Source organism: Phocoena sinus, chromosome 6 (genome assembly GCF_008692025.1).
Source record: "Phocoena sinus isolate mPhoSin1 chromosome 6, mPhoSin1.pri, whole genome shotgun sequence".
NCBI classification, from domain to species: Eukaryota; Metazoa; Chordata; class Mammalia; order Artiodactyla; family Phocoenidae; genus Phocoena; species Phocoena sinus.
The window spans coordinates 10522733-10773616 of NC_045768.1; the positions used below are offsets into that span (position 1 = coordinate 10522733).

At 41.7% G+C, this 250884-nt stretch overlaps 3 protein-coding genes, 2 long non-coding RNA genes and 1 pseudogene across 7 annotated transcripts; 3 read left to right on the forward strand and 3 right to left on the reverse strand.

Moving 5' to 3' along the window:
- Nucleotides 1-1084: 1084 nt before the first annotated feature.
- On the reverse strand, nt 1085-27607 carry OLFML2A (olfactomedin like 2A). 2 transcript variants are annotated; one of them, XM_032636248.1, is made up of 8 exons: nt 27470-27607; nt 19137-19400; nt 14383-14490; nt 12031-12246; nt 9984-10230; nt 7604-7834; nt 6350-6535; nt 1085-5363 (listed from the first exon to the last, which is right to left on the reverse strand). In XM_032636248.1, exons 1-8 carry the CDS (start codon nt 27590-27592, stop codon nt 4759-4761), a joined length of 1980 nt encoding a protein of 659 aa, XP_032492139.1. In that variant the 5' UTR covers nt 27593-27607; the 3' UTR covers nt 1085-4758. The 2 variants fall into 2 exon arrangements, with proteins under 2 accessions (XP_032492139.1, XP_032492140.1); XM_032636249.1 differs by lacking the exon at nt 7604-7834.
- Nucleotides 27608-33513: 5906 nt separating this feature from the next.
- NR6A1 (nuclear receptor subfamily 6 group A member 1) lies at nt 33514-237935 on the forward strand. 2 transcript variants are annotated; one of them, XM_032635714.1, is made up of 10 exons: nt 33514-33767; nt 62920-62961; nt 201811-202041; nt 211630-211685; nt 220257-220411; nt 221771-221998; nt 223309-223563; nt 230848-230969; nt 235682-235834; nt 237571-237935. In XM_032635714.1, the coding sequence occupies exons 1-10, from the start codon at nt 33668-33670 to the stop codon at nt 237657-237659; spliced, it is 1431 nt and encodes a 476-aa protein (XP_032491605.1). In that variant the 5' UTR covers nt 33514-33667; the 3' UTR covers nt 237660-237935. The 2 variants fall into 2 exon arrangements, with proteins under 2 accessions (XP_032491605.1, XP_032491606.1); XM_032635715.1 differs by having other exon boundaries at nt 221774-221998.
- On the forward strand, nt 51334-52129 carry LOC116755787 (annotated as a pseudogene).
- LOC116755789 lies at nt 82215-121266 on the reverse strand. Its single transcript, XR_004350463.1, has 4 exons — nt 120886-121266; nt 102720-102820; nt 91531-91637; nt 82215-83224 (listed from the first exon to the last, which is right to left on the reverse strand). It is a non-coding gene; the product is annotated as an uncharacterized LOC116755789 (long non-coding RNA).
- On the reverse strand, nt 141152-144428 carry LOC116755788 (60S ribosomal protein L17-like). Its single transcript, XM_032635717.1, has 2 exons — nt 144419-144428; nt 141152-141749 (listed from the first exon to the last, which is right to left on the reverse strand). The coding sequence occupies exon 2, from the start codon at nt 141734-141736 to the stop codon at nt 141182-141184; it is 555 nt and encodes a 184-aa protein (XP_032491608.1). The 5' UTR covers nt 141737-141749; nt 144419-144428; the 3' UTR covers nt 141152-141181.
- Nucleotides 237936-238031: 96 nt separating the features above from the next.
- LOC116755790 lies at nt 238032-242824 on the forward strand. The gene is made up of 2 exons (XR_004350464.1): nt 238032-239724; nt 240018-242824. It is a non-coding gene; the product is annotated as an uncharacterized LOC116755790 (long non-coding RNA).
- The last annotated feature ends 8060 nt before the right edge of the window (nt 242825-250884 follow it).

Consider the following 250884-nt stretch of genomic DNA (forward strand, 5'->3'; position numbering starts at 1 on the left):
GCCATGTTTGGCTTGCTTGGGACTAGGGTCAGCCCTAGTGGAGTCTGAATTGTGAGAGGGACATGTTCCCATCAGCCTCTGCCATGGTAGGTGTGGCATTGTGCTTCTGACCTGTCTGTACTGTGGGGATTGGGACCCTCGTCATTGCCCAGGGCCACAGGGACAGTGCCCAGCTACCAGGCAAGGCAGGGGCTCTGCCGAGGCTGGCCTGTAGCTGGGGGAGGCCGGGGAGGGAAGGCCTGGCTGAATGAGTGAGTGAGTGTGTGTGTGTGTGTGTGTGTGTGTGTGTTTGGGAAGCTAGTCTAAATCCAAGTCACCCATCAGTGGTTTGAGAACTCCTTGGAGGTACCTAAGCCACCACGTGAAGGGCCATTAAGCCACATGGGAGAAGCTATTCCCTTCCAATCCCATCCCTCTGATTACATCAAGGACAATATCCACTTGCTGCTGGTTTGCCCTTTATGTCCCTTGAACATTTGCTAATCTTCCTTTTTACACAAAGCGCTTTGGCCAGCCTCACCGGCACGGTGTCCAGTGGGATGCGACAGTGCTGCTTGTTCTGTGTCGCATCCCGGTCACCTTGTGTTTGTGGTCACTGGCTTTCTTTTTACTATTGTAATATTCCTACTTAAAAAAATCTTTTTAAAGATTTTTTGTTTTCGTTTTTGCTGACAGCTTATAAAGCTTCCCTTTGAAATAAAATTATTTTAGTAAAAAGAATGAAATGATTGAAAAAAGAAATAGTAAACTATACTGAAGATGGTAGAGGGAAATGACAAAGATCACAACGAGGGTCTGTACATGAAGGACTGAAGTTTGAGAACATGGGACTAAGTGATGCTCAAGGCTCCCTCCCTGGGGTTCTCTCTCTGCAGCTGAAGGCGGGGCTGCAAGGTAGTGTCTGCATACCTTTGGGAATGGCTTGCTTCTCCTCTTCACTGGGAGGGGCCTGGTTGTCAGCCTGAGTTGGATTCTTCTGCCCTAGTTCATAATCCAGATCAGTTTCTAGCAACAAGGCTGATTCTCATAACAAAGTATTGTTTTAAAGTTATTAAATGTCTGTGTTATGATAAGGATGCAGACCATAGCATTTAGTCAAGACTTTTAAATCAAGCTTTTGATCACGTATTTATTTAGGTATTTTCCACCTTGTTGCAAAAAAAGGTATTGTGGCAATTTACAAAAATAGATAAAATACAATATAATAAAAATAAAGAGATCAGGGTAAAGGTAAAAGCAGAAAGCCAGAATGAAGCCAGAGTCCAGTAGGAGACCCAGTACAATTGTTAAAAATAATCTCAAATTTGACTTTGAGCTTCCCATTAGCCAAAGCAAGGAAGAAAACCTGACTGGTTACAAAATTCCTAACAACAGTTAGTTTGGGGCTTTGGTGTAAAAACAGACCTGGTTCAACTCTTGACTCTACTACTTGTTAGATTTGTGACCCTGAGCAGGTTGCTTAACGTTTCTGAACTTGAGGTTCACTCCCTGTAATAGGGAAAAGTAATACCAACCTTGGGGTTCCTGGGTGGATTAGTGATAATGTATGTAAAGGTGACTTCTAGCTCTAGGAGGGTACTGCTTGGGCCCTCAGCTGCCCTTTGTCCTCACTAAGCTGCAGGTCTTCAGCCATAAAAGGGAGTTGACATCTGTCCCCTCTGTGCAGCATGTCAGAAGCATAGCTGGATTCTAACCTAGTACTCCCTAACTCCTATCCAGGGCTCCCTGACAACCATCCAGTGCTGTGTCCTCCTGTCACCAGAGTGGTTTCCAGTGCTGTCATGGAGGAAAAGGTGCTTTAGAACATACGGGCTTTCAGTAGCCCTCAAGTCATTCCCAGGAAAAACCCCCAGCCTCACCTTTAGGGCTGCCTCCCAGACAGAGCAAATTAAATATTAAGGTCTAGAAATCTCTTGGGAGGACTCAAAGGTGGCAGCCAAAGCCCCTTCACATAGCATGTTGTTCAGAAACACCAGAGACAACTTCCTTTGCTGTCACAGCTGAGGTCGGTAGGAAAAGCTAGCCCTCTCCTTCTTTGTTTGAAGTACTGTTACCAACTGTAATAAATCCCACAACAAAAACTCTCCCCTGCCTCCTGTCACCAATAGAACAAAATCCAGTTGTCTTGGAATTTTCTTTTCTCTGGTTTGGCATTCAAGGCTCTTTATAAACTGACCCCAACCTCCTTCTTGGGTCTCCTATGTAGATGCAATTCGTGGCTTGGCTACACTGGTTAAATGCAACGACCACCATTTCTGGAGCTGCTGCTAGAGTGACACAGAGTTGGCAAAGAACATGTGCTGACCAGCCCTGAAAACCTGACTGTGCTACAGGCTAAGCTGTTGTGCTTGGGTAAGTCCCTTCACCTCAGTTTCCTCGTCTGTAAAATGGACACACTCAGAGTACATACCTTCCACTGTTGTGAAGATGCAAGAATATGCACATGGCTTGCTTAGCCCACTGTTGATGCTCAGGTTATATTACCGATTTGGAAACCTGGCTTTCCACTTGACCCTGCCTCCACTTAACCTCTCTGGGCTCCAGTTTGACTATCTGTAAAATGAGGAAAATAATTGTACCTACAACATAACCTACATACAAGGGCCTGAAAACAGAAGGGGCTCAGTGAATGTTTAGAGGCTGCAGCCGGCATCCTCTCCCCGAGAAAACCATTTTGCTTGTCCTTTTCCAAAGGACCATTCTAACTTTCCCTTTTCTAAGACTAATGGGGAAAGAGGAGCCTGAACATTTCTCACATGATATCACGAAAGACAGAGTCTTCTAAAACCCACACCCAGGGCCAAGGGAAACGCTGGGACTTGCAGCCCCCTGAAGAGTTTCTAAGTGGAGCCCTCAGAGTTCAGTTGGGCGGGGGAGGCTGGATGTGTCCACCACTATGAGTCAGGCCTTGCTTGGCTGGGCGTCATCATTCCCCTTTACTTCTGGAGTGAGTTACGGCTTAAACAAAACAACATCACCTGACAATGCCTGAAAGAAATGTATCCTGCACAAAATGCATTTCTTTACACTCTTGGGTATGCAGCTGAATTTCCCAACATGGCAGCTGGGTGTTCATATATACAGATACCTGGGAGCTGGCATGGGGACAGAATGAAAGAAGCAGGGTCCGGGGTTGTGTAGAGATCAGCAGTAAACACCCCTCAAAGGTGTTGGGATGACTTAGGTGCTGGGTGGTCTATTGCCTAGCTGCCTCTGAGCGTGGAGAATAAAGGAAAAAGACAAAGCCCTTCTGGAAGGAGATCAGCTGGGTCCTGTTCCCAGTGTGGCCCTGAGCCATTCTCTAAACCTTTCTGGGCCTATTTCTCCTTTGTAGATATAGGGAGTCAGACCGGAGAACTTCTTCCAGGTCTAAAAATACTGTTCAAAGCAGATGTGGGGCAGGCCTGAAGGTCTTGTCCCCGGGGCTGCTGGGTCTGAGGCTCGGGGGAGCCCACCTGTGCACCCTCAGCCCCAAGTCCTGGGCTCGGGGCAGCCCTGGCACCATTATCTCTGAAGCCAGGAAAAGTCTGATCCACAGATCCCTTTCTCCTTCCCTCCCAGCTTTCACCTCTGACTCCTCCCTGCACCCAGAAGGTCCGAAGCCTCCTCTGGACCTGGTTGCCCAGATCTCAGCCTCCCCCGGTCCCCCAGGCCAGCCCACCAAATAACCAGGTTAGGACTGACAAGGAAGAAGAAACCTGTTTCATCCTGGTGCCACCCAGCCTCAGGCCTAGGGTCTTGCTCGTGGCCGACCTGGAGGTATCCCTGAGTGCGTATAGGTTGTGGGTTCAAAGGCCCAGAGAGAAAGGATGAGGTGGACCCCAGGCTCAAAGGCTCTGGGAGGGACTGGGGAGAGGTCCCACAGCCTGGGTATGTGGCCAAAGCCAGCACTTCTGGGTGGAGAGGGAGCCTCGGGGCCTGGCCCAGTTCCCCACCCTGGTAGAGTCACTGCTGGCAGGCAGCTGCCTGCAGCCTTCTCAGCTGCTGCTGCAGAAACAAATGACGGCACTGATGAAGAATAAGAGAAAATAAAAATGAGTACGGGTTGGGGGGGGTCTTGGAACGGGGGCTGGTATTTTTTCTCGGGGTGTGGTTTCTGCTCAGTGGCTGGGTGACTGTGGAGGTTTGGAATGTGGTCAGACAGCGGGTGGGGTGGGGATGGGGGGCTGGCCAAAGGCATGGAACAAGGACATTAGCCCATTAGCCAAAGGGCCCAAAGCCCCAGGGCCACCAATAGCTCCGTCAGAACAGGGGCCTGGGGTGGCACGCAGAGCTGGGCCTCCACCCAACACTAGTGTGTTGGTCCCAAAGTCCTCTGGTTTTGAGTAGCCCCGGGGAAGGGAGATAGACTTGAGAGAACAAGAGAAATGAGGGGAGAGGGGAGAGGGTTGGAGGTAGGGGAGAGGTTAGGGTAGAGCATGGTCAGGTCTCATCTGTAAAATGGGCTTGCCGGATCCAAAGTGAGGCCTCTCAGTCTCCTCACCTGTTAAATGGGCTTAACTGTCTCTACCTCCAAGGGTGTCAGGAGGATTAAGTGGGTTAGTGCACATGAAGCTCTTGGCAGTGTCGTGCAAATGTAAGTGATTATTACTCCACTGAGTGCTGAGGAAGCTTGAGCTGGCTGTGCCCACTGCCTAGCACCTAGCTCCAGGCCTGGGCCCAGTAAATAAATATTTGCTGAGGGAGTCCCTTGCAGGAGTCACTGTGGGGAGCCCCCCATGCCCACGGCCACTCCTCTCCCGTGAGCCCAGGTCTCGCTCAGACCACGAAGTGGAGGGTGTAGGTGAGCTGGTGACCGTTGTCCCAGGCATAGAGCACCCGCTCCTTGGGGTTGTAGTCGATCTGGGTGGTGTAGGCGTGCTCGTTGAGGAAGGGCAGCTGCGGGCGGGCGTCGGTGCCTGTATGCGTGTCGAAGGCATAGGCCACATGGCCCTCCCGCTGGTTGTAGGTGTCCACGGCGTACAGGATGCCGCACACCAGGAAGCAGTTCCCGTAGGAGTTTCGCCGCAGCCACGTCTTCCACGTGGTCTCACGGTGCACTGACAGGTCGCCGGGGTCCAGGCGGCTCAGCACGATCACCTCGGACTGGGCCTCATGGTGGTCATCCGCAGCGGGATAGATGACCCACAGGCCGCTCTCGTCCACGGCGAAGTCAATGTCCGAGTGGCCGCGCCACTTCCAGGGTGTGGTGTCCTCGTACACCGCGTCGGGCAGCAGCGCCCAGGAGGCCACGAAGCGCTGCCGCAGGTCGTACTTGATGATGTTCTTGGTGAAGGCGCGGTTGTAGTAGAAGGAGCCCTGGTACACCACGTGGCCTGTGCCGATCCAGTTGTAGGGCAGCTTGTACATGTTACTCCAGCGGCCTGCGTGCGGAGGGCGGAAGGTCACACCAGAGCTTCCCGAAAAAACCCCAGCCCACCCCAGGGACCAGGGAGGCCAGGGACCAGGGCTCTTGGGTGGCCCAGCAAGGATACTGAGTGAGCTATGGGCCTGGAGCTGGGCCAGTTATCTGATCCCATCAAGACAGTCCCATGAAGGAGGTACTATTATTATCCCATTTGCCGGGGAGAGAACAGGCTCAGAGGGTTCAAGGTCACTGGTTGTGGAACAGCACAGCCAGGATTTAGATACAGGCTGTTACCAGCCCCTGTGCTTTGTTTCAGGGCGTTTGCCCACGCTGTTTCCTCTGCCTAGACTGCCATTTCCCATCCTATCTGCCTGGGGAATGCCTCAGCATCACCTCCTCTGGAAAGTCTTCCCTGATCTCCAGGCTGGGTCCCCATAGCCCCCGAGGCCTCCCTCTAGCACTACACTGAAATTGTTTCTTGAAGCCTTTGCCATGCACATCAGATTGTGCATTTCTGGAGGGCAGCTCATGTCTAAATGACCCTTTCCCCTCATCATGTTCCAGATCTGATAACCAAATTTCTGCCCTTCCCTGCCCAGACCTGAAGGTCCTGTAAGGCCTGGGGCTCTGCTCATCTGTAAAACAGGGTGATAACCCCCACCTCAAAGATATCGTGAGCTGATACACACTGGTGATTAGCACATAATAAGCCCTCAACAAGTGGAAATTCTAAGCATTGTTACCCTTGACAGTAAATTACACTCATGAGGGCAAGACCATGTCCATCTTGTTTGCTGTTGCATTCCAGCTTCTGGCCTGGGGCCAGCACATAGGGGGTGCCCCCAGACTCCTCTTCTTGGGGTGGCTGACCATTCAGAGCTAGGCCAGGCAGGGGAAGTCTGGACCACAGGAAACCACAAGGCAAAGGAGGGCCAAGTCTCCATGGGGGACCCTCCCTAGGCTACCCACACCTGCCCCTTTCCCATCACAGGGGTCCCTGACCTTGCTTGAAGTTTTCCAGGTTGCGGAATTCCACCAGGCTGTTTCCATAGTAGTAGTTGGTGACATAGATCTTGTCATCCCTCGCAGCGGGGTCCTTCATCCAGGCTCCCTCATGGCGCCCATAGCTGTGGTGTCTCACAGGGGGGTCCACGGCCCGGAGGGTGCCCTCGCAGCTCGCCTCTCTGCCTGTGGGGAGCAAGGGGTGCAGCATTTGGTACACAGACCCACAGACGCTAAGCCAGAGCAACAGTCCTGGGAACGTTATCCGGGTCTTACTTAAATCCCTCCTGAGGTTTTGTTTGTAGGATTATGTATTTCTTTTTTCTTTCTTCGTGATCAAAGCAATGTCTGATCATTGTAGAAAACACAGAACATTCAGAAAAGGAGAATGGAGAAAATAAAAATCATTCAAAATTCTATTATTCAAAGAAATTTTTAAACATGTTGTATTTCCTTCCTTTCCTTTTTTTTCTCTGCATGTATAGTCATGCAGACATACTTAAAAAAAAACATGATTCTGAATATACAGTTTTAGGTATCCTGTTTTTTCCTTCCACTGAGCAATCTCTCACATCATTAAATGGCCTTTTAATGATGTGATCTCAAGGTTCCACCAGGCCGCCAGACAGCTGCGCCCTTGAATTTATTTAACCAGTCCCCTCAGTGTTAGGCCTTTAGATTATTTTCAGTTTTCTGACATTAGAAATAGGCTGCAAGGAAACCAGTTAAGCTGCAGCTGTTGTTCACATATCTGATGGATCCTTTAGGAAAGAGATTCCTAGAAGTGGAATGCACGTGGACCAAAGTAGGGAATGGTTTTGTCTTGTTATCACAGGTAGCCAAGATGCCCTCCAGAAGGACGGGCTCGATCGATGACTTAATGAGGAAGATTTCTACCAAAGACACAAGCCAAAACTATAAACATGGAGATAAAAACAGGGCCAAAGACTAGACAGAGGAAATACAGAAGTGAAAATAGTTGCTGGATTTGATGATGGGGTTCTAGGTGACGTTTTAAGAAGAATTTGTTGGAAACACTACCTTGTTTCACTGTTAATGTTGTCAAGCTTTTTCTGTAACGATCAGATAGCAAACATTTTAGACTTTCCAGACCACATACTTCTGTCCCATATTCTTTAACAACCCTTAAAAAATGTAAGAACCACTCTTAGCTCAAGGGCTGTACAAAAACAGGCTATAGGCTGTGTTTGGCCCACGGGCTGTAGTTTGCTGACTCCTGGGAGGCTTACTCACCTTGGCTGGGGACTTCTGGGCGTGAACGTGGCGTGGTGGGCAGGGGACTAGTGATGGGAGTCAGGGTAGGGGTGGGGGTGGGATCCGAGGCAGGGGTGCCAGGGGCCAAGTCCGCTCCCGCAGAGGCCCTGGGCCCAGTCTCATCACGCTCTGCTGAGTTGGGCTCAGGCTGCCTGCCCTCCACCCGGGGTGGCCGCTGCTCCAGCCAGGAAGTGCCCTTGAGGGCGTTATCTGTGGAGAGAAGACCCTGTGCTCACATCCCAGCAGCACTGCCGCTGCCCGGGGTCCAGACCCACCGGGTCCCAGCGCTGGGGCCATGGGGGAGACGTGCGGGTGGCCCCTAAGGAGTGAAAGGCCTTGAGAAGTGGGAGGTGGGGAAAGCTTCACGGTCAGCAGACTGGCTATAGGCCCCTGAGATGAGTGGCCTCGGCCAAGTCCCCTGCCTCAGTGGGCCTTGGCTTCCCCTTCCGTGAAATGAGTCATGAGGTCCACCACGTCAAGCTGTTGTGTTGATTAGAGGAAAATGTGCACAAGACATTTGCACAGATCCTGGCGAATATGAGGTGCCAGATGTGAGACCCCTTTCCCCCCTCAACGTCCCTTTGTACCAATTCTTTCATTTCCTGGATCCAATTCCAGGAGGCAGACACCCTTGCTCCCATTTTACAGACTTTCTCCTAGTCCACTGCCCTGGAAACACCCGCTAGTTTCTCTCACCCAGGATTTGCCACTTCAGGTAGGGAAGGGCAGGTGCAGCCAGCTTCCCGTCACCTCTGGATCCCAGTTCTCTGTCTCTGCCCCCTCGTTCATCTCCTATCTCCCATCTCTCAGCTTTCTTGGCATCCCTCCCCCACTTCTTCCACTCCTGCTGGCACGGGCTTTACTGATAGGACTTTTTCATCTCCGTGGGACTGGTTTGGGGCCATCTCTGCGTCCTCCCTGACCCACGCTTTCCTGGGTTGGAATGGATGGGGTCTGGGTAGGGAAAGACTCAGTGGCACAGCGCAGGGGACAAAAACTCCTCAGCCTCTGGGTTCCAGTCCCACTAACTCGCCGTGAAACCTGGAGGCTGTCACTTCACCTCTCTGAGCTTGTTTCCTCTGCTGGATCAAGTGCAGCAGCATGTGTGAAACGACTCAGCAGGCTGTGACGCCAGAGACAAAGGAATGGCGCTGTTGTTACCGCGATGGTGTGGCCCCCAGAGATGCACTGAGGCCCCTTGACTCCAAGACAATCACCCGACTTCTTCCTTTTCTCTCCCTGCGGGGCTTCCTCTTTGCACGGGGGTTTAGCCAGGCCCTGCTGTGGAGCAGCCCCTAGAGTCTCTCGGGAATGCGGGCACCCCCTCTCGTCAGCAGGCCTCAGTGGGGCCCAGCCTTGGCAGCCTGCCAGGGCAGGGGCTTGTTCCCACGGCCCTCACTGGCAGAGTCAGATGCCTGCAGCTGTTCCTGGGCAGAGCCCTGGCCAGGGGTCAGAGGCTCTGTGCCGTGGCTAGGCTGACCTGGCAGGACTCAGAGCCAGCAGCTGGCACCAGGAGCTGGGAGAAGAGGCCCCTGAGCCCTGAGAGGCCAAGAATTGAGGGGGCTCTTGGGAGACTGGTCCCTCACAGTTCTACCCCTGGCCCCCTTGGGCATGGGCTGGGCAGAGAACCTCACTGGAGGAGGTGGTCAGCAGGACCCTGGAAGGGGGAGCAGGCTTGGGACACCTCTCAGGGACATCAGAGGAGAGCAGGCATCTGGGGAGGGGCTCAGGGGAAGAATCAGGAGCCACACCAGTGGGGATGGCCCAGAAATTTGGGAACTCTTGGAAATTTTGTCTCTTGTTTCTCGGTTCATTATTTTGTTGTCCTTCACGTGATCGGGCAGGGAGCTGTAAGAAAGATACAAGAGTCTGTGGGCTCTTCTTTGGGGGGAAAAGAGTGGGAGGTGCTGGAGAGGCCATCCACTCCAAGGCCAGTCTGGAAATGGGAGGTGCCTCAAAGGCCCCAGGTCACTTCCCAGAACCCTGGTCTGGTCCCTGCGTTTGCCCGCCCACCAGAGGCAGCTGCCTGGTTATGGGTATGCTTTTTCCCACTAGACTGTGAGCTCCGTGTTAGGCAGAAAGTCCGGAAGGTACAGCACGTACATAGTGAACCTTCCGCACATCTTTCAATGAAGAAGGAAAAGGCCAGTGAGGGTGGAGACAGCTATAACTACTGGAGAGGAACTGAGTGGCCCTTTGTGTTGATTTGATCATTTCATCCCCAACAACCCCAGGACGAGCAAAGGGCACCAACAGGTAACCCATGGAGCTGAGATCTGGGGCAGCCTGACTGTAGAGAAGACCCTGGGTCCCTGTAGGGGCCCCCACTCCCCAAGGTTCCAATCTTCCTCTAACTCACCAGCCATGGCCTCGGTCATCTCCTTTCTGCCCGCCTTGTAGTAGGTGATGCCTCGGATCACAGCCTGCTGCTGGGCCAGGGCCCGGGGCTTGGCTGTGGTCTGGGGGAGTCTGCCCTTGCCCTCCTTCTTCAGCTTCTCCACTTTCAGCAGCTTCTCCTTAGGAGGTTTTGGGAGGTCCTTGTCTACAAAGCTCTTCTGCATGCTGCCATATTTGTTGTTGTCTTTGCCTTTCCCTCCAGCTGTGTCCTGGGGGAGAAGGGAAGTCTCAGATTTGGAGGATGGTAGAAGGGATGTTGCGGGGCGTCAGGAGGCTCAGCGTGTGGGGGCTGGTAATGGCCATGTCGCTCCTGGCCCTGCATCCCAGGTGCTCATGCAGTCACAGCTTTCCTCCCATAGTTACATCCATGAGTGGGGTGTGCCTCAGTTTCCCCACTCAGCTCTCTAGCTCCCCTGCAGGCTTGAAGCCCAGCCTGATAGGTTAGATTCCTGTTCTACTTCCCAACTCCTGTACACTCCCCGCTGGGGGTAGACTACAATGGTGTGCTCCCTGGGGAAGGCAGCTTCCCATCCCTGTCCCTCTCACTCATTGATCTTTGTGTGTGGGCAGGGAGAGGTTCTCAGGCCCCAAGGCAGGGTGACCAATTCATCACAGTGTGATGGAACTTTCCCAGTGTTAGCACTGAAAGTCCTGTATCCTGGGAAACCCTTCAGTCCTGGGCAAACTGGGATGGTTGGTCACCGGGGCATTGACCTTAGGGCATGCTGTTTCTAACATGTTGTGAATTTTGTTATTTTTGCTTCCTTTTAAATGCCTCTGATGCTGGCTTGGCACAAGAACCTAGGGCCGGTGACATCACCCATTGTTAGGCAGGGTCTCCAGGAGATACAGTAAGTACAGGATCTAGACCTTCTGTGCCACTGCCCAAACAGGATTCATTCTTACTGTGGAATTGGCACACGAATGAGCAGGAAGCCAGCTCTGGGTCAAGGCACTAGGCTTCCTCCTGCTTTATCAGCATCTAGGTGGTCCCTGCTGCAGACACAAATAGCCCCATTGTCAAAATGTCAGCACGGAGGCTGAGGGGTGGAGAGGAAGAGCGTGGGCTCGGCTGTCAGGCAGGCCCGGGTTCCAACACAGCCACCTTCTCTGAGTGACCCCGCTCCGTGTTTCTTCATCTGCCCACACTGGCGACGAGCATCCTTCCTCGCAGGTGGCTATAAGATTAACTGAGATAATGTCTGCGAAGAAGTCAGCTCCCTTTTTCCTCCACTCACCAAAACACAAGGCCGCTGTGGGAGTGGTGGGCTGTATCCTGCATGTGGAACTGGTCAAAAGGGCACGAATGGGACTGAAGTCTAGTCTGTACTCCATTTGCCAAGCCGCACACCCTGGTACATGTCTGTCACAGGAAGGAGCCTTTGTACAATTTATCCACCCAAAGGGGGCTTCTCCTTTTAATTTATCTGGCCTGTGGGAGAGCCTTTTCTGCAGCATGTCTGCCTACAAGAGGGCCTTTTTCAAATCTGCCCGAAGGTGTGTTGTGTGTCTGGTGGCTCAGCCTGGTGAGGGCCTTTGCTCACTTTGTGCACTGAGTTTGAATATGGAAGGCTGGGTGTTTGCTGCAGGAGTTCTCCACCCCAGGATGGGTTGGATGAAGTGGTATTAGTCGGCTGGGGTCCCCAAGGCATTGTCCATCTACCCATGAGCAGGCCTGACCCAGCCAGGGGCCCAGCCGGAGCAGGGGAGGTTAGAAGTGGTTTTGCCGCAGCCGACCTGGTTCCCCAGGACCAGGCAGGGAGGGTCATCGCTACAACCGTGTCCCTGGGCTGGAGCCCCACGTCTGCCCCCAGTTCACCTGTGTTGATGGCTCACTGAGCAGCAGGCAGCCACTGCCCCCGCCCTGCCACGGAACCCCCGCTGTGCCAGCCCTCGGCCCATCCCGCAGCCCCGAAGCCCCACCCAGCTGGCCCTCAGGGCCAAGGTCCTGGCACACTGTGCTCCCAGCCCACCCACCTTCTGGCCCGTCACAAGAGCCCAGGCCTCACCTGAGCCTTACTGCCAGGCCTGGGGGCTGGGGCAGCGGCGGGCGCCGCGGCCGCGGCCGCGTCCTTCTGCAGCAGCTGGAGGCCCAGGCTGGAGAGCTCCTTCTTGATGCTCATCATGATGGCTGAGTGGTTCTCGTAGCGCCCCAGCTGCTCCCTGAAGTGGCGCATGCTCTCCCTCACCGCCTCGTTCTCCCGGCTCAGGTTGGCCTTGACACTCTGTGGGGGCGGGACCCAAGACCTTTCCAGCCTCTGACTGTCCCCAGCCCCGGGGGACACCCCAGCTTCTGCCATAAGGCTTTGCTGCCCAGTCTCCTGGGCAGGGCCTGGGGGAATGGGCGGGGCGTTCCCTCCCTTCCTCCCTGCCTTCCTTTCCTTTGCACGTTGCTTTCTCACTTGAGCCTATTTTGGGAACTCTTGCATATCTGTATATATAGCACTCCCCATACCTTTTACTCGCCACACAGTTTCCACTGTATGGATGGGCCAAAATGTATTTAGCCAGTCCCTTACGGATCCACCTTTTAAGTTGCTACCAATCTTTTGCTACTTTAAAATTACCTTTTAATTTAGCAAGTAATACATAAATACCTCTTTTTAATAAAATACTCAAACACCGGAACTCTGTAGGGTTTTGCTACGGTCTCTGATCCCTTCCTAGTCTCCAGGCCTCCGACTTCTCTCCTGGGCAGGCTTGGCTCCTCCCACCGCACCAAGCCCCACCTTTACTCTTCCTCTTGTTCTCCTGCCCTGCGTCTTTGTCTCCCTACTGCTGGGGACTCTGCCTGGCTTTAGCAGCCCCTAGCCCCACTCCCACCTGGATCACAGGTTGGACAGAAGGCACACTGTGTAAGGCAGGTTTCTCAACCTCAGCACTACTGACATTTGGGTGCTGTAGGGCTGCCCTGTGCACTGTAGGGTGTTTAGCAGCATCCCTGGCCTCTGCCCGCTAGGACTGATAGCATCCGCCACCCACCTCCCCCAAACTGTGACAACCGGAAATGCCTCCAGATAGTGCCAGCTGTCCCCTGGGGAGCAAAATCACCCCTGGTTGAGGACACTGATGTAAGGGAAGAAAGCAGAAGGAAGCTGGGACCCCAGATTGTCACTGGACCTCCTGCGATGTTTTTCCCTTAGGCAGAGGGAGCCATCTCCTCCTCAGTGAGGCTGTTCTCTCCGCCTCCCCCCAGTGTTAGCAAAACCTTTTTCTTTTTCTTTTTTTTTCATAGCTATCACTTAGTGAACAGAAGCAAAGCACAGATAATGCAAAACAGAAGATAATTTAAAAATCATTTCCTTGTGGCTGCAGAAATCATTTCTGGTTTGTTCCAGGCTCTGCAGACATACCCTCCAGATTGTCTGGCTCACAGTTGCGTGAAGTGAGTTAACATTTCCTAAGATTACCAGAGGAGAGGTCAAAGGAGGCTAACTGTAGAACCAACAACAGGAGAGCCTGGCATGTACTAGATGCACAGGAAATACTGGTGCACAGTAGAAATCCAACGATTGTTACCATTCTGCCATGCTGGCATGGGCCTGGCACATAAGAGATACTCACCAAACACTTTTTGAATAATTGAAGCCACTGTGACCCCAACTTTGGGCTGAGTAAGGGGTTAATCTCCTCTCGTGGGGCACAGGATGCCCAGGTGCCCCCCTCCCTGTGGAAAGGAAGCTGGGAAAGGAAGCCTTCACGCCCCTCCTGGCAGCTGCATATCCCCAGGCTCCCAGCAGCCCAGCAGGGACCGGATGCAGGAAACAGGCGGAGGCCAGGCTGTGCCAGCAGAGATGCAAACCTCAAACCTGCAGCCTGAACCTCCATGCTCACTCAACTCTGTCCCTGTCCTCAGGGGGCAGTATCAGCCACCCGCCCAGCCCTCCAGCACATTTACCCTGACCAGGAGAAGACACTTAGCACCTCTGCCTCTACGGTAGGTGGGTCCTTGAACAGCCATGCCAACTCGAGCCTGGCCCCCGTGAGCTTGGCCGGTCCTGCACAATGCTGGTGTTTCATGCAAATGGTTGCCCCAGACTTGTGCAATATATGGGCCCTGGTCTTGAGGAACTGAGGGCGACTGCAAGTTTCAGCCCCCTCTGCACCTCTTTCATACAACCAGCAGGTGCCTCAGTTTCTCCACCCAGCCTTCCAGCTTCCTACAGGCCCTTGAGGCCCAGTCAGACCTCTTCCTCAAAGGCTGGACCCTGTGGCCTGTATCTCCTTCTCCCAGCTCCCTGCAGGAGTCCAGCTTCTAACAGCCACCAGGGTCCAGACAGAATTGCCTAGGCCCCTTCGGACACTGCCCTTGGCCGCCAGCACTGCACCAGCCTGGCCTCTGTTTCGAGCCCTGCCCTTACCTCTTCCAGCGTGTTCATCTGGGAAGCCACTTTGTGGACGTAGGCGTGCACCTTCATCAGGTCCATGCTGTACAAGGTGCCCTCCAGGAGATCCACCATGGACTGCAGCTGCCCGGGGAAGGGTGAGGGTTAGGGAGAAGGCACAGCACGCAGCCAGGCACAGAGGGTGCAAAAGGAGCCCCACCAGAGCATGAACCCCAGAGCCTCAGAGTGATCTGCTTGACTAGACCCAGCCTGCTCATAAACACAAGAAAAGCTCTTTTGAGCACTTCTATATGGCAGACACTGTATAGGGGCTTGAATGAGCCATTTCACTTAATCCTGAACAACACCACGAGGTGTGTAGTGGACATGGGGGGAGCTCCATCCACATCCCCTGGATCCCTGCTTCTGTTTCTTGTGCCCAGCCTTGGCTTCCATGTGCCTCCTTTTAACAGTCTGCATCTGTGACTCTCTTCAAAGAGCCATCTGCCCACCAAAATGCCTGGGAGTCTATGTCCTCCTGGGGCAGCCTGAAGGCAATGCCTGATTGGTGTGGGCATCTAGTAGCCCAGCATCCTAGCTAGAGTGGCCAAGATGCCAGCGAGAGTGTCAGGGAAACCTTGGTACAAGGAGCCGGTTGGGAGATCAGCTTTCCCTTGCTTCCAGCGGGTGGTTCCTCCAGCCACCCCTGTACGCGCTCTCAGGGCCTGAGCATGCTCCTGTCTGGCCTTGGCCAGCTGTTTCCAACACAGTTTTACTCCCACTCTCCCAGGGGTGTTCAAGCTGTTTTAAGCCAGAGAGTTCTTCTCTGAATAGACTTTGATCTCTAGAACAGAAAAAGGGGGTGGGGGGCTCTGGTGGAAGCAGGGATAGGGCCTCGAGTCTTCTCTGTTCCCCTACAACCTTGTTCAGACTCCGAGGGGTTGCATGGTACCCCAGGGCTCTGTGGAGTTCAGTTTGAGGACCATGCACGGAGACTCTCCTGGGCCTCAGCTTCCTTCTCTGTGAAATGGGCAGCAGGGTTGTGGAGCGGAGCAGTGCCGTCTGGATAGGGCTCAGCTCAGAATGGGCACACAGCAAGGCCTTCATGAATACCAGCAATGATGATTACTATTCCAGGCGGCTAAATGGGACCTCCTAGCTTCACTTCTGCTGCCTTCATGGCCACCAAAACTGGCTTCCCAAAGCACAGCTTTGACCATGGGTCTCTTCCCTGCTAGATTACTTGCTGTGGCTCCCCACTGCCCAAGTGTGACTACTTATCTCCTGACCCTGGCATTCAAGCCCTTCTTGATCTGCCCCTGCCACCTTCTTCGGCCTCAGCAAATGTTCACTCTGGGCCAGGCATTCAGGACAGTGATGACAATACAGACACGAGCCTTCATGGTCCTTTACAGGCTGTCAAGGAGTGCAGAGTAACACAGAGGTGCCTGGATCGGGGAATGCAGGTGGGAACACACACAGGTGCCCAGGTCATTAACGATGGGGCACTGACCTTGTCTGGGAGTGTGTGTGGTTTAGTAAAGTCTGCCAGCAGGAAGTTTTGTTTGAACTGAGCTCTGGAGAAGGAGCACAAATCAGACAACGATGGCCGGAGAAGGACATTCCAGGCAAAGGGAACAGCTCGTGCAAAGAGCTGGAGGTGCGAAGACACATGGTGTGTTTGAGCCGAGCAACTCAAAATGTAGTCTGCGGACCAGCACAAGTCCAAGCTGCTCATTACCAGTCTGTGATAAAATAATTACAAAAAGCAAGCGTAGGCTTTTATAAACTTTAAGAGCCATTTGACAGAGAAATTTTGTATCTGTAGACTCTAATAATACGACACTGGACTTGTATTTTGCGTGTCTGTTTCTATTCCAATTCATTTTCCTAACAATTCATTTTTACAGTATTTTACAAGAGTGTTGGTTCTTGACAGATTTTATTTTTGACCGAGCCACGTGGCTTGCAGGATTTTAGTTCCCTGATCAGGGATCAAACCTGGGCCCCTGGGAATGAGAGCGCCAAGTCCTAACCACTGGATCGCCAAGGAATTCCCAGTTCTTGACAGATTGTTTGAAAAACTGGTCTTTCACCACATATAGTTTGAGAAGTACAGTGTGGAACTGACAGGCGGCTAGTGGGGCTGGGGCAGAGAGAGGGCAGGGAGGCACCCTGGGTCACACCCACTCCACTTACTCTCACCCAGAATGTTCTTATTTCTGCTCTGCTCGAGGGACTCCTACACATCCCTCAAAGCCCAGCTGTAATGTTACCTCCTCCTCTGGGTTCCCACAGTCCCTGGGACGTCCATTGGCCCGGCACTGACCGCACTGCCATTACTGGGGTCAGGAGCTGTGTCCCCATAGGACTGGAATTCCTCAAGGGTGGGGCCATGCCGAATTCAGGTCCAGAAGGAAAGGGAATCTAGAATCCCATTCTTCCTCCTCAGAGCCATGCAACTAAGGCTAAATCACAGCTGCAGTTCTTAGCTTGAGGGGAAGGGTTGAGTTAGAGACAGGGGCAGGTATAGGGTGGGTTGCCCTGTTCCCCTCCACAGTGGCTTCCCCTAACCTCCTCTCCTGGGGGGGCTGCCCACTGAGGGAGGGGGAGCCTAGCCAAATGAGAGGGGCCTCAGCTCTGTCTCCTACTGCCTCTGTCCACTTCTCCTCTTGGGGCTCACTGGGTACCTGTCGGGTACTCACTTATACTCCAACAGTATCAAGGAGGCGGAGTATCTTCTCTGTGTTCCTCCTACGACCCCTCCTGCTGGGTTAATCCCACCACTGCTCCACTCCAGTCCTTTAAGGCTGAATAAAACCCCCCATGGCTGCTGTGCACTGAAGGGACAGCTCCCGGCTGAGAGAACTGCCCAGTGACCTCTCCACTGGGCAAGGGGACACAGCAGAGAATTCCTGGATTCAAATTTCTTGCTGTGTTATGTTAGGCAAGTCACAGTTCCTCTCTGGGCCTCAGATTCCTCCCTCAAGTAAAGCTGGGAACATAAGTTCCCTCTCCAAAGGGCTGTAGGAAGGATTAAATTAGCCAGCATTTAGGAAAAGGTTTTGTCTATCCTCATGTCAAGTATGCTTACAATTCAGTTGTTGAGAAGTGGATTTGAGCAAAAGTTGGTTTTGTCCCTGTAACTGAAGACTGGCCTATGGCTTCAGTGCCTGGAGTCTGCAGGGCCCTACTGGGTTTGGGAGACAGTGTGGTCCAGGAACTGCCAAGTTGTCAGGAGGCCACTTGGCCTAAAATTCAGTCGCCACCCCCAACTTCGAGAGTTTTGGTATCCATCCAGTAGTTACAAAAATAAAACTAAAGTTAAATTTAAAGAAAACATTTTTAGCCAAATGTCGGGAGACAGTTCTTCCCAGGCCTCTTGCTTTTCTGCATGTCTTGCCTGCAGAGGCACTGACTGTCCTTGTTCCAGGCCATCTTGTTGCAGAGTGAACAGCCTTGGAGCATCCAGAGAGTGTTTCCCTCTGGAGCAGGGAAGGTGTGCTTGGTGCTCATTATAAGAGATCTGGATTCTCTAAGTTGGGGCTCCTCTCTTGGAAAACATCCCACTGTGTGTACAGGTGTTATCTGGCCCTCACTGCATCACCCTGTGGGAAGTGAGTGGGAGAACCAGTGCAAGAAAGTGGAGACACTCTGGCGACTGTGAGTGATAAAATCCTTTGTCTCTGGCTCGTGTCTACTGCCAGCGTCCATGAAACTAGCAGGCTAACTTGTTAGCTTGCAAGTAGGGTAACATCTCAGCCAACTTCACAGTTCTTGACACGAAAAGGGCAAAACAGACACATGTTTGGAAGGAATTATAAAAGAAAAGGATCCTCTCAAAAGCCACCAAAGTATCTGGCTATTACAGAAAGGAAGACAGGAGAGCAGGGTGATTTAGAACACATGCTTTGGACACAGCAGGCCGTGAGTTCACATCCCAGCCCCACCAGGCCCTCCAAGCACGGAGTTGCGCATGGTGTGAATGGCACGAAGGTGCCAGGCTGGATGGGGGACTGTGGTCTCCCTGCACATGCCTGTCCAAGCCATGGGTCCTGGTGGTGGGCCCGGCACAGGGCTGTGTCACCTAGAGGTGGCGCCTCTTTCTAATCTTCCTATGGTGGGGTGGGGGGAGGGGACTATAAGCCCAAAATTTACATAAAAATATGGTATAGACTTGCGGCTGCATGTCATTATGTGAGAGCTTGGGCCAGTTACCTAACTTCTCCAAGCCTCAGTTTTCTTGCCTCTAAAATGAGGACAAAGATCCCATACTTCACAAAATGGTTTAAGAATTTAGAGAAATAATGTTAAAAAAAAAAAAAGAAAAGAGCTCAGCACCACCATTGTAAAGCAATTATACCCCAATAAAGATGTTTAAAAAAAAAAAAAAAAAAGAGCTCCGCACAACATCTGGCACGAAGGCGGTACGTGAATATGGGAAACGTTATTACATAAAAAACAATCAAATGCCACAAAATACTACATGGAGGTGCTGACAGATGACCTGGTTGGGTAAAACACAGGACACTGGGATAGATGCTACTAGATGGTAAAGGGCTCTATCCAGGTAAGCTAGCCAAAGGATGCTGCCTCCATCACTGACTGGCCGAATGCTCTTAGGCAGGAATTGGTTTCCTCTCAGGGAGCCACTGTTTCCTCACCTGTGAAATGGGACCCCTGCCTTAGAACGTGTGGCCTTTTCATTGGAGGGACAGCCAGCGCCAGCCTATGCTAGGTATTCACGCAGGAGTGCGGTCCCATCCCGGCCTTTACTCCAGAAAGTCTACCTTGAGGAGCTCGGGTGCCTGTTTCTTGAGTTTCTCCATCTTCCACTCGTTCTCGCAGGGGTTGAGCGAGGAGGGCGGCGCGGTGCAGGAGCAGCGGCAGTCGGTGCCGGAGCTCACAGTCTCCACCGTGTAGAAGTCCTCCACTCGCGCCCGCCCGCTGCGCACCCGGCTGCACGCGTCCTTGCTCAGCGGCCGCATGATGCACTTGCAGCGGCAGTCTGAGCCCTCCGAGGTCATGCGCACCTGGTCCATGTCGCCGAACACCTGCAAGAGGGGCCCCGGTGAGCCGAAGGCCAGCGCTGGAGGGAGGGGGAGAGAAGGAGAGGGAGGGACAGGTAGCAGGATCCGGCCCCCCTGGCCTTTGGGGGCACCATTAGAGTGGGCTGAGAAGGAAACAAATTTCCTTACAAGGAAACAGAAGCCTTATAATAATAACAACAATGAAAAGAGTAATGGCCGCTGTGACAAACAGTTTGGCTGTTTCTCAATAAGCTAAACATGGAATTACCATGTGACCCAATAATTCTACTCCCCTGGGTATATACCTAAAGAATTGAAAACAGGTGCTAAAGCAAGGACTTGTACACGAATGTTCACAGCAGCACCATTCACAATAACCACAAGGTAGAAACAACCCAAATGTCCATCAACTGATCAATGGATAAACAAGGTGTGGTATAGCCCCCACAATGGAATATGATTCAGCCATAGAAAGGAATGAAGTACTGATACATGCTACAACATGGATGAACCTTGAAAAATATTATACTAAATGAAAGAGCCACTTATTTAATATCCAGAATAGGCAAATCCATAGAGAGAAAAAAAGGATTAGTGGTTCCCAGGATGTAGAGAGAGGAGCAAATGGAGAGCGTTTGCTTAGTGGGTACACGGTTTCCTTTTGGAGTGAGTGATGAAAATGTTCTGGATCTAGGTAGTGGTGATGGTTGCACACATTATGAATGTACTACATAAATGCCACTGAGTTGTACACTTTCGAATGGTTAAAGTGGTAAATTTTATGTTATGTGTATTTTGCCACAACAGTAAAAAAAACATGAATGGAGACCTTTTACGGAGCACTTACTACATCCCAGGTTTCAGGTGTGTTACACCCTTTAATAATATCTGTGCATGGCGGGGGGTATTGTTACCTCCAAAGTCCTTAGCCTGGCCTTCAAGACCTATGTGAGCTGACACCCTCCCTCAAGGCCCTCCTTTTGCCACTCTTTCCTTCACTCCACTCCAGCCTCAGGGGCCTTTGCAGATTTGGTACCCTCATCCTGAAACCCCTATCCCTACGATATTCCCTGAGTTCATTCCCTCACATTAACTTACACATTGCCTCCTCTGAGAAGCCTTCCCTGACCACACCCCGCATCTCTCTGTCCCCTCATCTAGTGGCTTTGCTTTTCTTCATTGCACATACTACCATCTGAAATATCTGTGTTTTCTTATTTTTTGTCTCCCCAACTCTACTGAAGGCACCTTTAGAGGCAGGGACTTGTGTCTAGTTCCCTCCTATATCCCCAGAACAGTGCCTGCTTGGCTGATAGTAGGAGCCCTGGAAATATCTGTTGGATCAACAAGCCCGTATTTTACAGACACTCTAGAGCACAGGGCTGAGAGCATGGTGTCTGGAGCCTAGGCCAGTAACTGTGAGATTGTGGGCAACCCAATTTTTCTGTGCCTCTGTTTCCTCATTTGTAAAATGGGCTCCTGCCTCACGGAGTTGTCGTGAGGATTAAAAGAGTTAATATAGGTGAAGAACAGAGCCTAAGCAATAGTGAGTGTGTCTTAAGTGTGAGCCATTATTAATACAGCTAAAGAAACAGAGGCTCAGAGAGAAGTCACAAGTTCACACAGCTTCACCTGGGAACATCCAGCTTTGGATATCTGCCTCCAGATACAAATCACTGGTTTATGCTGCATCTCCTACAAATCTGTTTCCCCATATCCTGTGTGACCTTAAACAGGTTACATAACCTCTCTGAGCCTCATTTCCTCAGTGGTCAAATGGATGACTCTCCATACCCGGCCTCTTCATAGTGAGGCTCAAATGACCTCCATTTAGTGGTTTCCCTTCCCTCCTCCCTTTTCCTTCAATCCCACCCTGGGAGGCCACATACCCAGTGTCTAAGTGTGGTCACTGGTCCCTGGGGCAGCAGGACTTTGTGTCTGCAAGACTCAGCTTGGTGAGATCAGCGGTAGGTGCCAGGCCCAGTCACCGCCTCCAGCCTACCTTGCCCTCACACACCAGCCGGGCTCTCGGAGCCCCAGCCAGCCCATCCTGGGCTTCCAGGCTCTCAGGACACAGCTATTTATGGCTCAGTCAACAAACCAACACCGCAGGCCTCATGGCTACTAAGCTCTCACTGAAGCCAGGTGAGTTCAAGGCTCCCTTGGGCTTTCTGCCAAGCCCAGTCCCCATGAGTGTCCCAGGGCCCTCTGGGGAAGGGCAGCAGGCACTCCATTTCTGCTCTGAGCCCTCAGACACCTGTTTGAACCCCTGGCTTCAGGCAGACTCTGGGTGATAGCTGGAGGTGCAGAAGAAATAGGGGTACATCCTTGACCTTCTCAACCATGAGAGAAGCTGATGTAGTGAGCTCTGAGATCACAGAAAAAGACACCCATGAAGACTGCTCAGAGGAGGGCACCCCAGGGGACATCTCTAAGCACGAGTAGAGCATTCCAGGGAGAGCAAGTCATATATGCAAAGACAAGCAAGGGCCTGGCACTTTGGAGGCTTGGAGGAGGTTGACTCTAGCTGGTGCCTGCAGAGAGTCTGGGTGGCAGGAGCTAAGGCTGGGGGTGGTAGAGCCCGCTCGTGGAGGGCCCTGAAACTTGGCTGAGGATCTGGACTTATTCCTGAAAACACTGGGGATTCATGAAGGGTTTTAAGTAGGAGAGAGCCAGGGTCAGATCTCCATCATGGGACACTCACTCAGGCTGCTTTGTGGACAGACGGTGGGTGGAGGAAGCAAGCCTGGGGTGCACAGCCCGGGGAGGAGACATTTACTGAGAACTCACTGAGTGCTGGGGAAGTGTGGGGCAGTGGTTAGGAACACAGCCATGGGCCACCTACAGCTGTGTGCTCTTGGGTAGATTACTTAACTTCTCTGTGCCTCAGTTTCCTCACCTGTAAAATTAAGGTACTGCTAGTGCGTACCCAGCAAAGGACTGTGTGAGAAATGAGAGACGGAATACCAGGAATATGTTGTAGTTGTTATTATTACCACCAAGAATCCTGACAGGGGCTTGTTTTTCCCTTTGTTTCTCCACATGGGTGCACTGGTAGATATTCTTAGCAGTGTCCTCCAGATGAGGAAATAGCCCTGGAGCCATCAAATGACTTGTTCAAGGGGATCAGAGCCCAGGGTGGGTAGACTTGCTGTCCCCTGGAGGATGAGTGTGGGGAAGGAGGTGGCTACGGGTGGAAGCTTTGTCGCTGGTTGTCTGTGGGCGAAGTGTACCCTGGGCTCTGCTGGGCAATTCTCCCCGCCTGTGAACGCGGACAGCCAGGCTTGGATGCTGTACATTCTTTAGATCGCTGCTACTATGGTAAGCCTGTCTTCTCTTTGAGACTCTGGGCCCCCTTCCCGGCTACGCTGGAACCCCTAGCCACCCCCCACCCACTCCCCCAGGTTGGGGTAAGAGCCCAGTGAGGGGATGTGTGTGTGTTCTGTGTGGCCAGGCCAGAGAGGCCTCTTCCTCAGGACTCACCCATAATCCAACGCCCATCCCCACCAGCAGCGGCCTCCACATCAGACCGCAACATTCCTTCCCTCCTCAGATGAGGTGCTACGTCCTGATGGGGGCGGCCAAGGCCCTGACACAGGCCAGGAGTCAGGAATGGAGTCAGAAGAGGGCCTCTGCTCCAGCCCCGGCTGCCAGGAGCCCAGGCAGGCCCCTACCTCCTGTGGTTACTATGTCCTGTGCTGCTTGACTGGAGGCGGCAGAGCACCATGGAAAGGAGCCCGGCCTGGGCTCAAATCCCAGCTCCCACGTGTCCTCCCCCCATGACCTTGACCCCTCTGAGCCTCAGCTTCCTCCTCTGTAAAATGGGGAGGATAACACTCCTTTCCTCATAAGCTTGTCCTGAGGCTAAAATGAGTCAATGCATGCAGAGTGCCTGGCATAGAACAACTGTTGTCTACTTGCTACTGCAGTTGCTCCCAATAAATCTCCCTCACGTTTGTACATCATTTTCTACCTCTTTGCTCTCACCACAGACCCATCTTGGAGAGGAGAAATCTGAGCAGCAGAGAAGATGAGGGGCTTGCCCAGAGTCACACAGCACAGGCTGGCTCCAAAATTTAGTTCACATGCTCTTCCTCCTATGACCACCAGTAATCACCAGGCAAGGGCTTCTCCACCAGCAACTGAGCTGGGATAGAGATGTTGGCCCTGGATCAGGCCTTGGTGGGGCAGGGGAAATGGGGCTCCCACTGAGCCTGACCCACCTTGCCCTTGGCCTGAGGGCTGGAGTTGCTGCCTCAGCCCCCCATGCCTCCCTGCAGGCTTGCTGAGCACACACTGCTGCCAAAGCCCCCAGAAGTGTGGGTGGCTTGTGCTTAAAAAGCTCCCTAGCAATTGGCAAGGAAATCCCACAATAAGATGGCGAGAAGGTGTACTTGGTATTTCTGAAGGGAGATGGATAAATCTGGCCAGAATGGGGAAGAGGGGGTTCAACCGATGAAATGTTCTAAAAACAGAACAGTTTCAAACTGTGTCACCTTGAGGTTGAATCGTCCCTATTCTCTCATGGCCAGCCCAGATTCACTGAGAGACAGTTTCCATGTCCTCCTGCAGGGAAAGACCTCCCCTAGAGCCCATGGTCAGCTGGACACCTCCCTCTGGATACACCCCAAAGGTACCCCAAACTTAATCCATCCAAAACTGGGCCCAGCATCTTCTCCCAAACTCATGTCTACCTACCTTCCTGCCCAACCCAGGTCTCTGAGCCTCCTTCCTACTCTGGAACCCATCAGTCATGTTCTTCCGATGGATGCTTCATTCTAAATATCACCTATCTCAATCTCTTGGTCTCTACTCCCCGGCCGCAGCCCAAGCTCAGGTTGCATCAGCTGCTACCTGGGCAATACAGGAGCCTCCTCTCTGCTGGATTAACCTTCCAAAAGCTCCTTTTTGTTGATCTGTTATTCTCTTGCTCCACAAACCTCCATGAGTTCTCAACTAGAGATGTGCCTCAGAATTACCTGGGGTGGAATGACTTGGAAAATGCAGACGCCCTGTCCTTACTCCACATCCCTTCACTCAGACTCTCTCAGGCTCCCCAGGTATTTGGATGCCCACTAAAGGCTGAGAATCCTAGAGTCCCAGGAATCTCCAAACTCCCCAAGTTCCCTATCTTGGATTTTTCAGCAGCCCCAACCTGACTCTTTTGAGCTTCAGTGTTCAAGTCTGTCGAACGGGGAGGGAGCACTGAAGTCTTAGAGTGTTGTGTGAGATCCTGAATGTAAATCCCGGGCAGGGGCTTGGCGCCCAGGATGCTCTTCCTTTGCCCCAGCCAATAGGAGAGATGGAGCAAGACCTTCCCTGCAGAGAGAGCCCGAGGGGCCTCACTGGGTCCCACACTCTTTGTGTGCAGAAGCAGGACTCCATCACTGTGCAGCCCTTGCCTGCTCTGGAGCCTGTTTCCGATTACACCCACAGGCAGCAACTCCCCGAGTGGAGGGGCAGCAACACCTAAGCCTCCAGGACCGGCCTTGCCGGGAACATGTGATCCAGCCTGGGACACCACCGCCTGCCTGTGCTAGCCCTCCTGCTGCCCTGGCCCAGCTGCCACAGGCCTTGGCCTCCCCACTGTCTTCGGGCCTCTGATAAGCAGCAGGGCTGACCAAAGACCCCCTTCCCACCCCAGGATGCATGGGGAACATGAGGTGCCAGCAGCCCTTTCACAGATGGGGAAACTGAGGTAGAGATGGGGAATTCTTAGCCACATTCCTAGGACACGCAGCAAAAAGCAGGTTCCCAGAGGTCTCTGGTGCTGTGCCTGGGTTTCATGTGGTTACCTGTCTGTCCATCCTAACCTTCACACGGGGCAGCCCCTCAGATATGCCAGGGAAGCTGTGAACTCCTTCTCCCACTCCCAAGATGGGCAAAGCACTTCCTTAGATGGAAACCCTAAGTCCTGCTTAGGAGAGACCTTGTTATAAACACAAAATTAAAACACGCTGAGTGAGGACCTGGCCAAGACCACAGAGTTCCTTGATGAGTACTGGGGTTGAGCTGCCCCTGTACCCCTGAAAGTACTGGGCAGAAGGTGAGGCTGGACCGCCCAGGAGCAGGAAGTCTGAGGAGGGGCCAACTTAACCCTTTAGGGCCCTAGATAGATTTCAAGTCCCAGACTGGCCTTCCAAAGGGCTCTCCCCTCACCCTCAGAAGATAGGACAGGCTTGAAGAGGAAGGAGGATTGTTGGGGGAGGGAGGGTGATAATGAAAACAGCTCTCTCTACAGAGCCAGCAGGAGTCCGACTGTGCTGAGGAATGCAGAGTAAATTCACCCATCACTTGATTTTTATTTTTCCCAGCTGGCTGAGTGGTGTGGGGTGGGAGGTGTCTGGGGGAGGGCTGTGCTGAGTCCCCCAGCTGCTTCATCCTCCAAACTCTAGGATGTGCCTCCCCACCCCACCAGCCCCAGCTTGCCCTGGGACAAATAAACACACACACACACCCGCAACCTAGCAAGTGTTTGGCTGACTCACTACATAAACAGGGTGTTGGGTTTTCTTTGTCTTTGCTTTGCTTTGAATGCGAGCCCTCCCCCACAAGCTCTACAGCCCTCTGCATGGCTCAGAGGATGCCCAAGACCAAATATTCCTCCCAGCCAGAGAGATGAGAGGTGGCAGAGTGCTGACCAGGTTAGCTGGGGTTTTTTGCTCGCTTGTTCCCCTACCTGAGCCAGGTCAGGGAATCCTAGAAGACCCTATACGGAAGGGAAGTTGGGGAGACAATGTTTTTCAGATGGGGGGACGGAGGTCCAGAAACAGTCAGTGACCTGCCCAAGGTCACACAGACAAAAAACAACAAAGGGCCAGAACCTAGGTTTTTTGATCCACAAGCTAGCTGTCTTTCTATACATCCTAATTTCCCTATCTGTAAAATGGGAATGATACTCATTCCCTCCTTGTCTTTGGAGCACGTGGTTAGGGCTGCAGCTCACTTGTTTGCATACCCTGAGCTGAATCTTCAGGCTGAAGGTCTGCCAGTGCCCACTGCTTATATACTTACCATGTGGCTAGTGACCTCTGCCCTTTACCTGCCTGTGGACAGGGCAGCCTCACCTCCTACCCAGGAAAGAGGCTGGAGAGACATCAAGAGAAGTCACTCTTACTCTCATGCTCTGCAGTACCCCCCTCCTGCCTCTCACTTGCCCCCAGTCCCAACCGAGTCCTCACCGGGTCATTTCTACAACATGCTCAAGAGGTCCCTGCTCTGACTGACTCTAAGTGCTTCTCCTCTCTACATTCTGGATCACACTCCCTTTTGGGGTCTCTGTGGTAAGATTTCAAAATCACAGTATCATTTATTGGACACCCACTAGGTGCCAGAGTGATGCTAAGCATTATCCAGGCCTGATCTCACTAATCTAGAGATCATAAAGGCCCAAGGTCACCTAGCTGGGAGACGGAGGCGGAATTTGAACCCAGGTCTGCCTGACACCAGAGCAGATCCTTTCAGCCATAACTGAGAACAGCTCAGCCACTTCTGGAGACACCGTGTCTTCTGGAGGGTGCATCAGATCTCTGGCAGGAACACCCAGAGGTCAGGAGAGTGGCCAGCCCAGCTGGGTTCATTGGGTCCCACGTATGGCCTGAAAGCCTTGGCCCAGGGCCTGCTGCAAACCTAGGAGTCGCTAGGTAGCAGTTACCCAGGGGTCTGTCTCCACGTGGGTCAGCCTCCCATGGAAACTTTGAGCCAGATCTCCAGGCTGCCCCTGCCCAGCGCTCCCGGGAATCCCCTCCCTAGGCTGGGGACTGCATCTCCCTGTCTGGGTTGCCTTTAAGCTCCCAGTACCCCTTCTCCCTGGCCCGGGGTTTCAGTACTGACCTCCTCCCTGCACTGGACTGTGTCCAGCTCCCCTTCCAGAGGCTCGGGGTCCCAAGCACCCTTGCCATCTATCTCCAGCCCTTCTTCCCCCACGCACTCCTCTCCCAGGGTCCCTGCCCCTGCGGCCTCCCTGTTAAGTCTCCCCTCTGGGTCCTCTGTTCCTGGCCCAGACACCATGCTTAGCCGGCACCCCCAGCCACAGCGCCCCCTCGCGCCAGGCTACACGCCGAGCTGCGCCCTAGTCGGAGGGCCGCACGTACCTTACTGTCAGCGCGCACCGGGCTGGCACGCAGCAGCAGCAGCAGCAGAGGCAGCAGGAGCAGAGGCAGCGGCCGGGGCCCAGGCCCGGGCCGAGGCCGGGGCGGGAGGGCGGCTGCGGCCATGGCGGGACGGGCAAGGCGGGCACGGACAGTGGGCGCGAAGGCCGGGAAGCGCGGGCAGCACTGCTAGCCGGGCGCCGCCGCCAGCTCTACCAGTCCCGCGCGCCCCGCGTCTGCCCGCTGCTCCCCGCCCCGCGCCGCTGGGGGCGGAGCTAGGATGAAGGGGGAGCACCCCACCCCGCGGGACCGCTCTCAGCCGGGCCTCTTTGCCTTTGGGCGGCTCTCCAAAGGGCATCCCTGCAAGGACACAAAAAAGGGTCTTGTTCGGAGCCCGCAGGAGCAGCGGGGGCAGCGAGAGGAGCGCGGGCTCCCTACACCGAGTGAGGTCCTGTTCTTCGAGATGTGGGACCTTGGACGTGTCTCTTCACCTCTTTGAGCTTCAGTTTCCTCGTCTGTTAAACGGGGAAAATAGTGCTTTCCTTTTGGAGTTGGTTGTAAATTTCAGATGAGTGATGTTTCCAGGGCAGGCGAACCTTTTGAGTTCTCTGAACACTCAGACCCTGCCAGCTCTACCCTTCTCAAGGCTCAGACCCCTCTCTCCTGCATGTTCCATTTCTTCCTCCCTCCGAGATCCCTCCCATCAACCCCCAACTAAACTCCACCACTCCAACCTTTTAAACACCCTCCCCATCCGCCTGAGGGAGCGCCTCATTTCTCCGCTTCCTGAGCAACAAAACTTTCCCGAGGAACCATCTGCGGTCGCCAATCCTCAAATTCCCTGCTCATCCCCGCGCTCCAGGGGTCTTCAGTCTCACTATGGAAATGCCTTGTTGGGGTCTCTGGGCCCTCCTGCAACCCAACCCAAAGCGGCACCTCTCTACCCTCTCAGAATCCACAGCTCTTGATCACGCCCCTTTCTCCAACTCTCCTCTCTCGGATTTGCCCTCGGATCTCAACGCGGACGACTCTGCCTCTGTGCACGCCGTGTGGGTGGGGGTGGGGGTGAGGGGGAGTGGACCCCCTTTTCTAACCTCCCCTATGTCTGTAGATTACCACTCCCCTGAGCCCAAGAAGCCTCCTCTTGTGTGTGCTTGCCTGGCTTTGTAAACTTCAACTGCTCAAAAAGGAACACTGATTTGTGCCCTCAAGTGTTGCTACCTTCCACGCCTACCCTATCCTTACTTTCCAGCACTTCCCCTTCCTGCACTCCTCCACCCTCTTCATTTTCCTCATGGAATCTATCACTTTATGAACTATATTGTTGGTATGTGTTTCTTTGTGTCTGTTCATGCCTTCTCTTGTGGGAGAGGTATAAGGCCTTCCTGTCCACATACTTTGTCCACAAGCAGCTAGCTCAGTGGTTCTCAAAGTGTGGTCCCTGGACCAGCAGCCTCAGCATCACCTGGGAACTTGTTAGACATGCAAATATAAGGCCTCAACCCAGACCTAAGAAGCTCCTCCAGAGGTGGGGCCCAACCATCTGTGTGTTTCTTTTTTTTTTTTTTGGTCCCACCGTATGGCTTTTGGGATCTTATTTCCTTCTCCAGGGATCGAACCCGTGCCCCTTGCAGCGGAAGCGTGGATTCTTAACCACAGGATCGCCAGGGAAGTCCCAACAATCTGTTTGTTTTAAAGAAGGTTTTTTTAAATCAGGGCTGTGAAATGATCCAATTTGCTTTTTTTTTTGGCTGCATTAGGTCTTCGTTGCTGCGCGTGAGCTCTCTCTAGTTGAGGCAAGCAGGGGCTACTCTTCATTGCGGTACATGGGCTTCTCATTGCGGTGGCTTCTCTTGTTGCGGAGCACAGGCTCTAGGCATGCAGGCTTCAGCAGTTGTGCCTCCCAGGCTTAGTTGCTCCGCGGCATGTGGGATGTTCCCAAACCAGGGCTCGAACCCGTGACCCCTGCATTTGCAGGCGGATTCGTAACCACTGCGCCACCAGGGAAGTCCCCAATCTGTGGTTTTTAACCAGCCCTCCAGGGGATTTAAAATTTGAGAACCACTGGCTCAGCACAAGGTCAGGTGGTCCATAACTCTCAGTTGAATTAAAGAATCATGTGCAGTAGGTGTTCAGTACAAATTAGCTTCTTTCATAACTAGAGATCCCCTGGGGAGGGCTAGATTAGTGTACAAGCAAATATGGTGTGTGTTCTTATGTGCACAATCTGGGAATGGACACAATTAATGGATAAGGAGGAGAGCCAGCTGCTGGGAATCCAGTAAGGAGAATGGCTTACTTTTCACTGAATACTTTTTTGCAACCTGGGAATTTTGCAGTGTGTTTCCTATCTATTCAGATAATAGACAAAATGTACTTAAAACAAACAGAACCTGGTGGGGGTTTCCTTTCCCAGCCCTTTCTCCCCATGCAGCCTGGCTGGGACTCTCTGGCTAGGTCTTGGAAGAGCAAGGCTGCTGTCATCAGAGAATTCTGCCCCCCCTGCTGGCTGTTCTCCCAAATGGCCCCATGGTTTCCTCAGGCTTCCTCCTTTTCACCCTTGTCTCCTGCACTCTGTCCCTGGGTAGGCTCCAGCCACAATGAATTTTCTGTTTCAACATGACCTCGGGACCTTTGCACAGCCTGTTCCTTCCCCCTGAAGCTCTCTCTCTCCACCCACTGTGACTCATTCCTACTCATCCTTCCATCTTCAATGCTCATTATCCCCCCGTCACCGCCCCTGACCAAATTGAGCCCTGTCACACACTCCCATAGCACCAGGAACTTCTAAGCATGTTCTCAGTCGTAGCACTTATGTGTAATTGTGGGTATGTGATTATTTTGTTTGATTACTGTCTCTCCCACCACAGGACAAGGCCCTCATGATGGAGCCCTTACCTGCCTTGTTCTTAGCTGCAGCTCTGACTGGTTGTTTGTCTACCTCTGACCTCAGCACTCCCCCCACCCCCAGATCCTTCATTCTTCTTAGATATTTTCCTTCCTAGCTCTTTTGTCATTTGTCCTGCTGGTGGGGGGAGTTTTCTTCACCTGTCCTTCTGAGCCTGTTTTCTCATTTGTAATCTGGGGAGAAAAGTATTGACCTCTCAGGATTGTTGGGGGGACAATGTAAGGGAAAGGGTCCACAGTAAGTGCCTACCTCACAGGACCCTCTCTGCTTAGAACAGTCAGTGGCTGCGGTCTCAGGACACAGTCATTTCCCTCACCTTTCTCAGTTTTGTGGTAGTTGACTCTTCCCAAGAAGCATTTTCAGAAGAGAAGTAACTGGGAATTAGGACCACTCTTTAAATAACATTAGTTAACAGGTCCCACTTATTATGCCAGACCTTATATTAATTGCTTTGCATGCATCATCTTATTTGATTCTCATAACAATCCTGTGAGGTAGTAACTATCACTATTATCCCTCCCCCTTTAGAAACCAGGACTTTGAGGCTTGGAGGTAACCAAAGTTGCACTTATTAAGTAGAAAAATCAGATATGTTTTACTTGTTTTTTCACCCACTCAGCAATTATTTATTGAGTGTCTACTGTGTTCAGGTTCTGTGCTCAGCAGTTGGGGTTATAATGATGAGAGTGAGAAAAAAGGGAGATCTAGAAAGGCTTTTGGGGGCTTCCCGAGTGGCGCAACGTTTAGGAATCCGCCTGCCAATGCAGGGGACCCGGGTTCGAGCCCTGGTCTGGGAGGATCCCACATGCCACAGAGCAACTAAGCCCGTGCGCCACAACTACTGAGCCCGCGTGCTGCAACTACCAAGGCCTGCACGCCTAGAGCCTGTGCTCTGCAACGAGAGAAGCCACCGCAATGAGAAACCTGTGCACCACAATGAAGAGTAGCCCCCGCTCGCCGCAACTAGAGAGAGCCCGTGCGCAGCAACGAAGACCCAACTCAGGCAAAAATAAATACATAAAATAAATGAGTTTATAGAAAGGCTTTTGGGAGGAAGTGACAACAGAGCTGGAGTCTGAAGGATGAGGAGGAGCTACTTCCAAGGGCTGAGCATTTGGCTGAACTTTTCTGTCCATCTTTGAGAGTCGATTTAGAATTTCATCCACCACTGAAACCCCAGTCCTTCCGGAGGTTTCTGCAATGCCACTTAGGCCCTGATTGGATCTCCAGGGAAGGGGAACTCACTGCCTCCAGAGGTCTATGACAAAAGCAAGTTTTGGCTCTAGGAAGGCCACCTGGTCCTAACTCATTTTAGAACCCAGAACTGGGGGAATGGCCCAGAAGACCCATCTCCTCTGTCTCCCTCCCCCCCCGACCCCCAACTCTAAGGGCTCCCCTCCCCCTCTGGGGCTGGGGAACGGTAGTGGGGAAGCAATCACAGAGAGATCATTTCTCACAGTCCACAGAGAGTTCAGAGAGCTCAACAGAGCAGTAAGGGAACACAGAGGGGAACTAGATGTTCCCTGGTGGGAGATATTAATATCCGTGAGGGGCTATTTGAACAGGATCTTGAAAGATGAATAGGAGTTTGGGATTGTGTTGGGTGAAGCCAGTAGTGTGAAGGAGCCAAGCGCTCAGGTTCAGGTGTCTGACCGACTGGCTTTGGAATCCCCATTACTGATGGGTGATTTCATCAGTGTGTAATAGCGGCAATGTTGGAGCTACCTCATAGAGCAGATATGAGGTTCAGAGCATAGCGTTAATGTAAATCTCTCAGAACAGCAGCCCGAGCAGATTAAGGATGCAGTACAGGTTAACCGGTGTCGGTAAGGAACAGCCAACCAACCCATAAATGCAGGGAAGCATTGCAAAACATCCTACCTAGCAGGTGAGGGAAGGGGTGTAATGGGAAATGTGGCAGGGGTCAGACCAGGCAGGGGTGCGAATGCCAGGATGAGGACTTGAAAATTAAGCAAGCAATGACATAGAGGAGCCAACTGATTGGTGGGGCGGGGTAGGGGTCAGGGTGGGGAATGAGCAGCCAGTGAGGAAGCTGCAGCATAAACCAGCAGAGTAGAGGTGGGCAAGGAACCAGTGTTCTTGTTCTTTGTTTTCGAACAGGCCAGGTAGACCTTAGTTAGACCTTGGGAGGCAGCCGCGATGAGCCCTTTCCTGAGAGGGTCGCTGAAGGCGTACGCCCCCGGCAGGCCCAGAGGCTGGAGGCCGCGCGCCACCTGGTGGCCGCAGGAGGTGGGCTCAGCAGCGGAAATTGCAAAATCCGGGATTTTGCTCTGGGAAACTGAGGCAAGGAGCGGGTGTGGAGGAGATTGGGATCTTCCAATTGGACCCCGTCCCTATTCCAACCCCATTTTACAGATAGGAAAGCTGAGGAGAAGGGAAGGCGAACAAAACCGGGTAAGGACCCTCTCAAACGGAGGGCTTCAAGACCTCAGGAGTCAAGAGTCTGAGTTTCTTTATCGGCATCAATGGCCTGAAGCTTAGTTTGCCATTCTGTTCTTTGGGCAGGGGGAGAATGAAAGAGGAGGAAGAGAAACTTAAACCTTTCCCGCCCACCCGGAGGTAAAAGGCTTTAAAGAGTACTCCGGAAAGCGGAGTTTTATAGATTCCATTTGCATACGAACGCAGTCACCTCGAGTTAAACTCCGGCCCTTTAATCTCGGGTCCAATTTGTCCCGAAGCCGCGGAGGAAGGCCCTCGTGAATACCCAAGCTCCGCCCCCTATAAGCCCCGCCCACAGGGCTGGGCTTCATTGCACGTGCTCACCCGGCTCCTTCGCGATCCGCCTTCTAGGAAAAACTCATTCTCGGGGCGGGGGGATACGAGGCGTCGTAGGGGATGTTGAACATGGATAAATCACAATAAGGAGAAGGTCCTGAAGCAATCTTTATTCAATTTTTACCAGAAGTTTTCATCAGGGTTCATGATATTGAAAGGCCTTGGCCTTCCCTTCTCAAGGCCGCTTTTCCTTCCTCCCACCCCTTCAGTTGGTGGGGTCCCGCGTGGCCGGCCTCGCTCGGCGGACTCCAATTCCCAGCGTGCCCCGTAGGGCAGTGCGTGGCAGCGGCGCGTGACGTCGGGGGTGGGAGCTGGCCAGTGCTGAGGGGGCGCGGCGCGGAGGGGCGCGGAGCCCGGCGGCTCGGGGCCCAGAGAGCGCCGCGGCCGGCAGCCCGCCGGCCCCTGACAGCCCCCTCCCCCCCGGCGGACGACGACGACGACGAGGGCGCCGGTCATGGCGGAGCAGCGAACCGAGCGCGGGCCCTGAGCACCACCGCATGGAGCGGGACGAACGGCCGCCTAGCGGAGGGGGAGGCGGCGGGGGCTCGGCGGGGTTCCTGGAGCCGCCCGCCGCGCTCCCTCCGCCGCCGCGCAACGGTGGGTGAGGGGCGTGCAGAGTCTCGCCGGGCGAGAACCAGTCCCCTACCCCGGGGATTCCCCTCCTCTCAGCCGACTCTCACTCTGGGAAGCCGCGGCGGCCCGGGATCCCCTCAGCGCGGACCTTCACCCCGGTCCCCGTCGGCGCGGACCCTCCCTCTCCTCCCCCTTCTTCCCGGTTCCCCTCCGCGCGGATCCTCCCCCTGCCTGGTTCCCTCCACCCCGACCTTCGTTTTCCCCTCCCCTCTGTCCCCTCAGCACAGGCCTCCCCTCCCCCCGTCCCTCTGCGCGAATTCTCCCCCCTCCCCCAGGTCCCCTCTGCGCCGGCCCCTCTCGCTCTCCCCCGGTCCCCTCACCTCGAGTCCCGTCAGTGGGGAAGCCCCCTCCCCCTCGGGTTCCCTCCGCTCCCAGCCTCCGCTTCCCCCCCCGGGGGACTCCTCTGTGGGGGTCTCTTCCCCAAAGGGTCCCTTCGGCGACGAGCCCCTTCCCCTCCCCCCCACAACTCTCCCCCACGCGGGTCCCTCCTCCCTCCGTGGACTCTTCCTCTGCGCCCTGCCGTCGCCACACCCTCGACCCCTTGGTTTTCTCTGCCCCTCACCTTTATGGAGCCTCTTTCCCTCTCTTCTGCGGTGCCGCGCTTCCGTTGCTGCCCCAGCCTCCACCTCGGTGCCGTCCCCCAGTTCCGTAGCTGCCGGCTCAGCGGTTCTCTTCTCTTTCGCACCCCGCACCCCGCCTTTCTGCGCTCCTTCCCCGCGCTCTCCTGCCCGCCTGCTCCCCCGCCCTGCTCAGCCCCTTCTGCCCGCTGGCTCAGAGCTCCGGCCCGACCGGGTGCCCGGGACACCTGCCTCTTCCCTTCTTAAACCCGTCTGTCCTGGCTCGCGCCTGCCCAACCTCAGTTCTCCTCTTCCTTTCGCGATCCTGGAGCCCAGGGCCGGAGGATTCCTCACCTGGCCCGGCCCTTCCCACCGCTCTCTCCCTGCCCCCACGTCCGGGCCAAGTCCTCAGGTTCCTCGGGGCTGTGGCTGGGCCCGACTCACCCTCCTCCCCCCGGCTCTCTGCTACCCCCGCAGGGTGTTTTATTTGTATCTGTTTGATATTTTCCCCCTCAGTGTTTGCCGCGGAATGTTTTTATTGGTAACGTGTAAGGAGCTTTTGTGAGGTCGTAAAAGGTGAACTTTTGAACTTGGAAAGCTCCCTGGAGCAATTAGCGCAGGCGTTAGCCCCGGGAGGCCTGCATTACAAAGGGTGCTCGTACCGGCCCGCAAATGCTTCGGCGGCAAACCCGATTTATTTATTTATTTGCCCTGCCTTCCACCTTTCAAATCTCCTCATTTCCGAATAAAGGGCAGGCTCTCGGAGATCCGTGTCTCCTCCCCTCTCTGCGCCATAAACGCGCAATTCTCTGAAAGATCTAGGACCGAAGAGTGTCTAACAAGTAACAGATTTTAAATTGAATGCGAACACCCGGGACAGTTAGGAGGCACTAAAAATTAATTGCTTTAGCAAGAAGTTTCTCAATCAGGACAGTGACCTGGCAGGTGTGAAGAAAGTAACCTGAAAATAGGTCACTTGGGTGCTCAGTTGTTGAATGAATGAGGAGCTACACAAGGGGAGAAATCTTGGGGTGGATCTGCGCCTTTATAAATTTATTAACTCATCAAACATTTATTGCCAGTTTGAGTAGATCTGGTATTTTTTTTTTTTTTTTTTACCAGTTAAGGGAAAAGTCTGTTTCCAAGAGAGCCTGGTTAACTTCACTAAATGTTGCTGACCAAATAGTGATATGTTTTCAAAGCTCTTGTCCTTTTCTGAGATGTCTGTGATGTGCGGTATCTAGGTGGCTGGCAGTCCCTTGGGATGTCTTTGGAGACTAATTTCTGAATGTGAACATGTTTGAGATCAATAAAATCCCGTGTCACAAAGGAGGAGGCTGGAATCCAGTTAGGGTAGAAGGAGACAGTATCATAGGAACAAAGGATTTCTTTAGTGCTTTTGACTTGTGAGCTTTTTAAGAGGTGATTTGGTTTGGTGTTAATGTGTTAAAGTTGTAAATCGTGATGTAAAATTTATCATGCTGATTTTTTACCCAAGTCCCAGATCTATGTTATGGCCCATATTAGTGTGTGTATTTTCATAATGCCTTTCTGTGTGTCTGTACTTCCTGTATCCACCTGTGCGACACGTAGCTGATGGATTGTACTACAGACAGTACTTTCAGTTCTACTTGAGAATATTGTTGCAAGGGAAGCCTAGGAACTGCATTTGCTATTAATTATTCATTAGTACATTTTAAAGAACTCAGTGGTAATTTTAACTCTTAATCAAATTTCCCTTTCACAGCCTCATTTCCTCAGTCGTCTGGACCATTTAAAAGAATGTTATCAAGCAATACATTTAGGCTAAGGTGGCATCAGTCCAGTTTAGTGCTACAAATATTTCCTTTTTGTTGAAAACAGAATGGGATTTTGGCAGTTTGATGGGCTTTACAGAAAATATGTGAAACATTAGACTGTTGTGGGAAATTTTATTTTCTAGTGTAAAAATGAGCATTGTCTACTGTTTTACAATTTATGTTCATTATCTTTTATAACTTAACATGCTCACAGAAGAATTACCAAAAAAGAAAAAAAAAGTTTGGAATGGTGGGACCTTTTTTTTTTTCTCGTTCACTTACTAATTAATATTTTTCTCCAAAAGTAAATGAAACTGCTTAGGTTCCAAGCAGAGAAAATGAATTCTCCTGGCTTTTTATCCTAGCAACTGATTTCTATTTTATATGAACTATTTGCAGTAGATAGCTATCTAGATAGGAGGTCTTTTGGTTTGTGTCATGAAGAAATAAACTGGAGGTAGAATTTTAGAAATGTTTTCCTGCCAGAAATGCCACTGATGCTGAATTTACAGTCCTTTAAATGGTTTTAATGGTTTTTATTATTCTATTGCAGTAGAGTTGCTAGCCTTTTGATGCACCATCACACTTCCAGGAATTCCCTGTGCTGACTGCGCTAGATATTTTCAGTTGTTGCTTTTAGGTTTTGATGACAAACATGAACTCAGTCATAATTTTAAAGGAAGATGAATAATTTGAGGAAGTATATGCTGAATATTGCACTTGTTCATTTTATTTTCAGAGAATAAGGGAGTAGACTTAAATATTTCAAGCAAAGGAAGATAATAAGCCACTCTAAGTAATTAAAGGCATGTTTTATATAATTACACTTTCGAGGAATTGGAGAGTTCACTAAATAACATCATGCCCTTTTTTTGCTAAGACCATAGCATCCGAATGTTTATCCCTGAAAATACATTAGCAGTTGTTTTCCATGACAGTCTAACTTTTCAGTTCTGTGACTTTAAAGATGAAGTTAGTTCTGAGTCACCTCAGAATTTTCTACTTCCATTAAAAAAAAAAACATACTATAGTACAGTTGTTCTTTAGTATAACAGCAGACAGGTGTTTTTTTAGTAGGTTCTGTGACCTCCAAAGAACAGTGAAAGGCAACAATGAACAGATTCATTGGTGATTTTGAGCAGCTGAGGTGTGAGATGACATTTCCAATCTCATATTTACCATCCACTATCTTCTTTTTGAGCATTTCTGTTTCATGTAATCAGAATATGAACATGACATGTTCTTAATCCATAAATCATTCTGAATTCTATAGCAAAAGTGTGTGTGTGTGTGTGTGTGTGTATATACTGCATGAATTAGCATGTGAAAGGGAGTTAGCGAGGGGGAGGAGGGAGATGAGCTAATGAAAAAACTGCTGGTAAATTTCCTAAAATATGCCCAAATCATGTATTCTGTATTCATAACTTCTTGGTTTCTCAGATTTTTCTACTTTTTCCTGGGGTTGTGGAGCAAAGGTTTAAATATCTAGGTTTAGGTTAGTGGAGATTGGAGGGTAGAAATGCCAACTGCAAGTATGATATTGGTAAAGGAAGTTTCCATACTACTTCTAGTGCTTGTTGTGCAAGATGGCTTTAAATTGCTAATGATGCTTGCGTGTTCTGGGGCCTGGGGCTGTATTTGTTTCATCCTGTATTAAGACACCATCACTTTGTTTTATAACTAGGTGGGTATTTATTGGTTTGTGTTGAATAAATTGGCCCATTAATCAATTGTATTCAGATGGTAGCTTTTGGCTTCAGAATTTCAAAAGCCGGGATAGCTCCTTCCACATTAGGAGACTATTTTCAGTGAGCTCATGTAGGACTTCGGGGCCTTGTCATAATTTTTGGTTCTTGTATACTTTTGTGTTGTAGCCAAGTTAAATGACATTTTCCATTTAAGTATTTTTTCCATTTATATAATTAGGTTGAAAGTTAAATTTGGGAAGATGCCACTTACGAGTAAATTTTACGTTGTTGGTCAAATCTACTCTATTAAAGTAGGACAATAAAAACGCCTTATTTTGTGTGAACCAGTCGTCTTATATGTGAAAAAGGTTCACAGTCAGAAAAATCAGCAGTTATGAATCAACAGATAAATCTTGCATTTCAGCAAAGAATAAGAGAGTCTTTGAAACAATTTTAAATAGAAGGTAGCTATTGAATATGTCCACACAGGTAGTGATCTAATATACCCAACTCTTTGTAATACTTCGAAAGTATTTCTGAGACCAACAAGTTGTGAAAGAAAATGTTTTCTTTCAAACTTTTGTATTCTTAAGGTCAACTTTTTCCTGGTTCAGGTAATTTCTTAAGGGCTTACGGATGCCTTTGATCGATAACTAGGGTTCAGAAATACCAGCATTATTTAAAGTCCGCAAGAAGTACTGAGCAGGTAATTCTTTTTCGGTTATTGCGTCCCTGTTAGAGCCGAAGATTCAGATTCGTCTGAACTTAATCTTAAAAAACAAACAAACAAACAAAAAAACAAACTCTGGATTAACTTTGATATACAGTATTCCAAGAATCAGGCCCAGTCTTTATTTATTGCTTGTTTTCCACCATGGCTTGTCTTTATGAAAAAGATAAGACTGTTAGACATTAGATAATGGAAAATTAGAAGAAAACCATTGTGAGGTGGCTAACCTGCCTTTTCAGTGTGGTTTAGAAATAACTATAAATAGAAAACTTTACTTGAAAGATTAAAACATTTCCTACTGTATTTCATTCTTCCCTTACTACCTGCTGTTAAACAGTAGCCTGCAGAGAACAGCTTTTCAAGAAACAGATTTTTTTTTTTGTTTACGATTATTTAAATTAAAGACTTTACTATGTAACCTGGTAATTCTAATTAACAGTGATTTAATTGGGGAGCGAAGCAGGATTTCCTCATCTGGCTGCCGGGGACCTGAATTGCTTTTTTCCCCACCCCCAGCAGCACCAAATCTTTTGATCCCTAAGCTACAGTGGTTGTCATTTGAGAAAGCAAACTGAGAGAAAATAAGTTGCGAAAATAGTCTACTTTGAGGCTTCATTTGCATCTTGGAAGTTGTTCTTAGAAAAAAAATTATAGGGATAATTGAATCTTTAAAATTTATTTTGAAGGGTGCAAACTCTCATGTCTAAATAGAAAATTCCTGAATTTCCTTAAAAATACATTTTTTGCTTTAAAAATTTGGGGGATGTTTTAGTATTGACAATCACTATTTCAAAAGAGAAATTATCCTTATTATAAGTCCACAGGAGGCACTTAAGTGTTTTGAATTTCTTTAGGAATGTGTGTTTGGGGAAAACAAAAGTTAGCCTTTATGCAGTGGAAAAATTTTCATTCAAAGTAGTTGTGGTTTCTCCATCAGCATTATATTAAAAAGTTCAAATAGAGAATCACAGATTCTTATGTCATATACTTAATAAACTGTATAGTTTGTTATATTAAGAGTTAATTTTAAAAAGTATCTTTAAATGATGAAGTCTTTGGATCTTAATTGCGAACCTTACACCTTTCAGTTTGTTTACATGGAAGAAGCTATTCAAGCATAAACCACAGATGGCGGTAGCAGCATATTTTTCTATTTTCTGGACAGACTCTGGCCATTAGGTTGGTGTCAATTCTATGGGCACTGTTGATACGTCAGCTGCCAAGTATAATGTTTCCTAAACCAATTCCCTAGGCAGCAACATGTAATGTATTCTGGAAACAAATCTGGGCAATTGATTTGAAGATACACTCTGTGGGTGGTTTGAACCAGAGTAATGATTTTGCTCTCATCTCAGAGTGAGAAATCATAAAGAGAAATTGGTAATAATGATGGAATTGTTTGAGTAATAAGCTGTAGCACATTGGAATGGCAGTGGTGATATTAGCAAAGGATATATCAAACGTAGATACTTGCTTGAACAACTGTTTGCATTGGAAACAATTTGTAGTTTTTTAGAAAATATACTCAAGAATTATAATTTTGAGAGAGAGAAATGCACAACTAAATTCTTCATGTGGAAGAGGTAGATAGCCCTCTCAACTCTTTATTTCCAACTCTTTATATTTCATAGTATCAGGGAATTTTGTATCTGTCTATAAAAGCATTTCAGAGGTCTGTGAATGCTTGCTCTTCCATCCCATCATTGTAGTGTCAAAATTTCTGTGTTCTTAATTTTTCCCTTTAAAACCATTGTTTGAAAAAGGACATAATTAATTAAACAGATTTTTTTTTTTTTTGCGGTACACGGGCCTCTCAACGTTGTGGCCTCTCCCGTTGCGGAGCACAGGCTCCGGACGCGCAGGCTCAGCGGCCATGGCTCACGGGCCCAGCTGCTCCGTGGCATGTGGGATCTTCCCGGACCAGGGCACGAACCTGTGTCCCCTGCATCGGCAGGTGGACTCTCAACCACTGCGCCACCAGGGAAGACCCTTTCTTTCTTTTTAAAAACTCTGTAAAGGGGCTATGGAGGAAAAAAAATGAAAATGAGTTCATATTAAGTTTTCTTTACTTGAGACTAAATGAAGTTCACGTCACTGAGTTCTCTGATAAGGCTTTTGTTACCTGCTACATGAAACCTGTTGCTTAACTGTTAATTATTTGTGTTAGAAATTTTCCAGTAGAACCTGTTTCCTCACCAAGGGTGGATTTATAATTGTGGAAATAAATCTGACAACACAGAAATACTTTATTACTTGATAAGAATCATTGCTATAAAAATTAAATACTTACGAGATAAAAATCCTATCTTGCTTTTTAAAACTTCCATCAAGAATAGTTGTGATAAAAAAAAAATAGTTGTGATAAACCATAATGGAAGAGAATATTAAAAAAAAGAATGTGTATATGGATGTATAACTGAATCACTTAGCTGTACCACAGAAATTAACACAACATTGCAAATCAACTATACTTCAATTAAAAAAATAAGTAAAAGAAAAGAACCCAAAATTATGAACATAAAAGAATAGTTTGCTTGTTTGCATTCAGTAGACATGTTTGGCTTTCACAGAGACTTCTAAAGTTGTGATTTTGGCAAAGTCAATTTGTAGATTGGTTTTCCTTTAACCTGGTTTGCACTGAGAGAGGTGGTAATAAAATCTGTATAGGAGAAGTATCTCCTCTTCTGGTGTTAAGAATACCCTTTCCTAGTGTGAGTAACATTTTAGTGTAAGTCAATTACTGTGTTGTTAAAGGGTTAGGGATTTTCTCCTTAGGGTAGTTGCTAGGTAGTGAGCTTGCTGGCAGAAGAAATGTCACAGAACAATGTGAGTAACAGTAAGGAGTAACTGGATCAGAATTTAAGATGAAGATTGGTGGATGATGAACGATCAGTGTGATATTTGGGCTACCTTCCTGAGAGCTCTCTAGTTATCTTGATGTTCTTGGAGTTTCACGTAATGTACCTTTCAAAGCATTTTTGTGTTCTCCAGGCAGGGTGGGGGGGCAGCTTAGTAATGAGAAGATACATGCCTTTCCTTTTTCATTTTAATGCTTGGATATTATTTCAAGTTTCAGATGAGTTAAATCGTGCTAATTACTAAGCTTAATAACTGAGGCAGATTTGTTTTTTTTCTTCCATATTTTTGCTGTGCTCTCGAAATCTAACCTGCTAGGAGGCTTCTCTCTAGCCTTACAGTCCTTCCTCCAAAATGCCTTTTTAGCAGGATAATAAACCACCTGGGGGAAATCCCCCACTGATATCTATTCAGAGGGCTTTGTTTTTTTGGAAGTTGCAGTAGTAGTCTCAGCAAAGGAGGAAGGATTTTGGTTAGATAGTGTGAGAGGGAAAGAGCAGGGACTCTGGAGTGTGGCAGAACAAAGATCACAACTGTGTGACTTTGTTTCTTGACTTCTCTGAACTTTAGTGTTCTCATTGAATAATAATAGCTAACATTTATATAGTTGTTATTATATAATATTCTTAGCACCTTACATATATCAACTCACTTTATTCTCATAACCCTATGAGGTAGGTGTTCTATTATCATCTCCATTTTACAGATGTGAAAACTGAAGCCCACAGAGGTTAAGCCCTAGATTTTACAGTTAGTAACACCGTTAATCATTTGTTTCCTAGGTTTAATCTCTCCTTCCACTCCTTCTCCCCACATATGATAATGTTTCTGAAATTGAGGGTAGGGTTATTAGGACTCGTGACAGTCTGTAGAGTGCCAAGCATAGTGTCTGCCTCAAAGCAGACACTTGTGAATCCAGGCCATTTATAGTTGTTGAGGAGGCCCAGAACTCAACTCCCGATAGATTAGAGAGTCACAGAGATCCACCCTTAGAGTTGCAAGTGATTTTTTTTTCTTTCTCTCATGTTAGCTTTAATAAGCCAACCAGAAAACAACTGAGCAGAAAATAATTTTGCAGAATCAGAGATAATCCTTGAGTGCTAAGGAAAGAAGGGGTTTTGAGCCATTCAAGGCAGGGATATCATATCTTGTATCTGTAGCGTCAGATAAAACACAAGAAAAACACAAGAAATTGGTGTTTCATGAATGTTGAATGAATGGACGAATGAAAGCGGTCAGGTCAGGAATCTTGAGTCTTTTGCTTTAATCAGAGCCCTTTGAGTCTGAGTTCTTTGCTGGTAGTCAGAGAAAGTCTGCAAAATATAAGGGAAGGGAATGTGCTTTTCAGTCACTTCAGAAAATTGGGGCAAGTATGTAAGTCAAGCCATGTGTTGAAGCTAAATCCAAGGTTTGACAGGCCCTCCTGGAACCAGAATATAGCTACATTTCTGTTTGGAAATGTAGCTCTCATTATACCTAAAGTGACCAGATACACCAGATTAGGATGCGATGGCCAGTAAACCCCTGGCTGTTTGCTTGACTATGTTGGGGAATGTGGTTTAGGAAAAAGATGAGCTTTGTCCCCTATACCTTTTTTATTTCTGCCACACAAAAGCTGGCTATATGAAAAAGAGGAGGACAAATCTAAGGTTGATGTGACCCTTTGAAAATGGAGATATAAGAACCAGTTGTCTAAAGCTTGTAAAATATAGATAGTGATTTCCTAGCAAGGAGATGGTGAGACTGATGTGGCAGTGGGGGTTAATAGATTGTGGTAGCAATGTAGTTTGAGCAGGAAAGGACTTGTGAGAGGAGGCCAACTACATTATTTGAGGAGGTATGAGGTTCAGGAAATAGTTGATGCGCCTAGGTTTTGCCTGGGTTCTCATTCTAGCTCTCTTATAAAGGCATGTCTCCATGGGTCCACGTATAAAATGAAGGAGCTAAATTAGATAATCCCTGAAGGAATTTTCCAGCTTTGTGATGAAATGAATTGGGTAAAACAGGAAGTTGCAATTTAGGAAAGCCCTGCCTAAAGCAAATAACTATGGTGGTACTCACAGCCCAAATTCATTGGGATGATTTTGATTACAGATACTGTTCAATAATCCCTCAAACAATATTTACATTCCTTAATGCTTACCATACCTTGTTTCCCTGTTTAAATTTTAGAATACCTGGCTGCTGTAAAGTCTGTAGGATTACATAATTTACATGTAAATTCTGTTCTCTGGGTCTACCGCATAGAAATGTTTGCAGTTAAAGTTATGACATTATGACAATTTGTAATGTAAACTTGAAATTCAATGTAGAGTTTTCATTTGTGTTTTTTTCTTTTTAACACGATCACTTTTCTTCTCATTTATAACCCCACCCCCTCAATGTCACACTTTTCTTTTGTAAGTACATTTTCATTCATTGAGTTAAACCCACAGTTCATTTCAGAGTTTTCTCTTATTCCTTGTAAAGGAATTTTTATCTGCAAAACTCATTCAGCATTGAGAAGAGTCCTATCCTCTTAAGATCAAATGCTCTGAGTTTGAGAACTTGGATTCATTAAGGAAAATTGCAAAACCTTCTTAAATGCTGTTGGTCTGGAAAAAGGGAACCCAGCAGGAAAGGGGCGGCAATGTATGGGGGAGGGGTGGAGGGGGGTTAGCAAGGGAGCTGCAGTTGAAATATTCATCAATCATTTTACTGGCACCAGGAAACTAATCAGCCTTTTAGGGGAGAGAACTTAATCAATCACCTAATGTGGGAAATTACAATTGCTTTCCCACAAAAAAATATTCCCTTACTTGCTGACAGATTAAATCTGAAAGATAGTTGGGCTGGCTGGAATTCAGAGCTAACTGCTGGTGAGCAGTTACTGAAAGTACTACTGTGATGAAAAAATGCATTTAACATTTGAAGATAAAATGCACTATCTGCCGTGAGCCTTTTAAAAATATTTTAAAGTAAGTTTGCTTTTCATATAGTGTGCCCATTAATAGAAGAACAATTACCGAGCATCTATGGGTAGTATGAAGTGTGTCAAGTACTGTAAATTTATTCTCCAAAGCTAGTTTCAGGAGCATAGATAGGGCTCCTGGCCGAAGGATACCCAGTGTTTCCAATGCTGTGTTTGGAAAGCAAGTTTAGAGCGTTGTTTAAGGGACGCTTCCTGGGCAACACAGTTGGAAGTGCTTGCATACAAGCAGGAGGGATTTAGCTCTATCTTGTATTTAGATTTTAAATGGTGTGATCTCTGAGTTCTGTGCTTGAATTGCCTGTGGCCCTTAGGTTCCTTAGGTGTGAGCTGTTTAGTGATTTTAAAATTAGAAATGTGTAATCACTGTAGAAAATATGGAAACTGAAGGGAAAATTACGTATAATCTTGTCTCCAAGCAACTTTTATTAGCATTTTCTTATGTTTTCTTCTAGACTCTTCAAATCCTAGTTTTTTTGCCTATTGTTCTGATCATACAGTATATATATACCGTTATGTTTTATGCTTTTTGTTTAATTTTAAGCCTTTTTCTCATGTTATAAACTTTACTGATTCAACATTAGCTTATTTAAAACTTTTAATAGCTATATGACAGCCCATTGTTTTTCAGTGTTGGACATTAAGATAGTTTTTAGTTTCTCACTGGTATAACACTACTGCTCAGACTATCTTGTGCTTTCTTTTATTTTGGCTTATTTTTGGGGGGATAAATTTTTAGAAGTATGTATCTACCTCGGTGTACCATCGCCAACAACCAGTTTAATTTACACTAAGATATCTTGTATACTAACGTCTAGGACTTATTACTATATTTTTAATAAATGCCTCATGCTTGAGATAGAATTGAGACACTGGTAGGCTATTTCCTCTGTTCTTATGTTATGGAGGGATATGTGAAGTCGTTCCCAATGCCTTTTGTACTCTGAATCTTTTAGATTTCTGGCACCAGGCCCCCCATGCACATTGTCTTCTACCCCCCACCCCAGTATCTCCAGCCTGGTCAGAGCAGTGCTTAAGGACCCTTCTGAGGCTGCCTTCTTTTTCTTATAGATCATGGGTGAATGGGTCACAAAGACACTCTGGAGCCTTCTCTGGTTGCCTCTGAAAATTTCAGGAGGATGGATTGGGGTGGGGGGGTGTCTCTCTGTCTTCAAATACAACTATATCAACTTCCTCAAAGTCTTGAATGTGTCCTGAAACTTAAAACTGAATTTGATTGGAAATTAAGTACATGGAGAGAGAAGTTAAACTTACATTCCTTTAGATATCTGCATAATCTGCATGGCTTCCTCAGTGGCTGAAACACTGACCCTGCACAGGGTTTGATAGTGAAAAACCTAAATAAATTTTATGCTAATTTGAAGGGCATTCATAATTTTTAACAGGGCTGGTTTCAGAATGGAAACAGATATTTTCAGAGTCTGGCTGTCTACAAATTTTGAATTAAATCATAAATCATACTTGCTGAAATTAAGATTTAAGAGTCTTTTAGTAATTTTAAAAGTTGAGGTTGATTGAGAGTAAACACAAATGTTTGAAGATCATTTGCTCTGCTTCTTTGTGTTCACCACTGGTGGTAAGAGAGTTTGCAATTTGCCAAGACACAGTTTTTATAAGGCTCTTTAATAAGAAAGTGAATAAGCCAGCTGCTCTTTCCCTCGACTATACCAATTGCAGACCCTCTCAAATCCTGGTTAGTAATTAAAAGCCTTGAGATGACCTTGAATCTAACTGAAGGACAAAAGTTGTCTTGAGTTAAATTTATAGTCCTTGTTGTTTTCACAAGAGGTTAGGAAGAATCATATTCTATTTGCTAAAACATTAAGGGTAGCCTTAGGTGTACGTTGAAAATCAGAAATAATAAGAGGCACTTTTAAAGTGCAGAAGAGAAGCCTGGAATGGACAAAAAAAAATTAGCTTTGTCATTTCTTCGTTGAGCATTTGAAATATGTATTTGAAGAGGTTTAAGGTAGGGTGATGTTTTTCAAAGTGTCAGTTTGCTTAAAAGATCTTTCTTTTCCCCATCTTAACATAAAGAGATTTTTGAACCCAGTGTTCAAAATCAGAATAAATGTTTAATGCCTTTTAAAAGTAACAGTTTAATTCATTCTTAAAATATTTTACAGGAGTGGGAACTTTGTTAGTAAAAGTTCCTGATTATGCTGAGGCAAAAATGCTTTATATTTGGGCTGTATCATAAGATCTATGAGTAGAGGATTTTTCTGCTTACCAAAAAGAGCAAAATATATTTTCAGTTGTTTAGAGAGCCTTGAACTACTATCTTATTGATAGGAGGAAAGTTGAACATGTTGCTACAAGAAAAGTCAAGTTTTATGTGTCAGTAGGTGAGATAAGACATTTCTCTTAGCATCATAAATGTGATAAATCCCTGAAGACCGCAGTAGTAAGGCAAACAGTTTGAGCAAGCACTAATGTCTTATATAGATTGTGTAGACTTAAGGATTATTTTAGTTTTTACATTTACTTAATGAGGCTAGCCTACACTTTGACCAAAATAATTGATCATAAAACTATATACCTGTGTGTGTGTGTGTTTGTGTGTGTGTGTGTGTGTGTGTGTGTGTGTGTATGTGTGTATATGTACCCACACATCAGGGATTGTCAGTGTGGGATCCCTAAAGATGGTAGTATGGGTTCTCAAGCAATTTCAGTTGTGCAAAATTTGATCTAAAATCATGAGTAATAAGGTTGTCCAGCCTAAATAAAGTAATAATGTCTCTACAATCTTGACTTTTGCCTTGAAAGTATTCTAGTTTAGTCTGGCAGCAGCAGTGCCACTCAGCCTCTGAACAGCAGATACTAATTTTTGCAGAAGAGGGTAGAATAAATAGTTATTGTAGTATGGTAGACAAACTGCATTGGTATGGGTGACAATTTAAAATTATTTCAGAGAACTATTATTATGATGTAGTGATTAACTAGGTGTGTTAAGGCATGAGCTTTAGTTGGACCTGGGTTTAAAGCCTGTCTCTCCTACTTTTTTGATTTTTTTGGAGGGTAGTGGTGCTGAAAGGATGTAGAATCACCACACAAGTTACTGGAGAATGAATTGATGTAGTGTGTGAAGAACCTGGAGTGCAGCTGTGTTACTGTACGAAGGTTATTTAACATTTTTCAATTTCCTTATCTGTAAGTAACGTTAATATACCTACTTCTTGGGTAAGCAAGCCAGTTCACCGAAATCCAAGTCATTGAAACTGGCTTGCCAAATATCCACTTTACCCAGTATTCAGTTCAACAAAAATCAATTTGCTGAATCTAATTTGTAGAACTTACAGAATTTGTTGTCAGTTTCCTTCTTCTAAATTGCTACCCTGTCATTTTTTGCCCTTTTCTTCTCTCCCTTTTCCTGTACCCCATCTTTTCCCCCATTACCTGCAGCCCAGAGCAGACTGTATCTTTCTACCAGCAGAGGTCCCCTCTCTGCCCTGGCTCTTTCCAGCTGCAGGAGCAGCAGAGAGCTGGGATAGAGACAAATTGAACATTCTTGAAAATGCTGCTGTGCTAACTATCGATCTTAATTTGGCAGAAATCTTTTTTAAAACATAAATTTATTTATTTAATTTATTTTTGGCTGCACTGGGTCTTCGTTGCTGCGCGTGGGCTTTCTCTAGTTGTGGTGAGTGGGGGCTACTCTTCCTTGTGGTTCACGTGCTTCTCATTGCGGTGGCTTCTCCTGTTGCAGAGCACGGGCTCTAGGCACGCAGGCCTCAGTAGTCGTGACATGAGGGCTCAGTAGTTGTGGCCTGCGGGCTCTGGAGTGCAGGCTCAGTAGTTGTGGTGCATGGGCTTAGCTGCTACGCGGCACGTGGGATCTTCCCGGACCAGGGCTTGAACCCGTGTCCCCTGCATTGGCAGGCAGATTCTTAACCACTGCGCTACCAGGGAAGTCCCCATGAATTGATTTTCCTGTCTACTATGTTGTACTTTGTCTGTGCTAGGTTATATCTTTGAACATTTACTGTGGATTCTTGATAAATCATCTTGTGAAACCTATTCCTAATAGATTTCTAATCCCAGAGGCCAGACTGGTGTAGTGTATGGCAGGTCAAACTTGGTATAATTGATACGTTGATAAAATTTTTCTAGTACTTGGCATAAGCTAAAATATATGATTCACTGTTCTTTGACACTTTGAACCCAGGGTTTCAACCCAGAGCTTATCCCAGGGTAAGATTTGTCAGCATGCCCTGGTATGAAGTAATGGAGACTTTAGAACAAGGGTTTGAAATTTTATTATCTAGCTCATATGCTCTATCTAGAATTTTACCACTTTAAGTTCTAAATCATAAAAACTTAATGTCTCTCTTGATTAGAACATGAAGTATTTGTGTTCTTCCTGTTGAAAGGAAAAAATTTTGTCCCAAACCAATTTCTTAGCTGAATTGTGATTTAGCAACTCTATTCATGTGCAAAATTAGTATCATTAGTACTTAGTTTGTGATCATTATCTTTTTCTGAAAATCTTGTAGTTAAGCGTTTGTCTTTTTTCTTAAATTGAAATTTATTGTGTGCTTACCGTGTACTAATTATGTGCAGCAGTCTTATAAGGAGAGTTACATTATTACTGTCATTTTGCAGATGAGAAAACTGGGAGCAGTTATGTGACTTGGCCTGGTAAATGGGAGAGATGGGATTCATATATAGGCTGTTTGACTCTAGGCCTCACACTCTTGGAATCTCAGCACCATATTCTGATAGAGGAGATCCTAAGGGCCATTTGTACCTTAAGGAGTCTAGTATTTAGAAGACATTGCTTTAACGGCAGATGCAAAAATTAAAACCAAACTTCAGAGTTAATGCCACCTCCATTTTTAGTCATGGGGACAGTTGTGCCCCTTGAAAATTGCTTGTTTAAATTCTTAACTTTTTTTTTAAACTGGCCATTTAAAAATTTATTTTATTCTATTTTATTTTTATTTACTTATTTATTTTTGGTTGCATTGGGTCTTCATTGCTGCATGTGGACTTTCTCTAGTTGCATCGAGCAGGGTCTACTCTTTGTTGCGATGCACGTGCTTCTCATTGCGGTGGCTTCTCTTGTTGCGGAGCGCGGTCTCTAGGCGCGCGGACTCAGTAGTTGTAGCTCACGGGCGCTAGAGCGCAGGCTCGGCTCAGTAGTTGTGGCGCAGGGGCTTAGTTGCTTCACGGCATGTGGGATCTTCCTGGACCAGGGCTCGAACCCGTGTCCCCTGCATTGGCAGGTGGATTCTTAACCCCTGCGCCACCAGGGAAGTCCCTGACCATTTTTTTTTTTAAAGATACCTTTTTGTGTTTCCAAGGAAAAGAATGAAGTCCAAAACCAATTAGTGGTGTTGGAGAAGGATGCTGTTGTGGGATTTAGGACATGTCCTTGCAAACAGGGAGGCAGTGCTGGCCCTGGGCATGTGACACAGAAGTAGATCTCTGTGTGGAATGGGAAGGAATTGTAATACTTAATGGCTTTTAGGAAATAAAGCAAAATAACATTAGGCTACTTAATACTATGTGGAACAAGTTAAAAAATGAATATCGTGGGCTTCCCTGGTGGCGCAGTGATTGAGAGTCCGCCTGACGATGCAGGGGACATGGGTTCGTGCCTCAGTCCGGGAAGATCCCACATGCCGCAGAGCGGCTGGGCACGTGAGCCATGGCCGCTGAGCCTGTGCGTCCGGAGCCTGTGCTCCGCAGTGGGAGGGGCCGCAGCCGTGAGAGGCCCGCGTACAGCAAAAAAAAAAAAAAAATATCATGAACTGAAAACACGAAGACTGTAACATGGTAGTGACTGTAAGCAACCAGTATGTCTACACAACTTCAGTTTCCAGGTCAGCTTGTATTTCAGTCTGCCTTGTTGACCTTATGAGTACACTCTTCTCATCTTGACATCATTAGCTAATATTCTAAAAATATGGTCACTTTGACTTATTCAGGAATGTGAAGCACATGCAGAAACTGGATTGCTAAAGTCAGATCAGAAGTGCTGTATACCAAGTAATGGTTCCCCACTCTGGAAGAGTGACATTTTTGGTATTTCACTTAGTTTTGAGATACATGTTCGGAAGTAAGAATGCTACATTATGTTTGTGCTAATGCTAATGCATGATACTGTTAGAAGATGAACTTTACCCCTAAGCTGACAGACCTTATAACAGGTATCAAAAATTAAAAGGATGCATGTATTATACAAGTAGAGTATGATTTTAGTTGGGCATGGTAGACTAGTATCTGTAGCTCTCAAACATGCCCCAGTCATTTATTTCATTGGTCTGGTGATCTGAGATCTGAATGGTTGACCCAGAGGTCAGTTTTCACATGAATGCTGTAGCTTCATCAAGAAGCCAACATCTCAATAATAGCACTGAGTGATGACTTAATAAAAGGTCCTATTCTCTATGTGTGCACAGAGTGGAACAGTTTCCCTAGAGCTGCTGCAAAGTGGTTTATATTTTTTAATCAAGAAGTCTATTTCACAAGTATACTTATATTTGTGGCTTGGAGGGTGAAGATCAGAATGACTTTCCCAACTATGATAATAATGGCTAACTCTATTTTCCCATCTTACAAGATGGCAGTGAAAAAGCTGAGAAGCCAGATACTAAAGAGAAAAAATGTGAAGCCAAGAAGGCTGATGTGTAGAGAACAAATGTATGGATACCAAGGGGGAAAGGGGTGGGGTGAGAGGAACTGGGAGACTGGGATTGACACGTATACATTATTGATACTATGTATAAATTAGACAACTGATGGGAACATACTGTATAGGTCAGGGAACTCTACCTAATGTACTGTGGTAACCTAAATGGGAGGGAAGTCCAAAAGGGAGGGTATATCTGTGTGTATATGGCTGTTTCATTTTGTTGTGCAGTGGAGGCTAACACAACATTGTAAAGCAACCATACTCCGATAAAAATTAAAAGAAAAAAAAAAAGGCTGATGCTGGTGACAGGGTTAAAAAGGTTAAGAAGGGGAAGCCCCACTGCAGCTGAAACCCTGTCTTGGTCAGAGGAATTGGCCAGTATTCCTGATTGGTTATGTATTCCAGAAAGGCCTTGTACAAGATGAAGTATTCAGCAGCTAAATCCAAGGTTGAAAAGAAAAAGGTGATGGTCCTTGCTACTGTCACAAAACCAGTTGGTGGTGACAAGAATGGTGGTACCCGAGTGGTTAACTTTGCAAAACGCCTAGGTATTATCCTACTGAAAATGTGCCTGGAAAGCTGTTAAGTCATGGCAAAAAACCCTTCAGTAAACGTGAGAAAACTGCATGCTGGCATCACTCCTGGGACCATTCTGATCTGCCTCACTGGGCGCCACGGAGGCAAGAGGGTCATCTTTCTGAAGCATCTGAGCAGTGGCTTGCTACTTGTGACTGGGCCTCTGTCCCTCAATCGAGTTCTCTGCAGAACACACCAGAAATTTGTCATTGCCACCTCTATCAAAATTGATATCAGTGGTGTGAAAAATCCTAGAACATCTCACTGATGCTTACTTCAAGAAGAAGAAGCTGTGTAAGCCCAAGCACCCAGAAGGTGAGATCTTCGACCCACAGAGAGAGAAATATGAGATTACAGAGCAGCGCAAGGTTGATCAGAAAGCTGTGGACTCACAAATTCTATGAAGAATCAAAGCTGCTCCTCAGCTCCAGGGCTACCTCCACTCTGTGTTTGCCCTTACAAATGGAATTTATCCTCACAAAATAGTGTTCTAAACTTCTTACAAAGAACCTAATTGAATAACTGGTCCATCTAAAAAAAAAAAAAAAATGGCTAACTTTTACTAAACATGTACTATGCACCAGGTGCTCTCTTGAGTGCTTTAAATTTTCTTTCATTTCATTTAATCCTCTCCGGAGCCCTGTGACATGTACATACTATTACTGTTGCCATTTTTAGATTGGGAAAATGCCAAAGCCTTTAGGAAAATGCCAAAGCCAAATTGTTTAAATCAGAGAGATATTACAGATATTACTCCCTTTACACAGCTTCTCCCTTCTGTAAAATGGGGGCTAGAGTGGGATGGAAGAGATTAGGGATGGTTTATAAGGTTTCTTCTAGTTAAAAAAAAAAAATCTAAGAATCTTGGCAACCTCTTAAGGGTTCCTCAAGTGTTAACGTTATATCCTCTGTATCCCCTAGTATACACAACTGCCAACTTTTGAAAAATTCATAGACTTTAGAGCTGAAAAAATACTAAGAAAATTGGCCAGACTTTCTCCTTTTACTGAAGAGAAAATGGAGCACAGAGGGAGTAGATCCCTTAGCATCTCACACAAATGGCTTATTAGTACCAGAGTAAGGCTAGTGTTCAGGTGTCTTGCCTCCCTAGTGTATCACTTTATTGATGTCTCAACGTTAGGAAATTGCTTTAACATCAGAGTTGGTATAGACGTTTTTATCTCTGTATAAAGAGTTAAGAGTTTGGAAATAGGAATTGATGTTTTACCCTTTCCAAACTTCATGATGAGTCAAGGAAAAGAAGGTTCTAAAAAGTAGCTTTTCAAATGTTGGACTTGCTTATTTCTATGATTTTTTTTTTTTTTTTTTTGGCAGTGCCACGTGGCCCGTGGGATCTCAGTTCCCCGACCAGGGATCAGACCTGGGCCCTCGGCAGTGAAAGCTTGGAGTCTTAACCACTGGACTGCCAGGGAGTTCCCTATTTCTGTGATTTAAGGCCTTCCATTCCTTGCTAAACATGCTGAAAATTGGGAGCCAGCCAACAGGCACATGAGAAGATGCTCAGCGTCGCTAATCATCAGGGAAATGCAAGTCAAAACTACAATGAAGCATCATCTCACACTTGTCAGGATGGCTGTCATCAAAAAGAACACAAATAACAAATGTTGGTGAGGATGTGGAGAAAAGGGTACCCTTGTACACTATTGGTGGGAGTGTAAACTGGTGTAGCCACTATGGAAAACAGTATGGAGGTTTCTCAAAAAAACTAAAAACAGAACTACCATATGACCCAGCAGTTCGACTCCTGGCTATATATCCAAAAAAAAACCAGAAACACTAATTCGAAAATATGCATACACCCCAATGTTCATGGCAGCATTATTTACAATTGCCAAGATATGGAAGCTACCTAAGTGTCTGTCAGCAGATGAATGGATAAAGATGATGTGGTAATATACATACAATGGAATACTACTCAACCATTAGAAAGAATGAAATTTTGCTGTTTGCAGCAACATGGATGGGCTTGGAGGTTATTATGCTAATTGAAATAAGTCAGACAGAGGAAGACAAATACAAAGTGTTGTATGATATCACTTATATGTGGAATCTAAAAAAAATAGAACAAACTAGTGAATATAACAAAGAAGCAGACTCACAGATATAGAGAACAAACTAGTGGTTACCAGTGGGGAGAGGGATTGTAAGCATCTAGGGGTAGCCAGCTTTATTCATCTTTGTATCCCTTTTAACTTAGCATAGTGCCCTATATTGAAAATGCTAGGTAAATATTTATTGAGTTTAATTTTAGAACGTAGGAAAGTGTAGCATATAAGAAGCAGAAGGGGCTTCCCTGGTGGCGCAGTGGTTGAGAGTCTGCCTGCCGATGTAGGGGACGCGGGTTCGTGCCCCGGTCCGGGAGGATCCCACATGCCGGCCGCTGAGCGGCTGGGCCCGTGAGCCGTGGCCGCTGAGCGTGCGCGTCCAGAGCCTGTGCTCCGCAACGGGAGAGGCCACAGCAGTGAGAGGCCCGCGTACCGCAAAAAAAAAAAAATAAAATAATAAGCAGCAGGAGTTTTTCACCCTTAATCCTGTTTGTGGAGTGTCTTTTGCATTTATGTGGTGCTCTAAACATATGTTGGTTTTTGCTCTTCTATCTTGACTCCAGTTCGAATAGTTAAAAAAAATTTCTTTTGGGGTTATTTCATAGATTGATAAACTAGCAACTAGCTTTGCTTCATATTTGAAAGATTCTGGGGTGGAAGTTTAAAGATGTTGTATCTTTTTGTTGCCACACAATGGATTTCTGAAGCTGAGACATGAGAGATGGTACTGAGCTTTAGCATTAATGGTTAACTAGTGTGTCAGAAAGATTAGTGCCCAGAATTATGTTTCTAATAAGAAGTACTTTAAAAGTCACTTAGAGAATGTCTGGGAGGTTTTTTTTTTTTTTCCTTCAGTTGAACTGGTCAATTTTAGAGAGTTAAGGTGAATCATTTTGTTCTTAGGCTTTTTCTTTTTTATTGAAGTAAAGTTTATTTACAATGTTGTGTTAATTACTGCTGTACAGCAAGTGATTCAGTTATACATATAGATATATACATACATTCTTTTTTAAAATATTTTTCATTGCTCTTAGGATTTTTAAAATGTGCATGTTTCTGTTTATAAAAACAATATATTTTCAATCAGAAAAGTTGAATGGAGAAAAAAAAAATCATCCTCAACAGATGGTTCTGAAATGACCTCGAAAGCTCTGTGACCACGGTCAAACAAACTCCTTTGTCTGTAGGACTCTTCTTCAGTTAGTCTTTGAAATGACAATGAGCAAAAAAAAAATCTCCTTCACTCTCCCTACTCCTGCTGGGAGTAACATATATTTTTCCAAAACAACCTAGTTCTTGTTTAATTACAATATTGCATTCATTCATTGATGTAAAGTTTTATACTTCGGTTTGATCTGGTTAGTGAAGTTACTCTAGCTGCTTCTGATTATCTTGGATTATTCAAGAAGAGGTTTATAATGGACTCATCTAAGGTGTGGTGTTTTTTTCTTGGACTCTGAAGCCCTGCTTTTGTGGGAATGTCAGGGTTTGTTTTTTGAAATAACGTCAAGTTCCCATCTAGCTGTTGAAAAGCATGTACCTTGCAAAGGTGGGGTTTTATTAGCCCAACTGTTCTGAATAGAAGTTCTCTTGTTTTTACTTTTGTGGCTCTTTCCATGTAACAGAATACAATAATCTGTTTAAACCTATAAGATGGAGAAAGGAAGAATTCGTGTAAAGCATCACGCCAATGCTAGGCCTATAGTAAAGATTCAATAAATGGCAGCTGAGAGATTATTTTATACATTTTATTGTATGTGTGCATTTTGAAATTTCTTTAACCTCCAAGCTGAATGGAGAATTATCAACAATCTCTTTTGTTACTACAGAGATCCAGGAATTGTAAATGAAAAATGTCAGAGGCTCATCAGTATATGCAGTTTTCTGAGAAATGCCTGTACTATATTTCCATAGAAACACTAATGACCTCTGACTCATCAAACCGAATTGCCTTCCTAAACTGTTTTCACCTTCTGATTCTCTAGCCACAGCCTTGAAGGTTTGTACTGCTTTTATTTTTTAAAATATCTTAAAATTGAAATGTCATAATCTTGAGCTGGCTTTTCTGCCTTCAGTATGGTTTCAAGGCTGCCATTACAAAGCTAGAAGGCTGAAAAACTGTATGAAAGGTGATGTAAGTTGATCAGATGGAACTTATTAATGTTTCCATAGAAATGTAGACACTTCTTGTAAGCAGCATTTAAGCTGAGCAAATATGTGGGCACAATAGGTTATATAATTGAGAATCCTTGGCTTCTCCTCCCCCCACCCTTTTTTTCTGCCCCTAGGACTTCATGTTAAAAAAATGACATTAGGGAAAGGGCTTTGTTTTTGTTGCAGTTTTTTTTTTTTTTTTGTGGTACGCGGGCCTCTCACTGTTGTGACCTCTCCCGTTGCGGAGCACAGGCTCCGGACACGCAGGCTCAGCGGCCATGGCTCACGGGCCCAGCCGCTCTGCGGCATGTGGGATCTTCCCGGACCGGGGCACGAACCTGCGTCCCCTGCATCGGCAGGCGGACCCTCAACCACTGCGCCACCAGGGAAGCCCCTTGTTGCAGTTTTTAAAATGTGACCTTGACATTTGTAGGTGGAGAAAGGGAAATATGACTTGTTCTGCCAGCCAGCTTTTGCTGTGCGGACTTGTGGTGCTGTCTCTGTATTCAAAAGCATTTTCTGTTATTCCTGAAATATAGTTTATCAGGTTGCCTGTGAGAAACAAATGCTAATGGCGCAAGTGGCATCCCACTCACTGGATAGAAAGGAAAGAGACAGATGTGAATTTAATGCTCAGCCAATCTAAAGAAAAGTGTTTCTGTATTTGCTTGGGTCTGGGGCTAAATTGTAGGCTGCAGACTGGTCTGTAAGGCAGGCCATGGTTTAGCTAGCTAATGTTTGTTACCAAAAAAAAAAAAAAGCTACATTCCTTTTCAGCCGCTACCTAAGCCATTCTTTGTACCAAAAGCAGTATAGGAGATGGAGTTGGGAGGGGCCCTGAAAAATGGGAAGAGTTCCTAGAATTTCAGGAGCTGTGAATGGTTTGCCATGTGTATCTTGTCTACCCTCTCAGAGCGCTTTCCTCCCATCCCTTTAACCCTTATGCTTATAGTTACCTGGTTGAAATTTTAGAACCACTGTATTGAAGTTAGTCAGAGTTGGGCTGGTATTGACACACTTCCTAGGTGTATCCATGTATTTCCTTTCCTCAGTGACTGTTGCCTATAGAATAAAAGCCAAAAACTCCCCGTGTATGGCAGTTAAAACCCTTTATGATATGGCCCTGGCTGGGGCTCCAGTCAAATCACATTACCAGGTAACACTGTTCACTTTCTCTGTTCATGCCTTTTACATGTGGTTTCCTCTGCATATGTTTCTCAAATAGCCCTGTTTGTCTGGTGAATGCTTATCCCTTGCACATGCCCCTGGCCCCATGGTTGCTGCTGTGTTCTCACTAATATTGATAGCGGCTCTTAAGCGCTTTCCACTGCCCTAAGTGTATCATTTCATTGAATCCTCACAACAGTCTACAGATGAGGAAATTGGCTCAGATAGGTGAAGTCACTTCCTAAGTTAACACAGTAGTAAGTGATGGTGCCAGGACTCAAACCTGTTCTGATAGCAAAATATATGCTCTTACTACTCTGCAGTGCTTCCCAGTTTCACCTTGTCTATCTGTCCCAATCTGTCCATCATTCACTCCCTACCATTAATTTTTTTAATGTTATTATCTATTTTACTATCTTTTTTTTTTGGGGGCCGCACCACACGGCATGTGGGATCTTAGTTCCCTAACCAGGTATTGAACCTGTGCCCCCTGCAGTGGAAGTGTGGAGTCCTAACCACTGGACCACCAGGGAAGTTCCTTCGCTGTCTTTATTTCATTTGGCTTTAATCTTTTCTTATTGTAGTAAAATATAACATAAAATTTACCATTTTAACCATTTTAAGTGTACAGTTCAGTGGCATTAAGTACATTCATATTGTTGTACTCTGTAGTTAATTTTTATTCTGTACCCCTCTGGACTATTCATTCTCTGACAGTAGGGTCATTCTCACTGATACCTGTATCTTCCAGGCCTAGGAGCTGCTACAGTGTGGGCAGGTACTTAATAACGTTAATTTGAGAAAGTAAGTGACTATATTTACTAGGCTGATGGAATTACTTTCTGATAACAACTGATAAACTTATGAATTGGTTAGTAAATAACACTAGCGTAAGCATTTCCATATTTCATTTACTTTAAAGCTGCAACAGAGTCTAAAAGTTGGCATAATACATTTAGAAGAGGGAGGACTTTTTTTCTAGTCTTATGTTTTCCATTATAATAGCCACTGGCCTTATGTGGCTACTTTAATTAATCAAAATTAAATTAAGTTAAAAATTCAGTTGCTCAGTCACACTAGTCACATTCTAAGTGCTTAATAGCCACATGTGGCTAGTGGCTACCATTGTGGATAATGAAGAGAGAGAACATTTCCATCATTGTAGGAATTTCAATTGGACATTGTTGGTCTAGACTTCGAAGGCAGAGAATACTGAAACTGTTATTTTCTCTTAGAACTTGATATTTTGGCAAGAACTTCATTGTGGTATCATGTGGTTTAGTACCATTGCTTTTTGGAGAAAGAAGTAGTTCCTCAACATTTACTGAGCATCCTTTCCTGGGATCCTGGGATATGCCTCAGCCTTGAGGCTGGAGATAGTTAGGGCTGAGACCAGATCTGACTGAAAGAAGGACACAGAGTTTCATTGGGAACCTAATCATGATCAGGGGCACAAAGTAGATGGGAAACTGACACAGATGACCAGAGCTGTTGGTCCAGAAAGTACCAGTGAATGACTCTTGTGTATCAGTACAAATCCTGGGTAAAGATTTTTAGCTTTTTTCTTAGGGAGTATGGAAAACAAAATTCTCTAAAACCTGAATTCACGGTCAGTAGCCCTGATGGTGATTTGGTGTGGGAAGCAGAGGGAATTGGGATCACAGAGTAGGGAACCTAATAAGGCAGAATAGTTTCAAAATCCTTCTAGATCCCTGACTTTCTTCTGGAAGCTCTGCTTCACTTCATATCTCACATTTTAAAGTACATGAAACTTGAATTGCAGTTGACTAGGTAAAATAATGTTATATATCATATTTAATTAAAACATTTAAACTAATGTTAATATGTGATTTCTGTTTTGGGGAAAGATGATATGTTTGATTAAAATTATAGAATTTTGCCTTTTAAGGGCCTCACCTTAATTTTGCCTTGTGGGCTTCAAAGTAGATTGGCAGAATCCTGACCAGGATCCAAGTCTCTATTGCACCATGCTGCCTTCCTACAGTCAAATTGAATGAAATTAAAACATTCCTAGAGTAACATTTAACTTGCTTTTGTAAAAAACACATTATAGATTACAATTAGCTAGTGTTTTAGACTTGAATTTGTTAAGTGGCATTACCCATAAGCTTTTATTTGTTCACATTTGGGAAAAAAATGGATACTCAAAGTTTATTTAAGATCCTGTTGTGGTAAATGTATAACTTTATAGCCAAAAATAGTAAATAAAGAAAAAAATCAATATTTTCAAAATCTATTACTGTAGCCAATCACAGATTAAGGAGTCACTGATCTTTTTGTTTTTGCCAAATTCTTTCCTATTGGAGAAAAGCTTGTCAACTGGATCTTCCTTTGTATTAAAGAAAATTCCTAGACTGAGAGCCATTTATTGATCTCTTGCCATAAAGTAGATTATTTATATATATTCACCAAATCTCACAACAGTTGAACAAGATGGTTATTTTTATCCCCATTTCAGGAAGTAGCTATAGGGTAGTTAATTAAACAAAAATAGTGGCAGATACGGGATTTGAATCCAACTCTAACTCAGACCCATGTCCTTTTCACTATGCATCTGCCTTTTAAGTTAAACCGTGGTAACAGAATATATATAAGCTTTGCACTAAATTTCAAATTGCTTATGAGCATGCTGATTTAGTGGTATATCAATCATTTTAGGAACCAATCTGTGTTTCTTGTCTCTCCCTTTTTAAAGCAATTTAAGTCACCAGCCAAAGACTCTGGATTTCTCAGAACATTTCCTAATCTGTTTAATGTGTTGTATTTTGTGAGGCAGAAGGTTTTGGAGTTATATTTGTGTATTTATGTGCCTTAGGAGTCTGCTTTTTACTGAACAATTCTGATATCCTTTGCCTCTGTGTTGAATTGAATTGAACACACATTGGGGTTACTTCTAGCAGTGGTTTGGATTCTTCTAGCTAGGAATCATTTTGCTAGCTGGATCTGGTTGCTGAGAATCTGGGTGAGACTGTTTGAGAACGGTAGCCAGATCTAGCCATTCCATTGACTTGTCAGGAGGTAGGATTAACATTGTTCTCCATATCTCCTCAAGCCTCCTGCATTAGTGATGAGCTGTAAAGCCAGAGACAACATTATTAGCCAGTGGTATCAGGACTGGATGGAGGGACTGTAGACATAGTTACTGAATTCCATAATCAGGGATCTTTGTGACCACTAGAGGAATTCGTTTTTTTTGTTGTTGTTGTTTTTTAGGAATTCGTTTTAAGGCAAATATACAGAGTTCTTCTTTTCTCGGGGGGTAGCGTACTACATCTGGAATTATTGCATCAAGCAATTTATAGGCTCAAAATATTAAAAAAAGTTCAAGAATCACAGCAAGTAATTAAACTACATTGGTGATGTTAGGGGGCTCCATTCCAGGTCTTTGAGGATGGTGTCATGAATGAGTCAATAGTTAACCCTCCTATAATCTCCTCTTTGGTACCACAGATACAGCACTAGATTGGATGGACCCTTGGAGTTAGTTAGTAGTAGCTCACATATGTTGAGCTTTGACTTTGTCAAGTACTGTGTAAAGTCTTTACATGCGCTATCTCATTTAATCCTTTTAACAGACCTATAAGGTAAGTGCTGTTGTTAATCCCAGTTTATAGTAGGGTTAGGGTCAATCCTACTTGGGTCATATCAACTGAAAGTGTAAAAGGGATAAGTCTCCAAAGTAAAATCAGAATGCCATTAACCAGAAGGGGGGAGTGGATGCTAGGCAGATAAAAGCAATAGATGTCCACTTTAACTATTTTTCATAGTATTTCTTTTTTTTTAGTCACCCTGTCTTTGTGTTTGATCTAGTTACTTTGAGTTCCAAATGTTGTTTTCAGAAAACGTGTTAGGCTTTGTCTTTTCTTGAGACTTCTGGTACAGCTTTTTCATTTTATGTCCAGAATCTGAGGTCCAGAATAGGGAGTGACTTGCCTAAAGTCATATGACTAAACTAAAAGTGGCTTGAACTATAACTTGCCCATTATACTATTCTGCCTTCCCATGTTTTTTGCCCTATTTTTGAGTCAATTTATGTTAAGTGAGTGTTTATTCTCAGTTTCATTTCTGGAAGGATGTTCAGTATTGGACCCATGTGTAATGAGTGATTTCCTCATTGCCTGGCATCTCTCCACAGCTTTTTTGATCCCCATGTGTTTAGGTAGAGACGGTTTAAAGTTGCTCTGAGGTGAGCCTTTTTAGGCATCTCATCCACTTTAGCAGCTTCCAAACTCTGGTTTTCCAGATCAGATTTCCTCATTCAGACATTCCACACACTTTTCAGGCTAGACTTAGATTTTCTGATCCTAGACTTAGATTTTCCTTCCCCTAGACTGTGATCTAGAGGCAGGGTTGTGTTTTCTGTTTAGTTCATCATGCATTTGAGCACCATGCTTAACGTATCGGCAACTGTTTCGGGCATAGAAGCAGCTCTGCAGATGGATATGGCACTGTCCCTGCCCTTGAAGAGCTCACTGTCTAGTGGAGGAGGCAGTTATTTAAGTTGTGAATGCAGGAGAGGCCTCTTCTGTTTTCCACGTTTCATAGTTGTCATATTTGAGCTGAGTCTTGAAGGATGATGAATAGTTCTTTACCAAGAAGGACTGTGGCTTGTTTGGTGAATGCCCAGGATTGCAAGGACTTTAAAAGTGGTGTTTAAACAGTCTACTTGCTGTTTGAATCCTTCTCCCCATGACGCTCAGTTGCTCTTTTGGCTTCTGATTGCCTGGCTCTGATGACAGAAAATGTTCTTATATTCCTCTAGTCCTAGTTTTGCTCCATTGTTTTTGAATTTACCATTGAGATACTACAGTTGATATTTATTGAACATCTGCTTTGTACTAGGCTTGTGAGACATAATGGGGTTACAGCTGTGAACAAGACAGGCCAGGTCCCTTCCCCTGGGGTGCTGGAACACTGTTAGTGGAACAGTCTAATAGTGGCATGAGACATTGAGCCAATAATTCCTTGCTGATGAGTGCACAAAACATTATAGATAATTATAACGGGGCTTTGACCTTGTGTATGAGACAAGGATAAGGGAGGCAAGAAAAAGCTTTTCTGAGAATGAGTAGAAGGCAAACTGGAGAGAGTAAGCAGTCATTCCAGGAAAATAGAACTTTCATCACCTGTGTATATAGAACACCTACTGGGTGTTTGCCACTCACTGTGCTTGATTTTTCTCTTCAGTGTGATAGTTACACACCAATCAGAAAGATGTAGCTCAGATTTTTTGGGCCTGAAATGTGCTTTGAGAGGTATTTATTCCAACTTGAATAGCATATTTATTAATGGAAGAATTGCTCCCATTTGTGTGTATAGGTAAAATTCTTAAGCAACTGTGAAAATTTTAAGTAAAATTATCCTGTTGGATATTTTATAAGTTCATATTTTGTATATTTTGCTTTCTTTTGGAAAAGAATTCATTGATAACATAGTAGAACATGACGAGTATTAAGTACACTGTAATTTTTTTTTTTTTTTTTTTTTTTTTTAAGTACACTTTAATTTTATTATGAACTTTTTATAGCTAACTTTGGCATGCTTACTCATAATTACTTGTGCTGTTGTTTATTGAGCTCCTCTGTGCCAGGGACTGTGCTAAATAAGCATTTTATATCAGTGTCTCACTTAATCCTCATTACTATCCATGATAAGTGCTGTTACTATCTCCATTTTTTTATATAAAGATGATGAAATGGAGGCTCAAAGAAGGATGTAGAGTAGCTAAATGTTATAGAGCTAGGATTCAAATCCAGATTTGACATCTGAGTCTGGATTTTTTTTCCCCGCTATATGATACTTGATTTTTCATATTTGGAGGCACCTTGGAGTAATTCATGAATTGTAATCTTTTTTTCCTGTTGTTTTCTCTTTAGGTTTTTGTCAGGACGAACTGGCAGAGCTTGACCCAAGCACTAGTAAGTTCTGAATGTTCCCCAGTGTTCATGTGTAAGAAAAGTGTATGTGTGTGTACTTTGAAATGTATAACTTAAGATGACATTTATAAACCTATTGACAGATTTTTTTTTTTTTTTTTTTTTTTTTGCGGTACGCGGGCTTCTCACTGTTGTGGCCTCTCCCGTTGCGGAGCACAGGCTCCGGACGCGCAGGCCCAGCGGCTATGGCTCACGGGCGCAGCCGCTCCGCGGCACGTGGGATCCTCCCAGACCGGGGCACGAACCCGTGTCCCCCGCATCGGCAGGCTGACTCTCAACCACTGCACCACCAGGGAAGCCCTATTTACAGATTTTATTTCACTTTAATTTATGATTATGGGGAGGGCATTCTCTCTTTTCTAGTTATGTTTTCTTCTTCTTCTCCTCATGTTATTTGGTGGCCAGAGTCTAGCCATTTAATAGAAAATTCTTTGCTGAAAATTTCTGTTTAATACTAGTTTCTTGTTCTCCATCGTCCATGAAACCACCACCAACAAAAATTGTGCTTTCATTTATGCACACATACAACCATATACCCACAACCACTTTTTAAAATGTTGACATAATTTTGATATAATTTATTTCAAAGAAGGATTATGTAAAGGTTTAGATATTTATGGTTGATAACCTTCATACCACAGTTTAATTTCTAAAGCATCTTCAACTATATTCTTAAGTTTAAGTTATGAGAATGACCATTTCAAAGTCTAATTAAATGATGCTTTTCAGGACTATATAAGTCTTGATCATAGATAATCATATGTGTTTATAGTGCTCTCATAATGTAGCATACACCATTCCAGGATATGGAGAATATTCAGTGTATACATACCTTATTTTGCTATAATACCAAAAGGTCGAATGATACTTTAGATTGAGACTCCATGAGATGATTTAGAGTTATTTTTTCTAGTTCTTGTACTTGTTAGGGTCATGGGGCTGGTTATTGGTCACCATTCTGCTGTTGAGGTAAGCGATAAAGTTCACCTTCTCACCATCCTGACTAATATCAGCTGTGGACATTCTCATATTATCCTCACACACCTTAATAGTATAAACATTCATGTTTGTTCAACTAACTTATTAATTACAAGATAAAATAAGTCTCATAATGCTTATCAAACACCAGGGAAATAGATTTGTCTTTCTACAAGTCATAAAGTTCAGAATCCGCTTTGTAGGTAATATAGGCTCAGTTTACCCCACCTTCCTACCTAACATCCCATTACCTGTGAGTGAACACACTATTTTCACTGTCTTTCTCTTAATGAATAGCCGTCATTTAGGAGGAAAAGGTAAATTCTCGAGTCATGGTCTTCTCATAGAAGCATTTTTGAACACTAGGAAGGATATTGACATGCCCTGTGATCTTTCAGATAGAACTACACATAAAACAAGCCAGATAATTGAGAACTCAGTTTAACATTGAATGTTCTCTGCAACAGGCCCAGTTCTAGGCTCCAGGGATACACAAATAAATAAATCTATGTCCTGCCCTAATTTATTAATAGTCTATTGGAAAATATTTCCTTGTCTGGAATTATTTCAAAATACACTTTTTTAAACCTCTAATTTAGCACATAGTATCCAAATTTATTCTTTTTTTCTGCATTTAGTAGCAATTGAAAATACTCATGCCCATCTTCTAGGAAAGGCACTTGATATTCTTATGAAGATTATTTTTGGATTATTGTTCTTTCTGGGCCAAGTAATTCTAACTCATTTAACATTTCTGCATAGACTCTCTAGCTAGATATTGTGCTTTATATACCTCTCCATTCCATGAGAATGAACAGATACTGAATGATAATTTTATATATCAGTATAGAATGGGAATTACCTAAAAAAATCATTTTTCTTTTAAAAGTCCTACTTAGCTTATGTGGCCAATATTTTCAATAGTCCCCATGTTATTTTTGTGAAGTTAGTATTTTTGGTCTTTCTCTTTGAAGAAATACATAAAGATCTGACATTATAATAATGAATGGGAAGAAACAAAAGTTTATCATCTGTGCTGAGTCAATCTTGGGGTTCAATTGAGCATGCTCAGTCCTACCAAGTCATAGCACACCTCAAGATTGAAATGGGCTGTACACATGTGTTGTGTTAAGTTGGTTATGGTTGTTGATACTACAAATTCCATGGCTTCTGATTGGGAAGGAATAACATCTATGTTAATATTTCACAACTTCTGCACATTAGATGGAGAATAATAGGGTTTTCTTTGTGATGCATCTTTGGAACTTAGAGGCTCCAATGTCTCCCTTACCCCCCAAATTCCTGATAAGGAAGGCCTACTCATACTTGCTTATTTTGGACCAGGAAATACCATTGTTGCTGATTTCCAATTTTGCTTGGCAGTGGTTGTAGACACCAAATTTGGGGCAACATGTTGGAACTGGATGAGGAAAGACTGACTTTGTAAAATTTGTATAGCCTTTTTTTTTCCCCTACATTTTTTGTGATAGACCATATGGGTAGCATGCTCTGGCTGCCTTCCTATGATTCCTGGGCTTCCTGGAGTCCAATGTTACAGCACAGGTTCAGGCTAAGTTCATTTCTACAAGAAGCATCTCTGTACCCTGCCTATTAACATAAGGGAAGGGCAGTCAGAGGTCAAGAGAAGTTCAAAACAGCATAACCTTTCTGTGCTTCTGTTTCCAAATAACCCCAGTCTGCCCTGCTCCCCAAGTTTTTTCCTCAGCCATCGTGCTTACCGTGTAGTTGTAAAACTCAAGAGAACAAGGACTGACTTGATGTAAGGGAAGTTAGAGAATAGAAGTCATTGTTTCTTAAAACAGGAGAAATAATTGATTTATGTTTGGGGACCAATTAGGCTATAAAACAAGAACAGTAAAGGGACCTATGACTTCAGGACAGTTACTTGCTCTGATTTCTGTCCCACAGACAAGGGGCTCCCCAATAAAGGCTGTCGGCTATCTAGGCTAAATTATTAATTCCTTTCATGCCTCTCAGGGCTTGTAAACAGCACATAATACAGGAAAACAATTGATACTGTTCAGTTATTGGCCAGATAGAGGGTCAAAGGGTAAATAGTTGGATTAGCAACAGCTGTTCTTCCTCCCTAGTCAGACTTTTGTCCCTTACTCTATTTCAGCAAAACCATTCCTGGGTTCTTGCCTCTAAATAGTTTAATCCATTTCTCTTCTTGTAAAATAATCCTACAAATAATTAGAGAATAAACACTGACCGAAATTGAAAATACTCATATTTTAATTCAGTTTCCAAATTTGAAGATGAGCATTCTTTTTGGTATGTACTGACTATGTTGTTTCGTGTTTAAAGGGTATTATGCCAAGGAAAGTAACTACTTGAAGTTTAGACAGATTAGAAGCTTTTTAGCTGTTTATACCAACTGCTTGAGGATTTTCGTGCAGCTTGATTAAAAGAAAAAAATTGCCTTTGTTTAAACTGATGGTAGGATAATGCGTGTTCATTGTGGAAAACACTAAAAGAAAACTATAAACACCCCTAACCCCACCACCTGGAAATAACCATTGTTTCTTATTTGAGAGTATGTCCTTCCAGTTTGTGTCTGAGCTTATTTTTTACGTGGTTAGAAATCATATATACAATTTGTATGCTGTTTATTGCTCCCCCACTCAACATTACATTGGGAACACTGTCCCAAGTCATGAAACAGTTTTCATAAATATTTTTAATGGCAAGATAATATTTCATTGTAAGTGAATATGTTTACCATGGTTTATTTAACCATTTACCTATTGTTGGGCATTTAGGTTGTTTGCAGTTTTTGCTACATTATAAATAGTGCCACAGTGAACATAGTTTTTTTTTTTTTTTTTTTGCGATACGCGGGCCTCTGACTGCTGTGGCCTCTCCCGTTGCAGAGCACAGGCTCCGGACGTGCAGACTCAGCGGCCATGGCTCACGGGCCCAGCCGCTCCGCGGCATGTGGGATCTTCCCGGATCGGGGCACGAACCCGTGTCCCCTGCATCAACAGGCGGACCCTCAACCCTGCGCCAACCAGGGAAGCCCGTGAACATAGTTTTATATAAATTTTTTGTCTGCATTTCAAGTGAGCCCTTTAGCTTCTTATATAAGCCAAAACTCTTCTGAATTAAGAGCATGGACTCTGGCTCAAGATTGCTTGAGTTCAACTTGGCTTCAGTATTTACTAGCTCTGTAATCTTGGCTAAGTTATTTAACCTCTCTGTGCCTTAGTATTCTCATCTGTTAAATGGGGACAATAAAAAAGTACTTCTACTTCACAAGGCTATTGTGGAGATTAAAGGAAGTAATATATGCATTTGGAATAATGCTTGGCAAATGGTAAACAGTATTAAGTGTATGCTATTCTAGCCTATGTAGCATAATGTTGAAATTCTCAGTCTTTCTGTACCTAACGACTGTTGTAACCACTTTATTCAATTAAACTATCCTCTGTTGCCTAATGATACAAAGATAAATCATTCCAGATGTTAGCAGGTGTAAGTTACTGCTTCAAGTAAATAGTTCCCTCAAAGGAGTGGAGCTCACGTACTGCTGGCCAAGACTGTTCTTACCATCTGGTTGACTGTTAGGGTGTTTTGGGCCCCTTCGCCCAACCAGCAGCAGGTAACCAAAACGACCATCTGCCAACCCATTTATTTAACCTCTTAGGAAACTAAAGGAGTTAACCCTCTGCTTATTTAAAATAAATACTCAGATTATGCACTTTCTCTTTGGTCAGTAGCAAGGTCTTAGAGAGAGCATGCTGAGGAAGAAATTTGTGTGATTAAAGATGTGCCATTACCATTTAATTTAATTTATTTATAAATCCTATGGTACTTTTTTAAAATTAATTATTTTTTTTGGCTGCATTGGGTCTTTGTTGCTGCGTGTGGGCTTTCTCTAGCTGCAGCGGGTAGGGGCTACTCTTCGTTGCAGTGCACGGGCTTCTCATTGCAGTGGCTTCTCTTGTTGCAGAGCATGGGCTCTAGCTGCACGGGCTTCAGTAGTTATGGCTCACGGGCTTCAGTAGTTGTGGCTCACAGGCTCTAGAGTGCAGACTCGGTAGTTGTGGCACACAGGCTTAGTTGCTTTTCGGCATGTGGGATCTTCCTGGACCAGGGCTTGAACCCATTTCCCCGGAATTGGCAGGCGGATTCTCAACTACTGTGCCACCAGGGAAGTCCCTACCATTTTTAAAAGACTGCATACTTGGGATTCTTGCTGACTCAGACTTTTATATATATATATATATATATATATATATATATATATATATATATATACACATATGTATATATTTTCCCCTACTGAGCAAAGAGCTGGATAAATGAGCATTTTAGAAGACTTGAAAGTTAAATTAATCTTTGCCCTCTGTTGCCATACTGATAGATGCCCACCAGGCAGAGATCCATGAGTGATGTGGGATGAACAGGCAATTTAAAAAACAGCTTCAGAATAAGACAGCCTAACATCACTAGTTTGCTCTGGCTTTGCATTCATCTGTCAAGTGTTTTAGGATCCCAAGGAGACTTTTTGTGGATCCTTCAAGCTATAAAAGAGAAATGTACATCTCAGCTAGAGTTACCCATAGGTTCATTCCAAAATTCCAACATTCTGTACCATGTCATATGGGTCTATTCCTAGTTGTCAAACTATATGTCACAATTTTTTTTTTTTTTTTTGGTACGTGGGCCTCTCACTGTTGTGGCCTCTCCCATTGCGGAGCACAGGCTCCGGATGCGCAGGCTCAGCGGCCGTGGCTCACGGGCCCAGCCGCTCCGCAGCATGTAGGATCTTCCCGGACCGGGGCACGAACCCACGTCCCCTGCATTGGCAGGTGGACTCTCAACCACTGCGCCACCAGGGAAGCCCTATATGTCACAATTTTTAATCTCAGAAAACAGTTTATATAAACCCAAGTGTGGTCTGCAGATAATGAACTTAAGGTTGAGTGTTAGAGATCAAAGAAAATTAACATTTATTGAGTATTCCTTATGTGCTAGGTACTTTGAACATATTCAGTGGGAGTGAGAAGGGTTGGTTATAGCGTATAAAATATCTAAATTTAAGTTTGACTTTGCAATACCTAGTCCGCTGTTTCCTTCCCTCCCCATTTCTCTTTTTCCCTTTGATGTGTGTGCCAAGCCTAAGACTCAGTTCCTGCCCTCAAGGGACTCTGGTTTAGTCAGGAACGACAGACACAAAATTTGATGATATGTGGCTTTTACTACATAATAGTAGTTAGTAATAATAATAATGGCTAATATTTATTACACATTAAATGCTTCATGTGCATTTTTCATTAAGCACTCATAAAGCCTGTTTGAAAAGATACTGTTCCTATCCTAACAGATGAGACTGCTAAGGCCTGGAGAGGTTAAATGACTCACCCCAGAGTACACAGTGGAGAAACATCTGGGACTTCAGAGCTGCTGTTTTAATGAATCTTCTATCCTGTTTCTAGCTCTCTTGACTGTGGCAAGTCTCAGATGCTAATGGAAGAGTTTAAGGCAGTATAAGGATTTATAACATACATAATGGGGCCTTTTATGTACAGAAGGAAGACTATTTTCTAAGTGTCATTTGGGCTCTTTTGCATATATTAGAGTTATTTTGGATGTAAAGTAGAGTAATTCACTGTGGAATAGGTTCCCAAAGAGATTTCTTCTGAGGTTCAGGATTATTCCACTATGTATTATCAAACAGGTTCTTTCCTGAAACAAATGAAGATAAGATAAGTTCCCTTGGTTTTCCCCTTTATGTCACCTTTCCTTCACAACATTCTGTTTGTGATATTGGTATTTCACATTCATAACAGTTCCAAGAGCCTTGCTTCCAAAGCTTCAGCTGAATCTGCTAGACCACTGCAAGATCACATCGCCTGAATGTGGCCTTTTGCTGGGGAGTCCCTTTCTGATAAGAATTCTTTTGAACAGGGTGGGGGTGGGATGAGATCCAGAGTTTAGGCTGAGCTTCATCCCCTTGACCTTTGCCCCTATTTCAGAGTTTATACTGACTTGATAGAGACTCCCTATGGAGCCAAGAGTTTAGGACTTGTTTACAATTGATGAAAAGATAGTTGCATTCAAAGGCTCTTGTTGGATCCTTGGATAGTCATGGATCTCTGCCATTATCTATGGTGGGTTCAGGGAATGCTTGAACATCTGGGTCTGGAGATATGTAATGGATGACTAAGAAGGAATGAGAAGAAACTCTGAAATTAGATAGGTTGCTGAAATTATTTCTGTGGGAGCAGTATTGCAGTAATATTTTGAGAGCAGAGAAGGATTCCTATAAACTTGTGCTTTATTTCATTTTTTTAAAAAAGCTGAAAGTGGTTGTTTAAATTCAGCATATGATAACAAAGGGAGATGTGTGGGAATTCTGTTCCTTTTCTGATGTCTCACCAAGAAGAAAATTTGCTGTGTTAGGCAAATGTATTAGGTAGTGGAGGGAAACCCTGGATTATTAAAGCCACCCTCTTCAGAGTTATACATAGTTTTACAAATTGGTGTTTTCTCTCAAAATCTTGGGGTTCTTTAAGTATGTTGAGGAGAGTATAGTAATTCAGTCCCAAGTGAGTCTTCATAAGCCTTTTCTGGGCATACAGGTCAGTTAAGACTCTTAGCTTCTGTATCTGAAGTTACATATCTTTTTTTTGTTGGTCCAGTATTTGTTGTTGTAGATTTGAATCTGAAAGAAAAGATAAGCATCTTTCTTTGAAGGGTGCTGACAGTATGAACCAAAATTGAATAGATATATCCTCTGTTGGTAAGCATAGGAAAAGATAAACTGCATGAATAATAAGATTCACAGTGAAAATAGTGTTGTATCATTTTCACCGTAGCACAGAATTCCATGTGCTAAATGTAGTCTGGCTTATAGATGTGTTTTGTTTGACTAACTGGATGTTTAAATAAAAGCATGTTAGTTGTCAACATTTAAAACCTGCAAGAGTTTCATAAAATTTTCCATTTCTGGCCTTCTTGATAAATTGGGTGGTCCAGCACTGGGCCTGGATTTCTGTTGATACATGGCATCTGTTGGCTGGAACAGAGTAGTGGCTGCCCTCTTTATTTTTATTTTTTTAAACATCTTTATTGGGGTATAATTGCTTTACAATGGTGTTAGTTTCTGCTTTATAACAAAGTGAATCAGTTCTACATATACATATGTTCCCATATCTCTTCCCTCTTGTGTCTCCCTCCCTCCCACCCTTCCCAGCGGTCACAAAGCACTGAATCGTTATCCCTGTGCCATGCGGCTGCTTCCCACTAGCCGTCTACCTTACGTTTGTTAGTGTATATATGTCCATGCCTCTCTCTCGCCCTGTCACAGCTCACCCTTCCCCCTCCCCGTATCCTCAAGTCCGTTCTCCAGTAGGTCTGTGTCTTTATTCCTGTCTTACCCCTAGGTTCTTCATGACATTTTTTTCTTAAATTCCATATATATGTGTTAGCATACGGTATTTGTCTTTCTCTTTCTGACTTACTTCACTCTGTATGACAGACTCTAGGTCTGTCCACCTCCTTACAAATAGCTCAATTTCGTTTCTTTTTATGGCTGAGTAATATTCCATTGTATATATGTGTGGCTGCCCTCTTTAAATGAGCATGCACACTCAGGTTTGTCACAAACCCACATGGCCTCCTTCATCCATTTATGTTTCCTTCCAGTCTTCTCTAGGCATTTGAGTTTGCAGATCCTACATTAAAAAATGATAATTAACAGTGCAGATGAAGGTGTGGGAAAATGGGAAGTCTGTGAGTATAAGCTAACAATATCTGTCAACACTAAGAATGTTCAGGTTTATTCTTGCAGATTTAGCAGTTTAAAATTAAAATTTTTTAAATTTAAATTTGCAGATTTAGCAGTTAGTACATCTGGGTATTTATCCTATAAGAAATGAAAGGTGTGCAAAATGTATATTCTCAGATACTCTTTTCAGCATTTATAATAGCAAAAAAGGAACAGCTCAAAAGTTTAATAGGGGACTAAAATGGTTTGTAGTTATCCATGTAATGGAATACTATAGAATCATTTAGGAGAAGGTAAATTTTAGTCTGGAAGAAGATACACTGAACAGTTAACAGTGATATCTTTGGGCAGGTGGTATCACAGAGTAACTCACTATTTCTGTTTTAATTTTTATAAATTAATTTATTGGCCACACTGCAGCTTGTGGGATCTTAGTTCCCTGACCACGGACTGAACCTGGGCCCCCGGCAGTGGAGGTGCAGTGTCCTAACTACTGGACCACCAGGTTTTACCCCTTAATTTTTTTTTAACAAGGCTCTTGTATTAAGAAATGAGATATATATTTTTTTTAAAATCTGTGGCTCTCATTTCAGCTGCCAAGCTTCCAAGCTATTCTGTCAGATCGAGTCACCCAGGCTACAGCTTCCCATTTAGATGATAGATTTTACATTCACAATTCTCTTACCTTGAAATTGCTCTAAGGAATAGGAACCTGTATCCTCAAGTATCAGGAACCATCTTGAAGCCAAAAAAGAGGATAAAAGCTTAGAGCAGCATTTTCAGGCTTCTGCTTGCAGCCCTGCCTCCATTCACTAATCAAGCTATCAGAATTGGCCTCCTTTTTACCCTGCCATCAAGAATGTAGGGAGCCTTAAGTAAGCTTCTCGTATGAATTGTGCCGTCCTGGCAGTTGCAGGTCATGTTGCCGAAAGTGACCCTAATGGACACGGTGTGGTGCAGTAGAAAGAACATGAGAGTTTGCATCTTGGCTTTTGCCAGTCCTTGCTAAGTGACCATAGGCAACCTGTGAAGGTCAGTTTCTTCATCCATAAAACAGCAATAATCTCTATTAGGGGTTGTTTTTAAAAATAAGTTAGATAGTATATGTGAATTGCCAAGTATTTAGCTGCTCTGTTACTGCATGTTTCTTCGTTGCTGAAATATATGATGAAGGGTTTCTAACTTTTTGGGCTAATATTTAATGAGCATTTACTGTATGCTAATGGTTTTAAAACATTGTCTCCTTTATTCTTTCAACTCTGTGAAGTTGTTCTCAACTCTTGCTCTCCCCATTTTACAGATAAGGAAACTGACAGTTTAACACTTGGCTAAGGTCGCAGAGCTGTTAAGTGGCAGAGCTGAAGCCTGTGTGATTCCAAAGCCAGTGTACTTTTTATCTTTTTAAAATAGTGGTATCGGGCTTCCCTGGTGGCGCAGTGGTTGAGAGTCCGCCTGCCGATGCAGGGGACACAGGTTCATGCCCCGGTCCTGGAAGATCCAACATGCCGCCGAGCGGCTGGACCCGTGAGCCATGGCCACTGAGCCTGCGCGTCCGGAGCCTGTGCTCTGCAGCGAGAGAGGCCGCGACAGTGAGAGGCCCGCGTACTGCAAAAAAAAAAAAAAAAAAAAAAGTGGTATGATTTATGTACAGTGAAACACATAGATATTAAGTGTAACGTTCAAGCAGTTTTCACAAATGCATGTACCCTTGTAATTCATGTTTCATCAAGATACAGAACACTGCCATCCCTTCAGAAAATTTCCTTATGCTTTTTCTCAGTTGATCCCACTATTCTGCCCCAAGAAGCAATAACTTCGGATTTCTGTCATGATAGATTAGTTTGTTCTGACATGTCTTATAGATGGAATCATACAACAGGTGCTTTATTGTGTCTAGTGTTTTTCAGCATAATGTTTGAGACTCATCCATGTTGTTGCAGGTGTTAGTAATTCATTTCTTTTAATATGAGTAGTATTCAATTGACTGTATCATAGTTGATCTATTCATCTGTTGATACCCGGGCTATTTCTAGTTTTGTACTATTATGATAAAGCAGCTATGAAAATTCTTGTACAAGGTTTTTGTGGATATATTTTAATTTCTCTAAACGTATCTAGGAATTGTTGGGTCAGATGGTAGATGTATGTTAAACTTTTTATGAAATTGCCAGTTTTCCAAATGGTACATTTTACAATTCCAGTACTATGATTTTTAATAGTTCGACATCCTTGTAAGCGTTTGGTGTTGTCAACTTTTAAATTTTAGTTATTCTAGTGAGCAGGTAATGGGACCGATGTGGTTTTAATTTGCATTTCCCTGATGACTATTTATATTGATTATCTTTTCATACCCTTATTGGCCATTCATATTTTGTCTTTTAGAAGTGTCTATTCAGTCTTTTGATAATTAAAAAAAATTGTGTTCTTTGTCCTATTATTGAGTTGTGGGTATTTTTTATTATGATACAAGTCCTTCATCATATATGTATGTTGTGAGTATTTTCTCCCAATCTGTGCTTTCTCTTCTACTTTATTGACATGATTTTTGATTAACAGAAGTTTTACATTTTTATGAGGTTCTATTTATTAATTTTTTCTTTTATGATTAATTCTTTCTGTATCCTCCCTAAGAAATCTTGGCCTAACCTGAGGTCGCAAAGGTATTATTTTATGTTTTCTACTAGAAACTTTATGGTTTAGCTTTATTCAAGTTAATTTTTTTTGTATGGTGTAAGATAGGAATCAGAGTCTTTTTATATGAATATTTATTTGTTTCAGCACTATTTGTTGACAAGACTTTCCTCATTAAATTTTTGATGCACTTGCTGAAAAATAATTTGATCTTTATATGTATGATCTACTTGTAGACTCTGTTTTCTTCCATTAACCTACTTATGTGTTCACTAATACCACAATGTTTTGAATACTATAGTTGTATAGTAAATCTTGAAATCGGATGGTGTTAGTTCTCCAACTCCATTCTTCCTTTTCAAAGTTGTTTGAGCTGTTTTGGCTATTCTAGGGTTTTGTTTGGTTTTGTTTTAATTTCGTTTTACATTTTAGAATCAGCTCATCCAAAAAATTTTTTTTAAGTGAAAGCCTGCTGGGATTTGATTGGATTTCATTGATTTTATCAATTTGGGTAGAGTTGTCATTTTAGAATTGAGTCTTCTAATCTATGAATGCAGTATATTTTCCCACTTATTTAGAACTTTATTTTTTCTCAGTGATGTTTTTGAAAGATTAGTGTTGAGATCTTGTGCAGCTTTCTTTAAATTTATCCTTAAGTAGTATGTTTTTTTAATGCTGTAGTAAATGGTATTATTTTAAAATTTTATTTTCCAATTGTTTGTTGCTAGTATATAGAAATGCTGTTGATTTTTGTATATTGTGATTGTATTATACGACATTGTTACATTTGTTTACTAGTTCTAGTAACTTTTAAAAATAAATTCTTTGGGACTTTTTATGTGTACCGCTATGAATAAAGACAATTTCACTTCTTCCTTTTTAATGTTTATGACTTTTAGTTTTCTTACCTTATGGCATTGGCTAAGATTTGCAGTCCAACAGTAGATAAAAATGTTAAGGATGACATTCTTTTTATTTTTAATTTTTAAAATTTATTATTTATAAGTTTTTAAAAATTTATTTAATTTTGGCTGTGTTGGGTCTTTGTTGCTGTGCGCGGTCTTTCTCTAGTTGTGGCGAGCAGGGGCTACTCTTTGTTGCGGTGTGCAGGCTTCTCATTGCGGTGTCTTCTCTTGTTGTGGAGCACGGGCTCTAGGCACGCGGGCCTCAGTAGTTGTGGCATGTGGGCTCAGTAGTTGTGGCTCACGGGCTCTAGAGTGCAGGCTCAGTAGTTGCGGTGCACGGGCTTAGTTGCTCTGCAGCATGTGGGATCTTCCCGGACCAGGGCTCAAACCCATGTCCCCTGCATTGGCAGGCGGATTCTTAGCCACTGCGCCCAGGGAAGCCCGAGGATGACATTCTTGTTTTTGATCTTAGAGGGAAAGAGTTCAGTATTTCACTATCAAGTGTATGATGTTAGCTATAGTTTTTTTCTTATTATTTATTTTAAAAAATTGTGGTGAAATATATAGACCAAAACATTTATTATCTTAACCATTTTTTAAGTGTACGGTTTAGTGCCGTTAAGTACCACACTAGTATTGTTATGAAACCATCACCACCATCCATCCATAGAACTCTTCCTATCTTGCAAAAATGAACCTGTAACCATTAACAGTATTTCCCCATTCTCCAGACTCCGGCATCCACCATTCTACTTTCTGTCTCTATGAATGTGGCTAATCTAGGTATCTCATGTAAGTGGAGTCATGCTGTATTTGTCCCTTTGTGGCTGACTTCTTTCACTTAGCATACTGTTTTCAAGGTTGATCCATGTTGTAGCGTGTCAGAATTTCCTTCCTTTTTGAGACAGACTAATATTCCATTGTTTGTTATATACCACATTTTGTCTATCCATACATCTGTTGATGGATACTTGGGTTGCTTATAGCTTTTAGCTATTGTGAACGTTGTGAATAATGCTGCTATGAATATTGAGTGTACAAATAGTTTTTCAAGTCCCTATTTTCAGTTCTTTTGGGTATATAGCCAGAACTGGAATTGCTGGATCATATGGTAATTCTATTTTTAATTTTTTGAGGAACCACCATACTGTTTTCCACAGCGGCTGTATCATTTTACAGTCCCATGCAGCAGTGTACAGGGGTTCTGATTTTTCTGCGTCCTCCTGTTTTCTGTGTTTTTGATAGTATCACACACACCCAATAGTATCTCATTGTGGTTTTGATTTGTATTTTCCTAATGATTAATGCTGTTGAACATATTTTCATGTACTTATTGGCCATTTGTATATCATCTTTGGAGAAGTACCTATTTAAGTCTTTTGTCCATCTTTTAATCAGGTTTTTTTTTGTTGTTATTTTGTTTTTTTAGTTCTAAGATTTCTTTATATATTATGGATATTACCCCTTATCAGATATATGATTTGCAAATATTTTCTCCCAATTTATGATTGCCTTTTCACTGTTGTGTCCTTTCATATACAGATGTTTTAAATTTTGATGTAGTACAGTTTACTTATTTTTTCTTTTGTTGTCTGTGCCTTTGGTGTCATAGCCAAGAAATCATTGTCAAATCCAATGCCAGGAAGCTTTTCCCCCTTTGTTTTCCTCTAAAAGTTTTATGTCTTATATTTAGGTCTTTGATCTATTTTGAGTTATTTTTTGTATAGTATGGTATAAGATGACATTCACATGCATCCTTTTGCATGTGGATATTCACTTTTGCCATCACTTTTTGTTGAAAATATGGTCCTTTCCTCATTGAATAGTCTGGGCAACCTTGTTGACAGTCATTGACCATATAGGTGAGGGCTTATTTCAGGGCTTGCTGTTCTGTTTCTTTTGTCTATATGTCTGTCTTTATGCCACATTGTTGTTTTTGTTTTGTTTTAAGTTATGTATGTTTCAAAAACTGTAGATTTTTAAAAATATTTATTTATTTATTTATTTGGTTGCACTGGGTCTTAGGTGTGGCAGGTGGGCTCCTTAGTTGCGGCATGTGAACTCTTAGTTGCAGCATGCATGTGGGATTTAGTTCCCTGCCCAGGGATCGAAACTGGGCCCTCTGCATTGGGAACGTGGAGTCTTGGTAATTCAACTTGGTAATATTTATTGTAGAATTTTGTGATTTTGTTCAAAAGAGTCAAAGCCTATATCCTTAACCTCAGTGTCACACGTTCGCTTTTATTTGTGTGAGTTTTTATTAGTTTTTTGTGTAGTCTTATACCAACTATCTGGTTTTCTAGATAGGTTTAGGCACTCTCCTTCTGCTTCAAATTTGAAGTCTCCATCTAGTGGTCTCTTCTGAGAGCACAGTGGTGAGAAGCTGTGATGATGTATTGGCATTCATTCCCACTTAGTCCACTAGGTGGCAACAGGCCCTAACTGAAGAGCCAAGAGCAAGGAATCAGACCGAAAAACCGAAAACAATGCTTGTAAAACTCATAATTAAACGCAACAGAAAACCAAGATTTTCTGAAAAGTAATACTGCTAGCCCTCAAGATATGAGAGATGGAGTGAGCCTTTAGCTCATTCTAAGAGCATGTTTGGAAACTCTAATTAATATTATGTGGGAATCCATTCTGCTGCCTTCCTTCCATTGCCTCTCAAACTTCAAAATCTTGGCTTATTCAGTGGCTATCCAGTTGCTTTTTTTTTTTTTTTTTTTTTTTTTTTGAATATTGGGGAATGGAGGGGAAAGATGATAGAGCTGACCGTTAATGCAAAGAGATCTGATTTTGGGGAGTCGGGGCAAGAAGGATGTGCTTTTATATCCAAGAGCTGACAATCTACTTCCAGGGAGACTGCAAGAAGAGGCATTAATAGCTCCCTGTTGTTCCTTGGGTCTGAGACTTCTTTCCTTGGGCGTGAAGAAGAGTTTTTATGAATGTTATAGTCGAAGGTGTGGGTTTCCCTTATAAAAATGGAAATTGAGAGAACAGAAATTTTCCTGAATGAGGATTTGTTTAAGGTAGTAGTGAAGGAAGAAGGTCGTTTAAGGGGATGTAAGATTCCAAGAAGCCATGAGTAGAATTCTCAGGCTGTGAAAATTAAAAGATGATGGGTGGGGTGAGTTTCTAATGCTCCCTGAAGTAGTTAAGAAGAGAAAAGATTTGGGAGGACAACTAGGCTGGAAGCAGAGTGACCTGGCAGCCTGTTGCAGCTTGCTTGATTATGGCAATGGATGCCAACTTTTTTGACCTCAATGACTTACGTAGGTTAGAAACACAGCTCACTTAGGCAGGACCCCATTATCTACTTAACCTTCCTTTTCCTGCTTTCCAGTTGAAAATTCATTGACAATGGTCTATGACGTGCAAATAAATTTGGAGGGAGGATGATAAATGTGCATTAGCAATTGAGGTATGGTTCATATTTGAAACATGGCATATACATGTCAAAGTCTAATTACAGTACTAGAAAATTTTAAAATAAGGATACTGTTGGTGTACTGTCATACACAGCATGTATCAAACTAATTTGAAAATGATGCTGAATGAGCCATAATGAAGATTAAAAAGCAAGAATAACAGTAATTGAAAACTACCACTAATTCCCTCAACAATGATAATGGAGTTCAGAGAACTGCAAGATTTCCAGTTGATTTTCTGTGTGTGTTTGCAGTAGGATCTTTGCACCATTGCCATCCATTTTGTGGCAGCCAGGCTTATTAGTAGAATGCTAAAGAGTCTCTTGTTACTTTTAGTTTATAAACACCAAATTTTATTGACAGTCCATTAACAAGTTACTTATAGCCTTTATTCATAAGTAGAAATGAACTGAACATCAGGCACTCATAAGATGGATGAAAGTTGGATTAATATACCATGAGGATCCTTTAAATTCATACCTTGAGAATCATGGGGCTAAAAGGTTGGGAAGGAGGAGGAGAAGGTAGAAAACAGCCACAGGCTAGCTAGAAGAAGGCTCAGTGCAATGGGCCTTTGGAGCTAGGTGTGAAATAGAAAAAATATATGTCTTCTGTGACTTAAAGCAAAATCTCACCATTGTGTGTGAATGTGTGTCTTCACTATGTATGCGCAGATGTTTATGATAATGGCTCCAATACTGTTGATAGAATTACTACTCATGTGATCAGTCTTATTGACAGAATTATTTGTTACGTGAGTCTAACAACAAATGATTCTTCTAGGAATTGTTTTTCCTTATGTTGAAGGGTAATGAAGAAGAAAGTAAAATCCTTTAATGATTTTGTGCTGGGATTTTTGTTGACGTTTTTTGGTGTGTGCATTATTTAGCATCTCAGCTGTCCAGGAATTTTTCAACATAACTAAGATGCAATAAAAGCCAGGCCCTAAACATCATTTTCATCTATTTATTTATTTATTTATTTATTTATTTATTTATTTATTTATTTATTTATTTATTTATTTTTTGCGGTATGCGGGCCTCTCACTGTTGTGGCCTCTCCCGTTGCGGAGCACAGGCTCCGGACGCGCAGGCCCAGCAGCCATGGCCCACGGGCCCAGCCGCTCCGCGGCATGCGGGATCCTCCCGGACCGGGGCACGAACCCGCGTCCCCTGCATCGGCAGGCGGACTCCCAACCACCGCGCCACCAGGGAAGCCCCTAAACATCATTTTCATCAAGATAATCTTAATTGTGAAATCTAGTCTCTGTCCCTTTGTTTCTCTCTGTCTCTCTTTCTCTTTGTGAGAGGTTTTGTTAGACAAAAACTTAAAATTAAAATACCTTAGGCACCCTTTCCTAATAGTCATGATAATTTTGATCCTTAATTATCTTTTACCAAAAATATATTCTCTTAAGTTTTATAAGTTAAGTCTGACCAGTTAGTCTCAACCTCTGACCTTTGTTTTCTCTTTTGAAATACCTTGGATAAAAATATCACCGAGCAAACAACCCTCAAAAGCAACATTGGTAAATTAGTGGAAATGATCCTACAAATGCAGATGAAAGATAACAGGGTAATTTGAAAAGCTTCAAAAGTACAGTGGGGCTAGAAACAAGTTTGGAAGAAATAGATGTTGATTGGGAGTTGATACGGCTGCTCACATGTTAGTGGTGTAGTGCTGTCATGTAAAAAGATTGCTGCCCGGCAGGAATTACTCTTGATTAGTTTTCTTGATATACTTGGTGCCATTTAGATCCTAAATATTAGTGATATGATTTTTACCTATTGTTTAGTATGTACAAATTTAATCAAGCTATTATAGAAAAGAGCTACCTTTAGTGGGGCTTGCCATATGTCAGATGCCGTGCTAAGCACTTTATTCTCACCTTATATGATCCCCATCACAACTCTATGTAGTAGGTGGTAGTTCCCAGATGAGAAGCTAAGGCTAAAAGGTTAAGACCACACTGCCTTTCATTCCCCTATTCATCATAGCCAAAGAAAACTTTAGAGCTTTGAGAATATGATCTAGTCTTAGAGGTTTGTAAAGAAACTTGGCATAGTCAGAAAAACATGAGTTGAACACAGGGAGCTGTATTATGGCGAAGTAACACACGAAAGTGTGTGAACAGTGCTGGTGCCTGGGAAATATAGACTGGTAGCAAGGGAGGAAAACCAGAGGTGTTGACTTAAGTAGTTAAATTGTAAGAAAGACACTCTCCTTAAACTAGTTTAAAATGGAGACATTGGTGGAAAATACAGGGTTTCTCTTGGGGCCCAAGGAGGGAGCATTCAGTTGGATTTCATGAAGGAGCAAGACCAGGATTTCTTTCCCATCTCTCTGTGGAGGCTTATCTCTGCTTCTCTGGTGCTTCTGTTTCATATTTCTCTTCTTGTTCAGACTGATACTCTTTGCTTCTGTGTCCATGATGGAAGATGGCTGCCCCTGATTTGCCCTGCCTTGTCATGTCTTTCCAGCAGCCATGCTCAATCAACACAGACTAACTGAAGCATTTGTGTTCAAATCTTAAATACTCAGGAAAGAGGATAAACCCAGCTTGGTGTCCAGATATCCATTTACCTGGGGCTATGGCCACTGACTATTCAGTAGAAGCTGCAGGTGCATTCTAAGGAGAATATTAATAGAGCAGACAAATTTTCTGGTATGATAGTTTCAGTCAGGAAACAGGTAGCATGGAGATTGTAGAAACTCCCCATTAAGTCCGGTATTTGAGGGATAGTGCAAAGGTAGGGCAAATTCAGGGGCATGATTGATTAGGAATTATTTGCTAGCCCTGTGGTGGGAAAGGATGGGGATCTGGCAACTGCAGTGAAAATCCAGGCATTAGGTAATGCTTGAAGTTTGGCAAGTAGAAAAGATACTTTCAAACCACTCAGTTATTGCCTGGGAGTTATAAGCGAGCTGATGGCTTAATTGAAGTGGCCAGGGCCGCTTGTAGCCCTCAGTATACTTCACTGCATAACACCTATTTGAGTACCTACCTGGTGACAAGATCTGAGGCTGTCCAGGTACTCTCGCCCTAGCCATGATTGGCTCTGGGGCTGGTTCAGATTGTATACACACATAGAAGGTACTAGTGACTCCAACAGTTAGGGCTTTTGGTAGTGGAAACTGAAGATAAATCTTTGATATTCAAGTTTTTGTATTGTTGCCTTTGGGATTTGAAAATCATTCCAGTATTCCAGAGTGAATTTATTCCTCTGCCTTCCTCAGGAAGTTTTTCCTCCTAAGTGTATTTTGGGATTGAGTTGTATTTGAGCAGTTTGTTATGGTACTTGGGTCTAATTTCAGGAAAATAGACTGGAATTCAGACTAGCTGTTTGGTTTCACCAAGATTAGGATTTTATCACTTATGAGGTTTGTAAAAACATACCTGAGGAGGAGATTCATTTCTGGCATGAGTGAGTGAGAAGGTCAACACAGCCTGTCCCCAAAAAGCAACTGTAAAGCTGAATAAAACTATCAACAACAACCATAGGCTTATAACAAATTGAGAAGTAATCAACCAACTTACCATAGCTCATGTTTATTGAATACTCCATGCAGAATATACATCCGTTTCAAGTACACATAGGACAGTCTCTAAGAGTATTCTGGGCCATAAAATAAGTCTAATAAAATAAAGGTTAAAAAGCCCCACATGATCATCTGAGGAGACACAGGAAAAACATTTGACAAAATTCAATACCCATTCATGATCAAAATCTCCCAACAAACTAGGAATAGAAGGCAACTTCCGCAATTTGACCAAGGAACATCCATGAAGAGCCTAAAGCTAACATAACACTTAATTGGGTAAATATAAGTACCTTTCCCCTAAGATTGGGAATAAGGTAGGTAAGAATGTGCTCTTATTGCTTCTTTTCAACATTCACTGGAGGTTCTAGCTAGTACAGTAATGTGAGGGTTAGTGGGGAAGGCATCTAAATTGGATGTCTTAAAACTGTTTTTATTCATAGGTGACATAATCCTATAATCCTAAATAATTCACAAAAAACCCACAAAACAAGTAGAACTAATTGAGTTTAGCAAGGTCACAGGATACCAGATCAATATACAAAAATCAGCTGTATTTTTATAGCTAGCAATGGTCCAAAAATGAAAGTGAGAAAACAATTCCATTCACGATTGCATCAAAATAATAAAATACTTAGGAATAAATTTAACAAAAGAAGTGTAAGATTTGTACACTAAAAACTAAAATATTTCTGAGAGAAGTTTACAAAGACCTAAATAAATAGATTGTGGCTCTGATGGACTGTCTATTCTGGTGACACGTATACACAGAAAAATGCCTGCATTCAGCCCTAGGTTATAGATTAATAACCTCAGCTAGACATCTTGCAAATACGTGCTTCTGGTTGACAAGTAGGTGAGAGTTTGGGGAGGGAATCTTATCTACTAAAAGTGAGGATAAGCCATGGAGTAGTACCGTCAAAGGCCAGGATGCATTAGGCTGTACTGCTGTGTGCTGTTTGCGGCACATTTTTTCACTGTGCTCTCTCTGAGGCCTCACAACAATCCTGTGAAGACAGGAGAGGTATACTTAGTCTCTCTTTCATGGAGAATTAAGGCTTAAGAGGTGACTCACTTGTCCAAGAACACAAAACCATGGCAAAAATTGGAATTAAATTCAGGTTTTCTAACTCCATACTATCCCAAACCATTTATTTCTTTTTTACTCTACTGTTTTGCCTCAGCTATTTACAGTCGTCCCTTGGTATCCACAGGAATTGATTCCAGGATCCTCCTTGGACACCAGAATCCGAGGATGCTCAAGTCCCTTATATAAAATGGTGCAGTATCTTTGGTCCTCCACATCTTGGATACGGAGGACCCACTGTACTGGGAAGAGAAGAGAAAGGGGCATGTGATTTTGATGGATTGTGCATGTAGTTTTCAGTAGATTTAGTTAGTCCGAAGAGTAGGAGGGGAAGTTGGGCTACAATGTAAATTCAGGGGTTCTATAGCAAGTATAATCAAGATAGCTTTGTCCTGATATCTGGTAGATATTAAAATTATACCTGCATTGGAACTGTACTTCATGGCACAGATGGTTTGAAGGTATCCTATGCTTACTTCAAGGAGTTTCATAAGTTATAAACATAATTGTGTCATAAAACATAAGGGAATTCATTTGGCAACCATTTATGGAATGTCTATTCTATGGCAGGCCCCTTGCAAGATTTGGGATTACCCAGTTGGATCCTATTGAGATATAGCCTGAGAGGAGAACAGAAGTAGGCTGGAATTTGCTTTGTAATTTTCATTCTCTGAGGCCGATGTGTCTGCCCTCCAAAGTGACCACTTCAACCATGGACCTGGAGCCCTTTACTTTCCACTGTCCCTGCAGCTGTGCTTTCTGCAGGTACCCTTTCTTAATAAAAATAGTCCGTCATTTCTTCCTTTCCCTCTGTGGATTCTTCCATATGATTTTCAGTCAAACATAGGTATATCTTGCATCTAAAAGAAATCTTTGCTTTTTAAGAAGAGGCATTTAAATAATTTTTCTTAATTGTTGAAATAGTTCATATTTATTGCCAAACGCTTCTAAGACATAGATGAGTTGTAAATGATAAACTTAAAAATCACCTTTAGTCCTACAACTTGGAGATTGCAACTGTTAACATTTTTGCTTCCAGTCTGTTTGAACTTGGTCAGTATCTTTTCTGTTTGAGCCAGTTACAAGATGGCTCTAATCCTTTGACCTGGAAAGATGGCCACAATGTTTTAAGTGAAAAAAGCGTTACGGAAAATTATGTGTAATTTGTGATGTTTTCTCTAAATATAAATACATATATTAATATTTTAAATATCTCTGAAATATCTGGAAGAATAATACACTGAAGAGAATGATGCGAGCGGCAGGGGCAACTGGTGGACTTTAGTTTTCTCTTTTGTATGAATTTTTCAGTAACTACGTAGTACCCGCCCCCCCCGCAAAATCTATTTGAAAAACAAAAAGCAACCAAAACCAAAAGCTAAAATGCCTTTTTGAGATATCCTTTTCATTCTGTCTATTCCTGCTGCCTCCCTTTTAGCTTAGCTCTTTTGTGCAACAGATTTCTATTTCTTTTTGTCTCAGATCTCTCCTCCCTTCCTCCTACTTCATCTGCATGGTGAATCTTCCCAAAGTCTTGCTTTCGTTATCTCCTTGCAGAGCTAACCACTTAAAGTGGCTTCCTGTTGCACTAATTCTAAACTTTTCTGCCTGGCTCACAAGACCGTCCGTCATTTACTTTTTCAGTGCGCCCAAACATAATCTCTGAACTATTCTGCTCTTGTCCACTATACATGCCACATACTTTCTCTGTTGCAGGTATTTATTTACAAGTCCCATCTGCAGGAAACACCCTCAAACTCACATAAGTTCTCCCTTCCTGTAGCACTTAGTTTTATCCAATAGAAACTATAGAGGATTTTGGTGGCTAAAATATGTAATTTTTTCATTGGCATATATAGAGACTGCTGATTGTCTGGGTAAATAAATGGCATGCTTGTTTAGTTGTACATTTTTCAAAGAACATGTCAGACATTCTTTCTCTTTATTTTTTTGGCTGCGTTGGGCCTTTGTTGCTGCGCGCAGGCTTTCTCCAGTTGTGGTGAGTGGGGGACACTCCTCGTTGCGGTGCGTGGGCTTCTCACTGCGGTGTCCTCTCTTGTTGCAGAGCATGGGCTCTAGGCGCACGGGCTTCAGCAGTTGTGGCTCACCGGCTCCAGAGCGCAGGCTCAGTAGTTGTGGTGCACGGGCTTAGTTGCTCCGCGGCATGTGGGATCTTCCCGGACCAGGGCTCGAACCCATGTCCCCTGCATCGACAGGCAGATTCTTAACCACTGCGCCACCAGGGAAGCCCTGTCAGACATTCTTTTCTAATGTTTTCAGAAATTTGGAAATAATTGGTGGTTGAAAGTAAATACCTATAGGATGCATGACATCCTGACAAACAGCAATATGTGAATTACCTCCTATGTGTCCACCAGTATGAAAGAAAGAAAAGTTTTTGATTTCTATAAAGACTTCTTGGGTGGGACAGTCATCTGAATTTAACCTTGTTCATTCATTAGGTTCTTTATTTTTAAAGAAACTCTAATGGCTGCTTTCTTTCTTTTTTTAAAAATTTATTTTATTTACTTTGGCTGTGTCAGGTCTTAGTTGCAGCATGTGGGATCCTCGTTGCGGCATGTGGAATCTTTTGTTGTGGCGCGCGGGCTCCAGAGCATGGGCTCAGTAGTTGCGGCACGTGGGCTGTCTAGTTGTGGCATGCGGGCTCAGTAGTTGCACCATACAGGCTTTCTAGTCGTGGCATGCAGGCTCAGTAGTTGTGGCGCGTGGGATTAGTTGCCCTGCAGCATGTGGGATCTTAGTTCCCTGAGATCCACAGGGGTCGAAGCTGTGTCCCCTGTGTTGGAAGTCAGATTCTTAACCATTGGACCACCAGGGAAGGTCCCATTCATTAGGTTCTTTAGGTAGGTTTTAGTTTTTGAGAGAACATAAACTCAAGTGCATCTGTTTCTATAAAACATCAGACACAATTTGATTTGTTTGGCTGCCACAACATGGTGCAAAGTTTTATTCACTCTGAAGAGAGTTACTCAATAGCAACATAAGTATGGCTATATTTTTCTGTACTCAGAAGACTAGTGGCAGTATCAGATGGTGGCACAGAAGAAGTTTGGGCAATAGTTGCGAAGTGGACGACATGAAGTGTGGTGGTCAGAATCCAGTGTTAAGTTGGTGGGCTTGGCTTTGCTTCAAACCAGCCTTCGGTGGCTCTAAATACCTGGTGAACTTGTTATAATAAAATACGGATTGTAGGGCCTTACTTGTGATCTGGGGTAGAACTCAGGAACCTGCATTTTTAAAAGCAACTCTAGATGATTCTGATGTACAACCAGGTTTGGGAAACACTGGCCTGAACCCCATATTTTCCCTGAATTCTCATCATTTTTTTAAATAAATAAATTTATGCATGCATGCCAGCGTTGGGTCTTTGTTGCTGTGCACGGGCTTTCTGTAGTTGCAGAGAGTGGGGGCTACTCTTTGTTGCGGTGTGCGGGCTTCTCATTGTGGTGGCTTCTCTTGTTGCGGAGCACGGGCTCCACGCATGCGGGATTCAGTAGTTCTGGCACGCGGGCTCAGTAGTTGTGGCGCATGGGCTTAGTTGCTCTGTGGCATGTGGGATCTTCCTGGACCAGGGCTTGAACCTGTGTCCCCTGCGTTGTCAGGTGGATTCTTAACCACTGCGTCACCAGGGAAGTCCCAATTCTCATCATTTTTTGCATTTTTCTTTTGGCTTTGATTTGTCTTTTCAGTTCTTGTCTCACTTCACCTGCACTTCACCTTCCTTCCTACCTCTGAGAAAAAAATTTTCAGAAGGCTAAGTTGACAAGCCTCTTCTCCTGCTGCCTTATTTAATTTGACTTTTGCTATGAGAATCTGTTTCTATCTCAGACTTATGTGTATGATAAATTATTCATGACCAACGCATTTGTTTTCCTGTCATTATCATGAAAGATTTAGTGGCTTATCTTATTTTAAAGGATTCAGAGAGTTGATACTACATTTTAATTTTTGCTACGAGAAATGAAGTGAATCTCACTTGTTTTTTTCTCTTAATTGAGGGATGGGAGTTGCAAAGGTCAGAATGAATGGACCTTATAGTTTTGGTCAAAAGAGAATATTTAAATATATTTGAACAATAATAACCAGGGTGTTCATACTAAGGCATATAACTGTATAGTTAATATAACTATAATAAGATAGTTGTGGAAGGCTATCTGTAATGTATATCTGAGTGAAAAAGAAGATTGTGTGGGAGTAAGTATAAAATGAGGTAGTTTTGGGGAGTTCCCTGCTGGCCTAGTGGTTAGGATTCTGGGCTTTCACTACCGTGGCCTGGGTTCAACCCCTGGTCCGGGAACTGAGAATTATGCAAGGCATGCGGTGCAGCCAAAAAAATAAAAAATAAAATAAAATGAGGTAGTTTTTGTTTTAAGCCACCTTCCAAAAAACCACGAAGTTGTGGTATGTATCTGTTTATATGTTCATGGATAAAGGTCTTCAAGGAAATAAAATAAATATTTTGTTTACTTATGATATTTATCCTTTTAATGATAGATAATACAATAAATAGTTTGTTATAATTATATTTATTATTTTAAACAAGTTATTAAACTGATTTATTATAGTTATAGGTGATTTCCATTGAGGAAATGATTGCAGATGATGAGGAAAGGGATTTTCAGTTTTTATTTATTTCTTATTTGAATTTTAAATAATGAGCATGTGATTCTTTTAAATTTAAAAATTATGAAAACATTGTTTTTTAAAATATGGTATGATGTTTATTCTTTCTATAAAATATTCCCTTAATTCTAAAACATTGTTTTTTTAAAAAAATAAAGGCGGGGGGGCAAAGAAAAGTATTAGGAATTTAGAGGGCTTACTCTGTATTAGAACCAAAGCCTTTAGCCAGTACATTGGAGACAGCAGCAGCTCCCACCCAGCACAGTAGCTGATACACTTGGGTGATTCTCTACACACGATTTTGCTTCCCTTGGGTTGTTTGGTCCGCAGTTTGCATTCATTGATCAGTGAGTTGACTCAGACTCAAACCCACCGACAGCAATGAATGTTGAGTGCAGCCATCAGTGTTTCAAGTTGGTGGAGTTGCCCTGGCCTGTCCCAACTCCTGGCTCTTCTTTTCCACGCTGGATTTTTGAGGTCTGGTTCAGGCATCTCTCTTAGTAACCAGCTGTTGAGGATCCACATAATTATAGATAACATTGACAGTAGAGCTGGGAGATTCTTTTTTTTTTTTTTTTTGAGATTCTTAAAGATGGAGAAACTATGGTTCAGGGAAGGGAAGGAGCTCTTGGAAAAGCTAACGGGTAGCTCTGCGACTACACAGGCAGTGCTTGCATACTGGTAGGTATAAACAAGAGCCGAGGACCCTATTTCTTTCTCTCTGTTTTGAACTGAGAATTACGAGTGTCTTTCAAAGTAAATTAGCACAGATTATGCTTTGGGTTAAATAATAATAGCTTACATTTATTGAGCATTTTTGTGTGCTAGGAATGGTACAAAGCACTTTATATATTATCTTATTGAATCTCAAAACTCTATGAGGTAGGGATACTTATTATCCCCCATTTTATACATGAGAAAGCTGAGACTCGGACACTTGCCCAGGGTCACACAGCTAGTTAGGGAGTTCTGAGCCAAGATTCATCCCAGATCCTTCTGACTCCAGACGTGACTTTTTACTTGAATTTAACGAACATGGAAATCAGCTTATGTGTGGATGGAAATGGTGAGGCAGTTGCTGTTTTCAAACAGCTCGTATTCTAATGGGGCTGTCAGAACTTAACTACATTAACTGTAATTGGAGGTAGAATGTGTTAAGAACTGTGCAGACATTGGACAGTTCTGTGCTATTTTTGCTTATTAAATCCTCCCCTTGTCCCTAATTAAAGGTTTTGAAGGGACATGGGAGAAATGGCTATAAAATACTTAACTGGATTTTACTCCAAAATTAAATACATGTTTTTAATAATTCTCTTCTTGCTACATCCAATTTCTCTCCAGAATGGCCTATTTCTAGGAGACATTTAAAAACGTTAGGTATTATCATGGAGCTTTCCTTATCTTGTTGAAATGAAACACTTTTTTGTCGAAAACACAACAAAAAGCAAGGAACAATGGGCAAGAGAAATAGAGGGGAGCTTTTAAAAAATTAACTGGACCACCTCTGGGGGATGGGGAGCAGGACTGGTTTTGGTGATCTAATGTGATATGTGAAGGCACAGCATGCTCCTTTGCTTCAGGAAATATAGTGTTGTCTATAAGGACCCCAAGGTACAGTCAACGGTCGGTGGTTTTTTCAAATCCCAAACTCACCGACAGCGTTGAATGTTCCTTGGAGTCCTCTGAAGACTGGGTCCTGGCCCTGGCAGCCCTTCTTCAGCCTGCACCCATGTTTCAGGAGCCAGTGAGCCTGAGAGACCACTGCTGATGGAGCCTCTCACATTCTTTTCCGGGTTTGAAGTTGTGAGTATTTAAGAAATCACTTTGTGTACAGCGCAGAGCTAACAAACTTCAGGATTGTGAGGCTGCAGTTATTTATATGTAAGCAGACTCAAATGGATATCTGAGAAAAGAGCTTTGAATAGTATAATTTTGTAATTCTGAACATATCAGATATCCCATTTTATAGTAGTACTTTAATTATTAAAGGGCAAGAATAAGAAAGAAATTAACATATATTGAGGACTTACTGTATACTGGGATTTATATATTTTTATCTCCTTAAATTCTCAACGTACTTTGACCTCATGAGAAAACTGAGTCTTAAGTGATTTGCCCAAAGTTACATAGCCAGGAGCCAAGGTTGCAAGCTAGACCTTGAATACTGGACTTTATGATAGCAAAAACTCACTGATCGTACTGCCTCCTCCACTGACCACCACAAAACTTACTGTTGTATATCTGGGGGCAGGACCTTCAGTGAGATCTTAGTCAAACAAGTAAACATCCTCTTCTTGTTTGCCTGTAATAATAGTAGGTGAAATGTTTCATAGAAGAAGATAAAAAAAAATTGACCTTTATAATTGGTGATCTCTCTAGCTGAGATCCTGGATCACCAAGTTACCACAGAGGTTCAGGGGTAGTCTATTTTCCATATCGAAAAAGCAAAAAATAAGAACTCTACCACCTAATAGAAAGCCTGCATTTCTCCTTAGTAAGGTCACAGAGAGTAACTAAAATGTCAGGTGTCTTAGCTTTTGGCAGAAATGGTATCAGTGCATTGTAGACATACTGGTTATTTTTTATTGCCTGTTGAATGTCCTTGATGAAAAATCGGGAAAATGAATTAATTACATGGAATTTTTCAGAATATAGGGTTTATAATGGGAGGGATCCAGGCATGCTCCGTAGAAAAAGTGCTTATAGAACTGCTGGCTGAATTGAGGTTAATCTTTAATCCGGGATAGTTATTACCATTTGCTTTAAGTTTAAATATTAAAAGTTGACTGTTCTCAAATTCATTTTTAAACAGCCAAATGGTACACATTAAAAAAAAAATAAGCCACTGAGAATTTGGTTTGGATATAAACTGTTTACGTTCTACATCAGTTTAATTATCTCACCCTCTGTCAAAACACTTCAGTTAGCCAGCTTTGTTGAGTCCTCAGTATTATGACAGTAAATTATATACAATCGACAACAAAACATCAAGCAACTGTTACTGTGTGGTATTTTAAAAGCTCTTTAATGGGTTTATTTTAAACGGTCTTCTCCTTGGCCTGATAATATGAAGAGAAGTCAATGTCTTATTCCATTTTGATAATAGTCAGGCTTTAAAAAAATACTGACCTCTGCTCCCCCAAACCATTAGATGTTTACAAAATACGATTTCTTAAATTCATGGCATTCTAAAAAGAATGCTTTTCGTAGACTTGAAAAACTAGAGAAGAGTGAAAGGTTTCTAAAGTGACGTAGGGGTGTTTCCCATTGTGTTTGAGACAGTTAATTTTCAGGGCAATAAAGGCCTTTGTTATCTTCATTCCTTCAATTTGCTTTAAATCCTTAAGTTTAGTTTTTATCATCAAGCAAATTTAAGGCACGCATTGGATCTTTTCAGTGAGTTTGGCCAAGAGATGTATGTACTCAGTGCAGAAGTCTAGGGGTTAAAAAAGTTGAGGGTTAAATTAGCCAGATTATAGAAGCTACTACACATTTAATAAATTGGTCCAAATTAATAAATTCATTTAGACTGGTTTTGAGTTTGTCAAAACTCACCATGCCATCCTTTATTGTTTCACTTACCTCCTTTCTTTCCTTTTCCAGAGGTACTACGAAATGTTGTGAAACCCACATTGCTCTGAGTTGGAGATGTAAATGTTTTCATAGTCCTCTTGAGGCCTCTTGATATACTTGAAAGAAACAAGAAGCATAAATTTAATAAAACAATAGGTATTTGAGAGATTAGTAGCATAGAAGGGGAGTCACCGTCTCAGGTGGCTGTCTGCCCATAACTTCCCAAACACTATGCAGGGAACATCTTTAGAAGTGTTTGAGGTAATGTTGCTATTCTTGAGGACAAAGTCTTAAGTTATAAAGATGACAACAAAATGTCAGCATGAATCCATGTTTCTCTTAGCCAGACTGCCAGTGTTCTGCTTCATCCTTCTACTAACTCAACAGCAGAATCTTTTCTAGGAACCCTTTCTCCTACATACAGCCCTTGCCATCACTGAGCCCAGTGTCTACGCAGAGAACTAGACATAGACACAGCTGATGACAAAGAGGATGATTGCTGTGCTGACGAAATGGTATGAACTATGTTAAGGGAGAATAGAGAAAAGAAGGGTTAATTCTGCCTAGGAGTGAGTGCCAGGAAAGGCATATCTTTTAAATGGTCACATCTGATCTGGACCTTGAAGGTTTAGTTGAATTTTTACTAGACTAAGAAGGAAAGATATTCAAAACTCTGTACAGGAAATCCTAGAGGCAGGGAAGTTCAGATAATGGTGAATAGTATTGAGAGTAACCCCTCAGAGCCTCAGTTAACTCATCTTTAAGATGCTGGACAAATAGCACTCGCTCTTCCTGTGCACACAGCTGTGAAAATCACAGGAGGTTATGTATGTGAAAGTAGCATGCAAGTGTAATTGGTAGGTCTCTTCTCATTGCTCTTGGTTCAAATGTGCTAAATAGAATAAATGAAGTACCTTATCATGATAGACTTCTCCAATTTGCTTTTTATTTGGCTTTTTCCCCCCTTTGAAGTGACTGTAGTTTACATTTTTCGTATATTAATTGTTTAGGGAAGCAATATTAAAAGAGCACAGACTTCAGAGCCAGAATCTTGACTTTGCAACTTAATAGCTATGTGACCTTATTTAACCTCTTTGTTTCTCTTGTTTCCTTATCTATAAAATGGAGATAATGATAGTATCTACCTCATAGGACTGTTCTGAGGACTAAATGAGGTGATACATGTCAGGTTTGTGTTTTTATATAAGTTATTTCAAAATGATTTAAATTGTTAAAATCATTTACAACTATTATTTATGTTACTAAATAAAATTGCATGTTTTGCCCAGAATTTGGTTTCCAGTGCATGTACACTAATGTAAAAACCTTCTTTTATAATTAAAACAATGTCTGACTAGCCAATACATAATATACATATGTATATGTGTGTTTTAAAGACATTTTTGAAATTAATGCTCTACCACTTTCTTTGTGACCTTATGTAAAGTTTTTATCTCCTATAAGCTTCAATTTCTTCAATGTGTAAAAATGAGAATAATGTTAGTACCTATCTCATATTGATTGTGAGGATTAAGTTAGGTATATAATTTAAAACTCTGTGGAAAGCTATGTATTCTCTCCCTAAATACATGCACGTAAACACAAAAATTTGAAAGGAGTTTCATTTATGGAATCTAAGAACCCATCCATAGCCTCCCTACGAACTTCAGGATCAGAAATTCTGACCAGAGCTTTAGACCAAGATTTTGCAATCTGTTGTCACTGGTGTAATATTGCTAGTTTTGGAAATCTCAATCTCCATCTTATTAGGAGTGGCTGCTTGCCAGCAGTAGTGCAGACTCACCATCATCTAGTCACACCTTTCCCTATAGCATAACCTGTGCAGTATAACCTAGGACAATGATAACTATAAAGATGTAATATAATGATGGTCTCTGGAAGAGTGGATATTTAGACTTCATCAAGTTTTGTACGAATTGCAGGTACCAATCATTAATTAGTAACTCTGTGCTTGTACAGTTAGCAACTTTCTAAAATAAGTTGCAGGAAGAGAAGTTAACACAAATATTTGAATGAATTTATCTTATTTCGCAGCAGTTCCCTATCTCCTGCCTCCCTGCAACAACTTCCCCAGCAACCATTTGGTTTGGATCTGATTCCAGCACTTTGACTACTAATTCTGGCTTTAAGTTAGGCTGAAAAATTGTGTTGTTTCAAGGCAAAGCTTACAAAGGAGGCTGCTAAATTCAGAGTATTTACTTGAATATTAGGAAGCGGGGAAAAAAGAGTCTGCCAAAGATTGCAGTTGTATATGGAATTATTGGTCTTTATTATATTTAGCCTGCTTGAGGTTTTTACCAAGGAGTTGAGAGGTAGGAATAGAAGCTTAAACTTAATAGCTTGGAACATTTTACTATTTGACATGGCAACTTTATATCAGGTTTCTTCAGCTATTTCAGATGAGTCTAGAAGACAGGAGGTGGGAGGCCAACTCAGTGAGATAGCAAATTGGTCAAGTGCCAAAGGCATTATGGGATGTACACTTCAAAGCCTATCAAAATATTCTAGAGGCCACCTGAATTCTCCATCCCTTAATTACAGTGACTTCATGTGTTTTGGGGTATTACTATTTTAGATTATTTTGCAAACCCACCGGAAGCAGGACTCTGTTTTTCCATGGTAAATTAATTCACAGGATATCTGTTATCAGTGAACTCTTCTAAGTAACTCTGTACCAAGGATTGTTGTCTAGCTGAGATAAATGAGTACATAAATGAGTTAGGCATTGAAAGTTGTAAAAGAAATAGGAGCCCAAATCATGCAGTAGCTAATATTCATGGGAATTAAGGAATGAGCTGGAAAGAATATTGGGTTTTATTACAGTGTGTGAAAAGTGTTGGAGGAGATTTTTGAGAGTCCTTTAGAGCAACAGGCATGTGTTTGCAACAACCAGTTAATGAAATAAACAACAGCGATCAGAGGACTCAATCTTTCCTTTTTTATAATGAAACCCTGTTGATGTATCAGTAACGTAGGATTTTGATTTCTCCTCTGGCCCATTTTAGTTTATTGGGTTAAAAATTTAATCATATGGTACTTTATTGATGCTTTAAAAACTTGACCTCTGTTGTTATAAAGTTTTTTTTGCCTCAGGTAGATTATAGCTTTGTGTTAAGGCATCATGAGTCACAAGTACTAATTAAGTATATTCATGCCATAACTTTTTAGTTATTCATAACATTTAGGTAAAATGCTTTTTAAATGTTGTTTTTCTTGACTGTTTCCAGCAAATAGTTGAATCTTTGCAAAATATGTCTTAAAAGTTTTATTTTTCTATGTATATTGTGTAGAAAAGCGATGCTTAGATCTACTTTCATAAATGAAATAGCAGTGTACTTGGTTGGGTAAGCTATTAATACTTGACATACTGCCCTTAGACTTATGTCTCCATTGCTAACCTGAAATCAGACAATCCTGATGTTTGAGTGGGAATGCTAATAGTGGATAGGGGAAAAGATTCTGGGATGAAAGAATAGAAAATAAGTTCCAGTCTATAGTTTTATAACTTTGAAAGCTATCAAGAGTCTTAGAGGTCATTTAGTCTAATGATTTCCAAACCTGACTTTGCATCAGAATTAAAAGTGGTGGTGGTGGGGAATATAGGTTGCTAAGAATGCAGATTCCTAGGTATCACCCTAGACTTAGTAAATCAGATCCTTTAGGAATAGGTTCTGTAGTTTTCACAAGCCCTCGGAGGGTTCTGATGTAGCCATTCCACAGACATTTGGGAATCTCTGATTTAGGCTAAGATCTTTCTTTAATTGATAAGGAAACAGATGTTGAAGGGAAATGAAGTCACACAGCAAATCAAAATTGAAATCCTTGACTCTGTGTGTGTGCTTGCATTTTTTGTGTGTTCACGTATACCACACTACCTCTCCACCATGAAAAAGCCAGTTTTTTGTGGATGTTTCCTAATGTCCTCTTGGGCATCTGCAGAGCACGTCTGGTCATCTGCCTGGCAAGTCAAACATCTTAGCCTTAGGGAGGCACTCAGAACTAGTACAAACGGACCATTGACTTGAGTTTGGTATGCTGACCTGAAGCATTTGACTAAGTAAGCAATGCTGAGTGGTGTTGGCTTAGAAACTGTTCATGGTATGAAATGAGAAATAGCCGTAAGTGATCAAAACTCTGAAGGCCCTCCAGGCTCTGACATTTATCAGTTGCTGCTACACTTTAACACTTTTCTCTAATCAAAGGTGACTACCACTGGATGGAAGAGGCTTGCCCAACCTCTGGCTGTTCTCTGGGGAGGATTTTATTTTAATTGCCAGTGAGAAGTTAGGAATGGTTTCAGAAAAGATCAAGAATCTCCAAATCCACTTCAGCTTGGGCTCCTAGCCAAGTGTCCATCCTCAGGAGGGAGTTGGTGTCAGCTGCTGCCTTGTGACTTGAAGTATTTTTTAAAAACCCAAAGCCATTACAGAAGTCTTTCTGGAGTTGGCAGGCAGGAGTAGCACCAGGAATCAAGGTCTGACACATGTCATCAGCCTGGAAAAACTGGAGTTTGGACACTAATGATGGTTCTTGTCGAGCCTCAGTGTGATAAAGCCAGGAGGACTCAGCTTGGGGGTTAGTTTGCATAGGAGAGGAGTTATACCTTAGAGAACACCTGCCAGGAGTTTTCACTGCCCCAGCTGTGTGTCAGTAACAAATCCTTCACCCTTGACTCCTGTCACTTCTTTTTAATGGGTGATGGTAGAGTCGCTAGATGGGTGAGGAAGAGAGGCACTTGGTTATATATCTAGCACATCTCCCTATTTGCTTGTTTTCTTGCCATTTAGTGTAGAACTAAATTTGTGTGGCCATACTCCAGGCTAGTGTTTTGTTCTGTCTACATCTGAAGGTGTACTGGGCCAGAGTCACAGGTCCTGTATTTCCCTAAATGCCCCTGCTGGTGACCACACAAATGTTTTGATTGAGAGTTACGAGAAAGCTTTTTTGCTGATATATCTCTGTGTTAGAAGTGTTATTTTCACATCCCATCTCTGCCATTAAGTAGCTCTCTGACTTCTGGTTTAACTCCTGCTTCTCATCTAGAGGTTAGTAATTAATTGTACTTATATAACAGGCTTGTGAGAATTAAGTGAAAGCAGCAGTATAAAAATACCTAGGACATAACATGCAAATTTCAGTTACTGTTACTATTGTAATTAATTATTTGGTCAAACTTCCTGCTTACTGGGAAGAATGGAATGAGGGGCTTCTAAATTATTGTCTTAGTGAATTCAGGAATCGTGGTCCAGAATGAATGTAAAATTGAAATCAGGAGACCCAGTCTTGACTATGCTGTATGTTACTTCAGTTTTCATAGTTTTCCATTAAGAAAAATTATATCAACCAAACCCAAGGTCAGATCTCTAAGATCTCTTGTCATACAAAAACTCTTTACATTTGTAAAAATTATTGAGGTTTCCAGGAGCTTTTGTTTATTTGGATTATAGCTATCACTTTACTGTATTAGAAATTAAAACGGAGAAATTAAAATATTTATTAATTCATTTGAAATAAAAACAAACCCATTACATACCAACATAAATAACATTTTAAAATAAAAGTAAGTATAGGGCTTCCCTGGAGGCACAGTGGTTGGGGGTCCGCCTGCCGATGCAGGGGACACGGGTTCGTGCCCCGGTCTGGGAAGATCCCGCATGCCGCAGAGCGGCTGGGCCCTTGAGCCATGGCGGCTGAGCCTGCGCGTCCGGAGCCTGTGCTCCGCAACGGGAGAGGCCACAACAGCGAGAGGCCCGCGTACCGCAAAAAAAAAAAAAAAAAAAAAGTATAAAAGTAGTTATTTTTTTCTCCAAAAAGCTTAGTGAGAACTGTGGGATTATTTTATATTTTTGCAGCTCTCTTTAATGTCTGGCTTTATAAAAGTCAACTGAATTCTCATATCTGCATGTATCTGCATCTGCTTTCTATCTGTTTCAATATGTTATTTTGGCTGAGGTATACAAAGAAAATCTGGCCTCTATCCATACATATATATGGAAAAGGGAGGAGAATTTTAATAGTTTCTTCAGATAATTGTATATATTATTATTTTTATTTTTTTAAGATTTATTTATTTTTTTTGATGTGGACCATTTTTAAAGTCTGTATTGAATTTGTTATAATATTGCTTCTGTTTTATGTTTTGGTGTTTTGGCCGTGAGGCATGTGGAATCTTAGCTCCCTGACCAGGGATCAAACCCACACCCCCCTGAATTGGAAGGCGAAGTCTTAACCACTGGATAGCCAGGGAAGTCCCTGGAAACACTTTTAAATATTGGGAAGCTGTGTGAAGCACACAGTGGCAGATATAAATTTTCCAAAATTCTAATTTTTGTTTAAAGCCTTGAATTTTATCATTGGCAACAAAGACTGTCAGTTATTCTCCTTGAAATGACATGCTCACTTTGTTCATTTTCAAGAAAATCTGTCAGCCATCCAAGTCTGAATTACCATAATTTTGTTAGTTGTTCTTTCAAGTAGATTGGTGATCCATGAAAAAATTGGCTAGTTGAGTATACAACTCAAACAGTAGCTCAAAGTGCATTTCCTTTGGGACAGCCAGTGTACAGTAGAATTGCTTTATGTGTACTTTCCATTTTTTTCACAAAATATAAAAAAATTATGTACTCAAGCATCAAGATTTAATAAAACCGATAAATCTTACTGCTTCATCAAAGACATTCTTCAGTTAAAATGTCTGGGTTCCCCCCTCCCCTGCCGCACCTGTACCCCCCAGTGTGTGGCAGTGATGAATACAATGACTATCAGTATATTTTGGTGCCACTGCTTTAATTAGTGCTAAGGCCAGCGATTTAACTTAACACTGTCTTTGCCCCGTCAGTGCAAATGTCAATTGAAAAAGGCAAAATAATGTCTTATAATTAGTACAGAAATAGCTTTGATCTTGCAGACTCTATGAAAAGGGTCTTGGGGACATCTATGAACCACACTTTGAGAACCACTACTGTGGAGTTCCAAATGTTAGGAAACTCTAGGCAAGTGGTAGAAACTTCCTTAATCCCATCAGACTCAGAGGGCTGCTGTAGGCTGCTGGAGAGAAGACAACCTGTTCTGGGATCCCCAAAGGGCTTAGTTTGCATGTAGTGGAGCTCAGTATAGGTTGATCAATCAATATAAATTACCTAAATAATATATCTAACAATTTCTTTTTTGTGCTATACTTAAAAAGTCAGTTTTTTTATGTTCTCATGGTAAACACCGTGTATTTTCTGAGTCTTGCTGATCCTTCTGTTTGTTCAGTTACCTTTATATAACGAAGTTAATTCAATTTACTTAACAGATGGCAGTTGGACATGTGTTACTATGTGTGTTTTATCTCTTTGTGGGTAGATAAGAAGTAAATCACATGGGATTTGCTCTTTTATGATCTTGGGGAAAATAAGCAGTTAAACAACATATCAAGGGCTGTCCAGATGCAGAGGTGAATAGTACCTGGCATAGGGTTCAGTGTTTAGTAGGTATTTATAATAAATACTTCCTTTTCTTGAGCATCCTTTCAGTGTCAGGCATTGTGAATTTTTCCAGCTTTATTGAGAAATAATTGACATATATCACTGTGTAAGTTTAAGGTGTACAGCATGATGGTTTGATTACATATATTGTGAAATGATTACCACATTAGGCTTAGTTAACATTCACCATCCATTGTGATTTTATGTACATATACATATATGCACACACACATAAATATACTGTATTCAACATGTCACATATATGTAAGTATATATTTACAATCAAGTTTGTATAAATAGATAAAGTATATAGGTATGTATTATATATGTATATGTAGTATATAAAAATCTATATAAATATGTTAATCATTCACATTTAATCTTCACGACAGTTCTGCCAGGTATTTGGTATTACACTTACTTTATACATGAGACTCTAATAGGGGGTGTGATTTGCTCAATGTCACAGAACCTTGGTCTGTCTGCTGCCAAACTTTCCAGTATATGCCTAATTGCTCAGAGGGGTGAAAGCAATATGGGCTGGACTGGGTAGAATTAATTATTTTCCCAATGCCAGATTTTTCCTAAAGCTTTCGTAGACATCTTCCTGGTATCTTGTCTTTCCTCCTTGATTCTATAACATTTCTCATGGTGTACCTTGTATTACAGTTGTGTAAACTCAGTGAAAACAAGCATTTTGTTCAGATATGTATCAGGCACTTGATAAATATTTATATAAACATTTTATTAACAGTGAATTAAATTTAATTCATTGTTTAAATAGTATATAAATGAAATCATTTAAATATATATTAAGTTAGTTTTTAAAATATGCTTAATATTTCCTTTTGAGATGTGACTAATAACCCTATAATCTGTCTACTCTAAAAGTTGCAGTATGCATCTGTTTTGGTGGAGCGGAGTGGGTTCACATGTTTTATTTGCAACTCCTAGGTTTGAAAAGCAATGAAAATATGAAGATTTTTGTTCATATTGCTAGTGTTGATTAAGTAGTACCCTTTTTGGCTCCTGAGAGATGGTTCTATGATAAGATAATTGGGGAGGGGTTGCTGATTTGAGTTGATACTACTATCTTATACTTTTTGGATGAAGGCAGATGGAAGAAAGTTGTAGAAGTTCAGCTTGCTAGTCTTTTTAACATAAGAGATAGTCAGTTTGCAGCTTAATAAATCAATTTAGAGATCAAAGCACCCTCCATAAGGTGTCAGTCACAATAAAGCCAGTAACTGGCAGGGGGTTATTTATGTCTCCAAAATAAACAGTAATCAGAAGCAGCCAGTATGATAATTGTTCTATTTTTGTATACTCTCTATAAAAAGATTATTTAAAGAGTAACATCTGTATAAGGGGCTAACCATAAATGCTTAGCTAGCATTGTGAGTGGAAACTTGAGGTCTGGGTAGAGAAAGGAGACTAGTTGTCAGTTCTTTGTAAGCCACATGCCAATTGGGTGTCTTTGCTTCCTAATAAACCCTCAGCTTATCTTTTTGTTTCTAGGAAGTACTTAGGGCTGGAGTTCTTCCCTTTGGGGCTTTCTTAATACCATCTCAAATTTTTATTTCCAGTGGAGTCTTAACTAAGTTATATGAAAGCAAACCAACTAAATGAATTTATCCCTAAGTTCAATTCTTAAGTGTTTCAGAGATACTTGGTTACACAAATGAATTCATGAAAATTATGGCTTTTAGAAGTAGAATATTTGTGTTGCTCTAGGATGTAGAGGTGAGGAGAGGGCATTTCTGGCAAATCACAGCTTAGTCCATGTAAATCGAAGGGAGTGAGGAGTGCTGAGGAGGTGAGAGAAGTAACACCCTTTCTTTGTGTTATCTTAGTTAATTCTTCCAACAACACTTCTGATAAGGTAGTGGTTATTGCATTTGTCACTGCACTGAGATATGCTGTCCCACTCCACTGTTTTCCCTAGAAATTGACCCTAGAATTGCTTGGTTTGCATATACCAAAGTAATTTAGTATATATGTTGTCCAGTCACATGACTATTTTAATTTAACAGTGGTGCATATTGCTAAATATATCCAACTAGGTTGTGTCATTTGATTGAAATACTAAATTATGCAGTAACTGACAGGTGGTTAGATGTACATACCAAACGTAGGACTTTACTCCATGAAAAAGCTGTTGATTAGCTTTAAATTTGTATGTGTACTAGGTCTAATATTGTGTAGGGATCTGGCTCATTTAGGAAGAATGTCAGCTTTTAGGCATGAGAGCATGGCCTTAAAATGGTTGTGAACTTTAAAGAAAATGTAATTGGGGTGGGATTTATTCAGACATTGACAGGCAATAAAAATCAACATATGAAGGGTTTAAATTTTCAGTTGAATGTTCTTTTAAAAATGGCTTAGAGGGGCTTCCCTGGTGGCATGGTGGTTGGGAGTCCGCCTGCCGATGCAGGGGACGCGGGTTCATGCCCCGGTCTGGGAGGATCCCACATGCTGCGGAGCGGCTGGGTCCGTAAGCTGTGGCCGCGGGGCCTGCGCGTCCAGAGCCTGTGCTCCGCGGTGGGAGAGGCCACAGCGGTGAGAGGTCCGCGTGCCGCAAAAAAAAAACAAAAACAAACAAAAAAAAAACTTAGAAATGTACAGACCTTCTTATTTAAAAAACTGTCTAGTGTATTTTCTTTAGGATTTATTTAAATCAAAATGAATTCCACTTTTCCTTTTGGTCACTTTTATGCTAGCATTCTTAGTCTTCTGCCCCCTTTAAAATGTTGGGGGGCTACGGGCATTCTAAATATGTAGACTTTTTTTTTAAACTACACTTTTTAGGTCTTTTGCCTGTTTCTACTATTACTACTTTGAGTCTTGCATATATTTCTTATGTTTAATGGGATCATTATGGCCAAAAAATGTACGATCGAAATAGACATTGGCAAACTATTTAAGAAAACAGAAAAGTAAAGCCTAGATCTGAATATTAATGGTGAAAGGAAAACCTAACAAGTGAAGAATAATGCTATCTGAGTTCAGAGTATTAGATACATTGGGAGGAAAAGGTTACAAGGGAATCTGTGGGCTGCTATAAATGTTCCATAATTTTGTTCTGGGTGGTAGTTACATGTATGTATACATATGTAAATATTAATCAGACTTATTTAAGGTTTGTTCACCTTACTGTATGTAAATTATACCTCAAAAAGTAAAATAGTAATAATCTTTTCTGAAGCAGATGTGGCAAAATCTTGATCATTGTTGAATAGGAGTTGATAGTTCATTTTACTATTATCACTGTTTTTATGAAAATTTAAAATGTTTCATGATAAAAATGAAATGAAAAATCCTGTCACTCTAAACAAGTCAAATTACATCTACTTTATGAGAGCTACAAGTGGTTTTTTATTCTCTCTTTTCTTTAACCTGTCATTTTTCATATTTGGAATTTTGTGTTTTATTGGATATTACTGGAGAGGAGAATGAAATCTTGTTTTTGTAATATCACTTGTTGAAAGAGGACAAATCCGGTCTTGATCTTAAAACCAGCTTATGTGTAAATTCTTTCCATTCTTGAATCTGAGTGGAGAAAAGTTGGACCACTTAGCTCTATTAAGTTCTAATTTAGCATCAGTTTTAAAGGGTCTTTCATAAGTCTATCTAATACTTATTGAGGATTTGCCATATATTTGGTATTGTGAGGAGTATCTTGTGGGGTGATGTTACTGTTTCACTTACCATTTGAGGACACTGAGGATCTGATGTCAAATAAGTTGTCCAAGTTCTCATGGCTGAAGTAGGGAGGGCTCCCCATTCTTGGCCTCCAAAGGATTCCTAAGCTGCCAATGTCAGAGTATAAATATGAAAAAAAATTAGCATTCTTTGTAATTGACTCTTTATTACCACAAAAGGATAATCACTAGTTTAAGAGACATTCATGTACTGTTTTAGATGTCTTTTTAGAGCTTGTATTGAGTGGCCTTTAAAATCTCAGAATCATTTCTAACACTTTCTTAATACCTTGGCAACATGGCTTTGTCCTTTAAAACAAAATCTGGGGTAAAGGGAAATACTTATTTCCCTGTTGTATGAAAAAGACTATTTGTAGGTCATCTTTTTTAAAAAAGGCAAGAACTTCTCTCTCTAAACCACATTAGAACCCACGCCAACTTGGTACAGGGCCCTTACCAGAGTAATGATGTCAGAATTTGAAAGAGTACATAGTGCAGCTGCCAGAGCTCACACTGTTTAATTTCAACACCATCTGTCTGCCAGAGTCCACAGCTTGATATTTTTTTCTGTATGTACCAAATTATAATCAGATATATTTATCTCATTGGGGGAGGGGAAATAAAGAATTATTGTTAGATAAACTTAACTGCTTTCTGAGGTAATGGTGCTGTTTTGCCTTTCACATACTTCTGAGCATCCCCCCCCCCCCGCCCCACCCAACTCCCAAGTATTTATTATCCTGCGTGAATTTTTCCAAAATGTGACACTGAGGGGCAATTCACACCTCGCCTAGTTTATGTTTTGTGAGGAATCCCTTCCCTTTGCATGGTTCTCTATTCAGAAAGTTCCACGTGCTACATTCCATCCATTTGCCAAGTCTTGGACTCTTATCCAAAGTACAGTATTTGAGTATGCAATTACACATTACACATACTGGCAACAGCATACTTTCTCCCGGCCTCTCTTAGAGAAAGCTCAAAGCCAGAGGAGCAAATCCAGATGGTCTTGAGTCTGGCATCCTCAATTCAGAATTCTAGATGGCAAGACTTCATTTGGAAGCGTACCAGGCTTACTCAGCACCTGTTCTTGCTAACATCACATTTTTATGACCAGAGATTCTGGAGTTTTCCTCCTTTGCTGAGCAGAAAGAACACCACACCAGAGCTGCATGGGAAGAGGCTCTCCATCATTTGAGGGAAGTATTTAATTTGCTTCCACAGGCATGCAGAGGAGGATAGCCTTGCTGTTCGGAGTTAAGTCTGGGATGAGAGCGGGTGCTACTGCAGCTGCAGCTCCTTAACCAAATCTGGCCTTGTTTAATTTTTAAATAGTCTAAAATGTTTTGGCATCAACATAAGTGAACCATTACAGGCTCTCTGGCACCTAACATAGTACCTTTTACAAGGGGGAGGTGCTCAATGACTAAATTCAGTCACCATTTATTGAACTCTCTGTGTGTACTGGGCAATGTACTAGATGCTAGCGATGAATAAGATCTTTTTTCAAGAAGCCCACAGTCTGGTAGAAGGCATAAACTCTTGAACAGATAAGCTACAATTCATTGATTTTATTTGTTGTCGATGCAGTTCAGTATTTTGTTTCTTTTGTGAGTCCGCTACAAGAACCAGTCCACAGGATTGACATCGTGACCTAAGAACAAGCATGGGATTTCCTTTTAATTCTAAAATATGCTACTCGCTGGCATTTTTGCCTCTTTAGATACCTCTTCTGACTTGCCCAGGAATGAAGATTTGTGGAGTGTGGAAAGATGTCAGAATAATGCAGAAAGACCTTTCTAAGAAAGCTTCCAGAATTGATTATTCTGTTCTAAGCAGTCTTTATCTAAAAAAGGTAGGAGGATGTACCAGTCTCTCTAGATAGCTCTGTTGGTTATCAGGCTCTTGTAAGGTAAAAGTAGGAAAAATTATTTCCTTCTCTCTGTGCAACGTAGGCTTCCTTCATCTGAATTGTTGCACAGTTAGGGCAGAGCCAGAAAGCACATTTTTTTCCCCCTAACTATTTCTGGACAGGTGAGGTCATATTTCCTTAGTAGTGATAACAGTTCTTGTGTATAACTTGTTATTCTTTCAGGCTTTTTCCCTCCATTTTTGAGGATGAGTATGTGAATATTTTCATTGGGCTTCTCTTATCCATAAGAAGAATGTTAAATTGTTTATGTCCAAACTTATTTCCCCATTTCTTTTTTTTTTTTGACCGTGCTGCGCAGCTTGTGGGATCCTAGTTCCCCGACCAGGGACTGAATCCAGGCCCTCAGCAGTGAAGGCATGGAGTTGGACCGCCAGGGAATTCCCTCCCCATTTCTTTGATGCAGAAGTCTCAGACAAAACATGTATACTGCTGGTATTAAAATAATAACAGCTTATACTTATATAGTACTTATGTTCCAGGTTTTGTTTTTAGAGCTTTACAAATAAAGCAATTATAAAGAAGGTTGTTTCATCCTCACAACAGTCCAGTGAGATAGATGGTTATTATTTTTTCCATTTTACAGATTAAAAACAGGAAGGCAAAGTAAGGTAAATAACTTGCCCAAGATCACATAGCTAAGTGGCAGAGCCAGGATTTAAATTCAGGAGTTTCAGACCCATTGTGTTCTTAATCAGTGCACTATACCATTTCATATGCAGTTTGACATTGAATGATACAGAGTTCCCTAAAAGTAGGGGATAATAATAATATCTACCATTTGTGTGCCTCCTATAGCTAGGCATTATACATGTCACTTTACTTCTTTTCAATCTTAATGGGTATGTGAATTGGTCCCATTTTGCAGATGATAATATCAACATTTATGGAGAACCTAACTATGGGTCAGGCATTGTATTTAAGTGCTTTACTTCGTATTATCTCATTTAATGTTCACAGTAGTTCTGTGGATCATTACTATTCTCATTCTGGATATGAGAAAACTGAAGCTAGAGGTGGTCACTTTCCTGGAGTAAAATAGCTAAGGAGGTCTCTTGCCTATTTTTGCTGTATACCTGAAACTAACACCAATATTGTTAATCAACTATACTCCAATATAAAATAAAAAATTAAAAAAAAAATAGCTAAGGAGAGATAGAAAGTTAAGATTTAAATACAGGTTTGCCTGTCTCCAGACCCCAAGCTCTTGATACCACATAATACTTAAAGAGAAGCAATAATTAGCTATAGATATTCCAATGGTAAGGCGAATCTCAGAAGACTGAGCCTAGCTCCAAATCTGTTTCTCGTCTTTAATCCTCACATAGTTTGTTGATTAATTGTGAGCCTTTCTTTTCTTCTTCATGTTCTCATAATAGAGAAACTTGAGATGTCACAGATAGTCTTCTTGTCTGAACAAGAAGACTTGTCTATCTGATTGTCTATCTGATTTAGTGAACTTGTCCTTTATTAAGGCTTTGAATTTTTCTTTAATTCCATTTGCTGGACTCATCACTCTTTATAGATTTGTTTCTGTTATCTTCACAGGAATTTCTAGAAGTTATAGTGGGGAAAATCATAAGCATCTATGAGGTTCTGTTTTTGAAATACTGCACTTTAGTGTATCTTTATCTTGCTTCCCTTGGATTGTAAGTTTATTTTCTTTACCACCTAAGATGTGGTGTTGGAGATTTTTGTTTGTTTTAAATTAATTTTTAATGTGAGAACCTTTATGTGTCTGTCCCGTTGAGTCTCTGTAGTTGCATTCAAGTCTTGAATCTCATGTATCACCCATTTCCATTGGCAGAGTCAAATCTAATAATTTCAGAAATGAGTATGTTTTCTGTCCCTTCTTCCTGTTCTAAATATATTTCCCTTTTCTATCATTCTAGATTTTCTCTTCTTTCTCTTCAATCGGTTGGTCACTTAGATTTATTAAATCTACCTCCCAAATACCTATCAAACTCTGGCCCAAAGTAATCAACATCACTAGATATCAGAATAATGAAAAAAATTAAAATAATATACTACCACATGGCCACCAGAATGGCTAAAATTAAAATAACAAACAAAAAAACTGACCATTTAAAGCATTGCAGAGAACAAGTGTAACACTCAACTTCTGCCAGCAGAAGTAGAGTGTAAGTTGGTACAAACATTTGAAAACTCTTCAGGAGTACCTTTGCAAGTTGAACATAAGCAATTCCATGTCTAGGCATATACCCAACAAAAATGGATAAAGTGTATGCTGAAAGAACATTTATGAGAATGTTCATAACAGCATTATTTGTAATAGTCCCAAACTGGAAACAACTAAATATCTATCAACAATAGAATGGGTAAATGAATTGTGGTATAATCTGTAAAGTGGAATACTGTACAGACAAACTGTCACAGTATGCAGCAGCATGGATGAATGTCCTATACAAAATGTTGAGCAAAAGGAGCCAGACACAAAAGATTATATAATATGTGATTACCTTTATGTAAAGTTCAAAAATAGGCTAAACTAATCTGTGGTGATAGAAGTCAGAATAGTGGTTACGTTTACTGAGAGGATATAATGACTGTGAGGGGGTACAAAGGAGGTTTCTGAGGTATTAGTAATACTCTGTATCTTGATTTGGGTGTTGGTTCCACAAGTGTGTTCACTTTGTAAAAATTCATTGAACTGTACATTTGAGATGAGTGTGCTTTACTTTTTACACTGGAACAAACACAAATTTTAAAAAGCTAGGCGGAAGCTTGGTTAAAAGTTTGAGGGGAAGCATAGGGCTCAAGGACTTGTGTTAAGAGACCATTTCTAGTTAATGACTTGGAGTTAGTCACTTAAGAGAGGCCTTAAATTATAACTTTTTAAAATTTACAGTAAAGGGCTGGAAGGAATCACACCAAACCAATAATACTTTGGGTCAAGAGTAGGGTTGTGAGAGAATTGGTGGGGTTTTACCTTTTATTCTGTTTAGTACTTCTCACATTTTGAGTTATTTTTCAATAATATTTTAAGCATGCTTTTTTAAAAAGCAATTTTAATGAAGGAAACGTTAAGTAAGTAGCATGACAAGTAATAGCGAAAGATACTTGAGGTCAAGTGGAACTTTGGTGCCCTGCAAATCAGATCTCATTTAGCCATAGTTATTTTACAGTTCAGTAAAACAGCAAGAGAATTGCTCAGAGGTTGAATAGAGCAAAATGTCAAAATAAAACAAAACAAGCCCTGGCCTCCCGTTTGCATCTTAAAAAAAAAAAAACTGTGGTAAAAAACACATAACGTAAAATTTATCATCTTAACTTTTTAAAAATACATAGTTCAGGGCTTCCCTGGTGGCGCAGTGGTTGAGAGTCCGCCTGCCGATGCAGGGGACACTGGTTCGTGCCCCTGTCCGGGAAGATCCCACATGCTGCGGAGCGGCTGGGCCCGTGAGCCATGGCTGCTGAGCCTGTGCGTCCGGAGCCTGTGCTCCACAACGGGAGAGGCCACAACAGTGAGAGGCCCGCATACAGCCAAAAAAAAAAAAAATACATAGTTCATAAGTGTTAAGTATGTTCATATTGTTGATCAACAGATCTCTAGAACTTTTTCATCTTGAAAATTTGAAACCCTGTATCCATTAAACAACTCCCCATTTTCCCTTCTTCCAACCCCTGGTAACCACCATTCTACTTGTTTCTATGAATTTGACTACTTTAGATAGCCCATATAAGTGGCAGCATACAATACTTGTCTTTTTTTGACGGGCTTCTTATTTCACTTAGCATAATGCCCTCAAGGTTCATCTGTGTTGGAGCATGTGACAGCCTTTGCGTCTTTACTGCCACTGTTGTGGTCAAAACCATCATTTCTTTCATCTGAATGATTGCAGTAGCCTCAGTATTCTCCTTGCCTCCAATCTCGCCCACCTCTAATTTACCTTCTACCCAGTGGCTAAATGCAAATTTGACTTGAAAACTTGATGCCCTGACTGCCGTTAAATAAAATCTAAATGCTTTCAGCTGACAAAGGCTTTCACTATGGGGCCCTAATACACTAGTTCCTAAATCACATCCGTTTCCTTATTGCTCCCAAACTAGGTACACCGTTTGCTCCCAAGCTAGATACACATCTTAATTTTTTTCTTGATCATACTGTTTCATGTTCCCAATCTGTATTTGTTGACAGTGAATCATGACTTTTAGTGAGGCACTTTGTCATTTATGACTCTCATTCAGCTGTATGAGGAACTTAGTATTTTCCCATTTTACAGCTGAGGCAACTGAGGCTCAGAGAATTTTAGTTAGAAATTCTTTGATTAAACCCATGTTTTCATACTGTCTCTGCTTTTTTCTCTACATTTTACTGCCTGCCCAAAATTAAGGATCTTTTCTGGTGAATTCTAGTTACCTGTTATCAAAAGGTAACCATGAATTTCTAGGAACTATTAAAGCAGAACAAGTGCCTTAAAATAATGTTAATGATAATTTTGCTTTACTATTTACAACAGGCTTTCACATTCACATATAATAATCCAGAGATGCCGTTCTTTTAAGATATTATATATCCTTTTAAATAACATTACAATATAAGCATAGAACAATGGTGCAATGGACACTAGTCTATTTTAGCAAACACTGAATGTATTTCTCCAAATTAGACTATATTGTTTATACTTAAATAAATTTTTAAGAGAGATTATATAGTTCTTTCTACTTTTTCTGGAGACTTGAAACCTAATAAATAAATGATATCTAGCTATTTTTAAAAGTTCCATGCATAGTTTAGACTGCATACTTGCTGACATTCAGAAATCTATTTTCATCATATGTAAAATTACATCGTACTGTCCCATATTCTTGTGATCCTGGAAACTAGTTCTTTTCAAAGTTAGAAGCAGAAAAAATTTATCTAGTCTTTGAAAGGAAAAATTTTAAAGAAGGAAAAAGTCCCACCAAACCATAGAAAAATCAAACTGCTATAGTGAACTGAGGAGTCCCCCTAGGAACCAGTCATCTGGACTGTGCTGTTTCTTAGCAGTTTTGACAGTGGACAAGCTTTCCAAGCTTCAATATCTTCATCAGTAAAATAGGTGCTAATAACAGTACTGGATTCTGTAGATGGTTGTGATTATTAAATGACATGTTTAGAAAAACATTGCACAGGTTCTGACATGTAGTAGACCCTTGGTAAATGTTATTTGCTATTATTTGGGGAGGGTGTATTTTTGAAACATATTAGGTATATATAAGTATCAAAGTCTTAGCAGATGGGAAGCTTTACCAGAAATCTGACCTTTCACACCGAGCTGATCAGCTTTCATTTTTGGACCATGCCGTTACTGTGACAATTTCTCTTCTGTGTGATATACATATTCTCAAATATCTGCAGGAAACCTGGGACGTCATTTTCTCTTAAGGAGAAATCCGTCTTGTCAGACTGAAATTAAGCAGGATTTACAGGGAAAATTACAAAGAAATGAAAACTGATAGTAATTTTATTAGCTATTCTGTGGGAAGTAAAAGTTTTTTTTCTTCCTGTCAGTGTTTGAATTCCTCTTGACTGTAGGTACTTGGGTAAACATTACTTTGTGCTGGTATGAGGCCATGTAAGTGGAATCTATTCAATTGGATTTTACTGACATTGGGCTTTTTTTTTTCTTTCTTAAGAAATTTTGATTTTTACGTTGATTATTCAGTACAGTGTGTGTCCTCAAAGGTTTTCCTTTTTCTAGTTAAGGCCTGAAATATTTAATGTTTCAGCAATTAGGCAGGGCAAATGTTACATGATGTAAGAGGGCCAGATTGGGAAGCATACTAAAGGCAAGCTTTTTGAGGAAAGAACTCTTTTTAATGACTTTGGATCTCTTCTTATACATAAAAGTACCTGAAACAAAGTTGTCATTAAGTAAAGCTTTGTTGAGTAAGTGATATTATTGGTTATTTTCTTGTCTTGGTAAGAATTTATAGGACTTCCCTGGTGGCGCAGTGGTTAAGAATCTGCCTGCCATTGAAGGGGACACGGGTTCAATTTGTGGTCTGGAAAGATCCCACATGCCGCCGAGCAACTAAGCCGGCGTGCCACAACTACTGAAGCCCACACACTCTGGGGCCCATGTGCCGCAGCTACTGAAGCCTAGAGCCCGTGCTCCGCAACAAGAAAAGCCACCGCAATGAGAAGCCTGTGCACCGCAAGGAAGAGTAGCCCATGCTCACCACAACTAGAGAAAGCCCGTGCGCAGCAACAAAGACCCAACGCAGCCAAAAAAAGAAAAAACAAAAGAATTTATAGTAATTTCTATTATAAATTTGGGAAACCAAAAATTTATATCCATAGTTAATACTCTTTGCTCACTCCTAAAATTTGAAAATAATTCAGATGTGAAAATACTGATTTTGTGCATTTTAATTTATCACCACAGTTTTCCATGTTGTTTTTCTCACAAAGGGATTAATTCTTGATTCATGTCATTGTTTCCAAGTAATGAACACATCTACAAGATAGAGTGATTTGATTTGATTTGTTTTTACTTCTGAGATTTGGGGAGCCTAATGTTCAGCTTCCCTGTATCCTGTTGGAAGGTTTTCAAGATTTCTGTCCACTGCCTATCATTTTCAAGGGTGTATAATTTATCTTACTAGGGAGTTTCTTCTATTTTCTTGTCCTTATTTCACTTTGAGTTTTCCTTTAGAACTCTTCTTTTTTCATTATTGAAGAAATGGAAACCTTATTATATTTGGGTACCAGCTAATTATGTATAGCACGTTCTCAGTGTTATGAGCTTAGGGTGAGACAGGTGCTATCAGTTCCTGTTAGTAGGAGTGTAAATTGGTCAAACTAAAAAAATTATCAGAAATGTAGTTAGTGATTTCTGTATAAATATGTTCACTAAAGTATTACTTATAATAGAAAATAACTAGAAACCACCTGGATATCTAAAAAAAATGTCATTTTTACAGACTTTAAAAAATGCTTTTAAGGGAACAAATTAGAATATAAAATTGTATATAAAGAATTGATTCCATTGTATATGAACTACACCAAGATATTAGTAAGAATTTTCTCTGTAAGTGGGGTTATAGGTGACAGATTTTCTTTACATTTTTTTTATTATCCAAATTTCTATATAGATCAGGTGTTACGAATATAATGACAAAAACTCCTGGTATTTTAAAAATCACTGATAACTACAAAACAAGACTAGAGGGAAATTTATTGACAGTGGTTATCTTTAGATAGTGGGATGATGAATAACTTTTTTTAAGATTATGAATAACATTTTGTCTTCATATTTTTTGTGCTTCTCAGTCTATCTTCAGTAAGCATACTATTTTTATAAGATGAAAAAATAAGTTATTTTATAAAGTATATCACTATAGTCAACCAGGAATTTTCTTTCAGAGACATTTCTTTCTCTGTGAGACTTCCATAATGATCTTTAGGGGAAAGGCATACTTTCTTTGCCCTGCTTGATGGCTTTGGTAGACTTGAGAATACAAATCTTTTTTTTTTTTTTCCTCTAGTTGTGGCGAGTGGGGGCTACTCTTCCTTGCGGTGTGCGGGCTTCTCATTGGGGTGGCTCCTCATTTTGTGGAGCAGGGGCTCTAGGGCAGGCGCGGGCTTCAGTAGTTGAAGCACACAGGCTCAGTAGTTGTGGCTCACGGGCTTAGTTGCTCCGTGGCATGTGGGATCTTCCCAGACCAGAGATCAAACCCATGTCCCCTGCATTGGCAGGCGGATTCTTAACTACTACGCCACCAGGGAAGTCCCTCCAAATTTTAGTTATGTTTCTTCTATACAATTTCTGATTAAATTAACTGAAATAGTAATACTGCTGGAGATAAAGTGCTCTACCTTTTGAAATCTGTGTGAGTGTAGTGATGCATTTCACCATTAACATCCCAACTTCAAAGTATTTTTCTCACAGTATTCTTGCTATCTTGTGTTTAGCATATACCACCAGAAACTTTTCAGTAATCAGAAGTAGCAGTTGATCCATTAATGGATCTTGCTCTGCTTAGCTCTCAACATCTGAAATAAATATTTTAGATATACATAAGCCTTTAAAACCTGTTATTTTTTTAAAAAAACTAGAGTGATTCTCATATACATGGATATAAAAGCAGAATGGATAATAGTAATATCCACTATTTGTAAAACTTTAGCTATGTTTGTCAAACATTTGTGGTATTCCAGGCACTATGCTAGACACCGACAAACATATTTTTCACAGCAGTTCTTTGAAGTAGTATTATTTTCCCTTTTTTCTCCTAGAGGAGGTATCTAAGGTTCAGAAAGGCAGATTTGTCTTGGGTCACGCAGTCAGTGAGTGCTTAAGCTGAGACTGGATTCCAGTCTTTGTGACTATGATGCTGAAGGACAGGACCTTTGTCTGGTTTGCCATTGTATATTCAGTGCCTACAACAACGCTTGGCATATACTAAGCATTCAACAGATAGCCTTTGAAAGAATGAACTATATACCTAGAAGCTTTTAGGTGGCCAAGCAGAAGAGATTGTCTGTTCTAGTAATATAGGATATACATAGAAGTGAGCCTGATAAAATGTAATACTATTAGAAAGCCAAATGGAGATACTTCTAACAAAATCTAGGTCATAGTAACAGATGACCAGATTGGGAGTCTCTTTTTTTTTTTTTTTTTTTTTTGCGGTACGTGGGCCTCTCACTGTTGTGGCCTCTCCCGTTGCGGAGCACAGGCTCAGCGGCCACAGCTCACGGGCCCAGGTGCTCCGCGGCATGTGGGATCTTCCGAGACCGGGGTGCGAACCTGTGTCCCCTGCATCGGTAGGCGGACTCTCAACCACTGCGCCACCAGGGAAGCCCGGGAGCCTCCTTTTTGATTTAACTGTATAATTTGTTCTGAGTACATTTGCCAGCTCTCTTTTCCAGTTGACCTTGCTATTCAGTGAACAAAGGAAAAGCAAAATACACATGATATTGGGTGCTTGCCGGTGGGGAAAAAAAAATCTGTGTGGAAACCCAAGTTCTGTAAGTGTCAAGGAACAAGAATGGGAATTTCTTGATTGGGATTTGGGTACTGGGAACCTCAGATTCTGTGGAAATAACATTGTGCCATTGTGGTATATGGAGATACTTTATTGTTAACAGCAACTTCTTTATATAGTCCTATGACAACAAAGACTAAATTCCAATTGGAAGAGAGGTTAATATTTAGATACCTCATAGACATGGTACTAGTTTGTACGATAAATTGTTACAGAAGCCCGGTTTTGACTCTAGCCCTAGCCCTGCCTTCTTTTCATGTTTATCATCCATGTCTGAAATATTCTTGGTTGCTAAGAGCTAGCTGAGTCATGGGTTGAGTACTAGCTAGCTGTGTGGTCATGATGTCATAGCATGCGCCATTAAAGGAAATGGTAAGTGCTAGGAATTTAGTCTTAAGGAAGGGGGTGAAGGGAAATATGTATCACACCTAATGCTTCAGTGTATCACGGTCTGCTCCTGGATTGTTTTTCTACGTTCAGACACCCTTTACTCTTTCCCCTCCAGAAATTTTCTTGTTTTTAATCATCACCTGTCAAAAGGAGACTGAATTTTTGTATGAGATAGTGGTTTGCCACAGATCTGAGTAATGGTCACTGTGAAACCACCCTATGTTTGTTTGAAGGTGTTGGGTTGGCCAAAATTTTCGTTCGGTTTTTCTGTAAGATGGTTCTAGTAGCGCTTAGTTGTCTTTAACCTCTTTCGAAACGATTTTGTTAGCTTATAGTGTGACAGCTGTCGTATCAGTGTGCATTTAAAAAAACAGCTTATCAAAATTGGTGAATTTTTATGTAGATATTTTAATATTAAAGATGGAAGAAAAAAGCAACATTTTCAGCATATTATGCTTTATTATTGCAAGAAAGGTAAAAATGCAGCTGAAACGCAAAAAAAGATTTGTGCAGTGTGTGGAGAAGGTGCTGTGACTGATCAAACGTGCTAGAAGTGGTTTGCGCAGTTTTATGCTGGAGATTTCTCTCTGGACGATGCTCCACAGTCGGATAGACCAATTGAAGTTGATAGCGATCAAATTGAGACATTAATTGAGAACAATCATCGTTATACCACGCGGGAGATAGCCAACATACTGAAAATATCCAAATCGAACGTTGAAAATCATTTGCACCAGCTTGGTTATGTCAGTCGCTTTGATGTTTGGGTTCCACATAAGTTAAGCAAAAAAACCCTTTTTGACCATATTTCCACATGCAATTCTCTACTTAAACATAAGAAAAACATTCCGTTTTTAAAACCAGTTGTGACGGGTGATGAAAAGCGGATAGTGTACAATAATGTGGAACAGAAGAGATTGTGGGGCAAGCGAAATGAACCACCACCAACCACACCAAAGGCTGGTCTTCATCCAAAGAAGGTGATGTTGTGTATATGGTGAGATTGGAAGGGAGTCCTCTATTATGAGCTCCTTCTGGAAAACCAAACGATGAATTCCAACAAGTACTGCTCCCAATGAGACCAACTGAAAGCAGCACCCGACGAAGAGCATCTGGAATTAGTCAACAGAAAACACATAATCTTCCATCAGGATAACGCAAGACCGCATGTTTCTTTGATGACCAGGCAAAAACTGTTACAGCTGGCTGGGAAGTTCTGATTCATCCGCCATATTCACCAGACGTTGCACCTTCGGATTTCCATTTATTTTGGTCTTTACAAAATTCTCTCTCTCTCTTTTTTTAATTTTTAAATTTGTTGTTTTTAAAAATATTTATTTATTTGGTTGCGCCGGGTCTTAGTTGCGGCAGGCAGGCTCATTAGTTGAGGCGTGTGAGCTCTTCGTTGTGGCATGCATGTGGGATCTAGTTCCCCGACCAGGGATTGAACTCGGGCCCCTGCATTGGGAGTGCGGAGACTTAACCACTGCACCACCAGGGAAATACCACAAAATTCTCTTAATGGAAAAAGTTTCAATTCCGTGGAAGACTGTAAAAGGCACCTGGAACAGTTCTTTGCTCAAAAAGATTAAAAAGTTTTGGGAAGATGGAATTACAAAGTTGCCTCAAAAATGGCAGAAGGTAGTGGAACAAAACGGTGAATACGTTGTTCAATAAAGTTCTTGGTGAAAATGAAAAATGTGTCTTTTATTTTTATTTAAAAACCGAAGGAACTTTTTGGCCAACCCAGTATTTTGTTTCCATAATGGCTTGAAATCCATTAAGGTCTTGTAGTTTACTATCTCTCTTTGCTTGAATCAAACGGAGCTGAGGGTGTACCTTCTTTCATATTCTTATGAACTATGTTAGTTCAGCTTCGAAGGATGGCATGGCAGTTTCTCCAAATCATTGGGTCCATTCTCTGAGTTTCTGAGTTCTCTGAGTTTCTGAACTCAGATCCCTACCATTTTTTAAATGAGATGGCCTCTAGCCATGGTTATCTCAGTTAATAGCTTATCAGCTCCAAGAGGGCAGCTTCTGTATCTATTTTGTTCATCATTCAACCTGGGTCTAGCACTGGGCTTGATAAATATTTGAATACCCTCTTGCAAATCAAAATTGCTGTCTGTCATTTAGCCTCCAGTCTAGATATGTTTTTTGGATCACTACTGGTAACAAAGACTTGGAAGTGACTTTGTTAAAAATCGCCTAGCTAGATAGTGGCAGAGCTAAAATTTCATGTCATATCTAATCCAGCCAGTTTCCGGGATTATGAACCTACCTTTTCAGATTTTACACTGTACCACATTATCTCCCCTATAATGTTGTTCTGCTGTTTGCTTTGGAAAATCTCTTGCCTTTCGTACTCTGAAAAGATTTTGTGGCACGTTCAACATTTTTCAGTTATTTGGCATCATCATTAAGAAACACCTACTTTTTCTAGTTTCTGCTAGATTACTTTCAACTTTAAAATGAGTCTACAGATGTAGTATAGATCTTGCCTCGGAATTCCTTCTATGGCTTTGGTTTTATTTTATTTAAAAATTTTTTTATTGGAGTATAGTTGATTTACAATGTTGTGTTAGTTTCAAGTGTATGGCTTTGATTTTAAAAGACATGAATTTTCTTTCCCATACCTGCAGGAGGCTATTTTAATTTCTTAGTCATAGGCGATATTAGAATTTTCATGTTTCTGTTTTAATCACCAAGAAGAATTAGTAGAAAGCTTATTCCAAAAAAGTCTCCAGGAAATACTATTTCTTAATTTAAGAAAAGGATTCTTATATATGTAATAGCATTAAATTAGTATCAGTATTAAATACACCTCATGATATTAAAATCTGATGTTCCACCTCACTTTTCAAATGATAATTTTCCTATATTCATTCAGTCAGTTCATCTAATATTTCTAAGACTTTGTGAGATTCTTTGTGCAGTGTTGACAGCTTTCATCTTCATATGGCCTGTACTATAAAGCAGCCTGGAACCCTTCTATTTCCATTCTCTGTGTTTGGGAAGAGTGTCAGACAATGAATTGAACCTCAAGCCCTTACTGTGTTTTTACAGAATCGACATTTCCAGGGTGTTTTCCAATGTGCCAGGAGCAGTTCAAGATCTTTTATATATATGATCCTTGAACCTTAAAACGACTGTCAGGAAGGCATTAATATTCGTGGTTTATACACGAGAAGTCTGAGACAAAGAGAGGAAGTGACTTATTCAGGATCACGTAGTAAATAAGTGGCAGAGCCAGGATTCCAACCCATGTGCACTTGACCCTAAGACCCAGTTTCTTGCATCTAGCAGGCATAGGATGGGTTGAGAATGCATCCAAATTGAAGGACCTCATATTCATGTTTATCATGTCTGATTATTTGATGGTAGATTTGGAGGTTAAGACATGTAGTCATAACACTAAATGCCATTCTGGAACATTTTAATTACTCTGGCCACTGCTACCTGTCTGCTGCTACCGTCTTAATATTCTTCATAACCTTTATTACAGACCAAGGAAAAAAATGAAACCTTTGTTTTCAAAATGCTTTTTTAGACATCTCTCAAGTATCATAGTGCTAGCTACCTTGTCTTGTCCTTGTATTTTTTGCTTAGAGATCACTTTCTTTCATGTCTAGTTGGATGTGCAGTTGAAAACAGGTGTTCTGGATATAAATATGCTCTAGATCAATACTGTCCAATAGAACTTCCTGCAGTTGGAAATGTCCAGTTTCTGCATTGTCTAGTATAATAACCACTAGTTACGTGGGGCTGTTTAGTGCTTGAAATGTAGCTAGTGCAACTGTGGAACCGAATTTTAAATTTTATTTAATTTTGACTAAATTCAAATAAAAATAGCCACATGTGATTATAGCACAGTTTGAGGTAGTAATTGATTCTTGTGTTTGATAAGTAATGATAGAATTTGAGGAAACCCAATAATTAATAGTTTAAAAGTTGCTGATTGGTTTTCCAGCAACATAAACTTTGGCATGTGTTTATCCTAAAGCCATAGGACCAAATAGAATAGAACAGTTCATATTTCTAAAGCACTTTTTGATTATTCATGATCTCATTTGATGAGTATTTCAGGATATCATTTGGGACTTGTGTTTGCTAATGGATCACAGAAGAACAAAACCATTTACAACTTTCTTGTGCAGGGGCTACTCCTGTTGAAATGGACACCATTCTGGCCCCTTGATGCTCAGGTTGAGGATTGAGGGCCTGGACAGGAACCCATGAACTGTTTTCCACTGCTCATTGAGATTGGAGAATTATCCCTCTCCCCTCACCTAGAATGTCCATTAATTTCATTTTTTATATCTAAAGAGAAGGAAGTAGAGACAGTTTCTAAATTTAGCCAGGGAGCTATAATAATTTGATAACCAACAAAAGAAAATATAGTTTTCCTTTCTAATATTTCAAAATAAATCCTCAGGGCTTTGATTTTAGTTCTTTGTTTTGGAAAATACAACCCAGAACTCAGAAATGTTCTGTGTAAGATGAGTTTTTAAATTGATATATGTCTTCTGAAGAAACTTTTGATGGAATTAAATAGTAGATTTCATATGATATTTTGAAGAAAAATTCATTTCCCTGGAGTCTTGATAGATTTGGTTTCATTTTGATTGTCTGGCCTTATGAAATAATTTGTAAAATATATTAATTTTATTATGTGTTACTAAGTAGCATATTTTTCTCTGTCATTTTAGTTGTAAAATGCTCCTCTCCTTTCTATCAGAGCTCACAACTAATCGACTCTGGGTGCTTTTGATTTTTCTGACTATGCCAAGGCATTGAATGAAGTTCGCTGTAGTGAGAAAAGAGAGCACATGGAACTCGTGACTTTATGTACTCCAACAATAGAGCTTTTATGACATTGGAGGTGGTTAAAAGCGCTAGAGGTAGCTCTTAAACATGGCATCAATGTGTTGCCTTTTTTTTTTTTTGTATTCTTAGAGCTGCCAGGAGTGAGTGCATCGGGCCTGTAATTTCCTGTTCTCTGAATCCCCCATCTTTTTGCAGCTCCAAGCTTTGTGTCCCACAGCCTGTGACTCTGTGCTAACAAATCGCTATTGTCCAGTGGGGCGAATGGTGGCTGGAACTAAAGAATTGCTGTCTGGTTTCTATTCAAATCCAGGTAGTGAGATATATGAATGGACTTTTTGAATCGTCATGTGAATAACGTCTGCTCGGCATGAAGGCTCAGAGCCACACTAGGAAAGATTAACTCCTGGGCTGACCACTAACATCTTTTGTAGTAGGAGGTAGAAACATTCCCAAGTATCATTTTATTCACACTTAATTTTCCATTTCATCTTCCAAAAGTAGAGTTAGCCGTTGAACTATTTGGCTACTTTTCTCTTTAGTGTTTCTGTTGATAATATGGAAGTTTGGGAAAATGCTAAGTTGTTTTTCTCTTAGAACACTATTTTTTTCTGTCAAAAGTTTTCTACCTTACATTTATAATGGCATAAAGTTATCTTTATAGCATACCTGCAAAACTGAGAGAGAGGGAGCTGCTTTTTCCAAGAAACCAACCCTTTAAAATACTTTCCAACCATTGAAGGGAAAAATCTCCTTTTTTTCAGAGCATTCTACTTATTTGCATTTTTTCCTCCCAAAGCACAAATTTATAAAGAGAAAATAGAAACAACTTCAAATGCGATGTATTAACCAAACAAACAAGCCTCCTTCAAATTAGGAACCAACTTAAGCATTTGTAAGTAGAGCAGAATCAGGATTTTAAAAATTAGATTTGGAAGCTTGACTATAATTCATAATTTCATTATCCTTGGGAAATTGTTATATTATCTCTCTCCTGTTGCCTGAAAAAATGTCCACAGGCTTAAAAAGGGCCATGCTTTTTACATTCCTTCCATATTGCAGGTACTGTGCCACGGGAGAGCCTTTTATGTTTCTTTTTGTCTTAAACTCAGACAGCTTTGTAAGCAGTAGTGTGTAGATTACAAGAGTTAGACAAAAGCAGGCGACTGAGAAGAGTTGGGGGGGGGAGAGCTTGGGGCACTTCCTGTCACTCAACACACATTCCAGATCACTAAAAAATTTCCACACCCTCTGCATTCCCTCTTGCCCACCCCAGATCCCAGTATTTTCTGATTACATATGTTGTGGTATTTATCACACTCCTCGCTATCACTGGGCTCTGGCAAGACTGCTTCAGAGGAGATGCATTCCTTTAGATTGCACAAAGCATAGCTGGGAAAATGGCTGGCAGTTTCAGAATCTAGTCACGATCGCACGCATGAGCACCTCACACATCCATGCCCCTTTCCCCCCTCTCCCGCCCCTGCAGCTGGCTGACCTGTCTCACCCACTGCTGGCCTATCGAACGGCCAGGACTGTCTGGTTTTGGCTCATGCCTTTGTCCATGTCTGGCTTAGTTCCTCTCTGTCTACGCTTGCTTCTACCCCCACCGCCCCAGGCAGCACAAGTGTTTGGCTACACAAAACTACAGATAGAAAAAAGGTGGTAAAAACTTCAAACTTTGCTAGATTCTCCCAACAGTTTATTCTTTTGTTTATTCACTTTCTCTCTTCTTTAATACTTCGTTTTAAGAAAACAAATACAAAATTAATTATCTAAAGGCAAAGAATGCAAAGCAACCTTTGTGTTCCTTATAATAACTGACTTCATAACTCTCTCCAGCTGCGTTATGGGGTGTGTATAAAAAGCTTCTGTTCTGAGAACAAAGGAGCACGTGCAGAAATGAGACTAAAAAAATCCACTGACAGTATTTCACCACACAAATTACTTAAAAGATTTTAGTCAAGCCTCTCAACAGATTCAATGTTAAAATGGTTTTTAGTTAAAAAAAAAAAAAAAAATTGAAAGTGCTTACCCAGTAAAAGAACCGAAGTAGTCCTGAACTGTTACGTAAGACTTTTTACAGTTGGATCTTTGTCAAAAGGGGGTGGGGGTGATGGGAGAAAGCAGCAACAACAATCAAAAAAGTTCGAGCTGCTGTGGCTTAGAGGACAACTTCTCTGTTTCCAGATAGGATTCTTGCTGTAGAAATGGAACTCCCAGCCAGCACAGCATCCTGTCCCGGTAGAGAAATGAGTTTGTCAGTAAAAAAAAAATTAGATACTGGAACCCAGACTAGATGAGGTACTGAACCGCGCCAGATTTCCTTGCAGCCCTGTCTGCTCAGCTCGCATTGAACTATATATGACCCAGATGATGGACAGAAGCACATTCAGTCATGTGCACACTGGAAGAAAGCGGATTTGCTGGTCCCTGGCAGTGCAGGGGTTTGTCTTCTGATTGGGCTGTGCCCTGATCAGTGAAATGTGAAGCCCTCACCATTCAGAGGCCGTAATTCAGGACTGGCAGTTTGAGTGTCTGGCTGCCTCTAGTCACTGGGAGAGACTTTGAAGGTGTTGCTTTTGTTTGGTGGCATTACCCACTCAGAGGTTACTTACACCTATGTACTAGTATTAGGAACAATGCTAGCCTTCCTGAAATGCAAGAAGGAAGCCGACTTTTCCTGAATTCTGTCATCTTATTGTTGATGAACTTTGCTCTAACTTAACCCATTTATTTGATTTGAGAATTTTTGTGACCTTAACCAAGGCCCATGTCCAGACCACACCCTGGCCGTGATTTTATGGGTTTGATAAGGTAAAAATAAAGGTAACATTTGACATTGAAGCTTCCTAGATGATTCAGATTGCTCTTAATGAAAATTGGATGGATGGACAGCAGAGAAGTTAAGTTTTGGATTTTTGAGTCTTTGAATGTGCTAGGAAGAAACTTTATCTCTTATCGCCTTTGTGAAGCCGTCACTCTTATCCTAGTCCTTAGTCACATAGGGGACTGCTGGGGGGAAGCTACCAAAGTATAGGATCCCACTGAACTGTGACATAGCCTTTATGCAAGATAGGCACAGTCTACTCTCTCTAGTCTGTCTGAACTAGGGTCCTTGGGATTATTTCCTGTCTTTCTGAGCCACTAGGAAATGAGGCCATTATTTGGACTGTCGGTTGTGACATTTTTGTTTAGTATATGAAAGTTGCTTTGTTTAATGCAAATTAACACTATTTTTTAAAAATTTGAAGCAATAAAGGAATTAGCTTATATAATCCTAAACTGGTGTTTAGACATATAAATACTGTTTTATTTTCTGCCTCTCTTACACTTGTGGAAATAAATCCATGGTCAGTGTATAGCGTCTGTCTGTTTTGCTGTAAATTCTGGGTTGGATGTTTAAGTATTTGTAATTTCTTAGATGTTACACAGCATCCTATATATGGGGACTGCCCAGGAATTTTTCTCTTGTCTTAACCTGGAGAAGCTGGGTTCATATGCTATGGGATATAACAATGATCAAAGTCAGAAAAGAAGGGGTGCACACCCTCTCTTTCTGTAAACTACAGAACAATCTTTCCTTTTTTTCTTTAAGTTGTGGTAAAATACACGTAAAGTAAAATTTACCATTTTAAGGTCTGTAGTCTGTAGCGTTAGGTACATTCACATTGTTGTATAATCATCCCCACCACCTATCTCCAGAATATTTTTATTTCCCCAAACTGAAACTCTGTACCTAACATTAACTTCTTATTCCTTCCTCCCCCAGCCCCTGGCAACCACCATTCTTTCTGTCTCTATGAATTTGACTATTCAAGATACCTCATAAAAGTAGAATCATACAGTACTTGTCTTTTTGTGACTGGGTTACTTCACTTAGCTTAATGTCCTCTAGGGTCATTCATGTTGTAGCATGTGTCAAAATTTCCTTCCTTTTTAGGTTGAATAATATTCCGTTCCGTTGTACGTATAGACCGCATTTTGTTTATCCTTTCATCTGTCGATAGACACTTAGTTGCTCCCACCTTTTGGCTATTAAGACAATTATTCTTGACCATTCTTCTTGTAATCTTGTGAGGGCTTCTTTACAGAGCTGTCTGACCCATCTTAAAAGCTATTCCATTTTATCACTTGGAAGGGTTTTGGTATGCCTTTTTACTTTAGAGATTAACTAGGCCCTAATATCAGATTTGCTAGAGAAGGGCAGATTCTTTTCAGCCTTCTTGGATGAGACTTAAAACATAATTCTCTCTATTTATTTTTTATGGGTTTATCTTTTCCTATTACACTGTGAGCTCTTCCTGGTCAGGGACTGTAGTAAATTCCTTTTGAATTGTGCCTGTGCCTCTTGTTTAGGAAGTAGACATCAATAAAAATTATTTGGAAAAAAATGTGAATTAATGAATAATAATAGAATAATAGCTAATTTTATTGGATTTTTATTATAGGCAAGACACTGTGACAGATGTTTTATTTACATTATTTAACTTTCAAAACAGCTGAGATAAGTATTGTTATCTTCATTTAATAGATAACTTGTTCAGGACCTCATAGCATGTAAAAGATAAAACTGAGATTTGAACCCTTGTCTTTTGGCTCCAGAGCCATTATGCAAACTCCATAGTGAGGTGATGATCAGTGGGTTTGGAAGCAGGAGATTAAGGCTAAGCGTTGATTCCAAATCAGATATTCTTTCATTAGGCATCAGGAGCTAGAGCCCTGTGATAGAGATGGTTCATGAGTGGATACTCAGAGGAAAGCTTTGCACATTATAGATCTTTAGCTGAACAACCCCTTGTTGAACTCAGTTCACAGATATTCCTGTGTATGTAAATTCTCTTTCTTAGGTTATTTAAGTGAATGCACTAGAACAAATGAATCAATGTTCCTCATACATATACGAATGATACTGTTCTAGGTGCTAGGGTGAGTCAAGAATAAACCAGAACAGATTCTTATGGATCTTGCATGCTAGTGAGGAGACAGAAAAATAAGTTTACAAAGTAATATAAAGTAAAACAGGAAACCATGCTGTGAGGAAAATAAAATAGGGTAATGTGATGACGGACAATGCCTTGGGGGTAGATTTGGATGAGGGACTCCTTAAATGAGGAAATACCCAGGAAGGCTTCTCTGAGGAAGTAAAATATACAAGCTGAGAGCCAAACGATGACAAGAAGAATCCTAGAGGATAAAGAGCTAAAAGAAGTGTGATCTGAGCGATGAGAACGAGATATAAGAGCTCTAAGATAGGATTGAGTTTGGTGTGTTTGAGGAGCAGAAAGAGTAGCATGGCTAAAGTGGAGTGAATGCAGGTAAGAGATAATGTTGGAGAGGTAGGATGGGATCCTATCATGTAGGGCCTTGTGAGCTGTGATAAGAAATTTAGATTTTTCCCCAAAGGTAGGAGATTGGAAGGTTTTAAGCATAAGAGTCCTCCTGACACTACCTTTTTTTTTTTTTAATTAAATTAAATTAATTTATTTTGGGCTGCTCTGGGAGGCATGCGGGATCTTAGTTCCCGTGCCCCCTGCAGTGGAAGCACAGAGTCCTAACCACTGGACTGCTAGTGAATTCCCCTGACACTACCTTTAACTGGAGTCCTTCCCAAGCTGGAGACTTTGCCAAGGCGTTCGCTTGTTAGTGGCCAGCTCTAGGTGTCCTAGCAGAATGATACTTCTTTTACAAGAATGCTGGGGCAACCATTGGTTTCATTGCTCTTTCCACATCAAAGAGGGCTCGTTCAACAGGAGTCTTGTTGTTTTCACAACATCACTGTTGTGTGGATAGGGTTTTGTATGCTGGTTTTCTGTATTAATTTAGGCTAAAATTCAGTTCTTAATTAGACCTGATCTTTCTGTGTCAGTAACTTTGAAGGACGTGTTCTTGGCAGTTGATGATGGCTGTTTCATTTATATGATATACTTAAGGGCATACTGATGGGAATCTGAAATTGACAAGTAAAGAGGAACTTTCCCAGTATTCTTTTTATTTTTTGGCCATGTCGGGTCTTAGTTGCAGCATGCACAATATTTGTTGAGGTGCGTGGGCTCTTCACTGTGGCATGTGGGCTTCCTTCTATTTTCTCTCTCTAGTTGAGGCCTGCTGGCTCAGTAGATGTGGCACACGGGCTTAGCTACCCTGTGGCATGTGGGATCTTAGTTCCCCAACCAGGGATTGAACCCGCCTCCCCTGTGTTGGAAGGTGGATTCATTACCACTGGACCACCAGGGAAGTCCGTTTGCCAGTATTCTTTTTTTTTTTAAAGATTATTTATGTATGTATGTATGTATGGCTGCGTCAGGTCTTAGTTGTGGCATGCGGGATCTTCGTTGAGGCATGCGAGATCTTCCATTGGCAGTGTGCAGGCTCTTCTTTGTGGTGCACGGGTTTCTCTCTAGTTGTGGTATGCAGGTTTTCTCTTCTCTAGTTGTGGTGCGCAGGCTCCAGGGTGTGTGGACTCTGTAGTTTGCGGCATTCAGGCTCTCTAGTTGAGGCGCACGAGCTCAGTAGTTGTGGCCTGCAGGCTTAGTTGCCCTGCGGCATGTGGGATCTTAGTTCCCTGACCAGGGATCGAACCCACGCCCCCTGCATTGTAAGGTGGGTTCTTTACCACTGGACCACCAGGGAAGTCCCCCCTTCCCAGTATTCTTAAGTAAGGTTGTATTCAGGTATTCTGACTCTAGTAGGGTTAATTGCTAACATTTATCCCATATTATTTGATTTTTTCAAATACTGTGAAAAATACCGAACATAACATTACACACCTGATAGTTTCATTTTATTTTATTTTATTATTATTATTTTTTTTGCGGTACGTGGGCCTCTCACTGTTGTGGCCTCTCCCGTTGCGGAGCACAGGCTCCGGACGCACAGGCTCAGCGGCCATGGCTCACGGGCCCAGCCGCTCCGCGGCATGTGGGATCTTCCCAGACTGGGGCACGAACCCGTGTCCCCAGCATCGGCAGGCGGACTCTCAACCACTGCGCCACCAGGGAAGCCCCGATAGTTTCATTTTATAGGTCAGTTGTGTTCAAATGGTTTTGACCGTTATCCTCTGTAAGAAAGATATTTTATATTGTAATCCATTATACACGTACTTGTATATATATCTATGTATCAATATCTATATCTGAAACCATACTTTCATGGTATAGTACTTGTCCTTATTACATGTAGTCATCTACTTTTTTTTTTTTTTTTACTTAAAAAATATTATTTACAAGCCACTAAATTGATTTTAAAACCCACTGAAGGGACAATCTGAACTTTGAAAAAACATTATAGGGGAGAAATCTGAGGCTCGGAGAGGTTATGACTTGTCATTTGTCACATAGCAAGGAAGTAGCAGAGCTGGGACTTAAACCATTGCTAATGATTCGAAAGCCCTTCCTTGTTACCACATTGTATAGCTTTTCTAGTGATTATAACCTTCAGTGAAACTGAACAAAAATGAAAACACCAAAACTGACCTTTAATAATGATTATATAAAATGTAAATTTTCAAAGCAGAGGCTGTAGGATGAGACAGAAATATTCTTCCCCTGATTATGTGCTCTGCCTTTTTCAAAGAGCTGTTGGCCACTTGGCATTGTCTTCCATATCTTGGACAGCATGCAGTTGATATTACTCATTAGTTGTACTGCAAACCAGCAGTTTCCCAAAGCACTTGTATCTCGTTACTCAGCCTACCCCTGAGCTAATCTTGGCTTCTTAAAATAATAGCAGTGTGATACCTAGCTTATGAGAGTGAGAATGTGGCCTCTCAAAAGCGAGCTGTTGCAGTGTAACTTGGAGTCAGTGCTCAGATACAAGACAGGAAATATATCTAGCATCTGAGTCCAGCCCTGCTGTTTTCTGACCTGGTTATGGTACTGGTTGAGTTAATTTTGCTGAAAGGAGAAATCATGTCCTCTCCTGCTGGAGGATAAGGCTGTATCAAAGGGAAAGAGTAGGGAATTAATGCCTGTTGTTTACTATGAGCTAGCCATGCACTGTACTCTAGGCCAGGGGTCCCTAAGCCTCGGTCCACGGCCTCTTAGGAACCAGGCCGCACAGCAGGAGGTGAGTGGCGGGCAAGCAAGCAAAGCTTCATCTGCCGCTGCCCATCACTCCCCATTGGTCGCATTACCGCCTGAACCATTTCCGCACCCACACCCCCACCCCGGTCCGTGGAAAAATTGTCTTCCAGGAAACTGGTCCCTGGTGCCAAAAAGGTTGGGGACTGCTGCTCTACCCCCCCCCCCCCCCGCCTTTTAATCTAATTTAATTTAATTTATTTTTTGGCTGTGTTGAGTCTTTGTTGCTGCATGCAGGCTTTTCTTCAGTTACAGCAGCAGGGGCCACTGTTGTTGCAGTGCGCGGGCCTCTTATTGTGGTGGCTTCTCTTGTTGCAGAGCATGGGCTCTAGGCATGTGGGCTTCAGTAGTTGTGGCACATGGGCTTCAGTAGTTGTGGTGCTCGGGCTCTAGCGCACAGGCTCAGTAGTTGTGGCACATGGGCTTCAGTAGTTGTGGTGCTCGGGCTCTAGAGCACAGGCTCAGTAGTTGTGGTGCATGGGCTTAGTTGCTCCGTGACGTGGGATCTTCCTGGATCAGGGCTCGAACCCCTGTACCCTGCATTGGCAGGCAGACTCTTAACTACTGTGCCACCAGGGAAGCCCTCTAGGCCCTTTTGACATAGGTTTTAGTTTAATTCTCATGACCGTTCTGTGAGGGGAAAGTTATTATCCCTATTGTTTTCATTTATTATTTTTATTTCTTGAAATTAGGATACAGAACAATCAGGACACAGAACAGTTACAGTGCCCCAAGAAACTATTTTGTGTATTATCCTTATTTTACAGAAAAGAAACATTGAGGCTCAGAGAAAAGAAATGATTCTTAAACAATCACAAAGTCAGGTAGTGGCTGAGGTTGGGATAGAATCTACACTACACCTACCTTTAAAAATTGTACCTTCACCTCAGAGCCGAATTGGAGCTCTAAGTTAATGAGACTGTGTAGAAGGGGACATTCCTAGGCTTTAAGAATAAAGGGTTATGTCATAGGATGGAAGCCTTTGAAAACCCAACACTGTGGAAATAGAGCTGCTTTCTTATTCCTGTGTAGTGTGGGGTTTGTCTAGGATACCTCCGACACTTTTTTTTTGTTTTTGTTTTGGCTGCGTTGGGTCTTCGTTGCTGTTCGTGGGCTTTCTCTAGTTGCGGTGAGTGGGGGCTCCTCTTTGTGGCAGTGCACAGGCTTCTCGTTGCAGTGGCTTCTCTTGTTGCAGAGCACGGGCTCTAGGTGTGCGGGCTTCAGTAATTGCAGCACTCGGGCTAGTTGCAGCACGTGGGGTCAGTAGTTGTGGCTCAAGGGCTCTGGAGCGCAGGCTTAGTAGCAGTGGCACACGGGCTTAGTTGCTCCGTGGCATGTGGGATCCTGCCGGCGCAGGGATCAAACCCATGTCTCCTGCATTGGCAGGTAGATTCTCAGCCACTGCACCACAGGGGAAGTCCCACCTCCAACACTTTTTTAATCAGTACAGATTTATGTTTTTAGTCTTTATGCAGTTGCTTTTCAGTGAAAAACAGGAGTTTAATCTTCTGCTAGCTTCCTTTATTAACCTGCTGGGTTTTGTTTTTGTTTTTCCTTTTTTTCTTCTGCCATGACTTGGACATAGGTTTTTTTCTCTTTTGAGCTTGAACTGGGTTGGCTCTCCAAAGCTTCTGGACCTCCTTGTTTCTTGGGTAGGCAAAACTAGTCAGGTGCCCCAGTGTCTGCTAGGGAAAAGGGTTAAATCACGTGGGTAGGATTGGGTCGATGGCATGGGTCATAAAACATTACTCCTGTGGCTGCCAAGAAAATGCTCATTTTTTTGTGAAGAGACTGGTCCAATGTTAGTCATTTGATTATATAATTAAAGCAGGGATTTTGGATAATTTCTTTAGATATATGATAAGGCCTACTTTTTCTCCCCCATTTTGTCTTCTCATGGATCACATCAAGGGTAAAGATGGGACTTTGCAAAACTGTTATGCAGAACTGTTACTCTGAATTCTTAATAACATCCTTACTAAGTTGGCATTGCCATTTCCTCCTTTATACAAATGAGGAAAACTGAGGTACAGAGAGGTTAAGTACTAGCTTCTTCAAGATTCCTAAGACAGAGCCAGTAATCTAACTCAGGTTTTTTGTGGGGTTTTGTTTTGTTTTGTTTTTGGTGTGTATGGATTTTGTTTTTGTTTTGGTGTGGCTCCAAAGCTGTCTCTTTGTATTACCTATTTGCTGTCTTCACTAACGCACTTCCAGTGCCTCTCAAGGGCATTGCCAGTGTTCAGAGAATGGTGGTGGTGTTTTTACCCCTTTTTTCCATTTAAAGTATCAAATCATTCTTGAGCATTTTAACTTTAAAAAGAAATTCAGTTCAGAGTTGTGTTATGGTGACTTCAACATCATTTAAAAATTCAGGGCATCAAAATCTTCAGGAGCTGATTGTAACATTGAGGGACTTAGGGCTGTTGAGATTTGGAATATCCACTGATCCAGAGCCACATGGTTACTGGGCAGAAGGTGATAGGGCAAAAAGGTACTTGGCTATGGGCTGAGCCCACATGGGGTCAGACTGTATCACAGGAAGAAGCCAGAGCTGAATTCCAGGTCACAGAGGGCTGAACCTAGGCAGGTACCAGCACTCCCGAGGGATATGGTTCAGATGCAGGCCATTGGTGGCCAGTGTTTTGGCCTGACTTACCGTTTGTAATTACTACTAGGCCTCTCCAAGCAGGTTTATTAACCTTTATTATTATTTTTAAATAGTTATTTATTTATTTGGCTGCGCTGGGTCTTAGTTGTGGCACGTGGGATCTAGTTCCCTGACCAGGGATTGAACCCAGGCCCCCTGCATTGGGAACGCAGTCTTAGCCACTGGACCACCAGGGGAGTCCCTATTAACCTTTTAAATATATGGAGAGGCCATGTTCAGGAGATACCTGCTACTGAAATTACACACTTTCTAGAAGTTTACATGGTCACCATTCCCATTAGAGTCATAAGTGCCCACTGACAAAACATGGCAGGGATTAATTCACTTAAGCAGTTTTAAGGGAGCCTTTTTTAACTTCAAAAATTGTGAATATATGGTTTTGTTCTTTGTAAAAATTGTACCGCCGTTTTTTCTCCAGGCTTCTAAAGGCAATAGCTATTAATACTTGAAAACTTAGAAAATTAGTATTTTTTCTTTCATATGTATTTTATTTAACTAATAAACTTTATTTTTGGAGCAGCTTTAGGTTCACCCCCAAATTGAGTGGAAACTACAGAGAGTTCCAATATACTCCCTGTTCCCAACGTGCATGACCCCCGACCAACTATCAACATCCAGTACCAGAGTGATGCATTTGTTACAGTTGGTAAACCTACACTGACACATCATTGTCACCCAAAATCCAGTTTCTATTTTATTTATTTATAAAATGACCATTGTTGGTTTCAGCCACTGCTCTTTTAAAAAATATATTTATTTATTTATTCATGCATGCATGCATACATTCGTGAATGTATGTAGCACCGGGGGGTCTTTGTTGCGGCACGCAGGATCTCTGTTGCAGCGCACAGGATCTCCGTTGCAGCCTTCAGACTCTTGGTTGCGGCATGTGGTCTTCTTAGTTGTAGCATGTGGACTCTTAGTTGCGGCATGCATGTGGGATCTAGTTCCCCGACCAGGGATCTAACCCAGGCCCTCTGCATTGGGAGTGTGGGGTCTTACCCACTGGACCACCAGGGAAGTCCTCATAGTTTAGATTTCTCTCTTGGTATTGTACGTTCTGTGGATTTTGACAAATAGATAATGATGTGTATTACCATTGCAGTATGTTACAGAATAGTTTCACTGCCCTAAAAATTCTCTGTGCTCTGCCTATTCATCCCTCTCTCCCTCCTTCCTAACTACTGGCAACTACTAATCTTTTTGCTGTCTCCATAGTTTTGCCTTTTCCAGATGTTATACAGTTGGAATCATATAGTATGTGGCCTTTTTAGATTGGCTTCTTTCACTTAGTAATATGCATTTAAGTTTCCTCCATGTCTTTTCATAGCTTGATAGCTCATTTCTTTTTAGCACTGAATAACAATTCCTTTGTCTGGATGTACCACAGTTTATCCACTCACCTACCAAAGGGCATCTTAGCCACTTCCAAGTTTTGGCAGTTATGAGCTGCTATATATAAACATCTGTATGTAAGTTTTTGTGTGGACATAAGTTTTCAGTTCATTTGGGTAAATACCAAGGGTGGTTACTGGATCATATGGTATGAGTATGTTTAGTTTGTATGCAACTGCCAAACTGTCTTCCAAGGCAGCATTTCTACCAGCAAGGAATGAGAATTCCGGTTGCTCTACATCATCCTCCCCAGCATATGATATTCTCTCTCTCTCTCTCTCTCTCATTTTTTGGTGTGGGAGTCATTCTAACAGGTGTGTAGCGATATCTTGTCATATTAACTTGCACTGCCCTAATGACAGATGATGTTGAACATCTTATGCTTGCTTGCCATCTCTGTATCTTCTTTGGTGAGGTGTCTAGTAAGGTTTCTCACCTATTTTTTAATTTGGTTGTTCATTTTCTTATTGTTGAGGGTTTTTTCTTATTGTGGAGTTTTAAGAGTTTCTTTTATACTTTTGGATAGCAGTGCTTTATCAGATGTGTCTTTTTTTTTTTTTTTTTTTTGCGGTACGTGGGCCTCTCACTGTTGTGGCCTCTCCTGTTGTGGAGCACAGGCTCCAGACGCACAGGCTCAGCGGCCATGGCTCATGGGCCCAGCCGCTCCGCGGCATGTGGGATCTTCCCACACCGGGGCACGAACCCGTGTCCCCTCAACCACTGCGCCACCAGGGAAGCCCTCAGATGTGTCTTTTACCAGTATTTTCTCGTAGTCTGGTCATCTCATTCTAATGACATTGTCTTTAGCAGACCAGAAATTTTTCATTTTAATGAAGTCTAGCTTATAATTATTTCTTTCATGGGTCATGCTTTTGGTGTTGTACCCAACAATTCATTGCCATGCACAAGGTCATCTAGGTTTTCTCCTGTGTTATCTTCTAGGAGTCTCATAGTTTTGTGTTTTTCGTTTAGGCCTGTGATCCATTTTGAGTTAATTTTTGTTAAGGGTGTAAGGTCTGTGTGTAGATTGATTTTTTTTTTTTAATATGTAGATATCCAGTTGTTCCAGCACCATTTCTTGAAGGCTAACTTTGCTACATTTTATTGCCTTTACTCCTTTGTCAAAGATCATTTGGTTGTGTTTATGTGGGTCCGTTTCTAGGCTCTCTGTTCTGTTCCATTAATCTATTTGTTTTTTCCCCAATACCACACTGTCTTGATTACTGTGACTTCATAATAATTCTTGAAGTCAGATAGTGTCAGTTCTTCAGCTTTGTTCTTCTATTTCAATATTGTATTGGCCATTCTGGGTCTTTTGCCTCTGCATATAAACTTTAGAATCAGTTTGTTGATATCTACAAAATAAGTTGCTGGGATTTTGATTGAGATTGCATTGCATCTGTAAATCAAGGTGGGAGGAACTGGTATCTGGTGATACTGACTCTTCCTATCTATGAATATGTAATATCTCTCTAGTACTTTTTTGACATTTTTTTCATCAGGATTTTGTAGTTTTCCTCATATAGATCTTGTACATATTTTGTTAGTTTTATACCTAAGTGTTTCATTTTGGGAGGGTTGTGCTATTGTAAATGGTAATGTATTTTTAATTTCAAATTCCATTTGTTCATTACTGGTATATAGGAAAGTGACGGACTTTTGTTTATTAACCTTGGATCCTGAAACCTTATTATCACTGCTTATTAGTTCCAGGAGTTTTTTGTTGATTCTTTAGGATTTTCTACATAGACGATCTTGTCATCTGTGAACAAAGACAGTTTTATTTCTTCCTTCCTAATCTGTATACCTTTTATTTCCTTTTTGCTGTCTTATCACAATAGCTGGGACTTCCAGTGTGATGTTGAAAAGCAGTAGTGAGAGGGGCATCCTTGCATTGTTCCTGATCTTAGCAGGAAAGCTTTGAGTTTCTTATCATTAAGTTTGGTGTTAGCTGTAGGTTTTTTGCAGATGTTCTTTATCACATTAAGGAAGTTCCCTCTATTCCTAGTTTCCTGAGAGTTTTTATTGGGAATGGGTGTTGGATTTTGTCAAATGCTTTTTTCTGCATCTATTGATATGATCAAGTGTTTTTTTTCTTTAGCATGTTGATTCGATGGATTATATTAATAATTTTCAAATGACAAACCAGCCTTGCATACCTGGAATAAACCCCATTTGGTTATGATGTATATTTCTGTTTACATTGTTGGATTCCATTTGCTAGTATTTTGTTGAGGATTTTTAAATCCGTATTAATGAGAGAAATTGGTTTGTAATTTTCTTACAAGGTCTTGGAATGCTGGCCTCACATAATAAGTTAAGAAATATCCCTTCTGCTTCTGTATTCTGGAAGAGATTATAGAAAATTGGTATAATTTTGTAGAATTCACCAGTGAACCCATCTGGGCCTGGTCCTTTCTGTTTGGGAAGATAATTAATTATTGATTTAATTTAATAATAAGCCTATTTAGATGATTTCTTCTTGTGTGAGTTTTGGGAGATTATGTCTTTCTGGGAATTGGTCCATTTCATCTAGGTTATCAAATTTGCGGGCATAAAGTTGTTCATAGTATTTCTTTATTCTAATGTCTGTGTGATCTGTACTGATGTCACCTCTTTCATTTCTGATTTTGGTAATTTGTGTCTTCTCCCTTGTTTTCTTAGCCTGGCTAGAGGCTTATTGATTTTATTTATCTTTTCAAAGAACCAGCTTTTGGTTTTGTTGATTTTCTCTATTGATTTCTTATTTCCGATTTCATTGGTTTTTTTTTTTTTCTCTAGTTCTTATTATTTCTTTTCTTCTGCTCGCTTTGGGTTTAATTTGCTCTTCATATTCTAGTTTCCTAAGGTGGAAGCTTAGAGTATTGATTTTAGATCTTTTCTAATATTCAATTTTCAACTCTAATATTGAGTTTAAATTCAACTCTAAAACATTCAGTGCTATTAATTTTTCTTTAAGCACTTTTATTGATGCATCCTACAAATTTTGATAAGTTGTATTTCATTTGATAAGTTGTATTTTCATTTTTAAAATATTTCAAAATATTTAAAAAATTTCTCTTCAGATTTCTTCTTTGACCCATGTGTTTAGAATTGTATTGTTTAATCTCCAAATATTTTAAGTAATTTTCCAGCTATCTTGCTTTTATTGATTTCTAGTTTAATTCCATTGTGATCTGAGAGCAGACATTCACTGTATGATTTGTGTTCTTTTAAGTTTGTTAAGGTGTGTTTTATGATCCAGAATGTGGTCTGTCTTGGTGGACGTTCCACATGAGCTTGAGAAGAATGTGTAATATTGCTGTTGTTGGATAAAGTAGTCTGTAAATATCAATTATATTCAGTTGATTTGTAGTTCAGTTTAGTTCAGCTGTGTTCTTACTGATTTTATGGCTGTTGGATCTGTCCATTTCTGATAGATGGGTGTTAAAGTGTCCAACTATAATAATAGATTCAAATCTATTTTTTTTGCAGTTCTATCAATATCAGTTTTTACCTCATATTTTTTCATAAGCTAAAAAATTAGTGTTTACTATATTATTATGATGATTTAAATTATACATACACATACTTTTGATATATGTCACAATAAAAATTGGACACACAGACATAAATAAATATTTAAAAATGAAACAGTATGAATAAGTATTCAACCACATTTTGGGTCAAAGAATTGTAAATTTAAATAATGAGTTTACCTCATATTTTGATGCTGTGTTGTTAGGTGCATACACATTAAGGGTTGTTATGTCATCTTTGGAGTACTGATGCCTTTATCATTATGTAATGCCCTTTGTTATCCCTGATAACTTACCTCACTCTGAAATTTGCTTTGTCTGAAATTAATATACCCATTCTTAGTTTTTTTTTTAGCCTGTTAACTTGTTTTTAAAGTTTTTAAATTTTATTGTGGAAATATCCAAATATATGCAGATGTAAAGAGAATGGTATAAAGAGCCCCAATGTACTCATCAGTCAGTTCCAAAAATTATAACTTTTTTGAAGTATTTAAAAAACTTTTCCGCAAATATTATTACAAAAATTTCAAACACCAGAGAAGTTAAAGACTGTAGAGTGAATACTCATATGCCCACCTCCTATATTCTCCCATTGTTTCACTCTGCTTTAATCCATATCTATGCATCCATCTGTCCCTCTACCCATCTGTCAATTCATTTACTTTTTAAAAAATATAGGTTACATACAATATTATGTTAGTTTCAGGTGTTCTGCATAATGATTTGACATTTGTATGCATTGTGAAATGATTCTCATGGTAAGTCTAGTAACCATCTCTTCCTGTACAACTTTCAATATTATTGACCGTACTCCTTAATGTATATATTACAACCCCATGACTTATATTATGTAACTGGAGGTTTGTACCTCTGAATCCCCTTCACCAATATCATCCACTCCACCACCCCCCTCTTTTGGCAACCACCTATTTGTTCTTTGTGTCTGTGAGTCTGTTTCATTTTGTTTTGTTTTTTAGATTCCAAATGTGAGATTGTGCAGTATTTGTCTCTGTCTGACTTATTTTACTTAGTATAATATCCTTTAGATTCATCCATGTTGTCACAAATGGCAGGATTTCATTTTTTTAGTGCCCAAATAATATTTCATTTTATATACATAACCACATCTTTTTACCCACTTGTCTATTGATGGACACTTAAGTTGCTTCCGTATCTTCCTATTGTAAATAATGCTGCAATGAAGATTGTTATGTATGTCTGTATATTCAAATTAGTGTTTCTGTTTTCTTTGGGTAAATACCCAGAAGTGAAATTGTTGGATCTTATGGCAGTTCTATTTTTAACTTTTTGAGGAACTTCTATACTGTTTTCTATAGTGGCTGCACCAGTTTACAGTCCCACCAACAGTGCACAAGATTTACCTTTTCTCCACATCTTCACCAAGACTTTACTTATTGTCTTTTTGACTAAAAGTAAAAGGGTGGAGAAAGATATATCATGGTAACACCAATCAAAAGAAAGCAGGGCAGGGGTGTCCTGTGCAGGTCCTGCACATCAAACATCAAAACACTTGTTTTTTGATGACACACCTGCTTTCTTGATTGATGTTACCATGATATATCTTTCTCCATTCCTTTACTTTTAATCTATATGTGTGTTTCCAATAGACAACATGTAGTTGGGTCTTGTTTTTGGATCCACTCTGACAATCTCTGTCTTTCAATTAGTGTATTTAAGATGTTTAAGGTGATAATTGATATAGTTGGATTAATATCTACCATATTTGTTAGTATTTTCTATTTATTGCCCTTGTTATTTGTCCTTAATTTTGTCTTCCACATTTTTTTCTGCCTCTTGCCGTTTTAAGTGAGCATTTTATATGATTCTGTTTTCTTTCTTTTCTGAGTATGTCAATTGTACTTCTTTTTTAACTTTTTTTTAGTGGTGCCCTAGAGTTTGCAATATACGTTTACAACTAATCTAAGTCAGCTTTCAAATAACACTATACTATTTCACAAGTAGTATGCATACCTTATAATAACAAAATATTCCTAATTCCTACCTCCCATCCCTTATATCATGTTGTCATTCATTTCACTTACATGTAAGTATATACAGTAGAATACATGCTATTACTATTTTTTTTTGTGGTACGCGGGCTTCTCACTGTTGTGGCCTCTCCCATTGCGGAGCACAGGCTCTGGATGTGCAGGCTCAGCGGCCATGGCTCACGGGCCTAGCTGCTCCGCGGCATGTGGGATCTTCCCGGACCGGGAAATGAACCTGTGTCCCCTGCATTGGCAGGTGGACTCTCAACCACTGCGCCACCAGGGAAGCCCGCTATTATTATTTTAAACTGTTACTTGTTAGAACTAAGAATAAGAAAAATAAGTTTTAATTTTACCTTTACTTATTCTCCAGTGCTCTTCCTTCTTATTATGTAGATCTGAGTTTCTGACTTTATTAACATTTTCCTTCCCTCTGAAGAACTACTTTAACATTTCTTGCTAGGCAGGTGTACTGGCAATGAATTCTCTCCAATTTTGTTTGTCTGAGAAATTCTTTATTTCTCTTTCACTTTTGAAGGATAATTTCACAGGATACAGAATTCTAGGTTGGTGGGTTTATTTCTCTCATCACCCTAAACATTTTACTCTATTCCCTTCTTGCTTGCATCATTTTGAGGTTAACTTGGATGTAATTATTACCTTTGCTCCTCTATAGGTAGGATGTTTTTTCCCTCCTGCTTCTTTCAAAATTTTTTTCTTTTAAGTTATGTCACCCTTTTTAATTTTTATATTTTATTTTATTTTATTTTGGCTGCTCTGGGTCTGAGTTGCGGCATGTGGGATCTTCACTATGGCATGCGGGCTCTTAGTTGCAGCATGTGGACTTCTTAGTTGCGACATGCGGACTCCTAGTTGTGGCATGTGGACTCCTAGTTGCAGTATGCGAACTCTTAGTTGCAGCATGTATGCAGGATCTAGTTCCCTGGCCAGGGATCGAACCCGGGCTCCCTGGAGTCTTACCCACTGGACCACCAGGTAAGTCCAAGATTTGATTTTTTTCTTTTAACCTTTGATTTTCTGAAGTTTGAATATGATGTCTAGGTGTAGTGGGGTTTTTTGGGCATTGATCTTGCTTGGTGTTCTCTGAGCTTCTTGGATCTGTAGTTTGGTATCCGACATTAATTTGGGGGAAATTCTCAGTCATTATTACTTCAAATATTGCTCTGTTTCTTTCTTTTCCTTCTAGTATTCCCATTACACATACGTAACACCTTTTGTTGTCCCACAGTCCTTGGAGATTCTGTTCTTTTGTTTGTTTCAGTCTTTTTTCTCTTTGCTTTTCAGTTTTGGGAGTTTCTACTGTCATATCTTCAAGGTCAGAGATCTTTCTTTAGCCACACCCAGTCTACTATTGAGCCTATCAAAGCCTTCTTCATTTCTATTACAGTATTTTTTATTTTCTAGCATTTTATTTTGATTCTTTCTTAGAATTTCCACCTCCCTGCTTAAATTATCCATCTGTCTTTCATGTTGTCTGTTTTCCATTAAAACCTTTAGCGTATTAATCATATTCTTTAAAGTTCCTGGTCTGATAATTCCAACATTTCTGCAGTGTCTGACTCTGATTTCTGATGCTTGTTTTGCCTTTCAGTATGCCTTGTGGGGTTTTTTTGTTGAAAATTGAATGTGGTGTACTAGGTAAAAGGAACTGCTATAAACAGGCCTTTAGTAATGTAGTGGTAACATGTGGTGAAGGGGAAGCATTCTGTAGTCCTTTGATTTGGTCTCAGTGTTTTGGTGAGCCAGTGCTGCAGAACAGCGAACTTTACTAGTGCTTCTCAGGGTTCTTTTCCCCCTTAGGTGGGACAGGATGGCTGGGTGGGCTGGAGTTGGGTTGTTCCCTTTTCTTCATGTGGGATGTTAGAGGAAGCTAGAGTTGGGTATTTCCTGTCTCCTAGGTTGGTTAGACTCTGATAAAACTCCAGCAAGTTAGGCTCTAATAAAATAATTTTTTCCTGAATGCAGGCCTTGTTAAGAACAGAATGCTCTGGTATATTTCAGGGGTCTTTTTCCCCTCTCTCTTCTGGAAGCAAGAAGGAATTTTTCTCTGATACTCACTGTGAGGTCCTGGTAGAGGTTTTGGAGGTAAAACTCACAAAAGTGTGGAGCCCTCCTGTGACTGGGTCCCTCTGGAGTTTTTTGGTTTTGGCCGTGCCATGCAGCATGCGGAACTTCCCCAACCAGGGATTGAACCCGTGCCCCCTGCATTGGAAGCATGGAGTCTTAACCACTGGACCACCAGGGAAGTCCTCCCTCTGGAGTTTTAACTCTCAGAGTTATCCACACTTAGCTTCCAACAATTCATCAACTACAGCTTAGGTGTTCTTACTCTGGCACTGGTTCCTGTGGAATTTTCTGCTCAAGAGTTTCAGCTTTAGTAGGTTGTGATTCTCTGTTAACTGTCTCTCCAATTTTGGGGACAGTGTTTTGCCATCTGACCTCACTTCTCTGCCACATCTATGAAGAGTTGTTGATTTTCCAATTTGTTCAGCTTTTTCTTGTTGTTAGGACAGAGTGGCAACTTCTAAGCTCCATACATGGCCAGACTGGAAACTGGAAGTGGTATTGATTTTTTAAAGAATTTGAGATAGGGATGTCATTTCTTCCTACTTTTAACCTTATCCAAAAATTGTCATTTAGTTTAGAGAGCTTCCTGACGATGCATTTACTCACTTTCTACACCCCTCTTTGTAAATTTGGCACATATAAATTTACCCCATGACAAAAATGGGAGTCTTTATCCAGCTGCAATGAGAAAGCTCACCATTTGGATTTCTGCATTTTTTTTTTTTTTTTTTTTTTGCGGCACGCGGGCCTCTCACTGCTGTGGCCTCTCCCGTTGCGGAGCACAGTCTCCGGATGCGCAGGCTCAGAGGCCATGGCTCACGGGCCCAGCCGCTCCGCGGCACATGGGATCCTCCCAGACGAGCACGAACCTGTGTCCCCTGCATTGGCAGGCGGACTCCCAACCACTGCGCCACCAGGGAAGCCCGATTTCTGCATTTTTTGATTGGAAAATTTTATTTTCTTCATGACAATCCCAGGAGCTCAGAGCTTGCTTTCTCAGACCTTGTCTCTGGCCCTTAGCATAAGTCCTCTCTCTGACATCTGCTCCTGCACATCTACAAGGATCACGTTTTCTGAATCCAAAATCAGAACAACAGATCTCACATGAAATTTTTTTTCCCCTTTTAAATAGACTATTTTTTAGAAAGGTTTTAAGTTCACAGCAATATTGAGCAGAAAGTACAGAGTTTCCATATACCCACTTCCAAACATATTGTACAATCTCCTCCCATCAACATCCCATACCAGAATGGTACATTTGTTATAATCAGTGAACCTACATTGATATTGTACAATATTATCACCCAAAATTCATAGTTTACATTAGGGTTCACTCTTCATATTTTATACTTTATGGATTTCGACAAATGTGTCATGATATCACATGGGCTTTTTATATGGAGATTTAGTTTGAATTCCTGAATATTGGAATTTATAGAACATTGGTTCATGGAGACCACAGAACATAATAATCTTGGAAAAATCAAAGTACGGTCACTGTATGTAGATGTGTCAGATCAGTTTCAGTGCTTTTCTGCTTTGACTAGTGCTTGAAAGGGCCTTGGAATAGACTACGTAGCAGGTGACAAGCAGGGATACAGACTTGTTTGCTCAGGTGGCTTGGCAAAGGCTGCAAGAGTTGCCATGGGGGTCTGCTGGGGACCGGGAGGTTATAGAGCCAGATAGATCTGACTTTTCCGAAAGGTATCAAACTACTGGAATTTGAACATGCATAGGTTTGGATTCAACTTTTTTTCTTTCACCAATATCTCTAAAATAAATGGCACATACTAGAAGCTCTGAAGTTGGTTTAATCTTCGGAAGATCAGTACATAACCAGTTTTTCAGTTTTCTGGTGAAAGGATGGAACACTAACAAAGTCTGTCACTTTGTACAAATTTGTAGTGTTTTTTTAAATGTCTTATTTGCTTTATATATTTTTTCTGATTATATTTCCTTCTGAAAATAGAATACCTTTTTTTCTGATTTTAATGACAATACATATTCATTGTCAAACATGTCTTTTAAGTTTATTTCTCCTGAGAGCTCTACAGTTAAGGCTTGTGACTAGTACTCACTTTGGAACTATAACTGAAAACATTAAAAGCTCAGGAAACATAAAGAGTGATTTTTATATTTGATTCATAGACCTACACTGACCCTTCTCCCTAGCTAAAGACCAGAATTCTTAATCCTTTCAAATATCTTTATTTGCATGTCTCTCGGTCCCTTAAGCCTTCACACTCTCCTTTCTTCCTTATTTGTTTTGGTTGGATGAATCACACAGAGTTAAAGCTGTGGTAACCTCCTGTACCTTCTTCTTTCATGATCTCCATATCCAGTCAGCCAGGCAATTCATCTTATCTGTCTTTGTTTTACTTTTACATTTCTGTTTTCATCACTGAGTAACCACCTTCCCCTCCCTTCATTCCCTGCAACTTTTTAAAGCTTGTATTTATTGATACTTTATATGCCAGAAATTATGCCAGGTAGTTATCAACCGGAGTTTATTTGGCCATGTCGAGCGCTTTTTTTTTTTTTAACTTTTATTTGCATTTATTTTTTGTAGCATTTATTCCCGGGCCATAAGTTTTTGTTTCTTCAATTTCTTCTGGGATATCTTTTTCTTCTGGGCAACCTCCTCTTCTGGTTTAGGAACAATCTGTTCTTTTTCAGTAAGGATCATCTCAATGTGGCACGGAGAGCTCATGTATGGGTTGATCCGACCATGAGCTCTGTAAGTCCTGTGCCGCATCTTGGGGGCTTTGTTCACCTGGATATGCTCAATGACCAGAGAATCTACATCTAAGCCCTTAAGTTCAGCATTACTCTCTGCATTTTTGAGCATGTGCAGTAAAAATTCAGCACTCTTTTTGGGCCACCGACCCTGCATCCAGCCCCACTGTTTGGCCTGGGCACACCTACCAACTCCACCACTGTAACGACGGAATGGCACACACTGCTTCTTTAAAGTGACATCCTTCAGATACTTGGTGGCTTTTCGGATATGCATACCCTTAATGGCCTGGGCTGTTTCACGAGTGTTCTTAAAGTGAACGCGAAGATTTGAACCTCTCGACTTGCATGATTTTGTGGCATTTTCTGGGTCAAGTGAATAGTGAACCATTTTTAGAGGTCACCTCAGGCCACTAACCGGAAAAGGAAGATCGAGCACTTTTGGTTGTCACAACCTGGGGACCAGGGTGGGTGGGGAGGGGACGGGTAGGTAAAGACCAAGGATGCTGCTAAATATCCTATTAATGCACAGGGATAGCTCCTCCATAAAAAAAGAATTATTTGGCCCAAAATGTCAATAATGTAGAAGTTGAGAAACCTGAATCACATTAATTGTTTCATAGCTTACTTAGTCCTCACAACAACTCTTTACATGGGTTTTATTATCCCTACTTTATAGATGATGAAACTGAGGCTCACAAGGTTTAAGTTAACTTAATCAGCATCACATAGCTAGTAAGTAATGGAGCCAAGTTCAAACTTAGGTCTGACTCAGTCTGAGCTTACAGTGGTCATGATACATAGCCTGCTCATAACTCAGACCCTTAGCTTTTACCTGGTCTACTATAATGGGCTCCTTCCTGATCTTCTTGCCTCTTGTCTCTCCGTTTAAGTCTGTCTTAAACATGGCTTAAGTCTCTAATTATACTCCCTCTCTGCTCACAATCTTCCAATGCATTTGGAATGTAGTTTTGGTTCCCCAGTCCAGCATTTAAGGCCAAAGCTGCTGCAGTCAGTCCCTGAAGTACCTTTCCAACTAATTTTCCATAACTCTCTTCTTTTCAAAGACATCTTTTCTAAGACATGCTTTATTTTCTTATTTTTGCTTCTTTATATATTTCCCAATATTCTATAACATATATACTGCTGTTTTAATTTAAATTTTTTTTTTTTTGGCGGTACGCGGGCCTCTCACTGTTGTGGCCTCTCCTGTTGCAGAGCACAGGCTCTGGATGCACAGGCTCAGCGGCCATGGCTCACGGGCCCAGCTGCTCTGCGGCATGTGGGACCTTCCTGGACTGGGACACGAACCCATGTCCCCTGCATTGGCAGGCGGACTCTCAACTACTGCGCCACCAGGGAAGCCCTAAAAGATTGTTTTTAATGGCAGAAAAGAATATCCAGCCTGTCTTATGATTTAGGGATTACAAAATAAAATGATTGTATTTTTATTGTAAAGCCCCCAGACTTTGTAATCCTTTGTTCATGCTGTGCCCTTTGGACTCCCATACAACTCATTATCAGCTATTCAAATTCTTTTTGGCCATCAGGGCCCAACCTGAACACTACTGCCTGCCACTGGTCCAAAGAGCAAAGAGGTTAAGAGCATGTGCTTTTTACACACTGACAGGGCTAAGTTTGAGATCTGTTTTTTTCTGCTAACTAGCTGTGAGACCTTGAGCAAGTAACCCAACATCATTAAATCTGTTGCCTCGTCTGTAAAATTGGGATGGTGTCTAGCTCACAGAGGGTTTTTGGAATTAAGTAAGAGCTCACATGTGAAGTGCTTAGCCCAGGCCTGGCACAATATGAGTGCTCAATGAGTTCATTAATAGACCCCATTATTTGTTACCATATTATTTCTCCACTTCTTTAATTCATGCCTCTGCATCTCTAATAGTATGAGCTGTAGAGTCAAAATTCATGCATTTCAATCGTGGTATCACCACTTGCTAGTTGTGTAAACTTAATCAAATTACCTAGCCATCATGTGCTTTAGTTTCCATATCTATGCATATAATAGCATGTGCTCCATAGGGCTTATTTCAGGATTAAATGAGATAATATAGGTAAAGCACCTAGACTAGATCTGGCCCATGCTAAGTGCTCAATTATGTTAGCTATTATTACCACTCTTCTCGCACTTACTAATTCTACTACTCCTTACCTATATTCCACTCATTGTATACTTGTAGCGCACTTATCTGAGGGTTAGCCCCTTGAAGACAAGGATTATAAAAAATAGTCATCACTGTGCCCTGAGCAGAGTTTTGAGCTTAGTTATAATGACAGTTATTTTTTACTGATACTTAATTAAGGACTTTCATAGACATCACCCTATTTGAGCCTCACAAAAATCATATGAAGTAGGCAGACAGAATGCTAGCTAAGTATGTATGTAAGTGTGTGTAGGAAAGGTAGGTTTGGGTGCCTACCATGCTCTAGGCTTTGAGTCCTTCCTTCTTCACCTTATTTATACTATTTAGCTTTCATAGCTATCCTGAAAGGTAGTGTTTATTACTACATTTTTAATATAAGGAACTTGAGGCTCAGAAAGGTTAAATAACATAATCAAAATTCAACCAACTAATGCGCTTCAGAGCCTAGACATGTTTCAAGAAAGTCGTGTGTCCTCACTGTTGAATTTTCACGGCCAGGTGTCAGATTTGGTGGTATCTAAGCCACAGTCTCATTCTGTTCCTATTTCTGCTTTGGGGAACCTGGCTACCTTGTCTTCTGAAATAGCTGTTGATGTAAAATACTGCAGTAATGTCAGGAGAGAGAAAACCTTCAGACAAGGACCATTAGAAAAATTGATCTTAGATTTCTTAGTATTCCTGTGTTTTAGAGACTGCTAAGAATGAGTAGATGAACCTACGTGGTCTGATGCCAGTGATTTCAAGGGTTCCTTGAACTTTTTTTTTTTTTTTTTTTTTTTTTTGCGGTACGCGGGCCTCTCACCGTTGTGGCCTCTCCTGTTGCGGAGCACAGGCTCCGGACGCGCAGGCCCAGCGGCCATGGCTCACAGGCCCAGCTGCTCCGCGGCATATGGGATCCTCCTGGACTGGGGCACGAACCCATGTCCCCTGCATCAGCAGGCGGACTCCCAACCACTGTGCCACCAGGGAAGCCCCCTTGAACATTTTTATACCACCAGTTTGCTGTAGGCCCAAGTGAGAGCATTCTGAAACTTACATTATAACATACATAGTATGTTGGAAAGAGCCCTAGATTGTTTGGAATCAGAAGTCTAGGAGTTCCTATACCAGGAATCCTTTTTTGGGAGATTTTGTGTAGTCTTTGAAGTCAAACAGACCTGATTTGGGTTACGTGACCTCTCTTGAGTCCTTTTGCTTGTGTGTACAATGAGGCGTTTTGAACATCAAATGCACTAAAGTATGTAAAACACCTTGCCTTTTTCATAGCAGGTATTTAACAAAATAAATAAACTGTAATAATATTAAATGTATGTTTAATATATGTTTAAATGTATGTTATTCCCACCACCTAAACAGAAGTCCAACTGTTTAGCCTAGTATATAAGACCTTTCTAAATGTGGCTTTCCTCAATGTCCCTGAGTCTCTTTTCCTGCCACTCACTGTCATGTGTCTTAAACCCACGCTACACAAAAGTATTCATATTTTCAAAATAACCTCTGCTTTTATGCTGCCATGTCGTTGTACTTGCTGTTGCTTTTGCCTAGAATGCACTTGCCACTTCCTCCTCCTTCTCTGCATGTTGGTAGTCTACTCCTTCAAAATTGAGCTCTAATGCCACTTCTGACTGTGAAGTTTCCATCGGATCTATCCCCACTCCACATAGATTTATCACTCCTGCCTGTGAGTTCCCACTTAGCACCTTGTTTGTGCTTTTCTTGGGCACTGTAGATAATTTCCTGGTCTTTCTCCCCCACACTTTCTAGAGGACGGTGACCCTGTCTTAGTGTCTCTCTAGAATCTGGGGCAGCAGAGTGCATTACTATATCTCACGTGGGGCTTCCCTTTCAGTTTGAATTCTAGATGTGGAAAATGTGATGGCAGATCTGTTTGTTTTAAACCTCTATGAGATATAGGCAGTCCACATGGAGGTTAATCTCATTGCTTAGATTCGGACATCACCATGTGTGCAGTTTCTTTAATCCTCCTCTAGCTATCAAAATGGATTTAGCAGTTGACATCCTCTTTTTTCTGTCTGGGGCAAATGGAGCTTTGTAGAATTTAGCCTGGAGGAGCAATGACCTTGCCTCCCCAGTTCAGAATGATTCTAGGGTGTAGAACTGGATGTCATTGAGGACCTAGCATGGCTACAGTATAGCCAGTGACAGAGTACCAGGGCCCTTGCTTACATTTATTCAGGAGACCGGGAATAATATTCAGCCTCTGATTTAATTTTCTGTGACACATTGAGTCTATGTTTTAGCCTACGAACACTACAGCTGTGTCCTAATTCTCTTCACCCCCTCTCCCTTTCCTAACTTGTGATCTTCATATCACTACCTTTTAAGGCATTTCTGTTCTTGGCTGATAGTCTTGCATTGGAAGTCACCACAGAACAGTGGAAAAGATAGCTCTGAATCATCCATGTAAACAAGCAAAAATCACCACTGCAAAGGAGCTGAGAGCAGTGGCATGTGTTGGGATCAGTGGTAGGTGATGTATTCCTGGGACTCACTTATTGGGGTCTCTCTACGAAGTGGGACAAAGGTCTCAATTAACAGAACAAAGCTGTATAGTTTGTGTAATGATCTAGTGGTCACTGAAGGGCAGTAATCACAGTAATAATAATTACCATTTTCTGAGGGCATACTGAGTATCTAGCCCAATGCTAGGTATTAGAGGCACAGAAATAGGTTGGATAAGGTCCCTATTCTGGAGGAGTTTGCAGTTTAGTAAGGGAGACAGATTCATAAAACTGGTTGTCACATTGCAGTAAAATCAGCTTAGTAGTGCCGACAACTACAGGGTGCTAAGAGCACTGAGGAGAGACATATGTCTGAGACTTTGGGAGCAGAAAAGGCTAGACCATTTTTTATAAAGAAATCATGTGTTTTTTTCTGTGGATAGTTTGCTTTCTGCCCACTCTCCTTGTATTCCATTGCTTGAATGTTATTCCACTTCTCCTAGGCCAAGTTTGGTCCTGTAATTGTTACCCATACTTTCTGTACTTACGACAGTTATTACACTTATCACAATTATAATTAAATATTTCTTTATATAACTGCTTAATGTTTGTCCCTTCTACTAGTCTGTAAGGGCAGTGACCATGCCAGTCTTGTTTGCTCTGATCCCCATCACGAGGATTGTAAGCACCCAATAAACATTTGTTGAATGAATGATTGAATCCTCATGAACTCCTCGAGTCCTTGGATTGTCTCAACAATATATAGTGTGTCTGAGGTTTAGGAAGAAATAAGCCTATAATCTTGTAGAAGCATGTCATATCAGATTTAGTTTCTTCATGGTGACATTGTTAGGTAGTAGCCAAACCTCTGTCCTTTACAACAGCAGTCCCCAGCCTTTTTGGCACAAGGGACTGGTTTTGTGGAAGACAGTTTTTCCACAGACCTGGGGGGGTGGGGGTTGGGGGAGGTGGGGATGGGGATGGTTCAGGCGGCGATGCGAGCGATGGGCAGCCGCAGATGAAGCTTCGCTTGCTCGCCGCCGCTCACCTCCTGCTGTGCGGCCCGTTTCCTAACATGCTGCAGGCCTGTAGCAGTCCTTGGCGGCCCGGGGGTTGGGGACCCTTGCTTTACAAGGAAATCCTTTAGGTTCTGAGCTACAGTGCAGAGTAGACACCTCTGACACTAGGTCTTCTTTCTCTTGCATTTTCTGCTCTTGGTTTTTGAATAATGATATCACTATTCCCTGAAAAACACAAAAAACAAAAACAAGAAATGAGTGCTATAAATGGCTGACATAGTATTTTTTTTTAACATCTTTATTGGAGTATAATTGCTTTATAGTGGTGTGTTAATTTCTGCTGTATTATAACAAACTGAATCAGCTATACATATACATATATCCCCATACCTCCTCCCTCTTGCATGTCCCTCCCACCCTCCCTGTCCCACTCCTCTAGGTGGTCACAAAGCTGACATAGTATTTTTTTTTTTTGCGGTACGTGGGCCTCTTACCACTGTGGCCTCTCCCGTTGCGGAGCACAGGCTCCGGACATGCAGGCCCAGCGGCCATGGCTCACGGGCCCAGCCGCTCTGTGGCATGTGGGATCCTCCTGGACCGGGGCACAAACCCATGTCCCCTGCATCAGCAGGCGGACTCTCAACCACTGCGCCACCAGGGAAGCCCTCTGACATAGTATTTTGATCCTCAGTATCTCACCTAAAAGCTCCTCTCTCAAACTCAATACGCAATTATTTTTCTTTGAAACTGCCAACTTTTAAAGGCATTGGTGTAAGGTAAGTTATTCTCCAGGTATAGCCAGAACGTATTAAGTGTACCAGATGTGAGGCTGAACCTTTTTATAGTCTTTCCATTTGACTGTTGAGGGTCAGGGTTTGAAATTGACCTGGGTACGATCTGTGACTGCCTTGAGAAGCTGGTGAGACTCTTGACAGGAATGAGTATCTAGCTCACATTCTGTCCCTAGCACCTAGAAAAGTGTCAGTTGTATAATAGTAGGATGAATGTATTTGTGGACTACATAGTACACAGGCTGTATGTATTTCCTTGACGTGTGCCCACTTTTTTCAGTTAGATAGCACTTTTCTTTCTTCTCACCAGGACACTTCCCACCCTTACCCACAATAATTGTCCCTATGCTTCTTTCTTTCTTTCTTCTTTAAATATTTATTTATTTACTTATTTAATACTTAGCTAGCTAGCTAGCTGCTCCAGGTCTTGGTTGCGGCACGCAGGATCTAGTTCCCTGACCAGGGATTGAACGCAGGCCCCCTGCATTGGGAGTGCGGAGTTTTAACCACTAGGGAAGTCCTGGCCCTATGCTTCTTTAACAGTCAGCAGAAAAGATATTGAAATTTCTTCTGTTCACCTTTTTAGGGTTGCTGAGCTCTTGGACTGAAGCACCTTAACACAGGTTAGCTCCAAAAGGGTATTTGTTTTATCTTCTGTTCATCCTGTCTGGAAATTTTGAGGCTCAGAAAATCCCTAGAGCATCATAGCTGAAAGATAACCTTGCACAGACGTTCCCACAACTTTCTCATTAAGCAGATGAGAAAACTGAGGCCCACAAAGGGCTTACTGTACCTAAGGCTATCCAGCAAGTTAACCCAGTCCCAATCATTGCATTTTTTTTTTTTTAAGGTTAAATAACTCTGGCAGGAAGCGTTCACAAAAAAGCAAAAGTTTTTTTAAATGAGCTTGTGTTGAGGCAGTAATTCCAGATCATGACACTTCTGTTATAAGCCTGTTATGAGCAGCACTTTGCAAATTTGGAGAGATTTCACAAAAGGCCTCATAAACCTTCAGAATTCCAAACCTTTGTCCTAGTCCAAAAAGAAAGTAGTAGCTGCTAGAATTGAATAGATTTCAATTTTTCATCCTTATGGGAGCAAATGCCAGAAGAGTTGCAGTGATTTTTGGGGAGAGATTCTTGGCCCCATTTTCCCTACAACGTATGCATCTGACAGCTGGCCTATCATCCTATTTTTAGACATAATCTGTGGGATTACACAGTGGTTTCTTTTCTTTCAAAGCTCTGCTGCAGAAATGCAAGCTGTGTAGAAAATGGTTTTGCTTTGTAGCAATTTGGAGACTATTTAGTACACACTATATTTAAATTTTTGAATTTAATCAACTAATGTAGACCACTTTATCCAAATATTTCATCTTAAATTCCACTTCCAGTTACAACTGTATTCTAACAAATTCGGGGGAAATAAATGCTGAAATGCTAGAAATACTAGAAGTGAAAATAAGTTTTTACTTTATGTCATACCACTAATCTTCATTTCCCTTTCTCTGGGTCATAGGAGGAACAATAGACATATTCATTATAGGGTTTTAAAAATAATTTATAACAGCATTCATTAAGCACCTATTGGCATTCATTGAACACCATCTGTATCCCAGGAGCTGAGCTTGCCTGATATAGTAGTTCATTTATTTTATATGTTACAAAAACCATTAAAGGTTAAGGGATGGTGTCCCTGTTTTGTACGAGAAAGCTGTGAGACTCCAAGCAATTGAGTAACTTGTCAAAAGTATGAAATAGTAGAGCAAGAATTGGAACCCAGATCTGTCTGATCTCAGAATCCGTGTGCTTTCCCCTTTAGTGTGCAGCCTGTACTAGTTTTAAGAAGAAGCTGATTGGTAGAACTGGAATGGCTAAGTTCTGAAAGGTATAATAATTCAGAATATAATTGGGGATTTTATGTAGGTATTTGTACCTAAAATAGACTAAAAAACCATAAAATAGAATTCACATATAGCTATGTGTTTATAAATATTCATTTTGATTTAGAACTATTATTTTGCAGGTTATGTCACTTTTGATTACACGAATGAAAAAATTTAGAAAACGTGGCATACTACTTTAGCATCTCAAATGTTCATCTGGAAAAGGTTCTTGCTTTTAGCTCACAAAATGTTTACAATTTCACAAATGATTAACGAGATCAAGTTGCCCAAAATTTTGGAGGAAAAAAAAATCAGTATCATTGGAGGTTAATCTTACCTGTGCCAATGACTACATTATCTAGAAAAACCACGCTAAATGGTTTAGAACTTGGCTGGCATGACTTTGTTGTTCTTTAGGTTGGAATGTCTAAGACACTACAACTGCAGTAGTGTTTATCTGACATTGTCCTTAGAAGCAAGACACCTCAAGAAAGTGAGAGGCCTAATAAAACAGGACCTTGATAACTTTGGGAAATTGACTTGAGAAAGGAAAAAACACTCAAAACTTAGAGTCAGATCCTAGCTCTGACCACTTAAGCATTTCACTACCATTCTGAGCCTCAATTTCTTCACTGATAAAATGGGGTAATGATACCTTCTTACAGAGTTATTCTGAAGTCATGGTTATAAGTGGATTTTTTTTACAATCAGGATGAAGGAGTATGTTTTGAAACTATTGGAGTTGCAAACAACATTTTATCAGTGATGTAATTCCAACAGTAATTATGTTTAAATAAGCTGCTGTCACACTTTGTTGCAGGAAAATATCTTCTCATGCAGTTGGTCTACTTGGCCTATTTTAATGTAGTTGAAATGAACCTTGTTTGGCTTAATAGCAAACAATTCTTGTTTCATTGCTTATCATTCTGCCGGTTCCTATCCTTGGTTGGCAGGCTGTGTACAACAATACAAAATGTGAAATTAGTTTTCCCTGCTAAGTGTGTGCATTTGGGGCAGAAAGAATGTGAATTAAGGATGGATCCTGGAAGGCCATCTGAGATGTGAAAAGGGAAGCGCTGCAGGAGACAGACCTCTTTGGCTTGGCTTTGGCTTGACTTATCACTTGGACCTGAGGCCCTCAGCACAAAGAGGATGTGCTGGCTTGTTAAGATTAACAACAAAGACCAAACAGATTCCCCCCACCTCACAAACCATCTTTCCCCCATCTACGTTTACAGTTCATTGGGACCACTGCATTTTCTATTGCTTTCTTTAAAAAAATAAAAACCAAAACCCTCACTCTTGTTTGCCAAGACATTGCTCTTTACATCCAATCTTTTGCTATAATGATAGTGCTCACATTGACATTGCTGAAAACCCCTCAGCCTGTAGATTTCCAAAGCCTGCTTTACCCAGTGCTTCTTATTTTCTACCTTTTGTGCTTTTTTTGCCATCCCACATCTAGGAATGAGTGGAGGAAGGGAAACAGGTCTGTCATAGTTCATCACCCCTACTTTTTTTTCTTTTTTTAATGTGTAAGGGTAGAGACTATTCAGTATGTCTTTCCTACAGTCTGAGATGGGTCGATGGAGTCATTCTGATCCCAACTTTACCACATTCTAGTTGTGTTGGACCTATGCCAAAATTGTCTCATCTTTCAGAGCTCAGTTTGTCATTTGCGGAAATGGGGAACATTGTCTTTGTACTACAGGTATTAAGGTTGAATAAAACAATATATGTGAAACACCCAGTACAGTGCTTACTTAACACATGAGAAGGGTTTAATAAATGTTTTTTTTTTTTTTTAATTTTATTTATTTATGGCTGTGTTGGGTCTTCGTTTCTGTGCGAGGGCTTTCTCTAGTTGTGGCAAGTGTGGGCCACTCTTCATCACAGTGCACGGGCCTCTCACTATCGCGGCCTCTCTTGTTGCGGAGCACAGGCTCCAGATGTGCAGGCTCAGTAATTGTGGCTCACGGGCCTAGTTGCTCTGTGGCATGTGGGATCTTCCCAGACCAGGGCTCGAACCCGTGTCCCCTGCATTGGTAGGCAGATTCTCAACCACTGCGCCACCAGGGAAGCCCATAAATGTTGTATTCTTTTCTTCCAAAAGTATTTTCTAAATAGAACAACATTGATTCTTGCACTTATCTAACAAACATATATTAATCACTGTGTTAATCACTCTTATAAGGATAGCATCTCAATCCTTTGTCTTTAAGCTCCATTTTATTATTGAGGAAAAAAAGCGTTTTAAGTTCCAGGCAGCTGGCTTAAAAGTGACTTTTGGAACATATGTAATTTATAAATCAGGATCTGTCATCCTGAAGCAAAAAGAGCTCTGGAGATAAACCTCTGGATTTATTGTATCCATGATGTTTCTGTCCCTTATTATTAGAGCATAGGATGGTCCTTGTGAATCCTAAACAAAACTAAGTCCTAGATATATTAGTCAGGATTCTCCAGAGAAACAGAGCCAGTATGGGGTATGTGTGTGTGTTTGTATGTATATGTAGATAGATAACTAAAGATTTATTGTAGGGAATTTGGCTCACATAATTACGGAAGCTTACAAGTCCAGAATCTGCAGGGTGGGCCAGCAGGTTGGAGACCCAGGAAAGTCAGCGCTGCAGTTCCAGTCTGAAGGCTGACAGGCTAGAGACCCAGGAGAGCTGATGTTCCAGTTCAAGTCCAAAGGCAGTCTCCTGGAGATTTATATCTTGCTCAGGGGAGGGCCAGTCTTTTTGTTCTCTTCAGGCCTTCAATAATGTGGATGAGGCCCAAGCACATTATTGAGGGCAATCTGCTGTATTCAGAGTCCACCAATTTAAATGTTAATTTCATTCAAAAACACCTTCATGGAAATACCCAGAGTAATATTTGACCAAGTGTTTGATGGCGCAGGCAGGTTGACATGTAAAACTAACCATCACACTAAGTTTAATGAAAAACACAAGACTTAGAGATTCTTATCAATATTGGTCATTGCTTTTGTGTCTCTTAATAATAATACAACTGCAGCCCTTTCCAGAGTATTTTCACATGCATTATCTCAGTTGACCTTCATAGAAGCTCTTGTTAGGTTATCAGATATAACTCCACTTGTCTGAATAGAGCACTAAGACTGAGACAGATTATCAGACTTGCCCAAGGTCTCACAGCTAGTGAGTGGCAGAGCTACAATTTGTCCAGGTACTTCAAACCTGGACATTTTCCTCTTGGCCATTCTCTCTGTGCTAGCTGGGAAATTCTGGAAATGGTTTTGAGAATCTGGTGGCTTTTCTTCTTGGAACTATCATACTCCTCCTTGGAACCATTTTGTGATAAAAAGTTAACAAAATATATACTGGTGGAACCTAAAGATCTTTTCAAATGATTCTAATGATGCCCTAAGGCAGAAAGGAAGAAAGAAAGAGGGAGGGAGGACGTTGGCAGCAGAAAGAATAATGTCAAAAAGTAATTAGAGCAGGACAAATGGATTGTGCTGCCATGTTCAAGACTGTTATTTCTGTAGGCAGTGAGGAGGAAGGGCACTAATGCAATGTGACGGATTTGGAGCAAAACCCCGGGCACTGCACAAACTGCAGGGACTCAACCAATAGCAAGGCTCAAATCACAAGGTTTGACTGAACAACATTTGATATCTCAAAGAGTTGTTTCATGTTGTTTGAAGAAACTATTGTGTCAGGGGATCTACTTTCTTGATTTTAGTGCTTTTGGGAAACAACCTCATGTTCTTATGTAGGTAGTTGGTGTGTCCTAGGATAACCCATCCCAGCATTTTGTCCCTACACATCTCCAGGCTGGGCCGGGACATGATGCCAACAGGGATTTTGAAGAGAAGATCCCTAATATGAAATGAATTGGGGTATTACCTGTTTGGAGAGAGAATGAGATAAAAAAGGAGTCTTATCAATATGCAACTTGGTATTAGAAAATCAACCTAGAAAAAGGCAGAAGGTAATACTCTCATCTGTCTGAGGACAGATTTGCTAGCCTAGATAACCTGTATCCATGATCCCACTGCTGCCACCATGTACGAGGAAACTGCCACAACCCTCAAGAAAGATAGAACTTCCATATTTCCCTGGAAGGAAATCTTCACAAGTAGTTCAGCTCTCTCCCCTGTAAGTAACCATACCCTTGAGGTCTTTTACTAATTGCTGCCACTGCTATGGCAGGGTAGTTAAGAGCTTGTGCCTTTAGTACTCAGACATTCCTGGGTTCGTATTTTAGCTTTGCTCTTTATGAGCTGTTTGACCTTGGGCAATTTACCTAACCTAAGACTCAGTGTTTTTATTTCTAAAATTAGGATAATAAGCGTATTTCCAGACTTCTTATGAGATTTTGATAAGATGATACACATAAAACATGTAGCACTGGTGCCAGGCAGAAAGTCAGGACCCAGTAAGGGTAGAAGAAAAATATGGAGTGGGAGGGTATGTGTGTGGGGCCAGGGAGCTTAAGTTGTCTACCAAACAGGCCTCAGTGGGGGGCTAGACATCTTCAGATCTCTGGTTTAAGCAGAGATAAATGGTTTGTCCCTCAAGACCCCATAGTATAGCTGAGGTAGGGCTAAAAAAATTAAAGTAGGGTTTCTTTACTTAGTACTCAGGCAGTAGGAAGGGGAAATTAAGACAGAGTGTTATGATTCTAAAAAATTGGACTCACAAGGTATAGATTATTGCTCTTGGTCATGTGAAGGGACTCACCTTTCATTCGTTCCTCTTGGCTTGCCTGAGCTGCCATCCATCTCTCAGCCCCATCCCTGTTCCCATCCCCACTCTGAAATCCTCTAACAACTCAGAACTGACCAACCAAAGATAGTCTTAATACCCTGCCATTGTATACTTGCTTTCTTCAGTTCACTTCATTTTGACAATTCTTTTTCTTGTCATGCCACCATCTCTGCAGAGGGCTGACTGCTAAGAGGGGCAAAGAAAATCCTGCCACAACCTATAGAGACAGACCTTTTATATGGCAGACTGCAACAGGAAGTGTATTTCTGGACCCTTAGAAGTACTCTCTGCCTGGTGTTGGGCTCATAGCCCCCTTGTTAAGATTCTACAGTTATATCACAGTGAATCTTCTGAGGTACTACCCCCAACAACCGTGGATTTATGAACTATTTTCTAAGGTCTGTTTGTCTATGCATAAAATCATGTAAAAATTGAGCCCGCTTGTACATTGTGCCTTGCTTGTTCTGGATCTATGTCTCTATGAGAAGGCCTCAGGAGCCAGAGTTGAGCTCAGGATTTTTTGTCAGGTTTTCTAGTGCTTTTCTTGGTCTGCCCAGAATTCCAAAACCCTGTTTGTTTGTGGCTTGTGGCTTTTTCCCTGATAGTCTTTACCTTCTGTTAGGTGCCCAAATCCTAAAGAATATAATGTCAGGTGTAAAGACAAAAGTAAATCCCAAATATATTATAATGGTCCAGGATTTATAACTTGCTGATATTATATCTTTGCTAGTTTACCAGTTATCTCTAGGCATTTCTTTTCAGAGACCGTGATTAGGTAAAATAATCTCAGTTGTCAAGGTTTAGTGCAAGGTGTTTTAGTTAACAGTTCAAGGAGTCTTGATCTTTTTAGCTGTGATCAACAGAAAATGCTAAGAAACCTTGACATTTTGCCTGCCCGCGCTTATTTTTCCAATGGGAGTGAGCAATATCAACCACATTATCAACCCTATTTAGTGTGACAGACACAGGATTTTTCACACAGAACCAATTCTTTCCTACTAGGTAGTTCTCTGCACCTAGTCAGTAAGAGAAAGCTGTGGGGAAATTATTGGTCGATCGTACTAGGTTTTCATTGTTTTTGTTTTCTTAGTTCCTTGCCTGATGCTGGGAAAGCCTGTGGTGACTGCAGATGCAGGTGGCCTTTTATACTTTTTAGCAAAATGGTTGCCAAAAAGTAACCATCTGGCAAAAAAAAAAAAAGAAAGAATCTTCCATATGGCTTATGGTTTGAATTTTGTCTCTTGTCATTTCTCTCCAGTTTTTCTATACAAAACAAAATGCAGGATACATTTAGAATAATGTTCAAATAAAGCCTTTTAAAATTTATAATTATTTTTCATAGATGTTAGAATCATATATTGAATCTCAATTGTGTGCTGAGCATTTTACGAGCTACTGAAAAGGAAATATCTTGTTGCTTCTGGGAATTGGTCTGTAATGATCTCACTTTTAGCGGAGTGTATAAGGGGGAAGAAAAGCATCTTTTACATAAAATTTCTTAAATGCACACTTATTCAAAAAGTTTAAAAAAGTTTTAAAGCCTCTGTCCTTCAGTATTCATCTAAAGTGTGATCACTGTTTGGTGACTATCCCTGGATCTTGCAGGCTTGGCACATTTCTGCTGCCACTTGTATTGAGTTAGTTATGTTTAGGAGCTGGGCTCCAGTTGCTTTACGTGCTGCAGTGGCTATGGGCTAGTTCTGTTAACTTCTCTGAACATTATTTTCCTTTTCTCTTCGAAGGGCATGATCCTTACTCTGCCTCACATGATTCTTATGAGGGTCAAATAGGATAATGCATGTGAAAGTCCTTTTCCAAGGGGCAAAGCATTATATGAGCATAGAATAATGCATGGTTTTCAAGGAAATCTTTTTCCAACTTTTTTTTTGTTTCAACAGCTTCATTGAGGCATATTTTACTCTGTGCAATTTAGTGATATCTAGTAAATTTACCCAAGTTGTGTAACCATTACCATAAATCAGTTTTAGAACATTTTCGTCATCCCCGTAAGATCCCTTGTGTCCCTTAACTGTTAGTCCTATTCCCAACTCCTGATCCAGGCAATCCCTAATCTATCTGTCTCTATAGATTTGCCCTTTCTGGACATTTTATCTAAATGGAATCATACAATATGTGTTCTCTGTGTCTTGTTTCTTTCACCTAGCATGACGGTTTGGAGGTTTGTTCATGTCATAGTATATATGAGTAGTTCTGTTTCTGAATAGCATTCCATTATATGGATATACCATACATTTTGTTTAGTCATTTTTGTATAGTTGTTTTGTTTAGTCCACCAGTTGATGGACATTTAGGGTTATTTCCAATTTTTTATTATTATGAATAATGCTGCTGTGAACATTCACATACAAGTCTTTGTGTGGACATGTTTTCATTTCTCTTGAGTATAAAGATGTATCTTTTAATTATTAAAGTAATACATGCTTGTTCTGAAAAATTCTTTATATATGGAAGTATGAAACTTGGTAAATGAGTCATCTCCCTAATTACACTTTCCAGGGGTGGCGATGGTAATAATAATAATAATCATCTTCTTAGTGTTTTGAGCATTTACTGTATGCCAGGCATTGTTGCCTTACATATTCAATTCAATTCAGTTATTTCGTATAGCATATATATGAAGTAATCCTTTTAAGTTGATACTATTTTCCCTTATTTTATGGATGAGAACACTGAAGTTGAAGGACTAAATGTAAAATTGCTTTTCTAGTAAGTGGAAGAGCCAGAATTTGAACTTGGGCATTCTGGTGTATGTTCTTTCAGACTTTCCAAAATATGCAGTTTTTTAAAAACAAAAATTATATACTTATTTTATTCTGTAGCTTGTTTTATTTCACTTAATTTGTCTTACAGATTATTCCATGGTAGGATTTATAGATCTATATCATTATTTTTATGGTTTCATGAATACATATGCCAGGATTTTTAAAAAAATATTTATTTTTTTAGGTTCTACCAGGTCTTAGTTGCACAGGCAGGCACCTTAGTTGTGGCTCACCAGCTCCTTAGTTGTGGCATGTGAACTCTTAGTTGCAGCATGCACGTGGGATCTAGTTCCCTGACCAGGGATCAAACCTGGGCCCTCTTCATTGGGAGTGCAGAGTCTTATCCACTGCGCCACCAGGGAAGCGCCAGAATTTGTTTAATTCGTCTTTTATTAGTAGACATTTGGTTGCTGTTTTTTTTCCTTCTCTATTATGAATAGGGCTGCAGCAAATATCTTTGTATAATACTTTGCTTACTTGTGTTACTTTTTTGGCCTTAAGTCCTAGAAGTGAAATTTCCAAGTGAAAGTGGAAATTTTGGTGCTGTTAAATACCACCCCCCCCATAGAAGGTGGTAAATAACCCCCTCCAATTCCCTCACCCTTGTAATCAGCATATGAGAGCCTGTTTTTCCAGCCTCATCAATGTTGTATTATTATCTCTGTAATGTGGTTATATGTTATCAATCATATAAACATTCTAGAGAGAAGTTAACATATCAGTGAAGGGCAGTGGTGAATAGTAGTTTAAGTAGTTTCCAGCCTTTTGATAGGTAAGGATTTGGCATTTATCTAGGCTCTCAAGAGCTGCAATATTGGAGTAGCCCAAACTGTAATTCAGATTAATTTAGGTTGACTTACTTGGTTGATGATTTAAAATGAACACTAAGACATTTCAGCCACAGCCATTTCCATTTTCTTAGACCTGTTCTCTAACTGCTCTGGCCTGCTGGTTACCTTTCACCTCATTGCTGCCTACACTATCCTTGTCTTGCCCCCCAACTCACTTTATTTTTTTTTAACATCTTTATTGGAGTATAATTGCTTTACAATGGTGTGTTAGTTTCTGCTTTATAACAAAGTGAATCAGCTATACATATACATATATCCCCATCTCTTCCCTCTTGCATCTCCCTCCCTCCCACCCTCCCTATCCCACCACTCTAGGTGGTCACAAAGCACCGAGCTGATCTCCCTGTGTGCATAGGCTGCTTCCCACTAGCTATCGGTTTTACATTTGGTAGTGTATATATGTCCATGTCACTCTCTCACTTTGTCCCAGCTTACCTTTTCCCCTTCCCGTGTCCTCAAGTCTATCCTCTAGTAGGTCTGCATCTTTACCCCCAACTCACTTTAAAGTGAAGCCAAGAAGAAGGGAGATGAGAACTTGGACATCTGGGATAGATACGTGTGCTTACCATTTCCATTCTTTCCTTCAATGGAAACTGCCAGAGTGAGGCCAGCAGCCTAATGCTATCCTTTTGTAGTCTCTCCAGAGGTAAGGCTCTAGTCATTTCTGTTGCTGGCAGAATCCAAGTTGGCATGGTCTCTGTGGCCAGTATATAGCGCTGTATATACCTGTTTAGGGGGAGGTAGCTTTTCCATCCTGGTTCCAGTAAAGGAATCAAGGACACAAGAGTGTTGGATGTTGCTAGTTGTGGATGATCCCCAGTTGTCTTGCGGGAGCCAGAGCTTACCACATCTCTCAGATATTGGGAACCCTGGTTAGAATTTTCCTGTAGATTTTGCCTTTGTCTTCTGACTATCCCTTTCCTCTCCATTCTCCATGCCTGGTGTCTTCATCCCTAGGCCCTGTTAGTCTGGGGGATGCTGCCCTCTGCTGGTGGACTGTAGGATACCCACAGCAGTTTAGATGGATCTCATCACTAGAGGAACTGACAAGGCTATATAGAGCCGGAGTCATGAAGCTCTCTAGTCTCCAGTTTCATGAAATGGTCCTAAGACTTTCTGCTGTGAGAATAATTCATCAATCACTAGAATAGTACAGAGACTTTCACTGTAATATCTATTGTGGCAAAAGAAAACCTAGGTGTCCAGCACTCGGGATTGTACTTACAGGAGCTAAAATTGGCTGTGTAAAGACAACATAGAAGAATGAAAATATTTATCACAAAACAAAAAAAGCAAGCAGAATATAGCAATTGCAGCCATGGGAAATATTATATTTCTTATGTAGGATAATGGCTAATTTGGAATCCTCAAGACTAGTTGTCAAATCTAGGATGGTCTCCTTTGATATGTCATTAATACTGTTAGTAAAACAGTATGCCCAGTGTTTCTTTAGTATTGCTGTATATCTGTATTTTCTCCTGAAACAAATACTTGACATTTGAGTGGCCTGCTACAAACATTTCTATGATGCCTGGTCCTCCCTCAGACCTGATTTCCTAGGACAATAAAGTGGTGCCTTAGGTAGCAACTGACTAAAAAAGGTACCCCAGTTGTGACAGGAACTTCCTAGGCAGGCTTTTCACCTGTAGTCTCTTTTATAATATAGGAGGCCACATAGAGTGTAGACATTACTTTGTATGATTTGATGAGAGACTGACTTGCCTCCTTGGTATAGGTCTCTACCTCAAATGATGCCCAGTAGGATGGTGACAACCTACAGGTTATGATGTTTCTGAGATTTTCTTTTTGTAAAGAACCATAAGGAGGGAAAGGAGCCTTTTGACAAACCACAACTTCTGTTTTCTAAAACTAAGCACCCCATTACATAACATTTAGATGAGAATAAAAAGTATTGACTCATATATCTTGATCCTTTTCATTTAACAAGTAAATTGCTCAGTTTTCAACAGCAGGACTAGAATGAGGCAAACGAGATACCTATAGTACAAAATTTAAGACAACATTCACTCTCAGGGTCGTGCAAGTTCAGGATCAGCCCTGTTTCTCAAGCAATCCCTGTCAGGCCCTTTGCTCCACTCTGAGGAAGACATCATTCCTGATGTGATAGGATAGATTGTTTATTATCCTTTCTCAGTCTAAGCCTGGACTAGAGCCTACGGCCCCTGGGCTCTGGAAGCAGCTGTCTGGTTGAGCAGGTTTTGATCAACCACTTGATTTTTGGCTGTGGGTTTAGCACAGGGAGAGTAGCCCACTAATGACAGCCTGACTAAAATCCAGAATGAGTCTTGCAAAATGACCGAGTAAGGTCTAAAAAGTCTGGTTTCTTATCTCCTTAATCATTTCCCCATTTCTTGGCTTTTCCTATATTGATGAATATTTGAGTTTCTTCCAGCTTTTAAAAATCGTAGCATATTCCAGTGATCATCCTTATATGTATATCTTTGTAAACCATAAGTATTTCCGTAAGATAGAGGTGTAAAAGAGGGATCTTTGGGTCAAAAAGTGTGCACAATTTAAATGTTGATACTATAAGCTGTATTTAAGCTGTGTATCAACTATCAACATTGTATAAGCATACTCATTTTCTCAAGCCTTTTCCAGCACTGAAATATTCTCAGCATTTTAAATATTTTGCCAATTTGATGGATAAAATCCTTATTTGTCAGATTTCTTTTATGTTTATAAATAGTGTGTGTGTGTGTGTGTGTGTATGTTTGGGTGTCTTTGCCTTTCAGAAGTTAGACATTTATGTAAACGCAAATACAATCGTCTTTTCCTTAATGATGTCTGGGTTTTATGTTATGTAGACTTTCCCTCCCCGCAATAGTAAAGAAATACATTATTCTCATTTTTTATTCTAATGATTTTCCAGTTCATTTTTTGTGTATGTGATTAGTTCTTTTATAGCTCATGAAATTCCTGTTTCATGAGCTGTCAACACATTTTACTGCCAAAGGAAAAATAATGAATTTTTAATTCAGAAAGATAATAAAAATGAAATCAATATGCCCTTTTGGTAATGATTACTTTGGGATTATAGACTTGGGGCCAGGGTGCTGTTCTCTTCTCCCTTCTGCTCCAATTATATTTGTCCTTTTCTTAACTATTTTTTTTTAAGTACATATTATTTTTACTAAAAATAATAACTGTTTGACACTTCTGTTTATAAAATGTTTCCACACACGTTCTAATTGGTTCCTCAGAACACTTTTCAGTTAGGACACTTTTCAGTTAGGACAGGTATAATTATCCCCATTTTATGGGTGAAGAAATTAAGATTATATAAGTAATAAGTGATGGAGATTTTTCTGGCTCCAATTATTCTAGCTATGGCTCTTTTTAGTTATCCAAATTCCAAGAACATTTGACTGTTAACGTATAATCATTCTTCTGTTGTTCATCTCTTTAAAAAAGATTTGTGGCTCAGCATCTGCGTGCAAACTTTTGCATCCTCCTGAAATAAACAAAAACAATATGCCTCACAAATGTTCCTTAGGTGCTTTGTGGGAGGACAGAGAGAGTTGGAAGGTTGGGATAACTAGAAGTTAATGAAATAGTGCTTTCATGCAGTTGGAATAAATACTGTGTTGCGGCTTGCCTGATAACCTTTTACAGTTTCCAGTGTCAGGCCTTTGTAGAATTCTCCATATATACATTGAGAATTTTAAAGGAGCTGGGTGAGTCTTTAATAGACCAGGATTTCACCTCCAGTTCTGTACCTGGCTCCCATTCCAGAACCCCAACTATATGCCTGTCACCAACTGCCTCTCTGAGGTCTATCATGCATTTTCCTTTTGCTGAGTGTTTTCTTTCTTTATTTTTTTTTTTAAGATTTTTTATTTTGATGTGGGCCATTTTTTAAAAAGTCTTTATTGATTTGTTACAATATTGCTTCTGTTTTTTGTTTTGAATTTTTGGCTGGGAGGCATGTGGGATCTTAACTCCCTGATCAAGGATCAAACCTGTACCCCCTGCATTGGAAGGCGAAGTCTTAACCACTGGACCGCCAGGGAAGTCCCTGAGTGTTGATTTTCATACCACTGTGACTCTTATAGTGAAGTACTTACTGTAAAAAGTACCCTACCCATTTTCTTTTTGTTTAATTTCTCATTTTAGTAGGTCATTAAAATAATGGCACTGCAGTGTCTTAGCCTGGAAAGTTATCAAATTCGTTTTACACTGCATTTATCTGAGAATTCTCAATGTTATATGATAAAGGATCTAAATTTCCCAACTTTGTAATAACTTGATCTGAACAGAGATGTTCAATGGAATTCACGTATCTTATTTGTGTGAAAGGTGAACTTCACCAAGACTGAGAAAACACCATTAAAAGGGCAATATCAGACTTCAAATTAATAATTATTTCATTAGTACCAAAAGGTCAAGTAAGATTGTACAGGGTTGTTTTCCAGGAATATGCTCAAAAGGATTGCTTTAATGCATTTGGGTGTCTCTTGCAAAGAAGACATGGTGAATGGGAAGGTTGGCTTTGGGCAGAGTTGTAGAGGCTTGAAAAATATCCAAGAAGAAAAGGAGAATTTCATTGTGATGACCAGTTCATTTAAGAGGGATTATGATATTGTTATCTTTACAGTCATTTTTGTGCTAATTTGCAAAGGGGAATTCTGCTTATAGTGGTGGATTTTGTCCAAGTCAAGATGAGCCTGAGGCATAGTTTTAGGATCTGCTCTCTCCAGCTGTTGGATTTATCTCTTTGGCTCCTCTTCTTTTTTTTATTTTTAATTAATTAATTAATTTTTGGCTGCATTGGGTCTTCGTTGCTGTGCGCGGGCTTTCTCTAGTTGTGGCTTGCAGGGGCTACTCTTCCTTGCGGTGCGCAGGCTTCTCATGGTGGTGGCTTCTCTTGTTGCGGAGCATGGGCTCTAGGCATGTGGACTTCAATAGTTGTGGCACACGGGCTCAGTATTTGTGGCTTGTGGGCTCTAGAGCACAGGCTCAGTAGTTGTGGCTCATGGGCTTAGTTGCTCCGTGGCACATGGGATCTTCCCGGACCAGGGCTTGAACCCGTGTCCCCTGCATTGGCAGGCGGATTCTTAACCATTGCGCCACCAGTTAAGCCCTGGCTCCTCTTGACTTTATAATCCCTATCTCATCCCACAAACCAACCATCACAACCTGTCTTAGATTCTATCCTGTATGAATTGAATACGGCAATAGGTAACTTGAGAAAACAATCAGTGCTTTTAGGGGAATACCTGAAGGCCAGTTGTCAGGGATATATGAATACTAATCAGGATTTCAGGAAATATATTCTCTAATCTTGACCATTTTTCACTCTGGCTGGTGAGAACGAGAGCTATTCCTGGCTCTTGTGAGCCCTGAAAATAATTTCCTCTATTCCTTTTGGGTGGTTCTTTCCCTAGCCTTGGGTAGTTTCCTCATACGTGTACAGTCATCCATCCTCAGCTGAAGACTCAGGAGAACCCTTTGCACATCTCAGTCATGCTCCCTCCATGTGGCGCTATCTTTTCCAGCCCTCTGCCCTGTTAATTCCAGCCACACTAGCCTCCTGGACTCCCAACTCCAAATCCTCAGCTCGAGAAGACTTGTTCGGCTCTCCCTGTGCTCCCTCCTGGAAACTCTTTGGGCAGTTAGGTGGGATATTCATAGGGCTTTCCTTGTTTCCAGGAATCACTGTCCTTTGCTGCCTAAAATCAATACATGAAAATCATTATTTTATATACTTTGTCCAGTTCCAGTCTTCTCTAGTCAGGAGGCCAAATCTGGTTGCCATTACTCCATCTTGGCCAGAGGCAAGATCCATTTGCAACTTTTATGTACTTTTAAATGTACTTAAGTTTTCATAAAAGGGATCAAACCAATCTCTTTTCATTCACAGCATATTATGGACTTCTTTACATGCCAATACATAAAAAATTTACCTCATTTTTATAATAGTTACATATATCTTATAGCTTTATTAGATTGCAAAATTTGTTTTGTTATTTATTTAGCTATTATATTACAGTACTACAGTGAATACTTTCTCATTCCTGCACAAGTATATCTGTAGGATACTTTTCTAGAAGTGGAATTACTAGGTTAAAAAATGATATGTGCATTTTAAAGGATAGGCTTGGTTTTGATACATAATGCCGAAAGTGATCTCTCAAAATGTTGTACCAACTTATATAATGAGTGTGTGATTGAAGATGCTAAAAAAAAAAATCACCTAAACTACTTCTTTGCATTAACACTGATAGGATACATGGAGGAGCTCGCTTTCTCTATAGGACAAGAGTTATCATTGGAATTGGGTAATTTCTAAGGATGTGATTTCGTGGCAGGCAAATTTTTTTTTTTTTTTTTTTTTTTTTTTTGCGGTACGCGGGCCTCTCACTGTTGTGGCCTCTCCCGTTGCGGAGCACAGGCTCCAGATGCGCAAGCTCAGCAGCCATGGCTCACGGGCCCAGCCGCTCCACGGCATGTGGGATCTTCCCACACCGGGGCGCGAACCCTCATCCCCTGCATCGGCAGGCGGACTCTCAACCACTGCGCCACCAGGGAAGCCCCGTAAATTCTTACATTGATGTGAAATTTGAAACTGATCCATCTGCTAACCCAGTTAAGGTAACTCAGAAGAGAGGAGTTTACTAATGCGTAGTGCTCATATATGACTGCCTCTACCCACAGCCCTGATACTATTCCCTTTGGCTGGAGTGCCATTTAAGTCCTGCAGAGATGCTAGTGTTTTGATCCAAGCAGCATTACCAAGAGAAGATGCTTGGCAAATTTGGCAAATCCCAGGAAAGCATTTCTTGGAAGTCTTTGGTGTCTCTTCAGGCATAGGAGTGGTTCTTTCTCTGATTTCTGTACTGGTTTGTCCTCATACAGCTGAGTCCAGGGTGAGGTCATTGGAGGCTCTGCATAATTCACTACTTTTGCTCCAAATGAAGGTTGACTCCTTGGAATCTGGATGGACTCTGAGAGGGGGGCAGGAGAAAGAAGTGATTCAGTTCACCAAATGGAAATTCTTCCTTTTTTACCTAACATCTGGTTTTAATTCTTTGTTTAGCTTTATTTGGAAATCTTATCAAAAAGCAAAAGTCTCTGTGATTAGCTGAACAATACAGCTGCACAACTCAGCTATCACTCTCTCCAGGAAGCCCTTCTAGACTTTCAGTTCAGTTCATCAAATAATCAAATATATACTAAGCACCAAGAACACAGTGATAAGCTGCTTCCACCGCAGCTAAAACAAGCACATTTCTTCTGAGCACACCTTATATTTTGCCCCCCCTTCTAAGACATATATATCATTCTTTCCCACTGGCTTGAGTTCCTCAAGGACAGAATCTTCACTCATTTCTCTCAATGCAGTCACCTCTAGCTTGGCTTAGAACAGGAATTGCTCAGTGTTGAACTGCTCAGAATGCTTAATTCTTTGTCTCTAATTCTGGACTAAAGAAGGGAGAATGGTCTTTTTAAAAAATCACTTTATTGAGATATGATTGACATACAAAAAAACTGTACCTATTTAATGTATAAAACTTGATGAGTTTAGAGACAAGTATATACCTGTAAAACCATCTAATTTCAGGCTGCCTCTTATTTTAGTTAGCTGTTTCTTTAGAATTATGGATTCATCAAACATGAATCAAGTACAGTGGGCCTTCTATATTTGCAGATTCCACATCTGTGGATTCAACCAATCATGGATCCAAAAATTTTTTAAATTCCAGAAAGTTCCAAAAAACAAAACTTGAATTTGCTGTATACCAGGAACTATTTACATAGCACTTACATTGTATTTTGTATTATAAGTAATCTAGAGATGATTTGAAGTATACAAGAGGATGTGCATAGGTTATATGCAAATACTGTGCCATTTTATGTGAGGGACTTGAGCATCTGTGGATTTTGGTATCCATGGAGGTCCTGGAACCAATCCCCTGTCGATACCTAGGGACTACTGTACCCATTTTGTGCTAGGTTTTGTGGTAGGTGCCAGGAATACAAAGATGAATCACATCACGTCCCTATTCTTGGAATACTCACAGACCCCTGGGCAGGCAGGCATCCAATGGGATGGAACTGTAGAAATTCATAGGATTGGAACCCTTAGGGCAGGTAAGAATTGGAGATTTCTTGGAAGATATAATGTCTGAGTTAGCTGAGAATTAAGTAATTCATGGAAACTAGCCAGGCAGAAGGAACAGTACATGCAAAGGCACATTTGGGAAACTGTAAATAGCACGGTTTGTTGACAGCACTGGGAATATGAGAAGGGAAAATGGAGAGGTTGACAAGAGGCTTGATCAGGAAGGCTCTTGTAAGCTTGGGAGGGTGCTTTATTCTGAAAGAATTGACAAATTTTAAATGGGAGTATATGGTTTTATTTGAGTTTTAGAAAGCAGCCAGAGTGGAGAATGGATTTGGGAGGGGGGAAGGTAGAAAGGTGGAAAAAAATAGGAGCTAACAAGAGAGACCTATAAGGAGGCTCTTGAAATAAGCCAGATGAGAGATAATGGTGGCCAAGAGTAGGATAGTGGAGATGAAAATAAATGTATGGGTTCAGGAAGATCTGTTTGTTTTGCTTTATTAGATTTTATGCGTACATAGAAATACGTAAAGTGGTACAATGAACCCACGTACACAGCCTCAACAATAATCATCATCCAGTGACTAATCCTATCCCACCCATATCTTTACCTCCCCCACCCCCCCCATGTTATTTGAAGCAAATCTCAGGTATCATTTCATCCATAAATATTCCAGTATGTATCTCTAGAAGATTTTTTTTTTTTAATCTATAGATTTCTCCTCCATCTCTTTTTCCCTCTCATTTAAGAGATTGGGTGATTTGTCTTGTTGAATTTACCACAGCCCAGATTTTGCCAATTACATTCTTCTGATGTAGATGAATGTGTTTTTCTGAACTCTTTAATTTTAGTATTTGGATCTGGAGGCATGATCACCTTCAGATTCAACTTTCTGGGCAAGAATTCTTCATGGGGATGTTGAATTCTTCCATCAGAAAATATATATACTATCTTGTTTTCTCTTTTTGTTATGTTAGTAGCTGTTGATCATCAGTATCTAGGAGCCATTATAGTAACATTCTAATTCCAGTATTTCTTGTTCACTCATTGGCTGGAATGTTTCTATAAAGAGAAAATTTTCCACTGCTGTTGATTACCCTGTTCTGTATTTCATTTAGAAAAGGCAGGGTAAATACTTGATTCTTTCCCTTTTTAGTATTTAATAATTTCCAATATGCTGTGTTAGTTCCCTAGCATCCTTCAATGGTGACAGATTTTTTAGAGTCATTATTAACTCATGGATTTAAACATTTGTGTTTCAGTTAATTGTAATTATTTTTTAAAAGGATATTCTAATTGTCTCATCTATGTTTAGAGAGTGGCTGATTCAGCAGCTTTTGAGGAGATAGGAAAGATAGGAATGATGATAGGTTTTGAATTTAGGTGGGTTAAAGGGGAGAAAGGAGTTAAGGAGAGTCCCAGGTTTTTGGCTTGGGTGGTTGAGGCTGTTCACTGAAACAGCTGAGAAAGAGGAGCAGGTTTTAAAGCGTGGACATGTCTGGACATGTCTGAGGTGCTTATGATAGATGCATCTTTGTGGAGATGTCCAGGAGGCAGTTGGATATCAAGATGTGAAGCTCAGGGGAGCAATCCATGACTCCAGGACCTAGGATAGGGCTCAGTTGCTATGTGTAGTTCACTCATATGATTATGTATGTTATATCTTGTTTGATAAAAATCAGTCCCTTTGCCAGCTGAAGCCAGGCTGTACCCCAAAGTAAGATTATTAAGCCACTATTGCTTTCTCTTTTCTTTGTGCTTATCGTCAGAGAGTCAGGTTCAATCTCTAGTAGAGTAGGAAGGACAGAATTGGTTGTAGGTAGGTTTGCCACTAGGCTGGTTTACAACCGGTCCTGTTGGTTTTCCGATTTATTACACCCAGTCCCTCAGTTAGAGGAGAGCTCTGTGTATGGGTAGGATTTACTGTAGTTGGAATTGAGGCTGGGTGAACTGGTTTTGGCTTTGCAGGAATGGCTTAGGGCAATCTTTTTGTGAGTATTTGTATTCCTAAAGGATTTTCTTTCCCTCCCCCATGATCCTGCTCTCTGAAGCAACTCCTTTCCTTTCTTCCTCTAGTCAACAAATATTCATTTAGCACATGCTTTGTGTCAGGCACTGGGGATACAATGGTGAACAAGAATAGGGGGCACAGTCCCTGCCTTCATATAGCTTGGAGTCTAGTGGCAGATATATGTATATATTATATATGTTAATCAGAAGATCATCAGCAATGTATGATTCCATACTAATACAGGAACTCAGTAAATAGGACATATTGGTCAGAAATCTTTTATTACCAGTGCTGGGTCTTCATTATTGGAAGATTCAGTGTCAGGTAGGTTTACAAATGAGAAAAAAAAAAAATATATATATATATATAACAAAGGGCCTGACACATAGTGACTCTGAAATGGAGTTTGTCTAGGGGAAAAAAAACCTCCTCTGAAGTAAGATGAAAGAGTTAGAAAACGTGAAAATGAGAGTAGACTATGAATGCACCATTAAGTTTATTATTTATTATTATTTTTAATATATTTATTTATTTATTTATTTTGGGCTGCATTGGGTCTTCATTGCTGCACGCAGGCTTTCTCTAGTTGCAGCGAGCGGGGGCTACTCTTTGTTGTGGTGCGTGGGCTTCTCATTGCGGTGGCTTCTCTGTTGTGGAGAATTGGCTCCAGGCGCGGGGCTTCAGTAGTTGTGGCACATGGGCTCAGTAGTTGTGGCTCACAGGCTCTAGAGTGCAGTTGTAGCGCACGGGCTTAATTGCTCTGCGGCATGTGGGATCTTCCTGGACCAGGGCTCAAACTATTGTCCCCTGCATTGGCAGGCGGATTCTTAACCACTGTGTCACCAGGGAAGTCCCACCATTAAGTTTAATTTAAAAAAAAATGCATACCACCCACTCACCTACACAACACATATACCAAAAGCCTTCTAATTGCTTTAGCATATTATGAATGCCTGCTCTGTGATATATGCTAAACCCAAGGCTGTGCTCTGAAATTACCAAAGCTTGACTTTTTGGGGTTATATTCAGACTAATAAGGAAGGCAGAACTGTAAAATAAAAACAGTAGGTGGCTTGTGTTATCATGATGTATTTTAGGGATCCAGGCAGCATGGAAGAAGGGTGTGGTTTGACTCTGTCTGATGCCTGGGAGGATGGAGTCTTAGAATACCTCACAGTGGAGGTGATATTTAAATTGAGTCCAGAAAGATGAGTAAGTGCTAGTGGAAGCTATAAGGAAGTAGTGGGAAGAGTTATTCCAGGTAGATGTTATAGCTTAGCATATTTGCACTACAGGTGAGTCAGTATGGCAGGAGTGATGGGTATTTATAGGGAATAGTGATAAATGAAGCTGGAGAGATCAGCAGGGGCTGGATTGTAAAGGGGATTGGGATTGTGGACCTTTATACTATAGGTGCCTGAGAGCCATTGACTAGACACACAGATCATGCCACAGTTATTGGGAGTTTTTATCTTGTACACCTTTGTCCAGAGTCCTCAGTTATACAACAGTGAGTTACTTGTAGGCAGAAACCTCTTCCTGTGTCATCTTTTTTTCCCCTCTCAGTCAGGCAAATAGATGGGTAGACAAATGAAACAACAGTGAGAAGTCAGGGCCTAGGCCAGAGTCTATCCAGAAACTACTGAGTTTCAAGTGGTTTTCCTTTTTAGGGGCACCAAAGGAGGAAGGCTCTCTGTCCATTTGCCCTGCCCCCAAGTCTTCCTTTTTACTGCGGTGATCTTTTTTACTTCATTTGCACATGTTGCTTAACAGCACTTTGAGCTGTTGATATATTCAGAGCTGCAATATTTTATTTTCATTCATCTCTGGACTTAATTGTGAAGAAGATAGACAGGTAAGGGTGCCATATGGGATGAATAAGTCCCAACTCGTTCAGACTTCTCAGGAGACAGAATAGTTGGCTGTGTTTGTACATTGTATGTCTGTTTCTTTTCTTTTTCTCTTCATTCAAAAGGGGCTGATTTATTCATACTATAATCCGATACTTTAAAAATCCACGTACAAGATCTTGACTGGAGAATTATGGAGATGTTTTAAAGGAGGGTTCACTCTTTCCAGGTCTTAAATACTCTACTCATATTTAAATTTACTTGATTGTCTCAAAAATGTCTTTTTACAGTTGATTTGTTCAAATCACAGTCCAAGCAAGGTACATACTTTGCATCTGCTTGTTATATGTAAGGCTATTCTTTTTTTTTTTTTAATTTATTTATTATTTATTTTTGGCTGCGTCGGGTCTTAGTTGCGGTGCACGAGCTCTTCGTTGCAGCGCACGGGCTTCTCTCTAGTTGTGGCATACAGGCTCCAGGGCGTATGGGCTCTGTAGTTGTGGCGCGTGGGGTCCAGAGTGCGTGGGCTCTGTAGTTGGCTGCACATGGGCTCTCTAGTTGAGGCGCACGAGCTCAGTAGTTGTGGCGTGCGGGCTTAGTTGCCCTGTGGCATGTGGGATCTTAGTTCCCTGATCAAACCAGCGTCCCCTGTGTTGTAAGGTAGATTCTTTACCACTGGACCACCAGGGAAGTCCCTATAAGGGTATTCTTAAATCACACCCTGGAGTCTTTTTTTCCATTGCCAATCATGTTACTCTTCTGCATACAGGTTTAATTCCTGACTTTATATCATAGGCATTAAAAAGTCTTTTGTGATCCTTATTCCTTCACGTCCTGAAATACCTTTCCTACCTGTTTACATGTTGAACACCAAGGTTCAGCTCCCTTTCTATGGCATGCCACTCCAATCTAATGAATTTTCCTTCATCTGTTTCCTTAACTCATAACATCATGTTGTCATTTATCTGTTTAGTTGTTTGCAGTACAAGTGGGTTAATGTGGAGTGGGGGGAAATGAGGCTGGAGAGAGGTCAGCAGATGGTGAGCACCTCTAAGGTGAGGATCACATAATATTCATTTCTGTCACTTCAGTCAGTATAGTGCCTAGCTCATAGGAGACACTCAGTGAATGTTTGTAGAATTGGATGAAAAACCCTAGTTTCTAAAATATTTTTGGTTTGTAGCTCTGAGTTATTTTTTGTTTGTTTTTTCCTGAACTATGGACTGCCCTTTCCAACTCCAGAAACAGATGGCAAAACTGGAAATCATATCTAAGTATGTTCTTTGTTGCTCCTGTTCTTTTTCTGAACTCAGGAGCTTTGCTTGTTAGTCCCAGGTAATGTGGACTTCATTTGATTGTGTTTCATTATTCCTGTTTAGTTGAATTAAACTCCTGTCCTTGCCATAAGGAATGTATGCATCAAGGATCTGACAGATGAGAACAAGAGACCTTGGGCTTTTGGGTTTTGTGGTTTGCAAGGTTTAAAAAGGAATTTTAAATATTTTCCGCATAATTCTGTTTTTCTGAAATGGATAGATTTTCTAACTATTCCCCCTCCAATCAGTGGTCACATGGCTTTCACTTTGCATCAGACTATCATTGAAACTTCTTAAAGGCAAATAAGGCTGAAATGATTCCAGTGATTGTGTAGCCACTAGAATCGCTATCATTTGTTTTACTTTGAAGGACTAAGCATAATACATCTTGATTACCCCCTTCAGCTTCAGAATCTGCAGTCTTCTTTGAAAGTTGCCATTTGAATAAACAAACACGGAAATGATGTTGAATAGTAATATCTAAAAAGAGGCTTTGTTGTTTCCTGTCCAAGATTTGTGGCATAATGGAGGAGATGAGGGACTAGGATATTTGGATTTCTTCTCTCAGTTGGTCTGATGACTCTTGCTTTTTCCTTTCTTTGGGCCTCAGTTTCCCCATCTTTAAAATGAAAGTGGAACCAGTTTCTTGCAAGGTTAATAACTAAGGTTCTGCCATTCATAATTTGGACTCAACTTTTGAATTCTATTAGATATTCAGTATGCAAATGTCACAGGTGTTGGTTGGATGTAGAAGTTTGTTCATCTACTTTTTTCTACATTACAAAACTAGTATTAGCAAGTAGAAAATGTTGCTTTCTTATCTTCTTTTCTTCCCTTCCCACTCATAAATTCCATGAATCCTTTTAATCTTTTTAAATGATTTTTCTTCTCTGCCGTTGTTTTTAACAATCTTATTGGGAGCCCTGTTTAGATTTAGAGTTTGTCTTTTGCATTCACATGGTCACTGAGGTGCATGTTCATGTGCTCTGCCCCTTCCTCCTAGTAGAACCTATAAAGGGCTCTCAAAAAACTGTGGGACTTTGGATACTGAAGAAATATGACTCTATATCCAAAGACAAAGACTTACCTGTCTTAAACTATGTTAAAGATTTGTTCTCAGGCTTATGGGTACATCAAGGATTATTACTAAGACCCACCCTTTAAAATCAAGAGTGCTGCCTCAGTCTTGATACTTGGACCTTGACCAATAGCTCCCCATTTTATATTTTCCTCCAAAGGTTGGTACAGTAAAGCAAAGAGGCTTACTATACTTTATTAATCTCTTGTCTGGGTGGGAATAGGATGGGAACACTTGTTGATGTGTTTGTGTTGGAGTAGGTGTGTGATGCCAGTGGCAGAAAATTTACTTTTAGGCAGACAAATTATAGCCTTTTCTCCTCCTGGAAATCATTGGTCACTTTCCCTTTAGGCCATACTTTGTAAGATGACCTTAATGCTCTCTCTTTTGGTTGGGAAAGCCCTCTAGTAACAGTGGTAGCAATATTTGCCATTCAGTTATATGGCTGCCAGTGACAGATTCCATTCCCACTCCTTTTTTATGGACTACTGCTGTAAGATGTGCCTGACCTTTAAATTATTCCCAAGGCTAGCCTAGAGATTAAAGGAGATTTCATAGGATGAAACACTTTGCACAGTTAAAAAACACTTATCCCTGGCAGTTGGTCTCTCTTTGGATCATCTCACCTTCTCAGTGGAACTTGCCCTGATATTGTGTTCTGATATCTGAATGGAGAGCTGAATGCTTGACATCATGTGTCATTAGCATATGGCTCAGATTTGCCAGCCTCTGCAGCTCTGTGGCGGTGTTTGAACATACTCACACACCCAGGGTGACATGCACTGGTATGGTTCACAAATCAAGGAGGCATGGCATAATGATTGCTTAAGATCTTAGGAGTTTTAAAGGAATGAAGCAAGAAGCTTACTTTAAAGATTTAAGCTCTTGGCTGGGGGCGGGGGATGAAAATTCTAACCTTTGCTTTCCAAAAGAATATTGCAGACCTAGTTCCCTTTCTCCACATTATTTCAAACTAGTGTGTATAACCACAGCATGAAAATTAAGGGCCAGATTTAAAGTGAACACTGCAAATAACTCAGCTTCACATTTTAATCTTCTCAGAAGAATTTGCCTTGTCATTGTTTATTATAATGACAAAAAGCAGGGGATCCCACTCCTACCCCACCAACACATGCATAACACAGAGTCTTTGTTTTTTCTTTTCCTTGTGCCAAAGGTTTTAACTGTAAACTTTCTAATCCAGATTATAAAAGAATATAATATAAAATTGCTCTTGAAAGAAAGGAGAGAAAAAAATCCTACATACTAGAACTCTTTTAAATTAAATGAAAACCAGGTCCTTCTAAAATGCTGCCTTTTAAGTTTAGGATCTCAGCTTTAAAAAAAGACCGGAGGAGTATTTCCTATTAAATGTTCCCATAACAGTTTTCAGAGAGTCATGGTAGGCAGTATTGTTAACCAAAGAAAATAAGTGTCATGGTAGGCAGTATTGTTAACTAAAGAAAATAAGTCTATCAGTTCCACTTAGATAACCTTTGGAAATAAACGAACTCCATACACGTTGTGACCTTAGCGCCTGAACTTTCTAATCACGTGACTGGCTTGTAAACTGACCTGTGAGGATGACTGTTGTAGTACAGGCTAAGAGAGAGAAATTGGCCAAGTGTCGGAAGGGTGATCATCAAGCTGGACTTGTCTTGTAATCTCTGTTTCTTCATGGCTGCAATAGAACTTCTCAACAGACTCCGAGAAGCATGAAATGGAGACATGGGAAGGTAAGGGAGCAGACTGTGTCAGTCTGGGCTCAAATCTAAGGTTTAGAAATTTCCTTTGAAGGTTTAGAGCAGATAGTAGCCTTGAGGGAAGAGGGAGGCAGTCCAATCCTTTTTTTGTGTCTTGGCGGAATTCAGCCAACAAGTTTTCATGTAAATAGCAACTAGCTATAAATGTTTTGAAATAGAGAAAAGCAAGGGAGAACTGTAGTAAATTGGTTATTGTGGTTGATGTTTTTAAGAGAATGAGCAGAAAAAAAGGAAAGAAAAAATGGATTGAAATTTTATAGTGACTTGAAAAAAAATCTTAAACTTCATTTTACATCACAGTCCTTAGGTAAAGTTTACAGTTTAAAAAATTATTCCGTTTACTTCTTGACAGATTTTGTTTATATTTTAAATTCCCTAATCCAGTTCACCATCTGCCAAAGCCTTATTTAGTACTGTTAATTATAGATAGTATTGGGGTCATGAGCCCTTTGATAAGGCATCCTCATTCCCTTTGGGGGAACTTAGATACTTTATGGTTTTGGGTATAAGACTAAGCCATTGCTAATTTCTTTTTAAGTGGATTGTTTTTAAAATGGGTAAATATTCTCTCTCTCTTTAATTTAATAGCAAGTAGTTAGTGTTGAATTTGTATACTTGTAATAAGCTCTTGTGTGAGAAACCCCAGTGCCCCACAACTTTATTATTTGGACCTCAAAAGACAGGCAGCTAAAGAAACAGCTACAAAATGAATCTTAGTGTTTAAGATTTGTTGTATTTGTTTGCTATGTTTATAAAGTATAGAGTCTAAGAGTTTGCCAAAAGTTTGGTTTCTCATAGGCACTGCTCAGTTATAGCCAGAAGAGTTTCAGATTCTTTGAGGCAGTTGGTATATTTCTAGGAATGGCATTAATCTATGAAATGCTTTCTTAGGAAAGCTTCCCAGCCCCTTGCAGCATGCCTAACATCTGCCATAGGCAGCTTTGCAGTTTAATTCTAACTCTGAGGATGCGCAAGCTAGGGAAATGGGACCCTCTCTCACAGCAACATTCTTCTTTATAGTAATACTCCCTTATATGTTCTTCCCCAGCACTTTGTATGCCAGAATTACCTCATTGGTTTTTATTATAAATTGGTGGAAACTACAAAGTTTATAGAAATTATCAATTACATGCACAACCTGGTATTTTTTATCTTGAACAACTTTCTCCCAATAGGCACAGAAATTCTTTGTTAAACTAATCTGCTTATACTAGCTTTTCCAGAAGGGAGTAGTTTAAGAACTAAGATTTGCTCTGGATCCATTGGAATAGTTTAGGGGTAAGCAGAGATACCAGAGCAATAGTTAGATGAGTTTGGAGGGGATAGCTCTGGAGGATTTGGACTTTTTTCAACTAGTTTGAATCTGTTAGTGATATGTAGTCCACCAGTTTTTTTTTGTTTTTTTTTTTTAGCATCTTTATTGGAGTATAAATGCTTTACAATGGTATTACACCAGTTCTGAAAGAGAAAAAATGTTTGAACAGGAAGTTCTCCCTTAGTTCTTAATTAAATATTGAAACTTCAATTTTTCTTAGCTGTTCAATGGCAGAAAATAACTTATGGTACTAAAATGAGAACTTTTATAATACAAAGAAGTGAATTTTAAAAATTTCACCTGAATCATCCATACAAAATTCTAATAAGGCAAAATGAATTATCCCAGCTGAAGGAGGTCTTTGGAAGCTTAAAAAGCAAAATCGAACTGCTTACAAAAGAGATCAGTGAAAATGCTACTGTAAAAAAGCGTTGCCTGGTTTTAGATATTGGGCCCTTGTCCATTTAAATTAACCTTTGTCACAGCTGGGCATACAAATGTTTTGTTTTAGTTCACAGAGGGTTAACTCTATTCAAGCTTTCACTGTGGCAGGCCTGATCTGTGGAGTCTTACAATCTGGTCTTTCAGCCCTGCCAGTCGCTAGGCAGGAAGTCTTATTTCTTAAGCTATCTTTCAGAATGGGGGGTTGGGATTTGGAGAAAGGTGGGGGAAGGGCCTTGGAGCATCTGTAAGGATCAATAACAGAGAGCAAGCCGCAGAGAGGCCATTGTGCACACTTCAAGATAGATGTAGCCCTTTTGCACGGCCCCTGCCTGGCAAGACAGACACCTAAAACCAAAACAATGCCACTGAATGAATTCCGTGTGAAAATAAGATTGCTGTTTAAAAGAGAAAAAATACTTGAGTGCCCTTTTAATGTTGGGAATATTCTCATTCCTCAACTTGCTGGGATCAGGCAACCCCCACTAGAAATAACTCCAAATTGATTTTTAAACGCCTTTTGTCCTCATGCTAATACTGTATTGAATTGGAGAGGGTGATCATTTTGGTCTTAGTCACGTGCATCAAAGCTTTGAGTAGTCTTTTTTTTTCTTTTTCTTTACTTTTTTCTTCTCTTCCTTCTTTTTTTTCTTTTTTACTCTAACGTTTGTTTTACTCTATTGGTATTGGAGGCATTATTAAAGGAATAAAAAAACAAAATTTGGTTAGGATTTGAGTAACACGTGTGAAATCCCTCTCCCAACAGCTGGTATTGGTTCTTGAAACTTCAGCTGAGCTAAACAGATGCTCTTAGTGTTATTTTGAGATCGTTTAAACCAGATTTGTAGCCAAGAAATCTACAAAAATTATAGGTCTTATTTTAAAATGCACTGAAGTTGTGATATGCCACACCCTAATGCATATTACATGGGTGTTAAACAGAAATACCTGAGCTTGGGAAAGTGAACAAATTCTGCCAATGAAGTTATGATTTTAAAAGCTACCAAGTTTGTTCTTCTTTTACTCCAGCCCAGATTTTCATTTTTTGAATTCCCCTTTTCCAGGCCCAACTGTAACATTCCTATTTTACTGTATCCTTTTTCAGAGGACCAAGGCAGTAATTCAGTAGGTGTTTTTATGATGCAGATTCTTTGTGGCAATTGGAAAGAGTAATGGAGTCTTTGCTGCTTCTTTTCTGCTAAACCTCCAAAGTATTGGTGACAACTGGTGGTAATAGCTGTGGAAAATGGAATCATAAACAACTTCTTCCAGTTTAAAAATCTTCCAGTTTAAAAATCTTCCAGGAATAAATGCATAAGCTAACTGGAGGTCTATAATGAAACTTGCAAATATACAAATGGAATAAGTGGGGAAAAAGACCTATATCTGAAATGAGCCCCAAGTTTAATTTATTTTGTGCTTCTTGAGTTGAGACCTGACACAGTCTCCTGGACAGTTTTGAGGCTTGAAGAGAATACATCGACACTTCACAAGATCATCTGGATATTTTTAACACATCTCTAACCTATACACCTTTTCTGTATATATGATTTATATGTATAAAATGAAATGATGTATAAAAAGAAATTTAATCATCACAAACCTCCTTGATAGCATTGTTTTTGCCTTTCTGATGCATTATAATTCTTCATTACAGAAGGGATCAATTCTTTTAATGGATATTTTCCAGAGAGACAAATATTACTAGCAAAACTTGGAAGTTCAGTTATCATTTGCATTGTATTAAAATGGGGTATGAAACCTACCATGACCCTTTGAACAATGTGGTCTTTAATGTGCTTTAGGGGGAGGGCCTAGTGAAGGAAAAGCCATAAAAGTCTTCAGGGTTCAAGATGAGGTTGGGATTTTAGGCCATTGCTTTTGTCATTTTCACACACAAACATCACTGCAATCATGTTTGATTTAGCATCCTTAATACAATGAGGTGGGAGAACAAAAGGATATCAGAGGCACAAGTATGGAAGCCAAACATTCTCCCTTCCCCCCAGATTTTTTCAGATCATTTTTTTCTTGCTGTGTCCCTGCTACTGAGTTTTTTAAAAGCCAAGAAAATTAGTCCATTTGTTAAGAATTTTCTTTTTGCATGCCTCAGTGGTTTGCTTGGGCATTTGAAAAACAAGCTGTTTCTCAAATATTTTTTTGTCACATAAAGACGTCATGTCTCAAAGACTTGGTTAAAAACACCATAATTAAGAAAAATGTACCCACTCATATTTCAAGGTTGAGGGTTTTGGGGGGTGGTCCCAATGCACAGCTGTTTTACATATTTTGAAAAGCCTGATAGATGTAAAGGTCATTGCTAACTCTAACAGGGTCTTGATGCTCACACTGTGATCCAAGAACCTTGCATTAATTAGGATGAGAAGCATGGAAGGTCAGGAGTCAACTGACTGTGGGCCTTGGTGGATTGTCGTTGGGGCCAATCAGAATTCATGTAGGATTTTTAGCCGTTGAAACCAAACAATAACAAAAACAAAAACGAAAGAACAAAAAACCTGCTGTTGCTTCCATGGCCTCTGAGCAGATCCTTTGGCCTGTATGGTAAGGACTTGTCCTGTGCTGCCCAGATGGCTCATAAAAACTTGACTGCATCCATTGCTTTTCTACAGAACCTCGGCAGCCTGCTCTGTCACTTGGCCAAGTCACTTGACCTCTATGAGCCTCAGTTTCCTCATATGTACAACAGGGGATGATAATACCAATCTCCACAGGATTGTTATAGGAATTGAATAAGAGAACCTCTGTCTCAGTGCCCAACACATGCTTAACATGCTTTGACATTGAAATAAGTTTCAAATAGTAGCAAATTTAAGGAGATTAGGAAGGAGAAGATTCTTGGGTGAGGCTGTGGCTGGTGCTGTTTATATTCCAAGTAGAAAAGTCCCCAGGGAACGCCTCCATTCAGTGGGGAACAATCAGGGAAGGGCCCTTTGGAAATTGGAAAATGCTGTACGACCAGTGAGATGAGCTGCCGAGCCTTCTCCTACATCCAGTTGCTGTGCTAATATCCTATTCCTGGGCTAATGAAAATAATTAGTAATGAGTGGGTCCCTGCAAAATTTGTAGCTTTTTCCCCGAGAGTCTTTTTTACAGTTGTTTTGATGGGAAGGAAAAGGAGAAGGGATGGCCTCTAAGTGAGCACACAGATTAAGTCATTAGAAAAGGAAGGATAGTCACGTTAGTCTTATAACGTGAAAGAAGAAGATATTCTTTCATGCGTTTTGGGAGATAAATAGATGCCAAGATAATTACCGAGGCCATGCTTAGTAGCCCCTTCTCAGAAGCCTTACCGTGAGGTAGTAAAGTTGGGAATATTATTAGCACACTAATCATTGCCCTGCTTAACTTTGGTGTCTTCAGTCTCTCCGCCTTCTGGTTGAGAGGCTATATCAGTGGTTCATTTTCTTATCTCTGTATTTAAAATCATAATTTATGTAGCCAACATTCATTGAGCCCTGGGAACACAGGTGAATCAGACATAATTCCTGAACCCGAACTGCGGCTCCTCCTTTTTAGCTACAAAGAGGGAAAAATAATTTTAATGTTGCTTAACAGATATTAACTTTATCATTTAGAGTTTTAAAATTTTTATTTCTATTTATTTACTTAATTTTTTTTGGCCATGCCACGTGGCATGTTGAATCTTAGTTCCCCGACCAGGGATTGAAGTCTCACCCCCTGCAGTGGAAGCATGGAGTGTTAACCACTGGACCACCAGGGAAGTTCCTCATTTAGAGTTTTTGATAAAGAAGATGCACAATGGAATACTACTCAGCCATAGAAAAGAATGAAATTTTACCATATGCAGCAACATGGATGGACTTGGAGGGCATTATGCCACGTGAAATAAGTCAGACAAAGAGAAATACTGTATGATATCACTTATGTGGAATCTAAAAAATAAACTAGTGAATATAAGAAGCAGACTCACAGATACAGAGAACAAATTAGTGGTTACCAGTGGTGGGGGGAAAGGGGGAAGGACACAATAGTGATGGGGAGCGGGAGATATAAACTGCTGGGTATAAGATAGGCTCAAGGATGTACTGTACAACATGGGGAACATAGCCAATATTTTGTAATAACTAAATGGAAAGCAACCTTTAAAATAATATAAAAAGTTTAAAATTTAAGGAAAAAAACCCCCAGTATTTGAGGGCAGTTGCTGGGAGAGGAAGAAGAACATTTAGCTTCCAAAGCATTATTCAGAACTGGCATTAGGATTTTGTTTGCACTTTGGGCCTTATATTTCTTTCATTTTTTTGACTACATTTGTTAGACATTTCTTGAAATGTTTTTGCTCTTACAAGTGTATGGTTGCAAAGTAGAATATTCAAATACTTTTCTATTTTTCTTAATATAGTAAAATTAGAGTCCTGGAATGCATTTGGCAAAAGTGTGGAGAGACTCTAAATCTCATGTCTGTTTCTGTGTTAGCATCCTATTCACTGTCAGCAAAACAATTTCCTTCCAAGAGGTTTTAGCATATGTGCCCTCAGTGTGATGACTGTAGCAACCCAGCTTTGCTTTTCAAAGGAGCTGATAAGTTATGGATAACTTACTAAATGCCAGGTATATTTAATTAAAGTTTATTAACTAACTTCTCTACAGCAAATGCATGTTTTGGACCTTTAAAAAAAAAGAAAGAAGAAAATACCATCCCAGTGGCCATTTAATCCCAAAACACATGCACTTGAGTCTGTGGAAGTAAGGGATGTGTAAATGAAAGTCTTGGCACCCAGTAGGTGCTGGTCGTGAAGTCTTGGCCATTGTTACTATTACAATAATATGTATACATGCACATACTGATATGCATTTGTAGTTTTTTTAAGTTTGCCATGAGATAGTTGTTAATTGCCACTGACAAAAAAATCTACTACCCTCACGTCTTTTATTGACTGGGGGCAGGATAAGGGTGAGGTGATGATGTGCCACAACTAGTTTCTCTCCCTGTCGTTGGGTATAGTCCATACCATTGTTTTAACCATATTGTGTATTTAAATGGTACTTTAAGAAACTGGCCATCACATTGTTTTGTTAGGATTCTAGGTTCCTTTTGAATATGTAGAAATGAATTCTCCCTCAGAACCTCTGCTCTCATCCTCACATACTTTTTTTTAAAATAAATTTATTTATTTATTTGCAGCTGCGTTGGGTCTAAGTTGCCGTGCGTGGGCTTTCTCTAGTTGCGGTGAGTGGGGTCTACTCTTCATGGCAGTGCGCAGGCTTCTCGTTGTCGTGGCTTCTCTTGTTGCGGAGCACGGGCTCTAGGCGCGCAGGCTTCAGTATTTGTGGCACTTGGGCTCCATAGTTGTGGCTCGGTGGGCTCTAGAGTGCAGCGTAGTTGTGGCATTTGGGCTCAGTAGTTGTGGTGCACGGGTTTAGCTGCTCCGTGGCATGTGGGATCTTCCCGGACCAGGGCTCGAACCCGTGTCTCCTGCATTGGCAGGCGGATTCTTAACCACTGCGCCACCAGGGAAGCCCCTCACATACTTTTTTGAGTTTTGTACACTAAAACACTTGCCATGAGGTTACCAATCTGTTACTAGAGAAAAACTACCCACCATAGAATATGCTTTAGTATGGAAAGTTGTTATATGTCATATGCTGAAAAATATTTGAACCAACCATTAGTCTTAACCAAAGGAAGAGAATGATGAACGTTTAGGGAGTCTTGGGGAGTGGTGGGGAAGGAGTACTAGTTTTGTGAAAGTATTGATCCAGGGCCTCCAGGAAGCAGAACCCTGTGGTTCTGATGGCTACATTAGTAAAATAATGTGAGGGTAATTGTGAAAGATTTTGTAATATGCATAATTGTGCATAATTTAAGTTTCATAATTTGTGGTCTTAATTATGAGTGCAGAGAGACTCCAGCACTTATTCTGAACATTGTTTTACATATGAAAGTAGTTACAAAAGCACTTTTTGGCATATAGACTGTGAATCTCCAATAATGCAACATGTCTGTGTTCTGGCTCTTTATACTAAATCTGGTCAGAATTCTGGAGAAAGTGGCCTTTTGGTATGGCAACTATGTTTTCTATCCTTCTAGAACATATGGTTTTACTTGAAGCATGCTAATTTATCTCTCTTTCACCAGGGTTTTAGAACTGGGCAGAGACCTAGGTAGCAGAGTACTGAGCTTTGAGCTTTGGCATAAGGTTTCTGGGATGCCTTATCAGTTTCTCATCTAGAGTTCTTATAAACTGTGCACTTTGATTTGCAAGTAGAGAAGCTACACTATTCATTCATTCAACTGACGTTCACAAGAGGTTGCCCTATGCTTAGTACTGAGCTGTATATTAGGGATACAGAAAAAATAAGATACTCTCCCTGCTCCATGGAGCTTACAGTCTAGCAGAAGGAGATAGATAAGTGCAACAAGGTGTTTGAGGCACAATAATAGTAGTCTTGGAAGGTACAAAGGTTGTACACAGGTAAGAGTGCTCTTTTCTGTTCTCTTTCTTCAACCAAGAAGGCATCATGACAGGTTGGTCAATGTTTGTCAGGCTGTTAAACTGAGGAAAGGGTCTTCCAGGCAGAAGGAGCAGCATGAGCAAAGGCATAACAATATAAAACAACCTGACAGAGTACAGGGTGAGCTGTAAGGCCCACATAAGACAGAAAGATTGGTTGGTTCTAGATGCAGGGGAAACCCCAGAGAGAGCCTTGGTCTGAGAATGTATACCCCTACCCCTGTTGAGCAGAAGAGCACCCTCCTCACATTCCTTTCAGTACTCCTCTTGCAAATATGTTGAAGAGATGAATGTACTTTGCTAGAAAAGGGCACAGGTCCGCCCCAGAGCTGGAGGACTGGACATTACTGCTTCTGGGACTTAGGGAGAGCATGCTATAGCCTTGCTTAACTTTGTTACAAATTGCCAGGTACTGCAGAGGGAGAGGCCTTGGTGAAATGGTTCTAATAAGTTATACTGTTTGTGCCCTGGGGGAATGTTGCAAACAGAAATGGGGCCTCTTGTATTTTTTTAGTTAATAGAGAAAGTCTTTTTTTTTTTAATTGTTCGTTTTTACTTTTGGCTGTGTTGGGTCGTTGTTTCGGTGTGCGGGCTTCTCATTGCAGTGACTTCTCTTGTTGCAGAGCATGTGGGCTCTAGGCGCACGGGCTCAGTAGTTGTGGCGCACGAGCTTAGTTGCTCCACGGCATGTGGGATCTTCCCGGACCAGGGATCGAACCCGTGTCCCAATCCACATTGGCAGGTGGATTCTTAACCACTGTGCCACCAGGGAAGTCTGAGAAAGTCTTTTTTTTATTAATTTAATTTTTATTTTATGTTGGAGTATAGTTGATTTACAATGTTACATTAGTTTCAAGTGTACAGCAAAGTGATTCAATTATACATATACATATATCCGTTCTTTTTCAGATTCTTTTCCCATGTAGGTTATTACAGAATGTTGGGTAGAATTCCCTGTGGTATATGAGAGTCTTAATAATATCTTACCCAGACTATTTCACGAGTTTAGACCAAAAATTTCTTGTGGTTTTCTAGGGCAAGTTGTGTATGTTTTTACTGAGATAATCATTGTATTTTTATTTAATCTTGGTGAAATAGTTGATGACCTGGTGATCAAAGCATTAAAATGTAGTAGTATTAGATGCTTTCTAAAAAAATTAACATACAGTAAAATTGAGGGGTTTTGAAAGGGGTGCATAGTTCTATGAATATGGGTTTGTGTAACCACCCTACAATAAAGATACAAAGCAGATTCATTACCTGCTCCCCCCACCAAAAAAACCTCCTTCAATCCCTTACCTTAATCCTGACCCCCTAGCAATCACTGTTTTCTGTTACTATAATTTTATCTTCTGGACGATGTTCTATGAATGGAATCATACAGTATGTAACCTTTTGAAACTGGCTTCTTTCACTCAGTATAATGCCTTTGAGATTCATCCAAATTGTTGTATGTATCAATAGTTCATTCTTTTTTTATTGGTGAGTAGTATTCCATTGTATGTTTGTTGGTTCATTGACGTCTTGAAGGACGTGTGGGTTATTTCTAGTTTGCAGTGATTATGAATAGAACTGCTATAAACATTTCATATACAAGTTTGTGTGTGAACCAAAGTATTTATTTTCTATGGTAAATAACTAGGAGTAGACTTGATGGGTCATATGGTAAGGATATGTTTAACTTTATGAGAACCTGCCAAACTGCTTTCCATAGTGCTTTCATCATTTTACATTCTCAGTTGCAGTGTATGAGAATTCTAACTGCTCTAGGTCTTCACCATCACTTGGTATTGTTGTTTTTAAATTTTAGCCATTCTATGGATAAAGAAGATGTGATATACATATACAATGGAATACTACTGAGCCATAAAAAGAGATGAAATCTTTGGACTTCCCTGGTGGTCCAGTGGTTAAGACTTCGCCTTCCAATGTGGGCAGTGTGGGTTCAATCCCTGGTGGGGGAGCTAGGATCCCACATGCCTAGGGCCAAGAGAACCAAAACATAGAACAGAAGCAATATTGTAACAAATTCAATAAAGACTTTAAAAATGGTCCAGATCAAAAAAAAAGAGAGAGAGATGAAGTCTTGCCATTTGTAACTATGGATGAAGCTTGAGGGTATTTTGCTAAGTGAGCTAAGTCAGATGGAGGAAGACAAATGCCATATTTTTTTCACTCATATGTGGAATATAAAAAGCAAACAACAACAACAAAAATAAATGAACAAACCAAACAAAAACAAGCATGTAGATACAGAGAACAGAGTAGTGGTTACCGGAGGAGGAGGCAGTTGATAGGGGAGGGTGAAATGGGTAATGGGGATCAACTGTATTGTGACAGATGGAAACTAAATTTTTGATGGTGAGCACACTGTAGGGTTGACAGAAGTAAAAATATAATGTTGCACACATGAAACTTAAATAATGTTATAAACCAATATTACCTTAATAAAAAATAAATTTAAAAAATAATGAACCAAATAGCAAATCTGTTTATAAAAAAGTATTATGTGATCAGAATCTTCTAAAAAATTAGTTCACATGTAATTTTATTTATTAGTTAAGGACTTATATTTGTATAAACATATCTACTGTGGGAATACATAGAAGCAGAGTGGTGGAAAGAATTGAAAACAAAAATTTTTTTTAGCCATTCTAATATGTAGTGATACCTCATTGTGGTATCTCATTTCTCTAACAGCTAATGATGTTGACCATCTTTTCATGTTTATTTGCAGCCACATATCCTCTTTGGTGAAATGTCCAGGTCTTTCCATTTTTAAATTGTGGTATTTGGTTTTTCATTATTGAATTTTGACAGTTCTTTATATATTCTGGATATGGATTCCTTTTTGGATGAGTTTTCTTTACAGAAATTGAATGACTGAAGATGGAAAGGGTGTAGTGTGTACTTATTAAAGCGGCTTGCTTATATTTCCAGATTATTCTTAAATCATAGTTTACACCTCATGCTTTTACAACTCTCAGACTTTTTCTTTAAGAGCCAACCTGTGCTTTATGACCCAGGGGTTTTTCTCACAGTTCTACAGTGGGTTTTCTCACAATTCTACATTCTAAATTCTCACAGTTTAGAAATGTTAAACAATTGAATTGATGTACTGTGATTTCCCCGTCTGAAATCCTCTCCCTAGATAGAGATTTCTCTTTTGAAAATGAGAAAGGATTATTTCCAGTGAGTGGAGGAAGGGTAGAATTCGATGAGGTCAGAGAATTAGGCCAGAACCTGATCATATAGGACTATATATAGGCCATGGATTTTACTTCATGTGCAAGAGGAAGTATTTACAGCCTAATGAGGAGAATTTTTAAAGACCCACCCCACCCCGGCCCGCCCACTACATTATAGAATGGATTGGAAAATGGATTGTAGGGAGCCAAGGAGAAGTAGGGAAACCATTATTAGAATGAATGGTCATCCAAGTGAGAGATGATGGTAGTTTAAGAAAGGGCCGGGGGACTTCCCTGGTGGCATAGTGGTTAAGAATCCGCCTGCCGGTGCAAGGGACACGGGTTCGATCCCTGGTCCAGGAAGATCCCACGTGCCGTGGAGCAACTAAGCCCATGCGCCACAACTACTGAAGCCTGTGCGCCTAGAGCCCACAAGCCACAACTGCTCAGCCCGTGCACCACAATTACTGAAGCCCACTCACCTAGAGCCCGTGCTCTGCAGCAAGAGAAGCCACCACAGTGAGAAGCCCACACACCGCAACGAAGAGTAGCCCCCACTCACCGCAACTAGAGAAAGCCCGTGTGCAGCAATGAAGACCCAACGCAGCCAAAAAGAAATAAATTTTTTAAAAAAGAGAGAGGAGAGGGCTTCTCTGGTGGCGCAGTGGTTGGGAGTCCGCCTGCCAATGCAGGGGACACGGGTTCGTGCCCCGGTCCGGGAAGATCCCATATGCCGCGGAGCGGCTGGGCCCGTGAGCCATGGCTGCTGAGCCTGCGCGTCCGGAGCCTGTACTCTGCAACGGGAGAGGCCCGCGTACCGCAAAAAAAAAAAAAAGAGGGAGAGAGACTGAGAAAGTAGGAAAGCCAGGAGAGAGGTATTCTAGAAGCCAAGGGAGGACAATGTTTCAAAAAGGAAAGAATTGAGATGCTTGTCCAGTTTCTTTCATTCATCAAGCAAACATTCTTGAGTACTTTTCACTTTATAAGACTCCATGGATAGGCCCAGCAGTGATCAGGACAGATAAAGTAGTCCACTCTATCTCTAAATATATTGGGTTGGCCAAAACGTTCGTTCGGGTTTTTTGTAGGGTGTTACGGAAAAACCCGAACATTTTGGCCAACCCAATATATAGAGAGTCTACATATATATTTTAAGGATTTCAGTGTGAAGCTATATAGGGATTTTGAGGGCCCATCTATATTCGGTTACGATATTTAAATTTCAGAAAGTTGCCTTGAACACTTTAACACTCATGATTCCATAGTATTCCCAATTTCTGTTACTAGAATAGAAGGTTTGGTATGCAAATTCATGTGATCCAGAATAACAATATTATTATAGATACATAGGTCATTTAAAGGCTAAATGAAATGCAGAGGCAGCTGTAGTGTAGAGGTTACTTACACAAACATGTGCAAGTTACTTTAATTCTCTGGACCTCAGTTTCTCCATCTATAACGTGAGGATGAGGAACTAGTTTATTTCTAAAGCCTCTTCTGGCTCTGAAATTTAATGACTCCATAGTCCAGGACCAACTAATCAGAGAAGTCACAAATAACTGAGATAATGCAACAAACACATCAACTTTCAATGTCTGTAATATCCTTTTCAATGACTCCTTCAGTAGCCAGATCACCCTCTAATTGAGTGTCTGATGGTGGAAGCACAGGATTTTGACAGTTGAAAGCTACACTAATGAAAGTCCCTGGGAGTGCCTTTGGAATAAACCCAAAGATAATTTTATATATATACATACTTTCCTAAAGGAGATTTTGATGACTCTGGTTTAATGGCTTGGTATGATTGTACTGTGTATATTTTCACTTTCACAAATCTTTTACGTATTTTAATCTCTTCAGTCTCACAACAGTCCTGAAAGATGAATATCTTTGGCTTTATAGACGAAGAAACTGAAGCTTAGAGAGATTGTCACACAGCTAAAATAGTGATTAACAGGGATGCACAGCTGGAGTTGCTTTTGACTTTAGAATAACAATAAAAATAAATAAACAAAAAAAAACTTCAAGGGCAGTTTGCTGCAAAAGCTTAATAAGTAAATTTTTAGTTCTCTAACCTAAGCAGCGATCTCCAAAACCAAAAGTAAATGTAGAGGGGAGCAATCAGGCACTGAGGAAAGCCATATAAGCGCAACTATAGGTGTTTTTCTGCACCTGACTGGCACGCAAACCCAGTAGGCCCAGGCATGAGTTAGAAGCTCACTCTGGTCAGTTACCACCTTTCTTCACAGGTATCCTGAATTTTAGAATATATGGGGCACTTTCTCATACATTCCTGTTTAGTCCTCATAGGAACGTTTCAGGGGGAATCACTGTGCTCATTTTACTGATGGGTATCCTGAGACAAAATGGTGATGATATAATAATAGTAATAATAATATCGCACATTTATTGAGCTTTTATTGTGTGCCAGGAACTTAATGTACATTAAGTTTGTTCTAAGCACTAAGTATGTTACATGTATGAACTCAGTCCTCACAGCAACTTTGTGATGTAAGTAGTATTATTACCTTCATTTTACAAATGAGGGAACTGAGGCCATACATTTACTAAATGTAAAAGCTGAGATTTGAATCCAGACAGAGATTTGACTTCATAGCTCATTCTCTTAATCACTATACTTCTAATCATTTCACAAGTCATCATTTCAAGTCATTATGCTGTGGACCTTAAACTTATACAGTACTATATGTCAATTATGCCTCAATAAAATTGGGAAAAGTTATAAATATAACTTGAATACATTTTGATATTAAAAAATCACTATTTACTGTATTTTTTTTTTCTTTTTTTCTTTTTTTTGCGGTACACGGGCCTCTCACTGTTGTGGCCTCTCCCGTTGCGGAGCATAGGCTCCGGACGCACAGGCTCAGCGGCCATGGCTCACGGGCCCAGCCGCTCCGCGGCATGTGGGTTCCTCCCGGACCGGGGCACGAACCCCTGTCCCCTGCATCGGCAGGCGGACTCTCAACCACTGCACCACCAGGGAAGCCCCAACTGTATTACTTTTTGATAGATCACAGCCTGAGATCACAAGCCTAGCTTAACCCTCACCAATTTTGTATAAAAGCTGGAAGTACGGATGTGGAATGTGGGTTGTAGGCTTCTATTGAACACCCAAACCTAGGAGGGAAAGCTCATATCATCTTAATAGGCAGGAACATCAGGGTGACTCAGACAAGGCAATAAACAGTCTTTTATTTGGCACCAAGTTCCAGTTTACAGGATGTGAATGAGGCAGCTTAGCAGCAAAACATGAAAAAAAGACTGAGAGATTTGAGTTACCATATACTCAGGACTGATTAATAATATTAATCCATTATCTTTTATGCAGTCATATATATAGTATTATACTGTCACAGATACATTACAGACACCCTAAAGATGATAAATCCAATTTGCATTCATTAAAAACATAGTATACAGGTCCAGTGGTTAGGACTCTGCACTCTCACTGCCGAGGGCCTGGGTTCAATCCCTGGTTGGGGAACTAAGATCCCATAAGCTGCGCGGCGCAGCCAAAAAATATATACATATAAAAGGGACTAGGGGAAATACACCCCCTCTGTTACGTACTCATCAATCCACACTAGATTGTGAGTATCATATTTTCATAAGATCCTTACAAGCAGGAACATGTCCAGAGGAGAAGGCAGATAGATGATCAGTGTGATAAGAGGACTAGAAATCATATACTGTGTAAGTCAGTTTTGGGGACTAGGGATATTAAACTCCGAAGGCTAAAAACTCTTGGTGGAAATAAGGAGGGAGCAGGCTGGTTCAGGTTGGGCAGTGTCCACAGATTGAATTAAGATCAGTATGGGTTTTTTTCTTTTTTTGTTTGTACCACATGGCTTGTGGGATCTTAGTTCCCTGACCAGGGATTGAATCCAGGCCCCTTCAGTGAAAGTGCCAAATCCTAACCTCTAGACTGCCAGGGAATTCTCAAGATTGGTATGTTTTTACTACAGGGAGCCATGTTTAAGCTTCAGGAGCCATAGTAACTACTCTCAGCCCTTATGAATCCATGTGGTATAGCACGTCTGGTTCACTTCATCCCCAGCCCTCATCACCACCACTATCACACAGATGAGCAGCTTCTGCTTTTCTAGAACAAGGCCATCTTACTGGTCACGTTCATAGTTCCAGAGGCACAGAGAAGTCCTCAAATATTTATTTAGTGAATAAATGTCAAGAGATGATTTGAAGTAAGAATTATTAAATAGTGAATCAACGTCTACTTAATACTTCCAAATTCAGAAATACTTGTTTAGAGGCATAATGCGGGGATCCAAGCTATCTATTAATGAAATATATGTTTACTTTTTTTTTCAGAGAAGACTCCTCAGAATCAACCAACTCTTTTTTTCCCTAAATGAACAAGGAATCCTTAAAAGTTCCCATTAACAATCCAAATAGGAGAAACCACAAATCTGCAAGTTTTTTTCTCCAACTGGAAAACCTAAATTTGCATGAATATGAAAACTGTTTTCATTGCAAATTGAAACTTGATTCCTAGTTCAAAGATTCCTACGTATAAGAGACTGGAAGGAACTAGGGACTTTGGTCTGAAACTTTATGTTCTTACCCCCACCTGTTGAGTGATGGGATAATATTTTCCCTGAATTCATTTCCTGTGGCATTCAGTTAATTGTAATTTGTGAACCATTTCATCTGTGTTTCCAGGCCTAAGCAGTTAATGGTGGTAACATTGTCTTTTTCCCATCTTTCATTCAGTGACATATAGGGATAATTTCCAAACATTCAGTTAATACCAGTCTTGTAAATTGCTCACTTGCTTTCATTCAACTGTTGTCATTTTTTAGAAATGTCCTCTGTGGAACTCCATGTGCGGCCTCTGGAAATGGATTTTTATAGTGTTAAGTGTAGAGGAGGAAGAATATATTAGTAGAGGAGAAATCCTATGATTTTTACTTATTTCTGTTTGAATTCTATATTCACAAATGAAATTTTGAGGGTACCTGTTCCCAATTTCATTTCTGCTACACCGCCTGATGCCTTCATTTCAGATAGTGGCAACCTATAAAACCGAGTGCAGTCAGTACTTAGACTATGCAACTGATCAGTGAGTTAGAACCAGCAATCCAGTTGAAACAGATCCCCTTTGTTTTTGATACGCTTTAGCCAGCCAAGTTCCAGATTGCCTGAGCTGTCAGCATAATTTTGGTCTAGTGAGCAGCTGTACTCTCCATTTCTTAAATCTGGCCTTTATCACAGTCTGAAAAGCAGGTTTTGATAAAAATCAGTTTCCAAATGTAATTTGCGTAACCTGAGCCCTTGGAATGGGTAAAATGCTCTTTGTGGGGTTGGGGAGGTATTTTTGTAACAGCAGTGCTGAGTGGAGGTATGACAGTAAGACACATTTCGACAACAGGTTTTGGTCTGCATTTAACCAAGTTAAAGTAGAACTGGTTGCTAATATGAAGGTACTTAGTGCTCACTCACAGCATGGTAAGAATACATCTAGTTACACAGATTTTGTTGTGACTCCAGTTGTTTCTTTGGTTAAAAAAAAAAAAGAAAGGCAGCAGCAGCACTGAGGCTCAATTTTGATACATACCATCCTTCTCTTCCGGTACCCCACCCCCATAGGAGGTAGTTTGTATAATGGGAAGTCTGTCTTTGGAAAAGTAGTAAGGTTGAGGTTCAGATCCATCACTGACTAGCTGTGTGACCTTGGGTAAATCGCTTTCCTTTTCTGACACTAGGCACGTATCTTTATCTTTTTCTTAATAAAAATAAAATACATAAGAAAAATTTTAAGGTTTAATTTTTTTACATTTCATTGCTTTTTATTTTGAAAGTATGTCTGGATTACAGTTCTTAATCCTCTTAAAAGGCTTTATTCTTATGTTTATCTTCTTTAAATGCATATGAATTTCTCCTGGTTAAAAAATAAACATTTGCTTAAATCTGTTGCTTCTTCCTGCAAAATGTTTCTCTATAGAGCACTCTTGGAGTGATAATAAAATACTAATTTTATATCTTTACCACTCACCTGTTTTTAACTGAATCTGATTTTTGTTCTAACCAGTTCACTGAAACTTCTCATCAGTGATCTTTGAGCCTTTTCTTATTCCTCACACTTTTTGACCTGTGTTGTGTTTGACAGTGCTCTTCTTCTTTGTGAAACCCTTTTTGTCCCTTATCTTTCTCACAATCATGGGTTTATATTCTACCTGTTTCTTCTTTGATCATGTCATCTCACTTTCTTTCCCTAACTTCTTACCTTTCCCTCTCTGTGTCTCCATTTTACCTTCCGGCTGCTTCTCCGCACATCCCCTTCCTCCTTGGAGTTCTAACCTGTTGCCATAGCTTCAACCCTCCCTTGGGTTGATGACTCCCAAATCCTTCATTCTAGCCTGAACGATTGTCCTCTAAGTAACTGCCTTTGGAAGACTTCTGTTTGACTTGCCCATCATCCTCTGTTAAACTAAAGCCATTGATTTTTGTCCCTCACTTAGCTTTTGCTTTACTCTTTTCTATTAGTGATATCACATTTCTCACAGCCACCTTGGTTTAGAACCTCGAGTTCATTTTTTAAACACTTTCCTATCCCGTCCTCCCCTCACCCCCCTCTGGAATCTAGTCGGTCAACAAGCCGTCTCTAGGGCTCCTGTGCTTTCTTTTCACTTCCATTCAGCCATTCCTTTGTTATCATTCCTGTTACCTAGATGCCCATGCCATCCATCTTGTGGCAACCTGCACATCATTGTGAGGTTAATATTCCTAAAAATACTGCTTTGATCCAGACATACCTCTATTTTAAAATCTCAGTAGCCTTTTATCAGTAGGATAAAATCAATTGCACTCTGTTCCAAACTAGCTTTCTGGACTTATCTCTGACCATTCCTCTCTACTTAACTATAATATCCTATGCAGTTCCTTCAAACACACCTTACGTTTGTGTTCTTTCATTTTAGTATTGATGATGTCCTTTTCCTTTCCTGAAGTGCCCTGCTATCTTTTGTTTTCAACCTTTTTATTGTGAAATATAACACTTAGAGAAAAGTAAATAAAACACAAATTTACAGCCTAATGAATTAATATAAAACAGGCACCACTCAAATCAAGAAATAGAACCTTGACAGGATCCAAAAGCTTCTCTCCACCCCAGCACTCTCTTCACTCTGTGTCTCTTTCCCCTCTATTGCTTGTTTGTTATTGTTGTTGCTGTTGTTGTTTTAACTTACTTAATACAAATGGAATCCTACAGTATGCATTCTTTTTTTCCTGGTTTCTTTTACCCAACACTGTTTGTATGCGTCATCTATGCTGTTGCAGTAGTTCAAATATCTTTACTGCTGTAAAGTATTATATTGTACGAATTACACTGTTTATCTACAGTAAGTTGATGAATGTATGGTAATTTTTAATTTGGGACTTTTATAAAGCATGTTGCTGTGAACATCTTTGAACTTGTCTTCTAATACACATGTGCATGTATTTCTGTTGGGTATGTACCTGGGATGGGTCATAAGATAAGGTGTATCTTCAACTCTAATAATGACACACTTCTATAGTAGTTGTACCAGTAAAACACTTCTACCAATGGTATGTGAAAGTTAGTTTTTCCAAATTGCCACCATAGCTTGAAGTCATTTTTAATTTTTAGCCATTCTAATGGATGTGTAATAGTGTATCACTATGGTTTTAATTTGTATGTCTTAATTTGCATGTCTTTGATTACTGATAGGTTTGAACATCTTTTCATAAGTTTATTGATTATATGGATAGCCTCCTTTGTGAAATGCCTGTTCAGGTCTCTTGCCCAGTTTTCTACTGGGTTGCTTTTTTCTTATTGATGTAAAAGAATTTTACATGTGCTGGATGTGAGCACTCTAGGTTGTGTGTATTGCTTATATCTTCTTTCACACTGTGGCTTGCCTTATCACTCTCTTGAAGTTCTTCATTTTAATGAAGTCCAATTTTATTAATGTTTTCCTTTATGTTCGTGCTTTTTATGGCCTGTTTCAGAAATCTCTTCCTATCCCAAAATCATGAAGATATTCTTCTTTATTATCTTCTGAGTGGTATATTATTTTGCTTTTTTTTTTTTTTTTGGCAGTACACGGGCCTCTCACTGCTGTGGCCTCTCCCGTTGCAGAGCGTAGGCTCTGAACGCGCAGGCTCAGCGGCCATGGCTCACGGGCCCAGCCGCTCCGCGGCATGTGGGATCTTCCCGGACCGGGGCACGAACCCACGTCCCCTGCATCAGCAGGCGGACTCACAACCACTGCGCCACCAGGGAAGCCCTTATTTTGCTTTTGATACTTGGGTCTGCTATCTACTTGGAATTAAACATTTTGCATGGGGTGAGGTAGGATCAAGTTTCTATTTTTTTTCCATATTAGGTATCTGATTGTCCCAACATTGTTCATGGAAAAGAATTGTATTTTCCTCACTGCTCTGCAGTGCCACTCATATCATAAATTAAATATCCATATATGTATGATGATGTTGTAGGATTCTCCATTCAGTTCCTTTGGTCTGTTTGTCTACCTGTGAGCTAGTAAAAGATATCTTAATTACTATAGCTGTAAAATGAATATTGATATGTGGTAGATAAAGTCATCTTATTTTTTCTTAAGTATTTGTGCTATTTTTGTTCTTTTGCATTTACATATACATTTAGAATTAGCTTGTCAGGTATAGACACACACACACACAGAACTGGGATTTTGAATGGAATTTTACTGACTCTGTAGATCTTTACAATAATAACTCTTCCAATCTATGATCATAACATACCTGTCCATTTACTGAAATCTTCTTCAATTTATCTTAGAAATATTTCACATTAAATAAGTATATTAAAATTTTTACATAGAGATCTTATATGTCTTTATTAGATTGCAACCTAGGTATTTTATATGTTTAGTATGTTTAGGTATGTTACCTAGTTAGGTATGTTTATATGCTATTGTAAATGGCATCTTTTGAAATTTCATTTCTGTTTGTGGCTGGGATAGAAATATAGTTCGTTTTTGTATTTTTTTTTAAATTTTACTGTGCTTGCTAGAACCTCCAGTACAATGTTGAATGAAGGTATTGATAATGGGCCATCCTTGTCTTCCAATCTCAAAAGAAAAGGTTTTTTAAAGCATTTCACCATTAAGTATGATATTTGGTACAGGTTTGTTTAGATAGTCTTTATTATATTAAGCAAGTTTATTTTCTATTCCTAATTTGCCAAGAGTTCAATAATAATAATTTGATTTCTATCAAAGCCTTTTCTTTTTTTTAATTAAAGCACTATTTATTGCTTTTAAGATGGATTGTTTTTAAACAAAATACTTTCCAGAATGTTCCATAAGTTGCAATTTTTTATCAGGTTCTGATATTACAGGAAATGTATCTTTAATAACAGTAGCGCAACTGACATTTACTGTATTTACTGTATATTAGGAATTGTATTAAGCAGTATAGTGTAGTATGAAAGGTCTCAGATCCTGGTTCAAGATTGTCTGCTTAGAATCCTGGCTCTGCTACCCACTAGATAGCTAGGTCCTGTTGAGGACCTGGGGCATATTTTTTATCCTATGTGTGCCTCAGTCTTTTACATCTACAAAATGGGGATAATAGAGTTGTGAGGAATGAGCGAATTATTATATGTGACACATATAGAACAGAACTTGTTACATAATAAGCACCAGGTACATGATGGCTGTTGTCATTACCTATAATCGTTTATTCCCTAGCAACTGCATGAGGTGAGTACTATTGTTATCTCTATTTTACAGTTGATAATGAGACTTAAGAGAACTGAGTTGTGTGTCCACAGTTAACAAAGCTAGGATGTGGCAGAGCTGGAATTCATACCCAGTGTGTCTTAACCACAAAATCAGTGTATTTTAAACTTTTTACAATTTGATCCATAGTACATTGTGATCCACTGCACACATGTACACACAGACATAAAATGCACACACTTTAATTGAAAGGAAGGTTTCACAATATTTACCCTTACTACATGTGATGCACTTTGATATTTTCTTTCATTTTTTCTAAAAATGCTAGTCGTGATGCTATGGGTTATGACATAATTTCGAAAACACTGCACTAAGCCATAGTATTTATTCATTTATTCATTCATTCATTCATTCAACAAGATGAGCTTCTTCTATGTAGCAGTCATGGTACCAGATGTTACTGTTAATGGTTTTCTTTTTTCTTTTAATATATTTATTTATTTATTTTTGGCTGAGTTGGGTCTTTTTTGCTGTACGCAGGCTTTCTCTACTTGCAGCTACCGGGGGCTACTGTTGGTTGCGGTGCGCAGGCTTCTCATTGCAGTGGCTTCTCTTGTTGCAGAGCACGAGCTCTAGGTGTGCGGGCTTCAGTAGTTGTGGCTCGCAGCCTCTAGAGTGCAGGCTCAGTAGTTGTGGCGCACGGGCTTAGTTGCTCTGCGGCATGTGGGATCTTCCTGGACTAGGGCTCAAACCTGTGTCCCCTGCATTGGCAGGTGGATTCTTAAGCACTGCGCCACCAGGGAAGCCCACTGTTAATGTTTTTGATTGAGACTTACTACTACAGTATAATCTTGGTTAGGTGTAACTAAGGGGTCCTGCCACTTTTATAAAACAAGAACCTTAGTATTGTAAAATTCTGGTCAGATTGATGACCAGATAGATTCATTTATAAATATCCTTGTATTCATTTACTTTTTGTTCTTGCTAAATGATGTAGAAACAGGAACATCGATTTGTGTGAGCGGGCACGTGTCATTGGTACCCTGAAGAGATGTTGCTAGGGCTCTTACCTGGTTCAGATTGTTATTAATCTTCTAAGCCAACCATATCAGCTGCTTATTCATCATTTTCATTATTTCCTTTGAACTTGATGTTTCTGCCTCTGAAGATTAATCTGTGTTCATAGTGACCCTAACTGAGCTCTGTATTAGCCCTTCTCTCTCTACACAAGTGTGTTAATGTGTGAAGAAATGAAAATTATATGATAGTTCCTGTTACCTGCCTTAGAATCATTTCTGATTAAAAATAAATTCTTAAGATTGTTTCTAAGTTTTGAAAGACTGTAGCAAAGACAAGCATGTTACCTTCCTTTCTAACAATGCCCATGTGTGGTTACATTTATTTCTCATGAGTAACCAGCAAGCATCCTTGAGAACATCTTGCAGGAAAAAAATTCTGGGCAAATTATGACTTTTACATATAGAGGGGTAGGACATAACTTGATGTTGTATCTGTGGATATTTCTGGGTAACTCATCTTGAGTTAGTCTTGCTGAAGCTTAGTAAACTATATTGGCTATTCTAGAAATGAATGAGATTGTTTTGAGGAAAACCCAAGTTAGAGGTTTCTAGCGCCAAAATTGAGACATTACTTTATATGCCAGTTGTTTCTTCTGCTTATACCCTCCTCTCCTTTCACTTGTCTAACTGATAGGCATACTTCAGAACTCGCCTCCTCTAGGAAATCTGTTATTACCTTACCCTGCCACCAGACTGACTGAATACTCCTCCTTTGTGCTAGTGGAATTTTTCAAGTTTTTTTAAGTTAGGAAAAAAAAAAAGACAGTCAACAATATTGTCTAGTACTTTAGAGTTCATAAAGCTGTCTCATTCTAATACAGACCATGAGGAAGCTAGAGCTCCATGTCATTTATAGGTAATCTGTTAACTCATTGATTCTCACAACAGTTCCTTGAAGAAGGTAGTATGACCCACATTTTATAGACTAGGAACTGAGGTACCTCTGGAGAGGTTAAGAAGCTTTCCAAAGTCACACAGGAAGTAAGTCATAGAGCCTAGATTTGAACGCAAGGATTCTGACTTTAGAGACCAAGTTCTTAATCTCTATGTTCTACTGCCTCTGCTCAGAAGATTTTGTAGAGCTGACAGTTGTCTCTTTCCTTTCCATCATTGAGTTGAGACTTACCTTGCCATGGGGCCCGAGTTCAACTCTACCTCCCCACCCAAGCCTCTTCCCTTGACTGCCAGGCAAATCTGTTTACCTAATGCCAGTCTTCCCAATTAAAGTTTAAAGTTCTTAAAAACTGTCTTAGTGTTCACCCTCCTCTCTTCTCTTACTCATGGGGAGGAGAGCAAAAGAGGAAGATTCCAATAGTTTTTACTTTAATGTTTGATTTTTTTTCCCTTCATTCATCAATTTTCAGAATACTGAATTGGTGTCCTAGAAACCTCCAGTGGTAACTAATGAAGTTTTTCTTTTTAATATTATTATGAACTCATTGATTTTTATATCTGAAGTGTTTTAATCCATTGCCATCATTCTTTTTGATGCATAATCTGCTCCATTTAAGGGAGGCTTTTATGTTGCTCCCTGTATCCTTTTGACATAACCCCATTATTAGTCTTGGGTAGTACAAGACTCATCTTGTATACATTCTGCCTCAAACCTGAAATCAACCATTTCTCTTAGGAGTCCTGGCTCCTGTTCATAGGAAATGGTATTTTTAGAGTACACTGTCTGAGCCCTTCTACCTTCTAGTATTCCTGATCAAGACAAACATTGAACTTCTCTGATAAATTAGTAAGTCTTCTCTCCTACTATTTTTTAACCCATTGCTATTTTTGTAGATAGCAAGCTGCCTTGTTCAGAGTTTTAAATACCTATCATTTTTCAAACCCTCAGATTTTCATCAACAACTGTGTCTGTTATCTTACTGAGCATTAAAGTTACTAAGAGCCATAGTTTCTACTTTGTTTTTGTTGCTATTGTTTCTGTTGGTGGTGTTGTTTTATATATATTTTTTAAATTCAATTATGGTTGATTTACAATATTAGTTTCAAGTGTACAACATAGTGATTCAATATTTTTGTAGATTATACTCCATTTAAAATTATAAAATATTGGCTATGTTCCCATAGTCTCTACTTTGAAGCGCTTATTTGCCTGATTTTTTTTTCCCCGTTATATTTTCAGGTAGACTAACAGATTAAGAACATTGAATAGATTAAGAGTGCCATATGGTTATGAACATCTCCTTTGTGTTGTTAGGCTCACTAGTAAAAGAATACTGTAGATGTAATGAATCTGAAATTTCAGATTTCATGTGAGGAACATAACATGATATGCTTATGTAAAAGATAGACAAATTTCAGTGAGGCGTATAACATGATATCCTTATGTATAAGATAGAGAAATGTCTGGCCTAATTAACAGACAAAACTAGTTGAACAGCTGTTTCCAGCTGGTTAATTTGGTTAAGTCAGATTGAGAAGGGGCTCCAACAGCTTGCCTGAGGCCACATTTCTGTTGAATATTGTTTTAAGGTTGGAAATGAAAATGATCTAATATTGACCATACAATATTAGAGAAAAGGAGGAGTGAGAAATAACTAATATACTGGATGGCAGGACCAGATCCCCAAAGAGTTCCATAGACCAGAATGACACATAGAATTTCTTATATAAAGATAAATTTGATCAAAGACGAGTGTAAAGTCCTACCATTGGGTTTAGAAATCCTACACTTCCCAAGAATGGAATAAGAAAGACATGCGTTAATGTTAATATGTGATAAATACTTCAGGATTTAGATGTCTGTGAACCAGATGTGAATTAAATGTAGGGGGGGATTGGAAATTCATCAGTCTCAAAATCAGAAAGTCTTGAATTCTAATTTCAGTTCCACTCCTGATTATATAACCAATTAAATTTCCTTACCTCTTTAAGCTTCATTTTTTTCCCATTATAAAATGTGTAGCATTTTTATAGCATAGCATTGATAATTATAAAATACTATGTATATACTGGTGTTGACAGCTGCAGATACATAAACAAAACTAATTGAGTCTTAAATTGAGAAAATCAAACCATTTAGTTCTGGATACTTTGTTTAACAAGAAATTTTGATACTATATGATTAAGAATAAGAAATAGGAGAAGAAAAATTAGGAACCCCACTTATCTTTAAATCTCTGAATGGTTGGTATATGAACTAGGCTAGGTTATACATTTATTTTTTGCCCGTGAGCACATAACTCAGGGCAATGAGGAAAGCTTCAGGTTAATAGACTTTGGCTCAGTGTAAAGAAAAGCTTTTGAACCATTAAAACTATCTAAAACGGAATGAATGGAATGAAGTACCTTACTGAGTCACTGGATATGTGCAAGTAGAGTTCCAACCCCTTGTCTTAGAATATCGTAGAGGGAGTTCATTTCATGCCTCAAATAAAGGTCTGTTGGAGCCAATTTCTAAGGCCCTTACTTAACTCTTAAGATTCTTGATTCTGTAATATGGGGATAAAGATACCTCTCACAGTCATTGAGATGAATAAATAAGACAGTAAAAACCTCTTGAACACTGCATGGTACACGCTTGGTACTCACCGAATTTTCTTTGCCGTATCTATAAGATAAAAATAATCCATGCCCTGGTCTTGGTACAAGTGAGATAATGAATGTAAACATACTTTAAATACCCTTCAAGTCCTTTATAAGAATCAGAGGTGCAGAAATCTCTATCTGACATCTGGACAAGCACCATTTGGGACAGTTTGCTTCTTTCTGTTTGTTCATTTACAAAGGGAGACCTTGGCTTTTTTTAAGCTGTGTGTGTGTTTGTGTGTTTCCCAAGGGAAGGGCCTGACTTACCTGCGTAGAACGGATAGATTCGCCTTGCCGTGGCCACAGAGTATGTTGGTTAGGTACATAGACTTTGGGGGTTCCAGCCCTAGTTCCCTTTCTTACTAGATGGGTGACTGTTGAAGAGTGATACTACCTCATGAGCTTCATGAGTTTCCTCAGCTGTAAAATAAGGGTACCTCAGTTAGGTTTGTTGTGATGATTCAGCACGATAACACGTGTTAGGTGCTTGGCACAGATCAGAATCTTTGCAGGAGGTTTCTTTTTTCCTTTTTTTTTTTTTTTTTTTTTTTTTTTTTTTTTTTTTATGCGTTACGCGGGCCTCTCACTGTTGTGGCCTCTCCCGTTGCGGAGGACAGGCCCCGGACGCGCAGGCTCAGCGGCCATGGCTCACGGGCCCAGCCGCTCCGCGGCATGTGGGATCCTCCCAGACCGGGGCACGAACCCGTGTCCCCTGCATCGGCAGGCGGACTCTCAACCACTGCGCCACCAGGGAAGCCCTCCTTTTTGTTTTTTTAATTGAGGTATATAGTTGATTTACAGTGTTCAGGTGTACAGCAGAGTGATTTGGTTATATACATATTTAGATTCTTTTCCATTATAGGTTATTACAAGACAATGAATATAGTTCTCTGTGCTACACAGTAGGTCCTTGTTATCTATTTTATATATAGTAGCATGTATTTGTTAATCCCAGATTCCCAGTTTATCCCTCCCTCCTCCCTTTCCCCTTTGGTAACCAGAAGTTTGTTTTCTAAGTAATATAATATGGTATTTGTCTTTCTCTGCTGGAGGTTTCTTGGACCCGCTACCAAGGTCTGACATAGTTCACCAAGGCACTTTTTTTGGTCATATGCCTGTTCCTTGGCAGTTGCTTGGTCCAAAGTGGAATTTGCTTGGTCCAAAGAGGAAGTGAAGAGCTATATTCCAGCCTGAATTTCTGCTTTGACTAATTTGTTTGTTGCTAGACAGTGAGTTCCTTGACTATGGGGATTATGATGATTTATTTCTGAATACCCAATACCTAGTACAGCGCCTGGACACAGAGTAGATGTTCTGCTGGAATGTAAGCTTCACCAGGGTCTTTTATTCATTGCTGTATCCATGCCTTACAACAGTGCCTAGAAGAGAATAGTTGCTCAGTATATATCTATTGGATGCATGGATGGCTTAGCTGGGCCTGGAAGCTTCTTCGCTTGTTAATAATTATAACTGTCATTTATTGGGTATATACCATATGCTGGGCACTTACATACATGGTAAGTAATCCTTACCACCTTCCTACAGGGTAGAAGTGATGGGCTGTTGCTAAAGAAGGTAAGGGAGAAGGAGGAGTCAAAGATACCTTCCAGGTTTCTGACTTGGTTACTGGTCCAAGTGATGATGAAACTCAGAGGAAGGAATGTGAGTTCTTTTTTTAGTTAGGCTATGTTTGTGGTATCTACAGGTAGATGCAGGAGTCTGTTCCTACAACAAGGGCTTTAAAGATGCCACCTCTTTGCCAGTTAGCCTGGAGAGAGTAATGTTCTGGGTCTATCCAGGGTTGCTAATTTTAGATCTGCAGGCTTAAAGCCATTATTTCCACTGTGTTCTAACTTGCATATGTTCAATTTCTGTTCCAGATGATCGGGCTGAACAACGAACCTGTCTCATTTGTGGGGACCGCGCCACAGGCTTGCACTATGGAATCATCTCCTGTGAGGGGTGCAAAGGGTTTTTCAAGCGGAGCATTTGCAACAAGCGGGTATATCGGTGCAGTCGTGACAAGAACTGTGTCATGTCTCGGAAGCAGAGGAACAGGTGCCAGTACTGCCGCCTGCTCAAATGCCTCCAGATGGGGATGAACCGGAAGGGTGAGTGGTGCTTGTGGCTCTGCTACCCACACTTCACCCATCACTTTATCTTTAGCGTCAGCCATTAAGCCTTGGAGTTATTCATTTCCCAAGCCTGCACTTGTACTGTGTACTCATAACCCAAAAATGAATCTGCCTACAGGGATCTCCCAGATTAGGTAGGAGAAAAGACTGGTGAGATGTTAAGGATCCTGTGAGAATGAATGCACAGGGTCCATGTGACAAGACCCCAATTAACAATCAGGTACTAAGTAGTATTAATATACTCCACTAGTTCTTTTTTCAGGGCATGATGAAAGGAAGCAGGAATTTTATATGAAATGGCAGGAAGGCAGTAGGTCCCCTGAATGTGTTATCATTTTGTTTGGTATAAGCATGGCATACTCAGGTTGGGCATACCCAGAAATCTGCATCCAGGTTGGTGAAGAATTTGGGATTTATTGGGAAGTTTTCCAAGAGCCATTAGCCTAAGATGACATGAATAAACCAATATTCTAAGGGGGTTAATCCAGAGGGCAGCTTTGAAGAATGGATTGGGGTGGGGGAAGCAGAAAAAACACTTAGAAAGTATTTAGAAGAGTGCACAAGAAAGGTATGAAGGATCTGAAGGAGAGGAGGAGGGGAAAGTAATGGCACAGATGGGGAGATGTGGGAGAAGCTCACCTGATAGGAGTTGGTGACATACTGACTATTGGGCAGTACCAGAGGTTGAAGCTGATAATTCGAATTAAAGTAAATTAATTGGGGCTTCCCTGGTGGCACAGTGGTTGAGAGTCCGCCTGCCGATGCAGGGGACACGGGTTCGTGCCCCGGTCTGAGAAGATCCCACATGCCGTGGAGCGGCTGGGCCCGTGAGCCATGGCCACTGAGCCTGCGAGTCCAAAGCCTGTGCTCCGCAACGGGAGAGGCCACAACAGTGAGAGGCCCGTGTACCGCAAAAAAAAAAAAAAAAAAGTAAATTAATTAATAAAAGAATGGGGCAAAATGTTGACCTTGGTAGGTGCTGAATTTGAAGTACCTGAGAAGGACACACACATAGATGTCCACTAAGGAAGTCGGATTGGAACTGAGCTGAAAAGTCCTGCTTACAAGTAGAAGTTTGTGGAGCTATTGGCATAGAGGTGGTAAAGTTTTGTTAGTGGGTAGAAATCACCCAAAGAGGGAACTTGGATACAGAAGAGAAAGAGGGCCAATGTCAGAACTTTAGGAGTATTCTCATGGAGGGTGGAGAGCCTTGCAGTGTAGTTCAGTAAAAGAATAGAGGTTCAGGAGGGGAGAGGTTGGTGACAGACTAGCTCTGTGACCTTGGGCAGTTTGCTTTATGTCTCTGATGCTAAATCTTACCTTTAAAATGGTATGATAATACTTAACTTTCAGAGCTCAGTAGAGGATTAAATATGACTATGTATATAAAATACCCAGCGAGGTATTAAGAGCTTATAGTAGTAGTATGGGGTGGGGATTAGTCAGATTTAATGAATTGTTCAAATTGGTTTTGTAGCAGACACTAAAGACTGGTTTTTTTAATTGTGTATGGGATAATAAGATTTTTTTGAAAACTTGCCTATTATGAAGAGAGGTAAGAGAGATATAGAAGGGCATTTAGGTAAATATAGGTCATTTATAATTTACTTACAATACTAATATTTACTGAGCATTGTGTGTACCAAAAAGTCTTGTATACTTTCTATGCATTATCTCATTAAATACACACAACAACCCTATGTTAACTATTACCCTCAGTTAACAGAGGCAGCTTAGGGAGGTAAAATGACTTACAAGTAGTTGGATTAGTGGTTGTTGTATTGACAGTTAATAATTTTTAAAATGTAATTTGTTATTAATCAAGCAAAACTTGTACCTAACCACATGGACAACAGTGTTACTGCTTCACATGTCTACTGTATGGGATAACTAGTTGCGTGTTGGAATGTGCTATATTTACCAAATGATAAAAACATTTCATAGGGCATTTAAACTGTAACCAACTTTGTCCCCTATGTTTCTAACCTCATTTGTCCAGAATTTACTGTACCTCAAGCATGCCTTGCACTGTCCTGCCTGTGCTAGTTTCCTTCTGCTACCTAGAAATCCTCTCCCTTCCCCACTATCAGTTTACTCCTGCAGAAATCCTTACAAGCCACCAAGTAATGTATTGAAGAGAGAGTCTGGTCATCTGACTTGGTTTTGGTCTACAGTTTTCTCATCTTCCTTTGTTGCCTTCACTGAGAGTATTTTTTTTTTTTTTTTTTTTTAATTTACGAGTGGCCTCTCCCGTTATGGAGCACAGGCTCTGGACACACAGGCTCAGCGGCCATGGCTCACGGGCCTAGCCACTCTGCAGCATGTGGGATCTTCCCGGACCGGGGCACGAACCTGTGTCCCCTGCATCGACAGGCGGACTCTCAACCACTGCACCACCAGGGAAGCCCGAGAGTATTTTATCAAAGCGTATTTATGAGTTGCTTTCTTGACTACTCTCTCTGATGAATCGTCCTGCTTATTCATTCAAGAGTGTGAGATTCTGAGGCTTTCAGCCAAACTTGCCTCTTCCAGGGAGGAAGAAGCTTACCCAACATAACCCCTCTAACCATAGCCAGGAGAAGATGACACATGAGGTGTGAGGGATGTAGAGCTGCCTTCCTAGGCCCGTTTGCATGCAGAGCAGACAGGCTCAGTTGCATGGTGAAGGCTGCGTCTCAGAGAGAAACCCTGCCACCTCCTGGTTGGTGCTGAGAAAGCAGAATTAAAATTGCAGTTGCCGCTGGAGTATTTTTGGGGTGATGGAACTATGATGTTTGACACATAATTTTATGCATCTGTCAAAAGCTATAGAACTGAGCACCACAAAAGAAGTGAATTTCACTGTATATAAATTTTTTTTAAGCAACCAGTATGGTGGGCGGGGGTGGAGAGAGACTGTAGCATTTAGCAAACGAGTCTAATATTACAAATAAATCACATAGCCACACTGAAGGGAACGAGGAAGAAAGGAGCTGGCCTTGGAAAATAGTGTTTTGACTGTATACTGTTAAAACTGAAGACAAAAAGAACTGTATACAAACAAAGCACTCTGGTTTATAAATTTGATTCTCTCAAGGTTATGGTTTAGGAATTCTTTTACTACTTTGTATACTAGGGTTGAACAAATAAGGAAATAAACTGTTGATAATGAGAGTTGGGTTTCTCACATCAGGGAAAGAAGTTATAAATCAGGAAAGGGGAAGGCTAGAATGACACCTCTGGTACTAGATTGGAGTCAGAGGTTATTGTAATATGGAGTCATGTTTAGATAGATTAAAAAAATATAGATGTGTGTGTAGATACATGAGTTGGTATACATACATATATTTCGTAGCTCAGCCATTGAGAAGGGCTAGAAGCAATGACACCCCCAATAGTAACGAGCACCTAGCGTCCATATCTTGGTTTCTAAATATCAATAAAAGGAATCAGAAGTCCTTGGAGAACTGGTTAATTTTAGGGCTGAGGCAGGGAATACTATAAGATGAGTCTGGAGCATCTTGTGGTGCCGGAAAGTTAGAAGGTGCTATATATATATATATATATATATATATATATATATATATTAGTTTATAACCCAAAGAATTAAATATCCATGAGTTCATACTGATAAAATGAACTGAATAAATAGAGGAATGATGATTCTTCCTTACAGAGGAATTCTAGTAAGTGTTGAAAAAATGAGGGAAATAGAAAATCACCATTAGAACACCATAGTAGTTGCTATAGGCAAGATCCACTGATGGATGCTAAAATAAGAGAGCATGGGTTTGAACAGAAACAGAATATTTAGAATAGTCTCAGAATATTTAGTAATTACAAAGAGAAAAATAGTACATTTCAGTAGAGAATTCTGACAGATATCACTTTAGCCAAAGGATCAAGAGAACATCAGTGTGTTTACATTGACATCATGTACCCCCTGATATGATCACTAAGAAGGGCACACATATACATATGCACATATACACACACAGGGATGGATAGATTTATCCCCAGTCTCATCATGAGAAAACATACAAGCCCAAATTGAGCAATATTCTTCAAAATAACTGGCATTCTACAAAATACTCTCCATAAGTGCCAAGGTCACAAAAGATAAGGAAAGACTAAGCAACTGTCACAGATTGGAGGAGACTATGGAAACATAACTGCTACATGCATTGTGAGATCCTGGATTGGATTCTGGAACAGAAAAGGGACATTAATAGAACTGGGAAAATCTGAATAAAGTCTTTGGTGAATAGTGTTCTACCAAAGTTAATTTTCTAGTTTTGATGAATGATCTATGGCTATGTAAGCTTAGTTAACAGAAGGGGAAGCTGGGTGTAGAGTATACGGGAATTCTCTGTACTGTTTTTGCAATTGTTCTATAAATCTAAACTTAACCTCAAAATTTTAAAAATTAACTGTTAAAAAATACAGCTGTCATGTGTGAGCCTACACTCAGCCTATGCCCCCCCCATCTCTGGACATAGATATCTTTTCAGACCTTGAACTTGGCTGGTAAGGAAATTAATTAGCAAAGCAATGAGGGAGATTTAAATAAGTATGGTGAGTAGAGGCTGGGCCCTTTCTGTCCATCCCCACTACTACACCAATACCCCCGAAACACATCCTCCTCACACATCTTGCAGTCTTTAGGTAAAGGCGGGCTCCTCAGAATGATTCTCAAGACCTCTGGCATCCCTTCCCTCTCCCTCTGCTGCTCTTCCCACATAATCCAGTTCTCCAAGAACTCGGGGATATTTCATGTTTTGGGGGCTTTGCACATTTGGTTTCATCTTCCTGGAATGTTCTACCCCTCTTCTTCACCTGACTATATATACTTTTCATTCTAGACTCAGCTTTTATTTGTAACATCCTCTAAGATGCCTTCTCTGACACCACCCTCCACCATATAACCCTTTTGTGCTTCCATCGCCCTTTTTTGCTCTCTGCATAACGCTGATCACCTTGTACTCTTTGTCTGTGTACTTGTCTGTTTCCCCCACTGCCCCCATTATTAGACAGTGATCCTCTCATGGGCCATGACCAAGTCCTACTTTTCTCGTGTCCCAATTAGTGTAGGATGCTTCCTGGTTTGATGAATTGACTGTGATGGTGGCGGGGGCAGGGTAGGAAATGGGATGGGAGAAATATTGTTAAAATCATCAGAGGCAAGAGGAAGCTACACTGAGCCACATGGGGAATTCATATCAGTTAAGTAATTATGCGAAAATACTTAAAATTCCCATAACTTTGTTGTCTCATAACTTGCTGGATAACTAGTTCAAAAGTGAAAAGGTTAAGGAAAGCTTGGAGGAGGTTGCTGTTTGCAGAACGACATTGTTGAGACAGTGATCCTGTGGCATTGCCGTATCACTTTACCAGGATAAAAATGGAGCACCGAGAAATCTCAAGAAGAGATAATATTTGAGCAGAATCTTGAAGGAATAGAAGTTCAAGCTCCTTACAAACTTAGAGCTTTGTAAAAATGGCTCCCGCTTCTGTCCCTCTCTCTTCTTCCATGTGTGTGTTCTTAACTATTTGGGAGTAAGTTACAGATTTCATTCCCCTTTCCTTCTAAAATAACCACAGCACTATTATCAAAATCAGGAAATTTAACATGACATAATACTATTAATTAATTGCAGACCGTATTTAGATTTCACTTGTTATCCCAATGTCCTTTGTAGCAATTTCTATTTTCTAATCTAGGAGCCAATCCAAAATCACACATTATATTTAGTTCTTAGGTCTTTTTAATGTCCTTTTATCTGAAGTAGTTCCTCATTCTTTTTTTGTCTTTAATAACATTGTCAATTTTTAAGAAAACAAATCATTTATTTTGTAGACCGTCCCTCAATTTGGGTTTGTCACTTTCCTCACAACTAGGTTGCGGTTGTGCAGTTTTGGCAAGAATGCCACAAAAGCAATGTTGTGTCCTTTTAGTGCATCCTATCTAGAGCACATGGTGTAAGTTTGTCCCATTATTGGTCATTTTAAGTTGAGCCACTTAGTTAAGGTGGTGTCACTTGGGTAACGTGGTGGTGTTAGATTTTTCCACTGTGAAGTTTCTTTCTCAATAGAGGCAGCAACGCGTGCAGAGGCAAAACTGTGTTGTAAAACAGCATGGCATGTTCAAGAACTAACAAATAGTTCTCTGTAGGTACAGTGTAACATTTTTGGCTAAAGATGAGGATGGAGAGTCCCATAAGAACCAGATCACAGAGGATCTTGAATGCCAAGCTAGGGAGCTTGTATTTAATTAGCCCATAGACCACAGGGAAGCACCAGTGGATTTTGAACAGTGCTTTGATGTAGTTAGCTTTGTGTCTTTCTACCTTTCTGGTTTCTGGGTTTGGTTGGCTACCCAGGCCTAAGCAAGTGAGGAATAGTAGGTACATGAGTTCTAGAGCAGAAAAAGTATTTGTGCTTCTTCTGAGTAGATAGAAGAACCATAGCTGGTGCCATTCTCTTAGGCTTAGATGAGAGGTGCAACAGAACTGTTGCTGTGATCCTATACCCAGAAGCCCTTTGTTCTGTTGTTTTATTTTAATAACTTCACTACCAGAAGACTCTCAGCCCTGCTGAAAAACTTGCTCTTAGCTCAGAGTAGCATCAAGGAACAAGCACAACTTTAGAATCAGAAAACCTAAATTGAAATCCCAGCTCTGTCAGTTCTTTGCTGAATAACCTTGAGCAAGTCACTTTTCCTCTTTGAGCTTTCGTTTCCTCGTGTCTAATCTGCATAGGATAATAATAATGTATATACTTTTTAAGGTTGTTGTGAGGATCAAATGCAATCTCATGTATCTGAATATAAGTTTTAAAATATGATCCAGGTTCTTAACAGAGGCACTGTGACATGTGGTATTGCTGCCCACACTTCAGGCAGTATCATGCCGTCTTAACAGATGTTACCATCTCTGATTAAACCAGTTGTTTATGTTCTTCTTTAAATTATATTTTTGAAAAAATCAAAGTTAATTTTCAAATGGAATTTTTATCACTTCAGTGAATGACAAATCAGTATTTTTAATGCACATTAGGATAAATGTATAATTAAGAGTTTAAGCACCACCTAAAATTAGTTTCTCCAATGGGATGCACACACACTTAAGGAAATTGTAGTGGTGGAAAGAAGGTTGGTCTTAATCTGATAGTCTGGTTCTGTTATTTAGTTTCTATCACCCTAAGCAAAATACTTCATTTTTCTGAGCATTAGAGTCATCTGTTCAGTGGGAGTGATAATACTAATACTTTCCTCATGGGTTAATTTTACCGATGATACTATCTAACACGTATAGGAGTTTCTTACTCCAGGTGGGGTTGAGGGACAGCACGAGTTTTTAAATATCAGAAGGTGAAATTGGCAAGATGTAAATCTTTAAGATTTGTGGCCCTTTAAACAAAAAGGAAAGCAAGTTGAGTTCCTTCCTCACCTCCAAGACACTGAGAGTGGAGTATCAAGTGAGAAATATTCAGTGTTCTATCTGCCAGTGACAGATCTTTGTTCTGTACCTGTGAGCTGAAGCAAAGACGTGTGAGATATCAGTATTGGAAATATGAGTATCTGAAGACTGTCATTGACCCTGGATCAGCAGAGGAGGAATTTTAAGGATGTTTAGAACTTGAAATAAGGTTGAAAGAGAGCTTCTAGACAACAACCAGCGTGCATCTAGATAATATATATCTAGCTGTCTATGTTTCTTGACCCAAATTCACAGCAGCCTTGTAAAGCAGGCTGTTACCTCCTACTTCATATGCCAGGCCCTATGCTTGGTGCTTTAGCTAAATTATATATTATCCTCACAATACCCCATAAGACAGGTTCCAATAGCCCTCTTTATTCTTAAGTAAACTGAAGTTCAGAGAGATGAAAAAAACTTGTCCGTAATTACACAGACCTGGCAGAAACTGGATTTAGACTCAAGCTTGTATAATTCTGAGTGTGTGATCTTCTAAGACTAAGAATAATGGCTGCTTTAAGGAAAATGAACTTACTGTCAGCCTTTCAGTTGCCACAGGTAACTGTTAGAGCCCTTAGCTTTTTTTTTTTTTTTTTTTTTTTGCAGTACACGGGCCTCTCACTGCTGTGGCCTCTCCCGCTGCGGAGCACAGGCTCAGCGGCCATGGCTCACGGGCCCAGCCGCTCCGCAGCATGTGGGATCCTCCCAGACCGGGGCACGAACCCATGTCCCCTGCATCGGCAGGCGGACTCTCAACCACTGCGCCACCAGGGAAGCCCGAGCCCTTAGCTTTTGAGGCAACCAGCCCTGCCCTAACGACTTTACAGATTGTGCATGTTAATTTTTTTTGGAGCCAGGTGTATTATAGCAAAGCTTGCTCTCACATGATGCCATTACTTCTCTGTTAATATTACCCTCTCCAAGCCACCTTCCACAGTTGCCATCACAAAGATTTTTCAAATATGCCAACATGACCACATCCTCCCCTGCATTCCATCTTATCCTCAGGCTCCTCTGCTAAAGTCCATACTCTTAGCCTGGCATCCAAGGCTCTCTATGATCTGGCCCCAGTTGGCCTCTTCAGCCTTATCTCTTGCTACTCCTCTCTCCCTCTCTCCCTCTCTCCCTCTCTCCCTCTCTCCCTCTCTCCCTCTCTCCCTCTCTCTCCCTCTCTCTCCTTCTCTCTCCCTCTCTCTCCCTCTCTCTCCCTCTCTCTCCCTCTCTCTCTCACACACACACACACACACACACACACACACACACACACACACACGCTTACTTTCAACTTGAAGCTTTTCTGTATGCTGCCCACTCAACCTGGAGCACCCTTTTCCTGCCTGCATAAATCATATTTATCCTTTAAGACTCGGTTCAGAAGTTATATTTTCCAGAAAGCTTTGCCAGACACCAGAACCCTTCTGTAATTGCAAATCAGGGGTTCCTTGTCTGTGCCCCCGTATTAAGTACTCTGTAAACAATGATGGTAATAGTGTTAGTAGTTGTTATTCTTAATGAGGCTGGTACTATTTAAAGTCTGCTTTTTATAGTTAGGAAATGCTAAATAGCTTCTTTTTGTTGAATTACATGAGTGGGAAATCAACTGCAAGGGAACTCTACTGACTGCCTTTGTAGAAAAGAGCCAATGAGGTCAAAATTCTGAGTAATTAAAAAACAAAAAACCTGTTTTCCTCATCCTGCAAATTAGTCTCAAACCTAAACTAGAAATAAAAAATATTTTATTTAAAAATGGGAGTATTCTTTTTATCTCCCCCCCTGCCCCCTTGAATTTATCAAGGCCTTCAAATGCATTATCTTGGTGGGTTATTTGTAACTGTAGGACTATTAATAAGGCTGTCATCTTTGTTGAGCATATTGAATGTATACAGTGTGTGTAGTGTGTATCCAGTGCTTTGGGGGCCCCAAAGTATCTGCTGCTTATGAGCTAACCTGGAATGATGGAAAGAATATGTGCTTTGGGTCCAGAAAGATCGGTGTTTTAATCTTAGCTTCACCAATTACTACTTTATGCTTTTGGCCAAATAAGTTCTCTTTTTGTGCCTAGACTTCTGTGGGCATGCTTCTTACTGTCTTAACTTATGTTTCCTTCCAGCAATCAGAGAAGATGGCATGCCTGGAGGCCGGAATAAGAGCATTGGGCCAGTCCAGGTGAGTTCTAGGTCTTACTCTTTGTGATCTACCCCGAAAGCTCAGGCCTCCAGTTGCTCCTGTAGCTGCTCACCTTGATCCTCTTATCTGCTGCTAGGGGGAGCCATCTTTACTTTCATTCCTGTGAAACTGCTTTTAGAGCCTGGATATGAAAGTGCTTTGAAAATCTTAAATATATAAGATAATGGTTAAAGCTCCACTTGTGATGCCTCAACTCTTCCTAAGGATTTTTATAGAAGATGAATCCAATTCTGGTTCTAAAGCATCCAGAGGATTTTTTTTTTTTTTTTTTGGCCACGCCACGCGGCTTATGGGATCTTAGTTCCTTGACCGGGAGTTGAACCCAGGCCCTCCGCAGTGAGAGTGTGGAATGCTAACCACTGGACCACCAGGGAATTTCCCAGAGGACTTTTTATGTCAGTCACTTAAGGTTGTAGTTACTTAGTCTGGCAGAAATCAGCAAGACTACTTTGCTGTTCAGTGTCACTAAAGATATTTCAGGGCTTCCCTGGTGGCGCAGTGGTTGGGAGTCTGCCTGCCGATGCAGGGGACGCGGGTTCGTGCCCCGGTCTGGGAAGATCCCACGTGCCGCGGAGCGGCTGGGCCCGTGAGCCATGGCCGCTGAGCCTGCGCGTCCGGAGCCTGTGCTCCGCAGTGGGAGAGGCCACAGCAGTGAGAGGCCCGCGTACTGCAAAAAAAAAAAAAAAAAAAAAAGATATTTCAGCAGAAAGTTCATTGATTGCCTGTTTGTAAAGTAGGGAAGGTAATACCCATTCAGTTCCACAAACATTTACTCAGTATTACTTACTCTGTACCAGGCCCCCTGTACTGTAAATTCAGTGTAGTTGGAAAGACAGATATGTAAACGGACATCATAATACAGTGGGTGATAACAGAGGTTGCCCAGGGAGTACAGAAAGAAGGGGCTTCTTTTCTGTTTGGACCAGAGCCATGGTTGAGGACTGAAGACACTCAGGAAAGGCTTCCTGGAGAAGATAAAGTTTGAACTGAGTCTTCAAGGAAAAGGAAGAATTAGCTATGTTGAGAAGGGGTGGAAACCCAAACATCTTTTATTCCTGCTAGACAGAATAGACTGTAAAAGGAATCTTCAAGGGATGGCAAGGAGTTCATTCACTCAGGCTAGAGCACTGGGCACATGTTGTGAAGTGGCAGGAGATAAGGCAGATTCCTTGAGTTTGGAATCAGTTCTCTAAAAAGTGGCCTTCAACTAACTTTGATTATAGCTCCTTTAGTAAAGCCTTTGCGGGGCCAGCCTGCATCGCTTGTTCTTACTTGGCCAGCAGAAGAACTTCATCATGATAGAGAATTGGATCTGCTTACGACCCATGAAGTGAATCCTTCAGTACCCTAGTGGGCAGGGACCATGATTCAAGAATTATGGGGGTAGGCCAAGAGGCAACTACTAAAAGGTTTTAAGTAGAAAGAGGGATATGGTCAAATTTGCATTTTGGAAAGATCGTTCTAGCCATGTAAATTGTTTATGAGGAGCTGGGTAAGGGTCAGTGAAACTGGTAGCAGAGAAAAAGCAGTTAAAAGGGTTTTACAGAAGTCCAGGCGAGAGATATAGACAGTGTGGTTTTGAAGTTGGACAGTGGTAGTGCAGATTGAGGAGAGGGAATAGATTCAAGAAATGTTTAATAGGTAAAATTGATAGGATTTATCCAATTGAATATGAGGGAGTGAGAGAAAGACAGGAATTCAGAGTTGGCTTGAGACATACGCTGATGATGTATGGGAGGGTTTTCTGTCACATGAGCTTGGTACACGTATGCACTCAGGTGTGGGGTGTGTGCTGCATTCATTCTCTTTTTTAAATCAAACATTTTTATTCATTTATTCAAGTCATATGTGTCTCTTGCAAATTAATTTATTTCGGTCTCCATTCATAGCTGCTCTTTTTTGTGTGGTAAAAAACATGTAACAGGAAATACACCTCCTTAACAAATTGTTAAGTATACAGTACAGTAGTGTCAACTATACGCACATTCCGTACAGCAGATCTCTAGAACTTCTTAATCTTACCACTGAAACTTTATACCTATTGAACAGCAACTCCTCATTTCGTCCTCCCCCCAGTTCCTGGCAACCACCATTCTACTTTCTGCTTCTAAGAGTTTGACAACTTTTGATACCTCATATAAGTGGAATCATGCAGGACTTGTCCGTCTGTGACTACCTTATTTTGCTTAGCATAATGTCCTCAAGGTTCATCCATGTTGCAGCATATGACAGGATTCCTTCTTTTTTAAGGCTAATATTCCACTGTATGTATATAGCACGTTTTTTGTTTGTTTTTGCTTTGTGTTTTTTGTTTTTAATTTTTATTGGAGTATAGTTGACTTTATGATGTTGTGTTAGTTTCTGCTATGCAGCAAAGTGAATCAGTTATACATATACATATATCCACTCTTTTTTAGATTCTTTCCCCATATAGGTCATTACAGAGTATTGAGTAGAGTTCCCAGTGCTGTAGAGTAGGTCCTTTTTAGTTATCTGTTTTATATATAGTAGTGTCTATATCTCAATCCTAATCTCCCAATTTATCCCCCCCATTCCCCCCAGTAACCATAAGTTTGTTTTCTACATCTGTGACTTTATTTCTGTTTTGTAAATACGTTCATTTGTACCATTTTTTAAGATTCTGCATATAAGTGATACCATATGATATTTTATTTGTCTTACTTCACTCAGTATGACAATCTCTAGGTCCGTCCATGTTGCTGCAAATGGCTTTATTTCATTCCTTTTTTATGGCTGAGTAATATTCCATGAGTAGTATGTACCACACCTTCTTTGTCCATTCCTGTGTGGATGGACATTTAGGTTGCTTCCATTTCCTGGCTTTTGTAAATAGAATATAGCACATTTTGTTTATCTATTCATCCATTGATGGACATTTTAGGTTGTTTCTACCTCTTGGCTAAAGTGAACATGGCCTTGGCTGCTGGGAACATGAGAGTGCAGGTATCTCTTCAAGATCCTGATTTCAACTCTTTTGGATAAATACCGAGTGGGATTACTGTGTCATATGATAATTCTGTTTTTAAGTTTTTGAGAAACCTCCATACTGTTTTCCATAGTCGCCACAACATTTTATTTATATATTCTCACCCAAGTGTGCAGGGTTCCAGTTTTCCCCATCCTCTCCAGCACTTCTTATTTTCTGGAGCTTTTTGTTTGTTTGTCTGCTTGCTTGCTTGCTTCTTTGCTTGCTTGTTTGATACTGGCTATCCTAATAGGCATGAGGTGATTTCTCATTATGGCTTTGATTTCCATTTCCCTGATGATTAGTGATGTTGAGCACCTTATCATATGCCTGTTGGGTATTTGTATGTCTTCTTTGGAGAAATGTCTATTCAAGTATTTGCTACTTTAAAAAAATTTTTATTTATTTATTTTTGGCTGTGTTGGGTTTTCGTTGCTGCACGTGGGCTTTCTCTAGTTGCGGTAAGTGGGGCCTACTCTTTGTTGTGGTGCGCAGGCTCCTCATTGAGGTGGCTTCTCTTGTAGCAGAGCACGGGTTCTAGGCGGGCGGACTTCAGTAGTTGTGGCACGTGGGCTCAGTAGTTGTGGCTCACAGACTCTAGAGTGCAGTCTCAGTAGTTGTGGCACATGGGCTTAGTTGCTCTGCGGCATGTGGGATCTTCCTGGACCAGGGCTCGAACTTGTATCCCCTGCATTGGCAGGCAGATTCTTAACCACTGTGTCACCAGGGAAGTCCCTAGTATTTGCTTTTTTTAATCAGGCTGATTAATTAGTTAATTGGCTGTTGAGTTGTAGGAATTCCTTATATATTTTGAATATTAACCCTTTATCAGATACATAGTTTGCAAAAATTTTCTGGAAGTCTCCTGTTCGCTTTGTCGATTGTTTCCTTTGCTTTGCAGAAGTCTTTTAGTTTGATGTAATCCTATATTTCTATTTTTGCTTTGATGTCATATTCAAGAAGTCATTGACAAATTAGGGGTATGGGATTAACAGATACAAACTACTATATATAAAATAGATAAGCAACAGGATAATACTGTATAGCACAGGGAATTATACCCATTATCTTGTAATAACCTGTAATGGAATAGAATCTGTAAAAATACTGAATCACTATGCTATACACCTGAAACTAACACAATATTGTAACTCAACTATGCTCCAATTAAAAAAAGAAAAATTATTGCCAAGGCCAATGTCAAGAAGTTTTTTCTCTGTGTTTTCTTTTAGGAGTTGTACTGTTTTGGGTCTTATGTTTAAGTCTTTAATCCACTGAGTTGCTTTTTGCATATGGCATAAGGTAAAACTCTAATTTTATTCTTTTGCATATGGATATCCGATTTTCCCAACACCACTTGTTTTTTTTTGTTTTTTTCTGCCGTACACGGGCCTCTCACTGTTGTGGCCTCTCCCATTGTGGAGCACAGGCTCCGGACGTGCAGGCTCAGAGGCCATGGCTTACGGGCCCAGCCGCTCCGCGGCATGTGGAATCTTCCCGGACCGGGGCACAAACCCGTGTCCCCTGCATCGGCAGGCATACTCTCAACCACTGCGCCACCAGGGAAACCCCCAACACCACTTGTTGAAGATACTCTCCTTTTCCCATTGTGTAGTCTTGGCATCTTTGTCAAAGATCTTTTGACCATAAGTCTGGGTTTATTTGGGGGCTCTGTATGTCTGTCCTGTGCCAGTACGTTACTGTTTTGATTACTTTAGCTTTGTAATATGTTTTGAAATCAGGAAGTGCAAGGTCTCTAGTTTTGTTGTTCTTTCTCAGGATTGTTTTGGCTATTTGGGGTTCTTTGTGGTTTCATATGAATTTTAGGATTGTTTTTTTCAGCAAAAAAATGCCATTGGAATTTTGATAGGGATTACATTGAATCTGTAGAACACTTTGGATAGTATGGACTTTTTAACAATATTAAGTCTTTTAATCTATGAACACAGGATGTCTTTCCATTTATTTATGTCTTTAATTTCTTTCAGCAGTGTACAAGCCTTTCACCTCCTTAGTTTTTTCCTAAGTATTTTATTCTTTTTTTTTTTTCGTGGTACGCGGACCTCTCACTGCTGTGGCCTCTCCCGTTGCGGAGCACAGGCTCCAGACGCACAGGCTCAGCGGCCATGGCTCACGGGCCTAGCCGCTCCGCAGCATGTGGGATCTTCCCGGACCGGGGCACGAACCCATGTCCCCTGCATCAGCAGGCGGACCCTCAACCACTGCGCCACCAGGGAAGCCCCTATTTTATTCTTTTTGATACTATTGTAAATGAGATTGTTTTCTTAATTTTCTCTTCAGATAATTCATTATTAGTATATAAAAATGCAACTGATTTTCTATGTTGACTTTGTATCCTGCAGCTTTGCTGAATTCTTATATTAGTTCTAATAGTTTTTTGGTGACATCTTTAAGTTATCTACATATAAGATCATATGTCTTCTGTGAACAGAGATAGTTTTATTTCTTTTTGATTTAGATGCCTTTTGTTTCTTTTTCTTGCCTATTGCTCTGGTGAGGACTTCTAGTGCTATCTTGAATAGATGTGGTAAGAGTGGGCATCCTTGTCTTGATCCTGATCTTAGAGGAAAAGCTTTCCGTTTTTCACCACTGAGTATGATGTTAGCTATGGGCTTTTCATATATGGCCTTATTTGTATTTATTCTTTTTATACTTAGATACAATAGAAAGTTTATCCATTGGGGAGAATTCTTAAGCATTTCTTCAATGAAAAACCTTCCTCACTATTACCTAATGTTTTTTGAGTACCCTCTGTGGCTCTCTCACCATGCCAAGGGATCCTCAGTCATTTACATCTCCAGACTCTATGTTCTCTCCAGAATTGAGGAGGCTGATGCTCAGAAAAACCTATTTCATCTGTCATTGCTTTTGGGTTGTTGATACTGGGCAAAAAATTTTCCTTTTAGTCTTTTACTGTTTCTAGGTGGTGTGTTAGGAAGAGAGAGCTGTTATCTCCAAGTTCTTAACCGTGTTTAATTAAAAATAAGAAGTGGGCTTCCCTGGTGGCACAGTGGTTGAGAGTTTGCCTGCTAATGCAGAGGACGCGGGTTCGAGCCCTGGTCGGGAGGATCCCACATGCCGCAGAGCGACTAGGCCCATGAGCCACAACTGCTGAGCCTGCACGTCTGGAGCCTGTGCTCCGCAACAAGAGAGGCTGCGATAGTGAGAGGCCTGCGCACCGCGATGAAGAGTGGTCCCCACTTGCCACAACTAGAGAAAGCCCTCGCACATAAATGAAGACCCAACACAGCAAAAATAAATAAATAAACTCCTACCCCAACATCTTTAAAAAAAAAAAGAAGTGATAGAATTTCCATTTATTGAGCACCTATTGTGCACCTTCACTTAATAACTTTATCTTAGATTAACCTCCCAAGTCTGTCTGACTCAAACCTGTATGCTTCTTTGCTCCAGCACCCAGAGAGGGAATCATGAGCTATGAGGGAAGTGGTATTATCTCCATTTTACCAATGAGGGAGCTAAGGCTCAGAGAACTTGAGTGACTTGCCCAACAGTAAGTACCCAGCTAGGAAATGACAGATGAGATTTACACCCAGATTCAAGCACTCCCAACAAGTTCCATCCCCTGTTCAATGCCTTAATGATTGCTTAGTGTCCCATGAGACCCTCAGGGAGAGACAAGTACAGTCCAACTTTGACTTCCAGCTGGAATAAGCTTGATTTTACCATAACTGGCCCTTTTTACCAAGCTCAAGTACTTCCATGACCTCGATGTTCTGGTTTTGCTCTCACCACCGTCACTGAGGCTGCACATTCGGGGCCTCAGTAGATGGCTTGTAATTTGATGGCACCACTTGTCTTCTTGTGTCTTATAAAATGTAAACAATGATTTCAGTGTTCTTAGGACCTCTAAGAGAAAAGATTTGGGTTTTTTTGCTACATGTGACTGAATAAAAAAAGACAAACCCTCTAATTCAATATGCAACCCAAACTATTTAAAACCAATCACTCAACTTGAACACCAGTTAAACATTTCTCGTTTTCCCTCAAAGTCCTCTGTGTTGGCTAACTTCCAGTTCTAAATGCCTATTTATATCTATGATTGGAGCAGCTCAAGTTTCCCTCACAGGCAAAGAAGTATGTAGGTTTGTGTCAGACAGACTTGGGAGAAAATGTCCTCCCAGGCTTTCCATAGGAACAAGAAACAAAAATTCATCTGGCTCTTTTTCCTCAGCACTCACTCTCATTCTGTGTGCTGACTTTAGCCAGCTTGGCCTCAACTCTGGATTAAACACTTTAGAGAAGAAGTGTGTGTCCACTCCCTATATGGCATAGTAGCTAGAGCATTGGACTGAATACTTGGCTACTTTGGCCTCTTCCTCAAACTCCTGCTCAGACATGGGCAAGTCAATTTGCTTGTCTGAGCTACAGTTTCTTCTTTTTTCAGTAGGCTTAGAAATGTCTTTCTTTTTTTTTTTTTTTTTTTTTTTTGCGGTACGCGGGCCTCTCACTGCTGTGGCCTCTCCCATCGCGGAGCACAGGCTCCGGACGCGCAGGCCCAGCGGCCATGGCTCACGGGCCCAGCCGCTCCGCGGCATGTGGGATCCTCCGGGACCGGGGCACGAACCCACGTCCCCTGCATCGGCAGGCGGACGCTCAACCACTGCGCCACCAGGGAAGCCCTAGAAATGTCTTTCTTACTAAGAAATCTCATGCAAAGGTATATAGTCAGTACTTAGTAAGTGGACATTTATTCATTTATCCAACATGCATTTATTTGAGTACTGCTTTTTTCTAGATCCTGTCATAGCCTAAGGTCTTACAGAGGATATTTTTATGATACATTACCATAGGTGCTATAAAAATAACAATAATAATCAGGATATCATTGTCAGCCTTCCATAATAGTTGTTATGTGCTAGGCCCTTTTCTAAACATGTGATAATATATTAATTTAATCCTCAAAACAGTCCTATGTGATAGATATACTATTATTCTCTCCACTCTACAGGTGAAGGAACTTAGGTTTAAATAGTTGTATGACTTGCCCAAGATTGTACAACTAGAAAGTGGCAGAACCTGGATTAGAACAAAGGTGATTTGAGTGTAAAATTCAAACTCTTAACCGTTATGGTATTCTGCCTCTCTCAGAATACACAGAATTATGAGTGGATAGAAGAAGGACCTAAAATTCTGTCTGCACTTAGTAATAGAAGGATTCAAAAAGAAGGTGACATTTGAATTGGGTCTTAAATGGCAAGTAGGAGTTTGTTATTGAAGAGTGGTGTTTCAGCAGCAGGAAAGAATAGACTAAGGACAAAGAGGAGTGTTGAGGAACCTAGAGGCTTTGTGGCTGGGAGGAGGGTAAATGGACAAAAGGAATGCCATGGTGAGCCATAGTGCTGGCAGGCAGGCAACCAAGCTGTCCTAAGATTAGTGAGAGAGAGACCTGGAGTATGTGGGTGGAGGGGAGGGAATTTGGCTTTCTCTCTAGAGTTCTAAGAAGCCCCATGACGTTTAAATAAGTTCTCAGTCCTAAAGAAGGAACACCCAGTCTAACATATATCAATTCCTTGTCAAAGATATCGGAGGAAGAGATCGAAAGGATTATGTCTGGGCAGGAATTTGAGGAAGAGGCCACTCACTGGAGCAACCATGGTGACAGCGACCACAGTTCCCCTGGGAACAGGGCTTCAGAGAGCAACCAGCCCTCACCAGGCTCCACACTGTCCTCCAGGTGAGCTTCAGGGCAAACCCAGCATCATCTAGGGATCACCCAAAAAATGGACCCACAAGCAGCCTCTGAGCTGGGCTGGGTATTCCTGCCAGTCCGTCTCAGCCATTGTACTCTTGCTTCCTCAGTCTTTTGGGGTTGGGGTGACGATGATGCAAAGCAGCATTTTACAGCCCATTTTTTAGCAAAAGACCTTGAAAATGTCAGCAGTCTCTTCCGCAGATTGATAAAGTGCTATAGCCACTATCCGTGCCCATACATTCTTCACCTAACAGAATAACATTTTAATTGTAGCTCTTTTCTCTCACTTACTTTATCATTTAAAAAAAAACCACATTGACAATATCGAATTAAGTTATCATTTCTCTGCCTCAGCAAGAGTGAAGATTTTCACATTATAAATTTTAGGAAACAGTGAAAACTTTTCAAGTTAGTCAGATTTGCTGGTGTCATGAAATACCAGTTTGAAGACTCTTGGTTCTAGAATGATATCTTAAGTTAGTTGTTAGGTGTAAAATACAGCCATCAGCTACCAAGGAAGATTTTCTTTCTCCAGAAATCTTTATTTTAGGACAGGGGTTGAGAAACATTTTTTATAAAGGCCAGATAGTAAATATTTTAGGGTTTGCAATCCACACAGTCTAGGTCTCAACTACTCAGTTCTGCCATTGTAGTGTGGAAGCAGCCAGAGACAATATGTAAATGAATGAGTGTGGCTGTGTTCTAATAAAACTTCATTTACCAAAACAGGCCATGGACCATAGTTTGCCAGCCCCTGTTACAGGAGGGGTCATCTAGGTAAAACTAGTTGACTGTTAGATTTCTCCAAGAAAGGTGGGGAAGATAAGAATATTCCTTTCTCTTGATATTTCATTGTAACTTTCATTCATTCGTTTGTTCCTTAGTTTGTTCCTTCCTTTGAATGTTTAGGGAGTTGTTGCCACATGCCAGGTTCTTTGCTAGGTGCTGGATTTGTTTTGTGGCCTGGCAAGGCACTTAGCCTGTTTCTGACTTAGTTGTCCTAGCAGTATAAAATACAAACACTCACCTTTGTCATCATAGTCTATGAATATTCTGTGAAACTCTCCAAATGTGGCACCTGTACAGAGAGGCCATTTAACCAGTGTTTTTCAGTACAGCTCTGCCAAGTTCTGGGTGTCCAGAGGTGAGCCACACATATGCACATTTGCACAGAGACCCCATCTAGTAGGGAAGACATGCATGTAACCATTGATTATGTCCTTAGCTTAATGAAGACAGAGTGCATGGCCAGAGAACACCTGAGCCACCTCCTAGCTCACTTCCTTTGAGTAGGCAGTAGACCTGCAATGTTTCTGCTTGACATGAGACTTTTCTCTCCAGTAGGTCTGTGGAACTAAATGGATTCATGGCATTCAGGGATCAATACATGGGGATGTCTGTGCCTCCACACTATCAATATATACCGCACCTTTTTAGCTATTCTGCCCACTCTCCACTTCTGCCCCCACAAGCTCGCAGCCTGGATCCCCAGTCATATAGTCTGATTCATCAGCTGGTGTCAGCCGAGGACCTGGAGCCATTGGGCACGCCCATGTTGATTGAAGATGGGTGAGTGAGCCTTGGTCTATTTAGCCCTGTAGCTTCAAAGTGGTCCCTACCCCACACCCATCTTCATCCCTGGCTGCTGTACCTCAGGCTTTGGAATGAGTTGGGGGATAATAAGCAATGACTCGAGCATCAGAGGACAAATCTTTGCTTATCGTTGAAGTTAGTGGTCCCTCATTTTTCTCTTGAGCACCTTTTCTCATAGAGTGGGGGCTATTTATCAATCCCTATGGAGTTGGGATTAAAGGACTTTTGTTTCTAGTTGGGCCGAGGTATGCCAGTCTCTGGAATGGGTCTGAGTGCTTCTGTGCCAGAGATGAGCTGTAATTCTGGGAATAATCATACATTAAGTTTAGTCTTCTTAACAGGGCACTCAAGGCACTAACTGGTTGTGACCTGTCTGTATCTGTAGTCAACATACTCATCAGTAGCCTAGGGCCGTGTGCTCTGTGTGCAGGCCTGAGTGGGTAGAAGGAATACTCTTTCAATCCTGTCAGCTCTGCCTGAGTAGATAATAATTCAGCCCACCCATTGCTGTACTCATTATTCATTTAGCCTGGAGCATAGGCTGTTTGAGTGTTATTAAGCTTAGACTGCCCCCTCTGCTCCAAAAGGTATCCTGAGATTTCTTAAGCTAGTTTCCAATTTCAGAAGAGGAAATTCAGATGTCTGCCACAAGAAGGCCACCACCAAAACCTTTATAAATCTGATGTGGGGGTGTGGGGAAGAGTCATGACAGGGACCTTGAGAGAAAGAAAACTGGGACCCTATTCCCTCCAGCCCAGAGATGAGAAATGCCCTGCTCCTTCCATCCCGCAGTAGCTTACTTTCCTGAACTCGCACCACCAGGGGGTGCAATGAGAGCAAGAAAAGCTTCTGAACCTGTTCTCTTCTCTTTCAGCCACCTCGCCCCAAGGCTCATTTTTGTGCCAATCCCCGTATTGAGTAGGCACCAGATTCACCCTAATGGAGCTCTCATTTCCAAAACTGGTGCAAAAGTGACAGAATTTTCTTCTAACACATGGAGCATTAAAAGTCATACTCCCTGATAATTGCACAAATTTCTAAGCCTCCTTTCCCCTTTGCAACCTTTTCTTCTCAAATCTGCTCCTCCAGCCCTGAGCTTACTGCTGGCCCCAGTCCTGTCCCTTTATCATTAAACTGAATTGAATGGAGCTGGAGATGCTTGGTCAAGGGCAAGGAGCCCACTGCCAGAGACCCTTTGTGCCCTTAGGAGTACTCTCTCCCTTTGCCCCCATCCTCACCATTCTGGCCACTAGAAGTAAATTTCTCCTGTTCCTACCCACCCCCAGATATGCTGTGACTCAAGCAGAGCTATTTGCCCTGCTTTGCCGCCTGGCTGACGAGCTGCTTTTTAGGCAGATTGCCTGGATCAAGAAACTGCCTTTCTTCTGCGAGCTCTCAATCAAGGATTACACGTGCCTCCTGAGCTCTACGTGGCAGGAATTAATCCTGCTGTCCTCCCTCACTGTTTACAGCAAGCAGATCTTCGGGGAGCTGGCTGATGTCACCGCCAAGTACTCACCCTCTGATGAAGAACTACATAGGTGAGAGCTGCTGGCTGGGGAGAAAGTCTCAGGCAACCAAACCATTGTCATCTCTGCAAGGCAGGGCTGCCTGACACTCCAGAGGATGGGCATTAAAGCCACACGTGGCTGGACTTGAATCTTCACTCTGCTGCTGACTAGCTTTGTAACTTTGGTCAAGTCTCTGATCCTCAGGTTCTGAATTTATAAAGTGGGGTAATGACAGTATCTCCCCAGCAAGGTAGTTATGAGGAATAAAATGATAATGTGCAGCAAGCTTAGCAAGTGCTAAGCTGTTATTTTGGTCACATCTAGATTACTGAGATAAGATAATGTATCTGGAAAGAACATTTCCTACAAGGCGAGGGGCTCTGAGCTGTAGTTTACAATCCAAGAAAAAGACTCAGGAGTTATTGTGGTACCTACTGTGTGCCAAGCACTGGGCTTAGTATTTTACATTATTATCTTTCTTTGTCACAGTCTCCAGCACTGTAGGTGTTGTTATGCCCATTTTATAGATGAGAAAACTGAAGTTCAGAGGGGCCTACCCTTGAGGGTTTTGGATTTGAACCCAGAGCCTGGATTTGAACCTATGCCTGCCCAACTGAAAGTCTAGGCTCTTTCACTGTATCTCAGATGCAGTGAGATAGGAGAATGGGACTGAAATACTAAACTCTCCTCCTCGATGTTTTCTGGCATAAAGTTTCATCGCAGCCAGCTAGGATCCTTCTAACCTCCCTGCCTAGAGCAGGTCTTTTCCTCACTCACTTTGGAGACCTGGAGCATATGGTAATACCCCAAAATCAGGAAAAATGATCTCTTTATACAATTTTTCTGACTTACTGATTTATCCATGTGAAACATAAAGTTTAAATCGCATTTAAAAGTCCTTTCAATAGTTCACCTTTATTAGTTTAAAATAATGGAAGTCATGGGATTCCAGAGCACCAAGAGAGAGGGAAGAAAAGGTTCCTCCATCGAAGAAAGCTGGAGATGGTAGAGTACCAGCCCCCAAACTTCTCTACACAGGACTGAGGTGCATCTCCCTCTGCCACTTAATCACCATGGCGTAAAGATAAGTTGAGACTTAGGCTGGGAGCGAAGCTCTAACACCTTCAAGGGCCCTTTGCACAGCTGAGGGAGGGAGGAGTCTGGATACTTTCTCCCTCTGGTTTTCTAATATTTCCTTATTAATGATGCTTACAGGCTTGATGGTAATCTATAGATGACAGAGTTTTTAACCCAGATGACATTTTGTCCTTAAACAGAGCTATCTGATTTTGCAGATAACCTAACCCCTTGTCTTGAGCCTCTAATTCATTGTTTCCATCAAATTCCTGTCTCCTGCTCTGTATCTCTGGGCTGACTGAGTGTTTGGATAGCAGTCAGCCTGCTCTAATATTGTCAGGGTTTGCAGCAGTGAGCCCGGCCTCCCTATTTGCCTGGAATCCACCAGTGCAGCCTGAGGCTGCCTACAAAGTCAGCCTGTGGGCTCCCCTCTCTATAGAATGGTGAGTTTCCCCATGCCCTCTGCAGGTGGGCAAGGATCACTGGCCATGCAGGGTTCTCCGTGGCTTTAAGCTTCATGAAAGACACCCCATCCCACTGTTTCCAATCCCTTGAGCCCCGAGAGCAAGGCAGGGACCAGTAGCAGCTGAACTAGTGAGGGAAGTTTTATTTTCTAGGAAGGGTCCTTACCAAGGAGAACCTAGAGTTGCACTATCAAGTATAGTAGCTGCTAGCCTCAGGTGGCTCTTTAAGTTACTTAAAATGAAAAATTCAGTTCCTCGTTTACAGTAGCCACATTTCAAGTGCTCAGGAGCCACATGTGGCTAGTGGCTACTGTATTGGACAGTTGCAGATGTATATATATTTCCATCGTCACAGAAAGTTGTATTGAACAGTGCTAACTCTGGAACACATGTTGCAGCTGAGCTTGCAAGTGGGTTCTGAGGATAAGAAGTAGATTCGTTGTTAGGACTCTCACTCCACTGTGGAATCCTTCAATGGAAAAATACAAGTTAAACTTCAACATGTTAGTTGAACATGCCCATTTATTGAGCACCTGTTATGTGTGCCTGGAGGAGGGGTGTTGGGATAACAGATAATACAGACATGGTTTCTGAGATGAGAGCCCGTATTCTTGGTTTAGGGGATTGGCGGGGGCAAATAGAAGCAGATAGAATCTACAGTTCAGGGTGATATTAGTGGAGATTGAGGGGCATATGAGGGACTGTGAAAGCATAGACTAAGGAGTGAGTACCTCTACTTGCATAATCAGGGAATGGTTGCCAAAGAGGAAAAGACATTTGAGCTGCATCTTGGAAGTGGCATTTTTCTAGGTAGATATAGAGAATAAGAGGCAGGCAGGGAATAACACAAAGTCCTAGAAGTTAGAGATTCTGGGTGGTTGGTTTGTGCAGATAACAAAAAGCAATCCTGTGGATTAGGGTATAGAGAGGATATATCTGAGAGGCAGAGAAATAAGGGGAGAAATGACAGGAGAGAAAGGTACAGGAAAGACGAGTCATGAAGGTGCTCAAATGCTAATCAAAAAAACTCGGATTTTATTGTGTGAATAGTATTAAGTCATGGGACATTTTTAAGTAGAGCAATTACATGTCAAGTTGCATTTTGGAAAGATCCCTGTGGCTATAAAGTTCAGGATGGATTGCATAGACAAGGCTAGAAGACAGTGGCTGTGTAGGAAGCTGTTCCATAGCCCAGGTAAAAATATACAAGTCCTGGACAAGGCAGCAGTGACGATGGGAATAGAGAGGGCAGCACACAGTTAAGAGATGACAAGGAGGTAAAGTCAGTGGGACCTCAGTGAGTGGAAAAGTTGGGGATACTGCCAGGCAGGTGGACACCAATTCTCTTAGCGAAGATAATGGAGCCTGGGAAGAACAGGTTGAGAGATGAGCCGCTCTGAGTTTGACTTGGGGTCTGTTGAGTCTGAGATGCATGTGGAACTGCCCAGGAGGCCAGAGGAAATGGAAGTACGAGAACCTTTGGAATCAGGTTCATCACTGTAAGGCAGTCTCCAGACTGTGGAGAGCATGGAGTCTGTAATTGGCCACAGCTCTTCCCTACCTTGCCTACTCTGGCATTCTTCCCACTCCCACAAAATGCCTTTACTTTTTCACAACTGTTGAGTGCAAGCGAGTTCCTGCTGTCATGAAAGACTTTTCCCAGATGATACATGACCACCTCCTTTTCTCTTCTCAAATATTGAATCAAATTTATGGTGCCCATTTTCCTTAATCAGGCTGTTATCAGACAGTGAGCCGGGTGAATTTGATTTAAAGCAGATTGTAGCACCAGCCAGTGACTGCTCCTGGCCCTAATCAAGACTCCTTCACTCTTAGGAGAAGATGCCTTGCACTAGATGGGCTTTAATGGACACTTCTATCTCGTGAACACTAGCTCCATTTCTGCCAGATCTCTGGAAAGTTGCCTCACAGCTTCCCTGCTAAGACCCTAGCTGTAAGGTTCAGGAAACACAGTCTTTTCTTTTTGCTGTGATAACACGAGTGATGCTGCTGCTGCTGTTAATAATGATAGTAGCTAACAATTATAGACTGTTTATTGTGCCAAATTCCATCTTAAGTGCTTTGCAAACATTTGTTTAGTCCTCACCACTTCCCTAAGAGACTGTACTAATATTAACCCTGTTCCACACATGAGGAAGGAGCATGAGGTTCAGAGAGGTGAAAACTCAAGGCTCTAAAGCTAAAAGAGATGGAGTTGAGATTATCATCTAGATCTGTTGTGCTCTAAAGCCCAGATTCTTTACCATTACTAAATTTTTCAGCCTTCTCAAAAGTTTGACTTTCTGGAATGTGTCCTGGAGCTGCAGTCTTACTTTTCACCTTGGAGTCTATATGTGGGTGCTAAGATGGCAGTTCCTCTAAGGATGTGGCTGATGACTGCTTCTGGGAGTAGGTGCATTTAGATGAGTGAAAAAGAGACAACTGGGCCTTTCAGCCCCCTTAATGGGACATAACTTACACAGTGTCAGCTTCAATTGCTGACTGAATGGTCCAGTGGTTTGGGGGATCCTGGCAGGAATGTTTTCCTTGTCCTAACATGCTTGTGTAATGGTAACCTAGAAGAAGAATGGGTGTGTTTGTCCAACTTTCAGGCTTTGAATGTTGATAATTTGTAGACAGGGAATACAGGGGCGTTAGAACTGTGGAGTGGGCAGATGTGGAGGAGGCACGGCTGCAGGAGAAAGCAGGCCCATGGAACAGAGAACAATTTGTTTATCAAGGGGCGGGATGCGGGGTGTGGAGGAAATCTTTGCAGTCAGGCTGTGGAGATTGAGTGGGGGCTGCTGGGCTGGCTGCCAGGGGTCCATGCTGGTTGCCTATCCTAGGAAGCTTGGGAAAGAGGGTATGTGCTCTCCCCAAGAGAGAGGGCAGATCTGGGTCATATACTCAGGCCAGGCATGTGGGAGTTCCTTTGTGTCCCTCAGGTCAAGACTCAACTGGGAATAGGTTTAGCATTGCTGTCTAGGGGTCTGGCTGGTAGCCACACACCTGCAGGTTCTGCAGAGCCAGAGTGAGCGCTTGCGGCAAGAGGTTACTGATGAGGGGAGAGAGTGTTATCTTTACCTGCTATACTGCTCGGCCACCAGACAGATGCTGACACTGCTGCATCCTCCTTTTTTAAGCCCTACCCCATCCCATCTCTTCCCCACCCTTCCAAACAGATACTGATGGGCATTTTTAGTAAAGACCTTTTCCCTCGCAAGAACAGAAGTAGCTGACAAAGTACTGTGATGAGGAGTGATCTTCACTCACAGGCATACTGCTTTCTGCAGGTCTCAGCATCATGGAGGCAGCGGAGGGGCAGTTCTGTGCACTGCAGCGAGTCCGACACTCACTCTGGGTTGGGCCCTGAGCTGAGTTGCTCTGGGAACACAGACCTCCTGAGGTATCCCCTGTGGTAGCATGTGGTAGCCTTTCCCAGTTGCCAGTTAAGAACAAGACAGTCAGGGAATGGACCGTGTAGTGCTGAGAAAGCAACAGACTTGGAATGAGAAAACTTGGGTTTAAACCTTGTCCCCACCACCACTAATTTGTTTTATTCACTTAAAACTTTGGAGAAGGCATCTCTTCTGCTTCCTCTTCCCTAACATGAAGGTGATATTACTTTTCTCACAGATTATCAGGAGGGTAAAATGTAAGAATACAATAAGGGCACAGTAAATAACCTCTCTGAGCCTTTGTTTCCACAAGTGTACAAAGAGGATTATAGTATCCTTTTTTGTGGATTTATTGGAAGTATCCAATGAAATGATGTACGTAAAATATTTAACAAAGGGCCTGGCAAGTAGCAAACACTCAACAAATGGTAGAATAATAGGTATGGTTATTATAGTGGTTATTAAATGTAAATGTGTCTATCAGCCAATCTGAGAACGTATTAATAAAGTTGTAAAAGCCATTGGGCCAGGAGCAGAGAGAAACATGGTAGTTCAAACTAGCAAACTGGGACCCAGAGGGTCAGGGCTCCGGATTGCAAGTAGCTGCTGCTGTGGCTCCCCCTGGTGCTTGAGAAGTACAGGTGCCTCTGGCCCCAACAGGAGCCAGGCTTTCCCCAAGGGAAGAGAAAATGTCCTGCCTGGCCAGGAAGCCAAGCCCTTGCGAAGCCTTCACAGTCAACACAGAAAGCAATAGGACCCAGAGAGCAGTAGTACATTCCCAGGAGTTCTGGACCCTACCCAGATAGGGGCTTCTTGCCTAGCATGGGGCTGTAGTACCCTGATCTGAACAAGTCACCAGGAAGCAACTCTGAGGCTAAGCATCTCTCTGTGACTCAGCTGCATCAGAGGCCTGTCTGGAACACCTAGAAGAGTGGATGCTGGGCCTGACCCCAGCTTTTATAAACTATTTCCCCACTAAGCCTTTGCCTCCTTGGTTTGGGAGTATCTCCATTTCTGGTATAAGATATTACCCACTATGACGCAGAGTATTAGTCCCCCAGCCTAGGGCTCCTTTGCCTAAAACTTGGTGTTTCCCCAAGGAATTAACTCCTAATCCAAAGAAAGCAGCATGGGGGCTTCCCTGGTGGCACACAGTGGTTAAGAATCCACCTGCCAGTGCAGGGGACATGGGTTCGAGCCCTGGTCTGGGAAGATCCCACATGCCGCTGAGCAACTAAGCCCACGTACCACAACTACTGGGCCTGCGCTCTAGAGCCCGTGAGCCACAACTACTGAGCCCGTGTGCCACAACTACTGAAGACCGCGCTCCTAGAGCCTGAGCTCTGCAACAAGAGAAGCCACCGCAACGAGAAGCCTGTGCACTGCAACTAGAGAAAGCCCGCGTGCAGCAACGAAGACCCAATGCAGCCAAAAATAAATAAAATTAAAATTTAAAAAAAAAAAACACTCCTGAAAGAAAAAACATTAAAAAAAAAAAAACCAGCATGGTCAGCATTGAGTCTTCTCTGCTAATGGATGCTACCTCAGATATTGAGAAAATCAAGGCCTTAGGGAGTTAGCCCAGGTTCAAAGTTCTAGCTCTGCTACTAACCAGCTGTGTGCTTGTGGACCAGTCCCTTCTATTCTTTGAACTTCAGTTTCTCATCTGTACAATGGTGATTATAATCTCACCTAGCACGTAGGGCTGAGAAAACTAAATGAGATAATGCACATAAAGTGCCCAGCACAGAAACTGGCATGACATGGAGGCTCAATTTATGTTTCCCTCCCTCCCTCTCTAGCTGAAGTCAAGGGATACCAGTAAAAATGTTCACTGTACATAACCTCAGCCATGCTGGAAACAGTGAACTCAAATACAATCAGCAGCTTTTTCTTCATTGTGGCAGTAGCTCACATAGAGTCACCATGGTAGCTGCCATTGTTACTACAGGCTGCATCGCAACAACAGCAGTATCTTAACGATGTCATACTTCTCTACATTTACATCCCAAACCCCCGTGACCCTTGTTACCCCAAGCAGGCAAGCATTATTTTACAGAGGAGGTCCTCAAAGCTTAGAGAGGTCAGAGGACTTTCCCAAGGTCTCATAGCTTGTATGTGATGGAGCTGGATTTGAACTTAGATTTGATTGACCCCAACTGACCTGGGGAAGAGCAGCTCGTATGAGCTGCCTTGGCCTCTAGACAAACCATGGATTCACCTGTCTTTCACAAATGTGTCTGGATTCCATTTCCCCCAAGCTCAACCTCTTTCCTATCTTAGCTGCCTTAAGGAGCTGTAGGTGGCTTCTGTCTCCCTTCCATTATCTCCACTGGTAACAGAGCCCATTATTAACACCGGTGTCTGTTCCCCAGATTTAGTGATGAAGGAATGGAGGTGATTGAGCGGCTCATCTACCTGTATCACAAGTTCCATCAGCTAAAAGTGAGCAATGAGGAGTATGCTTGCATGAAAGCAATTAACTTCCTAAATCAAGGTGAGTAACTGGGGGTGGGAAGAAAAGACTTTTTTTTTTGTCAGTGAATATTTGCCCTTTTGCCTTCATGTTTCACCCCTACCCCCTTTACCCTCAGGACTGTCACACAATCTGTCACACCATGTGGGTACCGATCTTGGAAGTCCTGTGCTGCCCTCATCATCATTCTGCCCCACTATAGCACAGAGCATGGTTTGGATTTTTTTCTTCAAACCTAAATGCCACAGCCTCTATAACTCATAGAGGAAGGAAGAGGATTTGCTTTGTTTAGTCAGTTTTAATGCATTTAAACACAGACATCAAGGACAGTACATGCGTCATTTAAAATATGCACCAAGTTTACCAGTGACTGAAGAAGAGCAGAGTGACTGATGAAACTGCTAGAGATAAGGGATCTGTGACAGGCTGACGGGCCCCTTCAGGGCAGAGCGGGGGTGCACAAAACTCACACACCCATATCAAGCATGGCTTTAATTTGAAGAGTGGTGGGTGTGATTTACATGGAGTATTACCTGCAGAGCGGCGCTTGGTAGCTGCTGGTAAGCAGAGTATGCAAGGAGAATTTGTGTTCCCTTTCTTCCAGAGTAGCATATGAGTACTCTACTCTCAGAGTGGGGCTGGGCTGTTTTGCGGCCTACGACATTGAAAATGCTGTGTTCCTGTATTCAGTTTCCTAGTCCAGAGACTCTTGATCCCCTCCTCTTTGCCTACTCCTCCCTCAATACTGACCTCTTCCTCTTGCTTCTGCACCTTTCATGCATTTATCTGGTGTTCTGTGTGCCTCCCTTGGGCCAGGCCCTGTGTTGAGCATTAAAGACATTGAAATAAATTAGATCCCAGGTTTCTGGCCTCAAGAAGTATACATTCTGATGGCACTTGTTACATTGCTTGAGCCTCAAATGGGGGGGGAGATCAGTAACAACTACTTGGAGGACCAGAAATCTGAGATCTGGGCCTCAAAGGCTGGGTAAGATTTATGTATAGAATATTTATATTCTATATATGAAAAAGGGGGATTGTGTGTGTTTATATGTATATGAACACACTATATAATATTTATATACATATATGAGAATGAGAGAGACGTCTGCAGGCGTACCTTGGAGATATTGCAGGTTTGGTTCCAGACCAGCACAATAAAGTGAATATTGCAATAGAGTGAGTCACATGAATTTTTTGGTTTCCCAGTGCCTGTGAAAGTTATGTTTATACTATACTGTGATCTGTTAGGCGTGCAGTAGCATTATGTCTTAAAAAAGAGTACAGGGGACTTCCCTGGTGGCGCAGTGGTTAAGAATCCGCCTGCCAATGCAACAGGAGACATGGGTTCGAGCCTTGGTCCGGGAAGATCCCACATGCCACGGAGCAACTAGGCCCGTGTGCCACAACTACTGAGCCTGCGCTCTAGAGCCTGCGAGCCACAACTACTGAGCCCACGTGCTGCAACTACTGAAGCCCGTGTGCTTAGAGCCTGTGCTCCGCAACAAGAGAAGCCACCGCAATGAGAAGCCCACACACTGCAACCAGGAGTAGTCCCCACTCACCACAACTAGAGAAAGCCCGCACACAGCAACGAAGACCCAACGCAGCCAAAAAGTTAATAAATTAATAAATAAATAAATTTATTTTAAAAAAAAGAGTACATACCTCAAAAAAAATATTGCTATAAAATGCTAACCATCATTGAGCCTTCAGCGAGTTGTAATCTTTTTGCTGGTGGAGGGTCTTGCCTCAGTGTTGTTTTTTTTTTGTTTGTTTTAATTTATTTTTTAAATTTATTTTTGGCTGCATTGGGTCTTCGTTGTTGCATGTGGGCTTTCTTAGTTGCGGCGAGCGGGGGCTATTCTTCGTTGAGGTGCGCAAGTTTCTCATTGCGGTGGCTTCTCTTGTTGCGGAGCACGGGCTCTAGGCACTTGGGCTTCAGTAGTTGTGGCACGCAGGCTCAGTAGTTGCGGCTTGCAGGCTCTAGAGCACAGGCTCAGTAGTTGTGGCGCACGGGCTCAGTTGCTCTGCCGCTTGTGGGATCCTCCCAGACCAGGGCTCGAACCCGTGTCCCCTGCATTGGCAGGTGGATTCTCAACCACTGCGCCACCAGGGAAGCCCTTGCCTCAATGTTGATGCTGCTGACTGATCAGGGTGGTGCTTGCTGAAGGTTGGGGTAGCTGTGGCAATTTCTTAAAATAAGACCACAGTGACATTTGCCACATCAATTGACTTTTTCTTTGATGAACAAACTTTCTGTAGCGTGCAATGCTGTTTGAACATTTTACCCACAGTAGAACTCCTTCCAAATTTAGAGTCAATTCTCTCAAACCCTGCTGCTGCTTTATCAACTAAGTTTATGTAATACTCTAAATCCTTTGTTGTTATTTCAGCGGTCTTCACACAGCTTCTTCAGCAGGAGTAGATTCCATCTCAAGGGACCACTTTCTTTGCTCATCCATAAGAAGCAACTCCTCATCTGCTAAAGTTTTATCATGAGATTGCATCAATTCAGTCACATTTTCAGACTTCACTTCTCATTCTGTCTAGTTCTCTTGTTTCCACCACATCTGCAGTACTTCCTCCACTGAAGTCTTGAACCCCTCAAAGTCATCCATGAGGGTTGGAATCACCTTCTTCCAAAATCCTGTTAATGTTGATATTTTGACCTCTTCCAGTGAATCATGAATGGCATCTAGAATGGTGAATCCTTTCCAGAAGGTTTTCAGTTTACTTTGCCCAGATCCTTCAGAGGAGTCACTATCTATGGGCAGCTATAGCCTTAGGAAATGTATTTCTTAAATAGAAAGACTTGAATGTTGAAATTACTCCTTGATCCATGGGCTGCAGAATGGATGTTGTGTTAGCAGGCATGAAGACAAAATTAATTTCATTGTACATCTCCATCAGAGCTCTTGGGTGACCAGGTGCTTTGTCAGTGAGCAGTAATATTTTGAAAGGAATCTTCTTTTCTGAGCAGTAGGTCTGCACAGTGGGCTTGAAATATTTAGTAAACTGGGTTGTGAACAGAAGTGCTGTCATCCAGGCTTTGTTGTTCCATTTATAGAACACAAGCAGAGTAGATTTAGCGTAATTCTTAAGGACCCTAGGATTTTCGGAGCAGTAAATGAGCATTGGCTTCAATTTAAAGTCATCAGCTGCATTAGCCCCTAACAAGAGAGTCAGCCTGTCCTTTGAATCTTTGAAGCCAGACATTGACTTCTCTCGAGCTATGAAAAGTCCTAGACAGTGTCTTCTTCCAATATAGGGCTGTTTCGTCTGCATTGAAAATATGTTGTTTAGTGTAGCCATCTTCTTTAATTATCTTAACTAGATCTCTAGATAACTTGCTGCAGCTTCTGTATTAGCACTGCTGCTTTACCTCACACTTTAATGGAGATAGCAGCTTTCCTTAAATCTCGTGAAACAACCTCTGCTAGCTTCAGACTTTTCTTCTGCAGCTTCCTCACCTCTCTCAGCCTTTATAGAATTGAAGAGAGTTAGGACCTTGCTCTGGATTAGGCTTCGGTTTAAGGGAATGTTGTGGCTGGTTTGATCTATACAGACCACTCAAACTTTCTCCATATCGGCAATAAGGCTGTTTTGCTTTCTTATCATTTGTGTGTTCACTAGAGTAGTGCTCTTAGTTTCCTTCAAGAACTTTTCCTTTGCATTCGCAACTTTGCTAACTCACAAGAGACCTAGCTTTCAGCCTGTCTCGGCTTTTGACATTCCTTCTTCACTGAGCTTAATTATTTCTAGCTTTTGATTTAAAGTGAGAGATATGTGACTTTTCCTTTCACTTCAACACTTACATGCGATTGTACGATTATTAATTGGCCTAATTACAATATTGTTGTGTTTCAGGGAATAGGGAGGCCCGATGAGAGGGAGAGAGACAGTGGAACAGCCAGTTAACGGAATAGTCAGAATGCACAACATTTATCAATTAAGTTTACCGTCTCATACGGGCGCGGTTTGTGGCACCCCAAAACAATTAAAATAGTAACATCAAAGATCACTGATCATAGATCCTCATAACAAATCTAATAATAATGAAAATGCTTGAAATATTGCAAGAATTACCAAAATGTGACAAAGAGACACGAAATGAGCAAATGCCATTGGAAAAAATGACACTGATAGACTTGCTTGGTGCAGAGTTGCCAGACACCTTCAATTTGTAAAAAATGCAATATCTGTGAAGTGCAATAAAGCAAAGCACAATAAAACAAGATATACACAGAAAAAAAAAACTGGAGTGACCCAGTAGAATACCAGTGGCCCAGGTAGAATAGTATGAGTAGAAGCACATAGGATACCATGTGTAATTGTATGTAGAAACGTGAAGATTTCTGAATGGTTCCAGCAAAGAGCAAATTTAAAGATACTGTGAAGGATAAATTGGGAAAGGTAGATTATTCAGTTAGTTGTTCAACATCCACTGGTGCCCATGTGTGCCAAGCCCTGTGCTGGGAGCTGGGTACAGAGTTGAGAAAGATAAGCCTAGCTCTCAGGGGGCTCAGTCTAGTGATTGTCCTTGATAATTTTTTCCTTTATCTTATTTCTCTTCCCTGACCCAGAGCTTTTGTTCCTCCCTGTCAGAAACAGAGAAGATCCCCTGTTGAGACAATGTTTAATAACTTTTCATTGAAAGATACACATATTCAAGGAGCCAGTGTTTCTTCCACATTATAAAGCCCCTCCCATTTCCTGTGGTTTTTTCACAGATATCAGGGGTCTGACCAGTGCCTCGCAGCTGGAACAATTGAACAAACGATATTGGTACATTTGCCAGGATTTCACTGAATATAAATATACACATCAGCCGAACCGTTTTCCTGACCTCATGATGTGCTTACCTGAGATTCGCTATATTGCAGGTAACATTCTGGGTCCTGGGCTTCCAACCCTTCCTTGCTTTTCTTAACTTGTGAAGGGAATGAGGAAAGCAATGTTTTCAGGATGCTGATGCCAGGCCTATCACCAGCTCAATAAAAGAGGTACTACCCCTGCCCTCAGAAAAGTTATATTATAATGAGAAGTTTGTTTTCCCTTTGTAGGGAAGAGAATCTAACATTTCCTAAGCTCCTGTGATGTGCAGGATCCTTTGTGACCTGATATCACTTAATCTCAATTTCTGCAGGACTGGTGGTTGGTGATATTAATGGCCATTCTATGGATGGGGAAAGAAGCTCAGAGTTTCTCAAATTAACGTCATTTCCTGAATTATATACGTTAAAAGGGTGGATTTTATGGCATGTGAACTAACTATATCTCAATGTTTTAATTGATTTTATTTCATAGAATTGCCTGTAGGTTTTTGAGGATCTTTCATTAAAAGTGATATCTTTAAAATAATTCTCAAAAATCCTGTGTTCATAAAGGAATTTTTGTTTTAGTTGTTTTGTGGTCTTAACCCCTTTCTGAGCTTCTTGACATTTAAATAGGTCCATTTCAACATGAAATCCTGGCTTTTGTTGTTGCTTTACTTCATTTGGTAAAGATTCTTGTTTATAGTTATCTAGCACATACTGAGGGGCAGCTCAGAAATGTGACCTCTGGGCTGAGATTGTTCCTGTAAAATTCAGCAGTACAATTTTGAAGGAAAAAAATTTTCAGTCTGATAAAATCAAATTTTACTTTTTGGGCCACAAAGTAGTCTAGGAGGTGTGAACTGGACTTAAATAAACTATTGGAATTTTAGGAGTGTTTTGATAGTGTATGTCTCAGCATTTTTAAAACTATGTTCTACCAAGCAAAATATTAATCAGGTGCTCTGTGAAATACAGGTCAATAATTATACCCCACTCTCCCCCACAGAGCTGGGTTGACAGTGACAGCCCTTGGAATCACCTGGGAAGCTTTTAAAAAATATCCATTCTTGCGCTGCACCTCTAAAGATTCTGACTTAATTGATATGGAGTGGAGCCTGGTCATCAGTATTTTAAAAAAAAAATTACCAGGTGACTGTAGGGTTCTGTCAGGGAGAAGAACTATAGCCTCATATTTACACAGTATATTAGCATACTGAGTGCTCTTAGAAATCTGCCAATAAAAAAAAAAAAAACTGTTTTAACCCTGAATTTCTCAATTTATTTGCCCCTGTAAATCCCATCTCCTTTTTCCTTGCTACGTTTTATTAACCCATTATACTATGCTGAAGAGCAGTATTTTATAGAATGCTAGTTTAAGAATCTACTAGGAAATGAAATAGGATATAAGTTTCTCGTTATTTTCGCTCTAAGAGGCCATCTAGGAATACTTTTCAGTTTCAGATTCCTCATCTGTAAAATGGGGATAAAAAGTAAAATCTGTCATACAGAAATACTGTGAGAATTAAATGAGATAATGTATTTAAACACCTAGCATAGAATTCAGTATTCTTTGGATAGTAGCAATAATTAGAGCTTGCACCATTACTGGACTCCCTAAGGCACCAAAATAGGTCTGGGTAATAGGATGTTAGCCCAGTCTGTTTTACCTTTGTAATAACTCGTGGCACTTTCCTCGCCCCAGTCACTAGAAAAGGCAGTGTTCTTTCACCAGCCCAAGAGGAGGCAAACACGCCCTTCTACTAGTGGCCACGGCTAACTCTTCTTTTTCTGCCTTTTCCCAGGAAAGATGGTGAATGTACCCCTGGAGCAGCTGCCCCTCCTCTTTAAGGTGGTGCTGCATTCCTGCAAGACAAGTGTGGGCAAGGAGTGACCTGTCCCCAGCACCCCTCCTCAGGCCAATGGCAAGGCCTGGGGTGGGCAGGACAGGCTCCGGAAGAAAGAGCCAGAGAGACCAAGATGGAGGCTGTGGAGCAGCCTTGCCAGTTGCCTCCATAGCAAAAGAGTTTTTGTTTGTTTGTCTTGTTTTTTTAACCTCATTTTTCTATATATTTATTTCACGACAGAGTTGAATGTATGGCCTTCAACATGATGCACATGCTTTTGTGTGAATGCAGCCGATGCATTTCCTTGCAGTTTACAGAATGTGAAGATGTTTAATGTTACAGTGTTGTCATTGTTTAGAGATAGTTCTTTTGTATTTTGAGGGAGAGGGTGGGATGGGGCTGAGATGACTATTTCCATAATATTGACAAAGATGACTACCTCATTGGAAAGGGAGGGGTGTGACCAACCCTACTTTTTCCACATGTTCTCAGCAGATTCATACGTTTGTCTGTCAGAGAGCAAACTGCCTTTTTCTAGCTACAGAATTACCAGGTAAGAGAGCACACCATAAAAGGGAAAGTGGTATTAGGAGGTTTACTAAGCAAAGTGGGTGAGACATTGGGAACAGGACAAGAGATGAGGATTTAGCTATCTCTTTTCTTTGGAAAGCATGAAAGCTGAGAGTTGGGCACAGTGACCAAATCTAAGTTAGGTGTCCTCCCTCCAGACGAGTCCTCAGGGAGAAGGGTTTCTTCTCTCACACCACACTGTGGGGCCTCCCCTCCCCACCATCCATACGACCACTACTAATTTCTGCCACTGTTACCTTTTTACCTAGGCAAAGCCCTAGCGGTAAGCTAATCCTTGGGATTTGCCTACGGTCTCCCTTGGGGCTCACAGTTACCTAGTTTCCTTACTTTCCTTAGACTCATTGCCTCTCCCTTATAAACTTGACTTCCTATTGGCCCTTTGAAAAGAACAGGTGAGTTCAGAATGTCATGTCCAGAATCCTGATGCCCACTACTGATTTACTCTCCTTTCACCTTCAAAGAGTAGTGGGACAAAGGCCAGACTGCTAATAGCATAAACACTCCTCTTTTGGAGTTCCCTGTTTCTCTCCCCACCCCATCCCATTCCACCTCCAGATCTGAATCTGAAACTGCAGTCTCTTTTCCAAACAGCTGGAAGGATCATTCACCCATCTGCTGACCAGAATTTTTGTCCCTACATTCTACTCCATGCTCTCCTAATCTCTCCCAAAATGAAACCAGGTTTCTTCAGAATAGTAAGCCCAAGATCCAGAGTGGCCCAGCTGCTCCTTAGAGTTATCAGTGGCCTGACTGACCAAGGTCTGGAGGGCTGGAGTCCAAAGCTTCTGGAAGGGAAGGGGGGCTTTAAACTACCTCATGTTCCTAAAGGCCTGGCTGCCCCCTCTGCAGGTATGGCCTGGACCCCTTGTTCTTTCACTACCTGCGCCACCTAGTCCTGGGAAATGTTCCTTACCCTCTTGGCTTTGGCCAGCAGTCACACAAGGTCTGTCATGGGACTCTTTCAGGTGCTTTTCCCTTCTCTGCCTTACTACAGCAGTTGTCCCTGCCTAAACCCACGTACCTCCCACAGCCAATGCAGCAGACAGGCCAGTTAGCTGGGTACATCCCTGGCTAGGCTTGAGGGGCCTACAGGACCTCCTTTTGCCTGTTTAGTCAAAGGCTGTTTGCTCTCTTCCCAGCTCAGCCTAGCACACTTACTCAGAGGGCCACCACATTGTGTGCATATCGGGTAGTCCGTGTCGGATTGTAATTTTTTCTTTCCGGTGAAATGTTACGGGTACCAGCAGAGTGATGACTTTATCCCTTGATGGATCTAAAACTCAGAGCATTACTTCCCAGTGCCGTTTCCCCATTTGCTCTGAGAAAGGAAAAGAAAAAGAAGAGACGTGGTCCTCAGGAAAAGCGCCAACCAGAATGTTTTTCACATGTCAGTGGGAAGATTTGTGTGTGTGCATTTGTTTATTTCTAAATTCACAATAGTTTTGTTTTTCTGCTCTTTTATTTAACCAACTAGATCACACTCTTTGGCTACAGGTCAGACTCCGAGCCGCTTTCCTCAAGGTAGGGGAAGATACACATATCAGAGACCCCTTCTCCAGGATGGCTCTTATGTGCTGCATCTTTCTTTGCTAGATTTCCATCGGCCAAATTATTATTATTTTTTGAAATTGCTTTTCTCTTAAATTAAGCATTTTACTGGTTGGGTTGGGAGTCACAGGGAACTGCTCTCCATGAGGCAGCAACATGTCTCTTTGATAATGCAGCATTAAACAGAGCAAGTTGTTAATTTGTGGAGTGGGGGAAAGGTTCTGCAAGTTGCCATTGTACAAATCCATTTTTACAAATGTTTGCAGCAGATTCCACAAGAACAAAGAGCCCATTCATTGCTGAGAGCCCTGCAGAATCTCTGAGCCAAGTGGCCTTGTGTTCCGAGCTGGAGCCTGACCTGTGGACCACCTTTAATGTCTTCTGCACCCAGTCCTTTTATGACGTGGGCTTTTTTTAAACAGGGTAAAGTGACTGTGTTGCGTCGCAAACTCAGGTATTATGAGAGGAAGGTAGGAGTGTAGCTAGCAGTGTGGAGACATTAGGTCAGCCACTAGATGTATTTGTGAATTCAGTTTGAAGGACACAGAGAAAGGTTGGAGGGGGAGGTTTGATGTGTTTATGTTTTGCCTTTCTTCCCATGATGTTTGGTTAACAGGTAGCCTTTTTGCTAGTGGAAAAGAAAAAAGTTGTGCATGTTGTCTGTAATTCCCCTCCCTTCTGTCCTCTCTCTGATCCCCTGCCACCAGCAGCACTCACTTTGAGTGAGAATTTTTCCACCATAAAAATATGACCCTGAAGGCTGTGTGGTAAAGGAGAATCCCACCTCATTGCACTGCATTTAAACGTACAAGCTATTCCCTTCCTTTCCCTTTGAACGTTTTCTTGACCCAAGACAGAAGTTTGGAATCTTGGAACTTCACCTACAACTCATGCTCTATGGCTCCTTTGTAGACTTTTGGAGTCTTTCACAAGGCTTGGTGGTCTTACCCTCAGTCTGGAGAAACTCCCCAGAACCTGTCTCAAAGCACTCCATCTGGCTCAGAGGATACCCAGCCCCCCAGCCAGGCCTGATCCGTAAGTGAGGTGGGCAAACCTCCAGGGACAGAAAGCAGCAGGCAAGAACCTCTGTCCTATTCCCCAGATCCAGAGGAGGAAGGATAGAGGGAACTGAGGGGTCTCCATGGCATCATCACAGTCACCCTCTCCAAAGCGCCGTGCCTCTCACCTGCCACCCCCTATGAGGGAAGAGAGTCCTGCCGTGGCGTGTGTCACCAGGTCCTTAAAGCCCTGGGCTCTCTGAGCTAGCTGCCTTGCTCTGCTGCCCATATCCTACCTTTGTTTGTTCTCAATTTACTGGGGAATGGGACAGACAGAGACAGACAGACAAACCCAGTATGGGCAACATGTAGGCCATGTCCAAGGTTGGCCAAAGTAAAGGGACTCTGGCCTCCCAGCAGGGCAGGAAGTTGAGCAGTGGTTCCAAGTCTTTAGCTCTGGGCCCCTGGTCTATGTCTTTTTTTCCTTGTTGCTTTTTAAAATTTTGCAATTGTTTTAAGAAATCCAGTCTTTTAGACCAGCCCTTTTATTAAACTTTAAATTTTTCTTTGATTTTTTTAAAGTAAAAAAAAAAAAAAAATTAAAAAAAAAAACCTAAACAAAAACCCCACCACTCTTACTTTCCCCAACTTGATCCATGAGAGTCCCCCTGCACTCCCCTCTGCCTTTGCAGTTGATCATTCCTCCCTTTTCCCTCAGCTTGAAGCATCTATGTCCAGTGTCTGTGAAGTGATGTTTTATCTGTGTCTCAGGATAAGAAACGGCAATCATTCCACCAGGTGCTGGAAACTGGTTAGCCTTGAGGCAAGGGTTTCTAGGACCACAGCTCAGGGATGTGTATTTAATTACAGGGTCCCCAGAAACCCCTCTCCTGGCTACCACAAGCAACAGCTTCTTTTCTGGGCTTGGGAGCCAGACCTGGACTGTTTCCTCAAAGGCAGTGCCCCCAGAAAAGATGCTGGGGCTTCCTCTTTGGCCAGAGCTGGGCTCCCTTGAGACTTGAAGAATTATGGCTGTCCTGCAACATGAGCCACAGTGACCCTGCCACTACCGGCTCACAAGATGCCTGGTCCCTCTGCCTAATCCAGTCCCCATCTGGCCTCCCTTCTCTGGGCCTGTGGCCCTCAATGGGCCACAGCCTGCTCAGGAATCAGTTGCAGGCTCAAATGGAAGCTGTGAATCAGGCCAGAGCTTGCTTCGAGCCCAAGAAAAAAGTTGTCTTAATGGTGGAGGCTAGTCTTCCAAATCCGAGAGCCAGCCCTGCCAGCCAAAGGATCATTTTTGCCCTTTGGTGACCATTGTTTTCTTTCTCTGAAATGTCTTATAATAGGTGATAATGTTGTTGACTCAAATTTCCATGAAAAAGAAAAAAAAAAAAAAACTACCTCTTGAGTGACATCCTGGTCTATTCCTCTCTGAGGAATCTTGTGGGAAAAGAATACTGTAGCTCCTGCTCTGTTTACATGTTTCTGTTAGGAAAGAAACCCCGCCTGCCCTGGGGTGTTGGTGTTTTTGTCTATGTTGCCATCCCAGGCCTGCAGTAGGGGCTTGTGGCTGTGTTGTAATGTCTGGGCCATGTCTGGGGAGTCCTTCCCACCTGCCCAGCCAGGGACTAGCCACCCCCTTGAAGAGGCTTCCATTTCCTTCCTATGATCCAAGGCACAGGGAGCACCACCTCCCGTGACACCACCCTCAGGAGCTCTGGTGGCACGTGCATCCATGAGCCTTCCCCTGGGCTGCCTACCCGAGGCCCACCTCTACCCACAGTCCTGTATAGGAGTCGAGTAAACAGGATGTCTTTGAGCCCTTGTCCCCAAAGGGCCGGCCAAGGGCTGCCCGCCAACCTGGCTCCATCAATCCTGCATGACCAAGTGATAGTTGGCAGGCTCTGCTACCCAGGCCCTCTGCTACCTCCCACCCTGCCATCTGGCAAGGGATGGGTCCTTTTCTGTGAATTGACTACCTGTGGAAATGTGACCAATTAGTGTGAAATGCATGTTTAGAAAATGTTAGGTACTGTATTTGAACCAATAAATGTGAATCCTTCTGCACATGGCATCTGTTTGTGAAGCGTGTCTGGGGTTCCGAGGAGGGACAATGGGTTGTCCTTAGGTGCTGGGTGTGCCTTCAGACCAATTGCTTCTGCTTGTAGCTGACACTCGCCCACTTCCTATTGCTGAGAGAGTCTGGCAGAGAGATATCTCTCAGAACTGTTTGAATCAGTGAGCCAGTAGTGACTGAAGTGCCTGCTCTGTGTGCCAGGCAGTGTGTTGGGACTTCTCACAAACCTGAACCTCCTTGAACTTCAAGAATTACTACCTCTATTTTGTAAATGAAGAAACTAAGGTTAAATGAGGGTAAGGGACTAACCAGCCAGAAAGTGGCACAACTAGAGGAATTGAGTCTAGCAGGAGAGGCAAACTCAGACCTTTGCAGTACAGTGGCATCAGGATTGTAATTAGGGATGTGTATGGACGTTTATGTCACTGTGGTCCAACCAATTAATGCCTGCCTTTCCAGAAAATAGATGAGGTTTTCTAGAGCTGAGAAAATGGAGTCTCTGAGAGGAGAGGTCATGGGACTCAGGAAGAGCTTCACAGATGAGTGTTGAAGGTAGGCCTTGAAGAAAGTCACCAGACAGAAAGAGGAGGATAGACCAAGTCAGAGAGGGGTCAACAACATGTTTGAAGGCCCAGCTGTGAATCAGAAACATATGGAATATTCAGACATAACAGGGTTCTGCCATGGCAGGAATGGTGGCAGATGGGAGGTTTTTGCAAGAGTTGAGGCTGGAGAAGGACTTGGAGCCTTGAATGCCACATTCAGGAGTTAGAGGAAGGAAAACCATCTGCTAAATCTCAGGAAAGAGCTAAATCTCAGTGACAGCAGTGTGCTGGTGGGTGGCCTGCCTGTATGTCACTATGGTCCAACCAGTTAATACCTGTTTTTCCAGAAAATAGATGAGGATTTCTAGAGCTGAGAAAATGGAAGCTCTGAGAGGTCAAGGGATGTGCCCAAAGTCACACAGGAAGTGGCAGAGTCCTGACTTGAACCTAGATCTGCCCAACTGTCCTGTAATCCTGTTGTTCCTACGATCAGAGAAGTGGCAAAGTTTGGGTTGGGGGTTATTTGAAGACAGATAGGAAAGATGAAAGCTCAGTTTGGAAAGCTAAAGGCTGAGGAGTCTGATCAAGTTCTGTTAAATCCCATGTGTGAAAATGAGGGGAAGCCCAGCTGCCTTCCCATACCTCAGGCTCCTCCAGCACAAGGGACCAGAGAGCCCTTGAGGTTTGAAAGAGATGGTTTTAGAATAAAGGAAATGCTGCAGAACTAATTAGTAGATTCTTTTTTGCCCCACAAGAGGGGACAGATAAGACACAGAGGTGCAAGGAACATATTTGCTAAAAGCCTAGTAAGTGAGTGCCAGGCTCTAGGATTGGTGTTTTACATGCCTTGGCTCCTGTAATCCTCGTAACGATTTTGCAAGGTATAGGTCTCAGCCCCGCTTTACTCATAAGCAAATTGAGGCTCCAGGAAGTTAAGCCATTTGCCTAAAATGACACACGAGTAAGTGACAGAATTGGCTTTTGAATCCAGGTCTATCTGATACCAAAGTTACAACAGGCTTCCTCCGTGATGGGCCTTAGCAACTCAAATAGTGCTGAATATGAATGTCTGGAGTTTGTAACAAAGCTCAGGCATGGCCTTTGGTTGAACTTTTTGCTATTAACAAAACAAAGCTCTATTAAACTAATAAAGGATTAATTTCTATAAGAGGTGAATGAACAGACCCAAATTGATCTGAAAAGCAGTGCTGTCCCAAATATATGTAGAATGCTACAGACACCAAATTGTGGTTTATCAGAACGTAGAGAACCTGCAGGTGTCTCCATGGAAAGAGAAGTAGGAGTTCTGCTGCCGAAAATCTGGGAAATACTGCACTCACTTTACCTTCCTCTTATTGGTTCCCAACCTTCCCTGGCATATTAAAGGCTTTGAGAAGTCCTACCTAAAGAAAACTTTAATTTTGTTTAGCTCAGGGTCTACCAAAAGTATTTGACCATGGACCATTCTTTCCTCCTGTTAAAATTCTGTTGGGACAGTGTTCCGTGGAATAAAGTTTAGGACACTGCTCTAAATTTATAAATTTCTACTTAACTAATGCTGAACTTTTGGTTTCTTTGAGTGCCAGGCAATAACCTGGAAGTAAAGAATAATAAAGTAATTAACACATATAGAGCAAGGCTAAGTGCTGTGCTAGTAAGCATTTTATGTGCATTTGATTACTGATTCCTCAACCCTATGAAGTTGATGCTATAATGATCCCATTTTACAGATAAGAAAACAAAGGCCCAGAAAGGGTGAGTAATGTGCCTAAGTTTACATAACTTGTATGTAACCTCAGGAATGAATAAAAACCAGCACTGATTGAGTGCCTTCTACTAGGATCTACAGAGACCCTTATTCTTATGCAAACCCTCTGAGGTAAGATCATCTCTATTTAACTGAGGAGGAAACAGGGCATGCTGGCAGCTCTGGGTTGTCAGAATCTGAAGCCAGAAACCCCCAGAAATGGTGGGCAGGGGAGGGTGTTAGGATGAGATTGGATGTGGCTACATGGAGCTCTCTCTTGGGGATCATTTTCCTCAGGCAGATTGTGTGACAGCATACACATCAACCAGGGGTCTCACCACCTGAGTTCTAGTTCCAGCTCTTTCCTTTTCCAGTCATATGTGGCTTTGGCCCAGATAGATACCTCTCTGATCCTCACTGTCCCTGTCAGATAAATGGAGTTGACAGTGCTTGTATCTTGGAGGTTTAAGGAGGATTCACTATAGCTGGTTCAAAGTAGGGGATCAATGAAGTCAGTCCATAAAAGGAAGCTGTGTGAGGGGAGCTGCAACCCCTCATACTGCAATAGCAGAAACCCAGAAAAGCCAGAAGCCCCCTCTCTGACTTGGCCTGGCTGCCCACCCAGGTTTTAGGTCCACAGTGGTAATCAGCCTCTTTCAGATCCTGTGGCAAAAGTGCCCAACTGTCAGACCCAGGGCTCTTGGAGTCTTGTTCCCTTGGCAACAAGTCTCACCATGGAGACCACGGCCCCATCCTTGCCCTCCCTGCAAGCTCCCTCTCCACAGACCTTCCCTATTCAACACCTAGTCCTAGGAGCAGTGTAGGAACTGAGGAAAGCTTCAAGGAGGCCCTTCCTCAGGCTGAGGACTTTGAGGCACAGCCAGGAAGAGAGGCAAAGGGAACTCACATTTTTTGTGTCTACTGTATGCTTAGCATGGTTCTGCGGGGTCTACATATGTGGCCTCATTTAGGTTGAAAGTCAGACACTCATCCTATTTTATGTAAGTGGAAACTGAGGCTCAAGGAGACAAGGTGGACCACCTCAAAGTCTCACAGCTGGTCAGTCTTGAATCGAGACTTGAATTCAGGGTTTCTGAACCAGGAACCCCTGCTTTCAATGCAACTGCCCCTGACACACACACACACACACACACACGTCAAGACACAGCCTCACACACACACACACACACTGTCAAGACACAGCCTCCAGCCTCAGTCTGGGGAGGGTTAGGTAGGTGGGTGAGTCCCCTCTGCTCTAGGCCTCTGCCAGGAGCAGGAGCAGCAGTCCTTTGGGTTCTGGGCTGGCATCTGACAGCAGCAGTGGAGGAACGGCACTATTTTAAGCCAGGGCCGGCAGGCCCCATGTGGGCACAGGGAGGGTGGCCTCAGGCCCTTGGCCAGCTTCCCGGAAGTCACCATGGCCTCCCTCCTCTTCCCTAAGCAGCTTTCTGAGGCAGTCACTTCCCTACAAACAGGAAGGAGGCTCTCAGGCCGAGACCTCCAGCCCCAGCTTCCTCCTCTTACATCCCTGCCCCCGCAGTCTTTGCTAATACATGGGGGAGCCCACCAGCTCCAGGCCCTGATCAGTGTCCATTATCTGGGCTGTCTCTTAGCAGGTGGGTGGGAGGGGGTCTGGACTTCTGCTGCTTGGGCTGTCCCGGTTCACCCATTACAAGTCTAAGGCCTTCACTTGCCCAGGATCCTTGCCCACAGCCTGATTTCTCCTATACCTTCCCATTGAGGCTGGCCACTCTGAGCCAGAAAGAAGAGCAGAGGTATCCCCAGACTTGGTCCCACTCAAGGACCTTAGGGAGAGAAAAACTGGGATATTCCCAGAGAAAGGGGCAAAAACTGATAGACACAGATTGACTGTGGCAGAGACAAAAGCAGAGAGACAGCTGCAAAGGGCTGGGGCCAAGAGGGCAGTGGGGTGTCTCTGAGTGGTTGCTCCTGACCACCTCCAAGTACAGGCTCTGTCTCAGGGCTGTGGGGGCCCACCGGCTGCATGGCTGAAGAGGAATGTGGGGAGCAAGGCTGGGTCACCCCTTGAGGGCCAAGCGTGTGCACTGTAAGATAAACTACCCCAGGAAGGGGGCCCCAGCTGCGGCTGCATGCTCCAGAAGCGTGGCGGAGAGGCCCGGGCCCAAGGCTGGAGCCCCAGCCCTGCCCCACACCCATCTCCTGCATCTCCTCCTGAGGGTCTCAACCAGGCCTCACAGTCTAGAAGATCTCAGGACCCTCAGCCTAGCCCTTGAGGGCATGCAGATTGCCATTCATAGAAGAGCGGGGTGCCCTGGGAACACCGCCAGCCACAGAGTCTCACTTCTCCAGCTCTGGCTGCAGCCCTGGCTCAGGTAAGGGGGCTGGGGGCGGGGGTGGTCTCTAAGCCAACCATGCAGAGCAGGCCTCCAGCACAGGGGCGCTGTCATGGAGCAGCTCAGCAGGACTGTGATTTGTCCCCATGTGGCTTTGCACACTCATGCACGTGTGTGAGCCTATGTGCACGTCCATGTGCTTACATTTCCACGTGTTGCCAGGAGCCCCACGCTGCCTCCACAAATCCTTGCTCTCAGACTAGAAAAGTAGCCCCCAGAGGCACCTGGTCTCTCCCACCCTCACCAGGTGGTCCAGCCCCGAGAGCCATGAGGCAGAGGGAGAAGAGCAAGCAGGTCTTTTGCCGTCCCCCGGCCCCCCTCCCCACACTGCAGCTGAGGCTCCCGCCGGCCACGGCCTTGACCCGGCACTATGGACTTCTCTGACATTGGCATCGGATCTGAACATCTGGCAGCAGGCTGATAAGGGGTGCAGCGGAAACTGCCTCGGCTGCTGCCAGCAGCCCCACCCCCTCCACTGCCCTGCAAGGGGTCTTCATATCCACACGCTCTCTCTTTCGAGCTCAGGGCCCCTGCCCCTCTCTTTTCTCATTCTCTGCTTCAGCCAGTTTCTCTCTCTCTCTCTCTCCCCCTCCCTCCCTCCCATTTCTTGTCTCATTCCTTCTCGACCCCCCCATTCCTCTCTTCTCTTTCTGTCTGTCTCTCTCTCTGGCCATCTCTGCATCTGTTACGCTGTCAGTGGGTCTCCCTTTTCTCACTCATTTTCTGCCTCATTCTTTCCACGCCTTCTCTCTTTTTCTGTCTTTCTTTCTACACTGTACCCCAACCCCAGCCTGATGGTTTTTTCTCTTCTCCATTTCAGTTTCTGGGTCTCTGGTTTGTTTGTTCCTTGTTCCACCTCCAGGAAATAGGCCTGGCACTTTGGGAAAGTCCCCACTTAGAAGGAGATCCTGGGCTTTGTTTGCCTGGGGAGGGAGGGAGGAGGGAGCCTGGTTCAGGACTACACCCCTTCTCCTTCCCCTCTGGTTGGGTCTCATGGCCTGGGACAACCTGGGCTGGAGCTGGAAGGAAAGGACAAATAGGCCACCCAGGGGCCCCAGCAGAGTGGAGAGGACTCTGTCTGAAAGCCCAGGTTCTGGACTCCCACTGCCTAGATTTGAATCCTGATTCCATCACACCCTTGTTCTGTGACTTTGGGAAGATGCCTCATCTCTCTGAGCCTGAGTTTCCTTATCTCTCAAATATTGTTCATGGAAGGTGAGGGGAAAATACTACCTACCTCCCAGGATGGTAGAGAGGTGACTGACCACAGGTGTGGAAAGGTTAATAGGGAACCAAGCAAATAGGAAGCACTTTTGCGTTAGGGCCTTGCACTCCCAGCATGCCTCATCCAGTAAGGGTGAGGGCAGAGGGGACAGCACAGAGGAAGAGGATGTCAGTAAACATCCAGGGTGATTGGGATGAGGAAAACCCAGCCCTAGTGGTGGAAAGTAACAGCTGACTGCATATAGAGAAGGCGGCAGGACAGGAGAACAGGCGACAGAATTCTACACCCACAGGCAGCGTGTGGGTACAGCGGCAAGCGGTCATTCAACAGCCACTCGCTGATGCTGGCTCTGTGATGGCTGCTGTGGACTCAGAAATAAATCAGCCCTGAGCCTTTCCTTGAGGGTTCCCCAGGCTGGGGTGAGTCATTCTATCACAGAAGGGCAAACAGTGTTCAGGATGATGTTGCAATCTCAGACTCAACACAGAAAGGGCCCCTAAGGACAGACCTGCCAGTCCTTTGGTTGGTCGGTTTGTGTTTTGCCAACATTTACTGAGCACATACAACATGTCAGGCAGCCACTGAGTATGTTACATGTGTTGTCTCATTTTGTCCTCATTTTATGGAGAGGATGTGAGACCCAGGGAGAGGAAGTGACTGGTCCCAGGTCACACAGCTAGAACACGGAAGAATTGGGATTTAATACAGAGTCTCTGCCACTAGCGCCTCAGCAATTCTTCTCTAGACTCAAGGCCTTATGAGGAGACTGGCAAAGCCAGGCTGGTTCTTTCCATGGTGCTGTGATGTTGAAAGACCCTGTTTGTCCTATTTAAGAAGGTGGGGAAATCACCTTTGCACCTCTTCTGATGGGATACTTTGTCAAGTAGTTTTAGAATGACTCAATACATCCATGATTTGTAAAAATTAAAAAAAAAATTTTAACTTCATCCCCAAAACTTCACAAAGTATCTGATCAAAAGAGGTGCAAACGACCATGATTGTTTGTTGTTCAGTTTTGTTACACGTATATGATACATTGGTGATATAAGGTATTTGCTGGAATACTTCTTTTTTAAATGCAGAGGATGAGTGGTATTAATCCAGAAACAAAATCATTATATTAAAATGGGGAGACAGGTTCAGTCTTATGCGAGAGAAGTGTATCCTGTACGAACCTCTGTGGGTAAAAAAGACATAATTATGAGGTCATGCACAATGGGGAATAAGTTGCAAACTATGTCATAGGTAGAATTAGAATATATTGAACCAGTAGAATCAGTCAGTTATGATTGTCAGAAAACGTATTGTCTTGTGTGTATTTTCACAATAAAAAAAAAAGTCTTACCTATCGTGTTAATCATTTCACAATATATGTAAATCAAATCGTCATGCTATATGCCTTAAACTTATACAGTGACGTATGTTAATTATTTCTCAATAAAACCATGAAAAAATGTTTTAAGTGGCACAATGAGGAAGACACATTAGGTTTTAAATATAGTTGGCTTTAGTTATACAGAAAAATCCCTCTCATCCCAAGCCAGATAAGTGAGGTGTTCTATGTGATTTGCCTGTTTCCTCAAGTGAAGGGAGTTGTATGTGGATTCTCCACAGTTGTGTGTGGATTCTCCCATGGTCCCCCTGTGCCCCTCCCCACCACCTAGGACAAGAGGCTGGGAGGTAAATCCTCTGAGGACAGAGACTTCTTTCCTTTTCTTCCCTTTCCTCCAGTTCCTGGACCAGTGTCTGGCACCTAGTGTGCCCTCAGTGACTATGAGATGAATGAAGGAATGCACAAAAGAATGAGTCATGCATGGGAGGGGTGCAGAGCAGAGCAATTGGGCCCTCCGAGACCAGGACGTGTGTGGGCCTGGAGATTGGATAGGGACACCCTCAGCTGCATGGGGAGGCCTGGCCTTCTAGAAAAAAACCCCTTCCCTCTGCCCTGCCCTAAACTTCCTGGTCTAGCTACCCACTTGGCCTACCCTGGGAACACTGTAACCAACCACCTGGCTCTGGAGGCAGTCTAAGCCCAGCCTCAACTTTCCCAGCTGCATCAGCAGCCCTCGGTGGATGGTGACGTTCAGAGAAGCCAACGTGGAATGCACACGTGGGGCGGTGTTTATTCAGCTCACCTGCTTGCCTTCTGTCCCCCTCTTCCTT

Bases quoted from the DNA above. Each gene is read 5' to 3' on its own strand.
- OLFML2A (XM_032636248.1), bottom strand. From the start codon at position 27,592: ATGGCCGCAGCCGCCCTCCCGCCCCGGCCTCGGCCCGGGCCTGGGCCC. The intron at 12,247-14,382 runs GTAAGGGCAGGG...CCGCCCCCACAG, and splicing joins AGATGAACACGCTGGAAGAG to AGTGTCAAGGCCAACCTGAG. The intron at 5,364-6,349 runs GTCAGGGACCCC...CTCCGCACGCAG, and splicing joins CCTGGAAAACTTCAAGCAAG to GCCGCTGGAGTAACATGTAC.
- NR6A1 (XM_032635714.1), top strand. From the start codon at position 33,668: ATGGAGCGGGACGAACGGCCGCCTAGCGGAGGGGGAGGCGGCGGGGGC. The intron at 62,962-201,810 runs GTAAGTTCTGAA...TTTCTGTTCCAG, and splicing joins AGAGCTTGACCCAAGCACTA to ATGATCGGGCTGAACAACGA. The intron at 223,564-230,847 runs GTGAGAGCTGCT...TCTGTTCCCCAG, and splicing joins TCTGATGAAGAACTACATAG to ATTTAGTGATGAAGGAATGG.
- LOC116755788 (XM_032635717.1), bottom strand. From the start codon at position 141,736: ATGGTTCACTATTCACTTGACCCAGAAAATGCCACAAAATCATGCAAG.